This window comes from Oncorhynchus kisutch, linkage group LG6 (assembly GCF_002021735.2).
Source record: "Oncorhynchus kisutch isolate 150728-3 linkage group LG6, Okis_V2, whole genome shotgun sequence".
Classification (NCBI taxonomy): domain Eukaryota; kingdom Metazoa; phylum Chordata; class Actinopteri; order Salmoniformes; family Salmonidae; genus Oncorhynchus; species Oncorhynchus kisutch.
The window spans coordinates 25,756,290-26,023,501 of NC_034179.2; the positions used below are offsets into that span (position 1 = coordinate 25,756,290).

General features: G+C 43.6%; 9 protein-coding genes and 1 long non-coding RNA gene across 50 annotated transcripts in view; 7 read left to right on the forward strand and 3 right to left on the reverse strand.

Moving 5' to 3' along the window:
* Positions 1-5,070: 5,070 nt before the first annotated feature.
* On the reverse strand, positions 5,071-6,475 carry LOC109891761 (gap junction delta-2 protein-like). The gene has a single exon (XM_020484247.2). It carries the CDS (start codon positions 6,473-6,475, stop codon positions 5,354-5,356), a length of 1,122 nt encoding a protein of 373 aa, XP_020339836.1. The 3' UTR covers positions 5,071-5,353.
* A 13,894-nt stretch (positions 6,476-20,369) lies between these two features.
* On the forward strand, positions 20,370-37,168 carry LOC109892563 (vascular endothelial zinc finger 1). 2 transcript variants are annotated; one of them, XM_020485184.2, is made up of 6 exons: positions 20,370-20,742; positions 30,020-30,774; positions 32,130-32,199; positions 32,604-32,766; positions 34,308-34,343; positions 34,724-37,168. In XM_020485184.2, the coding sequence occupies exons 1-6, from the start codon at positions 20,596-20,598 to the stop codon at positions 35,071-35,073; spliced, it is 1,521 nt and encodes a 506-aa protein (XP_020340773.2). In that variant the 5' UTR covers positions 20,370-20,595; the 3' UTR covers positions 35,074-37,168. The 2 variants fall into 2 exon arrangements, with proteins under 2 accessions (XP_020340773.2, XP_031682333.1); XM_031826473.1 differs by lacking the exon at positions 34,308-34,343 and having other exon boundaries at positions 20,609-20,742.
* Positions 37,169-38,283: 1,115 nt separating this feature from the next.
* On the forward strand, positions 38,284-58,298 carry LOC109892566 (CUE domain-containing protein 1). 3 transcript variants are annotated; one of them, XM_020485185.2, is made up of 11 exons: positions 38,284-38,634; positions 49,485-50,197; positions 51,517-51,653; positions 52,222-52,384; positions 52,709-52,955; positions 53,247-53,318; positions 53,720-53,809; positions 54,299-54,392; positions 54,778-54,839; positions 55,005-55,074; positions 55,180-58,298. In XM_020485185.2, coding segments are annotated over exons 2-11 (1,260 nt in total). In that variant the 5' UTR covers positions 38,284-38,634; positions 49,485-49,873; the 3' UTR covers positions 55,181-58,298. The 3 variants fall into 3 exon arrangements, with proteins under 3 accessions (XP_020340774.1, XP_020340775.1, XP_031682334.1); XM_020485186.2 differs by having other exon boundaries at positions 38,284-38,542; XM_031826474.1 differs by lacking the exon at positions 38,284-38,634 and adding an exon at positions 47,822-48,095.
* A 3,024-nt stretch (positions 58,299-61,322) lies between these two features.
* Positions 61,323-104,281, forward strand: ksr1a (kinase suppressor of ras 1a). 7 transcript variants are annotated; one of them, XM_031826480.1, is made up of 22 exons: positions 61,409-61,844; positions 76,303-76,443; positions 89,503-89,650; positions 89,921-90,416; positions 94,047-94,234; positions 95,115-95,184; positions 95,319-95,402; positions 95,554-95,615; positions 95,716-95,825; positions 95,943-96,105; positions 96,760-96,801; positions 97,191-97,239; positions 97,348-97,405; positions 97,480-97,779; positions 97,889-98,085; positions 98,200-98,296; positions 100,341-100,474; positions 100,568-100,699; positions 100,834-100,969; positions 101,218-101,351; positions 101,765-101,773; positions 102,501-102,608. In XM_031826480.1, exons 1-21 carry the CDS (start codon positions 61,635-61,637, stop codon positions 101,769-101,771), a joined length of 2,958 nt encoding a protein of 985 aa, XP_031682340.1. In that variant the 5' UTR covers positions 61,409-61,634; the 3' UTR covers positions 101,772-101,773; positions 102,501-102,608. The 7 variants fall into 7 exon arrangements, with proteins under 7 accessions (XP_031682335.1, XP_031682336.1, XP_031682337.1 ...); XM_031826475.1 differs by lacking the exons at positions 101,765-101,773; positions 102,501-102,608 and adding an exon at positions 103,473-104,281 and having other exon boundaries at positions 61,323-61,844; XM_031826478.1 differs by having other exon boundaries at positions 101,765-104,281.
* Positions 104,282-104,938: 657 nt separating this feature from the next.
* On the forward strand, positions 104,939-115,977 carry LOC109892568 (galectin-9). Of its 2 annotated transcripts, XM_020485193.2 has the most exons (11): positions 104,939-105,378; positions 106,098-106,186; positions 106,494-106,701; positions 112,704-112,829; positions 113,477-113,518; positions 113,711-113,788; positions 113,973-113,999; positions 114,197-114,247; positions 114,359-114,447; positions 115,213-115,369; positions 115,555-115,977. In XM_020485193.2, exons 1-11 carry the CDS (start codon positions 105,349-105,351, stop codon positions 115,699-115,701), a joined length of 1,044 nt encoding a protein of 347 aa, XP_020340782.1. In that variant the 5' UTR covers positions 104,939-105,348; the 3' UTR covers positions 115,702-115,977. The 2 variants fall into 2 exon arrangements, with proteins under 2 accessions (XP_020340782.1, XP_020340783.1); XM_020485194.2 differs by lacking the exon at positions 113,711-113,788 and having other exon boundaries at positions 105,037-105,378.
* A 5,009-nt stretch (positions 115,978-120,986) lies between these two features.
* Positions 120,987-187,679, forward strand: LOC109892569 (neurofibromin). Of its 5 annotated transcripts, none has more exons than XM_031826481.1 (58): positions 120,987-121,234; positions 130,068-130,211; positions 130,310-130,393; positions 131,674-131,864; positions 132,849-132,955; positions 133,117-133,184; positions 134,627-134,702; positions 138,111-138,268; positions 138,349-138,522; positions 138,650-138,778; positions 141,182-141,256; positions 142,068-142,199; positions 149,715-149,849; positions 150,300-150,413; positions 150,516-150,595; positions 150,744-150,867; positions 151,084-151,330; positions 151,512-151,585; positions 151,708-151,791; positions 151,911-152,252; positions 152,358-152,497; positions 152,613-152,735; positions 152,980-153,063; positions 155,602-155,718; positions 155,843-156,024; positions 156,288-156,499; positions 156,748-156,909; positions 158,657-158,760; positions 158,965-159,100; positions 159,399-159,461; positions 161,187-161,345; positions 161,464-161,561; positions 161,679-161,825; positions 162,028-162,174; positions 163,076-163,186; positions 172,035-172,467; positions 172,721-173,061; positions 173,202-173,404; positions 173,478-173,671; positions 175,063-175,203; positions 176,320-176,599; positions 176,808-177,022; positions 178,862-178,923; positions 179,151-179,292; positions 180,172-180,273; positions 180,699-180,839; positions 181,256-181,382; positions 181,470-181,601; positions 181,770-181,905; positions 182,087-182,244; positions 182,475-182,600; positions 183,375-183,496; positions 183,578-183,678; positions 183,794-183,936; positions 184,040-184,086; positions 184,171-184,387; positions 185,773-185,890; positions 186,248-187,679. In XM_031826481.1, exons 1-58 carry the CDS (start codon positions 121,175-121,177, stop codon positions 186,405-186,407), a joined length of 8,424 nt encoding a protein of 2,807 aa, XP_031682341.1. In that variant the 5' UTR covers positions 120,987-121,174; the 3' UTR covers positions 186,408-187,679. The 5 variants fall into 5 exon arrangements, with proteins under 5 accessions (XP_031682341.1, XP_031682343.1, XP_031682344.1 ...); XM_031826483.1 differs by having other exon boundaries at positions 185,773-185,826; XM_031826484.1 differs by lacking the exon at positions 185,773-185,890.
* Positions 163,237-164,060, reverse strand: LOC116374368 (uncharacterized). Its single transcript, XR_004210226.1, has 2 exons — positions 163,930-164,060; positions 163,237-163,670 (listed from the first exon to the last, which is right to left on the reverse strand). It is a non-coding gene; the product is annotated as an uncharacterized LOC116374368 (long non-coding RNA).
* LOC109892570 (oligodendrocyte-myelin glycoprotein) lies at positions 164,373-171,365 on the reverse strand. Its single transcript, XM_020485196.2, has 3 exons — positions 171,202-171,365; positions 167,599-170,262; positions 164,373-166,670 (listed from the first exon to the last, which is right to left on the reverse strand). Exons 2-3 carry the CDS (start codon positions 167,607-167,609, stop codon positions 165,335-165,337), a joined length of 1,347 nt encoding a protein of 448 aa, XP_020340785.2. The 5' UTR covers positions 167,610-170,262; positions 171,202-171,365; the 3' UTR covers positions 164,373-165,334.
* Positions 187,680-201,812: 14,133 nt separating the features above from the next.
* On the forward strand, positions 201,813-218,549 carry LOC109891763 (A-kinase anchor protein 1, mitochondrial). Of its 4 annotated transcripts, XM_031826487.1 has the most exons (13): positions 201,813-202,093; positions 206,795-207,928; positions 208,052-208,330; positions 208,400-209,954; positions 210,261-210,442; positions 211,074-211,200; positions 211,319-211,443; positions 211,525-211,702; positions 212,302-212,449; positions 217,434-217,501; positions 217,634-217,698; positions 217,797-217,859; positions 217,979-218,549. In XM_031826487.1, the coding sequence occupies exons 2-13, from the start codon at positions 206,825-206,827 to the stop codon at positions 218,039-218,041; spliced, it is 3,957 nt and encodes a 1,318-aa protein (XP_031682347.1). In that variant the 5' UTR covers positions 201,813-202,093; positions 206,795-206,824; the 3' UTR covers positions 218,042-218,549. The 4 variants fall into 4 exon arrangements, with proteins under 4 accessions (XP_031682347.1, XP_031682346.1, XP_020339837.2 ...); XM_031826486.1 differs by having other exon boundaries at positions 208,052-209,954; XM_020484248.2 differs by lacking the exon at positions 208,052-208,330 and having other exon boundaries at positions 201,814-202,093; positions 206,795-207,871; positions 208,730-209,954.
* A 6,100-nt stretch (positions 218,550-224,649) lies between these two features.
* The window catches only part of LOC109892571 (RNA-binding protein Musashi homolog 2), a 381,702-nt gene continuing 339,139 nt past the window's right edge, over positions 224,650-267,212 (forward strand). For all 24 annotated transcript variants that reach the window (XR_004210228.1, XR_004210227.1, XR_004210229.1 and 21 more), the window contains exons 1-5: positions 224,650-224,825; positions 225,166-225,206; positions 225,472-225,553; positions 226,050-226,134; positions 232,871-232,912. Coding sequence is in view for 17 of the 24 variants with exons in the window: in XM_031826490.1 (XP_031682350.1) it covers positions 224,764-224,825; positions 225,166-225,206; positions 225,472-225,553; positions 226,050-226,134; positions 232,871-232,912 (312 nt within the window). In the remaining 7 variants the exon portion in view is untranslated. The remainder of the gene's footprint in view (positions 224,826-225,165; positions 225,207-225,471; positions 225,554-226,049; positions 226,135-232,870; positions 232,913-267,212) is intronic.

The following is a 267,212-nucleotide window of genomic DNA, read 5'->3' on the forward strand; positions in this document are numbered from 1 at the left end:
TTAAGTACTGCAGTGCATCTCCTCCTCATGGACTGCACCAGATTTGCCAGTTCTTGCTGTGAGATGTTACCCCCCTCTTCCACCAAGGCACCTGCAAGTTCCCGGACATTTCTGGGGGGAATGGCCCTAGCCCTCACCCTCCGATCCAACAGGTCCCAGATGTTCTCAATGGGATTGAGATCCGTGCTCTTCGCTGGCCATGGCAGAACACTGACATTCCTGTCTTGCAGGAAATCACACACAGAACGAGCAGTATGGCTGGTGGCATTGTCATGCTGGAGGGTCATGTCAGGATGAGCCTGCAGGAAGGGTACCATATTTATTTTTATTTATTTTTTACCTTTATTTAACTAGGCAAGTCAGTTAAGAACAAATTCTTATTTTCAATGACGGCCTAGGAACAGTGGGTTAACTGCCTGTTCAGGGGCAGAACGACAGATTTGTACTTTGTCAGCTTGAGGGTTTGAACTTGCAACCTTCCGGTTCCTAGTCCAATGCTCTAACCAATAGGCTACCCTGCCGCCACAAGGGAGGAGGATGTCTTCCCTGTAAAGCACAGCATTGAGATCACCTGCAATGACAACAAGCTCAGTCCGATGATGCTTTGACCCACGCCCCAGACCATGACGGACCCTCCACCTCCAAATCGATCCCGCTCCAGAGTACAGGCCTCGGTGTAACGCTCAGTCCTTCGATGATAAACACAAATCCGACCATCACCCCTGGTGAGACAAAACCACGACTCGTCAGTGAAGAGCACTTTTTGCCAGTCCTGTCTGGTCCAGCGACGGTGGGTTTGTGCCCATAGGCGACGTTGTTGTCGGTGATGTCTGGTGAGGACCTGCCTTACAACAGGCCTACAAGCCCTCAGTCCAGCACCTCTCAGCCTATTGCAGACAGTCTGAGCACTGATGGAGGGATTGTGCGTTCCTGGTATAACTCAGGCAGTTGTTGTTGCAGTCCTGTACCTGTCCCGAAGGTGTGATGTTCGGATGTACCGATCCTGTGCAGGTGTTGTTACACGTGGTCTGCCACTGCGAGGACGATCAGCTGTCCATCCTGTCTCCCTGTTGCGCTGTCTTAGGTATCTCACAGTACGGACATTGCAATTTATTGCCCTTCATGCAGATGAGCAGGGACCCTGGGCATCTTTCGTTTGGTGTTTTTCAGAGTCAGTAGAAAGGCCTCTTTAGTGTCTTAAGCTTTCATAACCGTGACCTTAATTGCCTACCATCTGTAAACTGTTAGTGTCTTAATGACCGTTCTAGATGCAATTTCGAAATTTGGCTGTGCACCAGGAGTTTTTCTCTTGTTATATCAGTCACTGAAAGTCACTCAATTAATGTTTATTAATTGTTAATGGTTCATTGAACAAGCATGGGAAACAGTGTTTAAACCCTTTACAATAAAGATCTTTGAAGTTATTTGGATTTTTACTCATTTTCTTTGAACGACAAGGTCCTGAAAAAGGGAAATTTCTTGTTTTGCTGAGTTTATATCTTACATGACCATTTAGGAAAACAAATCAAGTGTATTTAAAAAAAAAATACAATCCTCATCTGGACTAACGTTGAATGGCATGTGGTTCGTCATACACAAAGGACCATGATAAAGGCATTTCAGAAAAGCATAGTCCCTAACTGTTCATCATTTAAAGGGATAGTTAACACAAATTACAAAATAACACTTCAGTTTCCTTAGCCTCTAAGCCAGGGGTGTCAAACTCATTCCACAGAGGACTGAGTGTCTGTGTGTTTGTGTTTTTTTCTTTCAATTAAGACCTAGACAACCAGGTGAGGGGAGTTCCTTACTCATTGGTGACCTTAATTCAACAATCCAATACAAGGGTGGAGCAAAAACATGCAGACATTCGACCCTCGGTGGAATGAGTTTGACACGAGCTGTAAGCAGTCTTTGAACAAGGTATGACAGCAATCCATGCTTCGGGTTCATTTCCTTGGCACCAAATGCATCTGTGGAACAAATCTCATTCGAGTCATGGGACCAATATTTGTCACGCATCATGTTAAAATCATCTATAAGTGACTTTGTTGAGCTTTACAATCAATTTCAGATACTTTTGGATGATTTGGACATGATGCACGGAAAATGCTAATATCGGTCCCATGACTTGAATGGGATTTGTGTTACAAATGTTAAAACGTTAGCATTTAGAAGCCATGCAAGGGGAAAAAAACAAAGCATGGATTGCTGAAATACCTTGTCCAGTATCTGTTTACAGTGTAAAGAAACCAATGTGATAATTTATCATTTGAGTGAACTATCCCTTTAACAGCTGTCCTACTTTACTTGGTTAGAGTTCAGATGTAGGTGTAGCATATCTCCTTTATTCTTTGCCTGTTTCGATGATATGTTTCTTTTCATAGGCTACATGGAACAAAACACAATAGTATTCACTGTTAATTCTGGAATCATTTTATTCAGTGATCTACAAAAATGTATGACATTGTTTTCCTGGAGATCCAATTTACCAAACCAAGGCATCTAAAGTTAGTGCTTGGTTCTGAAATGGGCTCACTGCTCAACAGTGCATTCTTGATACATTCTTTGCTACGAAGTTCACAACTAGTTCACTACAGATGCTCTCCTTCCCTAATGGAATTTTGGGCAATTTTGTTTTTCTTATTGTTTTTCATGTGAACACAGTCCGAGTGAACACATTCTCAGTTGCTCAAAAGATACCTCGTTAAAGTTACTCAAGTCATCTTCTAATCAAGAGGAAAAGAGCAATTTTCTCTAAGAATCACTAGATTCTAACATGAGGTAAAACTGGTATGGTACTGAGAAAATCATTTTATGACAAAATGCCCCCCAAAAACTTTAACAATAATAGCTTGATAAATGGTCAAAATAATTAGTTTATTGTACAGTGCATTCGGGAAAGTATTCAGACCCCTTGACTTCTTCCACATTTTGTTTCGTCACAGCCTTATTCTCAAATGGATTAAATGAAATGTTTTCCTCATCAATCTACACACAATACAGAAATACATTATTTATATAAGTATTCAGACCCTTTCCTGTAAGACTCGAAAATGAGCTCAGGTGCATCCTGTTTCCATTGATCATCCTTGAAATGTTTCTACAACTTGATTGGAGTCCACCTGTGTTAAATTCAATTGATTGGACATGATATGGAAAGGCACACACCTGTCTATATAAGGTCCCACAGTTGACAGTGCATGTCAGAGCAAAAACCAAGCCATGAGGTCGAAGGAATTGTCCCTAGAACTCCGAGATATGAAGTTTGGAACCACCAAGACTATTCTTAGGCTGCCCGGCCAAAATTAGCAATCAGGGGAGAAGGGTCTTGGTCAGGGGGGTGACCAAGCACCCGATGGTCACTTTGACAGAGCTCCAGAGTTCTTCTGTGGAAAGACAATCATCACTGCAGCACTCCACCAATCAGGCCATTATTGTAGAGTGGCCAGAAGGAAGCCACTCCTCAGTAAAAGACACATGACAGCCCGCTTGGAGTTTCCCGAAAGGAACCTAAAGGACTCATGAGAAACAAGATAATCTGGTCTGATGAAATCAAGATTGAACTCTTTGGCCTGAAAGCTAAGCATCACATCTGGAGGAAACCTGGCACCATCCCTACGGTGAAGCATGGTGGTTGCTGCAACATGCTGTGGGCATGTTTTTCAGCGGCAGGGACTGGAAGACTAGTCAGGATCGAGGGAAAGAGCCTTGATGAAAACCTGCTACAGAGCACTCAGGACCTTGGACTGGGGTGAAGGTTCACCTTCCAATAGGACAACGCCCCTAAGCACACAGTCAAGACAATGCAGAAGTTGCTTCGGGACAAGTCTCTGAATGTGCTTGAGTGGCCCAGCCACTCAACCCAATCAAACATCTCTGGAGAGACCTGAAAATAGCTGTGCAGCGATACTCCCCATCCAACCTGACAGAGCTTGAGAGGATCTGCAGAGAAGAATGTGAGAAACTCCCAAATACAGGTTTACCAAGCTTGTAGCGTGATACCCAAGAAGACTTGAGGCTGTCATCGCTGCCAAAGCTACTACAACAAAGTATTGAGTAAATGGTCTGAACACTTATGTAAATGTGATATTTCAGTTAAAGTTTTTTTGTACATTTGCAGGAATTTCTTAACCTGTTTTTGCTTTGTCATTATTGGGTATTGTGTGTAGATTGATGAAAAAAATAGGTTAAGGATCATTTTAGGATAAGGCTGTAACGTAACAAAATGTGAGAAAAGTCGAGGGGTCTGAATACTTTCCGAATGCACTGAATATGTTGTAATAGTGGCAAGTGTTATGTCCTTTTGAAACCAAATCATTGGTTATATTATAGATGTTATATGAATAGTTACCAAGGTGGTTGCATTTGTACCCATGTACACTCCAGGCATAAGCAACACATTTTCTTTTAGTTAGAGTAGTAGAATACACAAGGTGCAATTTAGAAATTTGGCTGTGCATCAGAAGATTTTCTCTTGTTCTATCAGTCACTGAAAGTCACTCAATTAGCCATGTCAGCTAATCATTTTTTGATTAGTAAGTTATTCTAGCCAGTTATCTAAACATGTAATAATCATGGCCAAATACTGACCGGGCATGCAGAGCAGGTGCCCAGGGACCGTGACCTCCAGGGGGAACCTCATTGATCCAGGGGGCCCTCTCATTCAGATATCATTAACATGTCAAGTATTGACAAAATGTGTAGAATTGCAGAAAGCTTGCTTTAAAACTGGAACATTTCCCTACTCCTTAAAGTAAAATGTGTAGAATTGCAGAAAGCTTGCTTTAAAACTGGAACATTTCCCTACTCCTTAAAGTAAAATGTGTAGAATTGCAGAAAGCTTGCTTTAAAACTGGAACATTTCCCTACTCCCTAAGGTAAAATGTGTAGAATTGCAGGAAATTAACTTTTAAACATACATTTTTCCCATAGCATGCAAAGGAGGAGAACCCATAGTATGCAAAAGCACACAGACTGTATGTGCTCACATTTATGTTTGTACAGGGCCAGCCCTAGCCTTTTGGGGACCCTAAGCAGGATTTGGTTAGTGGGCCACCCCACTTCTCGGGCAAAACATTTTAATTAAATCTCGCTAAGGGCCCCCAAAAGGCTTGGGTCCGGCCCTGTACACAGAAATGTGAGCATGTAGTCTGTATGGTTTTGCATACTATAGGTTCTCCTCTTTTGTGTGCTATGGGAATTTCTCAAGATTAACTGCAAAAGACTTAAATGACTGTTGCTTTTGTACTCTGTCTTACTGTAAACAACTGAAATCAATCGTCAGATGAACAAATGCAATCAGAGGAGGAAGCAAGGGAAGAATATTTAAAGGAAAGGACAGATTGATAGTTCACAGCCAGGACTTCTTGCCTCTGCCTGTTTTGGACATGTTGACCAGTTTGGCCTTAGTGCGTTCTTTCTCATCTGGGCTCCTCTTGGAGGTGCACTCTACTATGGAGTCCGTCTCAAAGGAGATGGCAGGGGTGTGGGTTGACAAGATGCCACTGCTCTTCTCCTGGGACATGGGAGGGGGGGTCTGCAGGACCACCCTGCCTCGTAGGGAGTGTTTGAGCTGCAGCAGCAGAGGGTTGTGGTTGTGATACAGGTCCATGCGTTCCACAGGGTCCCTCTCTGGCTCGCAACATGTGGAGCAGGCCGAGCACAATACATGGAAAATATAGACCCAGCCCAGGTAGTGCAGCTCCACAATGTTCATGATGAAGCATCCCAGGCTGATGCTGAACATGAAGTTGAGGAAGATGGTCTTCTCCGTGGCACGAGACACGAAGCAGTCAGTCCGGTTGGGACAGGGGTAGGTCTCACAGCGGAACAGGTGAGGCACTTCAAAGCCAAACAAGTAGTACTGGCCCACCAGGAAGGCTATCTCCATGATGGAGCGCAGCACCACATGGATGATGTAGGTCAGTAGTACCTGGCTGGACAGCTCGGTGGGGTCCTCCCCCACCTCCCTCAAGTCCTCCTCCAGTAGGCTTTGCTCCACACACTCCCCTTCCCGGGCGCCCCACTCCTCCTCATAGTGGGGGTTGAAGGAGGGGCTGCTGGCCCCCACGGCTTCCCCACCCTCCACCCCTACATGTTTGAGCCTTTCACATGCAGGAGGGTGCTTGGCGACCACCTGGATCTTCTCAATCTCTAACTTCTCGTCCTTGGCGATCTTGTGCAACACGTAGACAATGTAGAAGATGGACGGTGTGGAGACAAGTACGATCTGGAAGACCCAGAAGCGCAGGTGTGAGACAGGGGCGAAGGTGTCATAGCAGACGTTGTTGCAACCAGGCTGCAGGGTGTTGCAGGTGAACTTAGACTGCTCATCGCTGTACACCGCGTCCCCTACCAGGGTCACCAGTAGGATGCGGAATATAAGCAGCATGGTCAGCCAGATCTTGCCGATCACCGTGGAGTGGTTCTGCACCTCCGTTAGGAAGCGGCCAAGAATGGACCAGTCTCCCATTTCTTAACCTGGGGGAACACAGATGAAGAATAAACAGCAGCAGGCCTATGCTGTGTTGAACCCACCACACTACAACAGAATTATGCCCCACAGACAACTCAATATTAATGCTACATCATTAATCTTTTGAAGGAGTGAGACATCGATGGAGCCTGCTCATCTGCAACACTGTCTTATTTCCTTGTACTTTATCAACATCTTTTAATAAGTGAGCCATCAATACATGTTAGTCTCACTACTGAAAATGTAGTGTCTATTGCAGGATGGGCTCATGCTCAGTGAACAGAACCATGAAGCCATCAAACACATCAACATCCATGAGGAGCCTCAAAATACTTAGCTGAATTGTCTTTTCATGTCGGCTTTTTGTACTTTCCCATTGATACAGATTAGTGTCTTTATGTGAACACAGAATTTATTTACAAATAAAAAGACGAACTGTTTACAAACTATGTTTGAGCCCTTCTCTATGTGTTATGTCGATGTTTTTGGTTTTATATACAGTTGAAGTCTTAAGTTTACATAAACCTTAGCCAAATACATTTAAACTCAGTTTCACAATTCCTGACATTTAATCCTAGTAAAAATTCCTTGTTTTAGGTCAGTTAGCATCACCACTTTACTTTAAGAATGTGAAATGTCAGAATAATAGTAGAGAGAATTATTTATTTCGGCTTTTATTTCTTTCCTCACATTCCCATTGGGTCAGAGGTTTACATACACTCAATTAGTATTTGGTAGCGTTGCATTTAAATTGTTTAACTTGGGTCAAACCCACAATAAATTGGGTGAATTTTGGCTCATTCCTCCTGACAGAGCTGGTGTAACTGAATCAGGTTTGTAGGCCTCCTTAATCACACACGCTTTTTTCAGTTCTGCCCATGAATGTTCTAAAGGATTGAGGTCAGGTCTTTGTGATGGCCACTCCAATACCTTGACTTTGTTGCCCTTAAGCCATTTTGCCACAACTTTGGAAGTACGCTTGGGGTCATTGTCCATTTGGAAGACCCATTTGCGACCAAGCTGTAACTTCCTGACTGACGTCATGAGATGTAGCTTCAATATATCCACATAATTTTCCTTCCTCATGATGCCATCTATTTTGTGAAGTGCACCAGTCCCTCCTGCAGCAAAGCACCTTCACAACATGATGCTGCCACCCCCGTGCTTCACGGTTGGGATGGTGTTCATCGGCTTGCAAGCATCCCCCTTTTTCCTCCAAACATAACGATGGTCATTATGGCCAAACAGTTTCATCAGTCCAGAGGATTTTCTCCAAAACGTACGATCTTTGTCCCCATGTGCAGTTGCAAACTGTAGTCTGAATTTTTATGGCGGTTTTGGAGCAGTGGCTTCTTCCTTGCTGAGCGGCCTTTCAGGTTGGGTCGATATAGGACTCGTTTTACTGTGGATATAGATACTTATGTACCTGTTTCCAACCAGCATCTTCACAAGGTCCTTTGCTGTTGTTCTGGGATTAATTTGCACTTTTCACACCAAAGTACGTTCATCTCTAGGAGACAGAACGGGTCTCCTTCCTGAGCGGTATGATGGCTGCGTGGTGCCATGGTGTTTATACGCCTTCAGGTGTTTGGAAATTGCTCCCAAGAATGATCCAGACTGGTGGAGGTCTACAATATTTTTTTCTGAGGTCTTGGCTGATATTTCTTTTGATTTTCTCATGATGTCAAGCAAAGAGGCACTGAGTTTGAAGGTAGGCCTTGAAATACATCCACAGGTACACCTCCAATTGACTCAAATGATGTCAATTAGCCTATCAGAAGCTTCTAAAGCCATGACATCATTTTCTGGAATTTTCCAAGCTGTTTAAAGGCACTGTGAACTTAGTGTATGTAAACTTCTGACCCACTAGAATTGTGATACAGTGATTTATAAGTGAAATAATCTGTCATTAAACAATTTTTGGAACAATTACATGTGTCATGCACAAAGTAGATGTCCTAACCGACTTGCCAAAACTACAGTTTGTTAACAAGATATTTGTGGAGTGGTTGAAAAATGAGTTTTAATGACTCCAACCTAAGTGTATGTAAACTTCTGACTCCATCTGTATGTGTTGTTTAATTTAGTGATCTTGGTTATTCTAAATACTATGGGAAAAAATGCTTCATTTAAATGATTATGATGTAGAAAGAGAAAATGAAAAATAGGTTACACTCTAATAATACCAACAGACACAAACTACATAACTAATAATAATACCTCACTAATTGAATAAATGTACACTTTGTAAATGTACCCTACCCCTCCACTCAACCTATTCAACAACAGTCCATGGTGAAAAGGAAAACACTGACTGCAGACTGTCATTGCCAAAATGCAAAAACAGCTGAAAATGTCCACATGGCACATACAGATCCTAATAAATTATTTCTGGAGGAACTTACCTTAGGAAAATGTCTTTCTTTCCTATCCAAATCTGGAAAAATGCCAAAGCAAGCAATCTGCATAACTATATTTGATGTGGGAGATGGTTGCTGGACGTTATGGAGTCTATTGAGCTGGATGAGGAGAGAATGGGCTGACCAGACATATTCCCAAACTCTGAAACACTCATTGTACTGTATGTGAACAAAGGCTTTCAACATACAGTGGGACAAAGACTTAAATGTACAATGGGGGGCACCTTTTCTGAACAGCTGTTCACAGTCAAGCATAGAGTTCAAAGAACGTGCTGGAAAAAAATTGCAACAATACTGATTTGTGAATTGATATCTGCCTGCTTTTAAAAGGTAGAGCTGAGGAAATGGGATAAAAATCAATCATGTGAGACACCCATACCTATCTATTTACAATTTGCTGGATAATTGCAATAAAATAAAGTAATGGTCAACCTTTAGGATAATATAATTCTAAAGCATCTTCATAACCATGTCTTTATTTCAACATAACCAGCTAAATTTACAATGACAATTCCAGGTGGCAGTACTACTAGGTCTACTATTGGATGTATAGTTATCCACAGATCCACTTGCTGAGTCAGTCCTTGTTTTTACAGATTCATTTATCCCAATGCCCTGAAACCTTATACCAGTTGAGTTATCAGCCATCCGCAAAGTAAAAACAAACAGGCTAATCTGCAAATGTTCTCATTTTCCATCTTGTTAGTATTGTGGCTTGGTCAGGCCTAATTTATTGTAGATCATTAGTTAGCAGTTAGGAACACTCAGGACACAAGGTCAAAACAATAGGTGTACAATCCCTTACAAAAGACACTGGCAATATGTGTTTCTCTATTTCATTTAGATATTTTGTATTGAAGCATATAACTATTTTCTATAATATACATGATTTAGGAAACAATTCTCGCCATTGGCACAGGTTGAGAACAGTTAATGATCCTTCCACATAGAATTGGCTTTCCAGACATATAGATCTTTTGTCAGGTGATATTTCCATTTATTGCACATATAAAATATAAACGACATACAGCTACTGTGCATATATAATTACTGTACAACCTGAAGAGAGGTGCATTCCATTCACCTTCTACTGATGTTAAGAACTGCATGCTCTCTCCTCTCACCTTGGTCACAAGGGCCCAGTTTTTCAAAAGTCACTTTGATGGATTTTGGCAATCAGATAGGATTAAAAATTTGAATTGTTTTTTTCAAAACTAAAAAATTTGATTCTGATCTTCCGGATAGGGATTTCGCAATTCAATCTGACCTTTAATCAGGATTAAACGTCATTTTTGCGTTATTCAAAACTCAAAGGTAGTGATTAGCATAGCTTTAATGCCGAAAATCAGGATTATCTTGATCTCACTGGAAGGGTGGATTCAGGGTGGATTTAGAAAGCCGAAAGGCACTACAACCAATACATTTCAATGTAACTAATGTGAAAAGGTTTAAAAAACATTCTTACATCTGAAAATCAAAGGTTTGTTATGTTAAATGAAAGCGCGAACCACAGCATTTAACCAAGGCAAGGTGACTGGGAACATGGATGAGTACAAAAAGACCAGATATGCCTTCTGTAAGACAATCAAACAGGCAAAATGTCAGTCCAAAGACAAAGTGGAGTTGCAATTCAATGGCTCATACGTTCAGTGCATTCGGAAAGTATTCAGACCCCTTCACTTTTTACACACTTTGTTACGTTACAGCCTTATTCTAAAATTGATTAAATTGTTTTTTTCCCTCAACTCTACACACAATACCCCATAATGACAAAGCAAAAACTGTCTTTTAGAAATGTTTGCTAAATTATTAAAAAATAACTAAAATATTACATTTACATAAATATTCAGAACCTTTACTCAGTACTTTGCTGAGGAACCTTTGGCAGCGATTACAGCCTCGAGGCTTCTTGGGTATGACGCTACAAGGTTGGCACACCTTTATTTTGGGAGGTTCTCACATTCTTCTCTACAGATCCTCTCAAACTCTGTCAGGTTGGATGGGGAGCGTCGCTGCACAGCTATTTTAAAGTCTCTCCAGAGATGTTTGATCGGGTTCAAGTCCGGGCTCTGGCTGGGCCACTCAAGGACAATCAGAGACTTGTCCCGAAGCCACTTCTGCGTTGTCTTGGCTGTGTATTTAGTGTCAATGTCCTGTTGGAAGGTGAACCTTCATCCCAGTCTGAGGTCCTGAGAGCTTTGGAACAGGTTTTCATCAAGGATCTCTGTACTTTGCTGTGTTCATCTTTGCCTCAATCATGACTAGTCTCCCAGTCCCTGCAGCGGAAAAACATCCCCACAGCTTGATTCTGCCACCACCATTTTGTATTTATTTAACCAGGTAGGCCAGTTGAGAACAAGTTCTCATTTACAACTGCGACATGGCCAAGATAAAGCAAAGCAGTGTGACAAAAACAACAACACAGAGTTACACATGGGATAAACAAATGTACAGTCAACAACACAATAGAAAAAATATATGTACAGTGTGTTCAAATGTAGTAAGGTTAGGGAGGTAAGGCAATAAATAGTCCATAGTGGCGAAATAATTACGATTTAGCATGAACACTGGAGTGATAGATGTGCAGATGATGATGTGCAAGTAGAGATACTGGGGTGCAAAAGAACAAAAAATAAATAACATTATGGGGATGAGGTAGTTGGGTGGGCTATTTACAAATGGGCTGTGTACAGGTACAGTGATCGGTAAGCAGCTCTGACAGCTGATGCTTAAAGTTAGTGAGGGAGATAAAAGTCTCCAGCTTCAGCTATTTTTGCAATTCGTTCCAGTCATTGACAGCAGAGAACTGGAAGGAAAAGCGGCCAAAGGATGCTTCACCGTAGGGATGGTGCCAGGTTTCCTTCAGACGTGACGCTTGGCATTCAAGTCAAGAGTTCAATCTTGGTTTCATCAGACCAGAGACAATAGTATTCTTGGTCACCTCCCTGACCAAGGCCTCCCCCAATTGCTCAGTTTGGCCAGGTGGCCAGAGTCTTGGTGGTTCCAAACTTCTTGTTTGGAAGTTTTTTGGTACCCTTCCCCAGATCTGTGCCTCGATACAATCATATCTCGGAGCTCTAGGGACAATTCCTTCGACCTCATGGCTTGGTTTTTGCTCTGACATGCACTGTCAACTGTGAGACCTTATATAGACAGGAGTGTGCCTTTCCAAATCATGTCCAACAAATGGAATTCTCCACAGGTAGACTACAATCAAGTTGTAGAAACATCTCAAGTATGATCCATGGAAACAGGATGCACCTGAGCTCAATTTCTAGTCTCATAGCGAAGGTTCTGAATACTTATGTAAATAAGGTATTTCGGTTTAAAATGTTAAATACATTTGTAAACAATTCTAAAAACCTGTTTTCACTTTGTCATTATGGGGTATCGTGTGTTGATTGCTGAAGATTTTTTGTATTTAATCCATTTTAGAACAAGGCTGTCACGAAACAAAATGTGGAAGAAGTCAAGGGGTCTGAATACTTTCCGAATTAACTGTATGTGGCAGGGACACCATGTCACGCCCTGGTCTTAGTATTTTGTGTTTTCTATATTTATTTGGTCAGGCTAGGGTGTGACATGGGTTTATTTTGTGTTGTGTTTATGTATGGGGGTTTTTTATAGGTTTTGGGATTGTGGCTTAGTGGGGGTTTTCTAGCAGAGTCTATGGCTGCCTGAGGCGGTTCTCAATCAGAGTCAGGTGATTCTCGTTGTCTCTGATTGGGAACCATATTTAGGTAGCCCGGGTTTCACTGTGTGTTTGTGGGTGATTGTTCCTGTCTCTGTGTTAGTCGTCACCAGACAGGCTGTATAGGTTTTCACGTTCCGTTTCTTGTTTTTGTATTTTGTCGTGTTTATTCATTTCATTAAACATGTATCGAACTAACCACGCTGCATTTTGGTCCGACTCTCCTTCGACGGAAGAAAACCGTAACACTCCAGACTATCATAGATTATAAACTATATCTATTGTTTTTTTGTTGTTGTGTGATTTGGAATAATCCCCTCTACCACACGGAACCCCATTAATCTACTGACGGAACGCAAGAGGTGGCTAATAACAGACCTCTATCCTATGCTAGCTTCCTACCGATGGCCTGGCTAGCTGTCTAAATCGCTGTGACCCCCAACCAACCTCTACTCACTGGACCCTTTTGATCACTCGACTAAGCATGCCTCTCCTTAATGACAATATGCCTTGTCCATTGCTGTTCTGGTTAGTGTTTATTGGCTTATTTCACTGTAGAGCCTCTAGTCCTGCTCACTATACCTTATCCAACCTATTAGTTCCACCACCCACACATGCAATGACCACTCCTGGTTTCAATGATGTTTCTAGAGACAATATCTCTCTCTTCATCACTCAATACCTAGGTTTACCTCCACTGTATTCACATCCTACCATACCTTTGTCTGTACATTATACCTTGATGCTATTTTATCGCCCCCAGAAACCTCCTTTTACTCTCTGTTCCAGACGTTCTAGACGACCAATTCTTATTGCTTTTAGCCGTACCCTTATTCTACTCCTCCTCTGTTCCTCTGGCGATGTAGAGGTGAATCCAGGCCCTGCAGTGCCTAGCTCCACTCCTATTCCCCAGGCGCTCTCTTTTGACGACTTCTGTAACCATAATAGCCTTGGTTTCATGCATGTTAACATTAGAAGCCTCCTCCCTAAGATTGTTCTATTCACTGCTTTAGCACACTCTGCCAACCCAGATGTTCTAGCTGTGTCTGAATCCTGGATTAGGAAGACCACCAAAAATTCTGACATTTTAATCCCAAACTACAACATTTTCAGACAAGATAGAACTGCCAAAGGGGGCGGTGTTGCAATCTATTGCAAAGATAGCCTGCAGAGTTCTGTCCTACTATCCAGGTCTGTACCCAAACAATTTGAACTTCTACTTTTAAAAATCCACCTCTCTAAAAACAAGTCTCTCACCATTGCCGCCTGCTATAGACCACCCTCTGCCCCCAACTGTGCTCTGGACACCATATGTGAACTGATTGCCCCCCATCTATCTTCAGAGCTCATGCTGCTAGGCGACCTAAACTGGAACATGCTTAACACCCCAGCCATCCTACAATCTAAACTTGATGCCCTCAATCTCACACAAATTATCAATGAACCTACCAGGTACCTCCCCAAAGCCTTAAACACGGGCACCCTCATAGACATCATCCTAACCAACTTGCCCTCTAAATACACCTCTGCTGTCTTCAACTAAGATCTCAGCGATCACTGCCTCATTGCCTGCATCCGTAATGGGTCAGCGGTCAAACGACCTCCACTCATCACTGTCAAACGCTCCCTGAAACACTTCAGCGAGCAGGCCTTTCTACTCGACCTGGCCGGGGTATCCTGGAAGGATATTGATCTCATCCCGTCAGTAGAGGATGCCTGAATATTTTTTTTAAATGCCTTCCTAACCATCTTAAATAAACATGCCCCATTCAAGAAATTTAGAACCAGGAACAGATATAGCCCTTGGTTCTCCCCAGACCTGACTGCCCTTAACCAACACAAAAACATCTGCATTAGCAACGAACAGCCCCCGTGATATGCAGCTGTTCAGGGAAGCTAGAAACCATTATACACAGGCAGTTAGAAAAGCCAAGGCTAGCTTTTTCAAGCAGAAACGTTCTTCCTGCAACACTAACTCAAAAAAGTTCTGGGACACTGTAAAGTCCATGGAGAATAAGAACACCTCCTCCCAGCTGCCCACTGCACTGAAGATAGGAACCACTGTCACCACTGATAAATCCACCAAAATTGAGAATTTCAATAAGCATTTTTCTACGGCTGGCCATGCTTTCCACCTGGCTACTCCTACCCTGGTCAACAGCACTGCACCCCCCACAGCAACTCGCCCAAGCCTTCCCCATTTCTCCTTCTCCCAAATCCGTTCAGCTGATGTTCTGAAAGAGCTGCGAAATCTGGACCCCTACAAATCAGCCGGGCTAGACAATCTGGACCCTTTCTTTCTAAAATGATCTGACGAAATTGTTGCCACCCCTATTACTAGCCTGTTCAACCTCTCTTTCGTGTCGTCTGAGATTCCCAAAGAGTGTAAAACAGCTGCGGTCATCCCCCTCTTCAAAGGGGGGGACACTCTTGACCCAAACTGCTACAGACCTATATCTATCCTACCGTGCCATTCTAAGGTCTTCGAAAGCCAAGTCAACAAACAGATTACCGACCATTTCGAATCTCACCATACCTTCTCTGCTATGCAATCTGGTTTCAGAGCTGGTCGTGGGTGCACCTCAGCCACGCTCAAGGTCCTAAACGATATCTTAACCGCCATCGATAAGAAACATTACTGTGCAGCCGTATTCATTGATCTGGCCAAGGCTTTCGACTCTGTCAATCACCACATCCTCATCGGCAGACTCGACAGCCTTGGTTTCTCAAATGATTGCCTCGCCTGGTTCACCAACTACTTCTCTGATAGAGTTCAGTGTGTCAAATCGGAGGGTCTGCTGTCCGGACCTCTGGCAGTCTCTATGGGGGTGCCACAGGGTTCAATTCTTGGACCGACTCTCTTCTCTGTATACATCAATGAGGTCGCTCTTGCTGCTGGTGAGTCTCTGATCCACCTCTACGCAGACGACACCATTCTGTATACTTCTGGCCCTTCTTTGGACACTGTGTTAACAACCCTCCAGGCAAGCTTCAATGCCATACAACTCTCCTTCCGTGGCCTCCAATTGCTCTTAAATACAAGTAAAACTAAATGCATGCTCTTCAACCAATCGCTACCTGCACCTGCCCGCCTGTCCAACATCACTACTCTGGACGGCTCTGACTTAGAATACGTGGACAACTACAAATACTTAGGTGTCTGGTTAGACTGTAAACTCTCCTTCCAGACCCATATCAAACATCTCCAATCCAAAGTTAAATCTAGAATTGGCTTCCTATTTCGCAACAAAGCATCCTTCACTCATGCTGACAAACATACCCTTGTAAAACTGACCATCCTACCAATCCTCGACTTTGGCGATGTCATTTACAAAATAGCCTCCAATACCCTGCTCAACAAATTGGATGCAGTCTATCACAGTGCAATCCGTTTTGTCACCAAAGCCCCATATACTACCCACCATTGCGACCTGTACGCTCTCTTGGCTGGCCCTCGCTTCATACTCGTCGCCAAACCCACTGGCTCCATGTCATCTACAAGACCCTGCTAGGTAAAGTCCCCCCTTATCTCAGCTCGCTGGTCACCATAGCATCTCCCACCTGTAGCACACGCTCCAGCAGGTATATCTCTCTAGTCACCCCCAAAACCATTATTTCTTTGGCCGCCTCTCAATCCAGTTCTCTGCTGCCAATGACTGGAACGAACTACAAAAATCTCTGAAACTGGAAACACTTATCTCCCTCACTAGCTTTAAGCACCAACTGTCAGAGCATTTCACAGATTACTGTACCTGTACATAGCCCACCTATAATTTAGCCCAAACACCTACCTCTTTCCCTACTGTATTTAATTAATTTATTTATTTTGCTCCTTTGCACCCCATTATTTTTATTTCTACTTTGCACATTCTTCCATTGCAAGTGTTCCATTCCAGTGTTTTACTTGCTATATTGTATTTACTTTGCCACCATGGCCTTTTTTTGCCTTTACCTCCCTTATCTCACCTCATTTGCTCACATCGTATATAGACTTGTCTATACTGTATTATTGACTGTATGTTTGTTTTACTCCATGTGTAACTCTGTGTCGTTGTATGTGTCGAACTGCTTTGCTTTATCTTGGCCAGGTCGCAATTGTAAATGAGAACTTGTTCTCAACTTGCCTACATGGTTAAATAAAGGTGAAATAAAAATAAATAAATAAATAAATAAAGGGGAAACCCTTTATAGCCTTGTTTCCCCTTTATAGTCTTGCTCCCAGACAAGCTAAACACCTTCTTTGCCCTGCTTCGAGGAAAACACTGTGCCGCTCACAAGGACTGTGAGCTTTTGTTCTCAGTGGCCAGTGTGAATAAGACATTTAAGCATGTTGACCCTCACAAGGCTGCCGGCCCAGACGGCATCCGTAGCTGCGTCCTCAGAGCATGTGACTATCGACTATCACCCCATAGCACTCGATTCTGTCAACTTGAAGTACTTTGAGAGGCTAGTTAAGGATCATATCACCTCCACCTTACCGGACACTCTAAACCCACTACAATTTGCATACCGCCTCAACAAATCCACGGATGACGCAATCCCTATTGCACTGCACACTGCCTTACCCCATCTGGACAAGAGGAATACCTATGTAAGAATGCTGATGATCGACTACAGCTCAGCTTTCAACACCATAGCGCCCTCCAAGCTAATCACTAAGCACAGGGCCCTGGGTCTGAACCCCACCCTGTGCAACTGGGTCCTGGACTTCCTGACGGGCTGACCCCAGGTAGTGAAGGTAGGCAACAACACCTCCGCTACACTGATGCTTAACATGGGGGCCCCACAAACACAGGTGTGTGCTCAGCCCCCTCCTGTACTCTCTGTTCACCCACCAACTCAATCATCAAGTTTGTAGACAACACAATATTGGTAGGAATGATTACCAACTACGAAGAGCCAGACTACAGGAAGGAGGTGAATGCCCTGTGCAGTGGTGCCGGAAATATAACCTCTCCCTCAACGTCAAAACAGCAAAGGAGCTGATCGTGGACTTCAAGAGACAGCAGAGGGAGCACCCCCCCATCCACATCGTTGGGGGCTGCAGTGGAGAAGGTGAAAAGCTTAAAGTTCCTCGGCATGACAACCTGAAATCCACACAGACATTGTGGTGAAAAAGGTTCAACAGCACCTCTTCAACATCAGGAGGCTGAATAAATTTGGCTTGGCCCCTAATATCCTCACAAACGTCTGCAGATGCACCATTGAGAGCATCCTGTCGGGCTGTATCACTGCCTGGTACGGCTACTGCACTGTCCACAACCGCAGGGCTCTCCAGAGGGTGGTTGGGTAAGCCCAACGCATCACCGGGGGCACACTGCCTGCCCTCCAGGACATCTAGAGTACCCGGTGTCACAGTAAGGTCAAGAAGATGATCAAGGACCTCAGACACCCGAGCCACAACCTGTTCACCCCTTTATACCATCTGCTTCTATCTCCAGTCCATCAGACTGCTAATACATTTTCTCCACTAGCTGGCCTCCGCCCAGTACCCTGCCCTGAACTTTAATCACTGTTACTAGCTAGTTACCACACAGTACCACAAAGCACATTAGAGACTGCCTCCCTATGTACACTGAAGAAAAATACAAACGGAACATGGAACAATTTCAAAGATTTTACTGAGTTACATTAGCAGTGGTGTAAAGTACTTAAGTTAAAAAACTTTAAAGTACCACAAGTCGTTTTTTTGGGTATCAGTACTTTACTTTTTATATTTTTGACATCTTTTACTTTTACTCCACTACATCCCTAAAGAAAATTATGTACTTTCTACTCCATACATTTTCCCTGACACCCAAAAGTACTCGTTACATTTTGAATGCAAACACCATTTGCCTTATCCAGTGTGACACATGTCCTTCGCATAGAGTTGATCAGGATGTTGATTGTGGCCTGTGGAATGTTTTCCCACTCCTCTTCAATGGGTGTGTGAAGTTTCTGGATATTAGCAGGAACTGGAACATCCTGTCGTACATGTCGATCCAGAGCATCCCAAACATGCTCATTGTGTGATGTGCAGTTTTGTTATTTTGGGGGATTTCCGTGTATTGTTTGTATTGTTAGGTATTACTGCACTGTTGGAGCTAGGAACATAAGCATTTCACTACACCTGCAATAAAATATGCAAAATATGTGTATGTGACCAATAAGATTTGATTTAAATTGACCTTATAGGTATGAGGTCTGTTGTTATATTGATAAGAGTCAAATAAATGTGTGTACTTTTACCAGTGGTGTAAAGTACTTAAGTAAAAATATTTTTAAGTCCTACTTTGAGTTTGAGTATCTGTACTTTACTATTAATATTTTTATATACTTTAACTTCACTACATTCCTAAAGAAAATGATGTACTTTTTACTCCATACATTTTCCCTGACACCCAAACGTACTCATTACATATTGAATTCTTAGCAGCACAGGGACATAGTTAAATTCATAGACTTATCAAGAGAACAACCCTGGTCATCCCCATTGCCTCTGATCTGACGGACTCACAAATTCTTTATTTGTAAATATTGTCTGAGTTTTGGAGTGTGCCCTTGGCTATACATAAATGGGGGAAAAAAAGAAAACTGTGCCATCTGGTTGGCTTGATATAAGCAATAAGAAATTATTTATACTTTTACTTTTGATACTTAAGTATATATAAAACCAAATATTTTTTAGACCTTTTACTCAAGTAGTATTTTACTGGGTGACTTTTACTTGAGTCATTTTCTATTAAGGTATCTTTACTTTTACTCAAGTATGACATTTGAGCACTTTTTCCACCACTGGTTATAAGTGATGTGCAGGTTCTATTATTTTTAATCAAGGTACCTTTATTTACAGTGAGTGTACAAAAAATATGGAACACCTGCTCTTTCCATTACAGACAGACTGATCAGGTGAATCCACGTGAAAGCATCTTTCATGTGGATTTGGCTCCCGAGTGGTGCAGCGGTCTAAGGCACTGCATCTCAGTGCAAGAGGCATCCCTACAGTCCCTGAATCCAGGCTGTATCACATCTGGATGTGATTGAGAATCCCCTAGGGCACCACACAATTGCCCCAGCGTTGCCTGGGTTTGGCCGGGGTAGGCCGTCATTGTAAATAAGAATTTGATCTTAAATGACTTGCCTAGTTAAATAAAGGTGACATTTAAAAATAAAATAATTTATTAACCTGGTCAGTCTGGCATGGAAAGAGCAGGTGTTCCTTATGTTTTGTACACAGTGTAAATAAAGGTACCTTGATTAAAAATAATAGAACCTGCACATCACTGATTGAATAGGATTTAACAAGTTATATATATATATATATATATAACTTGTTGACAGATTAATTAAGGATTTTTAAGCCTGGAGAAAATGTAGACATGAATTGTATGTGTGCCATTCAGTGGGTGAATGGAAAAGACAAAATATTTAAGTGCCTATACAGACTGTTGTATAACTGTAGACTATCCGCTAACAAATGAGAACAAGACTGTCCTCATTAGGAAACGAAACGCTTTAAAAAAGCCGAGAGATAAACTAGTACTTCCAGCGCCGAGACCCCTAGAGGTCGTAGTTCTTCCATTACGTTTTGTATTAGACCATACGACGTTCTTTGGCGAACCTTGGGGCTATCTATTGTAGTTTTACCACGGATTTTACGAGTTTATGCAAAAAGTATTACCATGGTGCTTGTATTATGTGTAAGGTAATGCGATTCCGAGGTCAAAATGTTCCTCAACATTTATGAAGAACAGCTCCCCAGTATTCCTACATTATGCCATCTGCGGAGCCATTGATTACCTCTGCTGTTTATTGAATGCCCCCTGCAGAATCAGGGAAACACAGACATAGGGGTGTTTGATACATTTAGTAGCCTACACCAGAAATATTAACACCCAGTTTCATATTCTACTTAATATAAGTTGGATATTTAGGTTATGTAAATGAATCATATTTGAAACCTTTGTTGTGCTGAAAATAAGTGATATACTTTCTTATGAAAACTCCATTATTGCCGCCCTAAAATGCTTTCAAAGTGGAACAGTCCAAGGGTTACAGGAAGTTGTAGCAGCTGCCATGTTTGGCTGCTTTGTTGTAGGTTTCTTGTAGGTTTCCTGCAGATTTTTTTAGGTGTTGCAATGGAACCGAGCTGGAGTACATTTCTATTTCAGGTAAGTGAACTTTGAGACCCGAAAAGTAAGGTCATTGATGGAATAACTGTAGGAAACTATAGACATTCACAGTCTGACGTTTTTCAAAGGTATAATTTTAAGTAAAGCTATCCAAGCAAAACAATGGTACATCAATCCAGGCTTCCAGCTGAGAGGTTGGGCATGACGTTTGGAAAAATGTTATTTTGTCTCTTTTTCTGTATTACTATGGTGATGGAAAAAAACACATTCGTTGGCTTAGTTATCTAACTAACGTAAAGCTTTGTTTATGTTATGTAAGTTAGCTTGTTAGATCAAAGCCAGTAAACGTTATTCATAGATCGATCATTCGCAGGCTCCAAGAACGCCACAGCCAGCCTTGTTTTTTTTTATTTGCCCGGAACCGTTGATACGTTTTTTTTCTGTCTGACGGTATAACTTTACTTTATAAACAATGGCTAGCCAGTTAGCTAGTTTCCTAAAATAATCGGATCTCGGATCACTAGAAAGCGAGAAATACTTTCCCGATTGACGTTTAACGTTACTTCGTTGCTTTTTCGCCAGTCAGCGTTTAAGTTTCTCCTTCCCCCTCAATGATTCAAAATAGCCAGCTAAGTTAGACCTACTAGCTAACATTATATGACCGCGAGTAAAGAATGAATTCAATTTGCACACAAAATAAAAAGTGATTTATTTCAGTTTGCGAAAAGGAAATTTCAATCCATATAACTATCTCAGTTTTAGCTAACTAACCATTATATTATGCAACATTGTCAGCTGGTTATAGTTAACGTTACTATTTTTGTTTTTGGCCTGCATTCAAGCTTAGTTTCTTTCCAGATTTGCATTACAGCATCACTGCACCAACGTATCATATTTGGTTTATAAAATTGGACACAATTCTGCTAGCCTATTGGGCCCGGGCATTAATAATAGCGATAAATAGTTTTTTCAAGCAGTTTTTTCAAGCAGGTTAACAAAGGTCTAGCCTACGGTTGTAGTGGAATGATTGTTTGTTTTTAAACAAATCAAGGCCAAGGTAACCTCATGCAGTTAAGATTTTATCCGTTAGCTGGCTTCTTGTATTTTATCTGATTTGGATCCTTGGGGACTGTTGGAATAAATTGTCATCATAGCTAGTCAAGTTCCACAACCACCAAACTATTCAATCCGTTTGACCTACTCAGAGCTGGGCCTACAATGTTGCAATTCAAATAATGATGGTTGTGTTCAATTGGGCAACCTGGTTCACACCTGAATAGAAATAGTCCCCGTCATAATATTAGTATCACACGTTTTATACATTATATTATAAACATTCCTTGGAGTTGACCTCACTCATAAAAGTATGCCTAGGCCCCCAGCAGGACTGGATCAGTTTAACAGTCTGAAATCGGAGCAGCCTGATCCCCCCCCCCCCCCCCAAAAAAAGTGGTACATGGCTCCATCTTGAAAAATAGATTATTTCTTTTTTGAATGGGAGCTCAGATTGTTTGAGTGTTTAAAATTCTTATTCTACGGGCAATCCCTTTTTAGCCCTGCTTTCTGCTTTGAAGTGATTGCTGTAATTTTCCCTGGTACAGCTAACTCTGTTCTATTCCCGAAGTATTGGAAATGTGCAGCTGTTGCTGGCTAATTGGAGTGGACCCAGAGCCTGTGTGCAGGGCCAAGTTGAGGCTAAGTGGCAGTCAGTCTCCAAATACTGAGCACAGTGCAGCAATTTTACTGAGGGTAGTATGGTGTTGTGTGATGTGATGATGCTAATGTTAACAGTCCCTCATTGATCAGTAGATGTTAGGAAGTGGCAAATGGGGTGAAAGTTGATGTTAAATGCAGCCCTCTTGCTGAATTCTCCCATGCAACTGCTAGTTGCCATGAATCATTGTCATTTCATGTGACTCATTTTCACTTGAAGTGAGATTTTAAAGGATTTTTTCCCCCTCAGCTTGCGGTCAGTGCAGGAAACCAAAATACTGTCTATTTATCCTAACATTATTATTATCTTAGTTATCTTGATGATTCGTTGATCCTATCAGATTTTTTCACCCCTATGCTGGAGCACTCTTTTGTTGTCTCAGTGTAGATTTCTTTTAGCCCATCTCATCAGACTATGAACCGCTGTTTAATCAAACGGTTGCAGCTCAGGGCCAGAGGGATCAACCACCTGTCACTACTCAAGAGCAGAGGGGAAAAAATACTTTTACTTTGATTCCCCTTTTATGAAAAAAAAGTGGTGCTTGACAAAGGCTATTGTGCTTTCTGAGAGAGCTAAAGTACACATAATCCTTCATTACTCATCTGCAACAGCGCATAATAAGAGGTGCGTCTGTCACTGGATGCCTTGTTCCTGACAGAAAGGCTGTGTGACGCTGGCTTCTGCGTCCGTATGACTCACGCTAAACGCCTCTCTCCTCTGGAGCCCTAACTCGCTCATTGATCCCAAGGATGTTGGCAGCAGGGTAGCATGATAATGAGAATGGCCAGAACAACCTCTCCTATATGACTCAATCTGTCCCTGGAGTATGCTTGAATAGGCTACCACAAGTATTCATTTCGTCTAGTTTAGCCTACGTCTAGGGTCTTTTTATTGCTCCACCTACGTCCTGCAAGTACCAGAGCTGTAAAAAAACAGTCAGTTATGCCTATAGCTTATCCCACAGTAGAATGTTGGAACTGTCTGAGCAGTGATAGCTTACTGGGAAAACCCCAGGCAGGAATGTAATGTTCCAAAAATAACGATGTTCATTTCTGTTTTTAGGACATACTTGTTAGCTAATCTGACATTGAAAACAGTGGCAAGGCAATATATTTGCACTCAAATTAAGGTTATTCATCAATGTTCTTCAGATGACTACAAATGGTTTATTTTTCTCAAATATGTGTAGGAAATGAACAACCATGCTACAAAGACTTTCAAAATGTTATTTCCTATTTGACATGTAATTGTTCTTACAGCAAATAGTTAATAAACCATTAAATGAATCGCTGTTTGCTACATAATAAGTCTAAGCCAGTCACCGATCAGTAGTGTTGTTAGTGTCTTTTCAGAGTTGCTTATTCTCCCTGCCTTCCATTTTGATATTATTTGCGTTGGAGTGACCCCAGCCTTCAGAGCACATTTGTATCAAAATGGTCAGAGCAGCGTGAAAGCGCTGCAGGCCCTGCACGTCTTTCTTGGGGCCAGGTTGTCTGCAGCAGCAGTGGCTGTGTCTTCTGCAGTGTACAGCCCCCCCCCCGCCCCCCCTCTGGGCCAGTAGGTCCTGTTCAGACAGCCCGAGAGAGGGCTAGAAAATCATGATATTGATGACTAATCCTGGATGGTAGTGAGTGTGAGCAGGTGCGCAGACAATAGAGGCGGGAGGGTGCGGTGGTGTTTTCCTGGGTCTGAGAGCGTGTCTGGGCTGAGGTGTGTGTGTGTGTGTGTAGAAATGCAGGCCCTGGCCCATGAATAGAGGAGCCAAATGGGTGAAGATGTGCTTACAAAGACCTCTTGTTGAGCACTGAGTGCATCACTGGCTGGATTTGTCTTCCACAATGGGGCAGATGAAATAAGGAGGAGAATGTGGGATTTATTTTTATTTTCTCCTCCCCCTCTTCCAACCTCTCTCTTGGCTGGCCCTGGTGGGTGGATCGATGGATGGCTGACCGTGAAAGGGAAGGGTCAGGTATTTGACCTTTCCCTTTCGTACTTGCGGAAGAGAACGGAGTTGTCTTAATTGCAGCGTCCCTCTTCATTTCAGTTGGTCAATGTGTGTGTGTGTGTGTGTGTGTGTGTGTGTGTGTTTGTCTGTTTCCAGTTATTTTTCATCTGATGAAATGGCCATGTTTCTATTAACTCAATAAAGTGTTCACATCAGAAAGACCCAGATGAGAAGACTTTTCCTCTCCATCCTACTCTATTATGCCTGCCTTTGGTCTCAGATGGAAATGGTCAGTGTGACCTGGCCAATATGAATGTACATTTTTGTAGGACCTGGCAGCAGCTTTTACTGGATACACTTTTTTTCTCTCCGGATGTCAAGATATTTGAGTTGCACCCAACCTGGGCTCTGAAGCTGATGAATGACAGTCAAGTTGTAGGCTAGCCTACATGTTAGTGATTGGGGGATTGATTGATTTTTTTTGTGTGCAAAATAACAAATAAATAAAGTTAACGCCAAAATATGTTATTTCATCCCAAAGCTTATTCTCTATCTTCTTTTTAAATAGTGAGCCAACATGTTTTCAGCACTTATTTCATTGACTGTTCAACTCATATTCGCATACTTTCTCTTCTCTCTGCAGCAGACATATCATAAGCAATATGTTTGGAACATCAAATTGCAAGTAAATGTCAGTAATTGAATCGTGATAGCAAAAATTGCAATACATAATCATATTGGCACCTAAGTATTGTGTAATATCGTATTGCGAGGTCCCTGGCAATTCCCAGACCTACTAAATATAACGGTCACTTTGTGGGGTCCTCCTCCTCAATTTAAGAAGCTCCAATGAACAGCAATAATGACCCTTAACGGGCATGCTTGGCTCTCTTTGTGCACAGCAGCCCTGGTGCCGTTCTGCCGATTATGTTCTAGAGCGGGATGTTAAATCCATCCAGCCAGGCCTATCAGCTCTGCAGACGTCACACTGGCTACCATCACATGACTGTTTGAACTACACTACATGAGAATACATTGACCTACGTTCTGCATAATTTAATGATAGATCACCTGAGGGTCATATTTCTCATAATAACCTAGTATATTTAGCTAGATAAACATGTTAAATTATGATAGACATTATACATATTTTCTAGTACATTGTGTGTAAGCAGACACAGTGCTGCCACAGTCGGAGGATCCCCAGTCACATCCTTTTCCTAAAAACATCCCTGTCTGTCTGGTGCGGTGTCTGTGCTCCCCTCAAGTGTAGTGCTTATCCCTGATCTAGAGGGCTGTTTAGTCTGCGCTGAAGCCAAGGAGCAGACAAGCAGACAACGTATTCCAGCGCTGCGTGATTTATTTATTAATGTCAGTTGGGTAGCTTCCCGCTTTGACGTCACTAACCTTCTCTCACAGCGGGGGACCTCTGCTCTGTCTGCTGTGCAGCACAACCATGTACTCTTTAAACTGAAACTGACTGATTTAGCAACAGCACATCAAGGCCTCTCACCTCTCTGCCAGCTCCTCTAATTGGGCTGCTTTGGGTGGTGGCTGAATCTGGTTCTTTATGCGGATGGCAGGTTTCACTTAGTGTATTCAGTGTAATATGGCAGAGATTCACCACTGCGGTTAGACATGGAGGCATCCTGTGGCTCTTGCCTGTACCTGGTGGCTCTCTGTTTCCTGACGTGTGGCTAAGGAGATGGGGCTTAACCTGCACAGCCCCAGAGCCCATGCAGTCACACTGCTGAGGAGGAGAGTGGGTGGACTGTGTCTAATGCACACATTTCTGCAGTGGTGGGGAACAAGTACCCAATTGCTCAAGTAAAAGTCCCCTAGTAAAATACTACTAGAGTAAAAGTCCAAAAGTATTTGGTTTTAAATATACTTAAGTATCAAAAGTAAATGGAATTGCTCAAATATACTTAAGTATCAAAAGTATAAATCATTTCAATATTAAGCAAACCAGGTGGCAAATTTTTGGTACTTAAAAAAAACATTTATGGATAGCCATGGGCACGCTCCAAAACTCAGACTTAATTTACAAACGAAGCATGTGTTGAGTGAGACAACCAGATAAGAGGCTGAAGGGATGACCAGGGATGTTCTTTTGAATTAGATAATGTTATTGTCTTACTCAGCATTCAAAATGTAATGAGTACTTTTGGGTGTCAGGGAAAATGTATGGAGTGAAAAGTACATAATTTTCTTTAGGAATGTAGTCAAGTAAAAGTTGTCTGAAATAGTGAAGTACAGATACTGCAAAAAACGACATAAGTAGTACTTTAAAGTATTTTTACTTAAGTACTTTACACCACTGCATTTCTGTTAATTCTATAGTTTTTTTGTTTATGTTTTAGGGACACGTTTGGAATGAAGTCCATTGTAATGTTGTGCTACTAGCTAACCAGGGGAGCACCTTGTTTGGTTTAGCTAAACTTATGCACAGGCTGCTGCTGGGGGCACTAAGCTGGATTCTTCCAAGCCTGTCTCTATTTTGGCAGACTACTTTTGCACACATGACAAATGAGCACCACCATGACAGGGATCATTTTTCATATAGCAGATTTAGATTCCTCAGCAGCAGCAGCAGGCTGTTTGTGTGCCTCCTCACTAATGACACAGCCAGGGCCTATTTTTGTCCCTGTAAAAAGTCATTAACCCTGCTTTTTTTGTGTGTATTTCGTCAAATAGATGCCCCAAACGTCAATACATGTGGCTCGGCACAAAGATTATTCTTTATATGGGACTTGGAAGTCAACAGAGCCAAGCAACTACTTGCAGTGGGGTTTTAGCAAATGATTTTCCCAGTCAGTGTGGTTTTAGACTAAAGGGTTATTGTGATGATTATCTGGCTGAATGTTTTCAGATCTTCCAGTGCATTTCGTCCGGTTGTGTTGTTCGGCTGTCTCTCTTGCATGTCATTCAGCAGAGGGGCGGAAGTGCTGACTAGAACCCCCGCTGATATACTTTCAGTCTGCTCACTGCTCTGTTCTGGCCCCCGTGGTCTACTCTGCCACGCATGCGCCCAGAATGACTCACTGTCTATTTCGGTGTGGCTTCAGACGCAGTGGCTTGCGCCTCGCAATCACACCGGCAGGCAGCCGCGCTTTCACTCTCCAACTCTTTGCAGCGTCAATTCAGTGAAAGAGCTGTGAAATCACGTCAGAAAGGGCACCGTACAAAGCCAGTGTTAAATCTCCATGTGTTGTGTAAACACATGTAACTACGAGGCCCAAGGCTAAAAGCTCAGACAACGCTACTATTGTCGAACGTTTGCCTGCCAGTACAGTACTTAGCACATCTGAACAGTGTCGGCAGTTTTAAAAAAAAGCCCTTGCTGATACTAGCCGGAAGATCACAACTAGATAACTACCTAGCAAAATGAAGAAACTATTTAATTCACTCTCCATAATCCCGTACTGCCAGTGCCCGCCCAAAGTCAATGGTTTAGCTAGCTATCTAACTTTAGCATCTTCGCTAACTAGCACAACAGTGCAGTGTCCTTAGCTAGCTAACACAGGCAGCAGCTTCATGAAAACTAGCTAATCCATTGTGATTTAATTATGTCAGTACTAGCTAGCTACAGTGGTTAGCTAGCTTGGAGGAAGTATTTGATGTTGTGCACTTAGCTAGCTACCATCCCATAGCCTACATTGCATATGAAGTGTGACTGGCTCATTTGTGGATGTACGGACGTGCACTGATTAGCATTGCGATTCTACAAGTAGAATCGGTAGGTTCGTCGCTACCGGATCGGCACGCAGTAGGTATCACATTTGTTTTGTCAAGAGAAGGAACGGCCTCCCACTGTGATAAGTAACTATCGGCAGTCTATCGGCAGTGAGATTCTCTGTGTGTTTCATGCTTAAGGCTGAGGCGGACAAGTCATCAAAGCAAAGCCTTCCTAGCAGCACCGGATCATTTTAAAATGTGGCCTGTGAATGGCAGTGAGATTAAGCTGTTCTCAATAGGCCTAGTTGTTGCATGTGAATGGCTCCCAGATTAGGCTATTCCCAGTAGGCCGTGTGAGCCAGTAAAACAACACAAAGAGCCTAATGCTAAATTAATTTCCTCCCAAACTATTTTCTCACTGCAAGAGCGGTTATATAAAGGAAGAATGTCAAGACATAGGCTAATCTCCAAAAGGTGCCGGGTTACATAAAGGAGAAGGGCAGAGCTACAAGGATGTGAGGTACATTTGGCTGTGTTGAGTAACAAACAAAACCTGACCTTTCAGTGCGCTCTCTTATAACAAGCCTGTAGCAGGCAGAGTGAGGAAGGTTCACGGTAGTTTCAACCTGTAGTTCTACTCTTACAATGATGGCCTAGGAACAGAGGGTTAACTGTCTTGTTCAGGGGCAGAATGACAGATTTTTACCTTGTCAGTTTACTGGCCCAGCGCTCTAACCCCTAGGCTACCTGTCGCACAGTTGACAGTGCATCTCAGAGCGAAAACCCAGCCACGGGGTCAAGGGAATTGTCTGAAGACCTCAGAGAAAATATTTTGTCAACATCGATCTGGGGAAAGGTGCCAAAAAATGTCTGCAGCTTTGAAGGTCCCCAAGTACACAGTGGCCTCCATCATTCTTAAATTGAAGGTGTTTGGTACCACCAAGCTGGCCGCCCGGTCAAACTGAGCAATCGGATGAGAAGGTTCCTTGGTCAGGGAGGTAACCAAGAAGCTGATGGTCGCTCTGAGGGTTCCTCTGTGGAGATGGGAGAAACTTCCAGAAGGACAACCATCTCTGCAGCACTCCACCAATCAGGACTTTATGGTAGAGTGGCCAGATGGAAGCCACTCAGTAAAAGACACATGACAGCCTGCTTGGAGTTTGACAAAAGGCACCTAAAGGACTCTTAGACCATGACAAACAAGATCCTCTGGTCTGATGAAACCAAGATTGAACTCTTTGGCCTGAAAGCCAAGTGTCACGTCTGGAGGAAACCTGGTGGCAGCATCATGCTGTGGGGAAGTTATTCAGCGGCAGGGACTGGGAGACTAGTCAGGATTGAGGGAAAGATTAATGGAGCAAAGTAGAAAGAGATCCTTGATGAAAACCTGCTTCCGAGTGCTAAGGACCTCGGAGTGGGGCGAAGGTTCCCCTTCCAACAGGACAACAGCCCAAAGCACACAGCCAAGACACCGCAGGAGTGGCTTCGGGACAAGTCTCTGAATGTCCTTGAGTGGCCCGGCCCGGACTTGAACTCGATCGAACATCTCTGGAGAGACCTGAAAATAGTTGTTCTGCGACTCTCCCCATCCAACCTGACAGAGCTTGAAAGGATCTGCAGAGAAGAATGGGGGAAACTCCCCAAATACAGGTTTGCCAAGATTGTAGTGTCATACTCAAGAAGACTCAATGCTGTAATCGCTGCCAAAGGTGCTTCAACAAAGTATTTAGTAAAGGGTCTGAGTACTTATGTAGATGTAATATTTCAGTTTTATTTTTAATAGATTTTCAACATTTCTCAACCTGTTTTTGCTTTGTCATTATCGTGTATTGGGTGTAGATTGATGAGGGGGGACAATATAATCAATTTTAGAACAAGACTGTAACGTAACAAAATGTGGAACAAGTCAAGGAGTCTGACTACTTTCCGAATGTACTGTATGTTGTTGACCAGTGTTTAAACTTGCTGTGTCTCTACAGCAGGCCAATGAAGCCCTCCACCACCAGCACCAGGTGGCCCAGAACAGCCTGCTGCCGCTGCTCAACTCTGGAAATGAGCCGGTGGACCAGAAGCCTGTGATGCCCATCCCCCTGGACCAGAAACCCCCCGCCAGTGCCGCAGAGCTCCTCAAAGACAACGTGGCCAGCGGGGCAGGTGGCGGCAGGGGACCCATGCCCGTGGTGAAGAAGGAGCACAAGAGCAAGACACCCTTCATCTGCGGCTACTGCAACAAGGCCTTCCGTGACAGCTACCACCTGCGGCGCCACGAGTCCTGCCACACGGGCATCAAGATGGTGTCGCGGCCCAAGAAGACGGCCCAGACGGCCCCCACCATGGTGCCCTTCATCTCCAGCCTGCCCAGGGAGAACAGTGGGCAGCCCTCCTACATCTCCACCATCGCAGGCATCCTCACCACGGCCACCACCTCCGTGTCCTCAGCCTCCAGCATCATGTCTCCAGTCTCTATGATCAACGTGCCGCAGCAGAGCCAGCCCAAGAAGCCTGCCAAGCCTGTGAAGAAGAACCATGGCTGTGAGATGTGTGGCAAGGCCTTCCGAGATGTCTACCACCTGAACCGTCACAAGCTGTCCCATTCGGACGAGAAGCCCTTCCAGTGCCCCATCTGCCAACAGCGCTTCAAGAGGAAGGACCGCATGACATACCATGTGCGCTCTCACGACGGTGGAGTCCACAAGCCATACGTCTGCTCCGTGTGTGGGAAAGGCTTCTCCAGGTAGGCTCCAGCCATGCACTTTCACTAACCCTGGCTAGCTGTTTTATATTTCAAATAAAAGTGCTTTCTATTTATTACAAACTCAATTGACCTCCATCATCAACCAATTTTGATCCTGTTAGTACATGGCTATTAGTCTACAATTTCTATGTGGTGTTAGACGAGCACTGAGATGGAGTGTTTGACCATCTGTTGTTCAATGTTACATTTTACATGTCCCATTGACAGCTGCCCTCAGGCTCACGGATTTATAGGAGTGTTGAATAATCTTGACTCGGTGCCTTTGTGGTCCCCAGCATGTTTAAACAGTTGCGTTTTTAGAGAGCAGTTCAACTTGTGTCCCCGAGTTCCCTCTTGCGAGGACAGGCAAAGGAGAGGATTTAGGCTGGGGGAGGCTGTGGTTCCCGCCAGCTTGTCACCACTTCCCCTTCCCCAGGGAATGCCATTAAAACAGTCCTGGGAGGCAGCAGCCTGGGATTTCCTTTTAACCTAGCACCTAGTTTTCCCGCTCTGCTCGGGTGTTGCTGCTTACAGGGTCCTGTTTGTTTTAAGTCTGAGCCACCTGGAATGACTGAGCATTCCTGTCTTTCCAAGCAAAGCCAACAGTGGCCTTGAAAGATGGCCTCTTTCAACATTTACGGCAAAATCCACTCACTACTTCCAGGTATGCATCATTAGTCACATGTGCAATTCATTGGCATGAGTAATGGCAAAATATATAACAAATGACCATTGAAAACCCAAGAAGCAAAGAGCTCTTACAGCTTGTTAGTTGTTCAAATAACAGCAGAAGTTGGGTGTGAGTGAATATTCCAGCATCTCAAACTGATGTAAACATTATGCTCTCTGTCCAAACTATAATCTCAGAGCCCGGCTTGGTTCCAACACAGTGACGCAGAGGTTTATCGGGACACTGAAAAGTGAGAGGCCGGCTGGCAGAATAACGCAACTCTTAGTCACTGGCAGTTCAGCAGGCACTCTGTCTGGAAGCTGCTGTCCTCCTCAGTTAACAGTGAAACGAGGAGAACAGCCATTACGGTTCGCAGCACTGCTGAAAATATTCTAATTGACTCTTCTCCTTTGTAACAAAACCACTACCAGTGTGAGTGTTTTGCTTTGGCCTAGCTGCCTGTGTTAGTTATCCACACCATCATCGGTGATGAAATTATTTAGTTCCCAGCCTGTCTGCTGTAGTCCAGGTTTTCAGTCAAACTAACTAATGGTACCGCTGGGTGCTGCGACGAGTGGGCTGAGTGAACATTTGAGTCAAGAAAAGGTCAAAAGTACAGTGTGTGTTGTGTGTCCATTAATATTCTACAGCAAGATTGTAACTTTTCTTATCTTCTCTCCTCCAGGCCAGACCACCTGAGCTGCCACGTGAAGCATGTCCACTCCTCAGAAAGACCATTCAAATGCCAAGTAACGGTAAGAGAGAGCTAGAACTGTACTGTGTGGCCTCATTAGGGCCACTTGTCAGCAGCTCATTATTGACAACTTGAGCTGCATGTCTGTCGTCTAGCATCAATTCTCCCACTTTGCACTTTCCTTTCTGTCGGCACGGACAGTAATTGTTAGTTTCCTATGCTAGACTAGTGTCTTTAAAATGAGCCCATTAGTCATAGTGTTGTAATGGCAGTCTGTCCACAACACCACACTGCAGTATACCCTGTGGCCCCAGTAGAGATTTATGACTATCTATAAGCCTTTAAAGTTGGACATGTTCCATCCAGGCTTCACTTGGCACCGAGCTGGAGCACGAAGTTGTGTTGTCCTATGAATAGTAGTGTGCCTCTGGCCTGACCTTCTGACCTTGTCCTGTCCTCGACCAGGCCTGTACTTCTGCCTTCGCCACCAAAGACAGACTGCGCTCCCACATGATCCGACATGAAGGGAAGGTCACCTGCAACATCTGCGGGAAGATGCTGAGCGCAGCCTACATCACCAGCCATCTAAAGACACATGGCCAGACCAACTTTAACTCCTGTAGCAAAGGTATGTCATGTCAGTCCTATCTCACCAACCACCTCCCCCCTCCCAACTCAAATAAAATCGTTTCAGGTTTTACATTCCTAATAAATAAAAAAGTGAGAAACTGTTTTAAAATGACAACTTTTGAAGCTCTTAAGTAATTTTACTTAATTATTTTGTACACACTTTGAACATTCACACTCCTCAATCCATAACTGACATTTTCCTAGAAGTTGTCTTTTACTCCATACCAAGACAGTGTGCCAGAGGCCAGTGTCTGGGCAAACCTTAAATGACAGTGAAAATATCATCTGATTGATTGGTGCTGACTTCATCCTCAGGCAGGTTTCAGTCTCTGTGTAGTTAGAGGAGCACTACAGGACATGGAAAGTCCCACCGAACATTGTCCATGATGGGCATTACCTTGTCTTCTTCGCTGGTTACATTTTGCCCCAATTCCCTTGACTACCATTCTGTTTTTAAACATGAATTGGATGTTTGTCTGAGTGGAGAGATGTATATGCTGTGCTGTTTTTTGTGGGTCTTCTGCTTGAGGTATGTAATCTGATGACATGTATTCTCGTTGACAGAAGTGAATGGCCTGTGGCAGAAATATGTTCTAAATTTAAAGCGCTTTCAGCAATTGGCTCGTGTTGGAGCAGAGAGAAGTGGAACATAGACAATGATATCTGATCCAACCACAGCAACTTACAGCTCCTTCACTCAATTGATTTGTGTAGCTTGCAAGATAATTAGAAGAGGGAGGGCAGGGTTTTTCTCAGAGTATTGCTCTTCCGTTAGTCTTTCTCATTAGTGTTATTGATATATATTTGGTGGTATTGACTCTTACTTTGTATTACTGCTCAGTAAATAATTAAGAAAAATCACTGGCACTGTAACCATTTAAATATACTGTAAATGTATAATACATAACATGGAGGTCAAGTTCAGCCCAATAACTGGCTTCTTCCTCAGCCCTCGTGCTATTACTGTCTGTATTTCCTGTTTTGTTTATTCATCTGTGAATTTCCATTTGTGAAAGTGCTGTATTGGAGTTGTGGTGATTCAGGCCGTAAGCCAACATGTTTTTGTGATTCTCCTGTGGAACATGTACAACCCTGTTCATCTCTTCCCATCCAGAGAACACTGCATCATAACGCCATTACACATCACTGCTCAGAGGTGTAGTCAAGTATAGCCTAGCTCAGGCCACCTAATCAACATTTCTAAGTTTCCTCTTTCAGTTACACATAGACAGAAGATGCAACAAGTTCTTTCCCTGGCCATTGAAAGGAAAGCTTCACTGCTGTGTTGTGTATTCACTCTGCGTTAGCTGCCACCTGAAAGACCACTGCCACATAGAGCACAGAGAACACTACAAGTAGGAAATTGTTTGTCATCACAGTAAGTGTATGGCACATTCCCTCCCCCTGGGGACTAGCAAGCCGGGTAGTGTGTACCCACCTGAAGTGGGGCCTGTAGAGTGCACTGAGAGCAGCCTTGGCTGGCCTGGCTGGCCTGCAGACAGTCCATTATAACCCATGTGTGTCTGTATTTCTGAATAGGGGACTGGCAGTGGAACTCCTCAGGGGGACGAAAAGGTAATGATAACATAGCATCGTGTGAATCTAACCCTAACCCCCCCCCCCCCCCCCCCAAGAATACAGTCACATCACACACACACACAAGGATAAATACTCATGCCAGTGTGCCACTTCATCATCATTGCATCCATGGAAATGTTGTCTTGTAGATTTCTGTTCTAATTTTAAAACTGTTTTAATATACTTTGCACAGCAAGAATGACCAAGTTAATGTTTTGCCTATACGTGATCACTTTTCTGCAGTGTATGGAGAGCATTCCTCCCTCTGCTTAATGACGGAGAATAACCAATCAGTGTAAAGCTGTTGTTCGATTGGTTTAGCAGTGAAGGAAAGGACAACATCTTTAATACTATATCCTCTATCCCCTGTTCTCTAGATAATGACATTCACAACTCTGCCTCAGCCACACCTGTAACAGCCTCCGCCCCCATCACCACCACGATGAACCGGGGCAACTCTATCAACAACCCTGTCACAATAGCGGCGCAAATGAACATTTCCACCAATACAGTTAACGTCAGCCTCCAACACCCAGTCACCATCACTGGGCCCGTCAACATCGCCTCGGTCAACATCCCTACTACAGCACACATGAATATCGCCCACCCTCTGGCCATCAGCACCCCCATGTCCATGACAATGTCCGGGCCCCTCAACATCGCCATGAGATCCATGGAGAGTATGTCTTTTCTGTCCCAGGTCCTGCCTTCGTCCCCACCCTGGTAAAAACAAAACGAGATGGAGAGAAAAATGAACCATCTTTCCCCAACCCTCTGGCCCCTGACCCCGTGCCCCTTCCTCAGACATGGAAATGAACGTTTAGCCTACTTGTGCCATACCCTGTCACATGGCTCTACCCCAACCAATGTTACATCACAGAAGAGAGAACCAGAACAGTTGTGTAGAAGTTAGATAGGGTTTTGTCTATTATCTGAAGGATGTCAAACCTAGATGTAGTGAGTCGGATAGTGTTAAACAGTGATGTCAACATTCCAGTCACAGTAGGATTAACAAGAGGGGGGGGGGGGGGGGACACAAGCCTCACGTAAACACCCATACCTTTGCAATGGGAGAAAAAAAAATCAACATTTAAAAGGACTAATGCAATAAGTATGAATTGTTGGTTTTATTGTTCCACAAGTTATCTTGCAAAGACAATGTGTTTCTTATGTTTTATCTATAGCCTGCTAAACTGTATTTAATGTTTTTAGGAGATGAGTTCAACAAAAGGGACAAAGACTTCCATTTGGACGGAAGGTTATTTTTTTCCACATCTGTGTATCCTTGTTTTTCAAATTGGATGTATGCTCTTGAGGTACATTGACTAACTTGTACAGTTGTCATGTTAATGTATTATCACCGTCAACAATTTATTCTGTATTTTGTTGAAGTGGATATCTGGACATTGTCCCTGTTGACTGTTAAATATGTATAATTAGGATAGTTATTTTTCTCTTTATTAGGGATGGCAGAGGTGTTTCTTTTATTTGGTCATCAGTTGATGTCAATTGTTTTATACAAACTGAGAAAGGAACTAGTCTTGCACTGAAAGCATATCCCATGTGTAACTAAACAGCAGTATTATCAAAGATCAAATTGGAGTGTTAGGTAACCAGCCTACATAATAACAGGGCCATCTAGTGGCTTACAAATGCCATTGAGGGAATGGTCCTGAAGTTCACCAATGTTTAAACTATTATTATCATGTTGGTGACAGATTAGTTTTGTTAGAGATATTTTGTAACCTTTTATAATTTTGTTTTTGAGGACCCCAAAAGTTTGGACCTTCTGCTCAGGAAACTCACTGAGAGTAGCCCAGTCAACTTTATTTTAGGTTTTAATTGAATACATGTCTAACTTAATCCTGGTCTTTCCCATGTTACTTTGTAATATTTAACTCACCATATATCTTTGTTTGTTAAAGGAAAAAAGTAGAAGTCCTTCAAAGACTAGGGATCCAAGAACTCTTGTTAACATAGCCGTCCATTTTAATAATCTTGTAATCCATTTCAGTCTCCGCCTGTGTCATGGTGATTTATGGACTAATGTATGAAGAACTAAACACTAATGATTTCTGAGAAGGGTATGAAAATAATGAATTACTAGATCATGTTGTAGTTTTGCTGCAGCCGAAGGAAGGCCAGGATTTAGGCAAGTCGGGCCAGCATGTCCTGGGTAGCACATCTTTGACATTATGGCTGTTAGGACCCATAGATTACCATTACTAGATAAGACTTCTTACTTGGCTAAACCTAAGGATGTTCTCTCTAACAGTTTTCTTTGTTGAATGCCATATCACCATTGCAAGGTTTTTGTGCTGTGTGAGGTCTAGTATACTCTGTCCTGAAAGAACACACACACACACAAGATGCATGTGAGTTGTATTTCCCACTTTTTCAAAGAAAGTCCAATGATGTGTTTTCTTATGCATTGAGTAGATGCATCTTGCTTGCCAAATTTTATACAATTATGAGATGCAACTAAGTGAATATTTTGAATTGAACGTTTCAGCATTTTTAACAATTTAAAAAATGATTTGGAAATTATTGGGACACCTGTGAAGGCAGTTGAATGTATATCTTTGTACAAAACAATTTTAGTTCTGAGGATGTGGTAGTTAAAATACTAGACATGTGAAAGATAATCTTTTGTATTAGAACATTAACAGTGGTAATTTTGTATATATGAAGACTTTCTGATTAGCAGAAAGGTAAAACATTCCTACATTTTTAAAAATGTATGTTTGTCAAATTACGTAAACATGCGCAATGTTTTATTTGCCTTCTATTTGGGATGTCTAAATAAAAAGACTAAAACATGATGGTTGGGTGGCTGTGTGCCATTTCCTGATTAGTCAGCCAGCAGTGGGATGTAACTATTCCACTCATTAGAGAGCTTTTACTCTCACCCCGCAGCTTAATTGACAGCAATAGTGTTTAATCTTTTGTAAGATTGCTTTGTGCCATTTTGGATTTTAGGCAACAACAAAAAAAATGGTTCCTTTTTTCAGCGATAGACACCAAGGGCCGGTTTCCCGGACACAGATTAAGCCTCGTCCTAGACAAAGAAATATTTGTCAACAGAGATTCACGATGGAAATCACTACCTACTCCAAGACCAGGCTTAATCAGTGTCTGTGAAACCAACCCATAGATGCTCTATTGATTTACTGATGTCACGGAAATGACCTTTCCAGTCTGTATGGCCTGCTGCAGAATAAATTACAATTGATGTGCTGTTTATTCAGGTCAAATGTCAATTTCCCCCTCCTTTTCAACTGATCCTCTTCTGATGTGTACACAGTTCAAGGTGGCTGGATGATGCACCCTATTTAAAGTTGTAAAATCTATGAAGAGATAAAGGAGATGAATATTAGATATTGCGTGTTTTCATTAAGAAAATATCTATATAATTTGAATAATTCAGTGTAACTAAATGTTAGCCAACATTCTCCAGTGTCTCAGTATTAGGCTATCTCATCTGACCAAATGAGAGGATGAAATCAGTGTTATTGCTGCCAACATTATTTATGAGATCCAACTGAAAAAACAATTTAAGTCAAGCATGACGACCATTCTTAGAGGCTCAGTTTAGATCTGAATTGTGAGTACCCCAAGGGAAAAGCAAGCTAGTAAGAAGCAGGTGTTTTTTGTTTGGAGCCTTTTGTCCCCCCTCCTCTCAAAGAGGATTAAGTCAGAGGCCACTGTCGCACATGAGTTGCCTCTTGTTTTGATGAATGAATACAATTATTTTGCAGAAATGTATTAACTTTAGTAAAGCAGTTATTCAGATATTGCAATTTCGCTTATGAAAAATAAAGCATTTGGGGATTACAAAAGTATATGATAGCATGTAGGCTACATAATTGCTGTTTTCGTTTTTTACAAAAACCTGATGAAAGTATCATTGTTGCCCCTTGGCCTCTGTGATTCCCATATTTCTCCACTAGGCGGCTCTCTGTGTCCATGTGTCTGCGCCGCGCGTGACTCCGACCTACAGTGAAGGACTGCGGTCAGGTTATCCAACTCCACCGTCAAGCAAGGCTATCCATGCTCGACTGAATTTGCGTGCAATAGCTTGATCGTCGTGGAGAAGTGGGAGAAAGAGCATCATTGGATGACAGACAGCACAGTATTCCGTCGCAACTGCAACTTGCGCCCAGAGAAAACACTTTCCGTCAACCATCGCCCCTTGGGTAAACAAATCATTGTTTTTGAATTTCGATAGTAGGAATGGGGTAGCTACTTCCTTTTCTAGCTGCAGATGTTGGCGTCCACTCTTTGCCTGGTAAGGGTTGGGAGTTTACATTTCACACATTACAAATGCTAGCTAGCAAAGCTAACGTAGCTTGCTAAAGCTAGCTCACTAACGTTAGCTACATTTCAATGGCGCAAGTACCATACACCATTTCAAATGTCGTTTTTTGTTTTAAATACTTAGGTTATTCCATGTTAACTGTCCTGTAGATTTTTTTTTTTTTACAGGTTTGCATGTTTCTGCTTGCAATTTATGTTTATTATTAACTCGTCTTAGCTAGCTCGCAGGTAACCAACCAGCTAACTGTCACCTGAAGAGTGTTATGAGATGAAGTTGGCGACCTTTTGGTGAGTGGTGTCGCGTGCTTCACTAGCCACGCAGCCGGGTGTACCACGGGCACGAGCAATCACAGTGCAATTTATCTTGTGCTGCTGCCTTGCCCACAAGGCCCCAAGGGTCTCCTGGCTCAGATGTCCATAGCTGGGGTCAATTATATTTCAATGTCAGGTGCATACCATCACCTATCATGTTATTTCTGGTCAGCTGATTTTTGTATTTTTTTTTTTCTTCCCTATAATTGTATTGCATTATCTTAAAGCATTTTTGTGTTTCAGAAAAATACTATAAAAATCATATGATATGCATTATAGAATTAAATTGATTACAAATGACAAATTATAAATTCTCCGGAGCTATATTACAGTACGGTTCTGGCTGTGCCTTGTTAGTGCACAAGATCAGGGCATAATTTAAACGTAGTGTACTGTGTCGGCATATGTGTGGAGAATAGTAGGACTCAGTCGTACAGTGCCTTCGGGAAATGTATTCAGACAGGATTGTGTCGAGGTACAGATCTGGGGAAGAGGGTACCAAATCATTTCTGCAGCATTGAAGATCATCAAGAACACAGTGGTCGCCATCATTCCTAAATGGAAGAAGTTTGAAACCCCCAAGACTCTTCCTAGAGCTGACCGCCCAGCCAAACTGAGCAATTGGGGGAGAAGGGCCTTGGTGACCAAAAATCCTATGGTCACTTTGACAGAGCTCTAGAGTTCCTCTGTGGAGATGGGAGAACCTTCCAGAAGGAAAACCATCTCTGCAGCACTCCAGCAAGAAGGCCTTTATGGTAGAGTGGCAAGACGGAAGCCACTCCTCAGTAAAAGGCACATGACAGCCCACTTGGAGTTTGGCAAAAGGCACCTAAAGGACTCTCAGACAAAGAGAAACAAGATTCTCTGGTCTGATGAAACCAAGATTGAGCTATTTGGCCTGAATGCTAAGCGTCACGTCTGGAGGAAACCTGGGATCATCCCTACGGTGAAGCATGGTGGTGGCAGCATCATGCTGTGGGGATGTTTTTCAGTGGCAGGGACTGGGGTACTGTTCAGGATTGAGGGAAAGATGAACAGAGAAAAGTAAAGAGAACATGCTCCCGAGCGCTTAGGACCTCAGTCTGGGGCGAGAGTTCACCTTCCAACAGGACAATGACCCTAAGCACACAGGCAAGATGATGCGTGGCCCAAACATTGCTTGTAGTGATGAATATCTTGTGAATCAAACAGTGCTTGTAGTGATGAAGTAAGTGTTCAAAACAACTGGGAAATCTTCGACTTCAGTGTGTTCAAGGCAACTAGGAACTCAGAATAACATTTGGGGAGGCAGGGTAGCCTAGTGGTTAGAGCGTTGGACTAGTAACCGGAAGGTTGCAAGTTCAAATCCCTGAGCTGACAAGGTACAAATCTGTTGTTCTGCCCCTGAACAGGCAGTTAACCCACTGTTCCTAGGCTGTCATTGAACATAAGTATTTGTTCATAACTGACTTGCCTAGTTAAATAAAGGTAAAATTAAAAAAATTGGGGCCAACTAGAGCTCAGACTTTTCCGACCTGAAGATCACTGAAGTCATGACTTGACCTCTTTTCCCAGTTGTCTTAAAACCACCAACAAGCATGGCATCGCAGAATTACACAGACTGTAACTCATGAAAACAGTTTTCATGATAATGTAAGGGTTTCTTTACAATCTCTGTACGCTGAAGAGAGTAGAAAAGGAGATGGTTCTTCAATGTGGACAAAGTGAATGGATGAAATTGGTTGTTGCAGGAGCTGCTACTGAATGGGGAAGACAACGGTCCATGTGGATGGCTCGGCTATCTGTATGCTATGAGATGTTCTCCTTTTTGAAGCAATATGTTTATCCTTGGCTGCCTGTCATTTCATATTTATCTTTTTTATATATACATTACCGTTCAAAAGTTTGGGACACTTAGAAATGTCCTTGTTTTTGAAAGAAAAGCACTTTTTTCGTCCTTTTTTAAATAACATCAAATTGTTCAGAAATACATTGTAGACATTGTTAATGTTGTAAATGGCTATTGTAGCTGGAAATGGCTGATAATATATATATTTTTTTAATAGAATATCTACGTAGGCGTACAGAGGCCCATTTATCAGCAACCATCACTCCTGTGTTCCAATGGCACGTTGTGTTAGCTAATCCAAGTTGATCATTTTAAAAGGCTAAAATCATTATAAAACCCTTTTGCAATTATGTTAGCACAGCTGAAAACTGTTGTTCTGATTTAAAGAAGCAATACAACTGGCCTGCTATAGACTAGTTGAGTATCTGGAGCATCAGCATTTGTGGGTTCGATTACAGGCTCAAAATGGGAAGAAACAAATACTTTTTTTCTGTAAATTGTCAGTCTATTCTTGTTCTGAGAAATGAAGGCTATTCCATGCGGGAAGTTGCCAAGAAACCGAAGAGCTCGTACAATGCTGTGTACTACTCCCTTCACAGAACAGCACAAACTGGCCCTAACCAGAATAGAAAGAGTGCAAGGCCCCGATGCACAACTGAGCAAGAGGACAAGTACATTTGAGTGTCGAGTTTGAGAAACGGACACCTCACAAGTCCTCAACTGGCAGCTTCATTAAATAGTACCTGCAAAACGCCAGTATCAATGTCTATAGTGAAGAGTCCAGGATGCTGTCCTTCTAGGCAGTGTTCCTTTGTCCAATGTCTGTGTTCTTTTGCCCATCTTAATCTTTTCTTGTTATTGGCCAGTCTGAGATATGGCTTTTTCTTTGCAACTCTGCCTAGAAGGCCAGCATCCCAGAGTCGCCTCTTCACTTACAACATCAACAATGTCTACACGGTATTTCTGATCAATTTGATGTAATGGGCAAAAAATTTGCATTTCTAAGTGACCCCAAACTTTTGAACGGGTGTGTGTGTGTAAATTCATTGTGTAGGCCTATAGGCTATTCACTGCAGTATTATTCCTAATAATTAATATTTCTCTCTTGGAGTCCCAGCATGTTGTACAGGTATTTTGTGCATTGTATTTACTACTACAGCTAGCTCTTGCTTGCTGACTGTAAAAAAACAAACATGTTTTTATTGATGAGTGAGAAAGTTAGACACACAAATATATCCCGCCAAACATTTTAACCTCCCCAATTATTTCTTGGGGGTATGATATTTGTATATCTGTACATTTCTCTCTCATTGTTATTCACTATTCTTTCAGGACTATATGTAGTCATGGTATCATCCACATTGATGTAGAAGTGTTTAGAAACATATTCTATTCTTATTCTACAATAAAAGTGACTCAAATTATACAAAATATTCTAAAATGCAACCAAAACAAACAGCAAATGTATTCAACCCGTTTGTAGAGTCACAAGCTTGATGTAATCATTGCGTGCTACGAATATGGGATTTTTGATATACTAAACTTTTGACTACTTCAATACACACAAGTGAATTTGGCACAATACCTTTGGTCCCCTAAAATGGGGGGACTATGTACATAAACTGCTGTAATTTCTAAATGTTTCACCCGATATGGATGAAATACCCTCAAATTAAAGTTGACAATCTGCACTTTAATCTCATAGTCATTGTATCATTGCTGGAGTACAAAGCCAGAACAACAAAAACTGTCCCAATAATTACAGAGGACACTAATGGCTCTGGTAGGACTGTAGAGTGAAGTAAGTCTTCCCCCTGTGCTTGGCTGCCAGAGAGGCTGGGGACCCGACCAAGAAGCGCCCTGGGGAGAGCTTTAGGATTTTTGTGGAAAGTGTGACTACAGGGGCAAGAATGCTGTCCCCACTGTTTTCCTGAGTATGGGAGAGCTAAGAATTTCCTGTGTGTGTTTTTTAAACCTCTCCAGGGATAGAAGTAAACTTCTGCTCTCTCTCATTTGGCAGAAGGCCCAGAATATATGGACCTATCATGAATATTGTTATTTTTCATCATAAGATCTTATTGGAAGTAAAGTGCTTTTATCACTCACTGGCACCACAGACTGATGCAAGGTCTTTGGAGTTAGGACATATTTTTGTTAATTAGCCTATTGGAGCCAGAGTTGCTTTCGTTCCTGTCTCTAGGCCTAAGTTAGAGGAAAAAGACAAAAGTAGGGACATATTCAATGTCAGGGTAATCCCATTTTGGTCCAGGACTGAGCTCTAGCCTAGCACCTCAGTGTTAGACTGTGTGTTTACGCAGGGTTATAGTATTGTGTTAACTGAAAACAGACATGCAGTCCTTTGTGTAGGTGGACATCATAATCATTCTAAGAGAACTGATGACCCCTAGTCCGCTACTCATATCAAGGACCAGTGCAGCTCTCTATAAGCTGCTCAAATTGGCTTCATTTCATAATGCTCCAGGGGATGGAGAGATTCTTATTTCTCCAGCACAATGTCCGTTTCACCTGAACACCACAGTGATTTTAGCCAGTGATGGTGCTGGTGCTGCAGGCTAGCACTTTTGTATGAAGAGGGCAGTAGCCTGGTCCCATGTTCGCTTGGCTTAGGCAATCCACTGCTATTAGGCCATTGTTCTGTTGCTTTACACACTGTATTTCTCTGACAGGGATTTTGCTGCTCTCCACTTCCGTCTTAATCAGGTTCCAAAAGTCTCTGAGGTATGATGGGAAGTTGTCAGCCCGGAAAATTAGAATCTGAAAAATAATATGATCAGCTTTTAACTCATGAATTCATCATAATTGGCTTTTGTAATATTTGGACATGACATTCTTTTTGCAGATTAATATTATTTCATCATAGTTGTGAGTGTAAGACGAGAAAGACTTATATGCCCCTTATGCTATAGTAGCTACCCCAAGGGTAGCAGCATCAAAGCTATCTGCACCTGCTTAGGGCAACAACATCAACAGTATCTGTCCATTCTACTATAATATAATAATATATGCAATTTTTTTGTTGTTGTTCCAAAGCATAATATAGAGATGTATGTGATCGTATACAAATGTAAGCGGGATTTGAAATTGTTATGTTTTAGTCAAAAATATCCGTTTGGGCTTCTTGCGGTCAATTTGCTGTCTACAATTATTTGTAGTTTATTTGTAGTTCCGGCTCCCTGAGCCTCCGCTCAAGAAAAATTGTCCCACAGCTGAATGTAGTTCATGATCCCTGATACGGTGCATTTGGAAAGTATTCAGACCCTTTGACTTTTTCCACATTTTGTTACGTTACAGCCTTATTCTGAAATTGATTAAATTATTTTGTTCCTCATCAATCTAAGAACAATATGCCATAATGCCAAAGCAAAAACATTATTATTATATATTTTTTTGCAAATGTATAAAAAAATTGAAAACAGAAATACCTTACTAAGTAAGTATTCCGACCCTTTGCTGTGAGACTTGAGCTCAGGTGCAGCCTGTTTCCATTGATCATCCAATGCATTCGGAAAATATTAAGATCCCTTGACTTTTTCCACATTGTTCAGTTACAGCCTTATTTTAAAATGGATGTTTCGACAACTTGATTGGAGTCCACCTGTGATAAATTAATTGATTGATTGGGCATGATTTGGAAAGACACACACCTGTCTATTTAAGATCCCACAGTTGACAGTGCATGTCAGAGCAAAAACCAAGACATGAGGTTGAAGGAATTGTCAGTAGAGCTCTGAGACAGGATTGTGTCGAGGCACAGATCTGGGGAAGGTTACCAAAATATTTCTGCACCATGGCTGCAGCCTTGAAGGTCCCCAAGAACACAGTGGCCTCCATTGTTCTTAAATGGAAGACGGTTGGAACCAAGACTCTTCCTAGAGCTGGCCGCCTGGCCAAACTGAGCAATCAGGGGAGGTGGTCATGGAGGTGGTCATGGAGGTGACTAAGAACCCAATAGTAACTCAGACAGAGTTCCTCTGTGGAGATGGGAGAAACTTCTAGAAGGACAACCATCTCTGCAGCACTCCACCAATCAGGCATTTTTGGTAGATTGGCCAGACGGAAGACACTCCTCAGTAAAATGCACCAGACAGCTAGCTTTGAGTTTGCCAAAAGGCACCTAAAGGACTCTCAGACCTATGAGAAGCAAGATCATCTGGTCTGATGAAACCAAGATTGAGCTTTTTGGCCTGAATGCCAAGTGTCTCGTCTGCAGGAAACCTGGCACCATCCCTATGGTGAAACATGGTGGTGGAAGCATCATGCTGTAGGGATATTTTTCAGAGGCAGGGACTGGGAGACCAGTCAGGATCGAGGGAAAGATGGACAGAGAAAAGTAAAGAGAGATCCTTGATGAAAACCTGCTTGCAGATCCTCAGACTGGGGCGAAGATTCACCTTTCAACAGGACAGCGACTCTAAGCACACAGCCAAGACAACACATGAGTGGCTTCGGTACGAGTGTCTGAATGTCCTTGAGTGGTCCAGCCAGAGCCCAGACTTGAAACATCTCTGGAGAGACCTGAAAATAGCTGTGCAGCAACGCTCCCCTCCAACCTGACAGAGCTTGAGAGGATTTGCAAAGAAGAATGGGAGAAACTCCCAGAATACAGGTGTGCCAAGCTTGTTGCATCATACCCAGGAAGACTTGAGGCTGTAATCGCTGCCAAAGGCGCTTCAACAAAGTACTGAGTAAAGGCTCTGAATACTTACAGTACCAAGTCAAAAGTTTGGACACCTACTCATTCAAGCGTTTTTCTTTATTTGTTATGAAAACTAATGAAATGACACACGTGGAATCATGTAGTAACCAAAAAAAGTGTTTTTAATATTTTAGATTCTTCAAAGTAGCCACCCTTTGCCTTTGACAGCTTTGCACACTCTTTGCATTCTCTCAACCAGCTTCACCTGGAATGCTTTCCCAACAGTCTTGAAGCTGTTCCCACATATGCTGAGCACTTGTTGGCTGCTTTTCGTTCACTCTGTGGTCAAATTCATCCCAAACCATCTCAACTGGGTTGAGGTTGTGTGATTGTGGAGGCCAGGTCATCTGATGCAGTACTCCATCACTCTCCTTGGTCAAATAGACCTTACACAGCCTGAAGGTGTGTTGGGTCATTGTCCTGTTGAAAAACAAATGATAGTCCCACTAAGCGCAAACCAGATGGGATAGCGTATCACTGCAAAATGCTGTGGTAGCCATGCTGGTTAAGTGTACCTTGAATTCTAAATTAATCACAGACAGTGTCACCAGCAAAGCACCATTACACCTCCTCCTCCATGCTTCACGGTGGGAACCACACATGCTGAGATCATCCGTTCACCTACTCTGTCTCACAAAGACACGGCGGTTGGAACCAAAAATCGCAAATTTGGACTCATCAGACTAAAGGACAGATTTCCACTGGTCTAATGTCCATTGCTCATGTCTCTTGGCCCAAGTCTCTTCTTATTTTTGGTGTCCTTTAGTAGTGGTTTCTTTGCAGCAATTTGACCATGAAGGCCTGATTCACACAGTCTCCTCTGAACGGTTCATGTTAAGATGTGTCTGTTACTTGAACTCTGTGAAGCATTTATTTGGGCTGCAATCTGAGGTGCAGTTTACTCTAATGAAATTATCCTCTGCAGCCAAGGTAACTCTGGGTCTTTCTTTCCTGTGACGGTCCTCATGAGAGCCAGTTTCATCATAGCGCTTGATGGTTTTTGCGACTGCACTTGAAGAAACTTTATAAAGTTCTTGACATTTTCTGGATTGACTGACCTTCATGTCTTCAAGAAATTATGGACTGTCATTTCTCTTTGCTTATTTGAGCTGTTCTTGCCATAATATGGATTTGGTCTTTTACCAAATAAGGGCTATCTTCTGTATACCACCCCTACCATGTCACAACACAACTCGTTGGCTCAAACGCATTAAGAAGGAAATAAATTCCACAAATGAACTTTTAACAAGGCACACCTTCTAATTGAAATGGATTCAAGGTGATTACCTCAAGAAGCTGGTTGAGAGTGTGTTATTGCATAGTTTTGATGTCTTCACTATTATTCTACAATGTATAATAATATAAAAATAAAGAACATTGGAATGAGTAGGTGTGTCAACTTTTGACTGGTACTGTATGTAAATGTATTTTTTCAGTTTTTCAGTCATTCTTTTTTAATACATTTGCTGAAAACCTGTTTTTGCTTTGTCATTATGGGGTATTGTGTATAGATTGATGAGGAGAGAAAAAACAATTTGGTCAATTTCAGAACAAGGTTGTAACATAACAACACATGAAAAAGTCAAGGCGTCTGAATACTTTCCGAATGCACTGTATGTAGCATTTGCCTTTTTGCTTTGCTTTGCATGAAGGTAAGACCGTTGTTTTCATCAAGCATGGTCACAGCTGTTCTGCGTCTTGAATTTGTCTCTGACTACTTGCACAAATCAGATTGACATTGCCTACGGCACCAGGCAGGAGGTTTGTTTTCCGTTTCCATTGCCATGGAACTGGGGTCTGACAGAATTTTAATTGTGTTGGCAATGATTAAAATGGTAGGGGAAGTGTCATATTTCTATCTAGCTTTTCACTGCAGAAGAGGATGCCATACTGCAAATAACTTCATACAATAGTGATACCAGGTTGTCATTTTCTTATGATATGATAACATCGCTGCCTACAATGGTACCTTAGCCTAGTCAGGAGAATTGAGGTTCCTGGAAGAGATCCCCTCTTTTCATATTGATTGGTGAAATCCAAAACATCTAGGCCTAGCTCGCCAAAGATGATAATATTTGTGTGTATCTAGCACCATATGTTGTGCATTGTCTCTTTCATCACAGAGAATTATGAAACTGTCCTTTGCCTACCCCCGGTATCTGTAATCAGCTCAGGGCCTGACCAGCAGGCATTAGTTATGAGTGACGTAAGCAAGCCCTATGCTCTATGTAATTCACAAGGGCAAAGCAGTCCTCCCCTGGCTCCCGTATCGGTAAGCAGCTCCAGCTATGCAGCCTACACGAGGACAAAGAGCTGTGGTGGATTGTGGTGCTAAATATAGCTGGGTGCTAGGTACAGATTAGTGTTGAATAGTGAAAAGTGAGGGATCAGTGTGTGGGGAATATCATTCAGCCAGCTCGGCAATGATTGATTTGACAACGTGGGCTCTCCCCCAGACAGCTCACTGGCTTCAATTGATGTCTGCCTGCAGGATGTTTGATAAGACCTATCCTCTCCTAGAGAGGTATCTGGAAGAAGAGCATAACGAGTGATTCTACTTTGTGGATTGGTTGCTGTAAGTCAATCCTCTCTTTCAAGTCAGTTTAGCATAGAATCTATTATGCTAAGGAGTAAGTGTTAATGTAAAGATAGGCTATGTCTTTTGTATGTTCAGACTCTTCAGTCTCTGGCTTCTGCTAATCTGTATTCAGACCCCTTTACTTTTCCCACATTTTGCTACGTTAACAGCTTTATTCTAAAATGGATTAAAAAAGAAATCCTCAATCTAATCTCAATCTGCACAGATATTTTTGAGTGGTCCAGGCTCACTCAAGGACATTCAGAGAGTAGTCCCGAAGCCACTCCTGCATTGTATTGCCTGTGTGCTTAGGGCCGTTGTCCTGTTGGAAGGTGAACATCTGCCCCAGTCTGAGGTCCTGTGCGCTCGGGAGCAGGTTTTCATCAAGGATCTCTGCTCCGTTCATCTTTCCTTCAATCCTGACTAGTCTTCCAGTCCATGCCACTGACAAATATCCCCACAACATGATGCTTCACCATAGGGATGGTGCAAGGTCTCCTCCAGATGTGATGCTTGGCATTCAGGCCAAAGAGTTAAATCTTGGTTTCATCAGACCAGAGAATCTTGTTTCTCATGGTCTAAGAGTCCTTTAGGTGCCTTTTGGCAAACTCCAAGCAGGCTCTCATTTGCCTTTTACTGAGGACTGGCTTCCGTAAAGGGCTGATTGATGGAGGGCTGTCCTTCTGTAAGCTTCTCCCATCGCCACAGAGGAACTCTAGAGCCTTGTCTATTCAAAAAATAAATAACAGTATGGGGATGAGGTAGTTGGGTGGGCTATTTACAGATGGGCTGTATACAGGTACAGTGATCGATAAGCTGCTCTGACAGCTGATGCTTAAAGCTTCAGTCATTTTTGCAATTCGTTCCAGTCATTGGCAGCAGAGAACTGGAAGGAAAGGCAGCTAAAGGATGCTTCACCGTAGGGATGGTGCCAGGTTTCCTCCAGACGTGACACTTGGCATTCAATTCAAAGAGTTCAATCTTGGCTTCATCAGACCAGAGACACAATCGGGTTCTTGGTCACCTACCTGACCAAGGCCCTTCTCCCACGATTGCTCCGTTTGGCCATGGCAGCCAGCTCTAGGAAGAGTCTTGGTGGTTCCATACTTCTTCCATTTAAGAATGATGGAGGCCACTGTGTTCAGCGACTCTGATTCAGACGGCCCCCAAGCTGAATTGTAACCGAATTGTAACCGCACCTTTTGTGTGTGTCCCTGAAATCTATAGCCTTATCTTTTTATAGCCTCCTTGGACACCTCGGCTATTGCTCGAGAGGAACATGTTAATTTCCACCGCTGCTCATTGTGATGCTCAGTCATGATGTCTGTCTGCTTCTCCACAACATGGCTGCTGTTCCTGACATTCTTCCTGTTCCCAACACTGCAGGTGCTGAAGGGATGTGTGGGCTGGAAGTCGTAGGGCACTGCTAGCCCACCTCTGATCAGAGAGAACGCAGCACTGTGTCCTCAACACACTGCCTCCCTGCCTGGGGAGACCAGCCACCACATCGTCACAGCATTGGATGCAGCTGGCTCAAAAACAAAGGAAGAAGCGTGACCGGCTGTCTGTGGTGTTGTGATGATGAGGGGATAACGGGGCCGAGTGCTGAGGGCCCTGAGGTGGACTGGCACAGTTGAAGCAGCAGGCCAGGGTTAAGCCAGGGGAGGGGAGGCAGGCGGTGGGCGCCCACCGTCCAAGGACTAGGAGCCACCATTTCTCGGGTGGTATTGCCGGCGCGGAGGAGGGGCGCCGTACGGAGGTTGGAGGCTCTCTGGATGATGACCAGCCTGTTTCGCCGCCACAGCAACAGCAGTGGTAACCATGGTGATGTGGCTCCGCACGAGGAAAGCCCTGCTCCAGGCGAACTCAACAACAGTCGTCCCGGTGGGAGTGGGCGCACGGTGCGGCGTCTGGAGTTCAACCAGGCCATGGAGGACTTCAGGACCATGTTCCCCAGCATGGAACAGGAGGTGATAGAGTGTGTTCTGCGGGCCAATCACGGAGCCGTGGACTCCACCATCGACCAGCTGCTCCAGATGAGCCTAGACGGACACGGCTCTATCGACAGCTCTGACTCAGAGGACAGCCTTCCTCCTGAGGTACGTCTGGGGGCTACTGGTATAGGAACTAGTGGGTAGCCCAGATTAAACTAAGTGAACACAACCTAAGTCTGAGACTATAGTTTATCATGAAATGCATGTCAAAGTTGTAAGCTACTTTTTCACACCATATTCATTCATACACCTTATTTCATTTTATTTATTTGTTTGCCTCTTCAAACCAGATGGTTGCTCCTGGGGAGGGAAAAGTATTTGATGTGGCTTTTAATATGCGGTTGTAGTGGATGACATGCATTTCTCTGGAGGTCACTGTGATTATACACTCCTATTGTGGACAGAAAGCTTTGATAGGCTGTCTAAAGCGGTCTTCAAAAGCTTGCCAATACCCAGAGGTAGGTTATGCTCTCTAGCAATGTGTTGACTGCTGTGAACAGCCAAGACAAGCCGTTCCTTTGGACATTCATGAACTCCCTTTGTACTGATGCATAAACTCTTTCTGAGTAGTAACACGGCTGTATCAAGTGCCTTATTGGACTGCCAAGCGGTTCGCTTTGTATTTAATTCAATTACTGCAGGTCTCTCAATTCCAACCATACAGTGCCTTGCGAAAGTATTCGGCCCCCTTGAACTTTGCGACCTTTTGCCACATTTCAGGCTTCAAACATAAAGATATAAAACTGTATTTTTTTGTGAAGAATCAACAACAAGTGGGACACAATCATGAAGTGGAACGGCATTTATTGGATATTTCAAACTTTTTTAACAAATCAAATTGGGTGTGCAAAATTAATCAGCCCCTTTACTTTCAGTGCAGCAAAGCCTGAAATGTGGCAAAAGGTTGCAAAGTTCAAGGGGGCCGAATATTTTCGCAAGCACTGTATTTTGTGTTTTTATTAGCCTCAGTCCACTCTGGCAGTATTCCACCAATGACACCATGCTCTACACAGGATATTATTTAACTTTGTTTAGTTTATTTCCCTCTATCACTCTGAATGACCAGAGAGAGAGGAGGAAATGTTTATCTTAATAAATGGAGCTGAATAAGAGCTGAACTTAATACTTATAGTGGAGCATGTTCTACCTCGCATGCTAGGCTGTTATTTGGAAAGTTAAGTTAATTTACATTGATTAAATACAGGATGAAAACCTGCTGCTTGACGTTAGTAAAACAGCCCAATGAAAGCCCTCACATTGCCTCTTATTAAGGGCATAAAGGCCAAGCTGCATTTCCAATGAGCGGTTATAATACAGATTCATTATTAATTTCTGCTCTTTGAAGTGTTCATATGTGCCATCTGAAGGGGTTGTCATGTCCTTTAGAACATTCTCAATGTCTCCCCTGACCTCTGACCTTGTAGATCCTGGAGAGGACGTTGGAGCCGGACAGCTCTGACGAGGAGCCCCTGCCGGTCTACTCCCCGCCCTCCTATGACATGCACATCTACGACAGGAAGTACCCAGACGAGGTCCTGCCCACAGCCTCACCACCTCCCAGGCAAGTGAAGTGAAGTGAAGATAAGGGAGGGAAGGGGGAGGTCTCAGGGCCACCTGGCTGGCTCTGACCTCATTTTACTTAAAGGAGAATAATAGATGGTTGGGATAATGTGAATGAATGAATACATTTTCTCTGAAACCATCATTTTCATGAGTGTTTAGATGCATATTCTTCTTTGGTGCTTTCTCTATATCTAATACATGATATGGCTCATCAGCGATTCATGCTGTGAGTGCTTTGAATGCTAAGAGGTTCATAATGCATTCAATGCTCCACCTGCTGTCTAATGAATGCTAGTGCAGAAGCTATGAAATCCATGTGAGGTACATGTTCTTAACTGTGCTCTAACTTGGGTAGATCTGTAGACCTAATACTAGTGATAGTTTTGTTATATGAACACAATGTTGTATATGTGTGCCAAGGAGAGAACCTTTCAGAAGAAAGAGAAACAGTAATGTTTATGTTAGATGGATCCTTTGAAGATGACCAACACAAAAGTATTGATATTTACTGTTACAGAACGTAGCATCAATGGAACTAACAATATCCTTTGCCATCTCTCTGCCAGCTTTGATGCCAGTCAAACTCCTCCCTGCCAGCCCCCTCCTTGTCCACCCCCCCCTGCCAGTCAATGGCAGGTTGGCAGTTACAGGAACTGGAACCCACCGTTACTAGGCAACCTCCCTGATGACTTCCTGCGGATCCTGCCTCAGCAGCTGGATAGTCTGCCAGTAGGTAGATTTATGGGTCAGCACCTAATGGACCATTAACCCACACTGCCATTACTTACAGACTGCTGGCTGCCTGGCACTCTGCTCTGATGACCAACTGGCTGGATAATTACCAGCCTCTGCAACGGGCTGCACGCTAAGCAAAATACAGTTCAGCTATTTATAAATAATCAGTTCCCTGGTAGTCTTCCAAAAATGAAGACGCCACCCAAAAAACGAGATATTATTTTCAATTCATGGTGCAATTTGATAAAAAACTCAAGTATTTCCACATAGGACTTTGACATGTCTAACAATGTTCTCTCTGTTCCCTCCTCCCTGCAGTGCTCATACACCAGCCTAATGCAGAGTAGTCTGACCCAGCCCTCGTCCTCTTCATCCCTGTCATCCATGACGCAGCAGGTTCAGCCGGGGGCGGGGGCCAGGGCAGGCCAGAATGGCATGGAGACTGAGCAGGAGAGGAAGCTGAAGCAGTACTTGGGAGATGAGCGCATCGCACTCTTCCTGCAGAACGAGGAGTTTATGAGGGAGCTGCAGCGCAACCGCGAGTTCCTCATCGCCCTTGAGAGAGGTGTGCACACACGTCCAAGCACACACTCACTAATACATCCTCACACGGATTATTTTCTGCAATGTTTCCAAATGTCTTCTACAGTACTAAGTGATGATATCACTATGCTTTCATCCCAATCAAGGTATGAAGAGTCATTAGAAGGGTCTCTATGTCATGGCAGAGCTTTCCTCTTAATTTTCACCACTTCTGTACTAGTAATGCATGAAGGAAGGCTTGCAGGTTGTCCTGCTAAGTGGCTTTATGCCCATAACCATATTGATGCTGAGACATCGGCTCTCTCTGTTTTAGATCGGCTGCAGTATGAGTCAAAGACATCCAAGTCCCATCATTCAACAGCTTTCATGGGGATGTCCACTCCAGGTAGATATCATTCATCTGCGCTCCATAGCATTCAGCTACATCCTAGTATTCTCTCGCTCTGAAAAGGTCCAGGTTTCATGTAGGCTCCTGCAGTGAAATGCTTTATTTTAAAGGCACACAGAGGAAGTGTGACTCTGTGTGCATCTCAGTCGTTGTTTGTCAATCAATCACTCAATCAATCAAATGTATTTATAGACTTTATTTTTTATTTTTTACTTCAGCCAATGTCACAAGGTGCTGTACAGAAACCCAGCCTAAAACCCCAAACAGCAAGCAATGCAGATGTAGAAGCACATGTCTCTGTGTGCGTCTTATCATGCCTCGATAAGACGTGTGTGTGTCTTTCTCTGTTCTTGCGCATCTCTGTGGGGTCTATTTCACGCTGCTTGTTTGTGTTCTAGGAGATAATTGTGCCTCAGGCTCTGGGGAGGCCTGCACCGATGTTACAGACGATGCCTTGTTCCGTGACAAACTCAAGCACATGGGCAAATGTAAGAACACTCCCAATCTCTGGCTTTATCTCTGGGGCATAACAAAATATTTTTCTCAATGTATGTGTCTCTCTGTCGCTCCCAAATTCCAAATGTTATCAGAACTTTCCACGTTGGGAATGTCCAGTTAGCATGAAATGGTTCTAGCAGTGCATGGAACTGGAAATGAGGGATGGTGTCTATATACAGCAAGGTCATTATTAGAAATCAACATACATTTGTAGGACATTACCCCCTTAAAGTTGGTGCTCCTGAAAGGTATACACTAGTAAAAGTCTCCACTATTCCTGCTCTTTAAAACGGCAAATAAGATATTAAGAATAAGATTTTTTCTGAAATATATAATTATGTATTGATGGACATATGCTTTCTCAAATCCAATCAGTCATATTAATTAAAACAAACTCAGCCCAAACTGTTAACATTTTTATTCAATTAACCAATTCTGTTTTCTCTCCACTTTCTATTTGATCCTGTAATCCTCCACAGCTACACGGAAGAAGCTTTTTGAAGTCGCTAGAGCTTTCTCTGAAAAGACCAGAAGAAGAAAAACGAAAAGGAGAGCCCTCTTGAAACACCATTCGTATCCTTCCACTTCACCAGTGGTCCCCTACCCCACCCATCATCTCTCCCTCCTCTCCCTGACAGGCCTCCATTGCCCAATGGTTCTTTTGTCCTTGCCAGAAGTGACCTTGAGCTTCAATTGAACTGAACAGATGCGCTTGCATTGTAAAGATGTAATTAACTATCCCTGAGAGACATCCCTGCATGTTGATGAGTGGCTGTAATATCTGCCTTTGTTTCTGATGTTAGTGGGTTTGAATTCCAGGGAATGTCCCATTTAGTATCCGTTTTGGCTTTATTAGGGGTGTGCTGAATTAGGAGGTCCTCTCATGGCCTTGACTCTGGTCCAGCAGGCTTAGTATTATGTTTAAATCACTGCCAGTCCTCTTAACATTCTCTATCAGACTGGGTAATGCTGCCTCCACTGCCAACCTCTTGGATGACGAAGATGCCGGACACCTGAGTGGTACGTTTATTGATGTTTTAACATCATTCTAGTGAAGAAACGTAATTGAATACTATGAGACATTGATTGGTCGATTGTTTCATTTAGGCCTAGTCCAATTGTAAGAGGGGAGATGAATGTGGACCACATGCTTATTTGTATGAACCAACTCATGTGTCTGTACAGAGAAGGACAACCAACTTAAGAGACCAGGCCCTCAGGAAGAGGAGGTGCCCCAGCAGGAAGTGTTGTCATGGTGAGAGAGCAGTAACTCCACCCACAAAAAAACATGCCTTAAACTGTACATTTGTATTTTTTGGATTTCCTCAACTTACAGTTATTTGACCTATTTCCCTGACAGATTTCTCACATTGTTTCTCCTGTGACAATGGAAGAACAACATGGTTCACACTACACTTCTGGACCTGAACCAGACCGTCCGAATTCCCATGGAATATTGTTGCCTTTAGATGCTCTTCAGAACTGGGAAATTTGAAGTCGTAAGTCCAACATGAGTGATTTGGAAGTCAGAGCAATTTGTCAACCAATGACATTTTAGCTAGCAAAATGAGCTAGCTAATATTGCTAATGATAAAGTTAGCTAGCTTTCTTAGCTACTATCCACATTGATAAGTTTGACGGCATCAAAGGTGAAAGGTCAGTGATGAAACGTCACAACTCTTAAATTGAGTATCATCTCCATCTACGACTTTCCCTCTACGAATTCCAAATTGGGAGGGTCGTTCAAGTGCTTATTTCCCAGTCGAAACACTGTATTTCCCAATTCCGAGTAGCATTTGAAGGCAGTCTTTTGATTTCTTGTTTCAGAAATCAACAAACTAGCTAGTTAGATGCATTTTTGTATGATTTAAATGACATTTTAATATAAAATATAAATTGTTATTGATGGTGAATATTAATAATGTTATGATTTTATTTTAATGTATTACTCATTTTGAATTATTCCTGATAATTTCTGGGTGATACAGTGAATGCTAGAGTTGTAATTCCGATATGACTCAGGAGTCTAGTGCATTTTACTTGCATATGAATGGATTTGAACATATTTATACTGAACAAAAATATAAACGCAACAATTTCAGAGATTTTGCTGAGTTACAGCTCATATCAGGAAATCAGTCAGTTGAAGTAAATAAATTAGGCCCAGATCTATGGATTTCACATGGGCAGGGGTGCAGCCACTGGGGAGAATGAGTTGTTCCCCACACATGGGCTTTATTACAGACAGAAATACTCCTCAGCATCTCCCCACACATCCCCTCAGACGATCCTGCAGGTGAAGAAGCTGGATGTGGAGGTCCTGGGTTGGCCTGGTTACACGTGGTCTGTGGTTGTGAGGCCGGTTGGGCGTACTGACAAATTCTCTAAAACAACATTGGAAGATGCTTATGGTAGATAAATTAACATTCTCTGGCAACAACTCTGTTGGACATTCTTGCAGTCAGCATGCCAATTACATGCTCCCTCAAAACTTGGGAGACAGCTGTGGCATTGTGTTGCTTGACAAAACTGCACATTTTAAAGTGGCCTTTTATTGTCCCCAGCACAAGGTGTAATGATCATGCTGTTTAATCAGCTTCTTGATATGCCACACCTTATATTGGCAAAATGCTCACTAACAGGGATGTAAACAAATTTGTGTACAACATTTTAGAGAAATAAGCTTTTTATGCTTGTGGAATATGTCTGCGATCTTTTATTTCAGCTCATGAAACATGGGACCAACACTTTACATGTTGCGTTATATATTTTTGTTCAGTGTAGCTTGGTACCATTCAACAGTCAATTTCTGACCACATGGGAGTTTGTGTGTGTGGATCAAAATATTGTTATATTTTATTCTTACCACAATGCAACCATATTCTCAATCTGATTTTATAATCTCTTCATAATAGTCTGCCTTGAGGTCTAATTTTTAAGGTCCAGATAGGCTAATTCTTCCCGTTGGACTATGGTATCTTCCCAGAGATGACCAATGTAGGTGAATACTGTTTCCAGTGTAACAAGAGAGCACTGGTTTGAATCAGAATGGGGACCATCAGTGTAACAGTAGCCATGTGGCTAGGGTTTCCTCCTTTAGCATGCATATATACCTATTTACTCAGTAAATCATTTATGTACTGTTTCTCATACAACTTTATAGTACAGTATTTGATACACTATGATTTTTCTTCTTCTGTTTGTGGCTTCTACATCTTTGTTGCTAACAGAAGAGAAGTTTGACCTTAATTGAGGATTTATTCCCGAATTTCATTCGGCTTGCTATTTTCATATTTTACCATGTGTTCTTGCCGGTGACTGTCTCTTCCATGCCTCTGAGGACACTACACCCCCATTGCAGCTCAATATTACTCAAGTCATATGTTTTTGTTATGTAGAGAATAAATGATTTACATTTTATTTGAAGATAATAGTTCACTCTTGTCTTGTTTGTAGATGCTTAGGAAAGGAATCTCCAGACTGTATCACAATGATTCACTTGCTTTATGTGATCCTGCTGTAAATGAGACCAAAAAGAGTTGATAGAAGTTTATTTATTTTGAGCACCATCATTTAAAAGAATTGAGAATACCAGTACTTCCTGATAATACTCACGCTGGTTTAGACTGTATCTATCTGCATCACTTAGCTATGTATTTAGCTAGATGTGTATAAATTGAAATGGTTTGAATGATTTATGATCTTGGGGAAACCATTGCCATAAACTATGTAGATATACGTACTGTAGTTAGCAAGAAAATAATCAATGCTCAGGGAATCTTACTCAAACGCCATTTTCTTGTCGTGTTCGACCCTCTTCTCCGCCATTTCCCCACCAACTGATTAAACACAGCTGAAATGTTTCTGATATTTATATTCTGCAGTGTTCCATGGCCTACTATGCTATAATCCTTGTGGGTGGATTTTTGGACCAATTATAATTGGTTTGGTACTGCATTCTCTGGCTACACTAGAGAGAGAAGATAGCACTCTGTTGGCCTTTGTGGAATACATCGATTAAGTACAAATGGCAAGACTTTTCAATATCAGTCCAATCCTGTAGAAAATACTGTTTAGCAAATGCAGTTTTAGATTGCTTATCATCAGACCACAAACTTAATCTGTCACCCTGTCTAGTTGTAGTTTACCTCCACTTTTAAGAAAGTGAACCTGTAAATGAACCTTTAAGATTATAGATTGTTTTACACTGAAATAGGATATGGACCAAAAAAACTAAACTAGAGGGTGACTTGTTCTTAGGTGCGTAAGCATTTCATTTCAGTCTGAGCATTTTTTTTATCTGGGTTTGTGTGATGGATGAATTATTCTGTTGTCCTGTGTGTTGATCAGGGGGCACCTGAGACTTGGTATAATTATATTGTCTTCCATGTTATCTTAGCTCCCTCCAAAGGATTTTGTGTTACATGAATGTACAGTATAGAGCCAATGTTGATTAAAACATTAACCATTTACAGTGCACCTCTTTGGACTTGTTATTTGAATGACTCACCATCACCCAATCAAAAGACAGAATTTATCTTTGTGAAAGTCTCATACTGTATTCCTCTATTTTTCTATTTGAAAAAGCATATGCTAGAAACCTATCATCAAATTACATTACAACTCATGTTATCAAATGCAGGTTAGAGAAAGAAGAAATGCTAATGCTTTTTTATGACTTGTACAATGTATTTCTATCTGTAAGAGAAATGTTGGTCTAGATCTTGAGAAATGATGTAATCTAGTATACATGTAGTATGATCTTACTACTCAACCCAATCCAAAAATAGCTATATAAAAAAATCACTTTCAGGATAACTTCTTAAAACAAATATTTTCTTGTACTGCATTTTTTTGCTACTTGAATAATACAGTTGTTGTACTCTGTTCATGGTCTTTATTGTGTGCCAGAGTTTAACTCCACATATAGCATGTCCTACTAATTGCTCTATTTAATGTGTTTGTATGTGCCAGTGTGTGTGCTCCCATGTGCCTACATTTAAAGAGTTCCCAGGAAGTGACATCAACCCACTGACTGAGCACTGCCACTGATGTCATTTCACATCACTTAATTTTAGAACATGTTTACTTACTCCTATCTTAGATATGGTATGTCAGACATGACAAAACAGAAATGAAAGTGGTGTGTTCTTTCACGCCTGGTACAAAGTAATTATACAGGGTATTGATCCAAAATATGCCTAAGGAATGTTAACGGTTGCAATTTCATTCAGTTTCTCTTGTCCTATGCATTTCATGACTTGACTAGGACTATATGTGATAGTAATCAATGCTGCTCAGTGAAATGATTCAATATAAATGCCTGAACTTTTTTGATCAAGAGAAAAGTTTGGACCGAGTCCTAACTGCAAACCTACTTTGTCCACTAGATGGTGGTCTTCACAAATGTATTCCACTTTATTGCGTCTGCATCCCATGCTTAGTTTTTTTCCTCTCATTGCCTCTCTTTCAGATAGTATGACACATCAGTGTTTTCTCTTGTTTGTTGTCCTGATCATCTCTACCATAGTATCTTGATTATCTTTGCTTACCTCCTCTGTTTTGTAGTTCAGTCCTTAATTCCTCCCTTGCTGTCAGTCTTTCTCCGTTTCTGCATGGCCTCCCTCTGTAGTCATTGCCACCCCTATCCTGAAGGGGGCCCCAGCCTGTATGTGTTGTAGTGGCAGGCAGGGATGGTTGTGGCTGCATGACATGCGTGTTGGGAGGAATAAACCTGGCATGCCTTTAACCTGCTAATTGCATGGCGACTGTAGATAGATTAAAGCTCAAAGTCTGGCTGACTACCCTGCTCCTCAGATCATGCCTGGGTCTGGTCTCCCCCTCCCTGTTCAAGGATTGGGATGTTTAATGCCCTGTTTTACATAGACTTGTGTCTGAACTAGACATGTGAACATCACACTCAAGACTTGACAATCTAACTAACAATGTATAGTGTACTCGTTTGAATATCATCAATGCAATATAAAGGCCCTGTAAGGACAATGCAGACAGTGGTGGTACATTATGAATGCAGTTGTTTCAGTGCAGCAGTCCTTCCAGGCAGGCTGTTTTTAGCAGATTGACGTTTATTGTCATTCATTTTGTCCTGGAGGCAGAACTGAGTGATTTCCACTAGATGGGCCAGCTGTTAAGTCAAAGTTGTCTATATTGTAAAACAATTATGAAAACAAACATGTACTTTTGGTCTTAATTTAAGATTAGGGTTAGCAGTGTGGTTTGGGTTCAAATCACATTTTAAGACTTTGTGGCTGTGCTAGATATTCATGACAATAAATGCCAATATCTTGTGTTTTTAGGGAGCAGCACTCCCACTGTCTAATGTGACCCTCCCTGGTCTCATCCTCCCTCCTCAGACCTGCAGGGTTGGCTCAGGAGATTCCCTGGCATGAAAGGACACGCAATCAGATTGTCCACAATCCAATTTGATCTGATGCACCGCTTCCTGGGAGACTTGCCCCTAAGGTCTACACTAAAATGCAGCAGCCTGGCCGGCCAATGAGGCTGCAGTACAAACAGCTTAAGAGGCCGCTGGGCCGGGTGGCATGGCAAAGGATGTGTGTGTCTATCCTCAGCTTAGCAAGCCATGTCAACAAGCTGACAAGTGCCTTCTTCTCTCCCCCACTCGATTGCTCTCAGACTAAATTGTTGTAAGCGTTCCTGTAAATTAGGCCTTGCTGAATTTGGGGGAATTCTAATTTCATGAAATTGATTTGCTTGCCTTGATGCTCTCTGTGCCTTACACTTGGCAAGACTGTAACAAGCTCAGTCCAATACACAAGAAAGAAGATAAAAAGATAAGGAATCAGAATGTCTTCCCTCTTAATTAGTTAGTTGTATGGCAAAATATAATATTTTGTGCGATCTCTCTTGATGTACTGAGTGTGGAGTGAAGCATGCTCCTGCAGGTGCATTGCAGGACAGGGCTCGCTCAGAAGGGCTTACATGCACCAGACTAGAAGCTCAAACTTATCTGATCCTTAGCCTTGTATCCCCCTCCATCTGTCATTAGCTCTCTCGGCTCCTCGTGGTCTGAGTGCTGATGAGACCATCTCTCTTCCGGCCCTGTGGACAGGTAGCCTAGAGAGGATGTTAACATTACGGAGTAAACCCTGCACCCTGAGATGGGATGCAGGCAGCACATGTGAGGAAAGCAAGGCCTTGCTCATAGTGCTGCGTCAGAGCCAGGAGAGGAGAGGAGGGAGGACTTACAGATCCAGAGTGAACAACGATCCACAATGCGGTTTGTTCTAATTCTGCAGTTTATTTTAAAGCATGTCAAGTTCACAGGTTGTGGAGTATTGTGATATTGTTCGAATATGACTAGGTCGGGGAATTGCAGTGGATCTCGGCATCATCTCTTCTTATTCTCTGGAGCGACATATTTCAACTCAAGTTGATCGTGTGTGTGTGTGTGAGAGAGAGAGAGAGAGAGAGAGAAAGGGTAAGGGTAGAGAGAGAGAGAGAGTGCGGTGCCCAGCCATAGTGAAGGACTTCGTTTCCCAAACTGCAACGCGTCCCATGATGTTTCCAACAGCTGACAGACGGTGAAAGCCTGGGCGAGAGCTGTCAGGGAGGGAGAGATCGGAGTCTCTCCGCGGAACGGGCAGAATACACAACCCGAGCACTGTTGGACTTTGGATTGCTTCGCACCAGGATATTGATATCGAGCAATTTTTATTGCTCTGTCCGAATTGAGACATTTGTTAAGTTCAATAATATTGCGTCGTTGGTGCATGTGCATTTGAACATTAACAGTTTGCATCTACCCCCTAAACCCGTGCCCAATGCCGAGGAATGGATAGTGTGTCTGAGAAAGGTGGAAAGATGGTCGAGAGTGATGAGCAGTCGGAGAGGGAAAGTGGTGGTGGCGCAGCGATGGCAGCTCTACACCAATGCGAACTCATCCAGAACATGATTGAAATCTCCATATCCAGTTTACAGGGGCTCCGGACGAAATGCGCCGCGTCCAACGACCTCACACAGCAAGAGATACGTACTTTAGAGGTAATTAACTTCTGAAAACCGAGAAATACTGCGGTCCAAACTGCGGAGTCATGTCCAGCTCAGTTCTGGGCTGCAGCTCTTTGGTGTCTGTATGCGAGGCGCCCCATCAGTTTCCTTCTATTTTGCACAATACACTGCAGCTGTATTGCGCGATGCTATGCATGATTATTTAAAGAATAGTCCTATGTTTACACATAGTGTATACACTGACTTCCCACATAGGCTAGGCTATTTATATGCTATAAATAGACTTGTCACTGACGTTTATCTGGTTATTATTGTGACCTTTTTCTGTAGGTGAAATATTTGACTGGAACCCCGGATATTTTGCAGCAATATAACGTTAGCTAATGGTGCATTTGAAATCAAACGGGCCAAATTCCTCACATCAATCTCATGATGTCATTGTCTTCCTCTTTTTATTTTCATTATATTATTGGTCACTATTCCGCATTTCTGCATCAGACAAGCCAAGTTTGGGTACAAGACAAAATGCAGAATTAAATGGCAGAGCATTTCTCGGCAATGGTAAACACCCCTCATGCCAATAATCCTGATCAATTCCCCGACCATAACTCTGAGCCAATTAAGACCAAGATGTCGATATTGACAGTGTTCACTGCCTAATGCGTTCCCTGCACCTGTCTGTGGATCCAAATGTATTTCAGTCGTGTCGAGGATGACTTGGTTAGCATGTGTAAACAATTCTGATGAACCAACCAGGGATTAAATTGTGCATAGGGTGATGGCCTACGTATAGGCTCCGGTCTTTAGGCCTTTTATATGGTGGTGTGCACTAGTTTACTGTAGTATGCACTTGGAAAATATTATCGTATGAATAATAGAATAGGGAAAATGTATTATACAGCAATATCATGCTTGTGGGTTTAGATAGGTGCGAATACTGTCATGACATTGGTCCCGGCATGCATTCAGTCACCAACACACACAAATATATACTGTATAAATCTAGCCATACCCTGCATGCAAATGAAATAAAATACTGATATCAGTGACATATGCATAATCTAAACATCTGAATACGATATTCAGGTTGGTGTTTGAATTTGAGGGAAGCACATGCTACTACTCTTCCACTCCAGATTGAGATCACTTAATTGGTCAATTGCACAATAGGTCCAAATCAAATTTGACTTCCACTTTTAACCCAACCCCTCCGAAAGACACGCATACACTCAGCGGCAGTTTATTAGGTACACCACCTATTAACAAAAATTGTTCGCTCCTACAGACAGTGAATCACGTGGCCCTGGCTTTTTATATAAAGCAGGCAGACAGGCATCGAGGCATTCAGCTACTGTTCAATTGAACGTTTGAATGGGCAAAACAAGTGACCTAAGCGACTTTGAACGTGGTATGGTCGTCAGTGCCAGGCGTGGCAGTTCCAGTATCTTAGAAACAGCCACCCTCCTGGGCTTTTCATGCACGACGGTGTCTAGGGTTCACCGAGAATGGGGGACAAACAAACAACATCCAGTCAGCGGCAGTCCTGTGGGCCAAAACAGCTTGTTGATGAGAGTTCGAAGGAGAATGGCATGAATCGTGCAACTAACAGGCGGCCCACAAACGGGCAAATACCGGCGCAGTAAAACAGTGGTGTGCACGACGATATCTTGGAACGCACAACTCGTCGATCCTTGTCACGGATGGGCTATTGCAGCAGACGACCACACATTTTACCACTCCTGTCAGCTAAAAACAAGAAGAAGCTCCAGTGGGCACGTGATCACAAACACTGGACAATTGAGGAGTGGAAAACATGGCCTGGTCCAACGAATCCCGGTTCCTGTGGCATCATGCCTGAGTCCATGGCCCCATTCTACCTGTTGTCAACGGTACGAACTAGTGGTGGTGGTGTAATGGTATGGGGAATGTTTTCCTTACACATGTTAGGTCCCTTTACCAATTGGGCAATATTTCAATGCGATAGTCCCACTAAGCCCAAACCAGATGGGATATCATTTGTTTTTTAACAGGACAATGACTCAACACACCTCGAGGTTTTGTAAGGACTATTTGACCAAGAAGGAGAGTGATGGAGTGCTGCATCAAATGACCTGGCCTCCACAATCACCTGACCTCAACCCAATTGAGATGGTTTGGGATGAGTTGTACCGCAGAGTGAAGGAAAAGCAGCCAACAAGTGCTCAGCATATGTGGGAACTCTTTCAAGACTGTTGGAAAAGCAATGCAGGTGAAGCTGGTTAAGAGAATTCCAAGAGTGTGCAAAGCTGTCATCAAGGCAAAGGGTGGCTACTTAGAAGAATCTAAAATCTGTTTTGATTTGTTTATCACTTTTTTGGTTACTACATGATTCCAAATGTGTTATTTCATAGTTTTGATGTCTTCACTATTATTCTACAATGTAGAAAATAGTAAAAATAAAGAGAAACCCTGGAATGGTGCTGGACATATACAGGTTTTTGGAGAATTGCGGGGGCTGTCACACTTGGCGCCTGGGGAGCTGTTGTCATGGGAGGTTGTGTGCCTTGCTCATGGGCACAACTGCATCTAGGATTTGATACCAGCAAATCTCTGGTTGCCAGCTCACTTCCTGGAAGATTTTTCCTTTCTGGCTCGCATCTCTAACTGCTAAGCTACCTGCCGCCCCAGATGTTTTTGAATAGTGCATTTACTTTTCGTACTTCTTCAACATCTGAGTTGTTAAAAGGCTGGGTCTGGTTGAGTGGTTATTGGACTGAATAACTAGTTCTCATTAACCTGTTTCAGGACAAAGAAAGACCTCCAGTAAGTGTTATAAATAGAAAGCAATGAGTGGGTAATATATACTTTCTACAGTAGGCTTATCACTGCACCACTCAAACTGCCACTTTCATTTCTTCCTTCACTCTGGGTCAGGCTTCCTGTTCATTCAGGATGTCCGTCTCCCCAGTATATTGGGCCACACTGGTAAGGGCTCATTATTGCTGAAGAAAAAGGACTTTAAAACCGGAAATAGTCATTCAGAAGCCACGTTCCTCCAGGCTGTACATGCCCTGATCCCATCTTCTCACACACCCTGAACCAATCAAATGTCGGGGTGCTGGAAGAATCTGGGTAGTATTACAGCACCAAACCTACGTGCTAGTTTTAGTCACAGTATTTCACAGGTACAAAAGCCATAACCATCTGGTTGAATCACACCCATCTGTTTGTATGAGAAGATTGTAGTGACAATTGGAACAGAGAGAGGGGCTGTTAACCACAAGTCCCCCGGATCTGTCTTGGACTTGACCATGAAATCCTAACTGGAAGAAATCTGACAAGCCTGTCTCAGCTTGACACTCCCAAAACGGATCATCAAGTGTTCCCATGAGTACCGTGTACGACAGCAGAGTGGAAAATATAAATTGTCAATACAGCTAAATGGCCTAACGGCTCAGTTAATTTGTGTGATGAATGCGAGAAGTGAATAGCAACGGGTGAAAGTGGCTGTCACACTTGTGGTGCTAAACAGGGGTGTCTCTCCCAGAGACCCGCACTTGAGCGCAATCAAGAGGCTTGAACTCACATTAGATTCTTACTGAAAGAGCTTTATTATGGCACTCCAACCATGGCTGTTTTTTTGCAGTGTGCCTTGCCGGTGAAAAGATAATGGTGCTTTGCTCTCCAGGTGGAGTACCACAAGGTGGTGCTTCAGTTTTCACACACTAATCCCTGTCTGAAGCATGATATCCTCTCACACACCTGACCCATTTGTCTCTGTCTCCATTTTGGCCTATCCTTTGCCATGTCTCCCTGTCATTGTCTCTCTGTGGCTCTGAAGCAGTTTGTCTGACTGTGACACTTAAGCAGTAAATGACAGGAGAGGATTTCCGCTCCCAATAATCTTCTACCAAACAGCCTCAAGTGACAGAAAAGTATTCACACGTTTCTACATTTTGTTGTGTTACAAGGTGGGATTAAAATGGAGTTGTCTTTTTTTTTGTCAACAATCTACACAAAATACTCATGTCAAAGTGGAAGAAAAATTCAGACATTTGTAGAAAATGTATGAAAAATAAAATACTAATATATCTTGATTACATAAGTATTCACACCCCTGAGTCAATACATGTTAGAATCACCTTGGGCAGCGATTACAGCTGTGAGTCTTTCTGGGTAAGTCTCTAAGATCTTTGCACACCTGAATTGTACAATATTTGCACATAATCCTTTTAAAAAATGTTCAAGGTCTGTCAAGTTAGTTGTTGATCATTGCTAGACAGCCATTTTCAGTCTTGCCATAGATTTTCAAGACGATTTAAGTCAAATATGTAACTAGGCCACTCAGGAACATTCAATGTTGTCTTGGTAAGCAACTTCAGTGTATATTTGGCCTTGTGTTTTAGCTTGTTGTCCTGCTGAAAGGTGAATTTGTCTCCCAGTGTCTGTTGGAAAGCAGACTGAACCAGGTTTTCCTCTAGGAATTTGCCTGTGCTTGGCTCTATTCCTTGCCGATGACAAGCATACCCATAACATGATGCTTGAAAATACTAAGAGTGGTACTCAGCGATGTGTTGCATTTCCCCCAAACATAACACTTTCTATTCAGGACAGTTCATTTTCTGTACAGGCTCCTTTCTTTTCACTCTGTCATTTATGTTAGTATTGTGGAGTAACTACAATGTTGCTGATCCATCCTCAGTTATCTCCTATCACAGCCCTTAAGCTCTGTTTTAAAGTAGCCATTGGCCTCATGATGAAATCCGTGAGCCGTTTTCTTCCTTTCCGACAACTGAATTAGGAAGGACACCTGTATCTTTGTAGTGACTGGGTGTATTGATACACCATCCAAAGTGTAATTAATAACTTCACCATGCTCAAAGGGATATACAATGTCTGCTTTTTTATTTTTACCCATCTACCAATAGGTGCTCTTCTTTGCGAGAATTTGGAAAACCGAGGCATTGGTTGAATCTGTGTTTGAAATTCACTGCTCGACTGAGGGACCTTACAGATTATCATATGTGTGGGGTACAGAGATGAGGTAGTTATTCAAAATCATGTTAAACACTATTATTGCACTATTATTGAGTCCATGCAACTTATTATGTGACTTATTAAGCAAACATGTTTCTCCTGAACTTATTTAGCCTTGCCATAAAAAAGGGGTTAAATGCTTATTATTTCAGCTTTTCATTTTTAATTAATTAGCTACATTTTCTAAAAACATAATTCCACTTTGACATTATGACATTATTATGTGTAGGCCAGTGACACCAAATCTCAATTTAATAAATTTTATATTCAGGCTGTACAACAGAAATGTGAAAAAAGTCAGGGGGTGTGAATACTTTCTGAAGACACTGTATGCACATGAAACGTTACTCTTAAAGAGCTTGAACAGAGTTGATAGCTTACCGGCTGTAGCTTATTAATGTCTCTAGATATCAATTTTCATCAATGACTCTTTTGGATGAATGCATCTCCATGTTATGTGCAGATAATCCATCCCTGAGCCTACCTACCGAACAGCAGCGAGACATGCATCATTATCTGTTTTGTCTTCTCATGATGCTGGAAAGAGTTTTGCTCTGCGGCTTGTGGTGTAAGCTATTGTGGCTGTTTCTATATTTAGGCAGCATTCTTCCTACGCATTTTCAGTGTTGGTTGTTAAGTAAGAAAAATCAAATGGCGTGCTGGGAGGAGAGAGCAGGGAGGAAAGGGGGGAGATCAAAGCAAATCAGCTGGGCTGCTTCGTTTGACCTGGCAACCGCTGTGTCTGTCAGAGGCCTAGGAGACGACCGGGGAGAATACAAATCAGCTGGGCTGCTTCGTTTGACCTGGCAACCGCTGTGTCTGTCAGAGGCCTAGGAGACGACCGGGGAGAATACAAATCAGCTGGGCTGCTTCGTTTGACCTGGCAACCGTTGTGTCTGTCAGAGGCCTAGGAGACGACCGGGGAGAATACAAATCAGCTGGGCTGCTTCGTTTGACCTGGCAACCGCTGTGTCTGTCAGAGGCCTAGGAGACAACCGGGGAGAATACAAATCAGCTGGGCTGCTTCGTTTGACCTGGCAACCGCTGTGTCTTTCAGAGGCCTAGGAGACGACCGGGGAGAATACAAATCAGCTGGGCTGCTTCGTTTGACCTGGCAACCGCTGTGTCTGTCAGAGGCCTAGGAGACGACCGGGGAGAATACAAATCAGCTGGGCTGCTTCTTTGACCTGGCAACCGCTGTGTCTGTCAGAGGCCTAGGAGACGACCGGGGAGAATACAAATCAGCTGGGCTGCTTCGTTTGACCTGGCAACCGCTGTGTCTGTCAGAGGCCTAGGAGACGACCGGGGAGAATACAAATCAGCTGGGCTGCTTCGTTTGACCTGGCAACCGCTGTGTCTGTCAGAGGCCTAGGAGACGACCAGGGAGAATACAAATCAGCTGGGCTGCTTCGTTTGACCTGGCAACCGCTGTGTCTGTCAGAGGCCTAGGAGACGACCGGGGAGAATACAAATCAGCTGGGCTGCTTCGTTTGACCTGGCAACCGCTGTGTCTGTCAGAGGCCTAGGAGACGACCGGGGAGAATACAAATCAGCTGGGCTGCTTCGTTTGACCTGTCAACCGCTGTGTCTGTCAGAGGCCTAGGAGACGACCGGGGAGAATACAAATCAGCTGGGCTGCTTCGTTTGACCTGGCAACCGCTGTGTCTGTCAGAGGCCTAGGAGACGACCGGGGAGAATACAAATCAGCTGGGCTGCTTCGTTTGACCTGGCAACCGCTGTGTCTGTCAAAGGCCTAGGAGACGACCGGGGAGAATATGGCTTTCACCACAGAAGACACACAAGCAAATGATTGCAGCAATAACCACCCTATTTCTGTTTCCTATTTTACTATTGGTAAAGCAAACTGTGTAATCCAGCAGTCAGCTTGCATGGTGTGGAAATCGTGGTGGTTTTAGAGGTCTGCAGTATTTGTGTAATAGGAAAGGAGGATTTGCATGAAATGGCTCCTCAATGTATGGAGGGCTGTATGGGCTCCCGAGTGGTGCAGCGGTCTAAGGCACTGCATCTCAGTGCTAGAGGCGTCACTACAGACCCTGGTTCGATCCCAGGCTGTATCACAACCGGTCATGATTGGGAGTCCCATAAGGCGCTGCAATTAGCCCAGCTTTGTACGGGTTAGGGGAGGGTTTGGCCTGGGTTTGGCCGTCATTGTAAAATAAGACTTTGTTCTTAACTGACTTGCCTAGTTAAATATAGGTTGAAAACATTTTTTTTAAAGTAGGCTGCAAGGGGTTTCTCTGCCCTATTCAAACAAGCTTCCTTCCTTTCTTTTATCCTTCCTTCCTTGAAGTGGAAACCTGATATGACATTATTAGATTTGGTGAGAGCCATTCATTATTTCCAGATCGCATGTATTATTTGGAGAGCAGTTGCTCCTATACCTGTGTAATAACACTGTAGTTGCGTTGTAATTGCTTACTAACAGCCTTTAGAGATGTTATTATTACTCACATGCACTAAGGAACAGTCCCTATTCCTCGTTCTTGTGAGAAGGGTTTTATATCTGTTTCTCAATTGAATTCAGTTTAATCTCAATTCCAAAATTCTGTGCAGCACAAAAGATAATTAGGAGGCCCGATTTAGAGAATGATACAACACCAACTCAAACTCTGACTCTAAGTTCTATGGGAATTGCCTTGTTAGATAATAATGCATGTTTGGTTTCAAGTGTAACTCAGGAGAAGACAGTCATTAGCCCGCCCTCGTGCTGTTCTAACTCACTCATGTCAATGTGTAGCCCATAACACTGCACAATGATCTTCTAATTGATGTGATGAGGCTACAATTGATTCAGGGGCTTGATGCAAATGCAATCCCTAGGTTGTGCTATTGTGTTGTATTTCCTGAGACGCCTACATGTAGCCTATGCCAGGAGATAACATGCAAAAACCTCTCCGGCACTCTAGTATCAGGCATTTGAGAAATGGCTCCCAGAATAGAGCTGTGTGCCACTGACTGGTGTAGGTTATCATACTGCAGTTCTAGATACCTGCACTTACAGTACATCACTTTTAATGATATTGTGTCTTTCTCTATACTGTACACACTCTTAACTGCACAGACCTTTTAAGAACTGTGAAGAAGTGTGTGTACATGACGTTTGCAATGCACCTGTGTGTGTGTGTGTGTGTGTAGTCCATGCATTGGCCAGGGTTGTGTTGTGGGGGAGCTGGGGCGGTGGCTGGAGCAGGCCAGGGACTGACCTACAACATAAGGACAGAGGATTAGTGGCAGCAGCCAGTCTCCCAGCCCCTTCCCCTCCCTGTGGGGTCAGTCAGCCCCAGTGATGACAGAGGAGGGGTCAGCGCAGCGGGCCACTGTCTCTGATAGTCACCCAGGGCGATGGGCGCTCAGCCCTGTCACATAGCCCTCGTGTCATGTGACCCTCCCTCCCTGCACCACCCGTAACTGTGCCTCTGTCCATCGTGTCACCATGGTGGTGGACGTGGGTGATTTGTGGCACCTTCATTTTATTACCTGGGGGCTTCTTAATATGCGGCAACACGTTACAGCTGTTAGTTAACATTTAAGGCCCAATACAAAGGCCTTAATGTTCCATGATCATTATCTCCCAGATCACAGTGCTGCGTCTACCCTGAGCCCAGTGCACACGGTGACACTGACTGGGCGCTCACATTTTTATTAACACTATCATGGACAGCATGGGGCCAGCAGATAAGGACAGATGGGGCTATAAGTGTAAAGACAATCCACAACAAAGCTTTCACATGGTCCTGTGTGCTTGATGGTGATACTATTGTGTCCTGATGTGTTCTTGTGCCTCCTTCAGTCATAAAGACAATCCACAACAAAGCTTTCACATGGTCCTGTGTGCTTGATGGTGATACTATCGTGTCCTGATGTGTTCTTGTGCCTCCTTCAGTTATAAAGACAATCCACAACAAAGCTTTCACATGGTCCTGTGTGCTTGATGGTGATACTATCGTGTCCTGATGTGTTCTTGTGCCTCCTTCAGTTATAAAGACAATCCACAACAAAGCTTTCACATGGTCCTGTGTGCTTGATGGTGATACTATCGTGTCCTGATGTGTTCTTGTGCCTCCTTCAGTTATAAAGACAATCCACAACAAAGCTTTCACATGGTCCTGTGTGCTTGATGGTGATACTATCGTGTCCTGATGTGTTCTTGTGCCTCCTTCAGTTATAAAGACAATCCACAACAAAGCTTTCACATGGTCCTGTGTGCTTGATGGTGATACTATCGTGTCCTGATGTGTTCTTGTGCCTCCTTCAGTTATAAAGACAGATACAGCAACAACAAAAAATTGGAAGAGACACAATTAAACAGGTACACATTTATTTTGCATCTTTAAAATGTGTGGCTTCTGGGGGGGAAGATTCTGAACACTGACCACAGACGGTAGATGCCTTAACTGCTGTACAGTTCTGAGGGAACCAAAGGATAATGATACGTAATACAGGTGACAATAGAAACTGCTAAGAGTCGTGGAAGTCTTCTTTTACCACCGATGACTCCAAATGTTTTAGCTCTGAGAAATCTGTTACCTTTTCAATAGTCTAAGTTCTGTTTCCCGGGGGGGAAATAAATATTGCACAATTCTCCTGCAGAGAGGCATTGATGTCATTGGCAAAGACATCGATGTAAGGCTGTCATCCAACGTTTATTCGAGTACAAGACGGTTGAGCTGAATTTGGAGGAAACGAGTGGAACAGTAGGACTTTGTCCCCTGTGGTCAGACCGGTGTTCTGGTGTCTTTCTGGCTGCTCTCTGGTGATTTGATTCATATTGGCTGTCACTCATCTCCTCAAGGCACTAAAGCATTTCCATGGTGTTGTTTCTCCATTTCAGACTAACAGTTGGGATCTGGGGCTAGTCAGACCACCTCATCCCCCACCAGAGTCCATGAGTTCCATCCTCCTTGACTGATCACAAGACTGACTGGAGAATCTGTCTCTAAATCTAACTGGTACATTTTGAATCCCAATAAGTTACTCAGTAATACAACCCTATTTGAACATATATCTGAAGAATGGTGCAACGCTACTCCAGCTTTTTGTCTTTCTATAGGAATTGAGCTGTCATTCAAATGTTACCTAAAAATCTAATCGTATGAAACTGCAGTTGTCTCTAGTCTGAGGTGTAATTTTAATGGATATTGCACGTCGATGTGTACTGTCTGACCCTCTGTGTTTCATGTCTATGGGAAAATCCCACTCTACAAAATGCTGCTGACGACTCTGGAGTGAGGTTGCTAGGTAACATGACGTCACTCTTGCACCAGTGTATTGTTCACTGTGCTGCCTGCGTGATCCCCATCTACCTGTGTGTGGGTGAATGTGTGGTGCTCGTGACAGGTGGTGCCCAACTACACAACGTCATGTTCCACAATGAGCCTGCTGTCTCTGCAACTCACAGTTGAACGAATAGAAGGGAAACCGTTAGTAAAATATATGACTCGGGGATTCGAACCGGCGACTTTTTGGTTACTGGCCCAACACTTTAACTGCTAGGCTACCTGCCGCCCTACTCACTCCTGTACTACTGTTGTACCTCATGTTTCATGACCGTTCAAGCTATACTGAGAGAAGTGCTGACAGAAGTCTACTTAATAATGCAGTCTCATTCCTGCTCTGTGGAAAAGTAATATTGAGCTTAAAAACGAAAGGAAGACCCACAGATACAATAAAGAGAGCTAGTTGTCGGGAAGAAGAAGCTTACTGGCTCTCTTGTCAACCCACAGCATGAGCTCTTCTAATTGGCTAACCTCAACGGTCAAATGCTTGCACCTAGAACAATGGTCACAGTCCAGATACATTGGTTCAGTATACAAAGTTGAATGGGCATAGTAACATATATGAATAGAATAGGGTTCCCTTTAACCAGTCCTGTCAGACAGTCTATATTTGAAGTGATTCAGTAAAATACTATTACCTTCAGTGGTCATGGTACTATTGAGGCTTCAATGAGTCTAGTCACAAAGAATATCCTGCTTCCCATTCATATATGGCCTTCTGTCTCTTTTCCCTTTGCGGTCCCTGAGTTCGTTGCTTCTGAAGATCATATCAAGTTCTCTTCAAGTCAACTCCCCTTACCACTGTAACGGCTGTTGGTGGAAGAAGGTGAGGACCAAAGCGCAGGGTGGTACGTGCTCATGATTCTATTTATTTAAACTCAGAACACTAAATAACAAAGAGAATGAAACAAAACCGAAACAGTTCTGTAAGGTGATGAAAAACACTAAACAGAAAATAATCACCCACAAAACACAGGTGGGAAAAAGGCTGCCTAAGTATGATTCTCAATCAGAGACAACGAACGGCACCTGCCTCTGATTGAGAACCATACCAGGCCAAACACAAAACCACAAAATAGAAAGAAGAAATTAGACTACCCACCCCAACTCACGCCCTGACCAACCAAAAACAAAGACATAACAAAATAACTAATGTCAGAACGTGACAACCACACTTTTTCAGTTCATTGAAATACCAAATAGGCCGGGTTTCTTTTTCCCAGTCACACGACCAGGGCAAGAATGGAAATTGAGCTTATTGAGGAGGGCAATCTTTGCACTCAGTACAATTTAGAGCTTGGCAATTGGCAGCCGATGAGCTGGAGTGGTCTATGGAGAGCCCCTTGGCCCAGGGTGAGGTGTTAATATGTGCCCCGTCCTCACCAACACCTGATCTGACCCCTCCTTATGTCCTCATCCAGATGCCCTCTCTCCTTTTCTCTCTTCCTCTATGCTCCCTCTCTCCCTCTATACTCTCTCTCTCTCTTCCTCTATGCTCTCGCTCTCTCTCTCTCTTCCTCTATGCTCTCTCTCTCTCTCTCTCTCTCCCTCTGCTCTCTCTCTTCCTCTATGCTCTCTCTCTCTCCCTCTGCTCTCTCTCTTCCTCTATGCTCTCTCTCTCTCTTCCTCTATGCTCTCTCTCTTCCTCTATGCTCTCTCTCTCTCTCTCTCTCTCTCTCCTACTGTCTCCTCTCGCCTGCAGTGGAGAGGCTTTTGTTAACCGCTGCCGCCGAGCCAAGCTGCCTCTTACATCCCAAGGCCACATCTTCTCTTGCCGAATAGTGTGGCTGAGCATGTTTCTGAGCGGTGTGTACTACAAGAGTGTGTGTGTGTGTGTGTGAGTGAATGAGCTAAAAAAAGGCATGTTTTGCTCATTGTTGCTCCGGCTCTTGAGATGTGACTGGTGGGTAGAGTGGAGTGATACCTGGTGGTGCCATGCGGCGTGGTGCTGCTTGCAGCCTGCTGTAATGGACACTCAGATGGAAAGGGAGATAAGGAGACGGTATACGCTCAGTTGAGAAGGCCAGTGCAAACTAATACCATAGTGCTGTGAGATTTACTCATAGGACCACTGTATCTGGTAGTGGCCTGGGAAGGCTGGGGCAGGGGGTGGAGCCTGCTGTGTCCTTATAATGTTGCTATATTAATGTCGTGGTAATGCTCTAGTTTAGAATCGCACACCACTGTATGTTCAGACTGTTGTCATTAACTTAACAGGTCCCTCATCTCTTCTTTTTCCACTGTCATGTCCCATACAAAGACTTGATATCCCAGTGTTCATTAGCACAATCACCACCAGGGCAGCAGTGTCAGGTGTGCTGTTTGGATGGTACACAGCAGTGATGTATATCAGTACATCCGATATCAGGTGAGGGGGCATGTCACTTGCAGGGGGGGGGGGTTCTTGGCATATCAGTGACTAAGGCTTCAGTCATTAAAGTGCTGATTAGCAGACACAGGTGGCGGAGGGCTGGGGGGGTGGCGGCAAGGTTGGGGTGTGTGTGTGTGTGAGTGAGTGAAAAGGGTGACTGGCTTTATGGTCAGCAGCTGCATGGTAACAGGGCGTGCTGTGAGTCAGCGAGCCGCTCCCCTGGGCACTGGTGAAAGGGCCATCTCAGCGGGTGAGCCCTCCTCCCTGATGTCAGCAGCACAGGCCTCATCCTTTCTCCTCTCCCCTCAGACTGCACTGCTCCCTGTGTCATCACCAGCCACCACAACACAGTGCTGCCACAACCTGTTCTCAGAGAGGGAGGGAAAAGGAGAGGGAGAGAACGAGAGGAGGAAAGACAAAGAGAAGGGGACAAGAGACGTAGAAAGACCGAGAGATAAGCAAGTTGGAGGGGGTTGTGAGGGGCAGATCCTCACCCCTAACTGCCGGTCTCTCAGTGTCCAGTCTGCCGCTCTGCAGCTTCCTCTCTGCAGAGCTGGAAAATGAATCGAGGTAGCCAGCGCTCTGTTTGTTTGTAGAGGATCATGGTGGAGTGCTTTCACACATTCTGCAATGTAAGCGTCCTCCCTGTTTTTGTTTATTATGTGAACAGCCTATTATGTATTTCAGTATAAAACATGGACCCCGCGGTCCTGACAGACAGTTGAAAAAACAATGTGATACCTGCGTTAGCACCTAGAAAAACCATAGCCCATGGGGCGGGAGGGGTGAATTTCTTGATGTCAGGGTTGAGAGGCTGTCTGCTAGCCTCACTGTGAACTTTGTGTCTCCCAGGACTGTGATGTCACTGTTCTCCTGCTTTCAGCCGCTGCAATGTTCAAATGACACTTGGTTGCCATGCCAGTGGTGCAGACACCCTCATGAGAAGGCCAGCTCGCTGTTCCCTTCCATATAATAACAGCTATTTATATCTATTTGACAGCCCTGCTTTTCTGACTGCCTGTGTGGGAACATGGATGGTGGAGAAACGCCACGTTGTGGAATGAATAAATGTGTCTGCGTGATTGGAGTAATTTGTATCAGATTGGCCTCTCCTCATGTCCTGGGAGAAAGCTCCAGAAGGATGGTGTGTTTCTGTGTGTGTCTGGTGCTGGTTCATCTCCCCAGTGTTCTACCACAGTCCACACATAAAAGAGAACGTTCCCTCGTTGTCTCTGGGGCAGCCATGTTTGTTTTATAAGATTCATTTTTTTGTCCTTGTCCAATATTTGACAAGGGGCTTTGCATCTGCTAAATCTCCAGCATAGAGCCCATGCTATAAACATGACTTGACATTGTCAGTGGCCGTCTTATTCTGGCTTTCATTAACCAGTTAATATGTACACTGTCTGGTAGGTCTTCTGTTTAGTTAATCAGTTATTCAATGATTTGAATATGCAAGGAATAGTTATGGAAGTATGACGCACAAAGAATAATTCGGCATCATTTAATCAGAGCAAAAGGAATGATTAACATTTCAATTAATGTATCCCTGGTATTTAATGTTTACTATGTGCTATTTCTGCAAAGATCGATTTGGTATTCACATTTTGCATACCATCATTTCTGTAGTTATGTCCAATGAGCTCATGGCTTTTTTCAATTCACCTATACTTCCCTGTCACACTAAACTACACACTCGACAACACAGTGAAGAGTTGCAGGTATCCTGCAGGCCAGAACGGGTGCTCTAAATCATCACACTAACCCTCCTTTCTCTGTTGTTGCTCGTTTCTGTTTCCCCCTGCAGGTGAAGCTGATGAAGTACATTTGTAAGCAGCTGCAGTGTAAGCAGAAAGTGCCAGAGACGGAGAGGCCTCAAGCCTTGGACAGCTACCCACGGCTGGGGGACTGGCTGCGCACCGTCAACCTGAGACCTGAGCTCATAGAGGTAGGTTCTAGAAGTGTGTGTGTGTGTGTGTGTGTGTGTGTGTGTGTGTGTGTGTGTGTGTGTGTGTGTGTGTGTGTGTGTGCCAGTGTCTGTCTGTCTGCATGTTGGTGCAAACGTAAGTATGTGTACAGGGCTTATTTTGTAATGACAGACTCTGATAAACCCATTCCTTTCTTTTCATAGAGCACTAATGTTTAGGTCTGATCAATTCTAGCAGTATTTTGCAATAAAATGTGCTGGTTGAATGCTGTATGGGGAATTACAGTGGGGCAAAAAAGTATTTAGTAAGCCACCAATTGTGCAAGTTCTCCCACTTAAAAAGACGAGAGAGGCCTGTAATTTTCATCATAGGTACACTTCAACTATGACAGACAAAATGAGAAGAAAACATGTAGGATTTAAAAAAAATGTTTTAATGAATTTATTTGCAAATTATGGTGGAAAATAAGTATTTGGTCAATAACAAAAGTTTATCTCAATACTTTTATTATTTTTTTTTTTTTATTAACAACAAATCAATACATAAAGCACATGAGGGAACACAAGCATACATAGATTACAAACAATGGACAATCGAGCTAGGGGGTACAATATCACATTACAATTACACAAGGACCTTAAGGGACATGCATATACTTACAATTCTAACAGCTTTTTTGTTAGTAGAGCATTTAACCGTCTTAAAATACAGTTCAATTTCTTTTTGTAGGGTACGAAAATGTGGTTTTCTGTTTGTAAATTTACATTTGTGTATATGAAATTTGGCCAAAAGAATAATGAAATTAATTACATAAAAATGATTCCGCTTATTTCTATTGTATGTAAAGAATCCAAACAGTACATCTCTCCACAATAGTGTAAAATCTTCATAAATGTGTTCAATTATAAACCTACTGATGTCTTGCCACAGTTTTCTTACATGCATACAATGCCAAAAAAGATGCACAACTGTTTCTGGGTGGTCATTACAAAAGGAGCAATTTGAGTTGATGTTTTCCTTAAACTTCTTCATATAGTGGTTGGCAGGATAATATTTATGAATAATTTTAAAGGAAATTTCCTTAATTTTGTTAACAAGTAGGTATGTTTGTGGCAACATCCAAACTTTTTTCCAACAGATATTATCAATAAATCCATTCCAATAAGGCATGACATAAGGTATAGATACAACATCCTGCTGAAACAAGGATCGTATCACTCTGTTGTTGAATGGACCAAAAGAGAAACAAATCTTTCCTACTGATGAGTCAACAGGGTCAATAGAAGGTAGGCTCTGAGGGTCAGGTCTTGACATGTTCCTGAATAATATAGCAACACCTGAGGGAATGGCATCTAAAACAATTGCAAAATCTTTAGGTGTTACAGGGACCTTGTAAAGTGATAAGAATTCTTTATAACTGAGTAAAAAACCCTCTGCATTTACCAGTTGGCTCACCAATAGGATATTATTTCTGAACCAATATTCTAAAAATAGAGAGGTATTTTTATACAATATATCACGATTATTCCATATATAATATCTGTGTGGAGAAAAATTGTGTTTATAAATTAAGGACCATGACAAGAAAACCTGCCGATGAAAAGCAGAAAGTTTCACTGGAACTTTGTTAATATTATAATTGCAAAACAACATGAAGTTAAGGCCACCAAAAGTAGAGAAGACATGATGAGGAATAAAATTCCAGATAGAAGTGGGTCTTCTTAGGAATTGTTTTATCCAAATGATCTTGAAAGTATTATTTAAAGTAGTAAAATCCAGAAAATTCAGTCCACCATTCTCATAAGTGTTCATTACAACAGTTTTCCTAATGTAATGGGTACGGTTTCTCCAAAGAAAGTTGAAAAGCATCTGGTCTATCTCCTTGCTTATTTTACGGTCAAGATATAAAGGTAGAGCACCATATGTTAGTCTAGAGATACCTTCAGCCTTGGTTATCAGGACTCTACCTTTTAAAGATAAGTCCCTCTGTAGCCATTGATTTAGTTTCTTCTGGGTTTTTTTAATAAGAGGGTTAAAATTTAGTACGCCTCTAGACTTCTGATCCTTTGTAATGGTTATGCTTAAATATGTAAGTTCTTCTTTTACTGGAATACCATAATATGAAGGTGTCACACAATCTTTGACAGCCATGAGTTCACATTTCTTAATGTTAAGATATAGACCAGACGCTTTGGAAAAGGATTGTATCACATTGATCGATATGGGAATTTGGTTAGCGTCTTTCAGAAAAAGTGTAGTATCGTCAGCCAGCTGGCTTATAATAATTTCTTTACCAGCTATGGAAATACCTTGTACAGGACTATTATTTAAAGAATTTGCAAGAAGTTGGGTGATTAATAAAAACAGGTACGGAGAGATAGGACAACCTTGCCTAATTCCTCTCTTTAACTCAAATCTAGGTGAGGTGCCATATTTCAATTTGATAGAGCTGTTACCATTTGCATAGAGAGTCCTAATAGCCTTACAGAACAAATCCCCAAAGCCAAGTCTCTCAAGGGAGTGGAAGAGAAACTGATGCTCTACTGTGTCAAATGCTTTATAAAAATCTAAAAATAATATGAAGCTATCCTCAGTTATTAGGTCTGAGTAGTCAAGTACGTCTAATACTAGTCTGACATTGTTAGAAATATGTCTGTTCCTCATGAAGCCAGACTGTGTTTCATCAATGATTGCATCCAGAACTTCTTTAATTATTTTTGCAAGTAGTGAGGCTAATATCTTATAGTCATTATTAAGAAGACAAATTGGACGCCAGTTATCGATGAGCAGCACTTATTTTTTAGGCTTAGGTATCAGTGTTATTAACCCCTGACTCATTGTAGGAGGGAGAACATTATTTTTAATAATCTCTAAAAAGACTTCAAATAGGAAGGGAGCTACTTGTTCAGAAAATAATTTGTAAAATTCTGATGTAATTCCATCAACACCTGGTGATTTATTGTTCTTTAGATGTTTGATAGACTCTATAATCTCTTCAACTTTGATGGGTTCATCACACTGTTTAGATTCTATATCACTGATAGAGTGAACATTATTCAGTGAGTTAAAAAACATATCTGTGGATTCCTGACAGTACGTAGAGCTATACAATTTTCTGTAAAAATTGCTGCAGTATTTAGCGATTAATTTTTGGTCATCTGTAATAACACCATCAATGTTTAACTTATGGATAGTGTTATTTTTAGAGTGAAATTTCTCAAGTCTAAAGAAATAGGATGAATTCTGTTCTCCCTCCTCAATCCATTTTTTCCTAGATCTAATAAAGGCTCCTTCTGCTTTTAATTTATATATATTATCCAGTTTATTTTGTAACTCAATTAGTTCCATCTTCTCCTCCCCCAAGAGGTCAGCTGGGGACCTCTGAGAAAGGGAAGTTATCTTAATGATCACCTTTTCCTCCTCAGCTCTTCTGGTCTTAGCAAGATTACTACCATATTTTCTAAGATATTTGGACACCTCAAATTTAAAGAGCTCCCAGTTCTTGCAATAAGATTTTTCTTCACAAGCCCTTTCCCAAAAGTGTGAGAGCAGATCTTTAACCTCAAATGTAACTATATCATTATTTAATAATGAGCCATTTAGCTTCCAGTAGGATGTTCTACCAAGGTTCGTATCAGGGGTAAATATTTTGATATCAATGTAAATAGCCTTATGGTCTGTGAGGGGAGTAGTACAAATATTTGTAGTAACACACTCACTATCAATACATTTGGATATAAGCCAAAAATCGATTCTGGATTGTCTGGAGCCTGTTTTGTTACTCCAAGTGAATGATCTTTCGGCCGGAAACCTCTCTCTCCATATATCAGTAAGATCAAACTTTTCCATAAAAAGTATTAAACCCAAATTCTGATTGGTTGGCCTACCTGGGGGCCATCTATCTGTTTAATTATCTATTGTAATGTTAAAGTCCCCTCCTATCAATAATAACGAATTGGGAAATTTAGATAACCAATGAAGTATATGTTTCTCTATAGATTCAAGCAACTCATCATTCTCATGTTTGGTGTTGTACCCGTAGAAGTTTACAGTAATGAGTGTAATGTCATTGTAACTGATCACAAGACAAATAAAGTGACCAAAGGGGTCACATTCCGAGTGTAGAATATTACCACCAAAGGTATTTTTCATTGTAGTGACACCAGCAGAGCGTTCAGATCCATGGGAAAGCCAAATATCGTTGCCCCACTGTGACCTCCAGAAGTTGGCATCAGCAGAAATTGAGTGAGACTCTTGAAAAAAGCAAAAATCTGTTCGAAATTGTTTAGCAAATAGAAATAAGGCCTTGCGCTTCACACTGTTTCGTAACCCCCTAGCATTAAGAGATAATATAGACAAAGACAAAACAACAAAGATTATATAAAAGTATAAACTGTAGTAGGATGAGTCAAAGACGTAGGAGCAGTGAACGTAAACGATAAGGAACCGAGATCTGCACCATTTAAGTCAATTTAAAGTGAAAATAGCTTATTCCATAACCTTTGAAATTCAACTCAACTGGAAATTATGTTCAAGACCAAACCAAGGGTTCTTGTAGTAAGAGAGACTAAAAACCCTCTTTAGTGTAATCAGGAACTATTTTGAGAAATAAAACAAATAATAATTTAAATAAAAGGGTACCTACTATTTTAAGTACATATGAAAACTGATCATAAAATAATTGTATAACAAAATGTTTTACATATAAACGTTCCTAAGACCTTTTTTGGAAATAAGTATTAATAACTAAATAGAACAATAACCGTGTAAAGTCAGAGCAGACCTGTATGCCATTTAAAACAGTATCTTAGTTACTGTATACATAAAACATAAATTCAGCTTTCAATCTTCTTCGTAAGTTTATAAACAAAATAGGACTTCTGGTCATACAAGAACAAATTAATGAATTGAAATACCTGAGTATTCCTTTAAAATAGTCACCTGATGCTTGTTAGGTAAACCACATAAGGAAAATGAGAATACCATGGCTGAAACCATCAACCTGTTCCTTCTGGTGAGATTTTAGGGAGGAATATGGATTTCTGAACCGTTGATGAAACCTCGTCCTCCGACGAAGTAAGCAGCCTTCCCCTCACTTCGTGCTATCTTGATCGTTGGCCACAACTTGTTCCTTCTTTCTATGTCTTCCGGGCTGAGATGCTCGGCGAAACGCATACCATGGCTCTGAAGGAAGGCGTTCTTCCTAGCAGCTTTCCAGACAGCATCCCTGTAGAATCTGGTAGTGAATAGGATGATGATACCCCTGGGTCTTGAATCGCTTTGCTGTTGCTTCTTGCCGAGGCGATGTACAACGTCGATGGTATCACCAACTTTGTTCTTCTCTGCAGGCAAAACTTCTTGGCAGATACGGATAGCCTCTCCTCGCACATCTTCATTCTCCACCTCTGGCAAGCCGTAGAGTCTCAGGTTCCATATTCTTGTGTATTGTTCCAGATCAGTGAGACATCTATGGTAGACACTGTTATTCTTTTCCACCCTTTCCACATTTTTTTCAACTTTTGCCACTCTCGTTTTCACATCATTAATTTCACCACATGCAAACTCCACAGTCTTTTTCAAGCCTTCGATAACCATGGTGTTCGCGCCTACCATTTTCTCAATGGCGTCACACCTGGAGTTGATGAGTAAGGAGAGGGTAGCCACGATGTCAGAGTTCATGTTGGGTTTTTTGGAGGGTGGAGGTTTGCACGGAGTAACCGGTAAAGAGGGGAATTCGTCATCTTCAGCATTCGAAAGCATGATATTATCCATAGGCCAAGTGTAGTTATGGCAGTTGTCTATAAGCACGTTTCTCTCTTGTTGATTAGCAATAGAACGGCTAACTTTTTCCTTTCTTTTTTTGTCACGACTTTGCATGGACATGCTGAAATAAATTATCCAATTATCATTCCAGTCACAGGAAAGGTCTTATATCTTGAGCAAATAAAAATAATAATGACTAAACTTTAAAGAAAAAAAACAATTTTCACAATCTTTCTGAAGTTTGGTACGGAGCTCGGTAAAAAAGCGTCTGTTCAAGCAGCCATCTTGGCCAATCTCCTCTCAATACTTTGTTATATACCCTTTGTTGGCAATGACAGAGGTCAAATGTTTTCGGTAAGTCTTCACAAGGTTTTCACACACTGTTGCTGGTATTTTGGCCCATTCCTCCATGCAGATCTCCTCTAGAGCAGTGATCATTTGGGGTTGTTGCTGGGCAACACGGACTTTCAACTCCCTCCAAAGATTTTCTATGGGGTTGAGATCTGGAGACTGGCTAGGCCACTCCAGGACCTTGAAATGCTTCTTACAAAGCCACTCCTTCGTTGCGCGGGCGGTGTGTTTGTGATCATTGGCATGCTGAAAGACCCAGCCACGTTTCATCTTCAATGCCCTTGCTGATGGAAGGAGGTTTTCACTCAAAATCTCACGATACATGGCCCCATTCATTCTTTCCTTTACACGGATCAGTCGTCCTGGTCCCTTTGCAGAAAAACAGCCCCAAAGCATGATGTTTCCACCCCCATGCTTCACAGTAGGTATGGTGTTCTTTGGATGCAGCTCAGCATTCTTTGTCCTCCAAACACGACGAGTTGAGTTTTTACCAAAAGTTCTATTTTGGTTTCATCTGACCAGATGACATTCTCCCAATCTTCTTCTGGATCGTCCAAATGCTCTCTTGCAAACTTCAGATGGGCCTGGACATGTACTGGCTTCGGCAGGGGGACACGTCTGGCACTGCAGGATTTGAGTCCTTGGCGGCGTAGTGTGTTACTGATGGTAGGCTTTGTTACTTTGGTCCCAGCTCTCTGCAGGTCATTCACTAGGTCCCGCCGTGTGGTTCTGGGATTTTTGCTCACCGTTCTTGTGATCATTTTGACCCCACGGCGTGAGATCTTGCGTGGAGCCCCAGATCGAGGGAGATTATCAGTGGTCTTGTATGTCTTCCATTTCCTAATAATTGCTCCCACAGTTGATTTCTTCAAACCAAGCTGCTTACCTATTGCAGATTCAGTCTTCCCAACCTGGTGCAGGTCTTTTTGTTTCTGGTGTCCTTTGACAGCTCTTTGGTCTTGGCCATAATGGAGTTTGGAGTGTGACTATTTGAGGTTGTGGACAGGTGTCTTTTATACTGATAACAAGTTCAAACAGGTGCCATTAATACAGGTAACGAGTGGAGGACAGAGGAGCCTCTTAAAGAAGAAGTTATAGGTCTGTGAGAGCCAGAAATCTTGCTTGTTTGTAGGTGACCAAATACTTATTTTCCACCATAATTTGCAAATAAATTCATTAAAAATCCTACAATGTGATTTTCTGGATTTTTTTTCTCATTTTGTCTGTCATAGTTGAAGTGTACCTATGATGAAAATTACAGGCCTCTCTCATCTTTTTAAGTGGGAGAACTTGCACAATTGGTGGCTGACTAAATACTTTTTTGCCCCACAGTACATGCCTAAATGTGACTCTTCATGTGAAAGGATTGTTTGTAAGGATAGCAAATGTAGAATATAGCCATCCAAGTCTCATGGGTTTGCAGCCTCATGGATCTTAAATCATGCAATTTAGTGTCCTAAGAAATTATACTGTTGTAACCAAGAGCAATTTCAAATGGCAGATGATGCATTTTTTTGTCTCAGTTTTGAAGCCACAAACCAAGAATGTTTAACACATTTCAGAGAACAGGCTGCTACTGTGTGTGACCTAGACACACCATTTTACAGTCCAATACAACAGTCTGAAATCCACTGCAGGAGCCCATACAGAGCCCATACCCCTGTTGGCTGCTGCTCTGTGTCTGCATGTCCTCAGCTTTCATTAGGTCCCTCAGGCATGTGCTGTCCCAGCCAGCCAGGCTGGATACGAGCTGCTAGGCTAGGCTGTAGCCTAGCAATGGCCAGGACTGGAGGGGACAGGTCAGGGGAGAGTGGTGCTCTGTTGTCTACTTACTAGTGTTGTTTTGGCTGAGAGGCTCCCGTCACATTCCACACACTCTGGATGGACCCCAGATATGGCACCACCCCTAATCCATCGCACTCCCCCCAGCTCTCATCATTGCTCTATTTTTACTCATTGGCCATTGAGTGATCTGTCTGTGCCCTGTGAATCAATTTAGGAAATATAGACCTGTAAACACACAGTTGTGTTTCATATAGCCGACGCCAACAAATTTTTGAATGTATGTTTTAATCTCATTCACACACTTACAGCATGTCAACAATGGGAAATTCCACAAAATATAATAACAAGCCTTTCACGACCAGTGGTGGAAGAAGTAGTCAATTGTTATACTTGAGTAAAGATGCCTTGATAGAAAATGACTCAGGTAAAAGTGAAAGTCACCCAGTAAAATATTACTTCAAATCAAAGTTTATTTGTCATGTGCACCGAATACAACACCTTACAGTGAAATGCTTACTTACAGGCTCTAACCAATGGTGCGGAAAGAAGAAAAAAGGTGTGTGTGTGTGTGTGTGTGTGTGTGTGTGTGTAGGTACGTAAAGAAATAAAACAATTTCTTTCTTTACTTAAATATTACTTGAGGAAAAGTATTTGGTTTTAAATATACTTAAAAAGTAAAAGCATAAATCAGTGCAAATTCCTTATATTAAGCAAACCAGACAGACAGCACCATTTTTTGTGTTTTTAATTTCTTTAAGGGTAGCCAGGGGCACACTCCAACACTCCGATATCATTTACAAACAAAGCATTTGTGTTTAGTGAGTCCGCCAGATCAGAGACAGTAGTGAGGACCAGGTTTGTTCTCTTGTTAAGTGCATGAATTGGACCATTTTAACATCCTGCTAAGCATTCAAAATGTAACTAGTACTTTTGGGTGTCAGGGAAAATATATGAAGTGAAAAGTACATTATTTTCTTTAGGAATATAGTAAAGCAAAAGTTGTCAAATATATATATATATTAAAGTAGATATACTGAAAAAAACTACTTAAGTAGTGCTTCAAAGTATTTTTACTGAAGTACTTTACACTACTGTTTACGACACAAGGACACAATAGCGTAACCAAGTTACAGGAAGGCAACCGTAATACATTTGGCTGTGGTTGGTTGGCATTGATTACGGACTGGGGCAGGCCCAGCAGGAGATGTGGAGAGTGACAGAACCTGTGAGGGTGACCTCAGGTTACTGAGATGTTAGTTAGAATGTAGCTAGGTCATAGGCAATGACTAAGAAGCGTTGGCTGTGAGGAATGAAGCACAGCTCCACACATATACAGTTGAAGTCGGAAGTTTACATACACTTAGGTTGGAGTCAATAAAACTTGTTTTTCAACCACTCCCCAAATGTCTTGTTAACAAACTATAGTTTTGGCAAGTCGGTTAGGACATCTACATTGTGCATGACACAAGTCATTTTTCCAACAATTGTTTACAGACAGATTGTTTCACTTATAATTCACTGTATCACAATTCCAGTGGGTCAGAAGTTTACATACACTAAGTTGACAGTGCCTTTAAAAAGAAAATGATGTCATGGCTTTAGAAGCTTCTGATAGGCTAATTGACAAAATTTGAGTCAATAGTAGTTGCCTGAGGGGAGGACTGATGGTGGAGTGGGCCTATCAAGGACAGTTCTGGAAGATTCAGGGTGGCATTGACATTGGAGAGGTGCAATTCCTATGACATGTGAAGACCCTATAAGTTGATAGCATTTCTTGTCAATGAGTGTCAGGTTCTGTTGGTTCATTATAATGAACTCCTGCCTTATGCACTTGTGTGGTTGCGTTCACCCTTACACCATAACTATCACCCAGTCAAAATATACAGAAACCACTGGGTAGACAAGCAGGATGGTGGACATGATTGTCTGGAAGAAGCAATGTGCCAGCTCAATCCAAACAGGATAAAAGTGCACCGGAACAATCCAATGTTCACCTTGTGCGAGAGAGGTTTTTATGGTTATCAAAACTTCACGCCAGGGTAATAAGTCTTTACTTAAGTGTTTCTAAAATTCTGTATGGGAAAAATGAATGGTGTATAAACGATTGGAACCATTTCCCTGTTTGCACACTAGGTTTTATGGGTATTATGACACCTCCACTGTGAGGCTCTACAGCCACTACATCAAAAACATGTATAACAGTATGCATTTTTGTCAGGCTAGACCATACAGCACTGAAACTTTTGACTTGAAAAGTGATCTATTGAACAACTACCAAAACTGTACATTTACATGAGTCATAAAAATTAGCAGTTGATATTTCTGCCTATTGTATCTGTGTGTTTACAGGTCTAAATGTCTAAAATGTAAGATATTCTAAAGCTGTTTGTTTGTGTAGGTAGTGCAGACAATTGACTTCTCTTATTCCAAATTATTGTGTGTCTCCCCCAAATCTAACCACTTTTGCAGTAAAATATTTTTATACGATCACCCATTTCTTTTTGGAAGACCTTTAGAGATCTGGAAAAGCATGGTTGCACTTGTTATACAACAGGTTGGAGTATCTCAGAAGCTAAAGCCCTTTTTGAAGATTGGCCACTAGCCTAACAAGCAAGGCTTTACATCATGTTACATAACCAGCCAATCGGTGGATATCAAGTTGGGAGCCTCTTGCAGGTCTGTGTGTATCTTATGGTCTTAAGTAATGCCAAAAGCCTCATTGTGACAGCACTCCTGGAAGCCATCCAACTGGGTGAGCCTGCTTCTACACGTCAATGTAACCCAGACCCAACATATCCGAGAACTGCAAATGGTTTTTGTTACATGGAAAAGGAGTATTTTCTTGTCTTAGATACAGAATTTCCAGAAATACCTTCTTAGCTTGTTGAGGCTGGTGAGACAATGGTTTTAGCTCTGTAAGGTTACAGGGTTCATTCCCATCCACACAATGTGCTTCAGGCCAGCAGGGGCTCCTCCTGACTCTGTGATCACACCTGTGTTGAACTTGAGGGTTAGACCTGGCCAGTGAGTCACAGACCCTGGAGTAGCCAGGCTGACATCAGCACTTTATGGGGAGAAGGTGGACTGTAGCCCGCTGTAGTCTCACCCACACACTTACCCCAACCCAGCCAGGTCCTCAGTATCACCTCTTCTCTCTGTGTCTCTGGCTACCTCACAGACTGACTGAGCTGTGTAGCTATACCTGTACTAGAGGAGGCAAGGAGAGGGGGAGGGAGAGGAGGAAGGGAGGGAGGGGCAGGGAAGGACGAGCCAATGGCTTGGCTAAGAGGGAGGGAGAGATGCCTGGATAGTGGGGTTATTCGTGGTGTGTGACTTGAGGGTTTGGGAAGTAGTGGATTCCTCTCGCTGGAATGAGTAGATCTCTTCATCTACAGTTTGTTAACTCTTCCCCATAGTATGTAAACAAAGCTACAGCTCAATAATTCAGTAAGTATATTTAAAATCAAACGTGTTTTATCCGGTTGTAATTTTATTTCTTTTCTGGAGGCAGAATTTTAAAAAAACTAAAATGGTACAGAAATAACATGGCTTTTCCTGCTGTTATGACCTTCATGCCATCTTAAAGCATCCAATTTTCAGCGGTGTGCCACTATCTTTTGCTCATTGGACATTGTCATTTCACACAGGACTGTGTTGGACAGCCTGCAGAGTGTTGGGTTTGTTTGTTTAGATGAAGGTTTCCTGATGGTTTGTGCCGGTGGTGATCCTGAAGCACTAGACCCGGCTGTTTTAGTGAATCTCTTCTCATTGTCATGTCTCCTGGTTGCACCTAACTGTGTTGGTTGTGTTTGTGCACATACTCACGGCTTGTCCTGAAGACATAGTTATTGGTTACAGCTCACCTTTGAGACATAGGGTGGTTCGGGGAGTCGGCAGGGGCTGGTAAAATAGGCTGTAATATAGAGGGTCGTCAACCCATAGATGAAGGGACAAAGGTATGTCTGAAGTACGGGCGTAACTACTCATGTTAGACAGCGTAATGTATATCCAGGTACACACTTTTAGAATGACACACTTCAAGAAGGTGACTGAAAGTCCTAAACCAATAAAGGCTACAACTCACAGGCTTGTGAATCATTTCAATTCCGAAACTATTGTCACAATAGTTATGTTCTATTGACCATGGAATACATTTTCTCACCATTTTGCATTCATTTCTCATTTGTGTGGTGGATTTGAGTGCGCACAAGTAGACTGTGAGTGATGCACAGAGAAACTACTGGGAAGGGATGGTGTGTACTGTTTGTGACACAAACACAGTCACTCTGCTATGCCACCACCAACTAATGGAATCAAATCTCTCTGTCTATTTCTAGCCAGAAGTTGGAGCATTGTTCAAAGACCGAGTTTCTTTGCTCTCCTCTAGGTGGAAGGACCCAGGGGGCTTTGGCCAGTCAGTCAGTCAGTCTGTACTTGCTGGTCTCTGCTCCTGTTCTGGCCTGTCCTGTCCTGTTCTGTTGATATATCTGGAGATAGATGTCTGTCTGTGCTGGCTGGCTTTGGTTGATGAGAATGAACAACGATCACCTTTTGTGTCTAGCATAGGCGAGTTGGATACTAGCATACTAGTGTAAGATGTATACGTCTTCCTCCCGAGTGGCACAGTGGTCTAAGACACTGCATCGTAGTGCTAGCTGTGCCACTAGAGATTCTGGGTTCTAGTCCAGGCTCTGTCGCAGCCGGCCGAGACCGGAAGACCCATGGGGCGGCACACAATTGGCCCAGCGGCAGGGATGTCCTTGCCCATCGTGCACTAGTGACTCCTGTGGCAGGCCGGGTGCATTGCACACTGACACGGTCGCCAGGTGTACGTTGTTTCCTCTGACACATTGGTGCGGATGGCTTTCGGGTTAAGTGGGCACTGTGTCAAGAAGCTGTTCGGCTTTGCCTCTCCTGATCTTGGCCTCTCCCAAGTCCGTACTGGACCTGCAGAGATTCTGGGTTGAGACAAGACTGTAACTACCAATTGGATACCCTTGAAATTGGGGAGAAAAAGGGGTAGACATTTTTTATTTTATAATTTTTTTTATCCGTGGTTATGTTGTATTTATCCGTGCTCTATCACGTTGTACTGTATGGAGAGGTCCGACTGGATAGTGTGTGGTGGTACTGATCACTCATCTCCTCCTGACCTTGTCTCTCTCTGCTCCTCTCGCCAGGCGGTGCCGGTGAAGCTGTCCTTGGATGCCTTGCTGCAGATGCCAGGTTCTCACGTGCGGGAGACCATGAGGAGACTGGGCTCCAGTTTAGAGGAGTGTTCTAGGCTCAGCGCTGCCCTCTCTTGCCTGAAGAGCGCCACTGAATCAGGTGGGTGTCTGTCTGGCTGGCAGGCAGGCTGTCTCTGTCTGTCCGTCCCTTGGAGAATCTGCCTGATCTGACCTGTCTCTGTGGAGTTTTACTGACTATTAGTCTCAGCGCCAGGCTGGTTCTGCTCTATTAGCCCTGCCAGCAGCAGCAGGCTGCCACCCAGGGTAAGGTTATGTTGTAGGACAAAAGACACTAGGTTAAGGGGTTGTGGGGTGGAATGTGCTAGTATGACTAACAGTTCTGTAACCCTTTTCTGTGTCTCCCCTATAGATGGAGAGCTAAGAGAGGATGGGGGGCCCTGGTTCTCTGAGCCGACCCGGCGAGAAAGTGGCTCTCTGCTGCTGCCTCCTGACCAGCTGTTGGGAGGGATGGGGGGTCCAATGCGCCCCCACAGCCCCTCTCCTCTAGCTCGGCCCCCCACCACCCCATCCACTCCCTCCACACCCTGCACCGCGTGTGCCCATCCCCGGTCCTTCTCCGTGTCTACAATGCCTGGTCCCGAGGCCCACGGGGCATACGTTTACGCTGACACCCCCTCCACAGACCCCTTCCCCCTCTCTGCCGCCCGACAGGGGCGACTCCACGGGCACACCTCCACCCCGCCCCTCACTCCGCCCTCCAAGAGACGCCACAGGCTGAAGCCCCCCTGCACCCCGCCGCCACCCTCCCGCAAGGTGCTGCACCTTCTGCCCAACATCACCCTGACCCGCAGCAAGAGCCACGAGTCCCAGCTGGGGAACCGCATCGAGGAGCCGCCAACCAACAAGTAGGTCACTTCCTGTTCCCGTGCCCTAGGCTTTGTGTGTGACTTCCAGTCCTTTATGACCTAGAGTAATCATGGTCGGCCCCTTGTCGAGACATTTCTAAAGAATTATTTTGCTTGCGTGTGTGAGGTCATCGTGACCAGTGTTTGGGCAGTTTTCCACACTACTCAAAATCTTGGAACAGGGTTGAATATAGGACACGCCTCCACCCTATTATGATGTTACAACTGGATGTTTCAGGGCAGGGCTTTTCACACACACTTGTACTCACACACACACACCACATCCTGCCTGCTGCTGCCTTAATGTGTATACGGCCAGAGCTAATCCCCACAGATTCCCAGAGATAATGAGTAATGCCAAAACAGGAAGCTTTTTCTATGGCCTGATTCTCAAAGCAGGGCAAGACACACACATACAGTTTATTAAGTACACCACCCCCTTCACAGAAGCGTGGCCGAGGCTTGCTATATAAAGCAGGCAGACAGGCATCGAGACATTCAGTTAATGTTCAATTGAACGTTAGAATGGGCAAAACTAGTGACCTAAGCGACTTTGAGCGTGGTATGATCATCAGTGCCAGGCACGCCGGATCCAGCATCTCAGAAACAGCCACCCTCCTGGGCTTTTCATGCACGACAGTGTCTAGGGTTCACCGAGAATGGGGGACAAACAAACAAACATCCAGTCAGCGGCAGTCCTTTGGGCCAAAACAGCTTGTTGATGTGTGAGGTCGAAGGAGAATGGAAAGAATTGTGCTGTTCTGGAAGCAAGCTAATAGATGGGCCACAAAAAGACAAATAATGGCGCAGTACAACAGTGGTGTACAGAACAGAGTCTCGGAACTCACAACTTGTCAATCCTTGTCACGGATGGGATATTGCAGCAGATGACCACACCGGGTTACACTCCTATCAGCTCAAAACAAGAAGTGGCCCCAGAGGGCACGCGATCACCAACACTGGACAATTGAGGAGTGTAAAAACATTGCCTGAAACATGACAGCAAGTTCAGTTTACTTGAGTAGCCTGCGCAGTCCCCAGCCTCTTTGGGATGAGATGGAACGGGCTGTTGGCAGATTGAATGTACCGCCGTCCAATCTGCAGTAACTGGCACATTCCCGACATTTCCGAATGTCCCGAAGTAATTCAGGCTGTTCTGGAAGCAAAGGGGGTACTAGATGAGTGTACCTATTAAACACACATAAAGGGAAGGGAAGGACAATAATAAATTGTTACATAACAGTTTAGAATACCAGCACATATTGCCAGATGAAGTGTCTGGAGTCCTATCATATTGTACAATTTTCAACTGATGATGTAGGCCTACACTATAAGGGATTGCTAACTTATCTAAACTCAGCAAAAAAATAAACGTCCTCTCACTGTCAACTGCGTTTATTGTCAGCAAACTTAACATGTGTAAATATTTGTATGAACATAAGATACAACAACTGGGACATAAACTGAACAAGACATGTGACTAACAGAAATTGAAAATATGTCCCTGAACAAAGGGTGTGTCAAAATCAAAAGTAACAGTCAGTATCTGGTGTGGCCACCAGCTGCATTAATTACTGTAGTGCATCTCCTCCTTATGGACTGCACCAGATTTTCCTGTTTTTGCTGTGAGATGTTACCCCACTCTTCCACCAAGGCACTTGCAAGTTCCCAGACATTTCTGGGGGGAATGGCACTAGCCCTCACCCTCCAATCCAACAGGTCCCAGACGTGCTCGATGGGATTGAGATCCGGGCTCTTCGCTGGCCATGGCAGAACACTGACATTCCTGTCTTGCAGGAAATCATGCACAGAACGAGCAGTATGGCTGGTGGCATTGTCATGTGAGGAAGAGCCTGCGGGAAGGGTACCACATGAGGGAGCAGGATGTGTTCCCTGTAATGACAACAAACTCAGTCCGATGATGTGACACACCGCCCCAGATCATGACGGACCGTCCACCTCCAAATTGATCCCACTCCAGAGTACAGGCCTCGGTGTATCCCCCATTCCTTCGACAATAAACGCAAAGCCGACGATCACCCCTGGTGAGACAAAACTGCGACTCGTCAGTGAAGTCCTGTCTGGTCCAGCGCCGGTGGGTTTGTGCCCATAGGCGACGTTGTTGCCGGTGATGTCTGGTGAGGACCTGCCTACAAGCTCTCAGTCCAGCCTCTCTCGGCCTATTGCAGACAGTCTGAGCACTGATGGAGGGATTGTGCGTTCCTGTTGTAACTCGGGCAGTTGTTGTTGCCATCTTGTACCTATCTCGCAGGTGTGACGTTCGGATGTACCAATCCTGTGCAGGTGTTGTTACACGTGGTCTGCCACTGTGAGGACGATCAGCTGTCCATTCTGTCTCCCTGTAGGGCTGTCTTAGGCGTCTCACAGTACGGACATGGCAATTTATTGCCCTGGCCATATCTGCAGTCTTCATGCCTCCTTGCAGCATGCCTTAGGCACATTCACGCAGCTGAGCAGGGACCCTGGGCATCTTTCTTTTGGTGTTTTTCAGAGTCAGTAGAAAGGCATCTTTAGTGTCCTAAGTTTTCATAACTGTGACCTTAATTGCCTGCCGTCTGTAAGCTGTTAGTGTCTTAACGACCGTTCCCATGGTGCATGTTCATTAATTGTTTATGGTTCATTGAACAAGCATGGGAAACAGTGTTTAAACCCTTTACAATGAAGATCTGTGAAGTTATTTGGATTTTTACTAATTATCTTTGAAAGACAGGGTCCTGAAAAGGGGACGTTTCTTTTTTTTTTTCTGAGTTTACTAACGCATATCAGTAATATCCTGTTTGTAATGATGTTGCATTAGTGATGGAAAGCTCAGCCATAATGAAACCTGACTAGACAGAAGTATTTTAACAGGACTGATACTACAGCTTAACTATACATTATGTACATGTATATAGTAGTGTACCCTATGACCCCAGACCTAGCCTGTGAGGACACTGATGAGTTTGAGCTGAGGCATAGGGAGTTACAGACAGACGTGGCCTTCTCCACCGTGTGGAGCCCAGAGAAAGCAGGCGTTCAGACAGTGGGGCTGTGTGCTTCAGGATCAGCCCTCTTTATTCCTGACCAGGAAGAGGATGCTAAGCCCTTTGGCCTGTGCTCTGCTAAGCTCTACTCCCCTGTGGTGGAGGGTGTGGCTCAGTCTTCCCTGTGTGCCTTTTTTATTTAATTGTATTGTCCTCCAAATGGCAGCAGGTAGCCTAGTGGTTAGAGCATTGGGCCAGTAACTGAAAGGTTGCTGGTTCAAATCCTGAGTCAACAAGGTGAAAAAATGTCTGTGTCCTTGAGCAAGGCACTTAACTCTAAAATGTACTCTGGATAAGAACGTCTGCTAAATTACTCAAATGTTCAATATATGTGTTGCTGAATCTCCTCTCTGCCAAGGCATGCTGCTACTGCCTCCCTTCCCACCCTGCCTGCCTGCCTCTCTGACACTTACATAACATTGTTCTTACAGTATGGCCATTAAATAATTATCTGAAAGATGATTTGTATGGAGGCCCATTTTGGATTGTCATTGAGTAATCCAGTGTTGACTGTGTGTTGAGATGAGTGTGTGAGGGCAGCAGTGGGCCACTGTACTGACGTCCCAGCGTTCTTTGTTCCCCTCAGGTGTGCAAAGAAGAATAAGTTGTTCCTCAACGTTCAGATCAATGGGAATGGCTGTGAGGACTCACCCTCCCGTTCCCCCCACCGGTCTGCCCGCACCCCTGGGGTTTCCACCCCCGCCCCTGTCCCCGCCCCCTACACCCTACCTGGTACCCCTACCCTGATGGAGGAGCATTCATCCCACCTCAAGAGTGAGTACAAATACATTTAGACTTACCCCATTTAGGCTATATGTAAGGAATCTTCACTGAAATAGATTGGTAAATGCTTGGTGAATTACTCAGATGAAATAGACCGTTTGTATGTGTGCTCTTTGTAAAGAGCCGAATGTATTTCCCAGTAGCTGGCTGTAGGGTCACAGTAGCCGTCCCAGTCTGCCTCAAGAGTGTTTCTGTCAGTAGATTGCTGGGATTGTTCCATCTGAGTGCTGTGATGTGGGGGAGGGAGCGTTTTCTGTTCCATCGCTTCTAGAGAAATTACATTACTCTTCCAATTCATTCGACAGCTTAGAGAGAAATCTAACACTCCCACAAAGTTGTGTGCGTGCAGTTGCATGCGTGCCGTTTCGTGTCTGTAATGATTCATGTGTAGGAGCGTCACCTACCAAACCAACGTCATTAGGTCTCACTCAAATTCGTTTTCACTTGTAAAATGAACAGTAAATGTTTTTCATTGGTTTGGCACATAGTGTATTCGTCCATAATGATTCATGTGTAGGAGATTCACCTACCAAACCAACGTCATTAGGTCTCACACAAATTTGCTTTAACTTGTAAAATGAACAGTAAATATTTTTCATTGGATTGGCACATAGTGTGGCAAGTTGTAAGCAACATCAACACTTGGGTTGCAAAGTTCTGGGAATTTCCAGGAGTCTTCCAGCGGGTTATTTCTGGAAGTTCTGGGAATTTTGGGAAAGGTAAAAACATTTTGCAATTCCCTAAGCACCAGTGATTTCATTTTGATAGTAGCCACAAAACTTCATAAATAAATTGCCCTATTTGTGCTAATACTTCATTTTTAGGCAAATCCTCCTCTGTCTAGGTTCATTTGACATCTCTCTCTCTCCAGATAACATGGGGTTGCACCGTGGCTCCCCACAGGCAGTGAGGAGAGACATAGGCCTGGCCGTCACTCACAGGTTGGCAACTACCTCATGTCATACACCTTTAGGCCAGAGACTACCATGATACAAATGTAAAATATACTTTAAATCCACAGTATATAGAGCAAAAAAGGATTGATGGTTTAAGTAATTGAGGATTCTGTGTGAAGATTTTCCACCAAGTCGTGGCTGTCCCAGACATGTCAGGTCTGTCAGAAGAACATGATGTTTGGTGTGAAGTGTAAACACTGCAGGTGAGTGGAGTAAGGAGAGGGAGGAGTCTCTGAGATGTTCTGGTGTTGGATTGTTCTGGTGTCTCTACGATGCAAAAAAAATACAACTTCATCTTCTTTTGGTGATCAGTTGTTCTCTACTGTTCTCTGATTGGTGGTTTCCTGTCTGCAGGTTAAAGTGCCATAACAAGTGTACTAAAGAAGCTCCCTCCTGCAGAATCTCTTTCCTGCCAAGTAAGCCCTTTCTTGCTTCTCATGTTCATCCATGGATTCATGGTTTACCCATTTTGATTCAACAAGCATTAGTGTAATGGTCCCAATCTCTTCTTTCCAGTCACCAAAATACGGAGGACTGAGTCTGTGCCGTCTGACATCAACAACCCTGTGGACCGGCCATTAGAGACACCACAGTTTGGCACACTGCCAAAGGCCATCACCAAAAAGGTAGATATTGGATATTACATCACACCTTTGATGATAATGATATGCATGGTGCTGTTAGGACAGACAAGTGTGTTATTGACTCTGATCAGTGTGTATTTCTTCTTCTCCTTCGGTCAGGATCACCCCCCTGCGCTGAACCAGTTGGACTCCAGTAGTAACCCATCCTCCACCACCTCCTCCACACCCTCCTCCCCTGCCCCTTTCCAGAACCCTCCCAGTGCCACCCCGCCCCCCAACTCCTCGCCCAAGGTCCACCGGGACAACCGCTTCCACTTCCCAGGTAGGTCCCTGACCGTCACTCACATACCTATGCAAATACAGAAACACACACAATCACCTCAACATATACACACAATCACCTCAACATATACACACAATCACCTCAACATATACACACAATCACCTCAACATATACACACAATCACCTCAACATATACACACAATCACCTCAACATATACACACAATCACCTCAACATATACACACAATCACCTCAACATATACACACAATCACCTCAACATATACACACAATCACCTGGAGTGTCTCCCTTTATCTCTCTCACACTCTCTCACATGCAAACACACAAATGAATATACACACATGCAAACACACAAATTGATATACACTTAACCACACAAGCATGTCCACTGCACAAAAATAAGCCAGCATACTCCCACTATCAAAGCGCATGCTTGCATTGTGTTCTTGATTACACAGAAGGTCTCCCTGAGTCACATTTCCTGTTTAACGAATGTTGAACGTTAAACGTGGAATGGCCGGGCAGGAGTGGTCGTCCTCCCTCTCTCTCCCTTTCTGCATTAATACCACTCCTCAGGGGGGTGGGAGTGACTGGGGTTATTTTAACGGCTACTCTAACCCAGAGTCTCTCTCTCCACTCCATGCTTGTTGGTTCTTCCCTGTCTTTTCCCTAAGCTGCCTGCTACTTTCAGCATAGACAGCAGTTTATCTTCCCTGGTGAGTTTACAGTACGGTCCCAGACAGACTGTTGTGCTGTGCTCACACCTGCCCACGTCCCCAGCCTTGTCAATTCTCTCTATCTCCTGCATGTACTCACAGGCTTAGTGAATTACATGACAAAGTTGTGCATTTGTGAATGTTTTAGAGTAATGTGTTGTGTGATATTTAGACTGCATTGTCTCATGTGGAGATGGATCTCTCTGCCACCTGCTGGGGAGTTTGGGAATTGCATGTCTCGTTATGGTGGATGTTGTCAACACATTGCTATGGCAAAGTGACAATATAAGTGGGCAAAGAAACTACATGAGGGATGCAATTTTGTCTTTACAAGCAAAAAGCCACATTATTTTTTATTACATACTGAACATTTGTATTTTTTCTCCCAGATGTGTCCAGTTCTTCTACGTTGCACTCTGAAGCCCTCCATGACACAGTGTAAGGCTTTCCTGTCTATTTAATTTATCAATAGTGTTTTAATGGTACATTACTCGGCATACTCAGCATACTCTGACATTGTGACTGTGGTTTACCCTGTCCCAACAGTGAGACTGAACCAGCAGATGACATACACTTTGAACTGGCCGAGGATGAGGACGGAGAGGTAAAAACTGAGTATGTGCATGCGAAGTAACTGAGACACATGCCCAAAACCCAACATGCATGAATGTCCTACAGGAGGAAGAGGAGGAGGTGGTTGAACCTGAGATCGACCCAGACCCAGTAGTGGAGGAGGAAGATGAGGAGGAGGAGGAGGAGGAGGAAGATGATGATGAGGAAGATGAAGATGGGGGTGGGAGTGAGATGAATGGGGGTTCGGATGGTGAGTGTGATGGTGATGAGTTGGATGACCTGCCCAACTCAAGGGGAGGTCGCTGGAAAGGCCCCATCTCCCGTAAGGCCAGCCAGACCAGTGTCTACTTGCAGGAGTGGGACATCCCCTTCGAACAGCTGGACCTGGGAGAGCTCATTGGGAAGGTGATCTAAAATATAGAATGAGCTATATTTGCATCAAACTATCAGTGTTTTCAGTTTTAAACCCATTTAAAGTGTGTTTCTCAAACTGTCATTAAATCACTCACTCCAGGGCCGTTGGGGCAAGGTGCATAAGGGCCGTTGGCATGGGGAGGTGGCCATCAGGCTGCTGGAGATAGATGGGAACAACCAGGACCACCTGAAGCTGTTTAAGAAGGAGGTGATGAACTACAGACAGACCCGTCATGAGAACGTGGTCCTCTTCATGGGGGCCTGCATGGCCCCGCCCCACCTCGCCATCATCACCAGGTAGGAGGGGCTAAATCGCATCTAGAATAATAACTTATCCCTTTGTTATAATCAGTCAACCATAGCTGTTGTTTATTTGTTTAGTTCCATTTGTTAATTCAAGTGTTTCTCTAGTTTCTGTAAAGGGAGGACATTATACTCTGTCGTTCGAGACACCAAAAACACACTGGATATAAACAAGACGAGGCAAATTGCTCAAGAAATTGTAAAGGTAACTTCTTTCCCTGTTCAATACTTTCACGTGTGTGTGTGTGTGTGTGTGGGTGTGGGTGTGTTATTTATATATACACACACACTAACCAGCAAAAGAAATGCAACATGCAACAATTTCAATGAGTTACAGGTCATTTAAGGAAATCAGTCTATTGAAATAAATAAATGAGGCCCTAATCTATGGATTTCACATGACTGATAATACACATATGCATCTGTTGGTCACAGATATCTTTTAAAAAAAGTAGGGGCGTGGATCAGAAAACCTGTCAGTATCTGGTATGACCACCATTTGCTTCATGCAACACGACATGTCCTTCGCATAGAGTTGATCAGTCTGTTGATTGTGGCCTGTGGAATGTTGTCCACTCCTCTTCAATGGCTGTGCGAGGTTGCTGGATATTTGCAGGAACTGGAACACGCTGTCGTAAAGTCGATCCAGAGCATCCCACACGTGCTCAATGGGTGACATGTCTGGTGAGTATGCAGGCCATGGAAGAACTGGGACATTTTCAGCTTCCAGGAATTGTGTACAGATCCTTGCGACATGGGGCCGTGCATTATCATGCTGAAACATGAGGTGATGGCGGTGGATGAATGGCACGACAATGTGCCTCAGGATCTCGTCACATTATCTCTGTGCATTCAAATTGCCATCTGTGTTTGTTGTCCATAGCTTATGCCTGCCAACCATGGGGCACTTTGTTTACAACATTGACATAAGCAAACCAACACTACGCCATACACGCTGTCTGTCATCTGCCGGTACAGTTTGTTAGGTTCTTATTTTTCAGAGTAAATAACTCAGACACTAGAGAAGCTTTAACCAAGTTTAATCGTCCCCAAAGGTTCTGTACAGCTGAAATCAGACAGCAAAAGATTTGAGACTTCACAGTTTATATTGATCCTACTTAAGACTATCAATCCTACCAATCCTTACATTTTTGGCTCTACAGGAAGCTAATAAAGAGGGTAACAGGATTCCAAACATGTATTACTCTCTTAAGAGAATCTGTCCTCAACTCCTGACCTCAGACGCTCTTTCATCTAATACACAGATGTCCATCTGTCTCCCTTGTATCAACACATCGCTCTCCTCTCCTCCATCAAACACATTTCAAAGACTTCTTCTTTCTTCTGGGAACCATTAACTTCTAACATAACCCAGTCTCTTTCATTTCCTATCATTCGTTTAATATCTCAATGTTCAAAGTTTAGACGATTCCAACAAGTTGAAACAGGGATTCATCTGTGAAGAGTACACTTCTCCAGCATGCCAGTGGCCATCAAAGGTGAGCATTTTCCCACTGAAGTCGTTTACGATGGCGAACTGCAGTCAGGTCAAGACCCTGGTGAGGACGACGAGCACGCAGTGGAGCTTCCCTGAGACGATTTCTGACAGTTTGTGCCGAAATTTGTTGGTTGTACAAACCCACAGTTTCATCAGCTGTCCAGGTGGCTGGTCTCAGACGATCCAGCAGGTGAAGAAGCCGAATGTGGAGGTCCTGGGCTGTCATGGTTACACATGGTTTGTGGTTGTGAGGCCGGTTGGACCTACTGCCAAATTCTCTAAAATGACGTTGGAGGCGGCTTATGGTAGAGAAATGAACATTCAAGTCTCTGGCAACAACTCTGGTGGACATTCCTGCAATCAGTATGCAAATTGCATGCTCCCTCAAAACTTGAGACATCTGTGGCATTTTGTAATGACAAAACTGCTCATTTTAGTGGCCTTTTGTTGTCCCCAGCACCTGTGTAATGATCATGCTGTTTAATCATCATCTTGATATGCCACACCTGTCAGGTGGATGGATTATCTTGGCACGGGCGAAATGCTCACTAACAGGGATGTAAACTCATTTGTGCACAACATTTGAGAGAACTAATATTTTTGTGTGTATAGAACATTCCTGGAATCTTTCATTTCAGCTCATGAAACATTTAACCAACACTTTACATGTTGCGTTTATATTTTTTGTTCAGTATAAATGTGTAATGTATATTTACTCTATGTCCTTATTTACATCCTTCAATCTACACAGGGAATGGGCTATCTGCATGCCAAAGGCATTGTCCACAAGGACTTGAAGTCGAAGAACGTCTTTCATGACACCAATAAAGTGATTATTACAGACTTTGGTCTGTTTGGAATCTCTGGAGTGGTTCAGGAGGGGAGGTAAGGACTCTGCATATTGGTTCCTACAGCTATCGTCTCAGCTGGTAGATGCTCAGTGGGTGACTGTGTGTGTGTGTGTGTCTTGCTTCACAGGCGAGACAATGAGCTGAAGCTTCCACATGGCTGGATCTGTTACCTGGCGCCAGAGATCGTACGCAGGATGAGCCCTGGAAACAATGAGGACCGCCTGCCATTCTCCAACGCTGCAGACGTCTACGCCTTTGGGTACGATCTTAGCACATTCTGAAGTACCTTTTCTTTATCATTGGTAGCACAATGTTTTTTTCTCTCTGAGACTGCATGAGTTTACAGTTAACTGGCTCTGGGGAATGACCATATTGCTGGTTGCCCCCTTTTAGCACCATTTGGTACGAGCTCCAAGCCAGGGACTGGCCTATCACCAACCAGCCTGTGGAGGCTACCATCTGGCAGGTGGGGAGTGGTGAGGGCATCAAGAAGGTCCTGGCAGAGATCAGCCTGGGAAAGGAGGTCACGGTGAGTGGAGGGGGGAAGCACCTCTGTGTGCCAGATCACATTGTGGTGGAATCATGCAGAGATCTATGCACATTAAAAAAAAATGTATCCTCGTGGTGCAGGTGAAGATATTTTCTAGGCGAAGGCTATGTTTTTACGGGATGACCTTGTTAGAATAGAGGAGACATTAAAGCTGAGTACAGGATAAATCTCTGCATTGTGTTGGCACAAACTAAAGACATTAATAGCTCCTGTGTATGTGTGTGCAGGAGATCCTGTCTGCCTGCTGGGCCTATGACCTGAGGGAGCGGCCCACCTTCACCCAGCTGGCTGACATGCTGGAGAAGCTGCCCAAACTCAACCGGAGACTGTCCCACCCTGGACACTTCTGGAAGTCTGCAGAGTACGTATCCTAGAGGTGGAGGTAGAGGTAGAAGCATGGGAGGAGTATATGTCCTGCCTGCCCTGAGATGCACTGGGCTCTGACTCGTCTGGAATGGACTTTTGTATAAAACAAAGGGGTTCAACTGAAGGCTTGTAAAGGATGACCCCCAGATTGCTGTGAGGCCCACTGATGTAAAACTAATGGGGACCAGGCAGGGTATGCCTGAGTAGACTCTTGGTAGTAGTTTATGTTCATAATATTCATGAGCCACATTAGCATCTGATGGTCCACTGCAAATACATTGACCCCTGTAATATGAGGGACGGTGATTTCTAATGGTGAATCGTTTATCATTTAGAAATGAACCATATGTGATGCTAAGGGAATGTTCTTTGTTTTATCTTCTGCTTTCCAAACTCTATCTCCCCCAGGATGTGACTGTGAGTTGAATGCACTTTTGTGTTTAAAGCATTGTTTTGTCCCACCCTTTTCTGGACTATTGCCTGACCTGCTCTGTACCCCTACATCTCCACACCCCTCTCCACTTCTCATATGTTTGATATACAGTACCTGGTCCAGATTTCTCTCCACCTCTCCTACCATCTCTCTCCTGCTCGTTCTCTGTAACTTTCTCATTCACTACATACTGCATGTCTGTCACTCAAAGGCCCATGGGTGGAGTCTTCTCTCACATGAACCTGTTGTCCAGTAACAGCCACCATCAGTTCAACAACTCTCTGCTAGTGGAACTGGCTTGGCTACTGGTCTTCTGTTTGTATTCAAACACACGCTGGCCTCTTCTAACACGATCAGGAATGATACCACAGATGCCCCAACAAAGTCTGCCTGCATAGCATGCCAGAGCTTGAATGGGAAGAGAAGCACTTACCAGCTTGCATGGTGTTTGCCATGGTCTGTTGGGACACTTTGCATGGGCTTGTGAATCCAGAAAAAGCTTTCTGTGAGAAAGCTCATCTGAGTTTTCTGCGATACAGAAATCTGGACCCTTGTTTCATGTTGAAGTATTTACCTGTCTACTCTACTGCACCGGTCTTATTCTCTCTTAATGTTACACCTGTTAGCATAGTTTCACCAACAGTCTCTAACCTCCCATGTTTTCCTTTGTTCTCCCTCTCTCTCTTTGTGTTTTCTGTCTTCCTAATATAGGTTGTAGCCGTCACTATGAAATATAAGCAATGCAAAACAAACAAAGCCTGGGTCTGCCTTGCATGCTCCTGAAATCCTTAACTCTTAGGATTGATCAAAACATTGACTGCCTGATAGAGACACTGCTTCCACTAACCCACAGCCTGATCTTCCATGTCTATTAAACTGTAGTGTTTGGTTGTATGGGAGTGAAGGGTTCTGGACTGAGGTAGTGCTTCGCTACCTCCCCTCAACTTTCCTTCCTTCATCTCAAAACTTCTTGCCTTCATTTTTATTTTATTTATTTTTTGCTTTTTGGACTATCTGAGACTTGTGACTAACTGGTTTGTGGTGTCTGTGATAAGACTGACTGGTGTGCTGTGGCCTGTGCCTGGTGGCTGACGGCTGCTCTGCTGTGTTCTGCTCCGTCTGCAGCCTGCCCTGCTCTCTCTCCTCTCTGTGCTGCTGTGATGGGGTTCTTCCTGCTGGGGGCTCCCAGACGACGCGGCCCAGAAACACTCCGTGGGCCAAAACAATGTTTTAACTCCTATCACAAATGTACCTCTGCATTCACTCCCTCCTCTTTTCTCATTGTGGTCTTGATGCTTCAGGCTGCTTGAGTGATGTAATCCAACTCTTGATTCTTACCCCTCAGCTCTCTGCAGTAATTTGATGGCATGCGCTGTGACACTGTCATCGTGCTGACCCATATCTGCCTTCTGGTCACTCGCTACATGTACACATTATTTCAACAGGAGAAAAAACTATAAGAAACAAACTATCACCTTTGGTTGTTGGTTCCTATTTAAAGTAATCATTTTTGTAGTGTTTATTATTTTGTTCCATGAAATTTGAAAGCACAAAGGTCTCAGGAGTTGGGAGAGCATGATTTAATTGACTCTTGTCTCCGTGTTGCTTGTTTGAGTAGAATCTGATGAAACCATACATTTGAAAACGGCTCGGTGCATGAATGACGAATGAATATGTTGACAGTTCACAGGTGTCAGCATGCAATGGGACCTTCCTCTCATCATCTCACTACCCACTGGAAATGGAATTATGTTGGTTATTTATGACTGAAGGTATGTGATGATGAAGTGAGTGCCCTGATTATTAAAAGGCATAAGAGGGCGCCACAGGGAAGCAGGAGATGCCTTCTATCAGCCTGTGAGTGGTGTAGAGGTAGACCATTCAAGTAGTTTAGTAGAGTCATTTACAGTGCAAAAATAATAGAACAAGAGCCTGGTGCAAAAGTATCCGCTAATTTACTCCTTAAACATGACCTTTTGTGCGTGCTTGTGTGTATTATGTTTGTGATTGCTTGCCTCAGTTGGTGTGCCTGTATTTGTGTTTGTTTGTGAGTGTATGTGCGAGTGAGTGTATTGTATTGGAACATGCAGGGTTGATTTAGTGAAAGACTGCAGTAAATGTTATATTGACGATATCAGTGCTATCTAAGATAGACATGTATATACATTATTTAATGTACAGCTAATTAACACAATTGTAATATTTGTACAAACATTTTATATGTACTATACATCATTGCATTTTTAAATAGATACTGCCCCCCCTATTACAGATGTATATATCTTTATATTTTTTCATGTACAAAATACTGTAAAAATACTGTACATTTTTTTTGAATGTTTTTTATGTCATGTAAAAATTCATATTTTTGTATTGCATGTGGCTACCATTCTGTAAACACAGTTTCTGTTTTCATCCTTGAAAGAAAATAAAATGAAGCTTGTCATGTGAAAATGTATGTTTGAGCTGAATTTAATAAAGTATTTTAGTTATGCTATGGACAGTTATATTTACGGTTAGTTTTCCCCAAATATATTTAGAACTACTCCCTTTCTCTGTGGTATCACTGGTAACTTGATCTGTGCCCTTGGTGTGATATGGTAATCATTAACACAAGATATGATGGAATAAGGACATTAGGCCATAAAAACTCATATCTACTGATTCACTTATCTGCACACTAGTGTAGTATGTTTCATTCAAATGACTTTTTATTTGGTGTGTATTCGTGGTTTAGTTTATGTAGCCACTTCCCAATTCATCAAGGATCTCATTGTTTATGTTTAAATAGTATAGAGAATACATTATTATTATTATAAATAACAGACACCATAGATATACTGTATGTTTGAGGGCACATGCAAAATCAGATATAAATGTAATCGGTATGATGAGGTAACACCCAGTGAGAGGCACTTAGATAGCCATGTATGCTGTTTAATTTCCTTTACTATTCACTACAAAATACCCCTGATGCTAGTGACTTAGTGAAAGTAATAAATTAATGGACACAAGAAAACTAAACCATTAAAAAATGGTAGGTTAATGGTGATCAGTCAGCAAAGTCATAGGCCACTTGGTGTAAAAAATGTGCTACATTTTCGTTGCTCTCTTATCTAAGGGTCACGGTTTTCGATTGCGTGTGGAGGCATTTATGAGAAACGAAACTTACGGTGCACTGTGGAGAAATCGCTCCGCCATTTCCTATTTGCTATTCTAATAGTTTGCCTAATTCCACTTTATTGACAAAGAAGGCAAGTCTAGTGTAGAGAATCATTGTACCATCCCTGTGAAATATATTTTATGTAACCAAAAATATTGGATTTTCAGCAGTTTGAAGCTGGTAAAATACACAAAAACAGGAAGCATATAACTAGCGCACATATAATAGATCTACCGCTTCTTAGACTTGCTTTCAATTAGAGAGACAGATCTAGAAATTACCTTTCTATGTGAATTTGCTCGGGTCGCCCAAAAGGTGACATTGCAGCTTTACTGAAGAGAACCACATCACGTCTACGTGCTGCTTTGAACAGACAGATCAGAGCAACATTGAAGCATGTCTTTTCAGCAACCCTTCTTCAATCCGGTAAGAATTCTACTTTGATATTATTCAGATAATTTATTTCATCAGGCCCCGTTATTTGTGATGTTCTGGTGTCATTTTGTTACATATTTTTGGTGTAATTTTCCCATTTTCTTTTGAAAAAGGTGTATTGTATGGTGGTCATACTGCAAATGAACTTTCAGCTTTGAATCACTCCCATATTGTGGTGATTAAAACCGAAATGAATATAGAGAACTGTTGTTGCCAATCAACCAAAATGTTGTAATTAATGTTGTTGTATTGTACTGGAACAAATTACAACAAATTATTGTGGTGACAAAATCCTGCAAGTGTTTCCTGTAGGAAAAAAAGTTGTCCAATAGGATTTTGATAGAGTAACACAAAATCCTATAGGGTTGCGAGAGTTTTATATGATCCAATAGCATTCTTTTAGACGTTTCCAATAGGGAAAAAATAGTCCAATAGGATTCAGATAGGATTCTGATAGAGGTGTCACAAAATCCTATAGGATTCGATTGGAAATGAATCCTAAAGGATTTTTTAACTATGAAAGAAAATAAGAAAGGAAACCATAACCTTTTAGATTGTTATTATAAAATGCTTGATGTGGCCAGTGTGAGTGCCTAACGTTTCAAAGTCTCTATTTGCCATGTCCCTAGCTTGCCTGGCTCTTAACAGATGGTGAACAAGACTAGCTACCCAGCCCTGGTCACATGTTGTTTTGTGCTCTGTGCCCCTAGAGAGTGCCATTCACTGGCTGTATCCAGGGAGCTCTGCATGAGGGGAAGACCATCACTGTGACAGGGAGAGTCCTGCCAGGAGCCCAGAGGTAGAGCTACCTAGAGACACACTACTTTAGCACAGTCTTGTCACTCACTATAAGCACAGAAGGGATCTTGTTTAACCTAATCATTGAATGCAACGTTTACATTTTAGCAGACTCTCTTATCCAGAGCAACTTACAGTAGTGAGTGCATACATCTTCATATTTTTTTCATACTAGTCCCCCATGGGAATCGAACCCACTACCCTGGTGTTGCATGCACTACCAACTGAGCCACACAGGACAGAACATGATTGTGTAGGCCATAATTGTACATCAAAATATAATATGCCCCTTCCTTTTGTCCGTATAGGTTTCATGTGAATTTGCAATGTGGCTCAAGAGGAAATCCTGACATAGCCCTCCACTTCAACCCCCGATATGACAGCTTCCTAGACGTTGTGATCTGCAACACCATGCAGCACTCCAAGTGGGGTTCAGAGGAGCGTGAATACTTTGCAACCATGACCCGGGGGGCCAACTTTACCCTCATGTTCCTGGTCAACAAAGATTCATATTCGGTCAGGAGATTTTTATTGCTGATGCTTAGGCTACAACATTTTTTGACTGTGGACTTATTTGTGAAATTGTACATTTTTTATTTGGATCCCCATTACCTAACACCGTAATGTTAGCTAATCTCCCTGGGGTCCAACACCAATTAATAAGACATTACAAACAATTACAAATTAAGACTTTACAAACATTTAACAAGTAGACAATACAGACAATTAAAATATCTGACAGGAAACACATTTAACATTCAGGTGATGCTTTCTATTTCCTGTCCAGTCATATGGTCTATCACAGATTCTGATGCGTTTCAATAATATTCATACTGATAGAGCAATGAAGAGCTAATCTGACAGCCCTGTTTTGAGCCATTTTGAGCTTTTTTTATATCTTTCTTTGCGTGTGATAGGACCAGGGATTGTGTGATAGGACCAGGGATTGTGTGATAGGACCAGGGATTGTGTGATAGGACCAGGGATTGTGTGATAGGACCAGGGATTGTGTGATAGGACCAGGGATTGTGTGATAGGACCAGGGATTGACCATTTAACTGGACAGTACTCTAAGTGTGATAGGACCAGGGATTGACCTGATTCAGAGTGCTAGATGTTACATACTCTGAACATGTTCTAGTAACAGCAATTCCCCTACCCGTAATAACAATATTATCTATGTGTCTGTAGTTTTTTTTTCTCACTTGCGTTCTATTCATCGACAAATTCAACTGGGGATCATCAGCAAGCATATATCTTGAAACAAATACAATACACTTAGTTTTAGAAACGTTCAACACCAATTTGTTCATATCAACCCACTCAGACACCATTCTTAGTTCAGAACTCAGTACATCTGTTAGCTCATTACATTCTGATGCTGTGCTATACATTGTAGAGTCATCAGCATACATTACCACTCTTGCTTTGTTCATCACCGGAGATAAATCATTAGTAAAGATAGAGTAGATAAGGGGGCCTAGACAGCGTCCTTGAGGAACACCACAGTGTGTATCTTTAGTGTTTGAAAGGCTACCATTAAATAACACTTTTTGCCTTCTCCTGGATAGATAGCTTTCCATCTACGATAGAGCTGCGAACTTAAAACTATAACATTTGTGTTTAGCTAGTAACAGTTCATGATCAATTACATCAAAAGCAGCACTGAAATCTAGCAACACTGCACCAACTAACTTCCGGTCATCCATACTCTTTAACCAATCATCTGTCATTTGTGCTAAGGCCGTACTCATAGAATGAAATCAAATCAAACTTTATTTGCCACATGCACCGAATACAGCAAGTATAGACTTTACCGTGAAATGCTTACCGACAAGCCCTTAACCAACAGTGCAGTTCAAGAAGAAGAAAATATTTACCAAGTAGGCTAAAATAAAAAGGAATAATAAAATGTAACACAATAAGAATAACGAGGCTATATACAGGGGGAACTGTTACCGAGTCAATGTGCAGGGGTACAGGGGCTAGTTGAGGTAATCTGTACATGTAGGTGGGGGCAAAGTGACTATGCATAGGTAACAAACAAGCAGTGAGTAGCAGCAGTGTACAGGGGGGTCAATGTAAATTGTCCAGTGGTGATTTTTAAGAATTGTTCAGCAGTCTTATGGTTTGGGGGTAGAAGCTGTTGAGGAGCCTTTTGGTCCTAGACTTGGCTCTCCGGTACCGCTTGCCGTGCGGTAGCAGAGAAAACAGTCTATAACTTGGGTGACTGGAGTCTCTGACAATTTTATGGGCTTTCCTCTGACACCGCCTATTATATAGGTCCTAGGTGTCAGGAAGCCTGCCCCAGGGCTGTACTGGGCTGTTCGCACTACCCCCTGTAGCGCCTTACGGTCAGATGCTGAGCAGTTTCCATTGCGGTGATGCAACGGTCAGGATGCTCTCCATGGTGCAGCTGTAGAACCTTTTGAGGATCTGGGGACCCATGACAAATCTTCTCAATCTCCTGAGGGGGAAAAGTTTTTGTCGTGCCCTTTTCACAACTGTCTTGGTATGTTTGGACCATGATAGTTCGTTGGTGATGTGGACACCAAGGAACTTGAAAGTTGCTCCACTACAGCCCCGTCGATGTTAATGGGGGCCTGTTCGACCCGCCTTTTCCTGTAGTCCACGATCAGCTCCTTTGTATTGCTCACATTGAGGGAGAGGTTGTTGTCCTGGCACCACACTGACAGTTCTCTGGCCTCCCTATAAGCTGTCTCATAATTGTTGGTGATCAGGCCTATCACTGTTGTGTCGTCAGCAAATGTAATGATGGTGTTGGAGTCATGTTTGGCAACGCAGTCGTGAGTGAACAGGGACTACAGGAGGCGACTAAGTACACACCCCTGAGGGGCCCCAGTGTTAAGGATCAGTGTGGCAGACGTGTTGTTGCCTACTCTTACCACTTGGGGAGGCCCGTCAGGAAGTCCAGGATCCAGTTGCAGAGGGAGGTGTTTAGTCCCAGAGTCCTTAGCTTAGTGATGAGCTCCGTGGGCACTATGGTGTTGAACACTGAGCTGTAGTCGATGAACAGCATTCTCACATAGGTGTTCCTTTTATCCAGGTGAGAAAGGGCGGTGTGGAGTGCGATTGAGATTGCGTCATCTGTGGATCTGTTGGGGCAGTATGCGAATTTGAGTGGGTCTAGGGTGTCAGGAAGGATGCTGTTGATGTGAGCCATGACCAGCCTTTCAAAGCACTTCATGGCTACTGACGTAGAGTGCCACGGGGCGATATTCATGGACAATGGTGGTCTGCTTGAAACATGTACAGTCGTGGCCAAAAGTTTTGAGAATTACACAAATATTAATTTCCACCAAGTTTCCTGCTTCAGTGTCTTTAGATATTTTTGTCAGATATTACTATGGAAAACTGAAGTATAATTACAAGCATTTCATGTTTCAAAGGCTTTTCTTGACAATTACATGAAGTTGATGCAAAGAGTCAATATTTGCAGTCTTTTTCAAGACCTCTGCAATCCGCCCTGGCATGCTGTCAATTAACTTCCGGGCCACATTCCGACTGATGGTAGCCTATTCTTGCATAATCAATGCTTGGAGTTTGTCAGAATTTGTGGGTTTTTCTTTGTCCACCCGTGTCTTGAGGATTGACAACAAGTTCTCAATGGGATTAAGGTCTGAGGATTTTCCTTGCCATGGACCCAAAATATCGATGTTTTTTGTTCCGCGAGCCACTTAGTTATTACTTTTGCCTTATGCCAAGGTGCTCCATCATGCTGGAAAAGGCATTGTTGGTCACAACTGTTCCTAGATGGTTGGGAGAAGTTGCTCTCAGAGGATGTATTGGTACCATTCTTTATTCATTGCTGTGTTCTTAGGCAAAATTGTGTGAGCCAGCCCACTCCCTTGGCTGAGAAGCAACCACACACAGGACTGATGGTAGCGCTCACCTTGTCTTCTCCGGACAAGCTTTTTTCCGGATGCCCCAAACAATTGGAAAGGGGATTCATCAGAGAAAATGACTTTACCCCAGTCCTCAGAAGTCCAATCCCTGTACCCTTTGCAGAATATCAGTCTGTCCCTGATGTTTTTCCTGGAGAGAAGTGGCTTCCTTCCTGCCCTTCTGGACACCAGGCCATCCTCCAAAAGTCTTCGCCTCACTGTGCGTGCAGATGCACTCACACCTGCCTGCTGCCATTCCTGAGCAAGCTCTGTACTGGTGGTTCCCCGATCCCGCAGCTGAATCAACTTTAGGAGACGGTCCTGGCGCTTGCTGGACTTTCTTGGCCGCCCTGAAGCCTTCTTCACAACAATTGAACTGCTCTCCTTGAATTTCTTGATAATCTGATAAATGGTTGATTTAGGTGCAATCTTACTGGCAGCAATATCCTTGCCTTTTTGTTTAAAGCAATGATGACGGCACGTGTTTCCTTGCAGGTAACCAAGTTTGACAGAGGAAGAACAATGATTCCAAGCACCACCCTCCTTTTGAAGCTTCCAGTCTGTTATTCAAATTGAATCAGCATGACAGTGATCTCCAGCCTTGTCCTCATCAACACTCACACCTGTGTTAATGAGAGAATCACTGACATGATGTCAGCTGTTCCTTTTGTGGCAGGGCTGAAATACAGTGGAATTTTTTGGGGGGGATTCAGTTCACTTGCATGGCGAAGAGGGACTTTGCAATTAATTGCAATTCATCTGATCACTCTTCATAACATTCTGGAGTATATGCAAATTGCCATCATACAAACTGAGGCAGCAGACTTTGTGAAAATTATTATCTGTGTCATTCTCAAAACTTTTGGCCACGACTGTAGGTATTACAGACTCAGGGAGAGGTTGAAAATGTCAGTGAAGACACTTGACAGTTGGTCCGCGCATGCTTTGAGTACACGTCCTGCTGATCAGTTTGGCCCAGCTGCTTTGTGAATGTTGACTTGTTTTAAGGTTTTGTTCACATCGGCTACCTAGAGCGTTATCACACAGTCATCCAGAACAGCTGGTGCTCTCGTGCATGCTTCAGTGTTGCTTGCCTCGAAGCCAGCATAAAAGTTATTTAGCTCCTCTGGTAGGCTCGTGTCACTGGTCAGCTCATGTCTGGGTTTCCCTTTGTAGTCCGTAATAGTTTTCAAGCGCTGCCACATCCAATGAGCGTCAGAGCCGGTGTAGTAGGATTCAATCTTAATCCTGTATTGATGCTTTAAAGCATCTGAGGATTTCTTATAAGCGTCTGGATTAGTCTCCCGCTCCTTGAAAGCGGCAGCTCTAGCCTTTAGCTCAATGCAGATGTTGCTTGTAATCCATGGCTTCTGGTTGCGATATGTACGTACAGTCGCTGTGGGGGACGACATCATCGATGCACTTATTGATGAAGCCGATGACTGAGGTGGTGTATTCCTCAATGCCATTGAATGAATCCCGGAACATATTCCAGTCTGTGCTAGTAAAACAGTCCTGTAGTGTAGCATCCGCGTCATCTGACCACTTCTGTATTGCGCGAGTCACTGGTACTACCTGCTTTAGTTTTTCCTTGTAAGCAGGAATCAGGAGGATAGAATTGTGGTCATATTTGCCAAATGGAGGGCAGGGGAGAGCTTTGTATGCATCTCTGTGTGTGGAGTAAAGGTGGTCTAGGATTTTTTCCCCCCTGGTTGCACATGTGACGTGCTGGTAAAAATTTGGTAAAACGGATTTAAGTTTGCCTGCATTCAAGTCCCTGGCCACTAGGAGAGCCGCTTCTGGGTTAGCATTTTCTCCTTTGCTTATGACCTTATAGAATTGGTTGAGAGCGGTCTTAGTGCTAGCTTTGCTTTGTGGTGGTAAATAGACGGCTACAAAGAATGCCCTTCTTTGTATGCATGCTGGAAAACCGTTATCAGACCATTACATGAGAAATAATCCTTGATTTGTACAGATACCATTTTTTCCAATAATTTACTTAACACAGGCAGCAAGCTTATAGAACGACTCTTAGGACCAGGGAATGCAGATTTTTTTATCCTTAGGTAGTGGAATAACCTTTGACTCTTTCCAGACTTCTGGACACACCCCATACATCAAGCACTTAATAAAAATATGAGAGATTGGGGTAGATATTTGGTTAGCTGTAAGTAAGCAATTTGGTGTCAAGATTATCTGTACCAGGTGACTTATCCGAAAGAGACAACAGCATCCTTTCTACCTCTTCCCTTTCTACTTGGTGAAATTCGAACATGCATTGCCTCTCCTTCATGATACAATCTTTTATAAGGGTATATGACATGGAGTCATCAGTTGGAATCATAGCGTTCCTATTGAATTGAACATTTTCTCTAGAGCAGTTTTTTTGACTGTGGATTTATTACATTTCTCTAGAGCATAAAGTATCATAACTATTCACTTATTTATTATTTTTCCTCCGTGTGCCATTGGTTTCCCACTGGAACCACCCATACTGTACGTAAAATGTACTGTATGCATGCATAACTGTAAGTCGCTTTGGATAAAAGCGTCTGCTAAATGGCATATATTATATATCATTTTTTGTCTCTCCTACATCCTGTTTTATCCCAGATTATTGTGAATGGTGCCCCCTTCATGGAGTACCTGCACCGGCTCTCGTTCTCCAGAGTGGACACCATCTCTGTGGATGGGGGAGTGGAAGTCCAGTCTATTGCCTTCTCCAACCCTGCAGTCACCGTGAGTATCTGACAGGTCCTCTTCATGGGAGAATATAGTTCATTTTCGTGTTCAGTAGGATCAGCTTTGAGCAAGCAACTGGACAGATTTGCTCATCTTAATCAGTTGTCTGGAATGCAACCAAGTCGGCAAAAGTGGTTGCAGTGGTCATGGTCAGGTGGTGTAATGATTGTAAAAGGATGTTTTAGACATATTTTTGGCGTCCAGAAAAACGGAGTTCCCCCAGTTCCCTTTCCTGCAGTCGAATGACCTAGTGGCCTCATGGGTGGAATGCTATTCATATTTTTCATAATTTTATAATGAATAAAAAAATAAAATAAAGCCCATGTAGACTTTGGATGGTCTGCTAGAGGAGATCTGGCTTGCAGATTCAGTGCCTCTTTTTAAATCCATTTTGAAGACACACTTATATAAAGATCTTTTAATGTTTGATTTTAATTAGCTATCTTTTGTTCATTGTCGTTCCTCCAGTCTTTATTTCTTTGTTCGTACTTTTATTGTATGATGTGAAGCACTTTGGTACCTGTATTGAAACGTGCTGTACAGATTAAGTTATCATCAATATTCAGACTTGCATGTGCTGACTAAGAGAGTCTGTTCATATCCTATACATAGAAATGAAATGTTATGTCCTGTCTTTTCTCCAGTCACCTCCTCCCCAACCAGGATATCCTGGCCATCCACACAGTGTGAGTATTCTTATAGGACAGACTCATGAACAGGATTCTTAGTTATACAAGTTAAAAACATATTATATTTGGAGTTATTTCAAGAATAAGGTCTGGAAACACTTATAATTAGTAATAAACCCAGTACTACATATCTGGCTTCACAAAAACAGTAGCATAGGTCATAATCCAAGATGGACAATTTATTTACAGGGTCAACGAAACCGAAATAGATCTCGTCAAAGCAAAACTGGCCCCAAAACTCCTCCTCAATGGTGTAATGCCACACAGGTAGATTCTACCATGCTGGGTTGACAGCTCATTTAGTGTATTTAACTTTTTTTCTGGTGGTGTTTTTTTTAGTAAGGTGACTGCATTTCATTCCATTCAATCAACGTCAGCTTTGAGGGTAGATTTAGCTTGCTTTCCTTGTTAAGATTGATATATATTTGACAACTGTTTGTCTGTTTTGTAGGCTTTCTCAGCTGCAGGATTTCTTCAGGTCAGTTGCATTCCAATGAATCAACTTTTCAAGGTTTAAAATGTGTAGATAGAGGCCAATATTAGGGATTGCATTGAAGCATTTGCATTTGATAAACCTTTATCTATATAAATGAATGTTAAGAAAATTAAGTTCTGACAAGCTTAAAGTAGTTTTTTTTGTAGAGACTGTGGTGATGCATAATGTTTATTTTATAGGCACCCCCTCCATACACTGCCCAGCCTCCATACACCCCCAAGCCGTCCTTTGTAAGCACCCCTTCTTTAACTTACAGACTAATTGCAGACTGCATAATTACATGAATTTCTGTATCGAAACAGATATTTGGGTTGACATGGTGATGGATCCTTTGTCCTCAGGTTGTGCCGTATAAAAACATAATGGCAGGTGGACTTTACCCAGGCAGAAACATCACCATCCAGGGTGTGGTCAACCACAACGCTGATAAGTAAGCAACTTACTCAATTTGAGCACATCTTACATAATGCATTTGCTTCACCTGCTATGGGTCAGAGTTGGTACTATGAATTGTATACCTGTACATTACAGACAATACAAATGAATAGTAAGGAAAAGGTCCTCGTTTGAATAGCCTGTCACCCTCCAAATAATTTATTTCACGATTGTGTAACACTCACCAGCAGAGTCCAGAAAAGTTCTCCCTCTCTACAAGCAGTACATTACAGAGCTATACAGTATTATGAGCAAGGTTGTTTGGGTCCTGGATGCTGATTGGCTAAAAATGCATTTCAGCCTTATTTATATCAGACAATATAGCACAGGTTTGAAGCAAAAATACTTGTTTACTGTTCTAGCTTATGTTAGTACCCAGTTTATAATAGTAATAAGGTACCTTGGGTTTGTGGTATATGGCCAATATACCATGGCTAAGGGCTGTATCCAGGCACTCTGCTTCGTATCGTGCATAAGAACAGCCCTTAGCCGTGGTATATTTAAGCAAGACCCAAGTAGGTGTGGTATATGGCCAATATAGGGCTGTTCTTATGCACGACACAACATGGAGTGCCTGGACACAGCCCTTAGCCGTGGTATATTAGCCGTATACCACAAACCCAGAGGTGCCTTATTGATACTATAAACTGGTTACCTCTGTACACCTTTTCCACCATCTACCACATTAGTTTAATGGGTAATCTAACCTGACATTCCTGGTCAAGCCTTATAACCATGATTATGGTTCGCATGGTTCTAGGTTCTGTATCAACCTGCGTTTCAACTCGGGGGTGGCGTTCCACTTCAACCCCAGGTTCAATGAGAACGTTGTAGTTCGTAACAGTCTCCTGAAGGAACAGTGGGGTCCAGAGGAAAGGACAGGTGGCATGCCCTTCTACAGAGGCCAACCTTTTATGGTATAAACTCCATTATAGCTAACTGCATACTGTAGGATGGAACAAGTAAATATATTTTAACAGATATTTGCGTTGTGCATTGACAACAATTTCAGCTGAAATGCATCTGAATGTGTTTTAGTTCAATGATATCGTATGCTTTCCCTTGGATGAGCTCAGCACTCATGTCAGGCCCTGTGTTTCAGGTGATCATCATGTGTGATACCCAATGCTACAGGGTGATGGTGAATGGAGCCCTGATGTTCAGCTACAACCACCGCCACTTCCTTTTCCAGCAGATTGATATTCTGGAGGTGGAGGGGGACGTGAGCCTGTCCGCTGTGCTGGTCTGAGTTACAAACACACAGGTCAAAGTTCAGCGATAGTAGGGTCTGATCAGTCAGTGCATTATCTCACATTATGTGTGAGGAATCACGTCTTATGTGTCTGTGTGTGGCCATTTTCTGTATTGAAAACCTGTGGCATTTTACTGTGTTGCTGATGGCGAGACGTTTTACATTTCTCTCTTCCATAAACAATTATAGGAAATATTGTCTTCTATTGATTGTCTGTGCTCTCTGTCACAACAATGTTTCCACAGCAAATAAACAGCAATATATTGGAACTAAGATGTTGTCATAATTCTACATCACCGCTAGGGGGCAGAGAGGTTCTGGTAAAATTAATAACTTGGCCCTGTTTTAGATTGTAGTGGGAAGGTTCAGATTTGATATTAAAGCATTCTAAGGATTTTCACCAAGTAAATACTGATGACATGAATGGTGTTGTGGATCATTATAATTACATGAAGTGCATTCGAATTGCTGTGCACTCAGGGAGTTCCAGGTGGTTAGAAGTAGGCTTGTAGACCGGTTGACAGTGCTTTGACTGGGTCTCGGGATGTATGGACTGATACGCACCTACAGATTCACCTCACTTGCTGCTACAAGAAGGCGGTACAGATTCACCTCACTTGCTGCTACAAGAAGGCTGTACAGATTCACCTCACTTACTGCTACAAGAAGGCTGTACAGATTCACCTCACTTACTGCTACAAGAAGGCTGTACAGATTCACCTCACTTACTGCTACAAGAAGGCTGTACAGATTCACCTCACTTGGTGCTACAAGCAAACGGTACAGATTCACCTCACTTGCTGCTACAAGAAGGCTGTACAGATTCACCTCACTTGGTGCTACAAGAAGGCTGTACAGATTCACCTCACTTGGTGCTACAAGAAGGCGGTACAGATTCACCTCACTTGATGCTACAAGCAAGCGGTACAGATTCACCTCACTTGATGCTACAAGCAAGAGGTACAGATTCACCTCACTTACTGCTACAAGCAGGCGGTACAGATTCATCTCACTTGATGCTACAGAAGGCGGTACAGATTCACCTCACTTGATGCTACAAGAAGGCTGTACAGATTCACCTCACTTACTGCTACAAGCAAGCTGTACAGATTCACCTCACTTGATGCTACAGAAGGCGGTACAGATTCACCTCACTTGCTGCTACAAGAAGGCTGTACAGATTCACCTCACTTGCTGCTACAAGAAGGCGGTACAGATTCACCTCACTTACTGCTACAAGCAAGCGGTACAGATTCCCCTCACTTGATGCTACAAGCAAGCGGTACAGATTCACCTCACTTGCTGCTACAAGAAGGCGGTACAGATTCACCTCACTTGCTGCTACAAGAAGGCTGTACAGATTCACCTCACTTGGTGCTACAAGAAGGCTGTACAGATTCACCTCACTTGGTGCTACAAGAAGGCGGTACAGATTCACCTCACTTGATGCTACAAGCAAGCGGTACAGATTCACCTCACTTGATGCTACAAGCAAGCGGTACAGATTCACCTCACTTACTGCTACAAGCAGGCGGTACAGATTCATCTCACTTGATGCTACAGAAGGCGGTACAGATTCACCTCACTTGATGCTACAAGAAGGCTGTACAGATTCACCTCACTTACTGCTACAAGCAAGCTGTACAGATTCACCTCACTTGATGCTACAGAAGGCGGTACAGATTCACCTCACTTGCTGCTACAAGAAGGCTGTACAGATTCACCTCACTTGCTGCTACAAGAAGGCGGTACAGATTCACCTCACTTACTGCTACAAGCAAGCGGTACAGATTCCCCTCACTTGATGCTACAAGCAAGCGGTACAGATTCACCTCACTTGCTGCTACAAGAAGGCGGTACAGATTCACCTCACTTGCTGCTACAAGAAAGCTGTACAGATTCACCTCACTTGGTGCTACAAGCAAGCTGTACAGATTCATCTCACGTGGTGCTACAAGCAAGCTGTACAGATTCACCTCACTTACTGCTACAAGCAAGCGGTACAGATTCACCTCACTTGATGCTACAAGCAAGCAGTACAGATTCACCTCACTTGCTGCTACAAGAAGGCGGTACAGATTCATCTCACTTGGTGCTACAAGCAAGCTGTACAGATTCACCTCACTTACTGCTACAAGCAAGCGGTACAGATTCACCTCACTTGATGCTACAAGCAAGCAGTACAGATTTACCTCACTTGGTGCTACAAGCAGGCGGTACAGATTCACCTCACTTGATGCTACAAGCAAGCGGTACAGATTCAACTCACTTGATGCTACAAGCAAGCGGTACAGATTCACCTCACTTGATGCTACAAGCAAGCGGTACAGATTCACCTCACTTGATGCTACAAGCAAGCGGTACAGATTCACCTCACTTGGTGCTACAAGCAGGCGGTACAGATTTACCTCACTTGATGCTACAAGCAAGCGGTACAGATTCACCTCACTTGATGCTACAAGCAAGCGGTACAGATTCACCTCACTTGGTGCTACAAGCAGGCGGTACAGATTTACCTCACTTACCGCTACAAGCAATCTGAAGCCATCAGTTAGGCTTTTGGATATATATATATATATATATATTTTTTTTTTCTCACTAAGACTGCCTCTTAGCAACCGCTTTCACATGTAGGCCTCCACTTACTGTCCTTGCCATCCTTACTGCCTGCAGTGGCAGCACCAAGCATTTTTCACTGGGGTAGCTTGGTAGTTGTGTAGGGGTGCTTGCAATCTACAGTGTACATGATTGCATATACGCAAAACGTATTTCTTGGTGCTAATGGGAGTGCTAGGCCTATTCTTGAGGGGGCTTCAGCACCGTTTTGCCTCTCCCTGGTGCCGTCCATGACTACATGATTGTACCAAAATGATGTAGACCAGTGCTGCACAAGCTAGACATTCTTTCTATGCAAAAAAAGATAACTGTTCAACATTCTTTAGATAATTGAAATTAGTTAATTTTGCAGCAATTCTTTCTGAGGTGGAACAGGGTCAAAGCAGGGCAACTTGACATGTCAACACATTTGAATGGCAAATTTAAGTACATTAGGACTGATATCTTATACACCAGGGTTCCATCAGGGTTTTATTTGGCCCTCCAGAAAATTATTTTACTATCTGCTAAGAGATCATTTATAGGTAAGCCGTTTATATAAGCTTACTTTCTTAACTATTAACACTGAATTCTTGCCTGAGAGAAAAGGGAAGGACAATAATAAATTGTTACATAACAGTTTAGAATACCAGCACATATTGCCAGATGAAGGACTGGAGTCCTATCATATTGTACAAGTTTCAACTGATGATGTAGGCCTACACTATAAGGGATTGCTAACTTATCTAAACTCAGCAAAAAAAGAAATGTCCTCTCACTGTCAACTGCGTTTATTTTCAGCAAACTTAACATGTGTCAATATTTGTATGAACATAACAAGATTCTACAACTGAGACATAAACTTAACAGGTTCCACAGACATGTGACTAACAGAAATGTAATAATGTGTCCCTGAACAAAGGGGGGGGGGGGTTAAGTCAAAAGTAACAATCTGTATCTGGTGTGGCCACCAGCTGCATTAAGTACTGCAGTGCATCTCCTCCTCAAGGACTGAACCAGGTTGGCCAGTTCTTGCTGTGAGATGTTACCCCACTCTTCCACCAAGGCACCTGCAAGTTCCCGGACATTTCTGGGGGGGAATGGCCCTAGCCGTCACCTTCCTGATCCAAAAGGTCCCAGATGTGCTCAATGAGATTGAGATCCGGGCTCTTTCGCTGGCCAACACTGACATTCCTGTCTTGCAGGAAATCACGCACAGAACGAGCAATATGGCTGGTGGCATTGTCATGCTGGAGTGTCATGTCAGGATGAGCCTGCAGGAAGGATACCACATGAGAGAGGAGGATGTGTTCCCTGTAACGCACAGTGTTGAGATTGCCTGCAGTGACAACAAGCGCAGTCTGATGATGCTTTGACACACCGCCCCAGACCATGACGGACGCTCCACCTCCAAATTGATCCCGCTCCAGAGTATAGGCCTCGGTGTAACGTTCATTCATTTGACGATAAACGCAAATCCGACCATCACCCCTGGTGAGACAAAACTGTGACTCATCAGTGAAAAGCACTTTTTGCCAGTCCTGTCTGGTCCAGCGACGGTGGGTTTGTGCCCATAGGCGACACTGTTGCCAGTGATGTCTGGTGAGGACCTGCCTTACAACAGGCCTACAAGCCCTCAGTCCAGACTCTCTCAATCTTTGCGGACAGTCGGGGCACTGATGGAGGGATTGTGCGTTCCTGGTTTAACTCGGGCAGTTGTTGTTGCCATCCTGTACCTGTCCCGCAGGTGTGATGTTCGGATGTACCGATCCTGTGCAGGTGTTGTTACACGTAGTCTGCCACCTCGAGGATGATCAGCTGTCTGTCCTGTCTCCCTGTAGCTCTGTTTTAGGCGTCTCACAGTACAGACATTGCCATTTATTGCCCTGGCCACATCTGCAGTCCTCATGCCTCCTTGCAGCATGCCTAAGGCACATTCACGCAGATGAGCAGGGAACCTGGGCATCTTCCTTTTGGTATTTTTCAGAGTCAGTAAAAAGGCCTCTTCAGTGTCCTAAGTTTATATAACTGTGACCTTAATTGCCTACCGTATGTAAGCTGTTAGTGTCTTAGACCGCTCCACAGGTGCATGTTCATTAATTGTTTATGGTTCATTGAACAAGCATGGGAAACAGTGTTTAAACCCTTTAGTTATTTGGATTTTTACAAATTATCTTTGAAAGACAGGGTCCTGAAAAAGGTTAGCTACAGAGTTTAGCTACTGTTATTATGCATTTTGTTTTAACTGCAAAATATTTCTGTTTCTGTTTCTTCTGTATCTAAAATCCTAAGGCAGTGTGACCTCACCAGTTTGTTATCTAAAACCTGTCATTGATGAAAACACACGGCATTGGTCCAATGTCCCGTTTTTTTGTATTCATACTGGACGCTGTAAAGATTCTTGCAACGCACGCGCAGTAGCTGCTCCTCAAAACAGCATCAGTGCCTGCTTCATTGAGGTTGTCCCTAGTTACCACAGCCACAAAGTCAAGTGGCTCTATCGTAACAATTCATGAAAACAAAAATTCGCTTTTTGGTCTTAAAGTAAGGTTACGGTTCAGCATACGGTTATCAGTCTGGTTAAGGTTAGGCTTACGTTAAAAAACAGATTTAAAGAAAATAAATTGTAGAAATAGGCGGGGTTTATCCATAATTATGACCTTGTGGCTGTGGTAACTAATGACGACTGTTCATTGAGAAGGAGGATTCAAACTTCCGGTTCTGTCATGGGGATATTGTGGTGTGTCTGATAAAAGAAAGAAAAAATAACCCCATCAACATCGGAATTTGAGGATTAACTGGTTGAAAATAGCAAAGGAATCATTATTTATACGGATAATTCAAGTGGCCCATCGCGGCTCGCACCCGGCCGGCCATGGCGGCGCATAAACCCGTGGAATGGGTTCAGGCCGTAATTAGTAGATTCGACGAGCAGGTAAGAATAACACATCGTATCAGAAATTGTGCCTCTGCTTTTTACCCAGTAACATCATAGAGGTCGTGGGTTTAGCGACGAGATCATTTAAAGAAAGCTGCACTGTCATGAGTGGTATGTTTTGAGCCGATCTAGAATGTATAGTTCTCCTGCAGAGCCGCATCATCACACAGGAGCAAGTGACAGCGACAGAGAGAGAGAGGACGAAATAACACATGGACCAATTCTGTCCCTAACATTTGAAATAGCATTTAAAATCCCTTTGAATGAAACCACGAGGATGTAGCCTCAATATATAAACAAAGGAATCGACAGAACACGCCTCTTACTGTCAAGAAGGAGGAACTAAGTAAATGTTGAATTGGGCAGCGAGCTGCTAGCTTGCGTGGTTATTACTGTAATGCATTCAGCTTCTGCCAATAACACTGTGCTACCTAGCTCGCCACTGCGAGCCTTGTCGATAGCCAGCTTGTCAACTCGAAGCAAGTGTCCAGTAATTAGTGTGTTCATGTCATTTCCATTAACTAGTAGCCTCACCTTGGACTACAAAGCACTGTTTCTTTATAGCCACTACAGTAGCTAGCTGCTAACTATTACTAAACAAAAATATAAACGCAACAATTTCAAAGATTTTACTGAGTTTCAGTTCGTATAAGGATATCAGTCAATTGAGATAAATGTATTAGGCCCTAATCTATGGATTTCGCATGACTAAGCAGGGGTGCAGCCATGGGTGGGCCCACCTACTTGACAACCAGGCCCACCCACTGGCTGGGCTTAGCTTCCCAATCAGAATTAGTTTCTTCCTACAAAAGGGCTTTATTACAGACACAAATAATCATCAGCAACCCCCTCAGACAATCCCACAGGTGAGGAAGCCGGATGTGGATGTCCTGGGCTGGCGTGGTTACACATGTTCTGCGGTTGTGAAGCTGGATGGACATACTGCCAAATTCTCTAAAATGACATTGGAGGCAGTTTATGGTAGAGAATTGAACATTCAATTCTCTGGTAACAGCTCTGGTGGACATTCTTGCAGTCAGCATGTCAATTGCGAGCTTCCTCAGAATTTGAGACCTCAGTGGTGTTGTGTGACAATACAGCATATTTTAAAGTGGCCTTTTATTGTCCCCAGCACAAGGTGCACCTGTGTAATGATCTTGATATTCCACACCTGCCAGGTGGATGGATTACCTTGGTATTGGAGGAATGCGCACTAACAGAGATGTGGACAAAATTTGAGAGAAATACGCTTTTTGTGTGTATGGAAGATTTCTGTTTTTTGTGGGGGGGTTTTCAGATCATGAAGCATGAGACCAAAACTTCACATGTTACGTTTATATTTTTGTTCAGTGTAGCTAGTCATATACTGTATTATTTGAGCTGCGTCCAGTTTGTTTACAGTATGTGTGGATTTATCTATGCAGATTGACAATCAGGTCCCATCCATTCATTGCATTGGAAAACATGGGAGAGAGAATATTTTATTGACCTGCTCTAATCCCCTCACTGATGTCATTGACAAGCACAATTTCACAAATGTCTTCATCCTTGTCGTACCTCAAAGCAGGGCTAGGGGCATTTCCATTGAAAAGGACCCATCATGAGCACCAGCATGTGAAGTTCGTAGGAGCATATCACATTGGGTGTCAAATGAAAGCTACGAGTTTGTATTTTTGGGAAATGAAGGCATAGATCCCATCAACCATTTCCCATAATTAGGCATTACTAAAGGCTTAGAAAATATTGACCAGAAAAAAGTCTTAAAAGGCATCAGAAATGCATCAAAACACAATGTTGACATAAAGACCCCTGCCAAGCAATATCAACACTTAAGCTTTATATAGCTTTGGAGAAATTGTTTACCTTCTGGAAGTTTAATAAATATTGCCCTGTGCCTTGTAATTCCATTACCAAAACCCCACATCTTTATGATATTTTCTCATGTCTCTCCCTTATAAGGAGGGAGGATAATGAAAGTCCACAGAAGTAACAAGTAATGGTAGACCTACCAATTAGTTATAGTGATTTTTACTGATATCAATTTTGTTTATGAATTAAGTTATTAGAACATTTTTTTTAAATCAGTAACGGAATTACTGCAACTGAATTGGATACAATGGGAAGTCATAATAGTCTCAACCCACAGTTGGGTCACCTGCTACTGTACTCCCTTCCACTGCCATACTGTTATGTTGAGCTCATAACTGTTTTCTTTGTCTTTCTGTTGGTCAAACCAAGAGTGTTAAGAGTGTTCAAACAGTTTGGACGACCCCTCCCTCTGTCTGTCTCTCTCCAGTTAATGTCACCTCTCCCAGCTGTTACTGACACCTACACCATGAGCTTTTCATTTTCTGTAACCAGCATCCTCACCCACTGACACCTACACCATGAGACCCCTGTCTTTTCATTTTCTGTAACCAGCATCCTCACCCACTGACACCTACACCATGAGCCCCCTGTCTTTTCATTTTCTGTAACCAGCATCCTCACCCACTGAGCACCCACTGACACCTACACCATGAGACCCCTGTCTTTTCATTTTCTGTAACCAGCATCCTCACCCACTGACACCTACACCATGAGCCCCCTGTCTTTTCATTTTCTGTAACCAGCATCCTCACCCACTGAGCACCCACTGACACCTACACCATGAGCCCCCTGTCTTTTCATTTTCTGTAACCAGCATCCTCACCCACTGACACCTACACCATGAGACCCCTGTCTTTTCATTTTCTGTAACCAGCATCCTCACCCACTGACACCTACACCATGAGACCCCTGTCTTTTCATTTTCTGTAACCAGCATCCTCACCCACTGACACCTACACCATGAGACCCCTGTCTTTTCATTTTCTGTAACCAGCATCCTCACCCACTGACACCTACACCATGAGACCCCTGTCTTTTCATTTTCTGTAACCAGCATCCTCACCCACTGACACCTACACCATGAGACCCCTGTCTTTTCATTTTCTGTAACCAGCATCCTCACCCACTGACACCTACACCATGAGACCCCTGTCTTTTCATTTTCTGTAACCAGCATCCTCACCCACTGACACCTACACCATGAGCCCCCTGTCTTTTCATTTTCTGTAACCAGCATCCTCACCCACTGAGCACCTACACCATGAGACCCCTGTCTTTTCATTTTCTGTAACCAGCATCCTCACCCACTGACACCTGCACCATGAGACCCCTGTCTTTTCATTTTCTGTAACCAGCATCCTCACCCACTGACACCTACACCATGAGACCCCTGTCTTTTCATTTTCTGTAACCAGCATCCTCACCCACTGACACCTACACCATGAGACCCCTGTCTTTTCATTTTCTGTAACCAGCATCCTCACCCACTGAGCACCCACTGACACCTACACCATGAGCCCCCTGTCTTTTCATTTTCTGTAACCAGCATCCTCACCCACTGACACCTACACCATGAGACCCCTGTCTTTTCATTTTCTGTAACCAGCATCCTCACCCACTGACACCTACACCATGAGACCCCTGTCTTTTCATTTTCTGTAACCAGCATCCTCACCCACTGAGCACCCACTGACACCTACACCATGAGCCCCCTGTCTTTTCATTTTCTGTAACCAGCATCCTCACCCACTGACACCTACACCATGAGACCCCTGTCTTTTCATTTTCTGTAACCAGCATCCTCACCCACTGACACCTACACCATGAGACCCCTGTCTTTTCATTTTCTGTAACCAGCATCCTCACCCACTGACACCTACACCATGAGACCCCTGTCTTTTCATTTTCTGTAACCAGCATCCTCACCCACTGACACCTACACCATGAGACCCCTGTCTTTTCATTTTCTGTAACCAGCATCCTCACCCACTGACACCTACACCATGAGCCCCCTGTCTTTTCATTTTCTGTAACCAGCATCCTCACCCACTGAGCACCTACACCATGAGACCCCTGTCTTTTCATTTTCTGTAACCAGCATCCTCACCCACTGACACCTACACCATGAGACCCCTGTCTTTTCATTTTCTGTAACCAGCATCCTCACCCACTGAGAACCCACTGACACCGGACGTCCAGCGACGTTGAAAAGTAGTTTGGTCAGTCCACCCTGGCCTTGATGTTGAAGGGATGATGACATCAGCAACCAATTAGTAAACAATGCCTACTCATAATTGTTTAAACATCACACAATGCTCACTGATATCATTGGAAACACTTATCTTCCTCCATCGTTTTACTACGAAACATAGAAACGCACCATTTTCGCACCATGTGTTGAGGTGGTGCTGGAGACGATGAACATGAAGTAGACATTTTGTTTATATTCCTTTAACGTTCACAGACATAATGGACTGCACCAAATCTGAACCTATCTTCCACAAGTTTGGATAGCACATTACAGTAAAGAAAAGTGTATGACAGTATATTGTACTGTGCTGAACTATACTCTACTTTACTGAACTGAACTCTACTGCACCGTTACCGGGTCCACTGCACCGTTACCGGGTCCACTTAATGTGGACTAGTTCAATAACCAAAACAGATTTATTTCCAAACTCAAGGTGCCATCTCATAGCTTGACACCCCATTTTTTTCTGCAGACACCTTTGAATCTTAATTCTGAGTAGACATTTAAGAATTTTTGGTAAACGTGGTCGCATAAAAACCTGAGGGAGATTTTACCACGATTCCATTACCAAAATTTGCATCTGCACAGATCTTCCACTTTAATTTGTTTGTACATTTTTCAGTTTAAATTGTTCAAAGTAGTCCTTTTGCATAGATTTGTATGTTTTGTTAAACTTTGAAATAAATGTTTTTTTGTTTGGCATACATTTGAAAGTGAAAAAGCGGAGTCAAATGTAATTCTGTTACCTTGGAATTGCCCCTAGCCTACCTGATGCAGTATCAGTATGGGCTATGGTTGTACTGTAGTAGGCTTACTTATATGCAAAGCAGTGATGTCATTGTGTCACCCTTGCATGTGTTGCTTTTTTCATACAATTGATGTAATCAAATTTACAGGCCCAGTCTGTATGATTATGATCGGTAACGTTTGTAGTATGTTGCGGTATAGGCCTAGATGTTATGCCTACATGATCAACCTATGGAATGGGAAATGCCATGTTTTATATGTAAAAATAAATAAAGGCTAATGAATCCTATCAAATTAATACACTTTTGGGTCTGTTCATTGTTGCAAGAGGAAAGATGACTTGTGGGCATATTGCCATACACTGTTAACATGATTTGTTTACACGTGTATTTTCTATCAAATATCTCTAAGTGTTAAGAAGCCCATTTAAAAAAAAAAAAAAAATCCCCCCAATAGCTCAGTGGAGATGAGTAATTGTGGATGTTTAGACTACTGTGGCTTGTTTTGGGTAGGTGGTTAGGCCAGGGCTCACCAACCCTATTTCTGGGGAGCTACTCTCATGTCGGTTTTCGCTGTAACCTCAGTTTATCAACCAGCTAATTATTAGAATCAGGTGCACTAGATTAGGGTTGGAGTGAACCTACAGGAAAGTAGCTCTCCAGGAACAGGGTTGGGGAGCCCTGGGTTAGGCCCTACTTACATTTTACATTTGAGTAATTTAGCAAAAGGTTTCCCAAACTTGGTCCTGTGGCCCCCCCTGGGTGCAAATAGTATCCCTGTGGAATGCTTTTGACACCTTGTAGAGTCCAGCCCTGACTAATTCAGGCTGTTCTGAGGGCAAAAGAGGGGATGGGTTTCTTAATGTTTTGTAGATTCAGTGTGTGTGTGAGGGACTGCATGTTTGCTGATATGAGAGCAGGTGGTTCATGTGTTCATTAATCTTATGGCTTGTAGATTTGAAACTGTATCAGACCTCATGCTCCGATACCGCCTGCCCGACCGTAAGGGAGAGAACAGCTCGTGTGTGGGGTCTTTGATGCTGTGTGTCTTCTTCAGGCACTGTTTTGAGTAGATATCCTGGATGGGTGGCAGTGTGGTCTCAGTGATGTACTGGGCTGTATTCACCACCACCTAGAAGGCCTTGCGGTTGTGGACGGAGCAATTCCCGTACCAGGCTGTGATGCAACCGGTCAGGACAATCTCTCGATGGTGCAGCAGTAGTATTTGGAGAGGGGGGCGGGGCGGGACCCGGTTCATCTTATCAGTTCCATTTAAGGTGTTGGTAACCACATCAGGGACGTATTCATATAGTACATAACATGAGGAGGCTCGACCGTATTCAACAGGCCAGATGTCTAGGTTACTGAGACTGTATCACAACACTTAGTTTCTGTGATCTGCTATTATAGTTTTGAAAGTTTCAGTGGTAGCATAGTGATTAATAGTCAAATGTCCCGGCTCCCCAGTAACCTTTCTCCGTCTTCAAGGGTTCAGACTATTCCAGGCTGATAGGCCTGCCTGTCCCTTGTAGCAGAGATTCAGTTGAAGTTGTGCCCCCTTATCCGTTAGCTAACTGTTCTGGCTTGGCAGGCCAAGTGGCTGGGTGTGGCTCATTGCACTTTGATGAAGTTTTCATGGAGATTAGGCCTAATTTAAATCCACTTTTGACTGTTAAGCCTATTGATAGTGCCACTGAAACTTACTCATTAAAAAGGATTGTGTATGTTGGCTTCTGGTGGGATTGGGACTGCTTTTAGTCAGAATCAGTTTTGAGATTAGCAGCTCAACCTCTGATATTATAGGATCGGCTATAACACCTTTCTTCGAGCTTGACCCATTGAGGTCAAAGCAGAGCATTATAGATTATTACCCTACAAATAATCTAACCCACACTAGAATTCATTCAGACTATCCTTTTCAAAATCCAATGAAAGGTGGGCTACTTCCGCCGTGCCACATCCAAGGATATTGTAGTGTGTTTTTGAATTGGAATTGAATAGGATTCCATTTATTTCCCCCATTTGTGTAAACAACATTAAACCCTATCATTTATTCTAACAGTGTCTTAAACTAGTGCTTGAATGTATTGTGCTTGAGCTTGTGAAACCTTTCACCTTTTCATTGATAATGTGACGTTGATCCCTGATGCTGCTTACAAGCCCTGAGAGAGAAGCTCAGCCACGTGAAGAAGAGCCATGCTTCTTTTAGATGGAATCTTGGATGTTAGCTCATAAATATCTCCATGATTCACAACAATCCCAACCTTTTTTTTTCTGTGCTCGCCTAAATGCTGTTTCTATGTTGGCACTCAGCAAAAACTGAATTACTTAGGCGTTTGTGTCTTCTGGCGGTACGTCAACAAGAAAAGTGTACTCCTCTCTCCCCTCTTTATGTGCAGTGCCCTGTTGGCTAGTGCCAAAGCACTCCTAAGGAAAGGGATTGACCTTAGAGGAATTGAAGACCGTGCCAGTGAAACAAAGTGGCCCTGTGTCTGTTTGCCTGGTCTGAATATGGATGTCAACCAGCGTATCTGCATGCGGGTTTCTCTGTGTCTGTTTGCCTGGTCTGAATATGGATGTCAACCAGCGTATCTGCATGCGGGTTTCTCTGTGTCTGTTTGCCTGGTCTGAATATGGATGTCAACCAGCGTATCTGCATGCGGGTTTCTCTGTGTCTGTTTGCCTGGTCTGAATATGGATGTCAACCAGCGTATCTGCATGCGGGTTTCTCTGTGTCTGTTTGCAGGGAAGATGCTCAAGTCTCAGGACTCTCATTTCCGTCCCCTCACACATACGCATGTCTCTAATCCAGGAGAGGAGCAGCCCCTACCTGGCCTGTGCTGGGGGTCAGGGTGTTAGGTCATCCTCCTGCTGTAGGGGGAGGAACCTCTTCAGGACCTGTCAGATGGTTGGGACTGAGAGTGTGTCAACCTCAAAGATCGCCAAATCTTTATTTGTTTAGCTTATAAAAAGCCATAGGCTATACAAAACTGTCATGTTGGACTTCCTCTGCACTTTGCAGACCTAAGTACATTTGTTTGTTTTAGTTGTCCTACTTGTAAACTTGTGTGTCTGTGTGTGTGTCTGGTCGTGCATGCGCACGTGCGTACAACTGTAGCCCAAAAGGTAGAGACGGAACATAATGCATGGAGTATAGTCCATAGCGTTTGTCTGTGAGCCCAGCTCCGCACATCCACCCCCTGTGTGTGTAGGACTATATGCTCAGGGATGGGCCACCCTCCAGGCTTCCCCAATGCTCTACACTCCTCTCTAGCCCATAAGTCTCTTCTGCTGTCCGGTCTGATGAGGGAGGGGGGCGTCTTGTCCTGCTAGCTCTATAATAACCCATGCCTCTGTACTGCTGTCCCTCACCAAATGGGAAACTTCTTCCAAGAAGTGGGAGAGTCGGGTTGCTTTGAGTGTTTGTGTTTTTTAATGGTGTTTGGGTGTCACATGGAGCTGTGATTTGCTGTTATTAGGCTAGATGGAGCGGAGCCTAGGCAAGGCTGGGTCAGCCTGGGGCCTCAGACCAGCTGATGCACTGTCATCCTGTCTGAGCTGGAGTCGGAGGCAGAGGAGAGCCCAGCCAGCCAGGCTCTCTCAGACACATCCACTGAATGTAGTGTAGCCTACTATACAGTACATCCCCTGCTCAGGATGCAGAGGAGGCTTCACTAGAGGCAGACATGTTGGTCTCTAGAGAAAGAGACTGGGAGATCACTGCTCAAGGAGAGCAGCTAACCAAATGTATTGTTATTCAGTCATGCAGACCTAGAATAGGCTCTCTCCTTGAAAACATAGTGATGGACTTATTGACAGGGAATGTATACAGAAGGCTATTCCTGTACTCAATGCTCTTGACAGTATGTTAGGGTTATTTGTATTGGACACGAAGCAAAGTTACCAACTTCGATTCATGTAACAACACCAACAGCCTTACTCTATCCCTTTTTCCCCTCTATAGCTTCCAGTCAAAGTGGGCCAACAGAACACTCACACCAAAGTCAGCACAGAGCACAACAAGGACTGTCTGATACACATCTCCAAGTACAAGTTCTCACTGGTCATCAGTGGCCTCACGAACATCCTGAAGAATGTGAACAACATGGTGAGTGTGTGTGCTGTATGTGCAAACAATGTCAGTTGAAGCCTATGGAGCCAGGTACAGTGTTGGAGATGTCTCAACCATGTCTCTCTCTCCCCTAGCGAATATTTGGGGAGGCTGCGGAGAAGAACCTGTATCTCTCTCAGCTCATCATCCTGGACACACTGGAGAAGTGCCTTGCTGGGGTAAGGATCATTCCCCATCAAAAATGGAAATGATGGATGCATGTCGCTTTTATATCTCTGACTCTCTTCCTCACTCACTCTCCTTCGTTCTCCTTTCCTCCCTCTGTTTTCTCCCTGCAAGCTCTCCTAATGCAGCGTTCTGGTTTTTATCAGCAGATCTCCATTAGATATCAGCATAACACAATAGGATGTGGTGGGCTGTCTGTGGTCAAGATGTTTTGTCTCAGTGGGGACAGTGGCCTTTGCTCTGGACTGGATCTGGGCCCTTTCCCCTCCCCACACATGAACTGTGTGTTTGAGTCCTGTCTCTTTCTTTCAGTCTTGGGGAACTCTGTTAGTAGCCAGTAGTCCCCTGGCTCCCTTCTCTCCTCTCCTTAGTAAAGATGTGCTCACTGAAGATTGCTTTTCCAGGTGCTTGCTCATCTTGACTTTGCATTCTGAGCCTCCGATGGGATTGCCCCGAGTTTCCGGACATTTGTATTCATTTTTTTTACTACGAGCTTGTGGATGAAGGACAGCTGTTAGGTTCTTCAAGTCATCCTTTTTCTTGACATCTGAATAATTTTTTCTAACTATTTTTGCCTCGTTGATGTCCTCTTTCAGTAGCCCATGTCCCTGCAAGTTCATTTAAAATTGACATATTACACCCGTACTAGTAATCAGAAAATCTCTTTTCAATTAAATATTTCACTTAATGATCCACCACTGTCCCCAAGTAGAGCCCTCTCTTTCCCAACTCCCCCAACAGTGTGCTGGTGTAATGACAGGTCCCAGGCCTGCAGTAGAGCGCTCTCTGTCCCCAGTTCCTCCACAGTGTATAGGAGTAATGACAGGTCCCAGGCCTGCAGTGCAGCAGGTCCAAATCCAGCAGGTAGAATCATTAATCTGGACAGCTCTGTCCAGAGCCATTATCTCAGCTAGATTTACAGCATTGTTTCAAGGCTGTGAGAGACATCAGAATGCACTGTATCTAAAATATGTGATGTGAAGTTGTAGCCTACCGATTGCGATATCTTCCCTATTTGTAAGGATGTTTTAGACCAAGTATGTTTTATATCTTGATGAATGAGAGGGAATGTGTGTCTTCAGGGATGCACGCCTTGTGACGGGAGCCTGACTGACCGTTCTCTCTGTGTGGCAGGGTTTTATTCTGGCCTATTCTCTCCTCTCTGGGCTAATCGGGCAGTGAGGACATTGAAAGGTTTTTCTCATGTTTGACCTCTAACCTTTCCTCTAATCCCTCCCTTCCTGGTCTCCCCTTCCTTCCCTCCATCCCTCAGCAACCGAAGGACTGCATGCGTCTGGATGAGACTATGCTGGTGAAACAGCTGCTGCCAGAGATCTGTCATTTCATCCACACGTACCGCGAGGGCCACCAGCATGCCGCCGAGCTACGTAGCTCCGCCTCCGGGGTCCTCTTCTCCCTCAGCTGCAACAACTTCAATGCCGTGTTCAGCCGCATCTCCACCAGGTGACATTGATCATAAACACCCAGAACTCTAACCCTCAGCCCAAGCTGCTCTGAGAAGCGACAGGCCACAGTAGTAGACCTCCGGCTGTACGTAGAGGAAGGGTTACCTTTAAGTGTATACCAGTTCAGGCCTGTGGTCTTCAGTGAGAGCAAGGAGGAAAAAAGAAGCTGGAGCTATCATCTACCCCCGATAGATAGAGAAATAAATAGAGGGAGAAAGGGAGTCTGTCAGCAGCCTTCATAAAGAGTCTCTTTGTCTGTGTCTTGTGGAGTAATGTTCCACTGTGAAACCAACCCCCAGAAGGACCTGGACCTGCACAAGACATGGAGGCATACTCACGTGTGTGTGTGTACCTGTGTGTGTACCTGTGTGTGTCAGAGCTGAGTGGTTTGGAGTGGGGAGAAAACATCTGTAAATATTAACCACTCTGGTATATTATTTGTTGAAGCTCAGAAAGCACATATTTTTAAAGCACACACCTTCTCCTTGCACTGGTGTACTAGTTGGTTCTGAGGCAGAAGAGAAGAGTGCTGCTCCACTCGTCTGTCAGTTGCAGTCTGCACTTGTTAACCGAGCTGTGTTGTGGTTTTATTGGTCCATGACTGGCAGGCCCAGACTGATGAAGTGGCTGGTTATTAAATCATGAGGACTGAGGAGTTGGTTATGTTATGTGATGTTAAAACAGGGAGAGAGAGTTGACCTCAGCCACTCCCCAGTGTCGCCTCTCGCTCTCTGTTTTTGTCCTCAGCTTTTACCTTGAAAGCATTGCCCATTCATCCAGACTAGCCTATTTGATGTCCTGTTATTACCGGTAGTCAAATGAGACCTAGACTTACCATTTGATTACTGTATCTATTATGATGCTCTACTGCTACTTCTCTACAATTTTGTAATGATGATGTGATTCTATTGAATATGAATATTCGAGGAGATTAAAATAACCATCTTTATTAAATATCCATCTTTGCGGTGTTTCCCCTCAGGTTGCAGGAGCTCACTTTGTGTTCGGAGGACACAGTGGATGTCCATGACATCGAGCTCATCCAGTACATTAATGTGGACTGTGCCAAGTTAAAGAAACTGCTACAAGGTATTTGCATATTCTTATCAGTCTCATTGCTTTATTTTGACCTACAGCCATCCCATTTGAAGTTATCCGTTTGATAGAGCCGAAGATGTTCTGTTTCTTTTGAGTTGTGCACCGTTGTTGATGTTCAGTGTGGACTCACTATTGGTTGTCATCTCCTGCAGAGACAGTGTTTAAATTCAAAGCCCTCAAGAAGCCTGCCCAGCTAAGTGTCATCAACAGCTTAGAGAAGGTGATTATCTCTCTCTGTCTGCCTCGCTGTCTGCCACTCTGCCTCTCTCTCTGTTTCTCTCTCACGCATCTATCTACAGACTCACTTTCTCCACCTAGTGGTCTCTGGTCCTCATCTCCTGTTGCCCTGCTCCTCCTGCTCTAGTACAGTGTCTGTTGACTTTCTGTGGAGCTGCTCCTCCTGCTCTATTTCAGTGTCTGTTGACTTTCTGTGGAGCTGCTCCTCCTGCTCTAGTACAGTGTCTGTTGACTTTCTGTGGAGCTGTTCCCCCTGCTCTATTTCAGTGTCTGTTGACTTTCTGTGGAGCTGCTCCTCCTGCTCTAGTGCAGTGTCTGTTGACTTTCTGTTGCCCTGCTCCTCCTGCTCTAGTGCAGTGTCTGTTGACTTTCTGTGGAGCCGCTCCTCCTGCTCTAGTGCAGTGTCTGTTGACTTTCTGTTTCCCTGCTCCTCCTGCTCTAGTGCAGTGTCTGTTGACTTTCTGTTTCCCTGCTCCTCCTGCTCTAGTGCAGTGTCTGTCGACTTTCTGTTGCCCTGCTCCTCCTGCTCTAGTGCAGTGTCTGTTGACTTTCTGTGGAGCTGCTCCACCTGCTCTAGTGCAGTGTCTGTTGACTTTCTGTGGAGCTGCTCCACCTGCTCTAGTGCAGTGTCTGTTGACTTTGTGGAGCTGCTCCACCTGCTCTAGTACAGTGTCTGTTGACTTTCTGTGGAGCTGCTCCTCCTGCTCTAGTGCAGTGTCTGTTGACTTTGTGGAGCTGCTCCTCCTGCTCTAGTGCAGTGTCTGTTGACTTTGTGGAGCTGCTCCTCCTGCTCTAGTGCAGTGTCTGTTGACTTTCTGTTGCCCTGCTCCTCCTGCTCTAGTGCAGTGTCTGTTGACTTTCTGTTGAGCCGCTCCACCTGCTCTAGTGCAGTGTCTGTTGACTTTCTGTTTCCCTGCTCCTCCTGCTCTAGTGCAGTGTCTGTCGACTTTCTGTGGAGCTGCTCCTCCTGCTCTAGTGCAGTGTCTGTTGACTTTGTGGAGCTGCTCCTCCTGCTCTAGTGCAGTGTCTGTTGACTTTCTGTTGCCCTGCTCCTCCTGCTCTAGTGCAGTGTCTGTTGACTTTCTGTGGAGCTGCTCCTCCTGCTCTAGTGCAGTGTCTGTTGACTTTCTGTGGAGCCGCTCCTCCTGCTCTAGTGCAGTGTCTGTTGACTTTCTGTGGAGCTGCTCCTCCTGCTCTAGTGTGGTGTCTGTTGACTTTCTGTGGAGCTGCTCAGGCATCTGGATACACTTCAGTTACACTAACCGTCTGTGGCTCGCCAGAAGCCCCGGTCTTGAAGCTTGACAATACAATCAGGACGGGAAATATTGTTGCAAGTTGGTGTGTTGTTGATAGTCTTCTTTGCGAGTAGAAGATGGGTACAGTGCTTCCCAGGCAGGTGGTGTGACCCCCTTTTCTCCCCCTCAGGCCTTCTGGAACTGGGTGGAGAACTACCCTGATGAGTTCACCATGCTGTACCAGAGGCCACAGACGGACATGGCTGGTGAGGATGCAGTTGCAGTTCTAATGTGATGAATCATACAGTACCTGTCAAATGTTTGGACACCTACTTATTCAAGGGTTTTTCTTTATTCTTTTCCTATTTTCTACTAGAGGTCGACCGATTATGATTTTTCAACGTCGATACCGATTATTGGAGGACAAAAAAAGACGATACCGATTTAATCGGGCGATTTTAAAAATGTATTTGTTATAATGACAATTACAACAATGCTGAATGAGCACTTATTTTAACTTAATACATCAATAAAATCAATTTAGCCTCAAATAAATAATGAAACATGTTCAATTTGGTATAAATAATGCAAAAATAAAGTGTTGGAGAAGAAAGTAAAAGTGCCATATGTGCCATGTAAGAAAGCTAATGTTTAAGTTCCTTGCTCAGAACATGAGAACATATGAAAGCTGGTGGTTCCTTTTAACATGAGTCTTCAATATTCCCAGGTAAGAAGTTTAGGTTGTAGTTATTATAGGAATTATAGGACTATTTCTCTCTATACCATTTGTATTTAATATACCTTTTGACTATTGGATGTTCTTATAGGTACTTTAGTATTGCCAGTTGTAACAGTATAGCTTCCGTCCCACTCCTCCCTCCTACCTGGGCTCGAACCAATAACACAACGACAACAGCCACCCTCGAAGCAGTGTTACCCATGCAGAGCAAGGGGAACAACTACTCCAAGTCTCAGAGCAAGAGACGTTTGAAACACTATTAGCATGCACCCCGCTAACTAGCTAGCCATTTCACATCACATCGTTACACCAGCCTAATCTCGGGAGTTGATAGACTTGAAGTCATAAACAGCAGAGCTGCTGGCAAAACGCACAAAGTGCTGTTTGAATGAATGTTTATGAGCCAGCTGGTACCTTCCATCGCTCAGTCAGACTGCTCTATCAAATCATAGACTTAATTATAACACCATAACACACAGAAATCCGGAAACTATCATCTCGAGAAGAAGACGTTTATTCTTTCAGTGAAATACTTAACCGTTGTGTATTTTATCTAACGGGTGGCATCAATCAGTCTAAATATTCCTGTTACATTGCACAACCTTCAATGTTATGTCATAATTACGTAAAATTCTGGCAAATTAGTTTGCAATGAGCCAGGCGGCCCAAACTGTTGCATATGCCCTGACTCTGCGTGCAGTGAATGCAAGAGAAGTGACACAATTTCACCTGGTTAATATTGCCTGCTAACCTGGATTTCTTTTAGCTAAATATGCAGGTTTAAAAATATATACTTCTGTGTATTGATTTTAAGAAAGGCATTGGTGTTTATGGTTAGGTACTATATGCAATGCAGGACACGCTAGATAAACTAGTAATATCATCAACCATGTGTAGTTATAACTAGTGATTATGATTGATTAAGTTTAATGCTAGCTAGCAACTTACCTTGGCTTCTTACTGCATTCGCGTAACAGGCGGGCTCCTCGTGAGGCAGGTGGTTAGAGCGTTGGACTAGTTAACCGTAAGGTTGCAAGATTGAATCCCTGAGCTGACAAGGTAAAAATCTGTCGTTCTGGCCCTGAACAAGGCAGTTAACCCACCGTTCCTAGGCCGTCATTGAAAATAAAAACGTGTTCTTAACTGACTTGCCTAGTTAAATAAAGATTAAATAAAGGTGTAAAAAAAATAATATATATATATATATATTTTTTTTAAATCGGCCAAATCGGCATACAAAAATACCGATTTGCGATTGTTATGAAAACTTGAAATTGGCTCTAATTAATCGGCCATTCCGATTAATCGGTCAACCTCTATTACATACAGCCGGGAAGAACTATTGGATATCAGAACGACATCTATATATATTTATATATAAATAAAGTTTATTTTTTAAATAGGCAAAATTGTGAAAATTTATGATTTCCGCTTGTTATGAAAACTTGAGATCGGCCCAAATTATTCGGCCATTCTGATAAATCGGTCAACCGCTATTTTCTACATTGTAGAATAATAGTTAAGAGATCAAAACTATGAAATAACAAAAAAAGTGTTAAACAAATCTAAATATATTTTGACTGCTTTGCACACTCTTATTCTCTCAACCAGCTTCACTTGGAATGCTTTTCCAACAGTCTTGAAGGAGTTCCCACATATGCTGAGCACTTGTTGGCTGCTTTTCCTTCACTCTGCTGTCCAACTCGACACAAACCATCTCAAATGGGTTGAGTTAGGGTGATTGTGGAGGTCAGGTCATCTGATGCAGCACTCAATCACTCTCCTTCTTGGTCAAATAGCCCTTACACAGCCTGGAGGTGTGTTGGGTCAATGTCCTGTTGAAAAACAAATGATAGTCCCACTAAGCGCAAACCAGATTGGATGGCGCATCGCTGCAGAATGCTGTGGTAGCCATGCTGGTTAAGTGTGCCTTGAATTCAAAGTAAATCACAACAGTTTCACCAGCAAAGCACCATCACACCTCCTCCTCCATGCTTCACGGTGGGAACCACACATGCGGAGATCATCCATTCACCTACTCTGCGTCTCAAAATGACACGGCGGTTGGAACCAAAAATCTCCAATTTGGACTCATCAGACCAAAGGACAGATTTCCACCAGTCTAATGTCCCTTGCTGGCGTTTCTTGGACCAAGCTAGTCTTCTTATTGGTGTCCTTTAGTAAGTGGTTCCTTTGCAGAAATTCGACCATGAATGCCTGATTGACGCAGTCTCCTCTAAACAGTTTGGCTGCAATTTCTGAGGCTGGTTAACTCTAATGAACTTATCTTCTGCAGCAGAGGTAACTCTAATGAACTTATCCTCTGCAGCACAGGTAACTCGGGGTCTTCCTGTTGTGGTCCTCGAGAGACAGTTTCATCAAAGCGTTTGATGGTTCTATCCATAATATGGATTTGGTATTTTACTAAATAGGGCTATCTTTTGTATACCACCCCTACCTTGTCACAACACAACTGATTGTCTCAAACGCATTAAGAAGGAAAGAAATTCCTCAAATTCACTTTTAACAAGGCATAACTGTTAATTATAATGCATTCCAGGTGACTACCTCATGAAGCTGGTTGAGAGAATGCCAAGAGTGTGCAAAGCTGTCATCAAAGCAAAGGATGGCTACTTTGAAGAATCTCAAATATAAAATCTATTTTGACTTAACACTTTTTGGTTAATAAATGAATCCATATGTGTTATTTCATAGTTTTGATGTCTTCACTATTATTCTACAATGTTTAAAATAGTAAAAATAAAGAAAAACCCTTGAATGAGTAGGTGTGTCCAAACCTTTGACTGATACTCTATGTCTGTTATTGACTGCTGTTGCTTGGTTGTGTCTCTCCCAGACTGTGTGTTATTGACTGTGTTGTTGCTTGGTTGTGTCTCTCCCTGACTGTGTTGTTGCCTGGCCGGGTCTCTCCCAGACTGTGCAGAGAAGCTGTTTGACCTGGTGGACAGTTTTGCTGAGAGTGCCAAGAGGAAGGCAGCCGTGTGGCCACTGCAGATAATCCTCCTCATCCTCTGTCCCGACATCACACAGGACATCTCCAGAGAGACTGTAGAGGACACCAAGGTCAACAAGGTCAGACACAACCCACACACGGGGCAGGGCACACACACTAGGGTTCTAAACAGTACACTACTCTTCTCTGTCCCTAACAGAAACTGTTCCTGGAGAACCTGAGGAAGGCCCTGGCTGGCCACGGGGGCAGTAAACAGCTGACTGAGAGTGCTGCTATCGCCTGTGTCAAACTCTGCAAGGCCTCCACCTACATCAACTGGGAGGACCACTCTGTCATCTTCCTCCTGGTGCAGTCCATCGTAGTGGACCTTAAGGTGAGCATCAGCCACAGATTGTCCTCTGATCATCAGTGTTATGGGAAGGTATTATAAACATAGTATCCAGTATTAGTAACCAGTCACAGCTGATGCTATGGACTTTGTTTCTCCCTTCTCCTGTCAGGCCCTGCTCTTCAACCCAGCCAAGCCTTTCTCCAGAGGGGCGGGAAGCCAGAACGCAGACGTGGACCTCATGATCGACTGCTTTGTCTCTTGTTTCCGCATCAATCCCCACAATAACCAGCATTTTAAGGTATTTATTTGTGTTTATTAAGGATCCCTGCAGCTACTCTTCCTGGGGTCCAGCAACATTAAGTCAGTTATATATACAGCTTAAAATATTACATTACATTTCATAACACTTACCCAAAAATTTAGTGTGTTCCTTCAGGCCGCTACTCCACTATCACATATTTACAATACAACATCCATGTGTATGTACATGTCTTATCATGTGTGCCTGTGTGTGTTTCTTCACAATCCCTGCTGTTCCATGCGGTGTATTTTTATCTGCTTGCATCAGTTACCTGATGTGAAATAGAGTTCCATGTAGTCATGTCTCTGTGTCGTACTGTGTGCCTTCCATAGTCTGTTCTTGGCTTGGGGACTGTGAAGAGACCTTTGGTGGCATGTCTTGTGGGGTATGCATGGGTGTCCAAGCTGTGTGCTAGTAGTTTGAACCGACAGCTCAATGCATTCAGCATGTCAAAACTTATTTGAAAAACAAGTAGTGATTATGTCAATCTCTCCTCCACTTTGAACCATGAGAGATTGACATGCATATTATTAATATTAGCTCTCCGTGTACATTTAAGGGCCAGCCGTGCTGCCCTTTTCTGAGCCAATTAAAATTTTCCAAGGTTCCTCTTTGTGGCACCTGACCACACGACTGAACCGTAGTCCAGATGTGACAAAACGAGAGCCTTTAGGACCTGCCTTGTTGATAGTGATGTTAAAAAGACAGCAGTGCTTTATTATGAATGGACTTCTCCCCCATCTTAGCTACTGTTGTATCAACATGTTTTGACCATGACAGTTTACAATCCAGGGTTACTCCAAGCAATTTAGTCACCTCAATGTCCACATTATTCATTACAATATTCAGTTGAGGTTTAGTGAATGATTTGTCACAAATTACAATGCTTTTAGTTTTTGAAATATTTAGGACTAGCTTATTCCTTGCCACCCATTCTGAAACTGACTGCAGCTCTTTGTTAAGCAGTGATTTCACGCGCTGTAGAAATGATGTGTATAGTGCTGAGTCCTCCGCATACATAGCTTTACTCAATGGCATGTCATTAGTAAAGATTGAAATAAGTAAGGGGCCTAGACAGCTGCCCAGGGGAATTCCTGATTTTACCCGGATTATGTTGGAGAGGCTTCCATTAAAGAACACCCTCTGTGTTCTGTTAGACGGGTAACTCTTTCCAGGCTCTGTCACAACCGGGAGACCCATGAGGCGGCGCACAATTGGCCCAGCGTTGTCCAGGGTTAGGGGAGGGTTTGGCCGGCAGAGATGTCCTTGTCCCATCACGCTCTAGCGACTCCTGTGGCGGGCCTGGCGCATGCACGCTGACACGGTCGCCAGGTGTACGGTGTTTTCTCAGACACATTGGTGTGGCTGGCTTCAGGGTTAAGCGGGCATTATTTCAAGAAGCAGTGCGGCTTGGTTGGATCGTGTTTCGGAGGACGCATGGCTCTCGACCATCGCCTCGCCCAAGTCCGTATGGTTTCAGCGATGAGACAAGACTGTAACTACCAATTGGATATCATGAAATTGGGGAGAAAAAGGGGCGAATTTTTTTTGGGGGGGACATGTAACTCTTTATCCACAATATAACAGGGGGTGTAAAGCCATAACACATACGTTTTTTCCATCAGCAGACTATGATCGATAATGTCAAAAGCCGCACTGAGGTCTAACAAAACAGCTCCCACAATCTTTTTATCATCAATTTCTCTCAGCCAATCAATTATCAGTAATTTGTGTAAGTGCCGTGCTTGTTGAATGTCCTTCCCTATAAGCGTGCTTACAGTAAAATAGCATTGTATCTGGCCAAACACAATTTTTTCCAAAAGTTCACTAAGGGTTGGTAACAAGCTGATTGGTTGGCTATTGGAGCGAGTAAAGGGGGGCTTTGCTATTCTTGGGTAACATAATTACTTTTGCTTTCCTCCAGGCACACTCTAGGCTTAGATTGAAGCTATGGCAAATAGAGGAGGGCCAATATCGTCCGTTATTATCCTCAGTAATTTTCCATCCAAGTTGTCAGACCCCGGTGGCTTATTGTTGAAAAACAATAACAGTTTTCACTTCTACCACACTCACTTTATGGAATTAAAAATTACAATGCTTGATTTTCATAATTTGATCAGTTTTACTTGGATGTGTGATGTCGCGTTTGTTGCTGGCATGCCATGCCTAAGTTTGCTAATCTTGCCAATGGAAAAATCATTCAAGTAATTGGCAATATCAGTTGGTTTTGTGATGAATGAGCCGTCTGATTCAATGAATGATGGAGCTGAGTTTTGGAGTATAGTATTTCATAGAAAGGGTTGTTGATGCACACTTTTTAACCACATACTGGTGTGTTGAAGTAAGGACTCTGTGATCCCTGGTTAATCTCTCTCTCTTTATTTGTCTCCTCCATATCAGGTCTGCCTGGCGTCATCCTCCCCTCCCACCTTCCACTTCGTCCTGGTCAACTCCCTACACAGAATCATCACCAATGTAAGTGTGTGTTGTCATGGCCCAACATAGGGTTAAGGGATCGATCAACACACCAAATGCCAATGTCCAGTGCCACTATTCAAAGTATATAAAGTGACCAATGCTGTGTGCACACAGTGCATGTCTAGAATGACCAGTGGTAACCTTATCTGTGGTGACTTTGTGTAGATGATGTCACTACTGTATACACTGGGCTGGCTCTATTACCCAGCCATTAGATCAACTACCATCTCACTCTGGATGAGCCATGCAGGGAGAGGAAGTACTGCAGACACTCATGTGGTTTGTGTGTGTGTGTGTGTTTGTGTGTTTCAATAGGAAGTGCCTGAGGGAAGATTTCATACAGAGACCCTTTTATTAGCTCCCCATGTGCCTAGGAGACTGTGTGTGAGGGAGTGAGAGTATAACTGGTCTCTCTCTCACCCCCCTCACGCAAAGTACTTCCTGTCTGTGAGCAGAAGTCAGAGGCTGCTTTTGTTCCTGCGTGTCTCTGTCTGTCTGGGTTGGTGGGTGGGTGGGTAACAGAGAGTAGGAGAGTACAGCTGCCATATTTCTCCCCTCCAGGCAAACTGGAGAAGTCCCATCTCTCCACCCTAACAAATCCTACTGGGCTGAAGGCCCCATGTCATTTTCTGAATGAGTTTCGATTGGGATAAGACTCAACACCCACTTACTATTTAACCTACAGGCCCTTGTATTATCCAAGTCTCTTTACAGGATTACGTTTCTGTTTCAAATGTTTTATAATGAAGCCTACAGTAGATTTGTTTAGAGGATTGAGTTTAACCCTCTGTCCATTCCTTTGCTGCAGTCTCCATTGGACTGGTGGCCTAAGATTGATGCGGTGTACTGCTACTCAGGAGAGCTGAGGATCATGGTTTCTGAGACGCTGGGCCACGTGATGAGGGGCTGCAGTACGCACGCTCCCCTCCGCATGACTCCGGTAAGACGCACACACAACAAAACACACACTCTTGGAAACAAAAACATACTCAACAAACCCAAATATTAGCAGTGTGCATGATTCTTTTTCAAATGAATGGGCCATGTTGGGATGAGATGTTATTCAATGCCAGACTGCAGCGTCTGTGTGGTTTTACTGTGGAGAGCAGGAGCTTCACAGCAATGGGAGCAGCAATTCCCCCCCCCCCCCCAGACACTCTTTATTTTTTCTCCAGATACAAACTTATACATACAAACAACAAGTTACAGACGCACTCAAACAACGACTACATCTCCTCTGCCCAGACCCGTATGTATGCTCACACCCCCATCCTTAGTGCATTATTGTTTGCCACTTGGCAAACATGTACATAATGGAAAAATGGAATGATATATTATGAAAAGAGCAGGAGCTTCACAGCAACGGGAGCAATCGATTGATTGATTTCCAAGTTTTTAGTATATGTGTTTTTCAAGATGAGTGATGAATCGTCCAGCTCATTGGGGTATCTCACTACACCACTATATGCAATGTCATGAAATATGCGGACAGATAGATTAAAAGAACGTTTACATTGCAATACTTCTGACAGCCAACTTTCTTGCTCCGTCCATACATTTTGGACTTCATAGCATTCCCAGAAAGCTAGTAGTTTTACACTTAAGACATGACTCTGCTGTTGTGCTGTAGACTGAGTTTTTTCTCTTGTATAATAAATTGTAAACATTTAGTTTATACAGGATTAAACATACATTTTCGTTAAGTGTAATTTCGTTACTTTTGCGCCAACTTTCCCTCCATCTTGTGCTAACATCATTTGGTTCCAATAGTTTTTTTTCTTTTTTATAACTCAAATAAGATTCATTCAAGGTTGCTCTGATGTTTTGAAAATATTTCTATTCGAAACTTTTTGATACACTACATGATCAAAAGTATGTGAACACCTGCTTGTCGAACATCTCATTCCAAAATACTGGGTATTAATATGGAGTTGGTCCCCCCTTTGCTGCTATAACAGCCTCCACTCACTAGATGTTGGAACATCGCTGCGGGGACTCCAGTCAGCCCCAAGAGCATTAGTGAGGTCAGGCACTGATGTTGGGCGGTTAGGCCTGGCTTGCATTCAGCATTCCAATTCATCCCTCCAATTCATCCCAAAGGTGTTCGGTGGGGTTGAGGACAGGGCTCTGTGCAGGCCAGTCAAGTTCTTCCACATTGATCTCTACAAACCATTTCCGTATAGACTTCGATTTGTCCATGGGGGCATTGTTATGCAGAAACATTAAAGCGCCTTCCACAAACTGTTGCCACAAAGTTGGAAGCATAGAATCATCTAGAACAGTGGTTCCCACATTTTTTATAGTCCTGTACCCCTTCAAACATTCAACCTCCAGCTAGCGCCAGGGTCATCGCACTCTCAATTGTAGTTTTTTGTCATCATTGTAAGCCTGCGACACACACACACACACACACACACTATACGATACATTTATTAAACATAAGAATGAGTGTGAGTTTTTGTCACAACCCGGCTTGTGGGAAGTGACAAAGAGCTCTTATAGGACCAGGGCACAAATAATATAATAATCAATCATTTTGCTCTTTATTTAGGCATCTTACATATGAAACTTTATTTATTAATTGTGAATAACTCCCCACCGGCTAATGAGAAGGGTGTGCTTGAAAGGATGCACATATCTCTGCAATGTTGTATTGGAGAGCGTCTCAGTCTTAAATCATTTTACACACACAGTCTGTGCCTGTATTTAGTTGTCATGCTAGTGAGGGCAGAGAATCCACACATACTGTAGGTATGTGGTTGCAAAGGGCATCAGTGTCTTAACAGCGCGATTTGCCAAGGCAAGAAACTCTGAGCGTAGCCCAATCCAGAAATCTGGCAGTGGCTTCTGATTAAATTACATTTTCACAGAACCGCTTGTTGCAATTTCGATGAGGCTCTCTTGTTCATATATCGGTAAGTGGACTGGAAGCAGGGAATGAAAGGGATAACGAATACAGTTGTTTGTTTCGGGAAGGTACCTGCGTAATTGCACACCCAACTCACTCCGGTGCTTTGCTATATCACATTTGACATTGTCCGCAAGCTTGAGTTCATTTGCACAAAAAAAATCGTACAATGATGGAAAAACCTGTGTGTTGTCCAACTTCTTAATCAGCTTCAATTTTGTCCCTCATATTGAATATAAATGGACTGTTAGAAAATGTGAATACATTTTTATTTGGCGTCCCCCTGACAGCATTGCGCGTACCTCCATACCCAGTTTGGGAATTCCTGGTCTAGAATGTCACTATGCTGTAGCATTAAGATTCCCCTTCACTAGAACTAAGGGGCCTAGCCTGAACCATGAAAAACAGCCCCAGACCATTATTCCTCCATCAAACTTTACAGTTGGCTTTATGCATTGGGGCAGGTAGCGTTCTCCTGGCATCCACCAAACCTAGATTCATCCGTCAGACTGCCAGATGGTGAAGTGTGATTCATCACTGCAGTCGCTGAATGGCATTGTGCATAGTGATCTTAGGCTTGTGTGCTGCTGCTTGGGTATGGAAACCCATTTCAGTTCTTGTGCTGACGTTGCATCCAGAAGCAGTTTGGAACTCGGTAATGAGTGTTGCAACCAAGGACAGATGATTTATAAATGTTACATGCTTCAACACTCGGTGGTCCCGTTCTAAATTTGTGTCGGCTACCACTTCGCGGCTGAGCCGTTGTTGCTCCTAAACGTTTCCCCTTCACAATAACAGCACTTACAGTTGACTTGGGCAGCTCTAGCAGGCCAGAAATTTGATGAACTGACTTGTTGGAAAGGTGCCATTGTATGACGGTGCCACGTTGAAAGTCACTGAGCTTTTCAGTACGGGCCATTATACTGCCAATGTTTGTCTATGGAGATTGTATGGCTGTGTGCTCGATTTTATACACCTGTCAGCAACCGGTGTGGCTGAAATAGCCGAATCCACTCATTTGAAAGGATGTCCACATAATTTTGGCCATATAGTGTATATGTCGCAAGTAAAAGCCTTGTGTTGGGAGTTCATACAATACCATGTCTGGAAGGTTAAAACCACCCTCGGACTTAGATGATGAAAAACTTTCCTTTTTATTCTATGAATTTTATTTGCCCACGTTAAGTCTTATTACTGAGTATACTTTTTTAAAGAATGTCTTTGGTGGGGTAGGTGGTATTACAGAAAATAAATAGAAGACCTTTGAGCCATGCCATTCTTATTTATGGAATGCATTTCAATTAACAGGTGTGCCTTGTTAACTTCTTGCGTCGAGCAATCCCGTATCCGGGAGCATAATCATAGCCTCAAGCTCATTACCATAACGCAACGTTAACTATTCATGAAAATCGCAAATGAAATGAAAGAAATATATTCACTCACAAGCTTAGCCTTTTGTTAACAACACTGTCATCTCAGATTTTCTAAATATGCTTTTCAACCATAGCTACACAAGCATTTGTGTAAGAGTATTGATAGCTAGCATAGCATTAAGCCTACCATTCAGCAGGCAACATTTTCACAAAAACAAGAAAAGCATTCAAATAAAATCATTTACCTTTGAAGAACTTCGGATGTTTTCAATGAGGAGACTCTCAGTTAGATAGCAAATGTTCATTTTTTCCAAAAAGATTATTTGTGTAGGAGATATCGCTCTGTTTTGTTCATCACGTTTGGCTAAGAAAAAAAACTGAAAATTCAGTCATTACAACGGCAAACTTTTTTTCCATAATATCGACAGAAACATGGCAAACGTTGTTAGAATCAATCCTCAAGGTGTTTTTCACATATCTATTTGATGATAAATCATTCGTGGCAGTTGGGTTTCTCCCCGGAAGCAAATGGAAAAATACACGCAGCTGGAGATTACGCAATAATTGCGACGGAGGACACCAAGCGGGCACCTGGTAGATGTAGTGTAAAATGGTCAATCTTCCAATGATATGCCTACAAATACGTCACAATGCTGCAGACACCTTGGGGAAACGACAGAAAGTGTAAGCTCATTCCTGGCCCATTCACAGCCATATAAGGAGACATTGGAACACAGCGCCTTCAAAATCTGGGGCACTTCCTGTTTGAAATTTCATCTTGGTTTTGCGTGTAGCATCAGTTCTGTGGCACTCACAGACAATATCTTTGCAGTTTTGGAAACGTCAGAGTGTTTTCTTTTCAAAGCTGTCAATTATATGCATAGTCGAGCATCTTTTCGTGACAAACAATCTTGTTTAAAACGGGATTGTTTTTTAATCCAAAAATTAAAAGAGCGCCCCCTATATCCAAGAAGTTAAAGTCATTTGTGGAATTTCTTTCCTTCTTAATGTGTTTGAGCCAATCAGTTGTGTTGTGACAAGGTGGGGTGGTATACAGACGATAGCCCTTATTTGGTAAAATACCAAATCCATATTATGGCAAGAACAGCTCAAATAATCAAAGAGAAATGACAGTCCATCATTATTTTAAGACATGAAAGTCAGTCAATCTGGAAAATTTCAAGAACTTTGAACGTTTCTTCAAGTGCTGTCTCAAAAACCATCAAGCGCTATGATGAAACTGGCTCTCATGAGGACTGCCACAGGAAACAAAGACCCAGAGTTACCTCGGCTGCAGAGGATAAGTTCATTAGAGTTAACAGCACCTCAGATTGCAGCCCAATTAAATGCTTCACAGAGTTCAAGTAACAGACACAGCTCAACATCAACTGTTCAGAGGAGACTGTGTGATGGTCGAATTACTGCAAAGAAACCACTACTAAAGGACAACAATAAGAAGAGACTTGCTTGGGCCAAGAAACACGAGCAATGTACATTAGACCGGTGGAAATCTGTCCTTTGGTCTGATGGTTCCAACTGCAGTGTCTTTGTGAGACGCAGAGTAGGTGAACGGATGATCTCTGCATGTGTGGTTCCCACCGTGAAGCATGGAGGAAAAGGTGTGATGGTACTTTGCTGGTGACACCGTCCTGTGATTTATTTAGAATTCAAGGCACACTTAACCAGCATGGCTATCACAGCATTCCTCAGCGATACTCCATCCCATCTGGTTTGCGCTTAGTCGGACTATCATTTGTTTTTCAACAGGACAATGACCCAACACACCTTTAGGCTGCGTAAGGTCTATTTGACCAAGAAGGAGAGTGATGGAGTGCTGCATCAGATGACCTGACCTCTACAATCACCCGACCTCAACCCAATTGAGATGGTTTGGGATGAGTTGGACCGCAGAGTGAAGGAAAAGCAGCCAACAAGTGCTCAGCATATGTGGGAACTCCTTCAAGACTGTTGGAAAAGCATTCCAGGGGAAGCCAAGAGTATGCAAATCTGTCATCATGGCAACGGATGGCTACTTTGAAGAATCTCAAATATAAAATATATTTAATTTGTTTAACAAATTGTTTAGCTTTTTTTTTGGTTACTACATGATTCCATATGAGCTATTTCATAGTTTTGTATCACTATTATTCTGCAATGTAGAAAATAGTAAAAATATAGAAAAACCCTTGAATGAGTAGGTGTGTCCAAACATTTTTCACTGGTACTGTATATAAATCTGATAACTCTCTTGATAACCATCTTTGATAACCACTCACTTCCCTGTCGTGTGTGTGTGTGTGTGTGTGTGTGTGTGTGTGTGTGTGTGTGTCATCTTGCTCATATCTGTGTGTTTGGTCTACTCATCTCATGGAAGTGAAGGACGGCAGAGGGAACTCTCTAACATCATTGACTCGGTGGTGCTTCTTTGTCCTCTGCTTATTTTCTCTTTTCATATTGCCCCGTTCTTTCCTTCTCCTCCTCCATTTTCTTTGACCTGGCTGCTGCCGCTCACTCACTCAGATGCCAACCTGTCACAGTCACTGTTTTGCATGGCAGTGGGCGTCTGTTGCTGTAAGTATAACTGCCACCCCTACCACTCCCCACGCTTCCTCCTTCCGACTCCTCTGCAGCTGACCTCTAACCCCTGACCCCACCCTCAGGCTACCACAGATAAGAGAGAGCCCCTGTCGTCCTCCACCTCTTCTGTGCTCTGGTTGAAGTGAGCCTGTGTCCGACTCCTCCCTCCACTCCATCTCATCTGTATGCTAGGCTAGCTCCTGGAGCATGCTTCTCAGTCTGTTAGTGCTGAGCGATTTTTAGTGCTTTTTGAGGTAGTTTCGGTTATTAAAAAATAACCACTGTTTTCGATTTTCGTTAAGATGTAATTCAATATTAAATGCACTATGCACTATGCATTATGTGGATTGAATGCTGTAACTAAACAGAATACAACAATTAATAAAAGGCCAATGATGTTTGTGATTATTAACCATTGTTTATTCACATTACTTTAATAAAATATTTCAGTTTGTTTTATTTGATTACTTTATTATTTAGTTCCAAGTCATCTCATCTCTACAGATCTGCTGCCTACGCTGTCTGACAAAATCACTATTTTAGTAGTTCTTCAAAGTAAATGAGGCATACTTTTGTTATTGCTGAATACCAATTATCAATCACTTAGATCATGTATTTTCAGGTAGATAACTCACAAAGCAACTGCTCGCTGTCTCGCACGTTCTTCTCTCTTCTCTCCCTCAGTGTCTGCCCCACACAGACCGGACAAATAGGCACACAATGGATTATGGTCATTGTAGTTAATTACCACGCTTACTACGCTAAACCATGTGGAACATTGGCCTGTTGGAAACTAAACTCTACTAAATCGCCCAGTTCAGGCTTGATCTGATTTATCTCTAGAGAAACTGCACATTGAGCTCACAGAAAAAAACTGAACAAATAGAAGTTAAAGTAATTGAACAAATGTTGGTCAATTAGTTGTTTTAAAAAGAAAAACAACGGACTTGTTGGTTAATTGCTCAGCACTACAGCCTGTTGAGGCTGAGTCCTACTTGCACACTCACTAATACTTTGGATTGTTCATCACCTTTATTTGAACTCCTAAATGGAAGATTTTAATATAATCATAGTGTTGATATGCCTTCAAACTAGGTTCTATGGATGGCTACTTGGTTGTGTTCATCACCTGTGAACGGATGAGAGGCCTATAGAATATTTTGGTGCATAGTTGAATATTTCCTTCAAACACCACTAGAATGCTATTTCCTCATCCATAATTCCTATTTGCAGTGTCTTGGTGTTTGTGTCGGCCTGCCCATGATGGTTTAGGCATGGCTCCTGTCTGTTTGTCCACCTCCTGTTTCATGGCCCACCAATGAAGGGCACTTATGAAACAGTGTCTCTCTCTCTCTCTCTCGCGCCCCCTGTTTGACCCCTGATTCCTTCTCTCCTGGTGGCTCTCCTGATCCCTATGCGCTGGGTCACTGTTGCTCGGAGGGTGGGAACTTGTTTGTCTGATTTACAGTAGAGATACTCTGCATCTGTTTCTCCTCTACTTAATTTTTCCTTGTTTACCTTTCTCTTTTCTATCACTCTCCTCATCTTAAAAGAATGCTCCTGCTAATGGCTAGTCTCTACTGTTCGTTTCCTTCAGAGTCTGACCTTCAAGGAGAAGATGACCAGTCTGAAGTTCAAGGAGAAGACCACAGACCTGGACACGCGTAGCCACAAGTACCTTCTGCTGGCTCTCGTCAAGCTCATCCATGCTGACCCCAAACTCATGCTACATGTTAGTGTTTGCTCTGTTTACTTTAGGACTCCTGGACAGAAATAATGTTTATTTTGCTGTTTGAGGATGGCCGTTTAACACAGTAGTTGTACTTATCCTTTAATTCTACATTTGTTGTGTTGGATTAAGCGATTTATCGTTGTTAATTCCACTTGCAGGGTTAGAGTTAGACAAATTAGCCAAGTGTTAGGTTAGAGACTTGTTAGAACGTCTTAGGGCTCAAACACACCAATAGCGTTTGCCTGCCGAAAGTACTTGCAAACCGATGTTACATGTAGAATTGTGTGAAATTGTCAGACGTCAACAGCACACTCGAACGGGAGATCCACATTCGGTGTGATGTGGGCCACCCTTTTAAACTGGTTTGGGATTTGCAAAGACTTTTAGGCAGACTAGACCGGGAAAGTCACTCTTGGCATGTTTGTATATTTGTGTGTGTGTGTGTGTCAGAACCCGGGTAAGCAGGGTCAGGAGATCCAGAGCAGTACAGCAGAGCTGATCACCGGCTTGGTGCAGCTGGTGCCTCTGGCCAACATGGGAGAGTGTTCACAGGAGGCCATGGAGGTGAGCGCCATCTCTCGTTCTCTCACGCTCCTTTTCTCCATTATGGTTACATTTTGCCACAGTAGCTAAAACATACTCCTTGTGTTCTCTTCCTTTTTATAGGCCCTCTTGGTCCTGCATCAACCTGAGGCCATAGAGCTGTGGAACCCAGATGCTCCCATTGAAACCTTCTGGGACATCAGGTAGCCTCAGCCCTCCTTTTTATCTGTATTGTTTTATAGATGTTCTCTCATCTTAGATGCCAGTTAAAATTGAGTGTTCGTTGATGCTGATTGGTTAGCACAGATTGAGGTCACCAGTTTGACTGTGATTGGCTGTTGTACCCTACAGTTCCCAGGTGCTCTTCTTCATCTGTAAGAAGCTGGTTGGCCACCAGATGATCAACAGTACAGAGATCCTTAAGTGGCTGAGGGAGATCCTCATCTGCAGGAACAAGTTCCTCCTCAGGAACAAGGTGAGCCACAGTGTTGTGGGTTTTGTAGTCCTCAGCCCTCCTGGATGAGACCCACAGGTATAAGGTTATAGAAAGTTCAGAATTATATTTAGGCATATTTGTCTTTTTGAGTAAAGCTAAAAGGTAGCTCTAGCATTCAGAACCCCCTCCTGAATGTGACCTTTGACCCACTATTCTCCAATGTTCTAACCCTTCTGTCCTGTCTTCCTCCCCCAGGAGCGGGCCACGGTGGGCAGCGGCATCCCCATCTGTAGACAGGCCCAGACCAAACTGGAGGTGTGTCTCTACATGTTCCTGTGGAGCCCTGACATGGAGGCCGTTCTGGTGGCCATGTCCTGCTTCAGACACCTGTGTGAGGAGGCTGAGGTCCGCTGTGGAGTGGACGAGGTCCCTGTCCAGACCATCCTGCCCAACTACAACACCTTCATCGAGTTTGCCTCCGTCAGCAACATGATGTCCACAGGTTAGTAGTGAATGAACGCGCTAATGACCTATAACCTGGAGTTGACGGTGCTATGTCTTATAGTGTATAGACAGATTACCACCTCTAGAGGGCAGTCACAGCATGAGAGCTCAGCAGGTGATGACGTCGGGGCTGTCTGAGAGGCCAAGGCTCCTGTCATGGTGTGTTTGTGTGTTTTCAGGCCGGTTAGCCCTGCAGAAGAGAGTGATGGCTCTGTTGAGGAGGATCGAGCATCCTACTGCAGGAAACACAGAAGTGAGAGTGGCCTGCTGCTGTGCTTCTGTTCATACTCTTATGCTTCAATATGGAATGATGTTTGTGAAACACGATATTCACATCAACTCAACATTTGTTTTGTTTTATAATCTTCCCCATAGGCATGGGAAGACACGCATGCAAAATGGGAGCAGGCGACCAAATTAATCCTCACTCATCCCAAAACTAAGCTAGAGGATGGCCAGGCAAGCAGACATCCATTAGCCTGTTCTTATGCATTCTCCTTATGCACATCAAAATACACTTCACAAATGAATTGGTTGTGGATTGATGTTGTCCCTCTGTTGCTCCTATCTGTGTCCAGGAGTGGATCAACATGACGGGTTTCCTGTGTGCTCTGGGAGGTGTGTGTCTGCAGCAGCGCAGCGCCCCAGGCCTGGCCACCTACAGCCCCCCCATGGGGCCTCTCAGTGAGAGGAAGGGCTCCATGATCTCCATGGGCTCCTGTGAGGGGAACACGGAGACGCCCCTGGGCCGCTTCCTGGACCGCCTGCTGTCCCTCATGGTTTGCAGCCATGAAAAGGGTGTTCAGATCCGGACCAATGTTAAGGATCTGGTGGGCCTGGAGCTCAGCCCAGCTCTTTACCCCATGCTCTTCAACAAACTGAAGAACAGCATTAGCCGCTTTTTCGACGCACAGGGGCCGGTGAGAGGAACACATACACATGTACAGTGAAAAGGGTTGTACCTGTAAATCCAAAGACACTGTTAACCGGTGTGGTAAAATGTATAATTTTTTGTATCTGTGTAGGTTCCCATCAATGACACTAACACCCAGTTTGTGGAGCAGACCATTGCCATCATGAAGAACCTACTGGACAACCACACTGAGGGCAGCTCAGAGCACCTGGGACAGGCCAGCATAGAGACCATGATGCTCAACCTGGTCAGGTAAAAGCCTTCGCTCCTCTCCTCCATGGCATGCTTACCCTGGACTATGAGACCGTTGGTGCTGTGAGCACACTGCCCACTCTCATTCTCCCCATGCCGTGTGTTGTGTTGGCAGGTACGTGCGTATCCTGGGCAACATGGTCCATGCCATCCAGATGAAGACCAAGCTGTGTCAGCTGGTGGAGGTGATGATGGAGAGACGAGACGACCTGTCCTTCTGCCAGGAGATGAAGTTCAGGTAAGCGATCGAGACGACCTGTCCTTCTGCCAAGAGACAAAGTTCAGGTGAGAGATCGAGATGACCTGGCCTTCTGCCAAGAGATAAAGTTCAGGTGAGAATGTCCTCCTGGAGTCTAGACTGTCAGTCCTCCATGTTCTGTACTGTCCAGGTTTACCACAACATATCAACTGATACGTAGTAATACAAAGACCATGACATTGCATTTACATACAGTCAATTAATGTCCATTTGTCCCTGGCAGGAATAAGATGGTGGAGTACTTAACAGACTGGGTTATGGGCACCTCAAACCAGGCGGCTGATGATGATGTCAAGTGTCTTACCAGGTACTGTACTACTAACCCCTCCCCCTTATTGACTGCATGCCTGGACAAGCTCACTGAGGGGAGTGAGCCTCTAGGTCATACACTCCCCCAGGTTAGGTGCAACATCAGAGATGACATACAATGGTTCCAGACACTACACCACATATCTTTTCTCATACCTTATCTCCCCCAAGGAGGGAGTGACTGGCTCACAGACATTGTGGAGACAAGTACGTGGTTCCCCATTAATCCCGCCATCCCTTCACATGGTTTAGAATAGGTAAAGACACGTTCACATATGAAGACAATGTTCTCTCCTGTCCTCTTCTCTTTCTGATATGCTGCATAGCACCAGAGACATGTGAAAGACAAGCCTGACTTCTCCCCTCTCTGGGCTCCAGGTGACTAAGCCCAAGCTGAGGGAGGAAGTGCAACTGCCAACACAAGAGTCCGAAGGGATACATTCTTATAATAAGCATATTATCCAGATAACACATCTTAATTATCTATGTTACCTAACTAATTCCTCACAGTGACCATACGTACATATCCCAACAAGAAGCCATGAATTACAGATGCCCTGCGACAAACCATCAAACAGACAAAGCGTCAATGCAGGACTAAGATCGAATCCTACTACACCGGCGCTGACGCTCGTCAGGATGTGGCAGGGCTTGCAAACTATCATGGATTTACAAAGGGAAACCCAGCAGAGAGCTGTCCAGTGAAGCAAGCCTACCAGACGAGCTAAATGCCTTTTTATACTCACTTCGAGGCAAGCAACACTGAACCATGCATGAGAGCACCGGCTGTTCTGAACGACTGTGTGATCACACTCTCTGTAGCCGATGTGAGTAAGACCTTTAAACACATTAACAGTCAGACAGATTACCAGGACGCGTAGTCAGAGCATAGGCTGACCGACTGGCAAGTGTCTTCACTGACTTTTTCAACGTCTCCCTGACCCGGTCTGTAATACCTACATGTCTCAAGCAGAACACCATAGTCACTGTGTCCAAGAACGCCAACGTAACCGGTCTAAATTACTACCGCCCCGTAGCACTCACATCTGTAGCCATGAAATGCTTTGAAAGGCTCACATCAACACCATCATCCCAGAAACCCTGGACCCACTCCAATTTGCGTACCCCCCCAAACAGATCCCCATATGACACAATCTCTATTGCACTCTACACTGCCCTTTCCCACCTGGACAAAAGGAACACCTACTTGAGAATGCGGTTAATTGACTACAACTCAAAGTTCAACACCATAGTCCCCCTCAAGCTCATCACTAAGCTAAGGACCCTGGGACTGAACACCTCCCCCTGCAACAGGATCCTGGACTTCCTGATGGGCCGCCCCAGGTGGTAAGGTTAGGCAACAATACATTCGCTACACTGAACCTCAACACTGGGTCCCTTCAGGGGTGCGTGCTTAGCCCCCTCCTGTACTCCCTGTTCACCCACGACTGCGTGGCCGCCCACGACTCCAATACCATCATCAAGTTTGCCGATGACACGATGATGTTGGACTTGATCGACGATGAGACCACCTATAGGGAGGAGGTCAGAGACCTGGCAGTGTGGTGCCAGGATAACAACTTCCCCCTCAATGTCGGCAAGACAAAGGAGCATCCGACTGCAAGATGCTATGGAGGGTAGTGCATACGGCCCAGTACATAACTGGGGTTGAACTCCAAGCCAAAAGTTAACCGATTAGCTGCCTGTACTAAATTAACCGATTAGCTGCCTGTACTAAATTAACCAAATAGCTGCCTGTACTAAATTAACCAAATAGCTGCCTGTACTAAATTAACCAAATAGCTGCCTGTACTAAATTAACCAAATAGCTACCTGTACTAAATTAACCAAATAGCTACCTGTACTAAATTAACCAAATGGCTACCTGTACTAAATTAACCAAATGGCTACCTGTACTAAATTAACCAAATGGCTACCTGTACTAAATTAACCAAATGGCTACCTGTACTAAATTAACCAAATGGCTACCTGTACTAAATTAACCAAATGGCTACCTGTACTAAATTAACCAAATGGCTACCTGTACTAAATTAACCAAATAGCTGCCTGTACTAAATTAACCAAATAGCTGCCTGTACTAAATTAACCAAATGGCTACCCGGACTATCAGCATTGACCCTTTGACTCTATGCACACACACTTGCACACTCAATCAGATATATATATATATATATACACACACACACGCTGCTGCTACTGTCTATTATCTATCCTGTTGCCTAGTCACTTTACCCCTACCTATACAGTATGTATATATCTATCTCAATTTCCTAGTACCCCTGCACATAGACTCGGTACTGCTACCCCATGTAGATAGCCAAGCTATCATTGCTCATTGTGTATTTATTCCTCATGTTACTTTCTTTATATATCTATTTTTATTTTATTCTGCATCGTTGTGAAGTAAGCATTTCACTGTTACTTCGTAAACAACAGGTTTAGACTCTGAAATGTAAAATGTGATTCGATCTGACCTCTAACCCCTGAACTATGCTTCGTGCTGTGTGATATACAGGGACCTGGACCAGGCCAGTATGGAGGCGGTGGTGTCTCTGCTAGCTGGCCTGCCCCTGCAGCCTGAGGAGGGAGACGGAGTGGAACTGATGGAGGCCAAGTCCCAGCTCTTCCTCAAGTACGTCAGCTATCCTCTCTTTACTCACTGTTACTATTGAAGTTCATTACTTATGCAATGTCTCTTACGTCATAAAATGTTCTAAAAGATAATGAGTAGAATATCTTTCTCCTTCTCCTCCCAGGTACTTCACCCTGTTCATGAACCTGCTGAATGACTGCAGTGAGGTGGAGGATGATGGGCAGCAGGTGGCAGGGAGGAAGAGGGGTATGTCTCGACGTCTGGCCTCCCTCAGACACTGCACCGTACTGGCCATGTCCAACCTTCTCAACGCCAACGTGGACAGTGGCCTCATGCACTCAATTGGTCAGTCTGGAAACCTAACATATCAACTTATCAGGAATGAAGCTTAGGCTCACTCTTTGGTTGGCTGCTTCATGTTTAAAGTGCTTAACATGAGAAATGAGATGTAATAGTGAATGTGGCTTTAATTGGATCTCTATTGATTACATCTAATTCATCATTAGTGTAGGGTCGTTAAAACAATACTTGCCCATGGTCAATGTTCTTTCCTCTTGTCACACTTAGATAAGATTACAATACATGTCTCTCTCTTTCTGTGTGTGTAGGTCTGGGCTACCATAAGGACCTGCAGACGCGGGCCACCTTCATGGAGGTGCTGACTAAGATCCTGCAGCAGGGGACAGAGTTTGACACACTGGCAGAGACGGTGCTTGCTGACCGGTTTGAGAGGCTGGTGGAGCTGGTCACCATGATGGGAGACCAGGGAGAGCTGCCTATTGCCATGGCTCTGGCCAACGTAGTGCCCTGCTCCCAATGGGTATGTAGGCTATTCACCACCCACTGTCCTTTCTCTGGGACCTGAGATCTTTACATTTATATTACACCTGGGGGTGAAAATGGAATAACATTTGAAGCAAATAGTTTTCACACTGTTTTAGCTTATATTACACCACTGTACCACACTGAGATTGTTGAGGTATGAATATGAATGAATGCGCCAGTGTTGCGTAGATTGTAGGTGTCAGAGTGTGAGCTGTGTCAGTAACAATAATTTTTTCCTGTCAGGATGAGCTGGCGCGGGTGCTGGTGACTCTGTTTGACTCACGCCACCTCCTCTACCAGCTGCTGTGGAACATGTTCTCCAAGGAGGTGGAGCTTGCTGACTCCATGCAGACACTTTTCAGAGGAAACAGTCTGGCCAGTAAAATCATGACCTTCTGCTTTAAGGTACACAACATGACATGAAAATGTGGATAAACCTTTTTACGATGTAAAATACCCCTCTTTCTGACAAAGGATATGACACACTACAGTTGAATTCAGAAGTTTACATATATTTAAAACTAAAATAGTTTTGGCAAGTTGGTTAGGACATTTACTTTGTGAATGACACAAGTAATTTTTCCAAAAATTGTTTGCAGACAGATTATTTCACTTATAATTCACTGCATCACAATTCCAGTGGGTCAGAAGTTTATATGCACTAAGTTGACTGTGCCTTTAAACAGCTTGGAAAATTCCAGAAAATTATGTCATGGCTTTAGAAGCTTCTGATAGGCTAATTGACATAATTTGAGTGAATTGGCAGTGTACCTGTGGATGTATTTCAAGGCCTACCTTCAAACTCAGTGCCTCTTTGTTTGACATCATGGGAAAATTTCTAAAGAAATCAGCCAAGACCTCAGAAAATAAATTGTAGACCTCCACAAGTCTGGTTCATCCTTGGGAGCAATTTCCAAACACCTGAAGGTACCACTTTCATCTGTACAAACAATAGTACGCAAGTATAAACGCCATGGGACCACGCGGCCGTCTGTCTGCTAGAGATGAACGTACTTTGATGTGAAAAGTGCATCTTAATCCCAGAACAACAGCAAAGGACCTTGTGAAGATACTTTTGTATCGGTTTCCTCCAGTATCTATATCCACAGTAAAACAAGTCCAATATCGACACAACCTGAAAGGCCGCTCAGCAAGGAAGAAGCCACTGCTCCAAAACCGCCATAAGAAAGCCAGACTACGGTTTGCAACTGCACATGGGGTCAAAGATTGTAGTTTTTGAAGAAATATCCTCAGTTCTATTTTAGTTTCATCAGACCAGTTTGGCCATAATGACCAGCTTTATGTTTGGAGGAAAAAGGGGGAGGCTTGCAAGCCGAAGAACACCATCCCAACCGTGAAGCACGGGGGTGGCAGCATCATGTTGTGGGAGTGCTTTGCTGCAGGAGGGATTGGTGCACTTCACAAAATAGATGACATTGTGAGGAAGTAAAATGTGGATATACTGAAGCAGCATCTCAAGACCTCAGTCAGGAAGTTAAAGCTTTGTCGCAAATGGGTCTTCCAAATGGACAATGACCCCAAGCATACTTCAAAAGGTGTGGCAAAATGGCTTATTAAGGACAACAATGTCACGGTATTGGAGTAGCCATCACAAAGCCTTGACCTCAATCCCATAGAACATTTCTGGGCAGAATTGAAACAGCGTTTGAGAGCAAGGAGGCCTACAAACCTGACTCAGTTACACCAGCTCTGTCAGGAGGAATGGGCCAAAATTCACCCAACTTATTGTGGGAAGCTTGTGGAAGGCTACCCAAAATGGTTGTCCTAAGATAACCAATTTAAAGGCAATGCTACCAAATTCTAATTTAGTGTATGTAAACTTCTGACCCACTGGGAATGTGAGGAAAGAAATAAAAGCTGAAAGAAATCATTCTCTCTACTACTATTCTGACATTTCACCTTCTTAAAATAAAGTGGTGATCATAACTGACCTAAGACGGGGCATTTTTACAAGGGTTAAATGTCAGGAAATGTGAAAAACTGAGTTTAAATGAATTTGGCCAAGGTGTATGTAAACTTCCCGACTTCCACTGTGTGTGGTCTTTGTCTTTCAAATAAGCATGGTGCCTGCTTTCTATAATGTTAGTTTTGAGTTTGTGTGTTTGTGTATCCACCCCTCTGTTGTTTTCAGGTGTATGGGGCCACATACCTGCAGAAGCTTCTAGAGCCTCTTCTCAGAGGGGTCATCACCGCCCCAGAGTGGCAGCTCATCAGCTTCGAGGTGGACCCCACCAGGTACCCTGACCCCTCAGACACAACTCATTCACCCACTTTGTTTTCCAGCTGTACTATTTAAACCAAGGCAGCCCCCTCCCTACCATCTTAGATGTATTTTTGCAACATGGAAGAAGAATTGTACGGTACATGACCTGTTGCATTGTCCGATGCTCTCTTGCTGTCTCTGGTTATGACTGGCTGGTTCCATGTCTCCGGCTGCAGGCTGGAGCAGAGTGAGATCCTGGAGGAGAACCAGAGGAACCTGCTGCAGATCACCAACCGCTTCTTCCTGGCCATCATCAACTCCTCCACAGAGTTCCCCCCTCAGCTGCGCAGTGTCTGTCACTGCCTGTTCCAGGTACATATTAGACTGCACACCTCAACGGCCAACTCCAACCCACTCCACAGTCTGTAAACCCCCATCTTAACATACAGGGTTCCATTTATTTGAAGATTTGAACTTTTTCTGCAATTGCCACCATTATGTTTTCACATAATGTCAGGGTGGTTTTTATGAACTAGGTAAATGTACATCAAAAGGTAAGGTTTGCACTTTTGTGCGGTGTCTGTATATGAATGTAGAAGTATTTGTGCAGTGCGTGTTTGTGGTGTGTGTGTTTGCTGTGACCTTTTTTGTGCCCATCTCTGTTCTGTAGGCAACTTGCCACTCTCTACTGAATAAAGCCACAGTTAAAGAGAAAAAGGAAAGCAAAAAAGCAGTAAGTTCAGAGAATGTTCTCCCTGGCCACTGTTGAAAGAAAAGGAAGGTCATTCACCCTCTTGCTGTTCTATCACCTTAAACTACTTTATACTCCTGCCCTCCTTACAATCCTCACCTGAAATCCCACTACTAATACTTTTACTTTCAAATGAGTTTATATGGATTTTAATGTACGCTCACCACAAACAAACTCTTGGCACTGGTGAAACTGCACTGCTGTTACTGGTTGGTGTTGAAAGGAGTTTGGGGGTCGATGATAATGGGCTCATGTTGCAGATGGTCAAGGAGCACTTTGGCACATAGTTGTGCTGTGCGACTCAGGATCCTGGGATCCACACCGCTTTTTTGAAACCTCTCATGGAATTTGGAACTAAGGGTGTTGGGCAAACACGAGCCACCAGAATAGCATCAATGCACCTTGGCATAGGTTCTACAACTGTCTGGAACTCTATTGGAGGGAAGCGACACCATTCTTCCATGATCATTTCCATCATTAGGTGTTTTGTTGTTGTCGGTGGAAAACAATGTCTCCGGCACCGCTGCAGAATCTCCCAGAAGTGTTCAATTGGGTTGAGATCTGGTGACTTGTCACATACACATTTGTTTTACTCTCCTTGTGGGAACCCAAAAATTTATTCCTATTCAAAATCCTGTTTTCCAGAACCCTTAACCGAACCCAGGATTTCCCAAACTCTGTCCTGGTAACCCCAAGGGGTACACTTTCTGTTGTTTGCCCTAGCACTACACAGCTGACTCAAATAACCCACTAATCATCAAGCTTTTATCATTTTGAATCAGCTCTATTGTGTTAGGGCAAAAAACTAAACGTGGTGTTGAAAGGAGTTTGGGGGTCGACGATAACGGGCTCATGTTGCAGATGGTCAAGGAGCACTTTGGCACATAGTTGTGCTGTGCGACTCAGGATCCTGGGATCCACTCCACTTTTTTGAAAGCTCTCATGGAATGTGAAGTCCTAAGGCTTTCTCTGAAATTCATTACTAGCTAAGTTTCGCAGTGCAGAAATACCTCCACACCTTCAGTTCTCTATACTGCATTTACCGTATCTGAAATCTGCAGCCTATTGTTGTGCATCCATCCATGATGTCATATTGGCATGATGGTCAAAATTGCTAGCGGTAAATATCCTGTGTTGGTGGCGATGGGTAAGCTGTAGAGGCCTGGTAATTGGCTGACCTTTCAAAGCACTCTAATACTGCAGGTCATTAATGACAGCTTGAAATAAGACTTCATGAGGTTGCATTATCTTACAGCCTAGTAATTCCACTGCTGCAATATCCCTTTTAAAACACACGTGTGTTACAAGTGATACCATTTTCGTATGCGGACATGCAGAGCGTTTGATCAATTTAGGACATTGATTTAATTGAACATCGCCCAGTTTTTTCAGAAGCGTACAGTATCACGTCTACCCTAGTAGTTAGGACTGGTCTAAGATTCTCCTTTCCCCCTTTTCAAGATTCCCAGGTACCTTGCTTTCCTTTTAATCTCTTAACTCAGTTTTGAAGCGGGCCTAGCGTTGTGAATGTGGTTTGGAGGTGATGATGTGGCCATCTTGTCCTCTAGACTGTGGAATACTTTGTCTCCCTCCCCACTCTCCTCACTGCACTCATTCTACCCTTCTATCTTCTCCAACCCATGTCCTCGCCTCCTCTCCCTCTCTCTAACAATGTTGTTACCATCCCTCCAACACCCTCACACACAGGTGGTCAGCCAGCGTTTCCCCCAGAACAGCATAGGGGCGGTGGGCAGTGCCATGTTCCTCCGTTTCATCAACCCTGCCATAGTGTCTCCCTATGAGGCAGGCATCCTGGATAAGAAACCTCCTCCCAGGATCGAGAGGGGCCTTAAGCTCATGTCCAAGGTAAGAGGACAGGACACCCAGGCCACATGTATACAAAGCTGGTATGTCTTAATAATATGCTATATTCTATTTGAGGATCTGGCCTTGTTGTTAATACGGTTTGAATGTTCTTTTACAGATCCAGCAGAGCATTGCCAACCATGTTGTATTCACCAAAGAGGAGCACATGAGGCCTTTTAATGACTTTGTCAAAAGCAACTTTGATGCAGCTAGAAGGTATGATAACAGAATGATATCTTCCCTCTCTGAGAATATGTATTGGATGTTTTCACCTGATACTAATTACCCTAGCAGGTGTAGATAAATCTTGTTCCTTTGACCTATGTGTTGTAGGTTTTTCCTGGACATCGCATCAGACTGTCCTGCCAGTGACTCAGTCAACCACAGCCTGTCCTTCATCAGTGATGGCAACGTTCTGGCCCTGCACCGGCTGCTGTGGAACAACCAGGAAAAGATAGGACAGTACCTCTCTAGCAACAGGTGAGGGGCAGAATGGAACATGTATGGCTTAGATGTTACAAGAGATAAGTAAGATGTTTCACACAACCCAGATCTCTAGAATAAACAACGGCCCATCTCACAGGAGGTTGTGTTTGATACTACTGTAGACCTCTGTACTTTCTGCATGTGGCAGATGTGTATCAAAGAGTAGATTATTCCTAACGGTGTTGTTCTTCATCAGGGATCATAAAGCAGTGGGAAGACGTCCTTTTGACAAGATGGCCACCCTCCTGGCCTACCTGGGGCCCCCAGAGCACAAACCTGTGGCTGACACCCACTGGTCCAGCCTCAACCTCACCAGCTCCAAGTTCGAGGAGTTTATGACAAGGTACATACATCAAGTTACTATTAATTACATACAGGTAACTGCTCAAACAAAGGAAACGCCAACATAGTGGCTTAATCGGGCATTGGGCCAGAACAGCTTCAATGCACATAGATTCTACATGTGTCTGGAACTCTATTGGTGAGATGTGGCACCGTTCTTCCTTGAGAAATTCCTTAATTTGTTGTTTTGTTGATGGAGGTGTAAAATGTGTCTCAGGCGCCGCTCTAGAATTTCCCATAATTGGGAGAAGATTGGGTTGAGATCTGGTGACTTGAGACACACACAATTGTTTTACTATCCTTGTGGGGACCAAAACACACACACACACACACACACACACACACACACACACACAGACACACACTTTAACCTCCCTATGCTCCTTTGAGACCCCTCTTTCAAAGTCACTGAGATCTCTTCTAGTCACAGTAGCCAAAATAATGGGCAGCTGGGCGTTTTTATACATGGGTAGGCATTTTTATACCCTAAGCATTGGATGTTAATTGCTTAAGTTACTCAGGATCCACACCTGTGTGGAAGCACCTGCTTTTAATATACACTGAGTGTACAAACATTAATAACACCATCCTAATATTGAGTTGCTCCCCCCTCCTTTTGCCCTCAGAACTAACAAGGTATTAACAAGTGACATCAATAAGGGATCATAGCTTTCACCTGGATTCACCTGGTCAGTCTTTCATGGACAGAACAGGTGTTCATAATGTTTTGTACACTCAGTGTACATTGTATCCCTTATTTACTCAAGCATTTCCTTTATTTCGGCAGTTACCTGTAGATCTCACAAAGCAGTCTCATAAAACAGGATATGAAAGCATCTGAGGCAGAGGTTGTTTTAGTGGTACTCTGAAAGTATTTCCCTGTCTTGATCCTGCTCCCTCAGACACCAGGTACATGAGAAAGATGAGTTCAAAGCCCTGAAGACCCTCAACATCTTCTACCAGGCTGGCACCTCCAAGAACGGCAACCCTGTCTTCTACTACATCACACGCAGGTGAGGCCTGCAGACTGTCACATTTCAACAGAAAGTCACAGAGCGCTGTGTTCACTTTATCATGATGCATTTATTCAGAAACATAGTTGTTTTAACATGTGTGCTATATTTTATTTTAGTAGATAACAAAAGGTTTTTTAGAAAGTGTCCAAGGAGTACAGGTCATCGTGGTCTTCCTTAGGGTGAGAATATATGTAGTTAAAGAATAGTTGGACATCCCAGATTGAGGGAGTGCATGGTGAATATAGCTGCCTTGCTGCCATCAGAGAGTAGCTATCTGCTGCAGGAGAGTGGGAGACAGAGCGAGGAGCATGAGGCCAATCCCCCACAGAGAGGAGAGTGGGGGAGAGGAGTTGGTGCTGCTTCCCGTGGAATTTGTGCTGTTGGCTCCGATCACCGTCCCATGTTGAGCCAGGAAGACAATGGTCATCACAACCATTTGCAGCACACCACTACGAACATGCATTCTCTTTCTGTGGTCAAACTGCCAATGTAGACATAAGACAACCAACATGCCACAGTCACCAGCATGCCAGGTAGAACAGCATTTTTTTACACTCTTTCATTTGTAAATCTAGTACATTTCTCATGAGCTGTTTTCCATTTTAAAGCTGTATTCTAAATAAGTTAACCTTAGTAAACTGATTTGATCGATGAATGCCAGCAAATTGATCTCAATAAACATCTGACCAATTATAACAATACCGGGACCAACCAACACCATTCAAAGATCTGCCACTTACCGGATATTATGACGTAAACCCTCTCAGCTTCAGTGGTGATGATTTGTGAAGAGCCAACCGTTTGGGAGGAGGTATTTTATGGCACCTGGCTAATGACATCATTATAGTTGACTGTAGGCATTGGCAACTCACCACAATGGGGGTGGCCGGTGTTTCTGTTTCGCTGTACCCATGGAAAATCACAAAACTGTTTGTTTCCAAGTCTCTAGCTGAGATCCGCCCATCAACATTCTCTCACTCTCTCTCACACGCGGGTGAACACTCTCTCACACACACAGAGTGTATTTGTGTATTTGTGGATGTGATTGAGTGATGTAGCCTGCTGTGGTGCCAGTAGGAAACATAAAGGTACAGTATGGTGCCACCTGCTGCTGAGTTACGGTCATAGCCTCTAAATTGTTGTGAAAGAATCAATGAGTGTGTGTGTATATCCTATGTGAAGACTCAATAGCGCTCTCATTGATTAACTCCAGTTGAATTGAAGGACCACTAGGGTACTGCCAGCTGCCATTAGCAACTAAATGATCCTTCTGTGTGCGATTTTAAAATAATTGCTTCAAAGACCTACATCTGGTGTATTAGAAGCAATTACTGGAACCATGTTTGTCTTTAAAACTTTTTTTATTTACTGACCACAAAGATGAAAATGTTTCTGTTCACTCAAATGGGGGATCGTGTTTTCTGCTAACAATGCCTGAAGCGCAGAAGGCTGCTGAGGGGAGGATGGCTCATAAAAATGGCCAGAAAGGAGCAAATGGAATGGCATCAAACACCTAGAAGCCATGTGTTTGATACCATTCCACCTATTCCACTCCAGTCATTACCTGCAGTACCATGGTCGGCCTCTAACTCCCGAGGCTCAATGAGAGGGGGCAGTCATTCTCCCCTGGAAAGAACAGCTAGTTTTCAGCTTTTCTCTCCCCACTCAGACCACTCCCAGACAGTCCTAGCAAAATTCTTGCTTGAGAAATTGCTCTTTGCTAAGAAGCTATTTTTGAACAATTTAATTGAAAACAATCATGCTAAGGTATTTAATTATTATCCAGAAATGATTTGATATTGAGATAAAAACGGCTGCTTTGGACCTTTAAGTATTCAAAGTTGATGATGAAAACAGAGTTATGCAGATAGTGAGTACTAAAGTATTTGTTCAGTATCCCAATAATGATACTGGCCATATAGTGGTAGTAGTGTTAGTGTACATGGATGCTGCCTGTGCATGTCATACAGTATATTGTTATTGATTCAAGTAATGCAGAAGAGTTCATTTAAGTGTCTTACAGTATTCAAAATGGAAGAAAACAACAAAGTTGGTTTAATGATACTCATTTGTGTGTGTTTGTGCAGTTGTATGTCCAAAGTCTGACAAGGACATTACTCCAACTCCAGACATTTCCTTCAATTTTCAGAGGACATACCGGGTGTGAGTCAGGAAGAACCACAGGTTCAGTAGGAGTGGGAGTGTAGACCTGGGGCTGGGGGCTGGGCTGGTGTTTCGTACCGGGGAGCCACCCTGGTTAGGCCTCTTGACACTCCTGGTGCGGAGGGTGGCTGTTCTCCTTGTGATGGTAGAGGGGTTGTCAGTGGTATAGAAGCTGTCAGTAGTAAATGCAGTGTCTGTTAGGAAGGGGTCGTCTGTGCTTGTCAAGCTGTTTTCTGTGTGGGACCTGTCAGTGGGCAGGGTGGAAATGGCTAGAGGGGTGGAGGTGAACTGGTGTTGGTCTGTGAAGAGGCCGTGGTCCTCTGATCCACTGGGGCGTCCTGGGGCTTTCCTGCTGTGGAGCTGGGTGTTGAGCAGGGCAGACTCGGACAGGTACCAAGGCCACCTGGTGAGGGCCTCTGGAGGAGGAGGGTGGCTCCGCTCCTCCTGAGTACCAGCAGCCAGGGGAGGCTGAGTGTAGGAGGCAAAGTGCCACCCTCCAGTCCTGGCCAGGGGATGCTCTCCACAGACAGAGTGAGTGTGGCAGGGGCAGCCAAGCACGCGGGTGGAGGTGTGCTTGAGCCAGGCCAGCAGGTGGGTGATGTTGGTCTGGTGCTCACAGGCCCAGGGGTTGTCCCCCAGGGAGAGGAGCCGCAGGCTGCCGAGCTGGCTGAAGGCCCTGGGGCCCACAGAGGAGAAGCGGTTGGAGTGCAGGTAGAAGGTGGTCAGCCTGAACAGCCGTGCCAGAGTGCCAGGCAGCATCTGCACCAGGGAGTTGTGGGAAAGGTCCACGGTCTCCAGGCTGGCAGGCATGTTGGTAGGCACGGTCCAGAAGCGGTTGTGGCTGAGGTTGAGCAGGCGCAGGCTGGTCAGGGTGTTGTTGATGAACACGACCCGTTCCAGCTTGTTATTGGACAGGTCGAGGACCCGCAGGTTCCACTGGTAGGCTGTGTCGTTCTTGTCCAGCAGGTTGATGCCGTTGGCTGCAATGTGGAGCTCCCACAGGGCTCTGGGCAGAGCGGTGGGCAGGCGGACCAGCCTGTTGTGGGACAGGTCCAGGGTGCGGAGGTGGACAAAGGTACTCAGCTGGCCGTCCAGGTCGTGGATGCGGTTGTGAGACAGGTTGAGGGAGTGCAGGTTTTGCTGCAGGCCCAGGGGCAGAGTCCTCAGGCCCCTCCAGGAACAGTCCACCTCCCTGTGGCTGTGGTTACAGGTGCACATTGGGGGGCAGACAGCCAGGGCCTGGAGACCCAGCAGCATCAACAGCCATAGCACGGCCACACAGTGGGGAGGGACGCTGGGGGGCATCAGTAGCACACGCCTTGAAACACAGGGGAAACGCCTTGATAAATTAGTTACAAACATGATAGCAAGCCCACTATTAGCTAGGCTACATATCAAAGCAGTAACATGTATTAGTAAAAGCTTATAGTCCACATAGGTAGTAAACAAAGAGCACGGTGAATGATATGCAGATTGAGACTATCCTCTCTGCACCAGTAGTGGAGGAGAGGCTGTGTTACTGCAGTGAGCTGTGCTGAACACACTGGAGACAACGGTTAAGATCTCATTCTCTCCCGTTCTGCTCCACCCTCACCCTCTTTCTCCCCCCATGGAGGCTCCCTAACATCTCGTCACAGTGCTGCAGATGTGCCTTCTCCAGCATGATTATACATACAATAGAGTATGTGAGTAGGGTTTAAACGTTTGGCATTAACCCCTACAGTCAGTCCTATTTATTGAGGAAGGGAGTCTCCCTAGCAACATACTAGTGGGCAGTGTGATGCTTTGACTAGAATGGCTTGTAGTCTGTTTTGAAGAGGATGTTCTGATTGGCTTGGGCTATTAGTCTGTAGAGGATACCTTTTTAGAAGATGTTTGTACATCACTTGAGGTGTGATTTGCCTGCTGTCCTATTTCACTGATGTTAATTAGCCTGTTCGATATATATATATATATAGCCCAATCAGTGAGTGTCAGCTATTGAGCAGGGAGTTGTTCCTACTAGAACGTGCTGAATAGATTGGTTTTGTTAATGACTAAGGAGAGGACTGGGACACTGGCCAGTCCCGCAGCAAGAGGAGTCAGAGAAATGATGCACAGGGAGCAGTGCAAAGATTCAATTACTGTAGCACCATAGTCATGTATGTTTGTGTGTGTGTGCATTGCTGCTTTTTTGTCTTGGATTCCATGGGGGGGGGGGGGGGGGTCGTGTGTGTGTGTGTGAGTGAGAGAGAATAGACACTCACCTTTTCCTCATCTTTGCATTCCAGTCACTTCTCTCCTCTCTATGGTCCTCAGCCCAAGGCTGCTTTCTATCCTCTGTCTCCTAAAACACTGGAGTGGCAGCTGCTTTGCTGAAGAGTGATTTTCTGTTTTTTTGCTCATTCACTGTTTTTAATGCCCTCTTGCTTTTCCTTTCCTACCTTCTGAGACTGTTCTGTTCCCCCTGGTTTTGTCCTTGATCCCTTTTGTTTTCCTCTGAAGGATGGACCATTAAGAGTACATGTCTCTTAGTCTGCCCTTTTTAGGTCCAGTGATGCAGGTAGCATTAAATGGTATAAGCTCCTACTGCTTCAGCATCCACTGCAGGCTCTGCATTAACACTGGGAGAGTGTGTGTGTGTGTGTGTTAGGGAGGGAGGTAGAGGGGAAAGTGGGAGGGGTGTAGGAGAGGAGTAGGGATGCAGTGCAGAGCGGCCCTTAGCTACTGATGACGAGGAGCGGGGGGAGGGCTGCTGACTCCAATGTTTCATAATCACTATCATTCAAAGAAATGTCTTCAATCTCTCTCTCCCCCAACACCATCCTCTTTCCATGTATCTTGATTTAGGAGGACTGTCAATCAAAATCCATTGACTCAATGCACCACGGAAGGGAATTTATTTTCTAGCACAAAGATGTTCTTCATATTTTGCTATAATAGTTATGTACCCCTTGTACGTATTGCAGTAATGGATAACATTTGATTTTGGTTTGAAATGGTTAGTAGTCAGTATTATGCCCTCTTCACGGACAACCCGTTTTAGACTTGACATGCAATACATCCACACGTTCATCATGTTGTCAGCCATAAGTAGATGAATAAATATCTGAGAGAGAGGATGGGAACATAAAACGGATCTGTGGCGGTGCAGCAGTTTTGAATGTGGTATTATGCTGCTTTGTTGTAGTTCCCCTCTCTGGTCAGTGAAAACAGGTGGTACTGCCTCAGACACACTCCTTACTAATGCCCAGCCTCGCTCTCCCTCTCTCTGTAATTCATCCACATGCACAGTCACATGCAATTAGCTGTCTCTCAGACACACTAGCAGAGAAACACTCAGGAAGTGTCCTAATTCTTTATTGTTTCAAAGGCTTGGAAACGGAAGGGCAGATAAAGCTAGAGCAGAAACATTTGAACTCTTCTTTACTGTATCGAAAAGACCAAGGAAGTGATGTTGACTTGTTGGAAAACATTGAGAGTGTTTCTGGAAGAGGTTTGTGGCTTAAACAGTTCCTTTTAAATTGTCTACTTAAGCTGCTACTACAGTTTAGTGCTGGTTGGTTCTGTTTTGTAATTTTGCAGAATTTAGAATGTCTAAAAATGGAGAATGTCTAAAAATGGAGAAGTGAGGGAAATGTCAGATGAATTGTGACAAGCAAGCTGTGATACAACCACTAGACCAAACAGGAGTCATTTCCTCTTATCAGTGACACTGATGATGGCTATACATTTTAACTTATAACTATTTTTGTTACACAAATACAAATTCATACAAATATTAAATATTCAACCTCTTGTGGTACATTAATTTGTATAGACATGATCATAATGGTAATTATTTCATAAGTTTTGAATGAGAATGCGAGCATAAAATACAAAACCACACAATCACTCTAAGCAAACACTCAGTGCAAAAGCAAATCTCTTTACAGCATGCCAATAGAAGCTGTTGTATAAAACTGTGCTGTTCCCATCATCAGTATGCAGCTGAGGACAGTTTGACCAGTGGTTTGAGCTTGTTTCTGGTCCAAGGTCAGAGGAGGAGGTCACCATGTGAGAGCCCTCACCCCACCACCACAACAACATCGCTAGAGGCTTGTGATTGGGGAGAGACTGCTGTGGCTGTGGGGTCAGAGGGCTCTGCAGGCTGTTTGGTGGTGGTAGTGACTGGGCTCCCCTGGCTAGGGTTTGCAGCTGCTGCCACCCCATTTTCTGTGGCTTCCTTCTTCTCTTCCTTCTTGGGTGTATCTTTCACCATCTCATTTTCCCTTTGCCCCTTGTCTGTCTTGCCGTTCTCCCCCTCCTGGGTCTGTCTGAGCTCTGCCATCATCAGGCTGGTCTCACCGGGCTCAGAGTCAGGCCTCTCCTTGGTCCTCTGGCCAGTGCCCCAGTACCCAGTACCACTCACCAGGTCTATGTTGCTGCGGGTGGGGCGGCTGCTGATGCGGGGCTGGCGCTTCAGGCAGCACACATGGCATGACAGCGCCACTGTGGAGACTAGCAGGATGGCACACAGGACCACCAGGGCACCTGTCACAATCAGCAGGATGGTGGCCTCCTCCTTATCCAACAGAAAGTCAGAGCTGCGGCAGGGGCTGAACGTGGGGCTGGTTTGGGCCTTAAGTGGAGGGCAGGCACTAGGTTTGGTGTTGGCTCTGGATGGTGTGTTGTTGGTGTTCACTGGGCTATTGGTTCCAGATGTTTCTCTGGTGTTGAGGGTAGCTGGTGTTGTTGATTCTGACTGAAAATGTGTTGAACTGTTAAATTGTGTTAAATGTGTAGTTCCAGAAGGTCCCATGGTTGCGTTAGGGTTAGCCCCAGCTCCCTTTCCAGTTTCATTTTTCATTTTACCGTCATTAGCAAGTACTGATGTTCCCATGAGTACCACACAGTACAGCAAGAGGCAGACCTGGGAGCCATTCATATTTCTATGGGAAAAGGGGGAAAAAGAGATCATAGTGAGGTTTACTGGTGACCATCAGTAAGTATTATAGCATCTCAAGTTCTGCTTTTTCTTACACATTGAGTTCCTTTGTGGTTTCATGTGAGTGTCAGTTTCCATACTGTCTGATGTCATTTGATCAGCAGTCTGAGATCTGAGTGACAATGATGATTGGTATTAATCTGAGATTTAAAATATCTTGATTAATTGAATTAGCTTTCTTGTTAAACCATTTATTCATTTGTTTTGCCCAGAATGCATGTGAGAGTTGATGATCAATATTCACTTCCGATTTGCACCAGTACATAAAAAACAAAAAAGAATGAACATAAAATAAAAAACTGCCTTTTGCTGAACAATGAATCAAATGGCCGCCTGGACTATTTGCATTGACCACCCTTTGTTTTTACACTGCTGCTACTTCTGTTTATTAACTATGCATAGTCACTTTACCCCTACCTTCATGTGCAAATGACCTCGACTAACCTGTACCCCGCACATTGACTCGGTACCCCCTGTATATGGCCTCATTTATTGTTTTTATTGTGTTACTTCATTTAAAAAAACAAACATTTAGTAAATATTTTCATAACTGCATTGTTGTTTTAAGGGCTTGTAAGTAAGCATTCCACGGGAAGGTCTACACACCTGTTTTATTCGGCGCATGTGACAAATACAATTTTATTTATGATCTCCCAGAAATTTAAATCAAGCAATTCTGGTCAATATAAACTGGAATGTATAATTTATGTGTATGATGTACAAAATCTCAAGACTGAATCTCCTTGATCTCAAAATAATACACTACAAAAAACACTTCCCTCAGGGATACTTATCCTTCAGTTCAACACCGTACCATCCACCCTGTGAAGGTAGACTATTTTCAAACTTTGTTTATTTTCTTGAATATGTTGATATCACTTACCTTGATGGAGTTGACCAGTCTGTGTGTGGTACTTCCTAACACGAGGGAATCCAGGCAGAGATTCAAAAAGCCCAGCCGTATGTGTGACCAGTTTCAGAAATTAGAAATGCCTATGAGAAGAGAGGTGTGAAAGACGCCCTCGACGTCAGCATGCTCATTCAGTAATGACCAGTTTCCTGTTCCTCTCTCACTTCTCACTTCACTTCTCCTAGTTACTTGATTTCCTGTGTGATGTTTAGCTTGGTCACTCAGAGGGGTAGTACTATGGCACTCTCCGCGGGATTGGAAGAAAGCGGATGTTTCCATTTTTCAGGGATCCCCTGAAAAACAGATGTGGGGACTATGCTCAGGTGTCTTTTTACACCTATGTTAGGTTAGCACTATGATACAGTAGTACTATGGTACAGTAGTACTATGGTTAGCACTATGGTACAGTAGTACTATGGTTAGCACTATGGTACACTACAACAGTAGTACTATGGGTAGCACTATGGTACACTACAACAGTAGTACTATGGTTAGCACTATGGTACAGTAGTACTATGGGTAGCACTATGGTACACTACAACAGTAGTACTATGGTTAGCACTATGGTTAACACACTACAGCAGGTGGGGGGTTGAGAGGAAGTGAACACATGCTGGCTGTCTGCTTATTAGCCCACACTGTCAGTGTGTAATTTTCCAACCGAGTCAAGTGTTGAACTGTGGTTGGCAGGTTGGCATGACTCACACACATCTCTTGTCCCCTGCACCCTATTCAATTTACAAGGACTTAAAAATGCTTCTGTGATGTCCCTTTCTGCCTCCCCTTCTCCCTCCTCACCCTCCCAGATTTAAGACTGGCCAGATCAACGGTGATCTCCTCATCTACCACGTGCTGCTGACCCTGAAGCCCTACTACGCCAAGCCCTATGAGATCGTTGTGGACCTGACCCACGCCGGACCCAGCAACCGCTTCAAGACCGACTTCCTGTCCAAGTGGTTCGTGGTGTTCCCGGGCTTCGCCTACGAGAATGTGGCGGCCATCTACATCTACAACTGCAACACGTGGGTGAGGGAGTACACCAAGTATCACGAGAGGTTGCTGACAGGCCTGAAGGGGAGCAAGAAGCTGCTGTTCATTGACTCCCCAGCGCGGCTAGCGGAGCACGTGGAGCCTGACCAGCAGAAGCTGCCGGCGGCCACGCTAGCCCTGGAGGAGGACCTCAAGGTGTTCCACAATGCCCTCAAACTGGCCCACAAGGATACCAAGGTCTCCATCAAGGTTAGGACATGAGGGAGTCAGTAGATTCAGAATGTAATGTGTTTCCTACATATTCTTTGGGCTGTGGGACATCATTGAAAGTAAGTCAGACACAGACAAGAATGACAGGAATGGCTGAGACAGATTGAATCATTGTCCCCAGGAGGCATATGTGGTCTGGAGTCAGGAGCGTCAACATTTTTTAACAATGTTACCATTTTGTGTGCCAGCTAGCATAGTAACTCCCTCTCAATGTCTCCGTTTCTGTACCCAGGTGGGTTCCACAGCGGTCCAGGTGACGTCAGCAGAGCGGACCCGGGTCCTGGGCCAGTCGGTCTTCCTGAATGACATCTACTACGCCTCGGAGATCGAGGAGATCTGCCTGGTGGACGAGAACCAGTTCACCCTGACCATTGCCAACCAGGGCACACCGCTCACCTTCATGCACCAGGAGTGTGAGGCCATCGTCCACTCCATCATCCACATCAGGACGCGCTGGGAGCTGTCCCAGCCAGACTCCATCCCCCAGCACACCAAGATCAGACCCAAAGACGTGCCAGGCACCCTGCTCAACATCGCCTTGCTCAACCTGGGCAGCTCTGACCCCAGCCTCAGGTCAGACACAGCTGAGGAAAATAGTCATACATGTTTAGATTTTGGTGGGACTATGAGAGCTGACAGTCTTCTTAGGGATATTTGAATCATGCATACCTTTTTATTCTCCTTCCCTCTCTCTCTCTGTCTGCTGTGTGCAGGTCTGCAGCCTACAACCTGCTGTGTGCCTTAACCTGCACCTTCAACCTGAAGATAGAAGGCCAGTTGCTGGAGACCTCAGGGTTGTGTATCCCTGCCAACAACACGCTTTTCATAGTGTCCATCAGCAAGACGCTGGCCGCCAACGAACCCCACCTCACCCTGGAGTTCCTGGAGGAGTGCATTTCTGGCTTCAGCAAATCCAGTCAGTATCCTTGTTCCTGCCCTCCACACACACACGCACACACACGTTGTAACATCCTCTCTGATGTGTGTAGGTATTGAGCTGAAGCACCTGTGTCTGGAGTACATGACCCCCTGGCTGCTCAACCTGGTGAGGTTCTGTAAGCACAACGACGACGCCAAGCGCCAGCGGGTCACTGCCATCCTGGACAAGCTCATCACCATGACCATCAACGAGAAGCAGATGTACCCCTCTATCCAGGCTAAGATCTGGGGTAGTCTGGGACAGGTGGGGATCTCTCTTCTCGGCTCTCAGTGTGGGTGTTGGCCCATGTATCAGCCAACCAGTATATTGGATGTTATTGAGCCCATACAGTACTCCATCCATCAGGCCAGTCTGCTGTTATTGAGGCCGTACAGTACCCCATCCATCAGCCCAGTCTGCTGTTATTGAGGCCGTACAGTACTCCATCCATCAGCCCAGTCTGCTGTTATTGAGTCCGTACAGTACTCGTCCATCAGCCCAGTCTGCTGTTATTGAGGCTGTACAGTACTCGTCCATCAGCCCAGTCTGCTGTTATTGAGGCTGTACAGTACTCGTCCATCAGCCCAGTCTGCTGTTATTGAGGCCGTAAAGTACTCGTCCATCAGCCCAGTCTGCTGTTATTGAGGCCGTACAGTACTCGTCCATCAGCCCAGTCTGCTGTTATTGAGGCCGTACAGTACTCGTCCATCAGCCCAGTCTGCTGTTATTGAGGCTGTACAGTAGTCGTCCATCAGCCCAGTCTGCTGTTATTGAGGCTGTACAGTACTCGTCCATCAGCCCAGTCTGCTGTTATTGAGGCCGTACAGTACTCGTCCATCAGCCCAGTCTGCTGTTATTGAGGCCGTACAGTACTCGTCCATCAGCCCAGTCTGCTGTTATTGAGGCTGTACAGTAGTCGTCCATCAGCCCAGTCTGCTGTTATTGAGGCTGTACAGTACTCGTCCATCAGCCCAGTCTGCTGTTATTGAGGCCGTAAAGTACTCGTCCATCAGCCCAGTCTGCTGTTATTGAGGCCGTAAAGTACTCGTCCATCAGCCCAGTCTGCTGTTATTGAGGCCGTAAAGTACTCGTCCATCAGCCCAGTCTGCTGTTATTGAGGCCGTAAAGTACTCGTCCATCAGCCCAGTCTGCTGTTATTGAGGCCGTACAGTACTCATCCATCAGCCCAGTCTGCTGTTATTGAGGCCGTAAAGTACTCGTCCATCAGCCCAGTCTGCTGTTATTGAGGCCGTACAGTACTCATCCATCAGGCCAGTCTGCTGTAGGCTTTATTTTACTGCTGATTTAGGATCTGGGAAATGGCTGAAGGATTCAGTGGACTCACTGTTCAGGATGTTATAGAGGCCTTATCAGATATTATGAGAGTGTGTTATCCCCTAATGTAGGTATTACAAATAACTCTCTTTGTCAGCATCCCTGTATTTTTCAGATCACAACCAGTTATCATGCTAGCCACCTGAAAATCATGAAAAACGTATCTTTGCGTGTTAGTGTAGAGCGAGAAGTTGTGGTCTGACTGAAAAAGATGCTGGCATTCTGAAATAGAAATGACTTGAGACAAATACGCTAGTTAGTAATGGAGGGGAATTTATTTAGTCTCTGAGCTGAGGTCCTGTTGTATCCTTGTTCTGTAGATAACGGACCTGTTGGACGTGGTGTTGGACAGCTTCATCAAGACCAGCGCTACAGGAGGCCTGGGATCCATCAAGGCTGAGGTGATGGCTGACACGGCTGTGGCTCTGGCCTCAGGGAACGTCAAGTTGGTGTCCAGCAAGGTGAGCAACACACACATACACCTCAGGAATTACTACTGTGGCTATTCCCTTCACAGGTTGAACCCTTCACAGGCTATTCCCTTCACAGGTTGAACCCTTCACAGGCTATTCCCTTCAAAGGTTGGTTCTGTGACTTGAGTCTAGACAAGAATATCTGCTACAAGAATATCTGCTGCAAGCATCAATACAGATCCTCTACAGATGAATAAATTATTTCTGGATGTCCGTTTTCCTATCAAATGCCATGAAAAGTCTGTTCTATGCATTCCTTATACTTCGTTATGGCAAGTTGTGATCTTGTAATGTCACTGAATTAATAGTAGCTAATACAGTATCCAATGTTATAGATGACATTACATATGGTTACCGATTAGTATTTGTACTCCTACAGTATGAATGAATTAAATCTCACAAACTGCACATGGAGGCAGACACATTTACATGTGCCTACCCTGGCACGCTGACATTGAACAACTCTTCCAGTTGTCATGACCACAGTACCTCTCAACAACAGTGCTGTTTGTGTCACAACTATTTCTGTCATTTGGTGGTCTGCGTTATTTATAATTTCCTTTTGACTGTTGAGCTGATTTCTCAGAAAGAAAGAGGGAGTTTAATGTATTGCCCAATGAAGTAGTCTTGCCAGGTCGCAGTTGGAAATGAGAACTTATTCTCAACTGGCCTACTTGGTTAAATAAAGGTGAAATAATTTTAAAAAACTGTACAATGCTGATCATGTGATCTAGTGCCAGGAAGAGGATGGAAGCCTCTGAATACAAAGGCCAGTCTGTGTCGGGGTGACGTCTCTTTTCTCTTCTATCTATTCTCATATGTCAAGGCAAAAAGCTGAACACATGTTTAGATATTGTGATTGTACAATGGATCAACACCAGACTGGGATATAAAGCATTACTCGATGCATTCCCAGTTCTGCCTGTAACGCTTAAAAACAGGAGGGATAAGGGATCTTTCCAGAGATGCTAGGTGACATGAGAGTCCTGAGTCATTCTGTTCTTTCCCTTGGGTGGAAGGGAGAGATAATAGATAGGATGTCAAATGTGGTAACGTACCCGACCTTTGATGTAACCTTAACCCCGACCCGTGTCTATCTGGCAGGTGATCATCCGCATGTGTAAGATCATCGATAAGACATGTCTGTCTCCCACGCCCACCCTGGAGCAGCACCTGATGTGGGATGACATCGCCATCCTGGCCCGTTACATGCTCATGCTGTCCTTCAACAACTCTCTGGACGTGGCCACTCACCTGCCCTACCTGTTCCACGTGGTCACACTACTGGTGGCCACCGGTCCCCTGTCCCTACGAGCCTCCACACACGGCCTGGTCATCAACATAATCCACTCCCTATGTACCTGCGCCCAGCTCAACTTCAGCGGTGAGGAAGCCACACACACACGGCACCCTGGCTGTAGACTGAGGACAGACAGAAATAGGGAGAAGTGAACATGATTAAAAGGCAGAGGGTTGATCAGTGTCGTGTTGATTCAGTGTTTTGAAAGCAGTTTTTTCTTGATGTATTTCTTGACGTATAGCCTTGCTGAGACTCAGTGATAACTATTCCCATGTGTGTTTCTCTCTTCCAGAGGAGACCAAGCAGGTTCTGAGGCTGAGCCTGACAGAGTTCTCCCTGCCTAAGTTCTACCTGCTGTTTGGCATCAGTAAGGTCAAGTCTGCTGCGGTCATCGCCTTCCGCTCCAGCTACCGCGACCGCTCCTTCTCCCCCGGGTCCTACGAGAGGGAGACCTTCGCCCTCTCCTCCCTGGAGACCGTCACTGAGGCCCTGCTGGAGATCATGGAGGTCAGGAGATCACCCCAATGACATAATCACTTATCATTACATCACTATAGCATGACACTACTGTCTGTACCGGTCTAGATGTTCGGTGAACACTAACCAAATTCAATATTCTACTTGCCTTCACACAAATCCAGTCTAGAATTTAAAAGTTATTTTCAAAAATATGTTTTTCATACAATACCAGTCAAAGGTTTGGACACACCTACTCATTCCAGGGTTTTTCTTTATTTGTACTATTTTCTACATTGTAGAATAATAGTGAAGACATCAAAACTATGAAATAACATATATGGAATCATGTAGTAACCAAAAAAGTGTTAAACAAATCAAAATATATTTGAGATTCTTCAACGTAGCCACCCTTTGCCTTGATGACAGCTCTGCACACTCTTGGCATTCTCTCAACCAGCTTTGTGAGGTAGTCACCTGGAATGCATTTCAATTAACTGGTGTGTGTTGTTAAAAGTTAATTTGTGGAATTGCTTTCCTTCTTAATGTGTTTGAGCCAATCAGTTATGTTGTGACAGGGCAGGGGCGGTATACAGAAGATGGCTCTATTTGGTAAAAGACCAAGTCCATGTTATGGCAAAAGCAGCTCAAATAAGCAAAGAGAAATGACAGTCCATCATTACTTTAAGACATGAAGGTCAGTCGATCCGTAAAACTTCAAGAACTTTGAAAGTTTCTTCAAGTGCAGTCGCAAAAACCATCAAGCGCTATGATGAAACTGTCTCTCATGAGGACCGCCACAGGAAAGGAAGACACAGAGTTACCTCTGCTGCAGAGGATAAGTTCATTAAAGTTAACTGCACCTGAGATTGCAGCCCAAATAAATTCTTCTCAGATTTCAAGTAACAGACCCATCTCAACATCAACTGTTCAGAGGAGACTGCATGAATGGTTTAATTTCTGCAAAGAAACCACTACCAAAGGACACCAATAAGAAGAAGAGACTTGCTTGGGCCAAGAAACACGAGCAATGGACATTAGACCGGTGGAAATCTATCCTTTGGTCTGATGAGTCCAAATTTGAGATTTTTGGTTCCAACCACCGTGTCTTTCTGAGATGCCGAGTGAGTGAACAGATGATCTCAGCATGTGTGGTTCCCACTGTGAAGCATGGAGGAGTAGGTGTGAAGGTGTGGGAGTGCTTTTCTGGTGACACTGTTGGTGATTTATTTAGAATTCAAGGCACACTTAACCAGCATGGCTTCAACAGCATTCTGCAGCGCTTCACATTCCCATCTGGTTTGCGCTTAGTGGGACCATCATTCGTTTTTCAACAGGATAATGACCCAACACACCCCCAGGCTGTGTAAGATCTATTTGACCAAGGAGAGTGATGGAGTGCTGCATCAGATGACATGGCCTCCACAAAATGGTTTGGGATGAGTTGGACCGCAGAGTGAAGGACCGTCCGGGATTGGGAGTCCCATAGGGCCGCGCAAATTGGCAGTCATTGTAAATAAGAATTTGTTCTTGCCTAGTTAAATAATGGTAAAAAAATAAGCCAACAGGTGCTCAGCATATATGTGGGACCTCCAAGACTGTTGGAAAAGCGTTCCTCATGAAGCTGGTTGAGAGAATGTCAAGAGTGTGTAAAGCTGTCATCAAGGCAAAGGGTGGCTCCTTTGAAGAATCTAAAATATATTTAGATTTGTTTAACACTTTTTGGTTACTACATGATTCAGTATGTGCTATTTCATAGTTTTGATGTCTTCACTATTATTCGACAATGTAGAAAATAGTCTAAATAAAGATCCCGTGAGTGAGCGAGTGTGTCCAAACTTTTAACTGGTATTGTATATGCTCATAATTGTGTTTCCCCTCCTCCACAAGGCCTGTATGAGGGACATTCCTAACTGTAAGTGGCTGGACCAGTGGACAGAGCTGGCTCAGAGGTATGGTAAACTCACACCACCTTTTACCCTCTTCTAACTAACACTGACTCAGGGGAGCCAACCACACTGTCTGCTCTAAATGCTTAGCTTTTCTGATGATGTCAGAGCAATGTAAAGAGGCTTCAGACCACTTGATTGGCTTTTATAAGGCATGCGTGTGAATGGATTGTATTCATCATTCCCTCTTCTCTCCCTCCATCTCTTCCTCGCTCCCTTCCCTCCATCAGGTTTGCGTTCCAGTACAACCCATCCCTGCAGCCCAGAGCTCTGGTGGTGTTTGGGTGCATCAGTAAGAGGGTGACCCACGGCCAGATCAAACAGATCATCAGGATCCTTAGCAAGGCCAGCCCCCTGCTCAGCATAGACCGGGTCTGTGTACCATTACTCTGCCCTGCTGCTCGCTACGTCATATTATACCCAGAATTAGGACATCTCATGGAAACCACGTCCTGAAATACTGTACTATCTTGTCACATGTATATACATACCACCCTGCATACCACTGCTGGCCTGCTTCTGAAGCTAAGCAGGGTTGGTCCTGGTCAGTCCCTGGATGGGAGACCAGATGCTGCTGGAAGTGGTGTTGGAGGGCCAGTAGGAGGCACTCTTTCCTCTGGTCTAAAAATATCCCAATGCCCCAGGGCAGTAATTGGGGACACTGCCCTGTGTAGGGTTCCGTCTTTCGGATGGGACGTTAAACGGGTGTCCTGACTCTGAGGTCATTAAAGATCCCATGGCACTTATCGTAAGAGTAGGGGTGTTAACCCCATTGTCCTGGCTAAATTCCCAATCTGGCCCTCAAACCATCACGGTCACCTAATAATCCCCAGTTTACAATTGGCTCATTCATCCCCCTCCTCTCCCATGTAACTATTCCCCAGGTCGTTGCTGTAAATGAGAATGTTGTTCTCAGTCAACTTACCTGGTCAAATAACAGATAAATAAAAAATAAATATGTAGTGTATCTTGTACTGTATCTTTGTCAGTGAAAAACACACAAAAAATAGATTCTATCACTTCAAGTAACTGCGCTTGCATCTTTTGTACTTTTTTTTTAACCTGCTAAGTGACATTCAAATCCATATGAACATCACTACTCCTAGTGGTAACTTTGCACGTTTTCAAATAGATTCTGCTACAAGTATTGGGAGTAGTTGTACGGTGTCTGATCCTGTCTGTTGAAAGGGTCTGTGTTTGTATAACCTGTGCTGCCCAGACTGAACTGACCTCCTGTCTTGGGTCCCATAGGGTCTGGAGAGCTGTCTAAAGGGACCTGATAACTACAACAGCCAGGTGTTAATAGAAGCCACAGTCATTGCTCTCACCAAGCTACAGCCGCTCCTCAACAAGGTACACACAAACACACAGATGGCAACTCTCAAAGGCTAATTTAAGAGATGTGCTAAATGTTCTGGTGAGCTAACTTCCTCTTGTGTGCGCGTGTGTGTATGTATGTGTGCCTGCCTGCAAACCACATTCTGTTGAGTATAACCCACATGTTTGAAGCAGACTGACTGAGAGGAGGGAAGTTATTTTGGCCCTGGCCTGTATGTGGTGAATTGGCTGCAGAGCGACAATGGATGTTGGCAATAAATGGTCATGTGAGACTCGCTCTGACTGCAAGTGTGTTTGTTGGCCCTCCACGGCTCGCCTATACACAAGGCCGTGTGTGTGTGTGTTGGATGGTGATTGTGTGTGCGCGTGTGTTGGATGGTGATTGTGTGTTGGACAGTAGTGGTGGTGAGAGTAATTAACAGCCTGTGTTTTTCCTTCAGGACTCCCCCATGCACAAGGCTCTGTTCTGGGTGGCCGTGGCTGTGCTCCAGCTGGACGAGGTCAACCTCTACTCTGCCGGCACCGCTCTGCTGGAGCAGAACCTCCACACACTGGACAGCCTCAGGGTCTTCAATGACAAGGTACTAAACACACAAACATACACACGGTACCAGACACACCCATTCAGAAGGGTCGTCTTCCACAAACATACACACGGTACCAGACACACCCATTCAGAAGGGTCGTCTTCCACAAACATACACACGGTACCAGACACACACCCATTCAGCAGGGTCGTCTTCCACAAACATACACACGGTACCAGACACAACCATTCAGAAGGGTCGTCTTCCACAAACATACACACGGTACCAGACACACCCATTCAGAAGGGTCGTCTTCCACAAACATACACACGGTACCAGACACACACCCATTCGGAAGGGTCGTCTTCCACAAACATTCGGCTCACATTTCCGGCCAGATCTTTTTACAGTTTCACTTTGATTTCATTATCTTTCCCTAACTTGAATTGTGTGTGTTTCTCCCTGTCCAGAGTCCAGAAGAGGTGTTTATGGAGATCAGGAAGCCTCTGGAGTGGCACTGTAAACAGATGGACCACTTCGTGGGCCTCAACTTCAACTCCAACTTCAACTTTGCACTAGTGGGTCATCTGTTGAAAGGTAAGTAGGTGGAGGTGTCTAAGCCTCGGGTCGGACGGGGACTGCATGGGGACTGCTCTTTGTCTAACCACCCACCTCTCTGTCTAGGGTACAGACACCCCTCCCCCAACACAGTGGCGCGGACCATCCGGATCCTCCACACACTACTGGCCCTGGTGGGAAAACACCTCAACTGTGACAAGTTTGAGGTGAACACCCAGAGTGTGGCCTACCTGGCAGGTGAGTTAACGGAGCACTCCACAATGAAGCCATACTTTTATTTTTCAGCCATAGTAGGATTGTTCATATTGTCTTTAAACAATGATATTCTCTATTCGCATGGCAACTGTTTCTGTGTTGAAAATAAACTGATATAGTATTGAATTGACCTGTGAAATGTCTGTGTAGCTCTCCTCACTGTCTCGGAGGAGGTCCGGAGCCGCTGTAGCCTCAAGCACAGGAAGTCCCTGCTCCTCTCAGACGTTACCATGGAGAATGTTCCCATGGACACGTACTCTGTGCACCACAGCGACCCCAGCTGCCGGTGAATGACTACAGGGCTGACTGCTGAGTTGATGTAGAGGCTGATAGAGTAGCTGCAGCACCAGCTGACTAAGCAGAATTTGTCTCTCGCTGTATCGAACAATGTCAAATAGGAATTTTATGGACCGTATGTGTTCACCTTTCAGAATGTTTTGTTCTTCCCTCCCCTCCCTCTGTGTCAGAACTCTTAGGGAGAGTCAGCCGTGGACGTCCCCCAAGGTGTCGGAGCGCTACTTAGTGGTCCACTACCCCACAGGGGGGCAGATCAGCCCGCGCACACGGAAGTCCATGAGCCTGGACATGGGCCAGCCTTCCCAAGCAAACACTAAGAAACTGCTGGGTAAGACACCTGTCAGTCACTCTCTGCTGCTAGATCCAGGCCTCTGACCAACAGAGGAGTTTTAACATGCGACAACTGATCTGAGGTATTTAGACTATATACATTCATACATGATTACTTGGATATCCATAGAATATCCATGCATGTATGTACTAGTTTAGGTATGGGGAGTTGACCTGTGTATGTATGCCCCATTGTTTAACATGAGTTTTTCAACGCTGGCTCACCAGGCACTAGGAAGAGTTTTGATCACTTGATATCAGACACTAAAGCACCAAAGAGGCCAGAGATGGAGTCTGGAATCACCACGCCTCCAAAGATGAGGAGGGTGGCGGAGAATGATTATGAGTGTCCAGGTCAGTTTGTCTCCTGTATACCAGACACTTACACAATGTTTGTGGCTTTTGACACTGATTTTAAAGGGGCAACCTGTAGTTGAAACAATAATAAAGTGTTTTCCCCGCCACTGTTTCGGCAAAAAGCTGAGGCATGGGGCTGGAGAAATGTAACCAATCTCAAATTCATAGACCGCCACGGATTCAATAACTGACAATCCATGATATCAAATTGATAATTTTAACCATGTTCTGAGGCTATAAAGTGTTTGTTTACATTTACTTTGGAATAAAACAACTTTATTTTGGGTCCTGATGGGGTCAAACAATTGAAATAAGCTCATGAGCCATTTTCTAAGTTATATTGGGCCTCCAGAATGGTGCTACGGTCTAAGGCACTGTATTGCTGTGCTAGAGGCTTCACTACAGACCCTGGTTAGTTCCCAGGCTGTGTCAAAACCGACCATCATCGGGAGTCCCACTAGGTCGGTGCACAGTTGGCCCAGCGTCGTCCGGGTTAGGGGAGGGTTTGGCTGGGGGGGTAGGCCGTCATTTGTTCTTAACTGACTTGCCTAGTTAAATAAAGGTTAAAAAAAACACACACAATTTGTTTTATATATATATAATATATATATTTTTTTTTCAAGAATCTTTGGGACATATAATTCAAGTCCAAAAATTATTGTGGCAACTGCAGATTCTTTGAAACTGGCACAGGTCCCTATTGCTCTCTCTCACACCCTCGCTCTCTTTCACACACCCTCGCTCTCTCCTCCCCTCCCTTCCATTCCACAGAATCGACCCAAAGAATCTCCCACCATACCCTGAGGAAGGTGTCTGTGTCAGAGTCCAACGTGCTGCTGGATGAGGAGGTCCTCACAGACCCCAAGATCCAGGCTCTGCTGCTCACTGTCCTGGTGAGACCACTCACTCCTCTTCTCTCCCACTTCCTCTGTATTAGTTTGTGCCTATTTCTAACATGCTTGCCTCTACTACAGGCTACGTTGGTGAAGAATACAACAGATGAGTTTGACCAGAGAATCCTCTACGAGTTTTTAGCTGAAGCTAGTGTTGTCTTCCCTAAAGTCTTTCCAGTTGTGTAAGTGTTTCATTTCAACCCAATAAAGTATGTCTTTTTTCCAATCCCCTTTTAATGTGTACGCATGCGTAAATAACTTTCATCCATTCATATCATCTTGTGGTTTTCTCTCCAGTCATAACCTGCTGGACTCAAAGATCAACACCCTCCTATCACTGTGCCAGGACCCTAACCTCCTAAACCCAATCCATGGCATCGTGCAGAGTATGGTTTACCACGAGGAGTCACCCCCCCTGTACCAGCCCTCCTACCTGCAGAGTGAGACTCCACCCACTCCTCCCGCCATACTGTTACAACCATGGGTTCTGGAGTGAAAATGCCAATTTAATACTCATCAATGTTTCTTCGGTTTCTCTCTCAGGCTTTGGGTTTAATGGTCTGTGGAGATTCGCTGGGCCCTTCTCAAAGGTGAGCAGACACAACTCATTTAACTCTTTAGAGTATGGAAGGTTTATTGTCAGTGTTAGTAAATTACATTGCTTGTGCCAACAGCAAACCCAGTTCCCAGACTACGCTGAGCTGATAGTGAAGTTCCTGGATGCTTTGATTGACACGTATCTGCCGGGGATCGACGAGGAGACGAGCGAGGAGTGTCTGCGTACGCCCACGTCGCCCTACCCCCCGCCGGGCCAGAGCCAGCTCAGCATCACAGCCAACCTCAACCTCTCCAACTCCATGACCTCACTGGCCACCTCCCAGCACTCCCCAGGTCTGATCAGATACAGTGTACGCACACACACAAACACATGCAGTCAAATTCAGCCCTTCTGTCTCTTGGCAGATTTGATTCTTAGGAATAGCTGTGATACTTTAGAGTGCCCTTTATCTGAAACAAAATAAATATTTGATCCATTGACCTGTCTGCATTTTATCTTCATCTTAATATAGTCTGGCCTGTTTAGTCTTTCCATTTGACCAATCAGAAGAATAAACTTGCGCTAACAAACACATAATTAGAGAGAAATCTAAATTACCCATCCATCCATTTCCAACTGAATCCAACATCATCTGAAAAGTTCCATCCACTATATGTAGCATTACATAGTGGTTCCCCAACCTGGTCCATGTGTGAGGCTTATTCTCTCTTTCTTTAACTAATTAATGCATGATCTCAAAACGGATCATTTAGTGTTCATACACATTTCATGTTTGTGTTCCCTTTTCCTCCTCATTTGTATTGCTTGATGCGGTGTATTTTATAGACCATCTCCAACAAGTCTCATTAGAGCACCACCAAGGTGGTGCCCCCCCCCCTGAAATGACAGGTACAACTGGAAACTATATACACTCCCCTATGTATTTATTTGGACAGAAGCTAAAACTTTTAATTTGGCTCTATACTTCATCAGATGTTTGCTGTGAGGCGACAGTACAGAATGTCACCTTTTCTGTGAGGGTATTTTCTGTCTGTTTTACTGTTTAGAAATGAAAGCACTTTATGCATCTAGTCCGCCATTTGAAGGTGTCATTAGTATTTGGAAAAATTCACTTATAGTTTATGGATGCTACCATGACTGAATCGTGATAATCATGAATGAATTACAGATCATTACGAATGAATGGTAATAATGTGTGAGAAAGTAATTGATGCAGTAACAGGGGAGGTTAGCATTTTGGGGGTTATGATATCTATGCCTCTAACATTCTCCCTCAATATTATTCACGATTCATTCTTGATTTTCCGTAATCATGGTAGCATCCACATTTGTGTCCAGAACATATTATATTCTGGATGTCTATATACTTTTGGAAATGTTTCATTTGTTTTAGTCCTGAAGAACATTTGAGTCATTCATGATATGCCACTATTTGGAAGAAGGAATGAGCCTCTTGCTCTATATTGGACATTTTATTTGGAACTAAAGAGATTTAATTATATAGATATACTTGGTATGTATACTTATCTAAACCATATTGTCTGATACACCTGAGAATGCTGAATGAATCATTTTTTCCCCCTCATGATTGATTTCTGTCACTCTTTGTTATGTTTTGTTTTTGTTAATCATGTTGCTCTTTTGTTTCCTGTCATTCCTCTTTTTGGGTTGCCATGGTCACTCCCTCCTGTTTCTTTCCCACTCTGTGTCTGAGAAGCTTCTCTGCCTTGCTCTAAGTCCGCCGTTTTCACCCCACACCTCGTCCGGCCAGGTATTACAGCCCCTCGTCCCCATGCTGCTCCTCACTCCCAGGCACACGGCACAGCCTCTCAGAGGTGTGTGGGGGGAAGCAGAGGCCCATCACAAAGCCAAACAACACTATTGGAGCGTTTGTGATGAAGTCTTTGTACATAATGTTTCAATGCCCGTACACCATATGTCCTGTTTGTTCAAAACACAGAGCAACCCTGTTGCGATAAGTTGGAGCACTTACATCAGTCCATGGGTTGACTACTCCGCCTATAGTTGGATTTGTATATAACAACAGAGCATCTCTGTAGTTATATACACTCTTCAGGTGGATGTCTCAAAAGCGTTAGCATTTCTGTAGAATTATATAATAGAATAGTTTCTCAATTATCAGTGTGACATATTATACCTGATGGCGTGTGTGTCCATCTGTCCTCCGGCAGGCATCGACAAGGAGAACGTGGAGCTCTCTCCGACCACGGGTCACAGCAACAGCGGACGCACACGCCATGGTTCTGCCAGCCAGGTGCAGAAGCAGCGCAGCGCAGGCAGCTTCAAACGGCCCAGCATCAAGAAGATCGTATGAGAGATGCCCACCACTAGGACCCCCCCCCCCCCTACCAGGGCCGCCCATGCCAGTCATCATGCTGCACTTCTACTCCAACTCTCCTGTCTTATCGATCTTTCTCTTTCTCTCTCTCTCTCTCAGCCTTGATTTTCCTCCGTTTCCTTCTGTTGTTTTTTTGCGTGTTTCTTTGACCCTAACCCGTCTAGTCAGCCATATTTGCTTGACGATCAACATATATTGAAGAACTGTCTGAATATGATGTTTTGTTTGTGAAGCAGTCAGTGTCTGAGTCTGCCGTTGTTTCATTTGGTCTTTTTGTGTCACATAATGAGCTACATTGGAATCCTTTTTTAAAAACAGTATCAGTTGAAAGAAAGCACTGACATTGACAACACTGCAGAAACAGTAGGGATCATAGTATCTGAAGCCACTTTGTCTTGCTTCTTTTTTCTTGGTTGAATTTTCTATCATAATGACAAAGTATAATGAGAACCATTTCTGTGATTTGCACAACATTCTGTAATTCAACATGCATGTACATGTGTTTGTTTTTTGCCTTTAAGTGTTGTTAGTAGAAGGACATGTTTCTTCAAGCTGAGAGAGCTTTGACAATGGGGCTGAACTAGATCAAAATATGAGCTGCAAATGCCTCTCATTGAGACATGGACATGACAATAGAGATTGGACCTTGGGACCCAGTGTTGAGGAAAGGGATCCCTCTCACCCACCATCACTGCAGAGGGAGAGCACTACCCTGAAACACACACACACACACACACCGTTCTGGAGGAAATCACTGAAAGCACTAAAACCATCCTGTATTTGCAACATCTGTGAAAAGCATGGCCAACAACAGACATTAGTGGTTTACTGTGCTGTGGAGGTGGGGGCTGGATGATCAATATGCCCTGTTTGAGCTTTGTCAGGCACAATCCAATGATGCCCAAGCCATGTGTCTTCATTGGTTATTGATTGTCCAAGCTGTGGGGATTCCTCTTGATTAGGCAGTATTTTTTATTCTCACATGATGGAGTGCCAGAGAGGGTCAACTAGACAGGCCACTCTGGTGTTGGAGGACAGCAGTCCTGCAGGTTTCAGAACTTAAGCTTTTAATCAGCACGCTGTTCACGTTTCACAACACTATGTCAGGGAAAGTTGGGAAGGAAAATCTGGAGGAAAAACAGGAATAGACAATGTCCTCCTATGTTGGAATGGACATTGGAAATCCACCTTAGCTTTGAGATTTGAAATATATAATATCTATAGTGGTAGTCTCAGTTGTAATTGTCTCATTCTTGCCCACACTTACTGTAAACACATATATATGCACACACAACACACACTTGGGAGGTTGTTTTGTTCATTGTGTGCCTTTTCTAGGGTTTTCGTGTGTGTGTGTGCCGTATACAGTACCAGTCAAAAGTTTGGCCTCACCTACTCATTCAAGGGTTTTTCTTTATTTTTTACAATTTACTACATTGTAGAATATTAGTGAAGACATCAACACTATGAAATTACAAATGGAATCATGTAGTAACAAAAAAAAGTGTTAAACAAATCAAAATATATTTTATATTTAAGATTCTTCAAAGGAGCCACCCTTTGCCTTGATGACAGCTATGCACACTCTTGGCATTCTCTCAACCAGCTTCACCTGGAATGCTTTTCCAATACTCTTGAAGGAGATGCTTAGCACTTTTTGGCTGCTTTTGCTTCACACTGTGTTCCAACTCATCCCAAACCATCTCAATTGGGTTGTGGTTGGGTGATTTGTGGAGGCCAGGTCATCTGATGCAGCGCTCCATCACTCTCCTTGGTCAAATAGCCCTTACACAGCCTGGAGGTGTGTTTTGGGTCATTGTCCTGTTGAAAAACAAAGGATAGTCCCATTAAGCGCAAACCAGATGGGATGGCGTATCGCTGCAGAATGCTGTGGTAGCCATGCTAGTTAAGTGTGCCTTGAATTCTAAATAAATCACTGACTGTGTCACCAGCAAACCATCCCCACACCATCACACCACCTCCATGCATCACAGTGGAAACCACACATGCAAAGATCATCTGTTCACCTACTCTGCGTTTCACAAAGACACGGCGGTTGGAACCCAAAATCTCAAATTTGGACTCATCAGACCAAAGGACAGATTTCCACCGGTCTAATGTCCGGTATTCTTTATTTGTGTTTTCTTTACAGCAATTTGACCATGAAGGCCTGATTCACGCAGTCTCCTCTGATCAGTTGATGTTGAGTTATGTCTGTTACTTGAACTCTGTGAAGCATTTATCTGGGCTGCAATCTGAGGTGCAGTTAACTCTAATGAACTTCTCTGCAGCAGAGGTAACTCTGGGTCTTCCTTTCCTGTGGCGGTCCTCATGAGAGCCAGTTTCATCATTGTGCTTGATGGTTTTTGAGATTGCACTTGAAGAAACTTTCAACATTCTTGAAGTTTTCCAGATTGACTGACCTTCATGTCTTAAAGTAATGATGGACTGTGATTTCTCTTTGCTTATTTTGAGATGTTTTGCCATCATATGGACTTGGTCTTTTACTAAATAGGGCTATCTTCTGTATACTACCCCTACCTTTTCACAACACAACTGATTGGCTCAAATGCATTAAGAAGGAAAGCAATTCCACAAATTAAGTTAACAAGGCACACCTGTTAATTGAAATGCATTCCAGGTGACTACCTCATGAAGCTGGTTGAGAGAATGCCAAGAGTGTGCAACGCTATCAAGGAAAAGGGTGGCTACTTTGTAGAATCTCAAATGTTAAATATATTTAGATTTGTTTAACACTTTTTTTGGTTACTACATGATTCCATATGTGTTATTTCATAGTTTTGATGTCTTCACTATTATTCTACAATGTAGGAAATATTTAAAATAAAGAAAAACCCTGGAATTTGCAGGTGTGTCCAAACGTTTGACTGATACAGTATATAAACACACACATACAATACCTTATGATACAAGTATACAGTCATTACTAATCAGCTGCCTGACAATAATGAACCTGTTTGGTTAAATATTCATGTAAAACATTTAACATTCGGTACCTCTTATCAAATAAGTATTCAAACAGAAAGTCCATGACTCTAGGGACCAGAGTTGCTGAGGGTTTGCATCTACAAATGTTGCACCTGTATTTAAGACAATGAAATATTGAAGTCACAACAGTATTGTTTTCAGTTTGCTCTTTGTTTTGTGAAAATTGGTGCCAATTATGTTCCAGGATCAAAAGCGAAAGTAAATCTGTCCCTGTTCATGATGTAAATAGTAAAATAATGTAAGGTAATTACAATCAAATTGTATTGGTCGCATACACAATGATATAGTTATGAATTATTTTAGAATTTAATTTAATTGTATAATTGCAAAATAAATATTTAATTTGAAAGATTAGAAATATGAAATAAGTAATAAGGCACAGGAGGTGTAGTATATGGCCAATATACCATGGCTAACGGCTGTTCTTACGCACGATGCAACGCTGATGGCCTGGATACACCCCTAACCATGGTATATTGGCCATATACCATAAACCCGAGGTGCCTTATTGCTATTATAAATTGGTTACCAACGTAATTAGAGCATTAAAAAGAAATATTTTGTCATACCCATTATATACGGTCTGATATACCAAGGCTGTCAGCCAATCAGCATTAAGGGCTCGAACCACCCAGTTTATAGTAAAAAATAACATGGTAGTAATCACCTCAAGACACATATCTACTGAATAGTGTTCTCCATGTTTAAAATTAGCCTACTGAAATGCTGCCCAAAAAAAGCATTGTGAGGGATTGAGACTATTGTCACACAGTCTGTTCTCAGATAGGAGAACTATGTGTATTGGGAGTAAAGCTGTACAGGGTGTTACTGGCCCTTCTTGCCATTGTCTTCCCTCATTAGTCGATAGTGTGGCACTTGTAAAGGTATAGGCATAGGGGTCAGTCCCATGATGCAGTGTGGCAGGCCCTGGGATGCTGCACCAAAGACTAGCTTGCAGTAGCGAAAGGAAAATCAAACCTGTTCTGTAGTTTTATCATTTTTGACTATCTCTGAGCCTTTTCAGTTGGTCCGATATGTATTGCACAGATAGACTGTAACAACAAGGTGCAGTTTGTTGAGCAGCACAGGAGTCCTCTGGTTACACCTTTCAATTTGTTGTGGAGCCTGGTTCCTCATTTCTGCTGTTTGAGGTTACCAGTGCCATACATTGAGTCTAAGTCATGGTTGTTTTGGATGCTTGTGCCAACTCCTTCGGAATGTTTTTTTGTAAATGACTTGTTATCATAATGATTATCCTGGGATAAAACACAATTCCATGAGATGTTTTTTGACTTGCCTTTGCTGAGGAGAGCATGTGCAGTATGTACACTGAGTAGGAGTTGTTATATAGAGATAGGAGGGAGGATATGAAGACTTGACCGTTTTAAAAAACACTAGTGTTTTACTGGCCATTTAGTTTGTCCCATACATCCAGCCATCTTAACAATCAACAACCATGCTCAAACATACATTTGTTTTCCTATTCTATTAATCTGGTTTAGATTTGACATGATGACCACAAGAAAATGAACCATGTGCACACTTAGTTGTTTTTTCCAAATTCAAAGTGTGTTGGTGCTGTTGAGAGGTAATGAACCTTGTGTGATGAAGTTGAACTCCATGCCTGGATTTTGTTTACAAATGTTTTATTATACTTGAATCAGGAGGATATATGTCCAGAAGAAGCAGTTCCACATCATGGAAAGGGGAAAAAAATAAAGATTTAAAGATAAAATGGAGCAAGTTTACCAAACGTAATCAACAAGATTTCAAAAGATCTAGTGTGAAGGAAACCAAAGTTAAGGAACGGCAATATAGTACAAACAAACTCTAAAACTACTGTGTATTGATAAAGTCCTCTGAGAAGTCCAATAAACTAACCCACAAATAACAGTTTGCTTTTTTATGGGAATGAGAGATGATACAACTAGTGAAAGAGAGATGGACCAAGCTATGAATCAATGCTTTTTAGTCAAAATCGCAGCTTTCGTCATCATGTACTGATGTGTGTATCGTGAAAGTATCAGTTATTTAGTTCTGTCCTCATCAGACTTTTAGGAACTGTACAGATCTCTGTTTCAAGCGCATATGTTTTGAAGAGTGAACCCAACCAACTGTTTCTATTTGATATTTCTTTATTTGACAGTGTATAGCAGGCGGACAGAACACTGATAACCCTATCTTCAATAGACCCCTTCTCAGTGTCTCATCTGAAAGGTTAGGCTGGAGGGAATGTTATTGCCTTGGTTTTACTCAATGGAAATGTGCCACTTTAAAGAACTGAAAGGAATGAATTCACATACAATGTGTCCTAAATCGAATGAATTGAACATGTCTGTACTTGAAGGCTCTTTATTTTCAGCAGCATAGGAGAGAGAGTATATAGATATTAGTTAACCACTTTGATCAATGCAAAGGATAAAACAATGAGAAAATGTATTTTCTCTTCAAACATTGCTTTTAATATACAGGAACGGCCATTTGGACTTCCTTTCAAAATGGCAAAGCATAGAAATGACAGCTGAAAAACTTTTGGATGCAGAGCACCCCCACCACCTGTTAACACACTAATACCAGAGGAAAGTGTGGGAGCAGACACTTGTCTCTGAAAGGCAGACTGAGCTCTCTGTAAATGTGTTGTTGGTTTTCATGATTCTCAACTGAAGTCAATTGTGTCTTGCGCTGGTGTGATATCTCCTAATTTGGCACATCTCAAGGTTATGCAAAATATTTTTAACCACTGGCCACAGTTTTACTGTTTATTTCCCTCATTTTTTTTACACAGTAAGCTCCACCTCTGTAAATAATTTTGTGTAAAAATTGACAAAGGTATATTTACTACACTGTAAATACATGTGATGATATATTGTATTATTTAGCTTTTTGTAAAGCAGTTAGTTGCTGTACATGTAAAACATACAAATTGAATTATTCTAGTGTTAGTAATGATGACCTCTCCATCATGTCACTGCATTGTCATTAACTATATTGAGGAAAATAAAAGGTTCAAATCGAGGATATAGATGACTGTGTACTCTAAACCTCCACTGTATGATCGGTTGCTGTCCTCATCTGACATTTACAGATGTTGCCCTAATAAATCATTTCTGTCCGACCTCTAGCTGCTGGAGTCATATTTGAAGATAATGGCATGTATGTGTGTTTTTGAATATGCTTTTGATGTACAATTTATTGATGATGAAAAATAGTGCTCCCCCTCCCTAATTAGTCAAATAAGAGAGAAAAAATAAACCCCACAGGGCCATAAGTAAACAGGGATATGAATTAGAATTAATCAGGGGGATTTTTCCACAAATAGACAGGTGTTATCTAATTTGGCTAACTTTTTATTAAAATGTATTGTAGTGAGATCATTTATTTATTTTGGGATATGAATACCGAGTATGTCCAATTCACCGTCGTCCCATTATATTGGTAAACTGCACGGTAACGTAAAAGTTCCGATACCTAATATATTGCTTTTATCATAATTTAATCCAGAGACGTTAGAAAAATGATCTAGATCCTCTGAGGCTGTGGAGGGATCCAAATTGCTGATTTGAAATTAAACATGAATCGTCAGTGAACAATGATACCTTTGTTCTTAAGCCCTGGAGTTCTTGATATTATTGTTGGATTTTAATAGCTAATATTTTGATGGACATAATATATAAATACTCCTCTTAACAATGTATTACTTTCTGAGAAGTAGCCATTATTTACTATTTTACACCTGGTGTTACTATACATAACTTTTACCCATTGTATAAGAGATTCTACCAAATAAAAATGATCCAAACGTTTATATATAAATTCCAGTCGTACTTTATCAAAGGCATTTTCACAGTCAGCTATGAATACCAGGCCTGGTTTCCCAGATGTTTCATAGTGTTCTATTGTTTACAGTACTTTATAGCCTTATATTATCTCCACTGTATTGTCCATGTAAAAAAACTGTCTGATTAGGATGAATAATATCTGACAATACCTTTTTAATTCTATGCGTTATGCATTTTGCCAGGATTTTGACATCACAACAATGAAGTATAAGGGGTCTTCAGTTTTTTTAGGTGGACTGGATCTTTATATTTACCATCTGGGTCCTGTTGCACTAATAGTGACATTAGACCTTCTTGCTCAGTAACTGATAGACTATCATTTTTATAGGAGTGGTAAAACATGTTAATAACGGACCTTTGAATACAAAGAAAAATATTTGATATACCTCAACTGGTATGCCATCCAGCCCTGGAGATTTCCCAGCCTTAAAGGCTTTCATTGCATCTAGAAGTTCCTCCTCTGTAATTGGGCCTTCACAGAGTCTTTCTGTACAGCTGTACATTTTACACTATTCATTGAAAAAAATAATGGATGATGCAAACATTTGTAACAAGTTTCAATAAATTATTTTTGGTAGCATTTCTTTGTTGAAGATTTTTTTTAAACTATATTTGTTACAATATATTCCATCCAGTTTAATATATTTTAAAAATAAAGCACACTTGATCTTTCTTGAATAAGTTCCTCCATTTATTTTGGTTTTTCCTCTGACTTATTCGGTGCCTCTGTTACAGTTTTTATTGCTATATACAGTTCCAGTCAAAGGTTTGGACACACCTACTCATTCAAAGGTTTGGACACACCTACTCATTCAAAGGTTTGGACACACCTACTCATTCAAAGGTTTGGACACACCTACTCATTCAAAGGTTTGGACACACCTACTCATTCAAAGGTTTGGACACACCTACTCATTCAAAGGTTTGGACACACCTACTCATTCAAAGGTTTGGACACACCTACTCATTCAAAGGTTTGGACACACCTACTCATTCAAAGGTTTGGACACACCTACTCATTCAAAGGTTTGGACACACCTACTCATTCAAAGGTTTGGACACACCTACTCATTCAAAGGTTTGGACACACCTACTCATTCAAAGGTTTGGACACACCTACTCATTCAAAGGTTTGGACACACCTACTCATTCAAAGGTTTGGACACACCTACTCATTCAAAGGTTTGGACACACCTACTCATTCAAAGGTTTGGACACACCTACTCATTCAAAGGTTTGGACACACCTACTCATTCAAAAGGTTTTTATTTTTACTATTATCTACATTGTAGAATAATAGTTAAGACATCCAAACTATGAAATAACACATATAGAATCATGTAATGTTCTTAATAATATGTTTGAGCCAATGAGTTGTGTTATGTCAAGGTAGGGGTGGTATACAGACGAGAGGCCTATTTGGTAAAAGACAGCTCAAAAAAGCAAAGTCCATCGTTACTTTAAGAAAGGAAGGTCAGCCAATCTGGAAAATGTCACTACCTTTGAAAGTTTCTTCAAGTGCAGTTGCAAAAACCATCAAGCGCTATGATGAATCTGGTTCTCATGAGGACCGCCACAGGAAAGGCAGACCCAGAGTTACCTCTGCTGCAGAGGATAAGTTCATTAGAGTAAACTGCACCTCAGATTGCAGCCCAAATAAAAGCATCACAGAGTTCAAGTAACAGACACATCTCAGCATCAACATTAGAGATATACAGCAAGAGGAGCATAATATGGATTTAATGGACCGTAAATGAAATCACACGACAATCCATCATCACGCTCATGCACTTTTTTTATTTCACCTTTATTTAACCAGGTAGGCTAGTTGAGAACAAGTTCTCATTTGCAACTGCGACCTGGCCAAGATAAAGCATAGCAATGTGAACAGACAACACAGAGTTACACATGGAGTAAACAATAAACAATAAAACAAGTCAATAACATAGTATTAAAAAAAATCTATTATATTGTGTGCAAAAGGCATGAGGAGGTAGGCAGTAGAGAGAGGTGCAGTAGAGAGAGAGTCAAAAACAGCAGGTCCCAGGACAAGGTAGCACGTCCAGTGAACAGGTCAGGGTTCCATAGCCGCAGGCAGAACAGTTGAAACTGGAGCAGCAGCAGGTGGACTGGGGACAGCAAGGAGTCTCCCTTGATCCTAGGTCCTGGCAGTGTTGTGCAGACTCAGGACAACTGAGCTTTGGAGAAATACACACATTTAAAGAGGAGTCCGTAATTTTCTTTCTAATGATCGTGATCTTTTCGTCAAAGAAGTTAATGAATTTATCACAGCTGAAGTGAACGCCACCCTCTCTTGGGGAATGCTGCTTTTTAGTTCGATTTGCGACAGTATCAAAAATAAATGTTGCATTGTTCTTATTCTCCTCAATTAAGTTGGAAAAATAGGATGATCGAGCAGCAGTGAGGGCTCTTTGGTACTGTCTTTCCAAGCTAATCGGAAGACTTCCAGTTTGGTGTCGTGCCATTTCTGTTCCAATTTTCTGGAAGCTTGCTTTTTTCTGTATACCAGTGAGCTAGTTTATGACAAATATGTTTTTGTTTTTAGGGGTGCGACTGCGTATTGGGTATTACACAAGGTTAAATTGAGTTCCTCAGTTAGGTGATACACCGATTTTTGAACTCTGTGGTCCTTGGGTAGGTGGAAGGGCATCTAGGAAGCTTTGGGTTGTTTGAGAATTTATAGCACAGCTTTGATGATCCTTAGTTGGGGTCTGAACAGATTATTTGTTGAAATTGCAATGGTAATAAAATGGTGGTCCGATAGTCCAGGATTATGAAAAAAAACATTAAGATCCACAATATTTATGCCACAGGAATAAAACTAGGTCCAGAGTATGACTGTGGAAAAACCCACTGAGTCGATGATGGCTCCGAAAGCCTTTTGGATTGGGTCTGTGGACTTTTGCAAGAGAATATTAAAGTCACCAAAAATGTGAATATTATCTGCCATGTACTCCCTGTTCACCCACGACTGCGTGGCCACGCACGCCTCCAACTCAATCATCAAGTTTGCGGACGACACAACAGTGGTAGGCTTGATTACCAACAACGACGAGACGGCCTACAGGGAGGAGGTGAGGGCCCTCGGAGTGTGGTGTCAGGAAAATAACCTCACACTCAACGTCAACAAAACTAAGGAGATGATTGTGGACTTCAGGAAACAGCAGAGGGAACACCCCCCTATCCACATCGATGGAACAGTAGTGGAGAGGGTAGCAAGTTTTAAGTTCCTCGGCATACACATCACAGACAAACTGAATTGGTCCACTCACACAGACAGTATCGTGAAGAAGGCGCAGCAGCGCCTCTTCAACCTCAGGAGGCTGAAGAAATTCGGCTTGTCACCAAAAGCACTCACAAACTTCTACAGATGCACAATCGAGAGCATCCTGGCAGGCTGTATCACCGCCTGGTACGGCAACTGCTCCGCCCTCAACCGTAAGGCTCTCCATAGGGTAGTGAGGTCTGCACAACGAATCACCGGGGGCAAACTACCTGCCCTCCAGGACACCTACACCACCCGATGTTACAGGAAGACCATAAAGATTATCAAGGACATCAACCACCCGAGCCACTGCCTGTTCACCCCGCTATCATCCAGAAGGCGAGGTCAGTACAGGTGCATCAAAGCTGGGACCGAGAGACTGAAAAACAGCTTCTATCTCAAGGCCATCAGACTGTTAAACAGCCACCACTAACATTGAGTGGCTGCTGCCAACACACTGACACTGACACTGACTCAACTCCAGCCACTTTAATAATGGGAATTGATGGGAAATTATGTAAATATATCACTAGCCACTTTAAACAATGCTACCTTATATAATGTTACTTACCCTACATTATTCATCTCATATGCATACGTATATACTGTACTCTATATCATCGACTGTATCCTTATGTAATACATGTATCACTATCCACTTTAACTATGCCACTTTGTTTACATACTCATCTCATATGTATATACTGTACTCGATACCATCTACTGTATCTTGCCTATGCTGCTCTGTACCATCACTCATTCATATATCCTTATGTACATATTCTTTATCCCCTTACACTGTGTATAAGACAGTAGTTTTGGAATTGTTAGAGTTAGATTACTTGTTGGTTATTACTGCATTGTCGGAACTAGAAGCACAAGCATTTCGCTACACTCGCATTAACATCTGCTAACCATGTGTATGTGACAAATAAAATTTGATTTGATTTGATTTTGATTTGATAGGAATTCAGGGAACTCCGTGAGGAACGCTGTATATGGCCCAGGAGGCCTGTAAACAGGAGCTATAAAAAAGTGACTGAGTAGGCTGCATAGATTTCAAGACGAAAATGCAGTCTTTTTTTGTCAACTGAAATGTACTATCGTAAATGTTAGCCTTTGCAGGAAACACGGGGATATGGTCACTAGGCCTCATTTAACACAGTAAATTCATCAGGCTTAAGCCATTTTTCAGTCAGGCCAATCACATCAAGATTATGATTGGTGATTTGTTCATTGACTATAACTGCCTTGGAAGTGAGGGATCCAACATTAAGTAGCCCTATTTTGAGATATGACAATCTCTTTCAATAAAGACAGTAGGTCTTTATTCCAGTGAGATTGATAGAGCGAACACCGCCATGTTTAGTTTTGCCCAACCTAGATTGAGGCAAAGACAAGGTCTCAATGGGGATAACTGAGCTGTCTACACTGACTGTGCTGTCTACACTGACTCCACTAAACTGGCAGGCTGGCTAACAGCCTGCTGCCTAGCCTGCACCCTATTTCATTGTGGAGCTAGAGGAGTTAGAGCCCTGTCTATGTTCATAGATAAGATGAGAGCGCCCCTCCAGCTAGGATGGAGTCTGTCACTCCTCAACAGGCCAGGCTTGGTCCTGTTTGTGGGTGAGTCCCAGAAAGAGGGCCAATTATCTACAAATTCTATCTTTTGGGAGGGGCAGGAAACAGTTTTCAACCAGCAATTGAGTTGTGAGACTCTGCTGTAGAGCTCATCACTCCCCCTAACTGGGAGGTGGCCAGAGACAATTACTCGATGCCGACACATCTTTCTAGCTGATTTACACGCTGAAGCTATATTACGCTTGGTGATCTCTGACTGTTTCATCCTAACATCGTTGGTGCCGATGTGGATAACAATATCCCTATACCATCTACACTCGCCAGTTTTAGCCTTAGCCAGCACCATCCTCAGATTAACCTTTACGTCGGTAGCCCTGCCCCCTGGTAAACAGTGTATGATCGCTGGATGATTATTTTTAAGTCTATTATTGCAGGTAATGGAGTCACCAAAGACATGGGGTTTTCAATTTGTCAGAGCTAATGGTGGGAGGCTTCGGTGTCTTAGACCCCGTAACGGGAGGAGTAGAGACCAGAGAAGGGTTGGCCTCTGACTCCAACTCCGTTGCTTAATGGAGAAAACCGGTTGAAAGTTTCTGTCGGCTGAATGAGCGACACCGGTTGAGCATTCCTACAGCATTTGCTTCCATAAAACCATGAGAAAATTGTCCGGCTGCAGGGACCATGCGAGGGGCTTTATACTACCATCTGTACTTATTGGTGGCACAGACGCGGTTTCATCCATTCTTACACTTAAATTACCCTTGGCTAATTCCGTGCAAATATTCAGTCAATAATATTTCACAAATACCGGAGCCTGTGAGTTCAAATAGACGTTATTACAATAGTAATATAAGCCGAGCTGGGTCATGAACACAAAATTACTTTCCAGTCTTGGCACACTCCCTTTACACAAGTTTCATCCTTACGTCACACACATCCAGTTGAAGTCGGAAGTTACATACACTTGGGTTGGAGTCATTAAAACTTGTTTTTCAACCACTCCACAAATTTATTGTTAACAAACTATAGTTTTGGCAAGTCCGTTATGACATCTACTTTGTGCATGACACAAGTAATTTTTCCAACAATTGTTTACAGACAGATTATTTCACTGTATCACAATTCCAGTGGGTCAGAAGTTTACATACTCTAAGTTGACTGTGGCTTTAAACAGCTTGGAAAATTACAGAAAATGATGTCATTGCTTTAGAAGTTTCTGATAGCCTAATTGACATAATTTGAGTCAATTGGAGGTGTACCTGTGGATGTATTTCAAGGCCTACCTTCAAACTCAGTGCCTCTTTGCTTGACATCATGAGAAACTAAAATAAAAATCAGCCAAGACCTTAGAAAAAAAATTGTAGACCTCCACTCGTCTGGTTCATCCTTGAGACCAATTTCCAAATGCCTGAAGGTACCACGTTCATTTGCACAAACAATAGTACGCAAGTGTAAACACCATGGGACCATGCAGCCGTCATACCGCTCAGGAAGGAGACGCGCTCTGTCTCGTAGAGATGAACGTACTTTGATGCGAATAGTGCAAATCAATCCTAGAACAACAGCAAAGGACCTTGTGAAGATGCTGGAGGAAACAGGTACAAAAGTATCTATATCCACAGTAAAACGAGTCCTATATCGACGTAACCTGAAAGGCCGCTCAGCAAGGAAGAAGCCATTGCTCCAAAAAAAACATTAAAAAGCCAGACTACGGTTTGCAACTGCACATTGGGACAGAGATCGTACTTTTTTGATCTGATGAAACAAAAATAGATCTGTTTGGCAATAATGACCATCGTTATGTTTGGAGGAAAAAGGGGGAGGCTTGCAAGCCGAAGAACACCATTCCAACCGTGAGGCACGGGGGTGGCAGCATCATGTTGTGAGGGGGGGGGGGGGGGGGGGGGGGCTTTGCTGCAGGAGGGCCTGGTGCACTTCACAAAATAGATGGCAACATGAGGTAGGAAAATTATGTGGATATATTGAAGCAACATCTCAAGACATCAGTCAGGAAGTTAAAGCTTGGTCGCAAATGGGTCTTCCAAATGGACAATGACCCCAAGCATACTTCCAAAGTTGCGGCAAAATGGCTTAAGGACAACAAAATCAAGGTATTGGAGTGGCCATCACAAAGCCCTGACCTCAATCCTATAGAAAATGTGTGGGCAGAACTGCGTGTGCGAGCAAGGAGCGTGTGTGAGGAAGGAGGCCTACAAACCAGACTCAGTTACACCAGCTCTGTCAAGAGGAATGGGCCAAAACTCACCCAATTTATCGTGGAAAGCTTGTGGAAGGCTACCCGAGACATTTGACCCAGGTTAAACAATTTAAAGGCAATGAAACCAAATACTAATTGAGTGTATGTAAACTTCTGAGAATGTGCGAACCCACTGGGAATGTGATGAAAGAAATAAAAGCTGAAATAAATCCTCCTCTCTACTATTATTCTGACATTTCACATTCTTAAAATAAAGTGGCGATCCTAACTGACCTAACATAGGGAATGTTTCCTTTGATTAAAATGTCAGAAATGGTGAAAAACTGCATTTAAATGTATTTGGCTAAGGTGTATGTAAACTTCCACTTCAACTGTAGTAACTCCTCTTTATGTTAATGACTCATCCCTTCTGGCATTTAGCCACCGTTATCTTTTTGCCTTGCAATAATTTTAGTTTGGTTTAACATTAGGGCATGGAAACTTTAGAGGCATAGCAATTGTTAAAAAATGTATAGACATGTCCACTCCCCAGACAATGGTGTCTAATGACCCAGACGCACATATGGAGTGCACTACTCTTGCTGACTCTTCTGAAATGAACACACATCTTCTGGAAAATTCCCAATACTAATGATCGTGTCTGAAGCTGGGCTTCCATAAGGCGATCGTTCTCCTGTAAATGATGAGTACAGCGACTGCAGTTAGAGTCATAATGTTAATGTTACTACTTAGCTTCGGCTGGTGGAGGTCATGTAGAACCATGTCCAGATAAAGCATCCGGGGTGAAAAAGTGAATGAAAAAAGTTGAGCGAGATAATAAAAAAAAAATGTAACACGGTAAAGTTGGCAGGTAGCAAAGTAACGTTTGAAACAAATCGCACAGCAGCACGTAAACGAGTCCACAAGATTAAAGAGCCAAGTCTGTTCATTGGCCAATAGCATATTTAAAAGGATCCACCTTCCTTGCTGATCTGTTTGAACAGTTTGCAAAATTGTTAATTAGTATCATCACTCCTTGAGTTTCTTTGGCCATGGGAGAAATATATTTCGCCCCCAGTCCTTGTTCCGTACAAAGGTGTAGAATTAGTTTCCTGTAAATATATTATGTTCTTTAACCAGGTAAAAACTGATAGTCTTTTCTTATTATCTTCTGAACCATTACAATTATAACTAGCTATACTTATTTCACCACTTACCACAATGATATATACACGTTTTGATTATACCTACCATGTTTGATGTAGTTTGTTGATTACGACTACATGGACGTATGATAAACTACCAACCAAGCATATACAAAATGTTTTTATAATGATAAAAAAAGAATTCCAGCCGTTGTTGGGTTATGAGTGAAGGAGGAAATGTATGTAAAGGGAATACCCCATGTCTGTGCCCTACTGGAGTGCGTTGTCACGTTAAGCCACGCCTCGTGGGGTGTATCTATGGTCAGGGAGGGCTTTCATGAAGGAATCAATGGGATGCGCGTTCTTGTAGATGCAGGAATGCCCACATGCAGGAACTCCTCAATTTGCGGCCGCAATCACACACTATCTGCCTGCGCATGAAACCCTGCTGCCTCCCTGGGGAATAATATCGCGAGTTTTGATTGGTTGCTGGATTTGGAACAAAACTGCCGAACTTCAGAGTGATTTAGGCTGCTTGCTGAAAGAAGCATGTGGAGACCAGACATCTAAGAGGTAGAGCAACTTGCAGGTGTGCGGTTATATGCGGGATATTGAGAACGTGGTGAGTACATAGCATCTACCTTACATTTTTGTTGGCCTAACTAGCTACTATCTTGCACCAGTGCCAAATGCATTGCAAGTCAATGGAGAGGAACCAGAGCAAACGTTTGATGCAAGCATATTTGATCAGGGGTAACGTAACTATTTCAATTAGCTAGCTTAGTTTTAGCGAAAGAGCTGACTAGGCCTATCTGTATGTTTGTCAAACGTGGCGATGCCTTCAATTGTGCAGGTACCACTCACATCTACGTCCCTTGTCTGTCACGAATGATTAATATTATATTAGAAACGACTTCGGAACGCGGGTGTATGTGTGGCAATCGATGTTTACTCATGACCTAAGGCATATGCACCAGACATAAGTTGATACATTTAAACTCCATTACCAGTGTTCCAAAAAGTCGAGTAAACAACACTTTACTGTGGCCCAGAAAATGTTGAATACATTGGCCATGCTGTCAAGCCAACATGCCGCGTTCAAAACAACTGGAAACTCGGAAATGGAACATGCTGTTGGCTCAGAGCATCCCGAACATGCTCAATGGGTGACATGTCTGAGTATGCAGGCCATGGAAGAACTGGGACAGGTTTTTCAGCGTCCAGAAATTGTGTACAGATACATGGGGCCATGCATTATCATGCTGAAACATGAGTTGTTGGCTGTGGATAAATGGCACAACAATTGGTCTTAGGCTCTCTTCATTCAAATTGCCCTCGATAAAATTTACCGGGATTCACCTGTTTATTTTTTAAATTATTTTTTAAAATGTAACCTTTATTTAACCAGGTAGGCTAGTTGAGAACAAGTTCTCATTTGCAACTGCGACCTGGCCAAGATAAAGCATAGCAGTGTGAGCAGACAACAAAGAGTTACACATGGAGTAAACAATTAACAAGTCAATAACACAGTAGAGAAAAAAAAGGGGAGTCTATATACATTGTGTGCAAAAGGCATGAGGAGGTAGGCGAATAATTACAATTTACAGATTAACACTGGAGTGATAAATGATCAGATGTTCATGTACAGGTAGAGATATAGGTGTGCAAAAGAGCAGAAAAGTAAATAAATAAAAACAGTATGGGGATGAGGTAGGTAAAAATGGGTGGGCTATTTACCGATAGACTATGTACAGCTGCAGCGAACGGTTAGCTGCTCAGATAGCAGATGTTTGAAGTTGGTGAGGGAGATAAAAGTCTCCAACTTCAGCGATTTTTGCAATTCGTTCCAGTCACAGGCAGCAGAGGAGAGCATACTTCTCCAGCGTGCCAGTGGCCATCGAAGTTGAGCATTTGCCCATTAATCTTATGACGCCTACCTGTAGTCAGGTCAAGACCCTGGTGAGGATGACAACCACGCAGAAGCTTCCTTGATGGTTTGTGCAGACAGTCTTCAGTTGTGCAAACCCACAGTTTCATCGGCTGGTGTCAGATCTGGCAGTGTGGTCTGCGGTTGTGAGGCCGGTTGGACGTACTGCCAAATTCTCTAAAAGGATGGAGGTGGCTTATGGTAGGTAGAAATTTAAATTCTGATAACATTCTCACTCGACACTCATTTCCCATCTGGTCAAAAGGAACACCTATGTGAGAATGCTGTTCTTTGACTACAGCTCAGCTTTCAACACCGTAGTGCCCACAAAGCTCATCACTAAGCTAGGACTCTGGGACTAAACACCTCCCTCTGCAACTGGATCCAAGACTTCCTGACGGGCCGCCCCCCAGGTGGTAAGGGTAGGCAACATCACATCTGGCACGCTGATCCTCAACATGGTGGCCCCTCAGGGGTGAGTGCTTAGTCCCCCTCCTGTACTCCCTGTTCACCCACGACTGCATGGCCAAGCACGACTTCAACACCAAGTTTGCTGAAAACACATTGGTAGGCCGGATCAGACCGTGATGAGGTAGCCTATAGGGAGGTCAGAGACCTGGCAGTGTAGTGTCAGGACAACAATCTGTCCCTCAACGTGATCAAGACAAAGGAGCTGATTGTGGACTATAGGAAAAGGAGGGCTGAACAGGCTGAAGTAAAGCGGGTTGAGTTTCAAGTTCCTTGGTGTCCACATCACCAACAAACTATCATGGTCCAAACACACCAAGACAGTTGTGAAGAGGGCACGACCACACCTTCCCCTCAGACTGAGGACCCATGCCAAATCTGTTTAAAGTTCTATAGCTGCACCATTGAGAGCATCCTGACCGGTTGCATCACCACCTGGTATGGGAACTGCTCGGTATCCGACCGTAAGGCGCTTGAGGGTAGTGTACGGCTCAACCATCACTGTAGCCTCTAGTGCTTCTACACCTGCATTGCTTGCTGTTTGGGGTTTTAGGCTGGGTTTCTGTACAGCACTTTGAGATATCAGCTGATGTACGAAGGGCTATATAAATAAATTTGATTTGATTTAGCCAAGCTTCCTGCCATCAAGGACCTAATATTAGGCTTTGGAAGGCCCCAAAAATTGTCACTCGTCAGACTGTTCTCTGTTACCGCACGGCAAGCGGTACCAGAGCGCCAAGTCGAGGTCAAAGTCTCCTTAACAGCTTCTACTCTCAAGCCAATAGACTGTTAAACAATTAGTCTGGGTGACCATTTGATTATTTACATTGGTGGACATTCCTGCAGTCAGCATGCGGGGTAGAAGGTAGCCTATTGGTTAGAGCGTTGGGCCTGTAACAAAGGTTGCTGGATCGAATCCCCGAGCTGACAAGTTAAATATCTGTTCTGTCCCTGAGCAAGGCAGTTAACCCATTGTTCCCCGGGCACTGAAGACGTGGATGTTAAGGCAGCCCCCGCACCTCTCTGATACACTGGTTTGGTTAAATGCGGAATACCCATTTCTGTTGTACCCCTTTCCCAATTGCACACTCTGTCAACTTGAGACATCTGTGGCATTTTGTGACAACTGCACATTTGAGTGGCCTTTTATTGCCCCCAGCACAAGGTTCAACTGTGATGCGTGAGAAAGAAAAGGAGAGCCTCACACTAGGTGCTCCAACGAAATAATTTAATAACCAAATGCAATAGCTAGAGGTCCCTCAATCCTATTAGGATAACTAGCTAGGCATTAAATATAAAATCAGTGTGTACAGTTGGAAAAATTTAACCGCAACATAAATTCTAAGAAACATGCAAAATAATTTGCTATTCCACATTTTGATCTGTTTGGTTTAGCCTTACAGGCTACAATTCTATATATAATCAAACATACTCTAGTTAGACTACAGTCTGAGTCAGACCATGAACACAGGCATTAGTCAAATCTATGATTTGGCAAATGTCTGCAGTTAGGGGTCTGGCTTTTGTGGGAGGGGATATTGGTGAGCATGGTAGGTAGGCCTATCACTACCCTTTCCTGCTGGGAGTGGAGGGACTGATATGGAGCATAGGTATGGAGCATAGGTTAGGAAATCTTTTGAGGAATACGAAGACTAGACCATCACGTGAACCTGCTCGTTTGTCTAACTTTTAGGCTGCTCCTCTTGTCCTGTCTCGAAGATCACCATTCATAAATTAACTGGGGCGGCAGGGTAGCCTAGTGGTTAGAGCGTTGGACTAGTAACTGGAAGGTTTCAAGTTCAAACCCCCGAGCTGACAAGGTACAAATCTGTTCTGTCCCTGAACAGGCAGTTAACCCACTGTTCCTAGGCTGTCATTGAAAATAAGAATTTGTTGGTCCCAGGTTTCATGAGCTGAAATAAGATTGCAGAAATGTTCCATACGCACAAAGCATTTTCTCCATTTTTTTGTCCACATTTGTTTACATCCCTGTTAGTGAGCATTTATCTTTTGCCAAGATAATCCATACACGTGTGGCATATCAATAAGAATTAAACAAATGTGCACCTGTGTAATGATTTAAAAATCATGGCACAGGTGCACCTTGTGCTGGGGACAAAAGGCCACTCTAAAATGTGCAGTTTTGTCACAATGCCACATGTGTTAAGGGAGTGTGCAATTGGCATGCTGTTTGGAGGAATGTCTACCAGAGCTGTTGCTGAGAATTGACTGTTTCTTTCTCTACCATAAGCTGCCTCATGTCGTTTTACAGAATTTGGCAGTACATCCAACTGCAGACAACGTGTATTACTACATGTGGGTGAGCAGTTTGCTGATGTCAAAGTTGTGAGCATAGTGCCCCAGATATCTGGATGCATATCTGTATTCCCAGTCGTGAAATCCATAGATTAGGGCCTAATTTAAAATGAACAAAAGTTAACTCCGTATAGTCTTGGTAATTGCATGTTGTTTTTTTAATTCACTATATTACTGGTGATTATTAATACACAAGATATGTAGCCTTTTGGTCATATGACTGATGATAAAAGGGATAGTGGTCCCCCACATACAGTAGCTAATAACTACTGTTGTATTTTTGAAGTGGTGTCACCATTATCCTATCAGGGCCCTTCGCCCCAGACACTGTGTCCCTAAGTGAACTACTGCAGAGGGTACCATGTAGCACCTGACCGGAGCTCTGTTGGCTGTAATCAGATGCTGTCACCATGGCCTGGCTGTTAATGGGATTGCTGCCCAGAGGTTTGGTGTGGTGGAGACCAACAGGTTTTTCTGGATATAGAAGGATGGTGTGTGTATGACCCCTTAGCCCTCCCCTTAACTGGTGCTTTACCCGTTTCTATCCCAGTTAGCAGTACAGACAGGGTGTTGATTTGTCTCTATGGTATTAACTTGTGTCTCTCTTCTCAGGTGTTGCTGTTAGCAGTAGGAGGTTAGGTGATGGTGCAGAGGCTTCAATCCGTTCTGACCCTCTACCTGTCAGGAGTGTTGGCTTTCCTAGGCCTGTGGTGGTACATCTATCGGAAGAAAGAATACCATCTCACTGACAAGGATGACGCAAATGATGAGACGACCGCAGACCAGGAGCACCTGTCCTCCCCCAGAGACGTAGGTAACTGTGTTGTGGAGAACGGCCACTCGACTGGGATGCATCTGGACGGGCACGCAGTGAGGGAGCGTTCATTAGTGGAACAGGAGCTTGTTGATATTACAAACACCGCAGCAGCAGAGCAGGGTATAGTCCCACTCTGCCAATCACAACCTGAGGTAAGGGTTGTGGCCGCAGACGGTCTCATTAGTAGCCTGGTTACTGCTGCCGTGAAGCCTGTTTACGAGAGCACTGAGTCTTCAGCTCAAGTGTTCCTAGAGACTGCAGCTCAGGGTGGACCTAAGCAGGATCTAGAATTACAATGGGAACACCAGCCATGCGTGCCATCAGCCATGCGTGCCACCAGCCATGAGTCAACTTGCTCCTTATCAATCTGTGACCTAGGCTCTGGTAAATCTAAGTCCGTCGGTGAAAGTGCAGGTTTAAATCAACCACCACAATCTGAGACACTGGAGGACATTACAAACAGCACTTTGAACCTGGAGCCTACAGGGGAGTTGGTTAGACTGGAGCCTGCAGGGGAGGTGGTTAGACTGGAGCCTGCAGGGGGGGAGGTGGTTAGACTGGAGCCTGCAGGGGGGGAGGTGGTTAGACTGGAGCCTGCAGGGGGGGAGGTGGTTAGACTGGAGCCTGCAGGGGGGGAGGTGGTTAGACTGGAGCCTGCAGGGGGGGAGGTGGTTAGACTGGAGCCTGCAGGGGGGGAGGTGGTTAGACTGGAGCCTGCAGGGGGGGAGGTGGTTAGACTGGAGCCTGCAGGGGGGGAGGTGGAGAAGATTAGACTGGAGCTTGCGGTGGAGGTGGAGAAGGTTAGACTGGAGGAGGAGGTGGTTAGACTGGAGCCTGCAGAGGAGGAGGTTAGACTGGAGCCTGCAGAGGAGGTGGAGGAGGTTAGACTGGAGCCTGTGGAGGAGGTTAGACTGGAGCCTGCAGAGGAGGTGGAGGAGGTTAGACTGGAGCCTGCAGAGGAGGTGGAGGAGGTTAGACTGGAGCCTGCAGAGGAGGTGGAGGAGATTAGACTGGAGCCTGTGGAGGAGGTTAGACTGGAGCCTGCAGAGGAGGTGGAGGTGGTTAGACTGGAGGAGGAGGTGGTTAGACTGGAGCCTGCAGAGGAGGAGGTTAGACTGGAGCCTGTGGAGGTGGTAAGACTGGAGGTGGAGGTTGTTAGACTGGAGCCTGCAGAGGAGGAGGTTAGACTGGAGCCTGCAGAGGAGGTGGAGATGGTTAGACGGGAGCCTGCAGAGGAGGTGGAGGAGGTTAGACTGGAGCCTGCGGAGGAGGAGGTGGTTAGACTGGAGCCTGCGGAGGAGGTGGTGGTTAGACTGGAGCCTGCAGAGGAGGTGGAGAAGGTTAGACTGGAGGAGGAGGTGGTTAGACTGGAGGAGGAGGTGGTTAGACTGGAGGAGGAGGTGGTTAGACTGGAGCCTGCAGAGGAGGTGGTTAGACTGGAGCCTGCAGAGGAGGTGGTTAGACTGGAGCCTGCAGAGGAGGTGGTTAGACTGGAGCCTGCAGAGGAGGTGGTTAGACTGGAGCCTGCAGAGGAGGTGGTTAGACTGGAGCCTGCAGAGGAGGTGGTTAGACTGGAGCCTGCAGAGGAGGTGGTTAGACTGGAGCCTGCAGAGGAGGTGGTTAGACTGGAGCCTGCAGAGGAGGTGGTTAGACTGGAGCCTGCAGAGGAGGTGGTTAGACTGAAGCCTGCAGAGGAGGTGGAGGTGGTTAGACTGAAGCCTGCAGAGGAGGAGGTTAGACTGGAGCCTGCAGAGGAGGAGGTTAGACTGGAGCCTGCAGAGGAGGAGGTTAGACTGGAGCCTGCAGAGGAGGAGGTTAGACTGGAGCCTGCAGAGGAGGAGGTTAGACTGGAGCCTGCAGAGGAGGAGGTTAGACTGGAGCCTGCAGAGGAGGAGGTTAGACTGGAGCCTGCAGAGGAGGAGGTTAGACTGGAGCCTGCAGAGGAGGAGGTTAGACTGGAGCCTGCAGAGGAGGAGGTTAGACTGGAGCCTGCAGAGGAGGAGGTTAGACTGGAGCCTGCAGAGGAGGAGGTTAGACTGGAGCCTGCAGAGGAGGAGGTTAGACTGGAGCCTGCAGAGGAGGAGGTTAGACTGGAGCCTGCAGAGGAGGAGGTTAGACTGGAGCCTGCAGAGGAGGAGGTTAGACTGGAGCCTGCAGAGGAGGTGGAGGAGGTTAGACTGGAGCCTGCAGAGGAGGTGGAGATGGTTAGACGGGATCCTGCAGAGGAGGTGGAGATGGTTAGACGGGAGCCTGCAGAGGAGGAGGAGGTGGTTAGACTGGAGCCAGAGGGAGACATCCTGTCTGCTGTGGAAGAACCAACCTTTGAGTCAAGTCTACAGGCTGACACCTGTCTGGCTTCCCCCAGCCACCTTATAACCAGTCGGGTGTCTGCCTCAAAGCAGCCATTGGGAATGTTGAGGTTACCTCAGAAGAAAGAGTCTGAGGAATGTAAACTCAGCAGGAGCAACACCGCAGAAATTAACCAGCTGGTGTCAGGTCTCATCACTGATGTGGTCTCCGCAGCAGTGAATCAATTCCTGAAGGAAAAGACCCAGCTAGGACATAGTGTTAGTCCTCTCCGTAGCGGGGACCCCTGCAAAGCCCCAGACCACATCTCAATGGATAACAGTGAACCTGAGCATGAGATGCCACCTCTATTCCAAGAGGATCCGTGTTCAACAACCGGCAGAGAGAACATCAGTTCATCTCCTATAGTTCAGGAGGACGTGAAACATGACCACAGCAGTAGAGCTGAGATTGAGACGGAGAAGATCGAGCCAGCAGAAGATTCTGCAGTAGGTGATTTTGGATCCAGCGCTCGTCAGACCGAAAAGGTCTCCAGTGGCAAGGAGTTGAGCACCAGTATGAGCCCGCAACCACCCAGAGGACCTGCTGAAGAACTGGGGGCCACCAGCATGTTCCTCACTAACGGTTGGTGGATGGCGAATGTTACAGGTGAGCTGCCTGATTAGCAGACTTTCAACTTCTCACAACATATCAGCATCCTTTCTGTCCAAGCTGACCTGTCGCTTTATCTGTCACACCCATGGCCTGTGTTCTGTTTACCGGTGTCATATGAGTTCAGGGCATATTTTTCTGCACTGAAGAAATATTTATTTTCCTTTTATGCACAGTATTCAAGTAGGAAAACTACTTCCATGACAATGTATTCTCTTCTCTGTTACTGTTATGTTGTATGTGGGTCTGTTGTATTGTGTACAACACAAGTGACTGTTTTTAGTGACTGATTCTTGCCCCCAGGCTCTGGTGTGAACAGCATGGACTGTGTCGACGGTTACTGTCAACATGAAGCCAGGGACATCAAGCATAGCAGTCCCAGTCTACCAAGTCAGCTACTGAACACCAATCAGGCAATTGAAAAATACAACCAAAGTCACAACAGCAGCCAGTCACCGACTGTTTGGGAGATAGAGGTGCCAAAGGTGAGTTTACCTCCCTGTCTAACCCTGTCATTCCTCTACCACCTTAATCATAATGCATTTTCTCTGGCTACTGATTTCCAGTTTAGGTTCTCTAGTGCAGGTGACATGAGGGCTTGTAGATATAGCCTTGAGTTGTTACAGTAGTGTGCTGCAGTCAGTCGTCTCAATTTAAGTGAGCCTGAGATCTGGTGCTCCGGTGACAGTGACCAGGGTACAGCTGTCTGATTCATAGGGCTATGGCATGGTGGGTTGGGCTGTAGCAAATGGGCGGTGGGTTGGGCTGTAGTAAAGGGGCGGTGGGTTGGGCTGTAGTAAAGGGGCGGTGGGTTGGGCTGTAGTAAAGGGGCGGTGGGTTGGGCTGTAGTAAAGGGGCAGTGTGTGAGGGGAGTCCTGCTGCCCAGCCTGTTGTCTTAATCTCCTCAGGATCTCAATCAAGAGGACATTCCACAGAGCCAGGCAGCATGTACGCACACAGATCTCTTTCCAATTACTCTTAGAAGTGCTTGGTGTTATCAGGGCAAGAGTGACCTGGACTGCATGTGTGCATGCTCAGAGAAAGACTCACATCTTCTAGTATAATGTAATAGCTTATGCATGATACTATGTATTCTCTGGTTTCACTGTCCAACAGCATTTTGTTGGTAGATTGATTGGGAAGAAGGGGCGACATGTGAACTACCTGAAGGAGACGTCTGGAGCTAAGGTCTTCATCACCGTCCTACCTTACACCCAGGAGTTCCAGATCTGCCACATAGAGGGTGAGTGACTCAGGAGCTGCCTCTCCACAACAGGACATCACTTGTCTTTGGGAACCTAGGCATTGGGAGCTGTAGTGTCACTAGTGGCTCGATCAGTTTGTCCCTCTGTTCCCTTCAGGGTCAGAGGAACAGGTGGATTGTGCTCTGGAGCTGATCAGGAAAAAGTTCAAAGATCTAGATGTGACCAACTGTTACGTCCAACCTCCAGTGGCCAGCCTTCCCTCTCTCTCCATCACATCCTGGGTAAGTGGTTTCTTCTGCTTGGCTGAAGTAGTGTGGGATTGTAAATGGTGCTTTGACTAAAATTGTATTTATTTCCCTAAGCTGCTGCTTCCCCATAGGGTTACAGTTGAGGTAACGGTGATCCAGGTAGCATCTGGGAACTGTGTGTTCCTCCAGCAGCACAAACACCCCACCTTCCATGCTTTCTGCAGTCTGGACCAAAATATGAGCCTGTGCTACTCTCACCCAGGGTGCCCTCCCCTGCCTGCCCCAGTGGAAGGTAGGCATGCACAGCCAGGGTGCCCTCCCCTGCCGGCCCCAGTGGAAGGTAGGCATGCACAGCCAGGGTGCCCTCCCCTGCCGGCCCCAGTGGAAGGTAGGCATGCACAGCCAGGGTGCCCTCCCCTGCCGGCCCCAGTGGAAGGTAGGCATGCACAGCCAGGGTGCCCTCCCCTGCCGGCCCCAGTGGAAGGTAGGCATGCACAGCCAGGGTGCCCTCCCCTGCCGGCCCCAGTGGAAGGTAGGCATGCACAGCCAGGGTGCCCTCCCCTGCCGGCCCCAGTGGAAGGTAGGCATGCACAGCCAGGGTGCCCTCCCCTGCCGGCCCCAGTGGAAGGTAGGCATGCACAGCCAGGGTGCCCTCCCCTGCCGGCCCCAGTGGAAGGTAGGCATGCACAGCCAGGGTGCCCTCCCCTGCCGGCCCCAGTGGAAGGTAGGCATGCACAGCCAGGGCCTTGGGACTCCTTACCCTCAAGGATGTCTGATTTTAAAGTATTTTTCCATGGTGTTGAAGTTTTCAAATGTCCTACTTAAAAAAAAAAAATATATATATATATATATGCAAAGATAATTTTTCATTTTTGTATATCTCACACATAGTTGGAGTGATCTGTGCTGCCCAGATGCCTGAGGGATCCTGGTGGAGAGCGCAGGTGATGGGTCACCATGAAGAAACCATGGTGGAACTCCGCTATGTGGACTATGGAGGTTATGATATAGTGAAGATGGACACCCTCCGCCAGATCAGGTGACAAACTCCCTGTGGGGATTCAGAATATAACTGGAATGGGGTTGACATTGGAATTCACCAGCTGGTAATTACCGACGTTAAAGAAATGTAGATAAAAAAATACATACAGTACCAGTCAAAAGTTTGGACAGCTACTCATTCAAGGGTTCTTTATTTTGACTATTTCCTACATTGTAGAATAATAGTGAAGACATAAACTATGAAATAACGCATATGGAGTCGTGTAGTAACCAAAAAAGTGTTATACAAATCTAAATATATTTGCGATTCTTCAAAGTAGCCACCCTTTGCCTTGACAGATTTGCACACTCTTAGCATTCTCTCAACCAGCTTAATGAGGAATGCTTTTCCAACAGTCTCGAAGGAGTTCCCACGTATGCTGAGCACTTGTTGGCTGCTTTTCCTTCACTCTGCGCTCCAACTCACCCCAAACCATCTCAATTGTGGAGGCCAGGTCATCTGATGCAGCACTCCATCATTCTACTTCTTGGTCAAATAGCCCTTACACAGCCTGGAGAAGTGTTTTGGGGTATTGTTCTGTTGAAAACAAATGATAGTCCCACTAAGCGCAAACTAGATGAGATGGTGTATCGTTGCAGAATGCTGTGGTAGCCATCCTGGTTAAGTGTGCCTTGAATTCTAAATAAATCACTGTCAGTGTCACCAGCAAACCATCACACCTCCTCCTCCATGCTTCACGGTTGGAACCACACATGCAGAGATCATCCGTTAACCTACTCTGCGTCTCACAAAGACCCGGTGGTTGGAACCAAAAATCTAACATTTGGACTCATCAGACCAAAGGACAGATTTCCACCGGTCTAATGTGCATTGCTCGTGTTTCTTGGCCCAAGCAAGTCTCCTATTCTTATTGGTGTCCTTCAGTAGTGGTTTCTTTGTAGCATTCGACCATGAAGGCCTGAAGACCATGAAGACAGTTGATGTTGAGAATTGTCTGTTACTTGAACTCTGAAGCATTTATTTGGGCTGCAATCTGAAGTGCTGTTAATGCTAATGAACTTATCCTCTGCCGCAGAGGTAACTCTGGGTCTTCCTTTCCTGTGGCGGTCCTCATGAGAGCCAGTTTCATCATAGCGCTTGATGGTTTTTGCGACTGCACTTGAAGAAACTTTCAAAGTTCTTGAAATGTTCTGTATTGACTGACCTTCATGTCTTAAAGTAATGATGGACTGTTGTTTTTCTTTGCTTATTTGAGCTATTCTTTCCATGATATGGACTTGGTCTTTTACCAAATAGAGCTATCTTCTGTATACCACCCCCACCTTGTCATAAAACAACTGAGAGATATATATATATTACTGCTCAAAAAAATAAAGAGAACACTTAAACAACACAATGTAACTCCAAGTCAATCACACTTCTGTGAAATCAAACTGTCCACTTAGGAAGCAACACTGACAATACATGTCACATGCTGTTGTGCAAATGGAATAGACAACAGGTGGAAATTATAGGCAATTAGCAAGACACCCCCAATAAAGGAGTGGTTCTGCAGATGATGACCACAGACCACTTCTCAGTTCCTATGCTTCATGGCTGATGTTTTGGTCACTTTTTAATGCTGTCGGTGCTTTCACTCTAGTGGTAGCATGAGACGGAGTCTACAACCCACACAAGTGGCTCAGGTAGTGCAGCTCATCTAGGATGGCACATCAATGTGAGCTGTGGCAAGAAGGTTTGCTGTGTCTGTCAGCGTAGTGTCCAGAGCATGGAGGCGCTACCAGGAGAGAGGCCAGTACATCAGGAGACGTGGAGGAGGCCGTAGGAGGGCAACAACCCAGCAGCAGGACCGCTACCTCCGCCTTTATGCAAGGAGGAGCAGGAGGAGCACTGCCAGAGCCCTGCAAAATGACCTCCAGCAGGCCACAAATGTGCATGTGTCTGCTCAAACGGTCAGAAACAGACTCCATGAGGGTGGTATGAGGGCCCGACGTCCACAGGTGGGGGTTATGCTTACAGCCCAACACCGTGCAGGACGTTTGGCATTTGCCAGAGAACACTAAGATTGGCAAATTCGCCACTGGCGCCCTGTGCTCTTCACAGATGAAAGCAGGTTCACACTGAGCATGTGACAGAGTCCGGAGACACCGTAGAGAACGTTCGGCTGCCTGCAACATCCTCCAGCATGACCGGTTTGGCGGTGGGTCAGTCATGGTGTTGGGTGGCATTTCTTTGGGGGGCCGCACAGCCCTCCATGTGCTCGCCAGAGGTAGCCTGACTGGCATTAGGTACCACGATGAGATCCTCAGACCCCTTGTGAGACCATATGCTGATGCGGTTGGCCCTGGGTTCCTCCTAATGCAAGACAATGCTAGACCTCATGTGGCTGGAGTGTGTCAGCAGTTCCTTCAAGAGGAAGGCATTGATGCTATGGACTGGCCCGCCCGCTCCCCAGACCTAAATCCAATTGAACACATCTGGGACATCATGTCTCGCTCCATCCACCAACGCCACGTTGCACCACAGACTGTCCAGGAGTTGGCGGATGCTTTAGTCCAGGTCTGGGTGGAGATCCCTCAAGAGACCATCCGCCACCTCATCAGGAGCATGCCCAGGCATTGTAGGGAGGTCATACAGGCACGTGGAGGCCACACACTACTGAGTCTAATTTTGACTTGTTTTAAGGACATTACATCAAAGTTGGATTAGCCTGTAGTGTGGTTTTCCACTTTAATTTTGTGTGACTCCAAATCCAGACCTCCATGGGTTGATAAATTAGATTTCCATTGATATTTTTTGTGTGATTTTGTTGTCAGCACATTCAACTATGTAAAGAAAAAAGTATTTAATAACATTTCATTCATTCAGATCTAGGATGTGTTATTTTAGTGTTCCCTTTATTTTTTTGAGCAGTGTATTTTGATTGAACACTTTTTGGTTACTACATGGTTCCATGTGTTATTTCATAGTTTTGACGTCTTCACTCTTATTCTACAATGTAGAAAATAGTAAAAACAAAGAAACCCTTGAATGAGTAGGTGTGGCTTAACTTTTGGCTGGTACTGTATGTATGTACACTTGAAGTTGGAAGTTTACATACACTTAGGTTGGAGTCATTAACTTGCTTTTCAACCACTCCCCAAATGTCTTGTCCTAACAGACTTGCCAAAACATCTACTTTGTGCATGATACATGTTACAACAATTGTTTAGACTATTTCACTTATAAATCACTATCACAAATCCAGTGGGTCATACGTTTACATACACTAAGTTGACTGTGCCTTTATACAGCTTGGAAAATGATGTCATGGCTTTAGAAGCTTCTGATAGGCTAATTGACATCATTTGAGTCAATTGGAGGTGTACCTGTGGTTGTATTTCAAGGCCTACCTCCAAACTCAGCGCCTCTTTGCTTGACATCATGGGAAAATCAAAAGAAATCAGCCAAGACCTCAGGAAAATAAATTGTAGACCTCCACAAGTCTGGTTCATCCTTGGGCGCAATTTCCAAATGCCTGAAGGTACCACGTTCATCTGTACAAACAATGGTACGCAAGTATAAACACCATGGGATCACACAGCCGTCACACCACTCATGAAAGAGATACGTTCTGTCTCCTAGAGATGAACGTACTTTGATGCGAAAAGTGCAAATCAATCCCAGAACAGCAGCAAAGGACCTTGTGAAGATGCTGGAGGAAACCGGTACAAAAGTATCTATATCCACAGTAAAAAAGAGTCTTATCGACACAACCTGAAAGGCCGCACAGCAAGGAAGAAGCCACTGCTACAAAACCGCCATAAGAAAGCCAGACTACGGTTTGCAACTGGGGACAAAGATCGTACTTTTTGGGGAACTGTCCTCTTGTCTGATGAAACAAAAATGTAACGGTTTGACCATATTACATTTTGAGGAAAAAGGGAGAGGCTTGCAAGCTGAAGAACACCATCCCAACCGTGAGGTACGGGGGTGGCAGCATGTTGTGGGGGTGCTTTGCCGCAGGAGGGACTGGTGCACTTCACAAAATGGATGATATCATGAAGGAGGAAAATTGTGGATATGTTGAAGCAACATCTCGACATCAGTCAGGAAGTTAAAGCTTGTTCGCAAATGGGTCTTCCAAATGGACAATGCCATTTGCCACAACTTCCAAAGTCAATGTATTGGAATGGCCATCACAAAGCCCTGACCTCAATCCCATAAATTTGTGGGCAGAACTGAAAAAGCGTGTGTGATCAAGGAGGCATACAAATCTGACTCAGTTACACCAGCTCTGTCAGGAGGAATGGCCCAAAATTCACCCAACTTTTTTTGGGAAGCTTGTGGAAGGCTACCTGAAATGTTTGGCCCAATTTAAAGGCCATGCTACCAAATACTAATTGAGTGTATGTAAACTTCTGACCCACTGGGAATGTGGTGAATGAAATAATTCTCTCTATTATTCTGACATTTCACATTCTTAAAATAGTGGAGATCCTAAGACACAGGGAATGTTTACCAGGATTAATTATCAGGAAATGTGAAACCTATTTGGCAAAGGTGTATGTAAACTTCCGACCTCAACTGTGTGTGCATGTTACACACAGAAATTTCCACCAATGAGGAATTAGATGTAATTTTGCTTCCCTTCTCATCAAATGCCTGGTTGTGTAGTCGGCTTAAAAACAGTGCAAATAAATTGAGTATCAAGGATGTGGACAAATAAATTGACACTAACAGAAGATATTGTTAATCAAGATGGACAGAGAGCTGTGCAAGGAGTCACCCCACCAAGTGAACATTATTCCCCCTAGCATAATTATTGCAATCGCTTCCATGTGGCATCAATGAATAAGCAGTGGATTCTCAAAAAAAAAATATATATATATACTTTAACTACACGTGACTAGTTAGATTGATGTGGCTGGTAAATCTCACATTTTGTCCCGCAAAATGAAAATCAGGTCAGACATTTGCCTGGCACATTTTATTCCTAGTGGCAACAGTGGGATTGATGTTGACGATGCTCCTCCCACAGATCTGACTTCGTTGCGTTGCCGTTCCAAGGGTCTGAGGTGATCTTGGAAAATATTGCACCCATTCCAGGTATGTTTTCGGCTGTATTTCTTCCTCTACTTTAGAACAACATAATATCAAAATGATATATTCTACATTCTAAACATGAATGAAAGTTCATGCTCATATCTGTGTTATCTCTTCCTTTTCTACTTGGAGAAGATTTTTCAGCTGCAGCCAAATCTGCCCTGGAGGAGATGACACGAGGATTGGCACTACTTGCACAGGTAGAGAAAAGAAGTGCATGGATACGTCTCCTGCTGATGTACAGTCTGCAGAATGAGGTAGTCCCTGTTCTTACCCTGTATATCTGCATTTTCCTCAGGTCACAAACTGTCACACCAGTGGCATTCCTTTGGTACAGATATGGAGAACAGAAGGAGAAGAGGTTGGCAATATTTTGTTGATTTTGGAACATGTTTAAAGTACTGAAGCTTTTCTCCTAATGCTTTAAAAAAAGTGTTCTAATGGGTTCATGTTGCTAATGTTTTTTTCTTGCTGTTCCAGTTGGTGTCTGTGAACCGTGCTATGGTGGATAATGGACTGTGCACCTGGGTAGACAGCCCCTGACCGTGAAGCGCAATCCTGGCTGTTCAGATAGTTTTAATACCTCCTTCCTCCCTTGTGAGGTAAGCACAGATCTATAAGTGATTGGATAGGTGTAAGTTTACCACCCTATTTCTTTCACCAATCCAGATCTGTGATTACCTCACAGTAGCTAGGAAGGAACAATGGATTTCTGAAGTATTCAAACAGGGCCCTTGCCTTGTCTTTCACCTTTTTACCCCCTCAGTCCTACCTCTGGACTACTGCCTTGATGGCATAACAATGTTGTCCTGCAGCACAACATCTTCCTGCTCAACTCCACCATTATACTCGTTTCTTTACAACCATGTACACACAATCCAAGTTATTTTGTGAAGTTTTATTTACTCCCACCCGGTCCTATAAATGTTTGTATTGGACACATAATGTAATCATAATTAACAATCTCACTTAACCCCCCACACACACTGAATACTATTTTGTTTTTAATGTATACATTTCTATTAAACTAAATAAAGATCAACTGTCCTTACGGACGTCTCCTCTTTGGTCGTAACCACAGATGTATAGCTACCGTCTGAAAATGTATTGGCTTCAATCAGGAAGTATTAAATTAAGGAATATTGTGTACATTTTGTTGGATGATATACACATTTAGGATCCTTTTGTGTATTGACCTAAAGGTCCAATCTCTAAATATATGGCTCTGCAGAAAACATTTTTGCTCGGTCAGCCAGTGCCTGATCCTCTCAATGAGTGTTTGTTTCTTCTTTTGAAGGGAGAGCTTGAGTATTTTCATTTCTCTGATTTGTTGTAAGTAGTTTGATGTAGAAGATGTTTTACAAAGGGTCATGGTGGAATGAGTATCAAGATTACGTAGTGAATCCAGTAGATGGCACCGAATGCTTAGTTTTTGCAATTCCTGTTAGTCAAGCACTAGGCAGGGGGAGTGTAACGAATACAGAGAGAACCTGCTTTCTTGATGAGCACTCAAATGTTTCAATCAATTCACAGATTAATCTGTAATGAATGAGCTTGTATGCATTTTGGTTTGACTGCTAAATGTTATATAAATTCTCCGTAATTCAAACATTGTTACTTGAGGCAACTTGGGCTGTTTACGCAGGCAGATCAATTCTATTTTTTTTTCACTAATTGGTCTTTTGACCAATCAGATCAGCTTTTGAAAAAGGTCTGTTGTGAAAAGGGATGATGTAATTGGTCAAAAGACCAATTAGTGGAACAAAATATCAGAATAGGCCTGCTTGTTTGAACAGCCTTGGTAGGCCTATCATTCCAGGCAGCTCAAGACTTTGGGTAGTTCATCTGCCCAGGTGTTGTTGACGCATGCAAAATCTTACGATCCCTGGATAGGTATTTCAACTACCCACATGTTTTACGGGGGGCTAATTTGTATTTTTAACTGATTGTTGGAGTCTGGTATGTTAGCTGGGGCAAAAGCGTGACACCAATCAGGCCCCTGAGGACTGGAGTTGCCCAGGCCTGTTATACTGTAGCATGTCAGTCGATTGTTGACACGTGCAATGTCTGAGCAGGGGACCGCGACCGTAATGTTATTTTCTAGCAAACTACTCATTCAGCTGAAATTAGAATGAAACACTTGTAGGACCAAATCAGAACCATTCTGATTGAATACGGTATACAGGAAATCATGTCTGTGATGAAGGAAACCATAAAATATTTGTTTTATCCACTTGTCTAGATTCATCCCCATCTTTGAGTTTAACACAGTAAAATATTTTTGGTTTAAGATGCAGTATATCAGATGTGTTAGCTGCCTCTTTGCCTTTTCATCATGTTATATCCACATTCTACAACTCCTAGTCTTTACCATCTAACCAGGTTTTTTTGTGATGTTCATTACTTTTTGTTTATATTTAAAGGGTTGTTTCACCCCAAAGCCATTGTCATTGGAGTTGCAGCTGTATATAAATGTGAGAAGTCTATTATATACAATTGGTAATTTATCATGAACTGCCAGATTTGTGAATTGGATTTTCTTCCCTTTTGTTCTACTCACTATAATTGACAGTGTCAGTGGTATAGACTGAAGAGAAGGGATGGTTGTTTCTTTCGACATGCCGTCTGTGGGCATTTCAGTGCAGAGGTCAAGAGTTGTTTCAGCAAAGGCCTCTGATAATGCAGCAGCATGCACTCCTTGGTGTCTTTGATGAGACTAATTTAAAGGAGTGTGACATGGGGGAAAAAATAAAGAAGCTAATCGGAGGGCAGGACTTTGAGGAGCCTCATCCAAGATCCCCGTTGATTAATGAAGTCACTGTCATTCTCCATTATCTTCGCTGCTCATAACACACTCACCCACCAGCAGTGGAGAGCGATTGAAGGATTCGCAAATGTCGCCTCGCGTTGATTCTCAACTCAAGTCAGCGCTGCACTCCATGATGTTTTGATTTGAACGTGATTCCATTTCTATTACAATTTCTTATTACATTTCTTAAAAGATTAAAGGGATATTTTGGCAATGACGCCCTTTATCTACTTCCCCAGAGTTAGATGAACTTGTGGATACCATTTTTGTGTCTGTGTCCAGTAAGAAGGAAGTTAGAGGCAGTTTTGCGCCAGTGATAACTAGCGTTAGTGCTATGACTGGAAGTCTATGGATATCTGCAAGCGCTAGTTAGCAATTGCGTTAGTTTGCGTCTTTCGAACTGCACACAGAGACATACAAATGGCATCCACGAGTTCATCTGCCTGCATAAGAAAAGTACATCTGTGATGGTTGAAACGGAATACCAAGGTTGCCTTTTCATGGAAGAAACTATCCATGTATTTAGGGTTATCAATGACTCACAACATTATTGAATAGTATTTTCCTATTAACAATACTATTTTAATAGAGCACTCTATTGTAGGCTTACATTATGCTATCCTGCAAATAATTGTGCTGAATATTTCTGTGTAGTTATGTGTAGGTGGCTAAACAACAATTTTTTGCAATCAATCATGGAACCTAATGTGGGACACAGGTGTGCTGGGAATGAATAGGGGTATGGGGAGCTGCTGATGCTATATGTTTGGGTTTTCCTACGTGGTAAAGCTAAAAGAAATCAAATCCTCCAATCACAGGTATTGCTTTTTTACACAGTTTAGAATGCTTTCGTAAAAATAACTTTTGGTCTTACGGTACTTTTATGTCCCCCTGTATTTTGCATGACAGAATTTGCCTTCTTAAAAATGACAGCAGAAGAGCAATGGATTTATTCAGAATGAAAGCAATCACTACAAAATCTTCCCAACCAGTATTATGCCCCACAATTTATGCTATAAATTGACCTTTAATATGAGATTGATGAATCACTGCTTTAATAAATACCAACATTAAGAATTGACATGCATGGCATCAAAAACATGGTGGCTGTTGCTGGGGAATACAGGGCCATGATTTTAACTAAATGTCATTACAATATGGCTTGAATATGTGAAGTCATTATAAAGGAGTAGACCTCAGCAGAGCCCCCTAACAGAACAGCAGAGCATCACACTGGCACTGCCTCTGACTGTCACTGAGATCTGTGCATCGATCTCGTCTGGCACTCATGGTTTGAGCTCTCGGTAGGACGACGAGGGACCGTGTGACAGCTGCAGCAGACAAGGAGGTCCCCAGCTGTCCTTTCACGCTCCTCTTCCCCTCTGCTCTCATCTCACACTATCATTTCTTCCTCCTCCTTCCATTTAAATCCCTAATGGCTCCCTGCGATCAGCATCCACAGGCCTGGTTATCCCTCTGCCATCCTTGAGTTACTGTGACATTTCTGTGTGTTGAATGCCATCTCTACAGAGCTGTGCGAGAACAGTGCTCATGTTGAATGCTTGTCAATGCTACAGTATGTTCAATATATGAACGCTCTCAGGACACAATGTTTCCTTGTCTCTAGGCTCAGCTATCTGGGTAGAGGGGTTGACTTTATTGAGCTAGTGTTCAATTTCTCAGCTTCATGTTTTAACCACATTTCCTCAATGAAAAACACATCAATAACCTGTGTGTATGTTTAGTTGTGCAACTGGAACATATGTTTCCTATTTCAATGGGGAACCGTGTCGTAAATGTTTTGAAGTGCAAAGGCCTCACATTGATATGTTCAAGGCATGTAACAGATGTAGGACATATAAAATTATACCGCCCCTTAAATACTTTATCCGTTCATTAATCAAACACAGATGCCATTGTAATTGCAGGCAAATTCACATAGTTGTCCCTACCGTAGAATGCACTGGAGGCTGCTGAGGGGAGGACGGCTCATAATAATGTCTGGAACGGAACGAATGGAATGGCATCAAACACATGGAAACCAAGTGTTTGATGCATTTGATACCATTCCACGTATTCTGCTCAAGCCATTACCACGAGCCCGTCCTCCCCAGTTAAGGTGCCCCCAACCTCCTGTGGTAGAATTATATAATACAGTTTCTTCACTGTTGTCAAGGGGGTTTCCATGCATTTTACATATTGTCTCGATAACCTTGATCACTAAAATACTATATTTTCCCTTTACTCTTCAGCATTGAACCAACCTTTGAAGGCGTGTATAGTTAATTACTAGGTAGGGATTTATTATATGAATATGCAGAGAGGAAGGGTATATCACTGTTGACTGCCGTAAGGGATCTCGGCTGCATCGGTCATGTTGTTTGAAGGCTGAATTGCATCTCCGACAGGCTCACTTAACACTAGTGGCTCCTCAGATTAAAGGGAATGCACCACCACTCCATAAACCTTGGCTTGGAGTGTTTTCATTTCAATGAATACAACAGATGTCACAATTACTGTGATAGATCCACATTGTGATGTTTACTTGCCTTGTGTGAAGTACTTTGTTGTATTTAGTTGTTTAGAGCTCAGCAAAACTGTGTGTGTGTGTGAGAGAGTGAGAGCGCGAGGGAATGCATGTTAGTGTAACGGCTGTTGGAAGGAGTGGACCAAAGCGCAGCGTGGTACATGTTCATCTCTATTATTTGAACTGAACACTGATTAACAAAAACAACAAGAGAATAAATGAAACCGAAACCGTTCTGTCTGGTGCAGACACAAAAACAGAAAACAACTACCCACAAAACCCATGTGGGAAAAAGCTACCTAAGTATGGTTCTCAATCAGAGACAACGATAGACAGCTGCCTCTGATTGAGAACCACACCCGGCCAAACAACAAAGAAATACAAAACATAGAAAATGAACATAGAATGCCCACCCTAGTCACACCCTGGCCTAACCAAAATAGAGAATAAAAGCCTCTCTATGGCCAGGGCGTGACAGTTAGACACACGTACACACTCGAAAGAGAGAATACGATACCGGAGTAAACATGAACATTTCAGTGTAATGTTGATAATTTCAAGTTGCTTTTTCCTATTTTCGAGTGGAGTATGTGTGAAAATAAATTCCACCTACCAATGCTGAACCTACTCTATGTATGTCTTCTGTCTAGTGTGATGGAATAAGAGCAGGTTCAACATTGGTTAGAATAACTTCATAAGGTATACAATAATGTTGATTGTACAGAAAGGTTGACCTGTGTAGCTTGTGACCAACATTTAAATGAGCTCTCATAGATAAACCAGTTCAGTCAGTAATGACATCATTCTGCACCCAGTTCTAAGTGCCTTACAAGGGGTCTTCTCAAGTAAAAAGGAGACCAATTTGAGTGTGCACAAGCGTGCACGTCCGTGTGTCTTCCTCCCTCTGTCTCTGGCCGCAGTAAGGAAATAAACAGCAATCACTGTACCATGACTTGAAATCCACTGAGCATCCAGCTTTAATTGAGCTCTCACTTATGTTCAGATTTAATGGAAAACTAGGCCCGCACCCCCAGTTACTGAGTAATGAACATGCATATTCAGAGGTAACAATTAAATCCACCTATTTTTTTCTCCTTTTTCATCTTCAGGTGGACTACGTTTCTTGTACGATAGCATTTCAAAATTCAACATGGAATACAATGCTAAAATGTTCTTCTAAAATAGTATCTTATTAAAAGACATTAAATGTCATGTGAGGGACCATGTTTCTTCAATCCATTTGAACACACAAAATATGCCCCATGCAAGTGTTCACATATAGTGCAGGCTAATACTGTAGGCCTACTTAACCTGTCTCGGCCTGAGTTAAATATGATCTACTGTACATGTTCATACAAACATAGAGAAAATATTAATGCATTTCTTTAGGATAAATAATGAAAATATTGCTGACAATGTATTCACAATATATCAATATGATAGTTTACAAATCTGTAATAACCAATAGGCCTATTTCACATGTAAATACAACCTACCTTTGGCCTTTGACCATGAACTAACATGGCCCATCATTAATCTCTAATTGCATGTGTGCGCTGGAAGGAATTTACTCATTAAATAAAATGTTGTCATTAGGCCATGTAACATTTGTTTTGTATTGACATTGTTACTAATCACGGCGGTTATATTGTCATAGGAGCGTTACGACCAATAGTTTTTATTTTATTTGTTTGTTTCATAGGCGGGTTTTCTGTATTAACGTCAATTGGATTGGTTAGTTGACGAGCCCTCGCCCCGCCCAGTGAGGGCTAGGGAGAGCATGCTGAGGGAGGGGGCTAAACTGAGCTGATCCCACGTGTGACGATTCCGTTCCCGGCTCAGTAATATTCTCCCAGTCGGGCTGTGCATAGCTTTTGCAGTGTCTGTGTGTGTTTGTTACTGTAGTTACTGCCTATAGTTTGGTTAGCTATGGAAGGAGACGGGAGTCAAGTTACATCTGGAAGCCCAAATGATTCACAACATGACCCGGGGTAAGATGATAACAGTTTCGACTTTCCTTTGTTTATTGCATTTTTCATCTGAGAATGTCTGAGAGGATTTAGCAAGAGTGCAGTGCTGGATTCAACTCGCAATGCGCACATCACCATTGGTCTTTCCTTCCGGATGCAGTTAGTAGCGATGAAGCTTCTGCTTTGCTTTGGAAGATTACAGTAGCAAGTGTGGCCTTCCCCTTTTAATAAGATACATTATTGCTATCCAGCGATTTTTGTTTTCTCTCTCTACTCGTTAAGATCGCTTTTAGAAGTAGTTAGCCGTCAAAATGGCCGATCTGACATCTGTACTCACTTCTGCTATGTTTTCTTCTTACAGTAAAATGTTTATTGGTGGCCTCAGCTGGCAAACCTCACCAGGTGAGACAATTATTCCCTTACATTTCCCATGTTTCTTATTTTGTTGCAATAATTGATTGTGCATGCTGTGGTCGCGTTCTCTGTGTGTGCAGTAGGCAACTGTATGGGTTTTCTGGAGTCCCTCTGTTTGCGCGCAAGGTTATTTTAGATTTCCAATCATCTGAAGTCCTCTATTCGACCCCTATCTGTTTTTGAAACACACTGACAACAGTATGACAACCATTTGTTATTGACTAATTATCCGACATATTTTCTCTGTTCACAGACAGCCTTAGAGACTATTTTAGCAAATTCGGAGAAATAAGAGAATGTATGGTGATGAGAGACCCCACAACAAAACGTTCCAGGTAAAAGGTTTTTACTTTTGCTTTCCAGTTGGTGAAATGCTATCCTACACTTGTGTAGTTTATATGCCACATATTAACCCGGGCTGTTTGTCCCGCGTTGTGTTTGACAGAGATAGATTCGCTCAAAAGATAGCTGCGGGTGAATGCAATTTGACATTGACTTTGGGACTGAATTGCAATGTTGGTGTAGTGTTTCCCCCCTCTCCTATAAATCAATATAAAGTCAAATAACTTATATATCAGTGCCCGCAATCACTATAGTAATCTATAATTTAGGTAGATATTATCTCTATCATTTGAATGAACAGTAGTTAACTGGGACAGTGTAAATACCCGATGTCCAGTAAAAAACATTTAGCATGTTCATGATATTCTTGATAGGCGACCATATGTTAATACTCTGAGAGAAACAGTTTATATTTCTACCTTCTCACGTAGTCTATGTAAATAATGTGTGACCTAATTGGTTGTTTCTCTGTATTTCTTTGTTTTGCAGAGGATTTGGATTCGTTACGTTTGCAGATGCTGCCAGTGTAGATAAAGTCTTAGCTCAACCACACCACGAATTAGACTCAAAGACGGTATGTCTGTGTTTTGATGTCATTTGCAATGATATTTTACTGTCTGTGTTGCACGTTTTAAAATATGAATCATTGCCTTTATTAATTTCACTGTCATGCTTGAGATATGACACTGTAATAATACTGTAATATAAGTTCCACATAGCAAAATAGTACCACATTGAAACTGCAGTACATCCATGTGTGGCAGGTGGCATCTCAGAATGCTCACATGCCATTTGCCAGTCACTGGGTTGGCCCTCTTGGTAAAGAGCTATTGGTAAAATGATTTATTTGATCAAAGCTGTAGATGTGGAATTAGCCCATGATATCACCTTGACCCCCTTCATGTAAACTATTGCGGTAAAACACCGCGCAGGGGTGAATCTCATATCTGCTCAATTTCCCTTCTCCTCTGAATGAATGAAGGTGACACGCCCCCTTTCCCATCTCCCAGTACCGCTCCACATGTGCACATATCCCATGTCACTCACATGGGCTTTCTCTCACAGGCCTCCTCCATGCATATAACCTGTCAGATCGTACACATCACTCTGTTTGATTCATATCGCGTCAATGGAAGTGGGAAGTTACACATGTGATTCTATTACATAAATATTGATGCCAAAAGGTCCATTAATCCTGTAAAATATTTGTTATTTCATTACATCAAATGATATATACTTATGTATAAGTGTATTTGAAATATTACAAGTGTTGCTTCCAAGTTAAAGTCACAGTACATTGTCAAGTTTGTTGAAACCTATTTTCTGTCTTATAATGTCAACAAACCTGATGCTTCTCCTATCAGCTTACTTCATCTATTCTTCTATTAACAGGCACACACATACACACACGCATCCCCATTTATTCTGTTTTATCAAAGGCCTTGAACTATTGTGTCAATGTGGCAGTAGATAAGTCATTAAAGGATGTCAGTCATTTTTAAAGTTCTGTCCGTGTAGTGGTGGATTAGACAGAGTTCAGTTGAGACCACAATTGTCTGCGATTTCTGCTCGGTGGGTGGTGATATCCAGTCATGCTCAGACAGCTCTGGAGATGGAATAGTGCATACCGAAAAATAGATGCTTTGTTAGCAGCCTTCTGTGAAAGCCAAGTTCAGATGGGAGAGTATGTCTTTAAGATATATTTGGAAAGACAAACATATTGTACTTCAGCAGGCGGTGCACAGTTCCAGTGGAGCCGGGCTGAAAGCAGTGCTAGAACTTGTTGCACGGCTGTCCTCGGCTGATTGGCAAGTCACTGGAGGGTGCTTGTAAAAGCTTTCCGTTTTTATCTCCATACTTGAAAGCGAAAGAGGAGCGGGTTCATGTTTTGAATGTTATTAAAGGAAACCAGCATCTGTAAGCTGTTGTAGACAATCTTAGGTTGTGCAATGCATATAGCAGGGAGAAAGCCCCAGAGTGCTCTATTTAATATGTGATTATTACACACTCTATGACAGATGTTTCCTATTTAGAGCTCTGCTACATATAATAATATATGGCGTACATGTATGAATTAAATCATGATAAATAACCTACATGCATGCAGTATAAATACTGCAGATTAGCATGTGTTCTATATGTACTTCTGCATGGTACGTATAGTGTGGATATACTCATTATACATCTAAATTAGGGAGTTGAAGAACTCTTTCTTTGTGATAATGAATAGCCTATGCTTTTGTAAGCTTAATTGAATCGCACTCCTTTTCCCCCTCAAGGTTATTGACAGCACTCATACCAATTGACTTTTTCTCTATAGAGATGAGAAGTGTCATCTGGTGTCTTTGTTTGGAGATGTGTCCTGTATCCACATGTCTTGCCGTAACTGAACAAGGAATACGACTCAAAGATTAAAAAAATTCTGCCTGGCAAACTAACCGTTAGTAAGTAACAATTGAGTAGCTGGTAATTAGAAATATTGTCAAATAAAACACTGGTATTAGTTCCGTTGAATTGACTGTTTTGATTATTTAATAAAAAGTATAAATAAAGCTCTCACCTTAATAAAGCCATTTGGTTTCCATTTTGTTCATACATTGTTTAATGAATACAATTTCATTTGAGTGAAGTAAACTAGAATTGAACAGACAGCTTACAGCTTGGTATATTATTGTATTTAGACACATCTTGCAATCATGTTTTAATGATTCATTTGTTTATTTTCTTCCACAACAATACACATTTATTTATGACTTTTAGTTGAAGTTCCTTTACACTAAGGTGTGTTGTGTAAATAATAATGACATAACGACATATTGAGAAGCGAGCGAGAATAGCCCATGAAAATGATAAGGATTATAGTTCTAAAAGCACAATGATTTATCAGTTGAAGAGAGGGAGGATGTAATGTTATTTGTATGAGCTGAGTTATTGAAGAACATAAAGCATGGCCCTATTGATACTAAGCAATACTGAGATCAACATTTGATACTTCCTGATGTGACGCTGAGGCAAAAGAGGGCACTTTGCCAGTACGCAAAGGAAGTGACTCTACATCACATAGACCTGAACCAGCAGTTTTCTGCCTTCATATTCAATTAGTCATTCGGCAGATGTATGTATGTCACACGCTGTATATACTAACTCCTGTGTTAAACAGTGCCTTGCAGTCTCTGATGCTGTATTGTACCAGGTGCCTCTTCTAAAAGAGATTTGATCTTTGTGAGACTAACCTGGACACGCAATACCCTACAAGTCTGAAGGTTTAGAAAGAGGCTGAGGGCTTTATGTAACATTAAATACAATGTGAAAAAACTTTACAATTCTCTTCTCATCCAATGGTACAGTGTTCTTAAACCAACAATACTGGATATTTTGTACAGCCTACTCCAGTTCCGAGCAGTATTACATTTGACATAGATATTCCTCCTTTGTTTTTTGTGTGGATGTTCTCTCGTGCTAATGGTCTCAGTGTGGAAGGAGGGTTACCCCGTGGAGAAAGATGTCGGTCAGAGACGTGGACAATGAGCACAAGTATGCTTTCATAATGCACACACCATCATAACGTGCCACAGCTATTGTTCAATCCCCCTGATAGCCTGGGTTGCTTTCTGTCCGGTTATGAAAACAGAGTGCTTTCAGACCGGTATGAATGTGAATGGAGACATATGGCCAAGGAGAGCTCGAGGCTTCAAAACACACATGCCAGCAATTCGGAAACATATTTTGAATGTTATATTTCATTTTATGTCCCATCTGGAATAGTATAAGTTATCTTTTTACGTACAGTTATTTAAAAAAAGGATGATGAACATGATTTGAATTGATTCAAATTCTTCTTTATGTGAGGAGTTGTGGTTTAAGACTACTGCATCACAGTATCCATTATCAATGACCAGGTCAGGATTATTCAGTCTGGACCCCTGCCAGAGGAGATGTATTATACTGCTAAATAAGTCTTATTTTCTCCCAAAACAAAGGTAGCCTATTTCGCCCACAGATATTTTCAGCCATTATTGGATGACCTCTGGCCAAACCCTGTTAGCTGTTTTGATGTAGTAGTTTCAAAGGACAGAATGTCTCGTTGAGGTGAGGGGGATGAGGCCAGAGAGAGAGAGAAACAGAAGAAAGGGTTGTTGCAGCTCCTCTGGACAAATCTAAGCCTCCTCTGTCGGATATCAATTGAAAATAATGTCAGCAGTGAGCTCACCTCCACCGTGCCACTTGTTGGTTCATGTCTAGCAGGTGCTTTGTCTTCAGTTGATCGTGTAAGCTATACCTGCCTTTTTCAGCCTTAGATTCAACAGATCCTCTGAGGGAATTTGTCTTCTCCTCAGACTTTAATGATTTATTTACAGTATTCAGCATCTAAACAGGCAGTGCTTTTTTCATTGTCATAATTTGTTGCACTGATAATACATTGAAATGAAACAACACAGACATCATTATTTTTTACAACATAGCGTAAACAGCAGGGTAATGCAGGCTTCAGAATAGCCCATATGTGGGTAATCAATTGCTCGGGAATGATTTAACGTCCCCCCAAAAAACTGTTTTGATGAGGGCATGCTAAATTGCCTCAAGTGAAATGATGAGGCTTCATTTGGGTATTTGTTGGCAGTGCATTTGACATTGGTAATAATACTTGTGTGTATGAAAACCGTAGGGAGATTGACAGAAAGAAGCAGAAGATTAATCAGTATATATCAATGCTTCCTACATCGCTCTAAACACACATCAAAACAGTCAAGAAATCAAGCTTTTTGATAGACCATTTTTGTAGCTTTAAAAACCTATCTTAATCTTAAGCTGCCAGTATAGAGTGAGATCTGTGACGAGAGAGAGTTTACCCAGAAGCTGCAATAATGTATGAAATCCTGTTGGAAGATCTGAACTAAGGATGTAAGCAATTGCCTTCTGCCTGGATCTTACACAATCGCACAGTGAGAAGCCCTCTGAGACCCTGCCGTAAAAAGCTGTAACAGAAGATAAGAGAAGAAAAAATGAGAAGGAATGTATTGCTTTTGGTTTGTTCTCTTTTATTAGTTTGACATACCTAGTTGGAAGATGTTGACTAGAGCTTGAGAAATAGCTATTTTTACACTTTGGGATATGATCCATTAGGGGACAGAGTTATCGATGTGTATGCATTGTCATTTTGACCAGAATTGATACATTATTCTGCATTGATTGAAAATACTATGCTCTTGTTGGTGGATTTGTTATCATTTCATGGATCTAGAAATGATCCCCACATTGCAATGAGACTCAGTGATTTATATCCTACTGGTGAGGGGAAATAGTACCTCTCGAGATCAATTATTAACACAAAGAGCAAACTGCTATTCCTATGGAAGCGTGTAAATGGAATAACCTTTAGTTCCAGACATGCTTTAGTGTACTGTTGTAATGTGAAATATTAGGCCTATATTAAATGCAATTCCCACATAAACTTCCAATTGACATGAATACTTCGACAGAATGAAAACAATCTGTAGAATGTACCCCCCCCCCCCCCCCCCCCCCCCTTTGGCAAACCTCTCAAAAGAACCATTCATTTCCTAGGCTGTGACCTAAATAAAGGTTTGCTTCTACAAGCTTTATCAACAGGTCCCATACTAAGTCATCATTACCTAACACAGCTACGCTGGTCATCTGGACAAATGACTGCATTATCTGGCCATTTCAATAAACAAACTAAATGTGTGCATTGCTAATTATTTTCTATCCAAATAGTTGGTTAGTAGTGATTGTATGCAGAATAATTCTTTGTCAAGTTCAAAATCCATTGTGGATTCGATTGACATGCTGCAACGCTAAACTGTACCACCTTCACTGCTACTCTATTTAAAAGTTGAACTGTAGCAGAAATGCATGTTGACGTCTTCAAATGGAAAAGTACCGTATGACAGAGAAAAAACAGACCCATATCCAGCTGTGTTGATATTCAGGGACTGGTGTGTAGGTTGGAAAGGTAAGACACCACCAAGTATGACGGCTTTGATATTCAAAGCGTAGGCCTATAGTGTTGTCTTTGCACAAATATGCCCAGCTCCGCTGTGTATTGGAGGTTGAATTGGTTATGCCTGAGGCTAATTGCTAAAACGAATCATTACATGGAATTCATTATGAGTAGGGTTGCCATACCCAGGTGTTATTCAATTCATCTCTCAAATTGACCTGATTTAGAAAGATGGCTAACAATCATAACGCCGCAAGATAGAAATAGGACAGAGAAATATGTTCCTGCTTCATTCTCACATGTTCCTCTTTCTCAAACACGTAACAGGTGAAATGAAAGCTACGGTTGGCTGATCTTCCCAGATGGTAACCTTTGTCTCTGTTTCCAACTGAATCATCAATTGCATTCATTATTGAGGAATGTTGTTTTTTGTTTTGTTTTGTTTTTCTTAGGAATATGTGATATTAGTGTTGTCTGTGAGATGTAGAGAGTTTATAGGAGGACTATGCTTTTTCCAGCTAATGTGACAGGCTCTCTTCCAGCACAGTTCACCACTTACTCCATCTTTTTGGCTTCTTTTTGTAAATTGAGAGAGAAATCTCAGGCCTACAACTGAGACAGTCTTGATCTTTATGATGATGCTGTGGTTGATTACATACAACCTGTAGGTATGCAAGTCTTTAAAATCCTCACAGAGAAATATGCAGCAACGTAAAGGGTTTGCACTGCTGAACACAAAGTCATTTTCTGCAAGAGAACAATTTCCATCTGTTGCCGTTCCCCCTTCAATAGGTCTGCTTGGATGAGATTGTTTGAAACTTCTCTTTTAAGAGCCTGGCATTAAAGTCAGGAGAAGGCAGCATGACATTGATGCATGAAATAGTTTATTTTCATTCTGAATGCAAGATTGATAAGGCTGCAAATGCACGCCTCAATACCAGTTAAACAGAGGAAGAAAAACATTTTTACGAGACGACAAGGCAAAGACAGAGAAACAGGTTGATCTGATGCACCTTCCTGCTTATTTCTAAATATCTGGAGTTATTGTCACAGGCCTCAGACTCCTATTTCCAACCCTGAAATAATCATTTCCTCCAAACATTCCAAGGCACTGTTCCCATTTTGTGATCTCTCAGCATCTCTCAGCATCAAAAGGATGGGCACGTATTTTGTGATCTCTCAGCATCTCTCAGCATCAAAAGGATGGGCACGTATTTTGAAGTTTTAGGAATGTTGAAGTCACTTTGGAGAAACATTATCATTTTATCTCTGTTGCTACAATTGTCTGAATGTTGATGCACAATTGACAATTTCTTAACACATTCCTTTATGTTTCTATCTTTCACAGATTGATCCTAAGGTTGCCTTCCCCCGACGCGCTCAACCCAAGGTAAGAGCAAACCACCTCACTTACTGTTAGTGCTGCTAACTGACCAGTCAGACTCTTTCTCTAAAGCGCTTGTCTTTATTAGCAACAGGACTCATTTCATTTAGGAAAAAGCACTCCAAAGGCACTTGTGCTATGAGCTTGGGAGCACTTCCAGCACAGTCCAATGTGTTTCTAGACTAATCATAGTATGATGATTATTTGTGAGTTGATAATTACATAGAAGAAGAGATGATTATGCTTGTGTTACTATTAAGGAGAAAACATGGTCAGCAGTCTCCTTTGGAGACTTCCTCTATGCTGATCCCAATTTGACCAAAACCAAGCAATTATAATAGAGAGGTGATATTTGACATGGAGGTAACTCGTTAATGATGAGAGTATCATCTTTCATAATGGCTTAATCGTGGCTCGGTCACTGGTCGTTTGCTTGTGCCACACACAGACACTCTGTTTGGGGAGGTGGTGTTGGTAATCATGGTGTAGTTGCAGTGTTGAGAAGTGTCTTCTTCATCCCCTCTGACAGGCTTTGGGTTAGAGGGGAGCACCTTTAGGCCAATGTAGTGCTCCTCACATCAGACCTTCTAGACCTGAAATGGGTGGAGATCGATAAGGGATTTTTCTCCTTCCCACCGGCTCACTGGGAGGTGTTGTTACTGAGCGGTTCTGGTTTCAAATGGGGAATTGGCAGTGAAAGCTTTCAAAGCCAGAGCACATGGTGTCTTAAGCTTATGGGCATATGGTGGAGAAACTACCAGGTCTCCTTTTTTTCACTCCCTCATTTGCCTGTTTGTCGCTTTAACCTTTTCTCTTCCTCGGCTTGTCCCTGAACATCTAAAACACATCAAAAACAACCAACCAATATGTTTAGCCTTCAGATTCTGGGATTTCAGTTAAAAGGAAAGCAACCTCCTCCCTGGAAGGCATAGGTGTTGTGCTTATTCATTTATACATTTCACGACAGTATGCTCTGTTTAGCTGGGACCTACATGTAAGAGAACAGAATCACTCAGAAATACATCATTTTTTTCACAACCTTAGAAACATCCAGTGTCATTCTCCTGCTCTTGTTATATCAATGGAAGAAAAGAATGACACCTCAACAGAATTAATACAGTAGTACAGAAGAACCTGTAGTTGAGATGTTTTAGTCAGGCTGTAGGGCAAGCTCATTAGAGGAGAAAGAGGTTTTTATTTGTAGTATTAAGAGAATGTGGATTTCAAAGGATCTCAGAGCAATAGGATTAAGGCTGATAGATTAGCATGGCATGGCTTTCTCCTTCATGTTCAATTGATTTAAAGCAGTCTGGGTCTGAGGTTGCCATGTAGAAAACACTCTGTTTTTGAATATGTCATTGTTTCTTCCTCCTCCTCTTCAGCCTTTCTGCTTGTTTCTGTTGTTTAAGAGGCCTGTCCCCAGTGAGAGATGGGGTTCATTGGGGCAGCTGCTAGGGCAGGTTGCAGGTGCATCCGTGGCACTGGTTTGGGTAACGAAAAATGTTAAGAGACCTATCGGCTTTGGGTTCCTCATGGGCTCACACCTCACTCTACCCTCCATCTATCATGCACTGTAGAATACTTTGTTAACATCACTGTGTTACTGTGTCTTAGGGATTGTACATTTTGTAGAGAAGGTCTGACATAGCCTACTTTAACCTGCGTCTACCCAGGTACTTCCGACATTGGTCTTAGTGCTGCCATCATAATTCAGCCAGTTTCCTATATCCAAGTTTCCAATACCATTCAGTGTATGAATCTAGGGGATCCAATTATGTTATAATTGTCCTACCTGGCCTCATAGGGATCTGCTCTTGTCTTGTGCCTATAGATCTGCAGGACTGTGTAGCCCCTATAGATCTGCCGGACTGTGTAGCCCCTATAGATCTTCCAGACTGTGTAGCCCCTATAGATCTGTCGGACTGTGTAGCTCCTATAGATCTGCCGGACTGTGTAGCCCCTATAGATCTGCCGGACTGTGTAGCCCCTATAGATCTGCAGGACTGTGAAACCCCTATAGATCTGCCGGACTGTGTAGCCCCTATAGATCTGCCAGACTGTGTAGCCCCTATAGATCTGTCGGACTGTGTAGCTCCTATAGATCTGCCGGACTGTGTAGCCCCTATAGATCTGCCGGACTGTGTAGCCCCTATAGATCTGCAGGACTGTGAAACCCCTATAGATCTGCCGGACTGTGTAGCCCCTATAGATCTGCCAGACTGTGTAGTCCCTATAGATCTGCCAGACTGTGTAGCCCCTATGGATCTGCCGGACTGTGTAGCCCCTATAGATCTGCCGGACTGTGTAGCCCCTATAGATCTGACGGACTGTGTAGCCCCTATAGATCTGACGGACTGTGTAGCCCCTATAGATCTGCCGGACTGTGTAGCCCCTATAGATCTGCCGGACTGTGTAGCACCTATGGATCTGCCGGACTGTGTAGTTCCTATAGATCAGCAGGACTGTGTAGCCCCTATAGATCTGCCGGACTGTGTAGCTCCTATAGATCTGCCGGACTGTGTAGCCCCTATAGATCTGCCGGACTGTGTAGCTCCTATAGATCTGCAGGACTGTCTAGCCCCTATAGATCTGCCGGACTGTGTAGCTCCTATAGATCTGCAGGACTGTGTAGCCCCTATAGATCTGCCGGACTGTGTAGCCCCTATAGATCTGCCGGACTGTGTAGCTCCTATAGATCTGCCGGACTGTGTAGCTCCTATAGATCTGCAGGACTGTGTAGCCCCTATAGATCTGCTGGACTGTGTAGCCCCTATAGATCTGTCGGACTGTGTAGCCCCTATAGATCTGAAGGGCTGTGTAGCCCCTATAGATCTGACGGACTGTGTAGCCCCTATAGATCTTCAGGACTGTGTAGCCCCTATAGATCTGCCGGACTGTGTAGCCCCTATAGATCTGCCGGACTGTGTAGCCCCTATAGATCTGCCGGACTGTGTAGCCCCTATAGATCTGACAGACTGTGTAGCCCCTATAGATCTGACAGACTGTGTAGCCCCTATAGATCTGACAGACTGTGTAGCCCCTATAGATCTGCCGGACTGTGTAGCCCCTATAGATCTGCCGGACTGTGTAGCCCCTATAGATCTGCCGGACTGTGTAGCCCCTATAGATCTGCCGGACTGTGTAGCCCCTATAGATCTGCCGGACTGTGTAGCCCCTATAGATCTGACAGACTGTGTAGCCCCTATAGATCTGACAGACTGTGTAGCCCCTATAGATCTGCCGGACTGTGTAGCCCCTATAGATCTGCCGGACTGTGTAGCCCCTATAGATCTGCCGGACTGTGTAGCCCCTATAGATCTGTCGGACTGTGTAGCCCCTATAGATCTGACAGACTGTGTAGCTCCTATAGATCTGACAGACTGTGTAGCCCCTATAGATCTGACAGACTGTGTAGCCCCTATAGATCTGTCGGACTGTGTAGCCCCTATAGATCTGACAGACTGTGTAGCTCCTATAGATCTGACAGACTGTGTAGCTCCTATAGATCTGACAGACTGTGTAGCCCCTATAGATCTGACAGACTGTGTAGCCCCTATAGATCTGACAGACTGTGTAGCCCCTATAGATCTGACAGACTGTGTAGCTCCTATAGATCTGACAGACTGTGTAGCCCCTATAGATCTGACAGACTGTGTAGCCCCTATAGATCTGACAGACTGTGTAGCCCCTATAGATCTGCCGGACTGTGTAGCCCCTATAGATCTGACAGACTGTGTAGCCCCTATAGATCTGACAGACTGTGTAGCCCCTATAGATCTGACAGACTGTGTAGCCCCTATAGATCTGACAGACTGTGTAGCCCCTATAGATCTGACAGACTGTGTAGCTCCTATAGATCTGACAGACTGTGTAGCCCCTATAGATCTGACAGACTGTGTAGCCCCTATAGATCTGACAGACTGTGTAGCCCCTATAGATCTGCCGGACTGTGTAGCCCCTATAGATCTGACAGACTGTGTAGCCCCTATAGATCTGACAGACTGTGTAGCCCCTATAGATCTGACAGACTGTGTAGCCCCTATAGATCTGACAGACTGTGTAGCCCCTATAGATCTGACAGACTGTGTAGCCCCTATAGATCTGACAGACTGTGTAGCCCCTATAGATCTGACAGACTGTGTAGCCCCTATAGATCTGCCGGACTGTGTAGCCCCTATAGATCTGACAGACTGTGTAGCCCCTATAGTCATTTAGCAGCTGTGGGTCTAATTCGTTGACGCCCCTCCAAAAAACCTGATCATAAAACAAATCTATGCTTTTCTGGATGGTAAAACGTTTTCAGTGTAAACTTAAATGACTAAAACCAGGTATAAAGTATATAGAAAAGATAAATGAAAAGATAAACGACCAAAATAAAAACTAGACAGTCAGGGAGAATCTAAAATTAATGTTATGGCATGGGGCCACCATTGATTTAAAAAACAAAATCTTTGAGTCACTCAGATTGCATAAGAACACCGAATAAACCATGGCCAAATGTGTTGAATTGCAGGAAATTAGAAGTTGAATAACAAAGTGTGAGGGATGGGCCTGGAGAAATGTAAACTCTCTCAAATTTATAGACAGAGCTATGGATGGAAGGACTGACCATCCATGATATCAAAATAATAGTTCTAACCATGGTTGTTTCTACACTGTTTGTTTACATTTGCATTGTTTACAAACATTGGTGTAAAACAAACTTATATTTTGGTACGACAGTTGAACCAAGCTTACGAGGCATTTTATAAGTTATATTCTTCAAGAATCAATGGATACAGATAATTAATTTATAAGTCCAAAAATGGATGTAGCAACTGCTGATTGCTTCTTTAAAACAGACATTATTCTCTCAGCCCCATCCATGACAAAATGTGTCGAATTGCAGGAAATCGCTTTAACCCCCTCATGGAAAACTTGGATCTGTACAGTGTGATGTCTGTGTGAGGTGAATGGAGGAGGACAGGTGCTGTTTCTCTCTTCTCCTCCTTTGTGGAGCTGTTGTCTTTGTGTTTTTACAGGAACATGAAAACTGTGGGCTGATGTCTGCCTGCTGTGTTTAGAAACCAAAGTGATAGTTGCTGCCCACATCACTAGAGATTGGTTTCTCAGCAGCTCGTTTCGTTACCGATCCGTCGCTGACACTGTTGTTGTTGTTTTCGCACGGCGGAATCACAGACAATCATAGCGCGTCCCAACATGATTTTAATTGCCGGTGGGACTGCAGCCACTTTGCTGGGAGATGAGCTCTGATGACTTGTTATGGAAATGAAAGGAAGGAGCTGGGCCACTCAGAGAAGGCGAGCAGCGCAGCTTAAATAACCCCTTCCTGCCCGCTTGGCTATCTCACCAGGGGCTGTTTGCCTCATTAGGCTTCACTAGCAGCCACTAGTCGCCACATCAATGGCAGTCATTGGGCTGCACTGATGAGATGAGCCTCTCTGTAGTGTACACAAATAGATATGTTCTGGATGTATTGAACAGTGGGAGCTAGACTGAATGAACTAAAAAGGAGTAGGTCTGTTTACTTGGCTTGACAATCACAAAGTTTTCAGAGTTTTATTTGGTGCTGCATTACAGTATATGTAGATTTTAATAAGGGAGACGGAGTAACCTTCAAATGTTGTCTGCAGCTAACTAAGCGTACCGTAGTAGGCCTGAGTGGAAATAGATCTGGGTTATCAGTCATAAATACCATCAAAGCAGTGGCCCAGATTTCCCTGTGTGTGTCAGCTGTGTGCTCTGCCTGCCTCTCTCTCTCCCTACTGCTGAGGGACTGCTGCGGCTGCTGGTAGTGTAGAGGGTAGGGGGAGGCATGGCTGGAGTTGATACTCTCTGGAGGGGCTAGAATAGATTCACTCTAACACCCCATTCTCCCTCTTCCTCATCTGGTACTGGTCCCACACCTCTTTCTCTTTCTTTCTTTTCTTGTTGTGTGCTTCATTTTTTGAGCTGGAGAAAAGCTCCCAGGTGTCCCATCGTGCTGGAGCTGGGGACAAATGTGTTGCTGAGGGAGAAAACTTCTCGCCAGGTTTTTAATGAAGTACAAAGGTGACGCTGTGTGAAGTACAGACAGAACCCCCCACTCCCCTAACATATAGACACACATGTTATGTTCATCTATCCTCGGGGGGGACCTCAAATGTATTTCAGTTCAAAATCATATTTTCCCTCACGCTTACAATAACCCTTATCATAACCTTAACCCGTAACCCAAACACTAAACCTAACTCCTAACCCTAACCCTAACCACTAACCCCTTCCCTAACCCTAAACCTAACCCCTAAGCTTAAATAACCGTTGTCCTCATGGGGAAATATCCCCACGAGGGAGAATTTTCCTTGTTTACTATCCTTGTGGGGACTTTGGGGGATTTTTAGGTCCCCACAAGGATAGAAGAATCACACACACACACACACACACACACACACACACACACACACACACACACACACACACACACACACACACACACACACACACACACACACACACACACACACACACGCACACACACACACCATAGGGAATGCTTTCCAAAGAAGAAAGACCCAGGAGTGCAGTTCTCTACTCCAATGCCCATTTAAGAAACCTGCTCAAGGGCTGTTCTCCTACATGCTCTACATTTTTACTTACAGTGCCTTTAGAAAGTATTCACACCCCTTGACTTTTTCCACATTTTGTTGTGTTACAAATTGGGATTAATATATATCAATTTTTTTACGATCTACACAAAATACTCGGTAATGTCAAAGTGGAAGAAAAATTCAACATTTAAGATGAATGAAAAATAAAAGGCTAATATATCTTGATTAAATAAGTAATCATCCCCCTGAGTCAATACATGTTAGAATCATCTTTGGCAGTGATTCCAGCTGTAAGTCTTTCTGGGTAAGTCTCTAATAGCTTGGCACACATGGATTGTACAATATTTGTCCGTTATTTTTTTTTTAACTCTTCAAACTCTGTCAAGTTGGTTGTTGATCATTGCTAGACAGACATTTCCAGGTCTTGCCATAGATTTTCAAGCAGATTTAAGTCAAAACTGTAACTCGCCACTCAGGAGCATTCAATGTTGTCTTGGTAAGCAAGTCCAGTGTATATTTGGCCTTGTGTTTTATATTATTGTCCTGCTGAAAGGTGAATTTGTCTCCCAGTGTCTGTTGGAAAGCAGACTGAACCATGTTTTCCTCTAGGATTTTACCATTGCTTAGCTCTATTATTTTTTTTATCCTAAAACAACTCCATAGTCCTGCCGATGACGAGCATACCCATAACATGATGCAGACATCACCATGCTTGACAATATGAAGAGTGGCACTCAGTGATGTGTTGTATTTGATTTGCCCCAAACATAATGTATACAAAAATAAACAGTTTTACTTTTAGTGCCTTATTGCAAATAGGATGCATGTTTTGGAATATTTTTTTTCTGAAAATACTTCCTTCTTTTCACTGTCATTTAGGTTAGTATTAGAGGTCAACCAATTATGATTTTTCAACGCCGATACCGATACCAATTATTAGAGGACCATAAAAGCCGATACCGATTAATCGGCCGATTTTTTTAAACATTTATTTATTTGTAATAATGACAATTACAACAATACTAAATGAACACTTATTTTAACTTAATATAATACATAAATAAAATCAATTTAAAGTAAATAATGAAACATGTTCAATTTGGTTTAAATAATGCAAAAACAAAGTGTTGGAGAAGAAAGTAAAAGTGCAATATGTTCCATGTGAAATATGTGCCATGTAAGAAAGCTAACGTTTCAGTTCCTTGCTCAGAACATGAGAACATATGAAAGCTGGTGGTTCCTTTTAACATCAATATTCCCAGGTAATACGTTTTAGGTTGTAGTTATTATATGAATTATAGGACTATTTCCCTCTATACCATTTGTATTTCATTAACCTTTGAATATTGGATGTTCTTATAGGCACTTTAGTATTGCCAGTGTAACAGTATAGCTTCCGTCCCTCTCCTCGCTCCTCCCTGGGCTCGAACCAGCAACACAACGACAATTAGCGCGCTAACTAGCTAGCCATTTCACTTCGGTTACACGAGCCTCATCTCGGGAGTTGATAGGCTTGAAGTCATAAACAGCGCAATGCTTGATGCACAACGAAGAGCTGCTGGCAAAACGCACGAAAGTGCTGTTTGAATGAATGTTTACGCGCCTGCTTATGCCTACCAGCGCTCAGTCAGATACTTGTATGCTCAGTCAGATTAGGACACCCTAGATAATATCTAGTAATATCATCAACTGTATGTATGTAGTTAACTAGTGATTATGATTGATTGTTTTTTATAAAATAAGTTTAATGCTAGCTAGCAATTTACCATGGCTTACTGCAATCGCATAACAGGCAGCCTCCTTGTGGAGTGCAACGAGAAAGAGGCAGGTCGTTATTGCGTTGGACTAGTTAAGGTTGCAAGATTGGATCCCCCGAGCTGACAAGGTGAAAATCTGTCGTTCTGCCCCTGAACAAGGCAGTTAACCTACCGTTCCTAGGCCGTCATTGAAAATAAGAATGTGTTCTTAACTGACTTGCCTAGTTAAATAAAAATATTTAAAAATAAATGAATAAATCTGCAAAATCGGCTCCCAAAAATACAGTTTTCCGATTCCAATGAAAACTTGAAATCGGCCCTAATTAATCAGCCTTTCCGCTTAATCGGTTGACCTTTAATTGATACACCATCCAAAGCGTAATTATGTCACGCCCTAATCAGTTTCACCTGTCCTTGTGCTTGTCTCCACCCCCTCCAGGTGTCGCCCATCTTGCAATTTTCCCCTGGGTACTTATACCTATGTTCTCTGTTTGTCTGTTGCCAGTTCGTCTTGTTTGTCAAGTCAACCATCGTTTTGTTTCTCAGCTCCTGTTTTTCTCCTGTCTCTCTTTTCTCGTCCTCCTGGTTTTGACCATTGCCTGTCCTTACTCTGAGCCCGCATGCCTGCCGTCCAGTGCCTTTGCCCCTACTCTGGATTACCGGCCCCTGCCTGCCTTGACCTGTCGTTTGCCTGCCCTTGTTGTTGTAATAAACATTGTTACTTCAACACAGTCTGCATTTGGGTCTTACCTGAAACGTGACAAATGAATAACTTCACCATGCGCAAAGGGATATTTAGTGTCTGTTTTTTTAAGTTGTACCCATCTATCAATATGTACCCTTCTTTGCAAGGCATTTGTGGTTGAATTTGTGGTTGAAATTCACTACTCGACTGAGGGACCTTACAGATAATTGTATGTTTGTGGTAGAGAGATGAGGTAGTCATTCAAAAATCATGTTAACCACTAATCCATGCAAATGATTTTGATTATGCAAATTTGACTATTGAACCTTTTCAGGCTTGCCACGATAAAGAGGTTGAATACTTATTGACTGAAGACATTTCAGCTTTTCATATTTTATTAATTTATAAACATGTATAAAAACTAAATTCCACTTTGACATTGTTGTAACGGTTCTCTTGTGGTGAAGGAGAGTCGGACCAAAATGCAGCGTGTAGATTGCGATCCATGTTTAATAAACAAACGTAAAAACACGAATCAATACAAACACTACAAAACAAAGAACGTAAATGAACGTAACGAAAACCGAAACAGTCCTATCTGGTGCAAACACAGAGACAGGAACAATCACCCACAAACATACAGTGAAACCCAGGCTACCTAAATATGGTTCCCAATCAGAGACAATGACTAACACCTGCCTCTGATTGATAACCATATCAGGCCAGACATAGTAATAGACAAACTAGACATGAAACATAGAATGCCCACTCAGCTCACACCCTGACCAACCAAAACATAGAAATATACAAAGTAAACTATGGTCAGGTTGTGACAATTGTGGGGTATTGTGTGTAGATCAGTGGCACAACATTTACATTTAAATTCAGGCTGTAACAACAAAATGTGGAAAAAGTCAAGGGGTGTGAATACTTTCTGAAGGTGCTGTACTTTTCTCTGTCTCCCTCTGTCTCTCACCCCTCCTTCTATCTCCTCCGCTTTGTTCACTCTTGGCAGCCTCTCAGAACCTGGTGAATCCGCTGTTACGCCTCACTCAGTTATGTTGTTTGTCTTTAGGTGATTATTTCAGTATCGTCATCTACATCATCTCAGAATGATTTTCATTTCAACTGACACAGCTGACTGCTGGGAATATGAAACCATGGCTGCCAGCTACTCTAAATGTCCATATGAGTTTATTAAAAGAACTAGATTCCCTGTTCAAACTCAGTCATGCACCACTGCCAGAGTTTGAAAGAATATTGAAGGACAAAAGTATTTTATATATAACATAATACTTTCTTTAAACTGGGTGGTTCGAGCCCTGAATGCTGATTGGCTGAAAGCCGTGTTATATCAGACCGTATACTGTACCATGGGTATGACAAAACATATTTATTTTTACTGCTCTAATTACATTGGTAACCTGTTTATAATATCAACAAGGCACCTCAGGGGTTTGTGGTATATGGCCAATATACCACGGCTAAGGGCTGTGTCCAGGCACTCCGCGTTGCATCTTGTCTAAGAACAGACCCTAGCTGTGGTATATTGGCCATACACCACATCCCCTCGGGCCTTATTGCTTAAATATAGAACACAATACTTAATATAGCACATATCTCTATGTACAGTATATCTCTATCTTACGTGTTATCACATTGGATGATAGTAGGTCATCTTTCCATTTCTCTGAGACTGGAGACAAGATTTCACAGACAGCAATACAACCTCACTATTTCAAATGGAAAACATACCCTATGTGTGTTTCTGTTTTCCCTCAAAATGAATGCACTTCTGAAATGGGTTTTTACAACGGACAGGAAGTGCATTGACTTTTCACTGAAAACAAGAAACAATCCGATAGCTGGCAAAGTTAACTTGGATCAGGGTGAGGGAAAAGTCGATCAATCTGTGTTCCGTTGATGGGATTTCTTTATCGTCACCTCCCTCTCACCTCCTGGCGAAAAAGGTTTGTAGCCGACACAAACAAACCGTCCAGATGGAGGGAGACACAGAGAGGTGTTTTCTCCCTGTGGTAATGGATGTGGTAGAGTGTCAGGAGATGTGTTTAAATCCATGACCCTACTCTGTTCCAGCTTTGAACGGCCTCAATAAACTGGTCCAGACAAGAATGAGGCCAAAGCCCAGGCATATGAATGACTGTTTGTTGAATGGTCAGACAGAAAGACATTCAGAAGAGACTCAGTCTGTCAAAGGACTTCTTAGTAATTGATACTGTTTTCTCTTCTACACATTGTCATTATACAATGTATCATGTCTGTCTGTCTGTCTGTCTGTCTGTCTGTCTGTCTGTCTGTCTGTCTGTCTGTCTGTCTGTCTGTCTGTCTGTCTGTCTGTCTGTCTGTCTGTCTGTCTGTCTGTCTGTCTGTCTGTCTGTCTGTCTGTCTGTCTGTCTGTCTGTCTGTCTGTCTGTCTGTCTGTCTGTCTGTCTGTCTGTCTGTCTGTCTGTCTGTCTGTCTGTCTGTCTGTCTGTCTGTCTGTCTGTCTGTCTGTCTGTCTGTCTGTCTGTCTGTCTGTCTGTCTGTCTGTCTGTCTGTCTGTCTGTCTGTCTGTCTGTCTGTCTGTCTGTCTGTCTGTCTGTCTGTCTGTCTGTCTGTCTGTCTGTCTGTCTGTCTGTCCTGTCTGTCTGTCTGTCTGTCTGTCTGTCTGTCTGTCTGTCTGTCTGTCTGTCTGTCTGTCTGTCTGTCTGTCTGTCTGTCTGTCTGTCTGTCTGTCTGTCTGTCTGTCTGTCTGTCTGTCTGTCTGTCTGTCTGTCTGTCTGTCTGTCTGTCTGTCTGTCTGTCTGTCCTGTCTGTCTGTCTGTCTGTCTGTCTGTCTGTCTGTCTGTCTGTCTGTCTGTCTGTCTGTCTGTCTGTCTGTCTGTCTGTCTGTCTGTCTGTCTGTCTGTCTGTCCTGTCTGTCTGTCTGTCTGTCTGTCTGTCTGTCTGTCTGTCTGTCTGTCTGTCTGTCTGTCTGTCTGTCTGTCTGTCTGTCTGTCTGTCTGTCTGTCTGTCTGTCTGTCTGTCTGTCTGTCTGTCTGTCTGTCTGTCTGTCCTGTCTGTCTGTCTGTCTGTCTGTCTGTCTGTCTGTCTGTCTGTCTGTCTGTCTGTCTGTCTGTCTGTCTGTCTGTCTGTCTGTCTGTCTGTCTGTCTGTCTGTCTGTCTGTCTGTCTGTCTGTCTGTCTGTCTGTCTGTCTGTCTGTCTGTCTGTCTGTCTGTCTGTCTGTCTGTCTGTCTGTCTGTCTGTCTGTCTGTCTGTCTGTCTTGTCTGTCTGTCTGTCTGTCTGTCTGTCTGTCTGTCTGTCTGTCTGTCTGTCTGTCTGTCTGTCTGTCTGTCTGTCTGTCTGTCTGTCTGTCTGTCTGTCTGTCTGTCTGTCCTGTCTGTCTGTCTGTCTGTCTGTCTGTCTGTCTGTCTGTCTGTCTGTCTGTCTGTCTGTCTGTCTGTCTGTCTGTCTGTCTGTCTGTCTGTCTGTCTGTCTGTCTGTCTGTCTGTCTGTCTGTCTGTCCTGTCTGTCTGTCTGTCTGTCTGTCTGTCTGTCTGTCTGTCTGTCTGTCTGTCTGTCTGTCTGTCTGTCTGTCTGTCTGTCTTGTCTGTCTGTCTGTGTGAGAGAGAGAGAGAGAGAGAGAGAGAGAGTGAGAGTGTGTGAGTGTGAGTGTGTGTGTGAGTGAGCATACATTGTTAGTCTTAATAAACAATATGCTTGTCTTTGTGTTTAGCCTATGTGTGCCATACAGTAATATGCATGTTCTCTCTGTGTCATGCCTGTGACTGTGCTGCTGGCTCCTGAGTGCTGGCCCCTCTCCCCACCTCTCCTCTCCCTGGTCTCTTTGCTGTGGGTCGAGGGTAATTAGGTGTGGTGGGGGGTTCAGGGCCGTGTTCTGTACTTATCAATGGCAGCAGGCCTGCAGTGGACAGCAGGGAGGGGAAGCAGGGAGGGAAGGAGGGCAGGGAGGACAGAGGGCTGCTGGAGCCTGGCCCTGCTAAACCTGATGCTGACTGACAGTAATGAGGAGACCCAGGCCAGCCAGGAGGGAGGGCTATGTCCCCTTCCACACAACTCAACCCCCTCATCACGACTAACACAGCTCCTATCAGATCCCTCTTTTTATATGACAAATGCCCGCACGCACACATTGAAGGAGCAGCCCCACCCCACCGCAACCTTTCCCCGACTCCGTTCACCTGCCTAGGAAAATATTCAACTCTGACCGAATGGTAGATTTGCGCTTTTAGTTAATCTACACTTAGATTTCAGATGATGGCAAATGTACATGTTATGACACCACTGACACATAGTTATAACCTTGCTGTTCTGCAGTGTGTTATTTTTGCCCTCACATTGCCACTGAATTACGCAGAGCAGGCCCCAGCGCCACAGTCTCGTACAGCATTGTGGGAGATGGAGTGGGGGGTAGATTAGTTTCAGTGTCGGGGACAGACAGGAGGAGCCAGATGGAATCTGGGAGCTGAGACAGCGTTCTGTTCTGCAGTGAGGAGAGTAGCCTACCGGGACAGGGACAGGCCAGAGCTCACCCAGTCTGTCTCTGGTCAGAGAGCACCACATTCCTGGAGGCCTGAACCCGCTGTGGCCTCTCCCTGTCCTGGCACGGAGCCTCTGGTCTGGGGCACGGGACGGTCAGGGGAGGGCATGAGGGGGCCATGTACTCTCTGCTTCTGACACACAGCAATAAACAATCTCACAGACGCAACAAACAAGTAGATATTTGTCATCCCCTGTCTTGGGCTTGACTTTTGTTATGATCGTTTTTTGAGAAGGGGGTGGGTGGGTATTTGTCACACCTGATGACTATGCACAGCTGTGCCACCAGTAATTATCAATTTTCTGCTACACTTGTCTCAAGAAGTGATTTAAGTCCTTCGTAGAGGGAAATCTCTACTGCTCCAATCCTACCCAGACACACAACACTGCTCCCCACAACCATTTAAAATAAATGCAGCATTAAAGTTGTGAAGTAAAGGCTAGGACTGTATTTCTAATCCAGAATGCATTAGAGAAGATTTGAATAATCTTAAGAAGGCCTAGCGGTATGGTCTGCCTAGCATGTTTCTTCTGCAGTGACCTTCATGTCTGACCTTGACTCTTATCTCTTTCCATTTGTATTCCAAGTGGTTTCCCCTCATGTAAATAACAAATACCACACCATAGGACTTCATCTAAACAATGTTTTGGGCGTAGTGTTAGTCAGAGATAAATGTACAGGACCTAGGATGGATTTTCCTCTGGTTTCTGGTTGATCTAATGCTGAGTGCCTGCCAGACCTATTAGAGCTCCTTTGGAAGAGTGGACAATTATCTCGGTTTGCCCATGGGTTCACTCTCCAAGCTTCTGTAGGCTGTAACTGTGGCTGTAGCTGTGGATATGCCTGTAGCTATGGTTGTAGCTGAGGCTGTAGATATGACTGTAACTGAGGCTGTAGGCGGTAGCTATGGCTGTAGCTCTGGTGTAGCTGAGGCTGTAGATATGACTGTAGCTGCAGGCTGTAGCTGTGGCTGTAGATATGGCTGTAGCTGTGACTGTAGATATGACTGTAGCTGTGGTTGTAGCTGTAGTTATGGCTGTAGATATGACTGTAGCTGCGGCTGTAGCCTTAGTTATGGCTTTAGCTGTGGCTGTAGATATGACCGTAGCTGCAGGCTGTAGATATGACTGTAACTGAGGCTGTAGGCTGTAGCTATGGCTGTAGCTCTGGTGTAGCTGAGGCTGTAGATATGACTGTAGCTGCAGGCTGTAGATATGACTGTAGCTGCAGGCTGTAGCTGTGGCTGTAGATATGGCTGTAGCTGTGACTGTAGATATGACTGTAGCTGTGGTTGTAGCTGTAGTTATGGCTGTAGATATGACTGTAGCTGTGGCTGTAGATATGGCTGTAGCTGTGACTGTAGATATGACTGTAGCTGTGGTTGTAGCTGTAGTTATGGCTGTAGATATGACTGTAGCTGTGGCTGTAGATATGACTGTAGCTGTGGCTGTAGCCTTAGTTATGGCTTTAGCTGTGGCTGTAGATATGACCGTAGCTGTGACTGTAGCTGCGGATGTAGCTGTGGTTGTAGCTGTGGCTATGGCTGTAGATATGACTGTAGCTGTAGCTATGGCTGTAGATATGACTGTAGCTGTGGTTGTAGCTGTAGTAATGGCTGTAGATATGACTGTAGCTGTGGCTGTATCTGTGGCTATACCTGTGGTTGTAGCTGTAGCTATAGCTGTAGATATGACTGTAGCTGTGGCTGTAGCTGTGGCTGTAGATATGACTGTAGCTGTGGCTGTAGATAGGACTGTGGCTGTGGTTGTAGCTGTAGCTATGGTTGTAGACATGACTGTAGATGTGTCTGTGGTTGTGGCTGTGGCTGTAGATATGACTATAGCTGTGGCTGTAGCTGTGGCTGTAGATATGACTGTAGCTGTGGCTGTAGATATGACTGTAGCTGTGGCTGTAGCTGAGGCTGTAATTGTAGCTGTAGATATGACTGTAGCTGAGGCTGTAGCTGTAGCTGTGACTGTAGATATGACTGTAGCTGTGGTTGTGGCTGTGGCTGTAGATATGACTATAGTTGTAGCTGTACATATGACTGTAGCTGTGGCTGTAGCTGAGGCTGTAGCTGTAGATATGACTGTAGCTGAGGCTGTAGCTGTAGCTGTGGCTGTAGATATGACTGTAGCTGTGGCTGTTGCTGTGGCTGTAGATATGACTGTAGCTGTGGCTGTAGATATGACTGTAGCTGTGGCTGTTGCTGTGGCTGTAGATATGACTGTAGCTGAGGCTGTAGCTGTAGCTGTGGCTGTAGATATGACTGTAGCTGTGGCTGTTGCTGTGGCTGTAGATATGACTGTAGCTGTGGCTGTAGATATGACTGTAGCTGTGGCTGTAGATATGACTGTAGCTGTGGCTGTAGATATGACTGTAGCTGTGGCTGTAGATATGACTGTAGCTGTGGCTGTAGATATGACTGTAGCTGTGGCTGTAGCTGCAGGCTGTAGATATGACTGTAGCTGTGGCTGTAGATATGACTGTAGCTGTGGCTGTAGATATAACTGTAGCTGTGGCTGTAGATATGACTGTAGCTGTGGCTGTAGATATGACTGTAGCTGTGGCTGTAGATATGACTGTAGCTGTGGCTGTAGATATGACTGTAGCTGTGGCTGTAGATATGACTGTAGCTGTGGCTGTAGATATAACTGTAGCTGTGGCTGTAGATATACTGTAGCTGTGGCTGTAGATATGACTGTAGCTGTGGCTGTAGATATGACTGTAGCTGTGGCTGTAGATATGACTGTAGCTGTGGCTGTAGATATGACTGTAGCTGTGGCTGTAGATATGACTGTAGCTGTGGCTGTAGATATGACTGTAGCTGTGGCTGTAGCTGCAGGCTGTAGATATGACTGTAGCTGTGGCTGTAGATATGACTGTAGCTGTGGCTGTAGATATGACTGTAGCTGTGGCTGTAGATATGACTGTAGCTGTGGCTGTAGATATGACTGTAGCTGTGGCTGTAGATATGACTGTAGCTGTGGCTGTAGATATGACTGTAGCTGTGGCTGTAGATATGACTGTAGCTGTGGCTGTAGATATGACTGTAGCTGTGGCTGTAGATATAACTGTAGCTGTGGCTGTAGATATGACTGTAGCTGTGGCTGTAGATATGACTGTAGCTGTGGCTGTAGATATGACTGTAGCTGTGGCTGTAGATATGACTGTAGCTGTGGCTGTAGATATGACTGTAGCTGTGGCTGTAGATATGACTGTAGCTGTGGCTGTAGATATGACTGTAGCTGTGGCTGTAGATATGACTGTAGCTGTGGCTGTAGATATGACTGTAGCTGTGGCTGTAGATATGACTGTAGCTGTGGCTGTAGATATGACTGTAGCTGTGGCTGTAGATATGACTGTAGCTGTGGCTGTAGATATGACTGTAGCTGTGGCTGTAGATATGACTGTAGCTGTGGCTGTAGATATAACTGTAGCTGTGGCTGTAGATATGACTGTAGCTGTGGCTGTAGATATGACTGTAGCTGTGGCTGTAGATATGACTGTTAGCTGTGGCTGTAGATATGACTGTAGCTGTGGCTGTAGATATGACTGTAGCTGTGGCTGTAGATATGACTGTAGCTGTGGCTGTAGATATGACTGTAGCTGTGGCTGTAGATATGACTGTAGCTGTGGCTGTAGATATGACTGTAGCTGTGGCTGTAGATATAACTGTAGCTGTGGCTGTAGATATGACTGTAGCTGTGGCTGTAGATATGACTGTAGCTGTGGCTGTAGATATGACTGTAGCTGTGGCTGTAGATATGACTGTAGCTGTGGCTGTAGATATGACTGTAGCTGTGGCTGTAGATATGACTGTAGCTGTGGCTGTAGATATAACTGTAGCTGTGGCTGTAGATATGACTGTAGCTGTGGCTGTAGATATGACTGTAGCTGTGGCTGTAGATATGACTGTAGCTGTGGCTGTAGATATGACTGTAGCTGTGGCTGTAGATATAACTGTAGCTGTGGCTGTAGATATAACTGTAGCTGTGGCTGTAGATATGACTGTAGCTGTGGCTGTAGATATGACTGTAGCTGTGGCTGTAGATATGACTGTAGCTGTGGCTGTAGATATGACTGTAGCTGTGGCTGTAGATATAACTGTAGCTGTGGCTGTACAGGCCACTAGGACTGTGGTGCTGTATTCCAGGATCCAAGTTGTCATGGCTCTAAGAGCTCAGTCTTCCCTCTATACAGAAGCAACTCATTATCTTCCTTGTAACCAATATCTGTCAATACAATGGGCAGAATTCTGTGTCAATTAACGATTGATACATAGGTTGATACATTATTTCATTGGATGACAGTTTGAATTGCATATGTAGTTGTATGATTTGACTTTTTATTCTTTGATAAATCCTCTATATGGAACTGTTTCTCTACCTGTAAATTACACTTTGAATAACCTCGAAGTTGTGTGTCTCAATAGAGAATGAAGTCAGTATGAATTTTCATCCCATCCACATATAAATATTAGTACAGTCGAGTTGTGATGTTTTATGGTGGCACCGTGTCATTTTTAGCCAAAGCAAATCTTAAGCTTTTGAAACATTAAAAGCGCAGTGCAGTCAAAAACGTGATTTCCCTGTTTTATATATATTTCCACTCTATGAGGTTGGAATAATACTGTAAATTGTGAAAATAATGATAATGCCCTTGTAGTGTAAGAGCTGTTTGAAAAGGTACAGTAAGGTACTTAATTGTTATCCAGAAATGATTTGATATTGAGGTAAAAATGGCTGCATTGGACCTTTAAGGTATGCCTATTGCTGTAATATTTAACAGAGCTGTCTGCTGACACAACATGGAGGAGCTCTCTCTATTTCTCTATCCTCTCTCTCTCTCTCTCTCTCTCTCTCTCTCTCTCTCTCTCTCTCTCTCTTTCTCTCTCTCTCTCTCTCTCTCTCTCTCTCTCTCTCTCTCTCTCTCTCTCTCTCTCTCTCTCTCTCTCTCTCTCTCTCTCTTTCTCTCTCTCTCTCTCTCTCTCCCTTTCTCTCTCTTTCTCTCTCTCTCTCTCTCTCTCTCTCTCTCTCTCTCTCTCTCTCTCTCTCTCTCTCTCTCTGTCTCTCTCTCTTTCTCTCTCTCTCTCTCTCTCTCTCTCTGCTTGCTGAAACAGCTGAGCTGCCATTGAGTCCCTGGCTGAACCCCAGTGATGGCGCTTAGAGGAACACAACCGCTGGAGGGGGAACGCGTAACTCTTTTAGAGCATTTGCATCGCATGTAAATCCATCATCCCAACAGCAGGCAATTCCCAAGAGGGTCCAAATTGGCCAAACTAAACAAATGAATGGGATAAAGTAAACCTGTGGTTGACATTGTAGCAACTGCTACCAGAGGGTTATGGGTGCAGCGTGGAGGATGGAAGGGGAGGAGGGGGATGTGGGATAGGAGGGGTGAGAGGGAAGCTCATGCCCTCCAGTGTTGTGATCTTCAGAGATACTGTAGGTTGACTTGTCCATGAAGTAGTCCTGACCTGTTATGTCCTTGCCCTCGTAGCGGATGACCTTGTTCTGCAGCATCAGTGGCCTGTATATGTGTGTGTGCTTGCTTGTCCTCTCGCTCCTGTCCTCTCTCTCCTCCGTCTCCTGTCCTCTCTCTCCTCCCTCTCCTGTCCTCTCTCTTCCTCCCTCCTGTCCTCTCTCTCCTCCCTCTCCTGTCCTCTCTCTCCTCCGTCTCCTGTCTCTCCTCCGTCTCCTGTCCCCTCTCTCCTCCGTCTCCTGTCCTCTCTCTCCTCCGTCTCCTGTCCTCTCTCTCCTCCCTCTCCTGTCCTCTCTCTCCTCCATTCCTGTCCTCCCTCTCCTCCCTCCTGTCCTCTCTCTCCTCCCTCTCCTGTCCTCTCTCTCCTGTCCTCTCTATCCTGTCCTCTCTCTCCTGTCCTCACTCTCCTGTCCTCTCTCTCCTCTCTCCTGTCCTCTTACTCCTGTCCTCTCTCTCCTGTTCTCTCTATCCTGTCCTCACTCTCCTGTTCTCTCTCTCCTGTTCTCCTTCTCCTGTCCTCACTCTCCTGTCCTCTCTCTCCTCTATCCTGTCCTCACTCTCCTGGTCTCTCTCTCCTGTCCTCTCTATCCTCTCCTCTCTCTCTCTCTTGTCCTCTCTCTCCTCTCTCCTGTCCTCTCTCTCCTGTCCTCTCTGTCCTCTCTCTCCTCCCTCCCTCTCCTCTCTTCTGTCCTCTCTCTCCTCTCTCTCCTGTCCTCTCTCTCCTGTCCTCTTTCTCCTGTCATCTCTCTCCTGTTCTCTCTCTCCTGTCCTCACTCTCCTGTCCTCTCTCTCCTCTCTACGGTCCTCTCTCTCCTGTCCTCTTTTCTCCTGCCCTCTCTCTCCTGTCCTCACTCTCCTGTCCTCTCTTTCCTCTCTCATGTCCTCTCTCTCCTGTTCTCTCTCTCCTGTCCTCTCTCTCCTGTCCTCTCTCCTGTTCTCTCTCTCCTGCCCTCTCTCTCCTGTCCTCTCTTTCCTGTCCTCTCTCTCCTCTCCTTTCTCTCCTGTCCTCTCTCTCCTCTCTACGGTCCTCTCTCTCCTGTCCTCTTTCTCCTGCCCTCTCTCTCCTGTCCTCACTCTCCTGTCCTCTCTTTCCTCTCTCATGTCCTCTCTCTCCTGTTCTCTCTCTCCTGTCCTCTCTCTCCTGTCCTCTCTCCTGTTCTCTCTCTCCTGCCCTCTCTCTCCTGTCCTCTCTCTCCTGTCCTCTCTCTCCTGTCCTCTCTCTCCTGTCCTCTCTCTCCTGTTCTCTCTCTCCTGTCCTCTCTCTCCTGTTCTCTCTCTCCTGTCCTCTCTCTCCTGTCCTCTCTCTCCTTTCCTCTCTCTCCTCCCTCTCCTTCTGCTTCTTCTCTAGTTTTCTTTCCTCTCCCCTTTATTGAAATTAATATCTCTTTCTCCTTCATGCATCTTGCTAGTGTTCAGGTTTCTGTGTGTGTGTGTGTGTTGTTTTGAGCCTGGCCGAGATATATGTGGGGCTGTAGCTGTACAGGCCACTAGGACTGCAGTGCTGTATTCCAGGATCCAAGTTGTCATGGCTCTAAGAGCTCGATCTTCCCTCTAGAAAAAAGGGTTCCAAAAGGCTTCTATGGCTGTCCCTATAGGAGAACCCTTTTTGGTTCCAAGTACAGATGTGGGATCTTAATTCAATCACCCTTTTGTTGCTGTGAATTTCCCTGTACAGCAGGGAATGCTAACTTGTAGTGTATTTAAGGTTTTAAAAGGCTTATAAAGTTGGTAAATAGACTTTAAAATGTCAGACTTGATTTGCCCTAATGAAAAATGTATGTATACAACAAAAGTTAATTCATTATAATCCATATAATAATGCAAAATTGCTGTTGCTGCAGGATTCTTATCCTGCTGTAACAAACTTGCACAAATTAAGATCCTACATCTGTAGGACCCTATTTTGGTTCAATGTTCAATTGTTATCTAAGAGTGTATAGTAGCAACTCATCCTCTGCCCTCTTCTGCTTTGAGCTTTTTGTTCCAAACTCCATTCAGACTTCATTGTTTTTTGTAACCAAAGTCTGTCCATTCAAATTCAATGGGCAAGATTTTGTCTCAATTTAATTGGTTAGTGTGTGTATGTGTGTGTATTGTTTAGAGCCTGCCTGAGATATATTTTTGTTCCGTCTAAATGTGACTCATAACGGACAGCTCTTCACTGATACCCCCCAGTCCCCTCTCTTCCTCTCATCCTCACCCACTCTTTCTCTGTCTTTTCCTTTCTACTGTATCTCCCCACCCATTTTTTCAGTCACACTCCCTCTGTCTCCCTTGTTCTATCCCTCTCTTGCTTTCACTCTCCTCCTTTCTCACCCCCCTGTTCTCCTCCTTTTCCTCGGCTTGATAAATTTGATGCTAAATTTAGAGGCATTTCTTCTCTGCCAGAAAGACATTACCGGCTCTCAGAGAGGGAGTAATGTATTTTTAGATGAAGGTATGAACTTGCTGAACGTGCTGCCAGCCTTAAGTTTAAGCAAAGGTAAATGCAGACTTATCCTGCTCCATTTACACTGAACAATTAGGCCTAATCTCCTTCTGAGACTCGATACTGCCGCCTAGGTATACTGAACATTAAACCCTGTAATACCTTGTGCTTGGCAAGACATGGGTGATGTCATGCAGTAATGCTGATACATCTCATAATGCCGTCTATCTTACTACTAACTTACTTGCCCCCAAATGAAATTTCTCTGAAAAGGGGCACATCCAAATTGACAGAGATTTCTGACTGTATTTGAGTTAGTGTGCCATCACTATGTAAAGTAGGGCTGTGCTACATAAGACTATGCAGACTCGTCTGGACCAGTTTCTAATGAAATACCCCTCTAACTGGAATTACTCTCTAAATCGGCTTGGAGTGCTTTTGCTCCTTCATCTCCATTGGTATATTTTGATAATACTGGGTAAAACTCCATACGCTGTGTAGAACTTCATATGCTGGGTAGGAATTCATATACTGGGTCGAACTTCATATACTTGGTAAAACTCCATACACTGGGTAGAACTTCATATGCTGGGTAGAACTTCATATGCTGGGTAGAACTTTATATACTGGGTAAATCTCCATATGCTGGGTAGAACTTCATATACTTGGTAAATCTCCATATGCTGGGTAGAACTTCATATACTGGGTAAATCTCCATATGCTGGGTAGAACTTCATATACTGGGTAAATCTCCATATGCTGGGTAGAACTTCATATACTGGGTAAATCTCCATATGCTGGGTAGAACTTCATATACTGGGTAAATCTCCATATGCTGGGTAGAACTTCATATACTGGGTAAATCTCCATATGCTGGGTAGAACTTCATATGCTGGGTAGAACTTTATATACTGGGTAAATCTCCATATGCTGGGTAGAACTTCATATGCTGGGTAGAACTTTATATACTGGGTAAATCTCCTTACGCTGGGTAGAACTTTATATAATGGGTAAATCTCCATATGCTGGGTATAACTTAATATACTGGTTGGAACTTCATATACCGCGTAGATCTCCATACACTGGGTAGTGGGTAGAACTTCATACGCTAGGTAGAACTTCATACGCTGGGTAGAACTTAAGACGCTGGTAGATCGCCATATGCTGGGTAGAACTTCATACACTGGGTAGAACTTCATACGCCGGGTAGATCTCCATATGCTGGGTAGAACTCCATACGGTGGGTAGATCTCCATACGGTGGGTAGATCTCCATATGGTGGGTAGATCTCCATACGTTGGGTAGATCTCCATACGGTGGGTAGATCTCCATACGGTGGGTAGAACTCCATATGGTGGATAGATCTCCATACGGTGGGTAGAACTCCATATAGTGGGTAGATCGCCATACGTGGGTAGATCTCCATATGGTGGGTAGAACTCCATACGGTGGGTAGAACTCCATATGCTGGGTAGATCTCCATACGGTGGGTAGAACTCCATACGGTGGGTAGATCTCCATATGCTGGGTAGATCTCCATACGGTGGGTAGAACTCCATATGGTGGGTAGAACTCCATACGGTGGGTATAACTCCATACGGTGGGTAGATCTCCATACGGTGGGTAGATCTCCATACGGTGGGTATAACTCCATACGGTGGGTAGAACTCCATACGGTGGGTATAACTCCATACATTGGGTAGATCTCCATACGGTGGGTAGATCTCCATACGGTGGGTAGAACTCCATACGGTGGGTAGATCCCCATATGGTGGGTAGATCTCCATACGGTGGGTAGAACTCCATATGGTGGGTAGATCTCCATACGGTGGGTAGAACTCCATATGGTGGGTAGATCTCCATACGGTGGGTAGATCTCCATACGGTGGGTAGAACTCCATATGGTGGGTAGATCTCCATACGGTGGGTAGATCTCCATACGTGGGTAGATCTCCATATGGTGGGTAGATCTCAATATGCTGGGTAGATCTCCATACGGTGGGTAGAACTCCATACGGTGGGTAGATCTCCATACGGTGGGTAGATCTCCATACGGTGGGTAGATCTCCATACGGTGGGTAGATCTCCATACGGTGGGTAGATCTCCGTACGGTGGGTAGAACTCCATACGGTGGGTAGATCTCCATACGGTGGGTAGATCTCCATATGGTGGGTAGATCTCCATACGGTGGGTAGATCTCCATACAGTGGGTAGATCTCCATACGGTGGGTAGAACTCCATATGGTGGGTAGATCTCCATACGGTGGGTAGATCTCCATATGTTGGGTATAACTCCATGCTTTGATTGGGATATGTTTGGAAATCCCAGGACGCCCATATTGCATCAATAGCGGAAGCAACACGGTATACCAGTGTTTTAGAGGCAATTACTGTGAGATCGATGAAAAAAAAGAGGGTTGCCGTGACAGAGGGATCCAGTGGAACAATAGTGGTTGTGTTAGCTGGGCTGAAGGAGGGTGTTTTTTTGTGTGTGTGTGCATGTGTATGAGTGCGTGCTGAAGTGTGTGTGCGTGTGTGTGTTTGTGTGTGTGTTAGGGCTGGGCGATATGGCCAAAATATCATATCATGGTGATATGACAGTATTTTGTTTTTTAATAATAAAAGTTTCACATTTGCTTTTGAGTAAAAGCGTGGCAACACATACAGTAGTGTGTGGAAACACATACAGTAGTGTGTGGCAACACATACATTCTAAGTGATTTCAATGGGTCTTTCTCCATTCTGATTGTTTATACTGTCCAATTCAACTAAAAGTTATTTTCAGCACTCATTTGAGATCATTTCCACACTTATAGACATTATGTCATCACTGCAACTCCCCAACGGACTTGGGAGAGGCGAAGGTCGAGAGTCATGCGTCCTCTGAAACATGACCTGCTAAACTGAGCTGCTTCTTAACACACTGCTCGCTTAATCCGGAAACCAGCCATACCAATGTGTCGGAGGAAACACCATCCAACTGACAATCGGCATCAGCTTGCAGGCGCCCGTCCCACCACAAGGAGTTGCTAGAGCGCAATGAGTCAAGGAAATCCTCCGGCCAATCTGTAGTGGCGCCTTAGCAGTTCCTTAGACCGCTGCACCGCTCTGGAGGGCTTATAGGCCTTATTTTTAACCAAATGTTGAAATTGCGATTTTAATTGCGATTTACAGTAAAGCACTTGGGTGAACTGTTGGCATCATGGATATTTATTTCTACCTTTATTTAAGATATATAATGATTATTCTAATTCTATACTCTATAATTCTATTCCTGTTCAGGGTAGCCTAGTGGTTAGAGCGTTGGACTAGTAACCGGAAGGTTGTAAGTTCAAACCCCCGAGCTGACAAGGTACAAATCTGTCGTTCTGCCCCTGAACAGGAAGTTAACCCACTGTTCCTTGGCCGTCATTGAAAATAAGAATTTGTTCTTAACTGCCTAGTTAAATAACGGTAACATAAAGAATACATGACAACGAATGAAAATGCAATGGAGTTATTGTGACAGGGTAGGAACAGGGTCTACACCATAACTGGTATTATCAGGCTGTATAGTTAATTACGTTTGCTCGGACTCAGTACCTTTATTATGCTAGCTAGCGATTAGAATTAGCAATTAGCATTAGCGGCAAACAAGATTTAGGAACAACTTGCTAAGAAAATACAAACTAGCTGTTTGCAGATGTAAGAAACACAAACTAATAGTGTATTTATAGAACTCTAGTGGATTTATATTAAGAAGCAAAGGTGAAAACAGCATCGTTATTCATCAAAATGGTTGAATGTGCTGCATTGACCATGCAGACAGAACGCAAGTGTCTCGTGGTTGAGGAACATCACATGCGCTCCTTGAGTGACAGGGTGCGGGGCTAAGTCTGCGGAAAGTGGCACAGAGGGAGATGACTCAAGTAAACTATAAAAATGAACGTTACACACGGCGTATCACATTTAACAAACCAAACATTCAAATACCGTTATAGAAGGTAAAGTAAAAACCCAAACCGGTCCGCACATCAGTACTGGTATATCATAAAATATTGTATACTGCCCAGCCCTAGTGTGTGTTAGGCAGCCAGGGCCAGGAACAGAGCCCAGCCTTAGAGATAGCTGGGAGAGCTGCACACGTAGTGGAGATCAAAGTGATGCCCAGTGCAGCTGAACTAAAAACAACAGGCAGGCCTTTAGGAATGGGTCTAAACACACATGTAGGAAACAGGCTCCCTGTATGGCTTCTCGTGAAGAATTTGTAATGCACATATTTGTCCATATGTGTTTTTGTTCTCATTCCCTATTAATCCTTAATGCTTCTGACACACATCATAGGGTATGCACACTGCTGAGCTATCTAGCAAGGTGCAAAAAACACAGGAAACCACTGTTCATGAATGAATCAGCATCAAGTTAATGTAAAACATATTAATTATTTTCTGTACAGTTGATACAGTTGGAGGCTTAAACAGCCCCTTTATCTTTATACTAAAGCACTCCATGGTTCGAGTGAGGCTTCCCCTGACCTCTATACACTGTATATTATCCATGGGGTGATTCAGTGTACATTACTCACCCTCCTCTCTATAGCAGCTCTGGCAGCTGGGTAATGGCCTGTGTACTGTAGAAGACTGGCCCCTCTCTCTCTCTCTCTCTCTCTCTCACTGTCGTCTCTCTCTCCCTCTCTATCGCTCTCACTCTGTCTAGTCTCAGTTCAATTCAATTTATTGGCTTTATTGGCATGGGAAACATATGTTAACATTGCCAAAGCAAGTGAAGTAGATAATAAACAAAAGTGAAACAAACAATACAAATGAACAGTAAACATTACACTCACACATGTTCCAAAAGAATAAAGACATTTCAAATGTCATATTATGCTATTGGTTAATTTTTTCCAATGTGTCAAGTAATTCTCTTTTTGTTTTCTCATGATTTAGTTGGGTCTAATTGTGTTGCTGTCCTTGGGCTGGACCAGCTTGCTTAGGGGACTCTTCTCCAGGTTCATTTCTCTGTAGGTGGTGGCTTTGTTATGGAAGGTTTGGGAATCGCTTCCTTTTAGGTGGTTGTAGAATTTAACAGCTATTTTCTAGATGTTGATAATTAGCGGGTATTGGCCTAATTCTGCTTTGCATGCATTATTTGGTGTTTTATGTTGTACACAGAGGATATTTTTGCAGAATTCTGCATGCAGAGTCCCATGTAGTGAATTCTTGGTTGGTGTGCGGACCCCAGACCTCACAACCATAAAGGGCAATGGGTTCTATAACTGATTCAAGTATATTTAGCAAGAAACTAATTGGTATGTTGAATTTTATGTTCCTTTTTATGGTATAGAAGGCCCTTCTTGCCTTGTCTCTCAGATTGTTCACAACTTTGTGGAAGTTACCTGTGGCGAGGTATGTATCGTTTTTTGTGTGCTCTAGGGCAACAGTGTCTAGATGGAATTTGTATTCGTGGTCCTGGCAACTGGACCTTTTTTGGAACACCATTATTTTTGTCTTACTGAGATTTACTGTCAGGGCCCAGGTCTGACTGAATCCGTGCAGAAGATCTAGGTGCTGCTGCAGACCCTCCTTGGTTGGGAACAGAAGCACTGGATCATCAGCGAACAGTAAACAGTTGACTTCAGATTCTAGTAGGGTGAGGCCGGGTGCTGCAGACTGTTCTAGTGCCCGCGCATGTCGTATGTTTTCCCCAAACACAACTTTCCATTCATTTTCATAGCAGACCCTCATGCAAAATTGAAAGCGTTTTTTAAATCTACAAAGCATGAGAAGACTTTGCCTTTGTTTTGGTTGGTTTGTTTGTCAATTAGGGTGTGCAGAGCATCCTGAGTGGCGCAGTGATCTAAGGCACTGTATCGCAGTGCTAGCTGTGCCACTAGAGATTCTGGGTTCGAATCCAGGCTCTGTCGTAGCCGGCCGTGACCAGGAGACCCATGTGGCGGTGCACAATTAGCCCAGCGTCGTCCAGGTTAGGGGAGGGTTTGGCCGGCAGGGATGTCCTTGTCCCATCGTGCACTAGCGACTCCTGTGGCAGGCCGTGCGCAGTGCACGCTGACACAGTCACCAGGTGTATGGTGTTTTCTCCGACACATTGGTGTGGCTAGCTTCTGGCTTTGTGTCAAGAAGCAGTGCAGCTTGGTTGGGTCGTGTTTCGGAGGACGCACAGCTCTCGACCTTTGCCTTCCCTGAGTCCATACGGGAGTTGCAGCGATGAGACAAGACTGTAAGTAACTACCAATTGGATACCACAAAATTGGGGAGAAAAAGGGGTAAATATATATTTGGGGATGCAGGGTGAATGTGGTCTGTTGTTTGGTATAAAGCCAATTTGACATTTGCTCAGTACACTGTTTTTGCTGCGAGTCTGCTGTTAATGATAATGCAGAGGATTTTCCCAAGGTTGCATATCCCCCGGTAGTTATTGGCATCAAATGAGTCTCCACTTTTGTGGATTGGGGTGATTAGTCCTTGTTTCTAAATATTGGGGAAGATGCCAGAGCTGAGGATGATGTTAAAGAATTTAAGTATAGCCAATTGGAATGTGTGGTCTGTATATTTTATCATTTAATTTAGGATGCCATCAACCCCAGAGGCCTTTTGGGGTTGGAGGTTTTGTATTTTGTCCTGTAGTTCATTCAATGTAATTGGAGAATCCAGTGGGTTCTGGTAGTGTTTAATAGTTGATTCTAAGATTTTGATCATGTATATGTTTTTGCTGTTTGTTCTTTGTTATAGAGCCAAAAAGATTGGAGAAGTGGTTTATCCATACATCTCCGTTTTGGATGGACAATTCTTTGTGTCGTTGTTTGTTTCACAGTTTTGAAATTTTCCCAGAAGTGGTTATATTCTATGGATTATTCAATTACATCAATTTCTGATGTGCTGTTCCTTCTTTCGTTGTTGTTGTTCATTTTCTTAAGTTGTCTGCTTGACATTTTTTGATGTGATAAGGAATCTGAGAGGTCAAATATACTGTTTAGGTTTTCTACTGGCAAGTTTACACCTTTACTATTACAGTGAAACCTTTTGTCCGGGAAATTGTCTAGAAGGGATTTAATTTGTTGTTGCCTAATTGTCTTTTGGTAGATTTCCGCACTATTTTCCTTCCATATATAGTATTTCTTAATATTATTCAGTTCCTTTGGCTTTGATGCATTATGATTGAGTATAGCTCTGTTCAAGTAGAGTGTGATTTTGCTGTGATCTGATAGGGGAGTCAGTGGACTGACTGTGAACACTCTAAGAGACTCTGGGTTGAGGTTAGTGAAAAAGTAGTCAACAGTACTACTGCCAAGAGATGTGCTATAGGTGTAGCTACCATAGGAGTCCCCTCAAAGCCTACCAATGACTATGTACATACCCAGCGTGCGACAGAGTTGCAGGAGTTGTGACCTGTTTTTTTGGTTATGTTGTCGTAGTTGTGTCTAGGGGTGGCATATGGGGGAGGGAATGCTGTCACCTCCAGGTAGGGGTTTGTCCCCCTGTGTGCTGAGGGTGTTTGGTACTTGTCCAGTTCTGTCATTTAGGTTGCCACAGACTAGTGCATGTCCCTGAGCCTGGAAATTGTTGATCTCCCCTTCTAGGATGGAGAAGCTGTCATCGTTAAAGTATGGGGATTCTATTGGGGGGATATAGGTAGCACATGGGGACATTTTTATATGTTGAGATCATTTTCTTATTCATTTCTAGTCAGATGTAAAATGTTCCTGTTTTGACAAATTTTATAGAGCGGGTTAGGTCTGCTCTATACCAAATTAGCAAACTCCCTGAGTCTGGATTCCTGCTCTTTAGGCCAAAGGCAGATGACCTCAGACCTTGTATATTTCAGGATGAGAAAGTAAAAGCTTTGTGTTCCATAGTGTCCCGTGTTGTTTTTGTGTAGTTTAGGCCCGGACCATCACAGTATCTGTGAGCAGAGCATGTTGAGCATCTGATACATACCTCTTAGGCCGGAGGATGGGGCTCGGACGGGTGTAATAGTGGGGGTTGGGCCTGTTGCTCTGCTCACGGCCTGGGCATATGTCTTGCTGTCATGTTGAGGTCCTTGCCACAGGGGCGGGGGGCATGGGGTGGGCAGAAGGAGCATTGTTCTGATATGGGTGGGCCTATATAGGGTGTGGCCAAGGTTTGCTTGGTGTGGTCTTAGCTGTAGTCTGGGTGTAGGTCCTCTTTGCGTGGGTTCTATCGGTGCAAGTCCTTCAGGAGGGTGTCTCGCTGGTCTGGGCGGGGTGTCCGTTGCTCTGTTGGTCCTGTGTGAAGTGCTGGGGCTACGGTTGAGGGTGATGTCCTTCAGGGTCCTGGCAAAAGTTGGGATTGCTGCCTTGTAGAGGTGGACCTGGTCATAAAGACTGTTCAAGTCCAGGGTGGAGTGGTGGGCCAGGTAGACATTCGGTTTTGAGGCGGCACAGTCTTGCAAAATGCTTGCATTCACCCGCTTTATGGTAGCAAGGGGAAAGTATTTTCATGTTAGCAGGTTGGAGATAACCACTTGTGTGTTGGGGAAGGTGGAAGAAGCTTTTTCAATCACTCCCTTGAGTTATGTTGCCACCCTTTCCTGCTGGGCCCTAAGGTTATTTGTGCCCGTGTGAATTATAATGTGGCTGGGGGACACTCGTCTGTCCTCTGACAACCTTCTGCCCTTTCAATTTCAACTCAATTCAATTCAAGGGGCTTTATTGGCATGAGAAACATATGTTAACATTGCCAAAGCAAGTGAAGTAGATAATTTATACAAAAATGAAATAAACAATAAAAAGAACAGTAAACATTACACTCACAGAAGTTACAAAAGAATAAAGACATTTCAAATGTCATATTTTGTATATATACTGTGTTGTAACGATGTGCAAATGGTTAAAGAACAAAAGCAAAAAAATAAATTAACATAAATATAGGTTGTATTTACAATGGTGTTTATTCTTCACTGGTTGCCCTTTTCTTGTGGCAACAGGTCACAAATCTTGTTGCTGTGATGGCACACTGTGTTATTTCACCCAGTAGATATGGGTTGTTTATCAAAATCGGGTTTTTCTAATTCTTTGTGGATCTGTGTAATCTGAGTGAAATATGTGTATCTAATATGGTCATACATTTGGCAGGAGGTTAGGAAGTACAGCTCAGTTTCCACCTCATTTTGTAGGCAGTGTGCACATAGCCTGTCTTCTCTTTCTCTCTCTCTCTTTCTCTCTGCACATTATCCTGTTCACATTGGAATGTCTCTCCTTCCTTATTATCCTGGCTTCTCCCTTCTGTTTATGTAGGGGACAGTTTTATCTCCATCTCTTCATTCAAAGACTCAATCATGGACACTCTTACTGACAGTTGTGGCTGCTTCGTGTGATATATTGTTGTCTCTACCTTCTTGCCCTTTGTGCTGTTGTCTGTGCCCAATAATGTTTGTACCATGTTTTGTGCTGCTACCATGTTGTGCTGCTGCCATGTTGTGTTGCTACCATGTTGTTGTAATGTGGTGTTGTTACCATGCTTTGTTGTCATGTGTTGTTGCCATGCTATGTTGTTGTCTTAGGTCTCGCTTTATGTAGTGTTGTGATTTCTCTCTTGTGCTGATGTGGGTTTTGTTCTATTTTTTAAATCTTTTTTATCCCAGCCCCCATCCCTGCAAGAGGCCTTTTGGTAGGCTGTCATTGTAAATAAGAATTTGTTCTTAACTGACTTTCCTAGTTAAATAAAGGTTCAATAAAAACTAAAGGGAGGGGAGATGTGAATCCTCCTCCTTTGTCCTCACTGGAAGCAGCAGCACATGATGGATCCACCACTCCATCATGCCATGTGCTTCAGGAAGGAGAAAGGACAGTGTAAAGAGTCATTAGTTTGCCATTAAGATTAAGAGTGCAATTATCTGCTATATTCAACAACACTTAATTAAGGTACCTTTAAGTAAACAGTGTGGGCCCTGAGGAAGGAAACCCTTGTGTGTGTTAGCCTAGGCTAAGCCTTCCGTTGGACTGTGTTTGACTGGAACACTGGGTTTATTCTCTAAGGGGCTATTCTCATTGACAAACATTCAAGGAGAGGCAGCACAAAGAGATTTCAATGGACATGATATGTGCATAAAGCTTTCAGTTTACAGTACAATTTACAGTACAATTTACAGCTTTATCTTTCGTTGTGGCTGGCAACTTAACATTCTTGCTTTGCAGTTCCAAATGTAGCGTAAATACCAGTATCACTGGAAAACAAGGAAATTATTCAAAGTTAGTTGTGGACGACCTCCGGAGTTAGTGTTCGAGATGTGAGAAATACGCAAGTTTACATTACAGTAATGTCTCTCGTGAATCGATACCTCTCAAGAATCTCTCGAAATTCTCTTTAATTCTTGTCAATGAGAATAGACCCTAAGGCAGGCTGTTGCCCAGTGTGTGAACTCTTGCCTTCCCTAAGAAAATGTGTGTTTCTCTCTCTCCTCTCCCTTACCCCAAGCGTGAGGTTTGCTGCTCAGGCATAATTGCCGGCTTAATTAACAATCAGTTAGACCAACTGATTAATTAGTCTGGCTGAGCTTCTTTGTACTGAGCCTTCTGAGAATTCACACTGTTTGATGGATGAGCTGGCTACCGGTCTCCATCATTCTGGATAAACCTATCTGGCTGCCTTGTCTTCCCCTCACCTCCCCACACAGGCAACAGCACCAGCCACTCTGCTCTTGGTAACCCTCTTCACTTTAGTATTAAGCACAACACTTCCTATTCTCTTTGTGATCACATGCGCTATCTGGAGATCCAAGGATGTCGAACATGCTGTCTCTAACTGGAGTGAACACCCGATTTGAGCCCAGTACTGTACGTGCTGCTGGATGTGCATTCAGAGATACTACACTAGGGTAGAGACACCAGCTCAGAGGGTGAAGAGAAGTGTCCTCATCTCGCATCAATAGCAGGGATAAGGAGTGTTGTGGAGCAAGCAAACTGCACAACCATGAATGTGAAAAGTAGCTTTAAGAAGGATCTGTGTGTAAACACCTACAACGCCTCCAGTACTCTCACTCCCCACATTTAAAACGATGACTTATCTTACTACAACAGGTGTGCTTTACGGCTCTAACTTATGGCTGTAAGTTGACTTGGTGGGAGCACTGTAATCAGAAACTCTGGGCAGCTAGCTGCTAGCTTAACACAACTACAGCCAGGACATGGAGTTTCTCTCTCTCTCACTCTCTTTCTCTTGCTTTTGTGAGAGACTCTGCTTTTTCTAAACCAGGAGGAAGGAGGTAGAAAAGCATTGCAGGGGTCTACAGACATCAGGCTTCATCCGGATCTCAGGGTGGGGCTGGGCTGCTGGGCTGGGGAAGTAAATGTCAGCTCCCCGCAGGGTGCTGTGGAAGGCAGAGCTTGGTGCCTTTGATTGGGTTTATATGCTAGTGTTAATAATCATCATTTGGTGGGTGCTTATATCTGTCCTATTTCACACATGTACAAGGGTGTTACTGGCCTCAGTGGCCTGTCGCAGCACTTATTCTCCCCGAGGCCTTAGAAAGGGGCTGGGCAGGCTGAGATGGGCAATAGAGGAGAGAGGGGAGTAGTACCTCCGCTACTACTCATAGGCTGGAGGGAGAGGTGGAGGTGAAATGGACAGGAGGACAGGGGGTGTGGTGTGGAGCGACCCCAGCTGGGGCTGAAGGAAGCACAGAGCTGGAGGCTCCTAACTGTAACTGCTTCCACAACCAGAGCAGGAAGTAATAAGGAGCTGCTAGCAATTGGAACCACAAAACACTGACTGACTGCCCTTCTCTCCAACAACAAAAAAACCTGGCAATTATGTGTTTATTCCCAAGCTCTTTGAAGGCACATGAGTCTGGGGGGTTGGGGGTTGTGAGGCCATTACTTACAGTGTATTCTCAGAAGCGGGATCAGTCTATCTATCAGACTCCTTATGGTCCAGCATCTGGTCTGTCCTATTCTTTTCACTGTATTGGAGTATTGGTTCCAACCAAACAGAAGCCTGCTATCTATATCTGGGAGCCCTCATCACTGTAGACGGGGTCCAGGGGAGTCAGGGAGGGAAGTGGAGTAAAGGTGAAAGAGGAGGGGGAGTGGCAGAAGAAGTAAGCTGTGATTTGACTGGCCAGCCAACCAAGGCAGAGCCATGACCTCTCTCCCTACATGGGGAGCAGCACTGTGTTGCACTAATGGCCCAAACGCCTGGGAAGGGAGGGAGGGAAAGGTGGGGAGAGGCAGAGAAAGGGAGAGTGAGGAGAGGGGCAGGTGGAAATTCTGCTTGGTTGATGGATGAAGGTAACGTTTCCATTGTTTCAAGTCAGCTGTTATGATAGAGATGGAGTGCATCGATGGAGAGGGTGAAAGAGAGATGGGGGAGGAGAGAGGGAGGTGAAGAGTGACAAGAAACAAGAGAGAGGGGACTGGCAAAGAAAGTAAGTGTAAGATAGAGGAAAGGGTTGTCTTGTTTTTATAAGTGTGTATGTGTGTGTGTGCATGCATGTGTGTTTATGTTTTTGCGGCCTTGACCTTTGTGATTTTCTGCTATTGATGTATATTATGAGGCAGATCAACATGACCTATTGTTGCAGTCATTACTGCAGCGTTAGATTGAGCTCATTGTTCATTCTCCTCGACCTCTCGCAAACATTCCTAGATTAGTCTGAGCAGTCATTTAGAACCATTTTTGAATCGCAGGCAAAGCAAGATTAGTTTGATGCAGCAGGGAACCTCGGCTCTTGAAACCAATGCGGTGCTTTGCAATTGAGTGGAATGATGAACAATTTGATTTGATAAAAAAAACGATGAGAGTGGAAAAATCTGGCCAAACAGAACATTTCAATGGGTCATGCACACAAAATAATTTAAACAGC

What these genes read in the sequence shown, in the direction of transcription:
- LOC109891761 (XM_020484247.2), bottom strand. Translation starts at nt 6,475, where the DNA reads ATGGGAGACTGGTCCATTCTTGGCCGCTTCCTAACGGAGGTGCAGAAC.
- LOC109892563 (XM_020485184.2), top strand. Translation starts at nt 20,596, where the DNA reads ATGCTTTCAAAGTGGAACAGTCCAAGGGTTACAGGAAGTTGTAGCAGC. An exon ending in TGTGGGAAAGGCTTCTCCAG is followed by an intron (nt 30,775 to 32,129) that starts GTAGGCTCCAGC and finishes TCTCTCCTCCAG; the next exon opens with GCCAGACCACCTGAGCTGCC. An exon ending in CTCCTCAGGGGGACGAAAAG is followed by an intron (nt 34,344 to 34,723) that starts GTAATGATAACA and finishes CCTGTTCTCTAG; the next exon opens with ATAATGACATTCACAACTCT.
- LOC109892566 (XM_020485185.2), top strand. Translation starts at nt 49,874, where the DNA reads ATGATGACCAGCCTGTTTCGCCGCCACAGCAACAGCAGTGGTAACCAT. An exon ending in CATGGGGATGTCCACTCCAG is followed by an intron (nt 53,319 to 53,719) that starts GTAGATATCATT and finishes TTTGTGTTCTAG; the next exon opens with GAGATAATTGTGCCTCAGGC. An exon ending in ACTCAAGCACATGGGCAAAT is followed by an intron (nt 53,810 to 54,298) that starts GTAAGAACACTC and finishes AATCCTCCACAG; the next exon opens with CTACACGGAAGAAGCTTTTT.
- ksr1a (XM_031826475.1), top strand. Translation starts at nt 61,635, where the DNA reads ATGGATAGTGTGTCTGAGAAAGGTGGAAAGATGGTCGAGAGTGATGAG. An exon ending in GGCCTGGCCGTCACTCACAG is followed by an intron (nt 95,185 to 95,318) that starts GTTGGCAACTAC and finishes TTCTGTGTGAAG; the next exon opens with ATTTTCCACCAAGTCGTGGC. An exon ending in CAAAGGCCATCACCAAAAAG is followed by an intron (nt 95,826 to 95,942) that starts GTAGATATTGGA and finishes TCCTTCGGTCAG; the next exon opens with GATCACCCCCCTGCGCTGAA.
- LOC109892568 (XM_020485193.2), top strand. Translation starts at nt 105,349, where the DNA reads ATGTCTTTTCAGCAACCCTTCTTCAATCCG. An exon ending in CAGCTGCAGGATTTCTTCAG is followed by an intron (nt 114,000 to 114,196) that starts GTCAGTTGCATT and finishes TTTATTTTATAG; the next exon opens with GCACCCCCTCCATACACTGC. An exon ending in ACAGAGGCCAACCTTTTATG is followed by an intron (nt 115,370 to 115,554) that starts GTATAAACTCCA and finishes CCTGTGTTTCAG; the next exon opens with GTGATCATCATGTGTGATAC.
- LOC109892569 (XM_031826481.1), top strand. Translation starts at nt 121,175, where the DNA reads ATGGCGGCGCATAAACCCGTGGAATGGGTTCAGGCCGTAATTAGTAGA. An exon ending in GCCACAGACGGACATGGCTG is followed by an intron (nt 134,703 to 138,110) that starts GTGAGGATGCAG and finishes GGTCTCTCCCAG; the next exon opens with ACTGTGCAGAGAAGCTGTTT. An exon ending in TAGTGCCCTGCTCCCAATGG is followed by an intron (nt 156,500 to 156,747) that starts GTATGTAGGCTA and finishes TTTTCCTGTCAG; the next exon opens with GATGAGCTGGCGCGGGTGCT.
- LOC109891763 (XM_031826486.1), top strand. Translation starts at nt 206,825, where the DNA reads ATGGTGCAGAGGCTTCAATCCGTTCTGACCCTCTACCTGTCAGGAGTG. An exon ending in GACTGGAGCCTGCAGAGGAG is followed by an intron (nt 207,929 to 208,051) that starts GTGGAGGAGGTT and finishes CCTGCAGAGGAG; the next exon opens with GTGGAGGTGGTTAGACTGGA. An exon ending in CCAGATCTGCCACATAGAGG is followed by an intron (nt 211,201 to 211,318) that starts GTGAGTGACTCA and finishes TGTTCCCTTCAG; the next exon opens with GGTCAGAGGAACAGGTGGAT.